Source organism: Hemicordylus capensis, chromosome 6 (assembly GCF_027244095.1).
Source record: "Hemicordylus capensis ecotype Gifberg chromosome 6, rHemCap1.1.pri, whole genome shotgun sequence".
In the NCBI taxonomy this organism is placed as follows: domain Eukaryota; kingdom Metazoa; phylum Chordata; class Lepidosauria; order Squamata; family Cordylidae; genus Hemicordylus; species Hemicordylus capensis.
This window is the reverse complement of record NC_069662.1, coordinates 70,417,325-70,671,519: the sequence shown is the minus strand read 5'-3', so window position 1 is coordinate 70,671,519 and position 254,195 is coordinate 70,417,325. Positions and strand designations below refer to the sequence as shown.

At 44.5% G+C, this 254,195-nt stretch overlaps 6 protein-coding genes and 2 long non-coding RNA genes across 14 annotated transcripts in view; 7 read left to right on the top strand and 1 right to left on the bottom strand.

Annotated features, from left to right (window-relative positions):
- Positions 1-4,731, top strand: part of LRRC14B (leucine rich repeat containing 14B) — a 6,168-nt gene extending 1,437 nt beyond the window's left edge. The window contains exon 2 of the mRNA XM_053258980.1: positions 2,687-4,731. Within this exon, the coding sequence (XP_053114955.1) occupies positions 2,687-3,332 (646 nt within the window). The 3' untranslated portion in view covers positions 3,333-4,731. The remainder of the gene's footprint in view (positions 1-2,686) is intronic.
- Positions 4,732-15,442: 10,711 nt separating this feature from the next.
- LOC128328821 (uncharacterized) lies at positions 15,443-20,423 on the top strand. Its single transcript, XR_008309405.1, has 2 exons — positions 15,443-15,713; positions 17,123-20,423. It is a non-coding gene; the product is annotated as an uncharacterized LOC128328821 (long non-coding RNA).
- Positions 20,424-24,152: 3,729 nt separating this feature from the next.
- CCDC127 (coiled-coil domain containing 127) lies at positions 24,153-40,121 on the bottom strand. 2 transcript variants are annotated; one of them, XM_053262682.1, is made up of 4 exons: positions 39,831-40,121; positions 36,132-36,212; positions 35,529-35,657; positions 24,153-34,680 (listed from the first exon to the last, which is right to left on the bottom strand). In XM_053262682.1, the coding sequence occupies exons 3-4, from the start codon at positions 35,647-35,649 to the stop codon at positions 34,004-34,006; spliced, it is 798 nt and encodes a 265-aa protein (XP_053118657.1). In that variant the 5' UTR covers positions 35,650-35,657; positions 36,132-36,212; positions 39,831-40,121; the 3' UTR covers positions 24,153-34,003. The 2 variants fall into 2 exon arrangements, with proteins under 2 accessions (XP_053118657.1, XP_053118656.1); XM_053262681.1 differs by having other exon boundaries at positions 39,869-40,121.
- Positions 40,122-40,429: 308 nt separating this feature from the next.
- SDHA (succinate dehydrogenase complex flavoprotein subunit A) lies at positions 40,430-72,057 on the top strand. 2 transcript variants are annotated; one of them, XM_053262777.1, is made up of 16 exons: positions 40,480-40,585; positions 43,829-43,890; positions 45,496-45,576; positions 49,651-49,812; positions 51,628-51,771; positions 52,867-53,031; positions 54,638-54,786; positions 57,924-58,048; positions 60,400-60,568; positions 62,693-62,888; positions 63,130-63,301; positions 65,167-65,285; positions 67,193-67,304; positions 68,980-69,110; positions 70,043-70,156; positions 71,260-72,057. In XM_053262777.1, the coding sequence occupies exons 5-16, from the start codon at positions 51,655-51,657 to the stop codon at positions 71,344-71,346; spliced, it is 1,656 nt and encodes a 551-aa protein (XP_053118752.1). In that variant the 5' UTR covers positions 40,480-40,585; positions 43,829-43,890; positions 45,496-45,576; positions 49,651-49,812; positions 51,628-51,654; the 3' UTR covers positions 71,347-72,057. The 2 variants fall into 2 exon arrangements, with proteins under 2 accessions (XP_053118751.1, XP_053118752.1); XM_053262776.1 differs by lacking the exon at positions 43,829-43,890 and having other exon boundaries at positions 40,430-40,585.
- A 4,315-nt stretch (positions 72,058-76,372) lies between these two features.
- On the top strand, positions 76,373-113,495 carry FH (fumarate hydratase). 4 transcript variants are annotated; one of them, XM_053265228.1, is made up of 10 exons: positions 76,373-76,391; positions 83,880-84,014; positions 86,281-86,391; positions 86,893-87,069; positions 89,477-89,659; positions 89,865-90,030; positions 90,779-90,982; positions 92,925-93,052; positions 101,286-101,439; positions 113,301-113,495. In XM_053265228.1, exons 2-10 carry the CDS (start codon positions 83,976-83,978, stop codon positions 113,441-113,443), a joined length of 1,305 nt encoding a protein of 434 aa, XP_053121203.1. In that variant the 5' UTR covers positions 76,373-76,391; positions 83,880-83,975; the 3' UTR covers positions 113,444-113,495. The 4 variants fall into 4 exon arrangements, with proteins under 4 accessions (XP_053121203.1, XP_053121202.1, XP_053121200.1 ...); XM_053265225.1 differs by lacking the exon at positions 76,373-76,391 and adding an exon at positions 77,393-77,570; XM_053265226.1 differs by lacking the exon at positions 76,373-76,391 and adding an exon at positions 79,357-79,404.
- Positions 113,496-116,194: 2,699 nt separating this feature from the next.
- CHMP5 (charged multivesicular body protein 5) lies at positions 116,195-143,196 on the top strand. Its single transcript, XM_053265114.1, has 8 exons — positions 116,195-116,402; positions 121,408-121,512; positions 122,623-122,669; positions 130,957-131,050; positions 131,142-131,213; positions 131,745-131,853; positions 140,089-140,201; positions 141,992-143,196. The coding sequence occupies exons 1-8, from the start codon at positions 116,334-116,336 to the stop codon at positions 142,040-142,042; spliced, it is 660 nt and encodes a 219-aa protein (XP_053121089.1). The 5' UTR covers positions 116,195-116,333; the 3' UTR covers positions 142,043-143,196.
- Positions 143,197-170,551: 27,355 nt separating this feature from the next.
- On the top strand, positions 170,552-178,466 carry LOC128330204 (uncharacterized). Its single transcript, XR_008310009.1, has 3 exons — positions 170,552-170,643; positions 174,676-174,946; positions 178,265-178,466. It is a non-coding gene; the product is annotated as an uncharacterized LOC128330204 (long non-coding RNA).
- A 24,236-nt stretch (positions 178,467-202,702) lies between these two features.
- On the top strand, positions 202,703-209,551 carry LOC128330202 (uncharacterized). 2 transcript variants are annotated; one of them, XM_053262659.1, is made up of 7 exons: positions 202,703-203,530; positions 203,633-203,755; positions 203,859-203,891; positions 204,086-204,142; positions 204,245-204,298; positions 204,392-204,499; positions 204,908-209,551. In XM_053262659.1, the coding sequence occupies exons 1-7, from the start codon at positions 203,398-203,400 to the stop codon at positions 208,024-208,026; spliced, it is 3,627 nt and encodes a 1,208-aa protein (XP_053118634.1). In that variant the 5' UTR covers positions 202,703-203,397; the 3' UTR covers positions 208,027-209,551. The 2 variants fall into 2 exon arrangements, with proteins under 2 accessions (XP_053118634.1, XP_053118633.1); XM_053262658.1 differs by having other exon boundaries at positions 204,245-204,304.
- Positions 209,552-254,195: the final 44,644 nt, after the last annotated feature.

Here is a 254,195-nt window from a genome sequence, read left to right as displayed (position 1 = left end):
ACACAAGCAGCCCAGCCCAACCTGAGTTGGGCTGCTCATGTGGAGTAGTGGGATCACTCCTGATCCTGGCACTTCTGCCCCCGCTAGCCTGACTTTTTAACCCAGCATTTAGCCAAGGTTAATCAAACCTGAGGTTCATTTAACCTCAGCAGGCAATCATGAGAACAATCGCCACCGGGTTAAAAAGCTCCCCACTCCACCCCGTTCCACCACCATTTACGGCAGTGAGCTGGGGGCGGGAGGAGCGGTTACACTGAGCATGGCAGCTGCTCTAATGTGAGCAGCCACCACACCCGTGACGTGGGACACCCTGGGCCAGTCACCCCTCTCAGCCTAACCTACCTCACAGGGTTGTTGTGAGGAGAAACTTAACTATGTACACCTCTCTGGGCTCCGTGGAGGAAGAGCAGATACAAATATAAAAATAAAAATAAAGTCCTCCCACTCCCAGATCTTGGCTTCGCCACTCCGCAGCTCATGAAGACAAGAATGGCTGCTGGTGAAGACAAGAATGGCCACCGCTCATCTTTTGGGAAGGCAGCCAAGCTTCTGCCTTCCCCTCAGTCCTCCAGAGCGGCAGCCAAGTGGTCATGTGCACAACCTCCCTGTATGTCATTTACAAAGTCCCTTCAGTGTGCAAAATGCATAGGGCCTTTATTCATTCCTAATATTTTTATCATTACTGTTGCCATGCCTGAGCAGTGTTCCCTCTAACAGGGATTCCCAGATGTTGTTGACTACAACTCCCAGCATCCCCAGCTGCAATAGCCTTTGCTTGGGGATTCTGGGAGTTGTAGTCAACAACATCTGGGAATCCCTGTGAAAGGGAACACTGTGCCTGAGCCCAAAAGACACTCCTGAATCCATGGCTGAGGGCATAGGACAGCAACAGCAGAGTTTAATGCTCCTGCCCCCATTGCAGCTTAGTATATATTTTGTCAGACCTGGTCCCAAAGTGATGTTCTGCTAAGGAACAATCCTAGGTCTGTTTATCAAGGAAAAATGGAATGTTGGCTTGTGTCATTTGCTGCTAAATCACAGAAGATGACTTTACCTTGGGAAACGTGATGGAAGTTTAACTCCTAGCACCTTGACTGCACATATTCAAGACTTAAGTGATCCCCAATATGGGGGTGGGGGGAATCTCCTCCCTGGCCTCCAAGTCAGCATCACTGTGAAGATGGTGTGTTGCCTTCTTCTTAGTTGGACTTGCTCTTTGCAGTAAAGCTGCTATAAGGCCATTCTCACAACCCTCCTTACCTGGGCTAGCACTGCCCTACCTGGGTAGGGCTGCTCGTGAGAACTGCCGGGATCGGTCCCAATGCTGGCGATCTTCCACAGGGTAGCCCGTGTTTAGTACCTAGACTAAAAGTGAGGTAAGAGGGCATGTGTGTACTCTCCTACCTCACCTCTTAGTTGTGTCAAAGCTCAGGTTGCCAGCAGCCCAAGCTTCCATAGAGCTGGACGAAAGGAGCAGTGGGGAAATACACCCTCATGCACTGCATTGTGGGATATGGGAAAATGCAGCCTGTTTCTCCCTGCCTGCTTGCCACTCACTTGTGCACCACTCAGGTGGGCAAACCACATGGTGGAGCCTGGGAACAGCAAAGATAGTGTGGAGGAAGGTAGGCAATGTCCTGCCTTCCCCCAGGCCCTCCCCAACCCAGTGCCAAATGGTCGTGGGCACGGCCATACTATCTTTAATCTAATCTATTGGTTAAATAATTTAGGATGGTATCATTGCAGCAGATCCTAGTTCAGTGCCAAACATAGGAAGCTGCTTTCTACCGAGTCCATCTTATACCATTGGTCCATCTAGCTCAGTATTGTCTACACCAGGCTTCCCCAAACTGCAGCCCTCCAGATGTTGCTGAACTACAACTCCCAGCATACCCAACCACAAAAAATTGTGTCTAGGGATGCTGGGAGTTGTAGTTCAGCAACATCTGGAGGGCCGCAGTTTGGGGAAGCCTGGTCTACACAGACTGGCAGCAGCTTCTGCAAGGTTGCAGGCAGGAGTCTCTCCCAGCCCTAACTGGAGGTGCCAGGGAGGGAACTGAACCTTCTTCATGCAAGCATGCAAATGCTCTTCCCCATCCCCTGAGGGGAATATCTTGCAGTACTCACACATGTAGTCTCCCGCTCAAATGCAAACCAGGGCAGCTTAGCAAAGGGGACAATTCATGCTTGCTACGTATATTTATATACCACTTTTCAACAAAAGTTCCCAAAGCGGTTTGCATAAATATAAATATAAATAAGATGGCTCCCTGTCTCCAAAGGGCTCACAATCTTAAAAAGAAGCATAAAAAACACCAGCAACAGCCACTGGAGGGATGCTGTGATGGAGATGGCTCTCCTCCGCTAAATGAAGAGAATCATTACTTTTAAAAGGTGCCTCTTTGCTCAGTTAGCAGGGGACTTGCTACCACACGACCAGCTTTCCTCTCATTAGACCAGATCTCCTCCCTCAAAGTCTTTGAGGTATCTTCCAGCTCAGGAGTTCTATGTTTCTATGTCCATGTTCACAGCGTTATAATTCTGCCCCTAGTTTTCCATGCACAAGTCCCACTGAAATCAATGATGATTTGCAGCCATTGTTTGCAAATGTATTTTTGATAAATACTGAATGCACTTGAATTCTGTAATTGATTACTTTCTTTTTGTATTTAACTCTCATCTCCAGCCCCCTGAAATCCCCTCTGAAAGTACTGGATGTTTCAAACTGCTCCTTAAACCATGCTGACATGGCTTACTTAGCCAATAGCCTCCATTCCAACCACCTGGAAGCCCTTGATATTAGTGGACATGATGTGGCTGACTTGTACCCATCCACCTTCTTCAAACTTCTGAACCATTCATCCAGCACACTGAAGAGGCTCACCCTTGAGGAATGCAACATTCAAGACATTCATGTAAATATGCTGATTTTGGGTTTGGTCCCCTGCCGGAAACTAGAGGAGTTGCGATTCCTTGGAAATCCTCTCTCTTCTCGAGCACTGAAATGCCTTTTCAACATTTTCATTGATTTTTCCAGGCTGAAATATGTTGAATTCCCAGTTCCAAGAGACTGTTATCCAAGTGATATCAGCTACCCCATTGATGAAACTGAGCTTTCAAAATTTGATCATTCAAAATACGAGAGTATAGCAGAGGAACTTAACATGATTCTACTGCAGGCAAAGCGGGAGGACATAAAGGCCTCGACCCCACTCTTTGGCAGTTATGATGCAGTGGTACAAGAAATAGGCAATGAACTGGGGTCCTTCCTGCTCCAGTCTTTCAGAGATGCCATAGAAGGCTTCAGCATGGCTCTACAGAAAATGAACTGAAGTCTGACTGAACCCAACAATGCCTCTCAAATTCAAGCATTCGTTTATTGTTTTTGATTAGATAGGCCCAGTTGACCGTGCCCGAAATGTGCTTTTTCCTCAACAAGCCTCCATGAGAGACCTGCAAAAAGAAAAAAGATGCTGCCTCCTTACCTCCCCTCTCCCCATCACCTAACCCACTTTGGAGCAAAAGAGCAAGCTGTAGCCTTCTTTCTCTTCCTCGACAGATCTACTGGAAGCCTTCTGTTGTTCGTATTCGGAACAGGCTGCAGCCCATTATTTGAAGCAGCAAGCTGAAGTCCTTCTCTTGCAAGTCACACCACAATGTTGATACTGAATTGATCACCACTACAGAATTTCACATCCAGGAGGAATTCCATCCATAGTACAGGCAAGATTCTCATCTGAACTTACAACTTCATAACTGTCTAGGTATTCAACATTAGGTGATATTTTCTTGCAGCCTCACCCTTTCTATACGAATACGACAAATGTTTATATACCACTTTTCAACAAGAATCTCCAAAGCAGTTTACAAATATATACATTTTTTTAAAAAAATGACTCCCTGTCCCCAAAGAGCTCACAATCTAAAAAAGAAACATAAGATAGACACCAGGAACAGCCACTGGAGGTACTGTGCTGGGGATGGATAGAGCCAATTGCTCTCCCCCTGATAAATAAAGAGAATCACCACTTTGAAAAGGTGCCTCTTTGCTCAGTTAGCAGAGGACGAGCAAAGGATCCCTACAATATGGATCCTATTCCATGGATAGGCCTATGCAACCTCCTAAACAAGCTGGAGGGAGATCTTATCTCCATGCACAAATGAGCTGGACTACTATTGTAGTCCTGTAGTATTTGGTGGGCTGGTGGGGGAGAGAAATGGATCTGCATCAGGTTTTGTGTACGCTGGCTGACAGAAGGTAAGGTAAAGTTAAGTGTGCTGTCAAGTCAATTTTGACTCCTGGCACCCACAGAGCCCTGTGGTTTTCTTTGGTAGAATACAGGAGGGGTTTACCATTGCCTCCTCCTGCGCAGTATGAGATGATGATGATGATGATCTTCCTATATTGCTGCTGACTGATATAGTGCCAGTGGGGATTCGAACCAGCAACCTTCTGCTTGTTAGTCAAGCATTTCCCTGCTGTGCCACTTCAGGTGGTAGTTCCATTGAAATTAAAAGGACAAGTGAGGCAATGCTTAATTTGTCTTTAATTTTAATGGGACTACTCAGAGTAATTTTCCTTATGTCAGCCAGTGTGTGCTGAATTTGCAAAATAAAAGCAGAATGATTTTAGATGTCTTTCATTCTTTGTTTTCCCTTTATTTTTGACATGCTCTTGTATGTATAATAATACCATGGCATAATTAAAAACAATTATGAATTAGAACTGAACCTACTGTCTCTTAGCAATGTTGCTTTCTGTTTTCTGTCTCTCTGCCACTATTTAGCATCAAGGATTTTTAATTATCAATGTGTTAAGACATTCAAATTTAGAACAAGAAAACAGAGAAAACAATAACATCCCCACCTTCTCTAAAAGCGGGGGGGAATCTGCTGATCAATTCCAGACCCCATGGGAGTATGGCAGGCTGGGTGAGTGCAGAAAGAACTCTTAACCAATGTAAATCAGTGGCTGCTGGTACCTTAGTGGAGAGGAGAAAAATCATTCAAAAGGACTGATGCTACATTGTAAAAACTTTGCTTATTTCTGGATGGTGGTTGGAGAATCTTGCTAGTATGGGCCACTGGTAGTTTAAACTTTTGATACTCTTTCCCTGCTCCACTGCTCTAGATGTTCTAAATGGTGCAAACAAGTTTAGAAAAGTAGAGGAGTTTTAGATTCTGTGTATCTAGGAGCCAGTCCAAATGTTGCCTTATCTGTGCCCTTTCGCAGACAGCAGGCTTTACCACGGCTTTACAGCAACTTTCAATTTGCCAAAAACACCTGACGCAAAAAGTGGATTTTTTTTTTACCCTGGACATAAATCGAGCTAAGCGCCAATATGAAGGGGAAACCCCATATTGTGTATGGAGTGCTCTCTGAAATATTGCACGGACTTGGGGGTTAATCTGGCCAATATGTGAACACACACTCACCCTCCCAGAGTAAAGTCGCTGTCTGGGAAAGCTCCTGGTGACTCTGTTGTACATGGCAATTACCATATAATTTGCCTCTCCAGATGGAGAGTACCTTAATAGGACACCCAGTCCTGGTAAGGAAAGTCTAAATAGAACAGGTAGTATTTGTGAAGTGCCCAAGATGGTACCAGTGAGAGGTGGAAAAGCACAGTGAGACATCATCTGGACCTATCATCACCGTGAGAGAGCTGGATGTATAGAGTAACCCTAAGTTTAACCATGAGCATTTTTCATATAGAGAACATACTTTCATATGAATCGTGGATGTCCGACTGGAGTACAAAGGGTGTGAGTTTGTAGCCTTCCTTGAAGAAGAAGAAAAAAACCCGTGAGTTCTCTTTCCTCTGGATATTCAATATGTCTTTTGGAACACTAGAGGGCAGTACCACTCCAATAAAAATTTTGTCCTTGTATATTCTTAGCCTACTTTCCTTAAGGAAAGTAAGCTTTTGAGATTACCAGGCATTGTGTGTGTGTGTATCTGTGTATGTGTACTGTATGTGTGTCCCTATCAACATCTCAATGCCTGGATCAATATAAACTAAATCAGGTACAGCTGTAGGGACACCACAATGGTGTAGTTTGTGATGATGTCATCCACCCCAATTCAAGATGGTGGACATGTAAACATTTGAGGCGCAAGTGAACTGACTAACCGATTTGAACCAAATTTGCTACAGCAGTAGGGACACATAGGGATAACTCAAGGGCATAGTTTGTAGTGATGTCATCCACCTCAATTCAAGATGGCAGATGTGTGAATGTTTGAGGCACACATGGGCTAACTTGTGAACTGCCTAACTGATTTGGACCAAATTTAGTCCAGTTGTAGGGATAGTGAAAGGAAAGAAGGCAGATTCTCGACTTGTTCTTTATAGAACTTTCCAGATTATTAAAACCTGCATTTTAGTCCCAGCCCAGCAGCTGATCTAATGCCAGTAGTGTACTATACTGAGATATGCCATTGCTGCAGGGGAGAACTGCTCTTGAAGTCAACTATTTGTGTTTTTTTTTTAAATAAGAGGCCGCTGCACTTGCGCAATTGATGATTGGGTTGCCTGGGTCATGCAGAGGCCAATTGCATGTCTCAGTAGAGCACAATATTGACATTAGATCAGCTGCTGAGCTGAGAATAAAATGCAGATTTTAATAATCTCGAAAGTTTTAATAATCTGGAACATGTTCGACGTCAAACCTGTTTGCACATCCCTAATAGGGAGGCCTGTTAACAAGGTCTAGGATAACAAAGCAGCAGTCTGGGTTGCCAGTTCAACATCAGAACTAGAGGCTTTATATCAGGGCACTTATATCAGGGCACTGCCATTGCCATGTTTGAACTACAGTGAAGGGGAATGCCAGGAAGATGTACCTCAACAAACTCAAATGCTATTGGGGAATAATATTGCCATAAGGTCAGCTTATGGAGAAGTTTAAAATCAGATTAGGAAAGAGTTTAAACTGGACCAGAACTATTAGAAATAGTGCAGCAGGCTTTGCTAACATACTCAGAGATATTTAGTAGATGGAGACATGACTTGAGATGCACCAAATTGGGTCAAGCATCAGAGTAACATCAGGGACACCAACCATCAAACAGTGCCCTAGGCAGGTTTCTGTGCATTTCCCCTGCATTTGCAGGGAGTTTGAATATACAGAAACCATAGCCTGATACCAGATATGGCGGGAGAGTTCCTACAGCCTATGTGGAATGAAGGCCAGAGAGAGAACATGATGGAGTCAGTGACAGCACCAGGAGTCACCCTGAAACTGAGGGTGTTCCCATCCTGCAGAGACAACACTAGAACAAGGACTGTCAGCTTGATCTGTGTGGCATCTAGAGTTGCCAGCCCTCCAGAACTGACCTGGAATCCCCAGGAGCTAGCATGATTCTTCATGTCACTCCTGAAAGCTAGCCTAGAGATTTTAGTGGTTTGAAATTAATGAAAAATACTGGGGAGGAATCTCCGGTAATAGATTCAGTCAGAGTTGGCCACCCTAGTGCTATTGGAGACCTTCATCATGACTGTGAGATTTCTGTAATCAATGGGGGCACATTCCCTTTAAGGCAGGGAACTGCCTTGTAGTGAACTGTGGTCTGGAGGGATGGAGCAGGATGGAGGATTCACTCAGATAAGGGAGGGGGAGGGCTCTTGGAGGGCAGAATGATGGGCACAATATGGAGCTGGGGATAAACAACAACATATTTATAAACCACTTTTCAACAAATGTTTCCAAAGCAAGAGAGAAAACAAACAAACAAACAAGATGGATCCCTGTCCCCAAAGGGCTCACAATCTTTTTTTTTTTTTTTTAAGATGAAGGGTAGAAGGAACTCCTGGGCTAGTAATTTGGTTAACTCATTTGAAACTACAAGTCTCTGTGAAAAATAAGACAAAGAAAGATACATGAAACTAGTAATCTTGTATGCCTAAATACACACCTCTTGATACTCAATGTTTAAATGATTAAACTCTTAACTTTGCCCTGAAACCCACACATTTAAGGTTTACCTGAAGTGTTGTAATGAGCACAGTGCCATGACGTATTCTGCTGCAACTTAAAATGGAGCAGTCACAGTTGTGTGATACCACCTCTGTTGGAAATGATGGAAGTAGTGGGTAACAACACATGCTGCAATGGTTTAGACACAGCAGCAGTGTGTCTGCTGCTGAACATCCTGTGTTTCTCTGTGCTATATGTGAGCCATTTAAAAAAACAAATTACAAGGCATATATTACATCACTAATATTCCCAGCTGGTACTTTTCAAGGTTGTGGGCGGGGCTTGACTTACATAAGTGCACTCCAGATTACAAATTACAATACACAGGTAGGCAGTGACTTACATCAAAATCTCTTGCTGGGGAAAAACAAAGGCAACATTCCTCAGGAGGCTTCCTTATTGTGAACCTCTCCCAGCCAGGCGCTTGGGTTTCGTTTGCCTTTCTCTAAGTCTGATTGAGCAGAATTCTACTTGCACATTTTGCTCCATATCTCAGCTTCTACAAAGTTTAGCTTAAAAAAAAAAAGAAAGCTGGGAATTCATGCTAGGTAATGGGCTAAACAGGCACTAGGTGGCAAGCCTAAAATCTGTGAAATACTTGGCAATCCGGGGAGAATGGCAACCCTAGCCATACTGAAGTATGCAGCTGCCACAGAAGTGAACCACACCTGAAATAGCTTCACACAATGCATAATTAACCTATGGAATTCTCTGCCACAAGATATGTTGACAGTTATCAGCCTGGATGGCTTGCGGGAGGGGGGCTTAGATAAATTCATGGAGGACAGGTGGATACTAGTCTGTGGGCTATGGGCCATCTCCAGCCTCAGAGGCAAGATGCCTCGAGATATCAGCTGCAGGGGAGCAGCAGTGGAGAGAGGGCATGCCCTAACCTCTTGCCTGAGGGCTACCCTGAGGCATCTGGTGGGCTACTGTGAGAAACAGGATGTTGGATCAGATAGGCTCTGGGCCTGATCCAGCAGGGATGGTGAACAAAACCTGATCTGTATACTAGATATGCTCAGAAGCTAGCATACAAAATTAGGCTTGTTTCATCAGTGTCACAAAGTGACCAGTTCTTATATACGCTGACCATGTAGGATCTGGGTGTGCAAACAGAGACAGAGATAGAGACACACTCAGAAAGTTCAATGGGCTTTATTATAGAAAGTTGCTCATCAAGATCAAATAATCCAAATTAAAGACATGTTTCCAATTCAAGGTGTGGTGCAATGTGCCTAACTAACATATGTGTGTGCAATCAGTAATTACAGCTATCTAATAATCTAATAAATCCTAATAAAACATTTAGAGAGAAGCAGAGAAAGAAGGAAGGAGGGAGGGCTTAGGAGAGAGATGGCAGTGATTAGTAGAGAGGAGGGAAGAGGGATCCAAGGCTTGTGGAGGCAGCATATTACCAGGGTCAGAGGCTTTGAGAGTGGTGAGAATTCAGCTGAAGGGGAGATGCTGTAGCTGAGAACAGCAGCTTGGGAGCGATGGTCAAGCTTCTGGTGGTCAAGCAGGCTAGTCAAGCAGGCAGTTTGCTCAGAACGAGGCAGAAAGTGAGGGCACCATGGCTGGGGAAGTCTTGACTTCTCACTGCGCAGCAGAAGTCACAGACAGTTCCTGTCCATGGACAGAGTTCCTGCTTGTTGCCCCGCAGCTATAGCAGCAAACTCTCGAATGGCTCTTGAGCTAAGATCTGCTTGTTAGGCAAAGCTTGCTGACTCTGTCCAGTAAGCCTCATTCTTTATAGTTATATCTTCCTTTGATCTCCATGGAGTCTATTCAAAATATCCTCACTCTTCCTGGGTCCCCAAAGGTGACAATTTGCTGTTACCTTCTGGATATTGTCTTTTAATTATTCAGGATATTAGCTCAGTCCAGGAAGATCTGAATCCCATCTTCTGTTTGCTGCTCTTTAGGGGAGGGGACATTCTATTTTGCCCCAAGCAAATCTGCATTTCTGAGCGGCAAATGGGCATCTTCTCTTGTCCCCAGATTTCTGCCTGGTCCCAGAAGGTGTTAAAAGATGTTAGTAAAATAAGAATTAAAATCTGTAGGTGTTTTCTTTGTGTGCATTTACCTAGAGTGGAATTTCTATAGACAGCAATTGAGTATCCCCTTTGGGCATAGCAGAGCAATCATTGACAAGGATTAACATAAACCTTGCAGGAGGAAGTGAGACCTCAGCTTCTCACTTCTTCCAGACATTATCTGATAATGTGTTAGATTTTAGCATTTGGATCGCTCAGGCCTGGCCATTGTGTTTCTTTGAGGACCCCTTTCACAATACAATGCTGGATTGCCTCTTCCTTCACAGAGCAGTTAGCAGAGGCAGTCATGAGACCTGGGTGTCAGTTCAACTTGAGTTCAGGCATTAATTGATCTATTAATACAATGGAATCAGACACAGGCCTGAATTCCATATAATTCTGGGTTGGTACCTCTGGGTCTAATGTTGGGGTAAGGGGGTCTCCAACAAGGGCTGTTCTTATGTTCTAATATTTGTATTTAATCTGAGTTTTATTATATGGAATTTATGACAGAACGTATCATAAGTTTACCCTGGAACTTACAACAGAATGTATCACAGAACTTACCTTGAAACTTACGCTGGAAGTTCCTACTTTGGAACTTATAAAATGTATCATAGAAATTACCATAGGACTGTCCATAGAACTTATCAAAGAACTAATCATAGAATGCACCACAGAACTTACCTTGACCATAGATCTTATGGAACTTACCATAGAACATATCATAAAGCTGATAATAGAACTTACCATAGATCACAACATAGGACATACTTTTGAACTTACCATAGAAAGTATCATAGAACTTCCTCGGAACTTATCACAGAACATACCTTAGCTCTTCATAGAACTTACCTTGGAATGTACCGGAGAACATATAATATAACATACCTTGGAATTTAGCATAGAACGTATTATAGAGCTTATCTTGGAATTTACCATGGACCTTATCTTGGAATTTAATATCGAACATATAGAACCTACCTTGGAACTTATTCTAATAATTATAAGTTATAAGACAACATTATTATATACATATTATAATAAGACTTATAATAATAACTTCTTATAATAAGACAACATATCATAAAACTTACCCTGGGATTTATCATAGAACCTACCTGGGAACTCACCATAGAACTTACCACAGAACTTCTTTTGAAACTCATCATAGAACCTACATTGGAACTTACCATAGAACTTACTTTGGAACTTACCAAAGAAGTTATCATAGAACCTGCCTTGGAACACACCTTAGAACTTACCATAGAACATAGCATAGAACTTATTAAATAACTTAGCTTGGAATTCACCATAGAGCTTAATTCAGAAATTCACCATAGAAGCTACTTTGGAATCTATCATAGAACTTATCTTGCATCTTACTAAATAACATATCATAGAAGCTACCTTGGGACGTCTCATAAAACATCTCATAACTCTCTGAAGTTATAATAGTTCTTACCTCAGAATGTAACATAGAACATATTATAGAACTTGCTTCTGTAATTATCATTGAATGTATTGTAGATGGCACCATAGAACTAACCTTGGAATTCATCATAGAATGTATCATAGAACTTACCTGGGAACCTTTCAAAAAACCTATCTCAGAACTTACCATACAGCTTACCATAGAACCTACCTCAGAACTTATCATAGAACAGAACTTTGAACTTACCATAGAACATACCTCAGAAGAAGGCAGGATGCCTCTGAGTACCAGTTGCAGGGGAGTAACAGCGGGAGAGAGGGTATGCCCTCTACTCCTGCCTGTGGCTTCCAGCGGCATCTGGTGGGCCACTGTGCAAAACAGGATGTTGGACTAGATGGGCCTTGGGCCTGATCCAGCAGGCTTGTTCTTATGTTCTTATGTTAACCTACCATAGAATGTATCACAGAACTTACCACAGAGTGTAGCTTGGAATTTATCCCAGAACCTATCTGAGAACCTATAATAGAATGTATCATAAAAAGTTACCATAGAACTAACCTTGGAACTCATCATAGAATGTATCATATAACTTAGAAAACTCAGGATTGGGCCTTCTCAGGATTGGGCCTTCTCTGCAGCTGCCTTAGGACTCTGGAATATACTCACTGCCAAAATAAGAACTTCTGCATCTCTGGCTGCTTTTAAGAAGACCCATAAGACACACCTGTTTTCTCAGGATTTTAGTTAATTGGTTTTAAATTACTTGTTTTATTTTGTAAAATTACTGTATTTTAACTGTTTATTCTGTTTTATACTTGTATTTTAAATTATGTACACCACCTACGGATACACATATCAGGCAGTCTATAAATATGATAAATAAATAAACTAACCTCGGAACTTAACATAGAACAGAATTTGAAACTCACCATAGAACCTACCTCAGAACTTATCATAGAAGATAAGTTGGAACTTGCCATATAACTTAGCATAAAACATACCTCTGAACTTACTAAAGAACTTGTCATAGAACCTACACCAGAATTTATCATAGAACATATCACAGACATTATCATAGAACTAACTTGGCAGCTCGCCATATCATAGAGCTAACTTGGCAACTTTCGAACTTACCATAGAATTTACCTCGAAGGTTGCCATAAAACTTATCATAGAACTTACCTTACCATGGAATGTACCTCGGAACTTACCTCAGAACTTATCATAGAAATTACCATATAACTAACCTTGGAACTCATTATAGGACTTACCTTGGAACTTACCATAGAACCTATCGTAGAACCTAGCTTAGAACGTATAATGGAACTTACCATAGAACTTACTACAGAACTTACCTTGGATCTTACCATAAAAGTTACATTAGAACTTACCATAGAACTTGGAGAGGAGAGATGGTCTTGTGGTAGCAAGTATGACTTGTCCCCATAGCTAAGCAGGGTCTGCCCTGGTTGCATATGAATGGGAGGCTTGATGTGTGAGCACTGCAAGATATTCCCCTCAGGGGATGAAGCTGCTCTGGGAAGAGCAGAAGGTTCCCAGTTCCCTCCCTGGCTTCTTCAAGATAGGTCTGAGAGAGATTCCTGCCTGCAACCTTGAAGAAGCTGCTGCCAGTCTGTGCAGACAATACTGAGCTAGATAGACCAATGGTCTGACTCAGTATATGGCAGTTTCCTATGTTCCTAACTTACTTTGGCACTTATGATAGAACATAACATAGAAGTTACCATCGAACTAACCTCTGAGCTCACCATAAAACCTTTTTTTTTTTTTAAACTTACCAAAGAACAACATAGACCCTTCTTTGGAACATATCATAGAAGTTACCATAGAACTTACCTCAGAATTTATCATAGAACTAACCTTGGTACCCAACACAGAATTTGTCATAGAACACACCATAAACTCACCACAGAACCTATGATGGAATGTACCTTGGAATTTATCATAGAACTTGCCTTGTAAAAATGATCTGATAGGTATCACTGAGATAAGACTCTTGACAGGAATATAGTGTTTGAAAGGTATAACTTACTCACAAGGAATTTTCCCAAGATAATGGGAGGGGAGTTGCATTATATGTAAAGTATGTACTGAATTTTTGCACATGAGAATAACCTGCACAAGAGAATAAACTGCAGCTGATCGTAGGCTGTGTTAAAAAAATCCTTGTATTGCCCGCACCTGAATATTACCCGCATTTTCAGCCTCTGCAGTATTAAGTGCCTTGAGGGAACACTGGGGGAAATGGATGAGTGAGAGTGTGCACTCCTTCACTCTGTTGGGGCATCAGCATCATGCTGATAGTATTCTGATCACATTCAGAAATATGCAGCTGAGCTTTGGGTTTGAACATTATGGAGGGCTGTGAAGACAAGCAGCATAACAAGCCACATAACCAACTATGTGATTGCAAAGGATGGGCTACAAGCATCTGATTCTGAAACTGACATGGAAGCTGATCAGTCCCCAGAGCTGTGTGATGACTCCAATTTGGCTGGATTCTCATCAGCACCAGAAGATTAAAGGACTTCTGTTTGTTTATTTGATATGGCATGCTTGTGCTCCGGTGCTACTGCAAAGTAATTGAAAATATGAAAGAGCTGCTGGACATACCCCACTTTGACTCACGTTTTATTTTTATTTACAGTTTGCTTTATTTTTATTTGCTTTACAATAAAAGGATCTTTCTGTTCAAATATTTTTAGTTTCCCTGCTTTAGGGAAAATATTTACACCTAAATAGCTAGCAGCCTCCCTGCTGAGAGGAGAAGTGCCCTCATTGGCTATCCTATCTGTAAATGGCTGTTCTGTGCTCTGGAGTGCAAATGGGGATGTTTATATAGCTGCTCCTACAGTAAGTAACAATTGTGTTGTATATGCCACATCCACTTAATTCCCCACTCACCCCTCCTGGGATGCAAAAACTTGTATACCCCATTGGGTATATTCACAGAAATACGGTATACACTTGCACAGAAACCCATTAATCCAAGCATGGAAGTCAGGTTGAAAGTGTCTGGGTAAAAAGGAAAGGGGGTGGGGGGGAGGCAGGGGATGAGAGAAATAAAAGCAATACCATCATGGGAGTCTACTGCAGGCCACCTGGCCAAGTGGAAGACAGACAGTGCTTTCCTTAAGCAGATCCCCCACATTTTCAAAGTCCTCTGTTGCTCCTGAGGACAGAACAAGAACCAATGGCTTGAAATTTCAAGAAAGGAGATTTTGGGTAAACAGTAAGAGCAAAGTATAAGAGCTGTTCAACAGTAAAACAGTCTGCCTTGTGCAGTAGTGGGCAAATTCACATTCGGAATTTGTCAGAGAAGCCAAATTTCTAGACATACTAAATGACTGTGCTTTAGAACAATCGGTCGTGGAACCAACCAGAGAGAAGGTGACCTTGGAGTGGAGCCCAGGACCTGGTGTGAGATGTCAGAGTTATTGGGGAATAGTGACCATAGTGTGATCCAGTTCAGCTTATATGTGAATGAAGCACTGTCAAGAAAACCCAACACAGATGCACTGGACTTCAGAAGAGGAAACTTCTCAAAAATGAGGAGATGGGTAAAAATGAAGCTGAAAGGGAAAGTCAGGTGGGTCAAATCGCTCCAGAAAGCCCATCACAGGCATCACTCGCCACTAATGCAAAGGTTATCCTGCACATTATGTTCAGATTGCCAAGAGCCAGCCTAGCACGGGTGGGAGAAAGGAAATAAGACTCTACTTCATGTGGAGCAGGAGTACTGAGTTGGCATCCCGTCCTGTTTTCATGTTTTTAGAGGAGTCTGGTTCAGAATCCTGAAGGCTCCAGACTACGTAGCAAAATGTCTGTGTCAGTTACGTACTGACAAATGTCACATTCTTCTTCAATTAGCCACTGAAAGACTAACATTGAAATGCTCCAGAGGATTTGGCTTGCCAGCTTATCCATCATATCATCCCCAAGTGATTCATAAACATAAAAATAGGTGGACTAAAATACTTAAGCCGTGGTAATCCAAACTGCACTCTCACAACAAAACAGAGATCAAAAGATTAAAGAAGCCGACTCTCTGGTCAAGAAGGCACTTTGATCATTTATTGTAATAAAGAACATTTTGCAATGTGGACTCCTGTGCTAAGAAGTCCAGACACATTGCAAGTCAGTATTCTTAACTGTGATGTAGAAGAGAGAAACGTTGCCAAGAGGGAAACTTTCTCTTTACTGTGGGAGGATCTGTCTATGGAAATAAGACGGCAAGAGAGGTACAAGTCCATCAACTGTGATTTTAACATGATATTATGACATATTGTGTTTTAATTATGTTTAATTTACATAGTTGATTGCATATGAGTTTATAGGATTTATCACTATTGTTTTATATTTCAGCTTTGATTTGTATTGAAACCCAACTGAATAGCAATTGAAGAAACCATAGTGAAAGGAATATGATTAAGGATTCTCATCTGTATTTCAAACCACTGTGCATGACATTAAATATTTAGTTACAATAATAAGTTGTTTTAATTAAGATGATTTAGTCCACACTTTCCAGTCATGGCAAGTTTGACAGAAGTTGTTTTGCCATTCCTAGCCAGAAGCTACTGAGAAAAAAAGAAAATGGACTAATAATTGATTCAGTTTTTCCAAAGATTTGCAGAAATTAAGCTGTCTATAAATCATCATGTACTTTAGAACTGGGAGAAGAAAGAAAAATTATTATTTTCTGTTAATATCTTCTTAATGCCTCTTTCATTAAGACACATTAATTATCTTAATGAAAATAGCAAATACTAGGAGTCAAGTGACTTTAAGACAGCAGCCCAAGAAATAGTTGCTTAGGCTTTCACAGAATAAAGAAGTTATTTGTGCACAGCTTGAATGGCTTAGTAATTGTCACCACATCGTTCCCTGTTGCACAGATCTGTTTTACAGATCAACAGATGGATACCTAGTATGCATCACCTATTGGTGTAACTTACTTTGTCACCAAGGGCTTTGTCACCTTTGTCACCAAGGGACAAACTACATGTTACACTAAAAGCATAATTGGCTATGGCACACTTAATTTTTCTTTACAAAATAACTGCTGCAGGAAGCTCAATCCAGATGGGGAGCTCGGGGGGGGGGTGTTGTAAATGCTGACCCCACTGCAGTCTCAATTTAAACTGGGTTCCCATCACCTGCTATTTTGTAGATAAAATTTGTGCATCAAAGCCAATGATGCGTTTGATGTAATGTATATAGTTTAGCCCTAAGTCAATGTACTTGAACAGTTCAAAGTGTGGGGAAGTATCATTTCTACACTCTGGATCTTTAACTGGTGAATTGCAATGACAACATTGTTCTTTAACTGATGGGTTACAACCCACAACTAAGGTCATCATCTTATTTAAACTTGGTTGCATTGGCAACACCATGATCATCTTTTTTGAGAGAGAGAGAGAGAGAGAGAGAGAGAAGGAGAAAGATAAGAGGGAAAGAGAGATAAAAGGAGGAAGGAAAGGACAGATCAGGAGAGTAAAGGGAAGCTTAACCTATATGATAAAGTAGACTCCATCCCGCAGGTTGGGTTAAAAGTGCTGGGCTAGGGATGCTAAGCGCCACTTGCCAACACAATCCATGCTGTGAAAACATAGCCTGTATGTTTAGCATGGGTTTATATTTCCTATAGGACAACACTGCTGGAATGGAACAGCTTCCATCATGAGAGATATGAAAAGCAACATCAGGATATCTTTCTTGTGCAGAGATCACCCAACCTGAAGATACAGATGGGCAGACTTAGAGAAAAGATGAAAGTATACCACCTTCCATACAATCATGTGCTCCCCGTTCCATTGTTTACACCAAGCAAATTACCAAGCAAACATAATTATGAACCTCAAGTCAGAAGAGAAGTCTCGACAAATGGTTCTACTTCTGAAACAAGGGAGATCAGACAAGCTCCAAAGGTTCTTCAGCCTGCCAAGCCAAGTTTCCAGATTTCCAACCTTATAACTCGGCAAAATATTAGGTGCCCATCAATGCACTAATTGCTATCACAAGCTATATATGATTATTCTTGTCAAATTATGCTATTACTTGTAGTGGTAGGACTGCCACACTCAAGCTCCATTTTAGATGTAAGTAGTCCAATAATTATCATTAAAAAATGTCCACGTGAACCTTTTCTAGTTGCAGGCAACTAGCTGTGATAACAACTGATGACCTCAGATGGAGATGTGCACCTTGGAGAATCCAAGGGAAAGATCTGGTATGCAAGGACAAGGCAGTGGAGTGGAATCAGGAATATTAATAGTTTTATGAGATAGATATTATGTATAGAGAGGCAAGGGTAGACTGCTTTTCAGTGCTCTTGCTTCTGGCTGCTGGCTGCTTGTTAGCCCCACCTCTACTCCAGGACTGGAATACAAGTAATTAAAGTCCCATTCAAAAGCTGGCCTGGATCAAGGAATGGATTAGCCAAAACCACCACACACCTCTCAGGTGCAGCAGAAGCGTATCCAGCCAATGAGCCAGGTCATTGGGGCCTGAATGATCATAGTGATGCCAACAGGGAAGTGCACCCAGCTGTATATTTAAATCAGCTATACAGGTGGAGGGCTGGTTTTGTGCAGGGATCTCTTCTATTGGATCAGGCCATAAGCATTGAAAGCATTCTTTGCCATCCCAAAAGAAAACCTGGATCCAAATATTTCAGGAAGAGGAAGAAGAAGTCTGTATTCAGAACATCAACCTTTTCATATCTAGTGATTAAAATGGATTGCATTATAATCCAAGTTTTGCCAGTACTATGAGCTAATTCATGAATTTGAATGAAATGTTTGGCTAGTACTCTGCACCTGTCCACTTTTGAAGTATTGGCATCACAATATTTTCTTTAATGAGGCATCCCTTTCTGAGAAAAGAAAACACAACCTTCAGCATCATACATTATTATTTTGACATTTTCTATATTTTTAAAAAGCAGAATTGATCCTCAGTTATCCTAGCTGAAAGAGCATCAACATCTGAAGAGTAAGCAACATGGAACTATTAAATAATCAACACAGCTTGCAATGTTGGCTTGAAAATAGAAGCACTCTTTGAAATGCCAAAATCAGACCCTGGAATGGAAATTATTTATAAGCAAATAAGATCTAAAGGTTAAACCAGTCCTAGGGAGATGACCCTAAGACGGAATGAAGGTGTGGACAAAAAAAGGTGGGGGGGGGACTGTTGTCTGCCAGTAGAAATTAAAGAAGCGTTCAGAAGGCTCTGGTTTACACTAGGGATTGCCCGGTATCTGGACTGCTGAAGAAGCAGGGCAACAATTTGGTTTGGTGCCCATTATTCCTCAGAGTCCTTGGCTATATTTAGAAAGATGAGAGCATCATTATTTGACTATGCTGACTTCAAAAGCCCCACATGATTTGCAAATATCATACCAGAGTTAAAGCTCCAAATGCACTTAAGAAAAGCAGCAGACAGCCTAACTAATGAAGTGCTCAGGTCAACAGGAGCTGTAGGCATGTAGCAGCACCCCACACACAACTCCCTCTGTCCTCCTGTGCACTCACACTGTTGGGTTCTTGCACAGACTAGAGTGCTTCTCGTGCTCTGGAATTGTTTTGTAAGATTGGAAACAAATCATGGAGGGTCAGCGATGAGTTTCTGATCTTCCTAAGCGAGGGCTGCTGCTGCATGCCTGCGCAGAGCCTACTTCCTTAAGTGCATGCTTTAAAACATATATGCTAATATAATGTGATTAACAGTGCAGTCCTACGCACACATACCAGAGAGTAAATCCCAGTGTAAACCCCCAGTGGGATATGTATCTGCATAAACATGCATAGGAGTGAGCTGCATAGTTCTCAGTGTTCAGGAGTAGGGATGTGCAAATTGATTCAAATTCAAATCAATTCGACTCGAATCTGGGTAATTCAAGTGATTCAAATTCAATACCCCTTAAAAAGGGGCAATTTGGTTCAAATGTTAATTGAATTTTTAAAAATTTGATTTGAATTTAATTCTAGAGCCATTTTTAAAACCCTTTAAAAACCATTCAGGCCCCCTGATAGGCTGAAAAAGGGGCCCAAAAAGGGTTGAATCTATTCAAATTAAATTTTCAGACCAGGTTTGAATTTGATTCAAATTCAAAATGAATTTTCATAGCTCAATTTGAAATGAATAAAAACATTCATTTCATGGACATCTCTATTCAGGAGAAGAATAAAGAAAACGTAATTTACAGGCTAAGGAACTCTTTATTTGGGGGCAGGTATTAAAAGTGACATGGTGAATTGTATGTGGGATCAGTGAGGCAGGAGCTAAGTTCTGAAGGAACAAAACTGGAAGGAAACAGCAGGGACTGGGAAAGTGCTATGAAGCAAAGAAATCTAAAGATGAGAAGACATTTTGACAAGTTGTTTAGTGCAAAATATGGGGCAGGGAAGAGCAACAAAGAGTAACAGAAGAGCAACAAAGCACACATTTGGTGAATTGGGAAGGAGGACTAGGAATTGTAGTTTTTACTGATAGAGCTGGACTATGAAGCATCTTTCCAGATTACCATAGACCTTGGTGCAACCTGGCATATACGGAAAAACACAGGCAACCTTATCCATTAGAACCGTCTGAGTGAACTTGGGTAGAAGAACCAATCATTTGGAAGTTGGACTGAATGACAGAACAGAATATACTACCAAGTCAGATTTATATGGATCAGCTCCTAAATTGGCATCTAATTGCTTATTTATTTTATTATTATGATTATTTATTTAATTATCTAATTTCTATACTGCCTGACTCCAAAGGCTCTAGTCAGTTCACAAAAATCTGTACTTTAAAAACATTTAGCATGGGGGGATTTAAAGCAAGTACTTTCTAATGGTAATTTCTAGACAATCATTTTATTTCCTTCTCCCACAGCTTACGCTTCTGTTGCTTAATGCTCCCATGTGATTGATATATATAAATTATTTGGGAACTTCTTTGTGTGTGACTAGATTTATGCTGCAAACTACAGTAGACAGTGGATCTGTACTTTAGCCAAAGGGATTACTACATGCTATCAAGTATACTGATAACAGGATGGCAAGCAGGTGCTTTCAAGTATTGTCTCCTGTTTCTTGTCAGTGTGTGACACCCACCCACCCCAGCTGATACTGGGGGGTTAGGTAAGTAGAATGATTGATAACAGGTGTGGTTTCACTTTGCCCCACATATGCCTCATTGCAGCATAGATCTTTCAAAAATAATACTCTGAGCTCTGCAGTTGCTGTCACTCCCTCAGAAATCCCAAGTCTTGATGTTTATATATTCCCCATTTGGAGCTTACTTGCTGTGACTTATTTGCTTCAATGAAGGTTACTTATTGGATGTTTGGTCTCCTTCTTTACATTGCAGTCTGTAATCTGTCATGTGTCCAAGGTATGGCGCCAAAACTATATGTGTGGCCTTGACTGACCATATTTCCATAGAGATCCATAGTGTATTACACCCCCTCCCCACTTGATTTTTCTGCGGGATAAATATCCAGAATAACATTAGATAACATAATGTGAAACTCCATATGACAGAGGAGAAAATAATTTGCTTGGGATAATATTCAAGGTAATGGAAACATGGCCTAGAAATTGAAGCTTTTCTTTCTCCTCCATCATCGTTCAATGATTTCTCTTCATTTTTGTGCTATTGCTATAAGTTTCAAAGTCAATGGAAAGCATCCAGACTAGTGTAAATGTTGTTATGCTCATGTAAAGACATAGCACATGGTCACTGCATGAAGAAATTCACCTTTTGTTTGACTAATTCTTAAGCGACACAACACTTTGCAGTTATTGCACAATCTCTTGCACAAGCCTGTATATATGCAAATTAGATAGTACTTGAGAAATATGCACTTGGGTGGTGACACTTCTGCTAGCACTAGCCACAACTTTGCCGAGCTCTCCAAACACAAAGTCATTCCACAAGAGTTGTGGTAGATGCTGCCCCATATTTGCAAACAGAAAAATTGATGCACCATTTTCAAGACTGATATCTTTTTCTCTTTGCAAAAATATACCACGGTGCTATCTGTTGGCATTAGAAAGACCATAGTTGCTCTCTTCAGATGTTATAAAGTGAGGCTGTTGTACACAAGAGCATGCTATGAAACTGTGTCCTTGTGTTGATGCATGCAGAAGCTTCACCTTCATACTGTCCCCATTACAGCATTTGTCTGCAGAGAAACACTGTGTACTCACGGTCAGATACTTCTCATAATCAGAAGTACCTCAGCATTGTGAATCTTGGAAAGAATTTACCAAGGGTACAACATTTGTGTCCGTAGACAAATGCTGTAACCGGGGACTGGTGAGGCTTCTGAGAGTAATAGCATAGGGGAGGGGCTTTAGAGCACACTCTTGGGGAGACTGTACAGAATATTTTGTTTTTATGAAGGACTTTGCTCTTTATTTAATGCATCTGGTTACTCGCAATCTCTTCTCATTTAAATTACATTTCAGATTACAGTATCAAATGATATTCTGGATATCTGTCCTCAAGGTGATGGGAAAATCTAATAAAAATGGTGATAAAGTATAATTTCTGTAATGGGTCTCTATGAGACAATGCTCAGTCAAGGCCACACATGTAATCTCAGTGCTTCTTTGGGCCACAGGATAGATTAGCAGGGGTCTGGAAAGCAAACCATGATCTGAAGATGCTGGCCAACCATCTACTGAGCAACCTTCATCTAAACAAATGCACATCAGACGAGATGTTTCTCAAATTCTGCAGTGGCTGACTAGCCCACATCCAGATCTCTTTCAACTGGCAGAGTTTAGGTCCATGGCTGTAGCGTCATGTTTCTTCAGCTATATTGAGAAATGTGTTATAATGAAGTCGCCATGGCAGCAGTAAACAGACATGATTCTAGGCGGCTTCATTTTCATTTGGAGCATCCTGCTGTTTGGATATGTGTTTGTGAATTGTGCAGCAATCCTTGCATACACTGAAAGTTCATCCTAAGTGATTTCTCTCTCTCCATTTGACAGCTTATCCAGCTGCAGAGCCAGTATAGCCAAAACTAACAGGTAGAGCATGAACAAGTCATGCAGCAATAGGATGCAAGATAGATTTTCTTGATTGTATATATTTATACAATACCAGTACTGTACTGTAAGACAAACAAGCAATGGACATGACAAATGCATTTTTCTGGTGGTTAGGCAAACGTTTCCTAGAAATAACTAAGTGCTTCCCCTGCCACATCAGACAGTAGGTGGGCAGTCCACACAGCTCCCAGCAAACAGAGCACCTTCCCTGGAAGAGCTGTGCTGCCTCTCATCTTGATTAGGCCTACAAGGTCAAGAGGATGACGACGACTCTGGTTGGGATCTATCTTTAAACATTTTAAACCCTTATTGTACAAAGGTGAGATCTAACTCATCATAATAAATAAATTTAAAAAGCAGAAGTCCCTGGATAGCAAATTTAGAGATGTGAAGGTAGGGTGCCATTTCTAGGAGAGAGGAACAAGAGATTTCTTAAGAGGACAAGATTCACAGCAAGGTTCAAAAGGATATATTGAAGATAAAGCATTGGGAAAAGAAAGCTTTTAAAAGTTCTACAGAGTGGGATATAAATATCCACACACACCCTGCTTAGGCTTGTCCCAAGAATTATCATTTCCTTGTACAAAGCATGTTTACTGTGATCCACAACCCCCTTATACTACACTTAGAGCACATTTTAAAGTCAACAAATTTAAGTGCCCTCTTGTGGTTGGAACAGAAACTGACTGGGCTGTAATTAACTGAAGAATTTGAAGCCTCTGCCCCATTTATATAGCTGTTTTCAAAGATCATGCTTAGTTTTCTTTTAGCCTCTGATCTGTTTCCAGCAGTCCTCCACAACAAGGCCTGGGGGCTGGAACTGCTTTTTTATTTTTATTTTTTACACTAGCCCCCAGGTAGGAATATCTTGCAGCAGCATCGGAGCTGGACACTGCCCTCCTAAGCATGTTTACTCACAAACAAATCCCACAGTGTAACCAGTGAGGCTTACTTCCCAGTACGTATGCCTGAAAGTGACAGTGATTTAGGGAGAGAAGGCACTTATCTAGGGCAGGCCTGCACTCCAGGTGCCCCATCAACTCAGCAGGGATAAGACTGATTTCCATGGTTTAGAAGTGTGAGTCCCTTAAGCTGGGGGCAGGTTGACAAGTTACTAGGTCCACTTTATTTTTAATAAATTGTGTGCTGAAAATTGACCTCGGCCCCCACACACCAGTTCATGGCTGGTTCCACACTCATGGGCATTTGAGTTGTGCACCCCTGGTCTACAGAATCAAGGCATTGGATACTCAGTTGTAGGAGACAGATGCAGTGTGTTTAGCAACTCTGTACTAAAATGAAACAGGATTTGTGATCCTGTATCAACAGAAAATGTTCTCCAGGCAGAGGTGGTAAATCGATTCAGAACTGAGTGCACACATTGCTCTTTATCCTAGCAAGGAAATCAAGTTAACACATCTTGAGATTTATGGGACAGCAAATGTTGATTCAGGCCAGCAGTCTTCACTCAATGTTCTCTGTGATAGTGCTTTCAGGAGGTTACAAAATTAGCATTTATTTTACATGCTTTTATTTTATATGGTTGATAGGCAGCTCAGTTATGCAACTTGCATCTACAGTGCTCACTTGCAGACTTAAAAAGCATTGGCAAGACAAAGGTTTGAATTTTGCACAATAATTTATTTAGAGATGGTTACAGTAAAGTGAGCAAATATGTGCACTAAGTACAATGACTCTTATGCCAAGAAGATAAAAATACTGGCAGGCCAGCAAGCAGAAGGAGTACGGGAGGTGGTACAAGGAGGAGGATTCACCATTATAAGCAGATTTAATGTTTTGATTTATAACACAATTCCTGCAAGAGGGGATATTTTATCACCATCAAATCTCACACTAATAGTTTCCTATATCTAGATAACTCCTGTACAACAGAATAAGAGGTGCAAAGAAGCTTGGTTTGCATACTCAAAAAAGGTTGTTGAAAAAAAAGGTTGAAGGGAAAAAAAAAAAGATGCTCAAGTATTGTGAGTTCTCATTAAGCTCAGTGGTAGAGCATCTGTTTTGCACACACAAGGTCCTGGGTTCAATCTCTGGCATCTCCAGGGAGGGTTGGGAAAGACTCTCACCTGAAACTGGAGAGATGCTGCCAGTGAGAGCAGACAATACTGAGCTAGGTGGACCAATGGTTTGGCTTGGGATAAAGGCAGCTTCCTATGTGCTGGAAGGCACATGAAGACAGATGGCAAACCACTCACCCACCCACACCAGCCAGGAAGTACTGATGTTCTGGAGGTTGAGTAGAGATAGCTCTGGGATCATAATGATATGGAGAATTCCTCGAGCCATGGACTGATCTAGGCCTGGAAGTCTACGAATGCAGACCAGCAACTGCATCAGTGTCAACTCATGCAATTACTTTCTGGATCACAGCCTAGGCCCAGAGCCTACAATAAAGATCTAAAGCAGAAGCAGGCAGGTTGAGATCTACTAGTTCTCTGGACAATTTGTTAACAGCAACAAGAAGGCTTCCCCCACACCTTAAATTAGACTGCTGAAAGAAAGTGACAATAGCTGTGGGTTCAATTCTGGTCTTGAGCAGATTCCTGGATTAAGCCTCTGCCATCCTGCTTCTTAATTTTAAGTCTATCCAACAAGCTACTCTTATACCTGCCATCCATTTGTTGGACCTATGTTCTCGTAAAAAAGAAAGTGGGCCTGTCCACTCCAGTACAGAGCTACAAGGATAACTCCACAAACACAGCAAGTCAGTGGAGCACCCAGTCACTTCTGGCAAGTTCTGGCACACTGGGAAGTTCACAGAATCACAGAGACAGAGAGACCTTGTAGGCAGTGTTCCCTCTATCAGGGATTCCCAGATGTTGTTGACTACAACTTCCAGAATCCCCAATCAAAACAATTATAGCTGGGGATTCTGGGAGTTGTAGTCAACATCTGGGAATCCCTCTTTAAGGGAACACTGCTTGTAGGCTATTTTGCAACACCTCCCCCTGGCCTCCAGCTTGATGCTGGAAACATCCCCAATGAATGGCTGCATAGGCATTGCTATAACAACTCTAGCAAAGGAAAGCCCACAACTCCCTTCCATTGCCAAACTGCTTTCACCATTAAGAATTTTCACAAATATTTCTGTTATTTAACATAAGTCTGACAAGGTTTTCAGATTATTTAATCTGATCAAACACCTATGAAAAGGCTGAGTCTTATGACAACTCATTAGCCAAGGCAAACATTTTGAAGGACGACGAAGCACAGATGGATAAGTCACTAGCAAGTCTGGGCGTCTATGTTTCAAAGTGATTTTGAAGTAGTCCCCAGTCTTCATTTTGCTAATACTACCTGCATTTAAGTCCTTTTTCAAACTACTTGGCTTTTGTGTAAGCATACTACACAACCATGTGGAACATCAAGTTATCAAGAAGTGTTTTCCCCCATTAGTACCAGCAACAGAAGACCAACATACTGTTTCTTTTTTAACTAAGCAAATTAAAAAGTCAGATTTCCTATGTATTTTGCATGAAATAGGGGCAAACATGTATACAGCCATACTTTATAACGCAGTCAGAAAGCTGGCTGCAGGTACATACAGCATCAGGGTACCCAGATGGCTACAGTGGAGTCAAGATGGTTTTGTTTTTTTGCTTTTAAAAGAACAAAGACTAAGATTAGAGAACAGAAATTTACAAAAAGCAGTAGTTGGCTGTCTCCCAGAGGACAAACAGGTTGCTTACCTGTAACAGATGATCTGGTAGTGGTTCCATACATTCATAAGTAGTGGGTTCTGCACCTGCGTAGATCAGCTTCGGGAAGAATTCATTAGCTCCTTGCGATGCCAACCGCCTACTGCACGTGACTGCAGTACCCTCTAGTGGCGGTTAGGCATCTCAATGTTCAGTTTATAGATGGCCGACATAGCAGCCAGGTCTGGTTGGCATAGTATCTTGTGTAAGATGAAAAGAGTGCAGTGGCTTGCCAGCAGGGATGGACGGGCGGGTGTTATGAATGTATGGAACCACTACCAGATTATCTGTTACAGGTAAGCAACCTGTTTATCTAGATAGTGGTTCCATCATTCATAAGTAGTGAGTGAATTACGAGCTACCCAGTAGGAGGTGGGTAAGCCCTGCAAGTCACTGTAACACCCTCTTAAGGACATCCCGTCCAAAATCTGCAGCCCTAGCAGTACGCAGATCCACAGCATAGTGCTTTACAAACGTCTGGCGAGACGACCATGTCGCTGCTGTGCAGATATCCATGAATCAAATGCCTGATAGATGTGCTGCAGACGTGGCGTAATACCTAGTAGAGTGTGCCCTGATGGTAGCTGGTGTGCCGACCCCTTGCTGGTTGTATGCCATCTTAATCAGTTCAACTAACCAGAAAGACAACTTCTGGCGAGTAGGAGAATACCCCTTAAATTTGCCTTGCAAGCCAATAACTAACTGTGGTGTCTTACGAATTTCCTTAGTGGCCTTCAGATAGAGCAGGGCCCTTCGAACATCCAATGAATGCATTGCCCGCTCGAGCGCGGTTGATAGTTCTCTGAAAAAAGGTAGGCAACACAATTTCTGAAACAATGCATGATAACCCGTTCTGGATAGAACTTTGTATAAGGCTCATCTATGCAGAGCGCACGCAGCTCACCCACATACCTTGCTAAGGTGACGGCCACCAAGAAGAGAGTCTTCAGGGTTAAGAGCTTCAATGAATCAGCTGTCAGTGGTTCAAAGGGCAATTCCGTCAGTGACGAGAGCACTAAAGAGAGACTCCACTTTTCAGCCGGCAGTCTAACTGGCGGGTATAGATTATTGATGCCTCTCAGAAAGTCCTTACATCTTGGATGGATGAAGACTGTCTTTCCGTCCCACCCATCATGGTGTGCCGATATAGCAGCCATATGCACTTTTATAGAGACATTTGCCAGGCCGCTTTGTTTCAGAGAGGTTAGGTAGAGAAGAACTGCCTTAAGGCTTGCTTCTTTGGGGTCAAATCCCCTAGAAGTGGCTTGTGCTTTAAATCAACGCCATTTTGCTCGATAGCTGTGCCTCATGGTGAGCTTATGTGTGTTGAGAATTCTCCTTAGCAGCCGAACCTCCATACAGTGAGATTCAGCATGGATAAGTTGGGGTGAACCACCTTTCCTTGGTCTTGGAGGTCCTTGCAGTTCTAGTCTCAGCTTGTAAGCTTTTAGAAACCAAAGCTGCAGCTTGCGCATTCGCAGCTTTGCATATAATACGGTGGTGGTACAAGACGCCATCAGACCAAGTATCACCTGAACAGTTCTTGCCTTTTGCACCGGCTGCCCTTGGCACAAAAGGACAAGCACCCTCAGGCGGGTAAACCACTCCTTTGGTAGAAACACCCTCTGGGCTGACATGTCCAACAGCGCCCCAATATAACAGGGGTGTCTTGCAGGCTGAAGAAAGGATTTCTCCCAGATCCTCACACCCAGGTCGTCCAACAAGGACGTCACCAAATGCACATCCTTTTGCAGTTGTTCCCGTGTACCGGCCATCAGCAGCCAGTCGTCTAGATATGGATAAATGGACAGCCCCTTTGTTCTGAGATAGGCTATTATTACTGCAACACACTTCGTGAATACCTGTGGGGCGGTGACCAGGCTGAAGGGTAGGACGTTGTATTGATATATCTTGTTTCCCATGGTGAAGCGGAGATACTTGCGATAGTTCTCTTGGATGCCTATATAAGAGTATGCATCTTTCAAGTTGAGCATTGCAATCCGATTCTCCCCGTGGAGGAGTGAAAGGATGGCTTGCAATGTTGTCATCCTGAATTTTTGTACCTTGATGTATTGGTTCAGGCCCCGGAGATCCATAATTGGTCTTGGGAACTTGAAAATAACAGGAATAAAATCCTGACTGGCTGAGAGCCCACTGGACCGGCGATATCGCCTCCTTCATCAAAAGCTTCTGTACCTCCTCCCTCAAGACTGGGGTTTCCGGAGTGTACTTCACGCCCAGAAACGGAGGATACTCCTCAAACTCTAGCGCATAGCCCATCGTGACTATGCGTAAGATCCATTGGTCCGCGGTGACCTGTGATTTTTTCCATTGCTCCATGTCGTCTGTCTTGTCTGAAAACAAGCCCACTCCGTCAAAAGGAAGAGTCTCAATGCGACTGCACATATCTTGCTGGAGACCTGTAGCGCGCAGCCAAACATGCCTCCTCAGAATTATGGATGACATCAACGTGTGGGATTCAGACTCAGCCAAATGCTTGGCATTAGCCAACTGCTGACAGGTAGCCGCTGTAGATTTTGCAAAAACAGACTCAAATTTCTTCACAAACTCACCTGGTTCCAGCTTAGCACGTTGATCTAACAATGCCTCCCAGAGGAAATGCGTATACCTCACTTGACAGTCTACATAGTTGGCAATCTTGATGGACAAACACGCCATCGAATACGTGCGCCTCCCCAGAACGTCCAGCTTACGGCCCTCCTTGTCCGCAAGTGTGGTGTGCCTCTTGCCATCCATAGAAGTCATAGCACAGTCCACCACCAAAGAGTTGGGAGTAGGGTGACGCACCAGATAAGCATTCTCCTCCTCTTGGATACGATACAGAGCCTCTAAGCATTTTGAGGTGGGCGCTGAAGTCTGGAGCACCTCCCACGCTGATTTCGCCGCCCTGGTGATATGAGGCAGCATAGGCAGATAGACTGGTTTCAAACCAGCTCGCATCATATTATAAACTGTTATTTGGCCGTAATAAAGTGGATGGATGGATGGATATTATAAACCGGGTCCTCCAGGTCAGTGGTCTTTTCTTTCAATGATAGACCCAAAATCTGAGCCATCTCAGCTATCTGCTGATGGTTGCCCTTCATCTCCTCATTAGGCGACGTTGATGGAACAGCCGCAACATCCGAATCAGGATCAGGTAAAGCCTTGGGATCGTCCGGATCAGGCGCAGTTGAATCAGAGGTATAGCCATCCTCCTCCTTCTCAACATCACCGTCATCCGAGGGTGCAGGTGAGTTGCCCACAGCAGTCGATATAAGAGCACGTGTTGTCTGTGTTGCCAACTGGGGTGGTGTGGGTGCAAGAGGCGGCTGAGGCCGTGGCACATTAGCTTGCAAAGAAACGGTATGCCGTCGTGGCAATGGTGCTGTAGCCTGAACTGCCATCTCCACACGCTGCACAGGTGTGAAAGCTGTCTGGACAGCTGTCTCCTTCTTGACCCTGAGGGTCTGTTCTTTCTCTCACAACCACTCCCTAAACAAAACGTAATCTCTGCCTGACAGGCGAACCAAGTCATCCCAACCAGCACTGGGTAAGAGTCCAGTGACTGGTGTGCCCCTAGCTGAAAAGGATGGTGTCTTGGGTATTGGAGTCCTGAGTACTGGCCCAGGGAGGTAGTCAATCTCCTGAAATCCTGTAAAGGTTCCTGCAGAGGGTGTACTTTCCTCAGAAAGCAGCATCTGGTTTAGGCGACTAGCATCACGCTCCTCCACATTGCCAGGTGTCGCTGGGGACAGCTCTGTAATAATTTCTTCTATAACAATAGGATCCACAGCTACAGCATCATCCTCGATTTCGAGTTCGACATCGGGGTCTGCGTCGAGCTCTGTATCCAAAATGATGGCGACCGTCTACTCCAACGCTGTCGTCCTTGACGACGATGGGAGAGCCGCGCTAGCGGTCACTGCAACATCGTCTTGAGGTAGAGTCCTCGATTCTGAAGAGTGACCTCCAGACTCCTGCCGGGATGTCTTCAATGTTGACTGGTCACGATGCTGAACGGTGTGCACTCTGGGCACAGAAGTCAGTGGTGAATGATAGGGCATCGGAGCCGGAGATAGGGAAGCTGCTCGACGCCGAGGGATCACATAGTCCTGTAGTCCTGAGGGAGAAGGAGTAAGTTCCACAGCCTGATCCCAATGCTTATGTTTAGACTTCTTGTGGGTAGATCCGTGTGCTGAAGAATTCTCCTTGTGCTTCCTTTTCTGACCACACCAGCGCTCCTCTGGACACTTAAAGGTTCCTGAAGGGTCCAATGCCAAAATACTCAACGCCGTGGCCCTCGATGTCGAAGCGGCAGATGGCAAAGTGGCAGACGTCGAGATTTTATTCGACTTTCCAAGGTCCTTAGATTGTGTACTCGACACCAGACCCGCAGCCAAAGTCACCGGGGCAGGTTTTTTAGGCAGCAAAGCCTGCTCCAACAAAAACACTTTTAGATGTGCAGCACGATTCTTTAAAGTCTGTTTACTAAAAGTTACACAGACGGAGCAGGATTTCATATCATGCGACTCCCCTAGGCAAAACAGACAGAGTATGACCATCTGTTGAGGGAATCTTTCCGCGGCAATTAGTACACCATTTAAAGGTAGTCTTGCCAGAATTACTCACCTTACCAGGCTTCCCTGGCTGCTCCTTTCGAGAAAAACAGTAGTTGCTCTGTTCCTAGGTCGAGGGGGGAGTTCCGAGATCGCGGTCAAATCCGAAGGAGTTAGAGAAAGAGTAGTAAAAAATGTTCCAAAGTTCAAATCAGAGTCCAAAGTAACGCAAAAACCGAGGGAAGTCTGTGAGAATAGTCCAAAGCCGTAACCAGAAGTCCAAAAACCTTTAGAACAAATTACAAACTTTCCACATGAGGAGCAAACAGTCTCTGAACACTGATCGCTATGGCAGTCAGAAAGAAACTGAACGTTGAGACGCCTAACCGCCACTAGAGGGTACTGCAGTCATGTGCAGTAGGCGGTTGGCGTCGTGAGGAGCAAACGAATTCTCTGCGCAGGCGCAGAACCCACTACTTATGAATGATGGAACCACTATCCAGATCAAGTCAGTTCTCAACTACAGGATGCTGGTCCTTAAGAATAATACCAAATACCAACCAATACAAACTTGAGCAGATCTTATCATAGTAGGGCAGGCAGAGAGATGAGGGATGAAAGCGAGTAAAAGAGAGAGTCATAATTGTACACCTATCCTAGGCTGGTCTGTGAGGCTGGAGAGCAAGGATAGCTTGAGGGCGACAAGACAATGCATTTAGCAGCTCTATACTGAAAAAAACAGGATTTGTCATGTATCAGCAAAAGTGTTCTCAGCCGGGCAGAGATGGTAGATTTTCACTATTGCCAACAAATACAATTTATATGTGGCATCTCATAGCATAATGAGAAGTTCATCTCCTGTAGATAGTACATGTGTTTTGTGGATGACACCTTGGCAGCACAGATCAGCTGAGCAGTCCTAGATTCTTTCATTAGAAAGAGGGCAAGTGATTCTAGGCCTAGATGTTTTGGGAAGAAAAAAGTTCAATCTAAACCCAAGTACATTTGATTTTTTAATTTAAATCAGAATCCTAGTAAACTCCATATGAATTTTTTAAAATCTAAAATACTGCTTCAGACCATCTGTGAGAAGACAAATGTACCATCAGATCTGAAATGGAAAAGATGGTTTCCAAAAATGGATGCATGCATGCAGAGTAGCTTTCCCCAAATGTAACCTCAAGACAATTCTCTAGGAGTATGTACTGAGACATCTCTACTAGACTTTTTGTGTACATGTCTAATGATAGAGAGGTGTATAACTGAAATTTAAAATCAGTTAAAGTGAAACTTATAGCTAATAGGTGCCAGTATTACATGATTTCATCTTCAACTATACATGAAATGGCAAACAAGCAATTTTCCCCTTACATGAAATGTCTTAAATTAGCCTTGCAAATAAATCCACAACAGGTTACCAGTCCATAAAAACACATTTACTAGCCAGCTGCCCACACACATCTATGTCATTTGCAGCATGTCAATAGACTGAACTCCTCTCCCTGCCCACCCCACAACTCTTCCCTGCCTGCTCACCAGGAGACTCTTACTTTGCTATTTACAATATCTGGCTATTTACAAACCTACACTGAATGACATGTGGCACCAATCACATCCACTTTAAATTCAGGCAGGAAGTTCAGATGCAATGCTTATTTTTTTAAAAAAAAAAAAAGGTGCCAGGATTCAAGCCTGCCTGATAGGCACCTTCTTGGCTGGAAAGCCTTCCCCTCATCCTAGACATATGGGGGCTTGTGGTTGCTCCAGTGATAAAGGCACTCGTCACTTGCTTGGGGCACTATCTTCCTGATTACTTCTCATGCTGCAAGGTCAAACCAATTTTTCATGTCAGAGCACAAGAGGATCGATTCCTGGTTCAAATTAAACCCTGATCCCATACTTCTTGCAGCTTTTTCCCAGTTAGTATCAACTGGCTATTCCCAGCCCAGCTACACAATCAGTCAAGTGCTATTTGCAAGCATTGGGTAGCAGCCAGAATAATACTTCCATTAACAGAAGTTCCACTCATGTAGTTTGGGGGTGGGGAGGAATGATTTTAACTGATCCACTCCCCCTTTTATTCCGTGTATCCCAAAAATCTGCTTCCAAGGGTTCCCCAATCCTCATTTTCGGAGGCACAGAAGGGAGGGAGTTGGTGAAAGTCACTCCCCCTCACAAGTGGAACTTCTTCTGTTTAGAGAGGTACGACACTGTAGGCTACCCATTAAGCAGCAGTGGCTGGTGCGGGCACCGCTGGGTGGGGTGGGGATGGCAAGAGACGCTTTAAAGCCTACATAAGTAAGTGCTTACCTCCACTCCCGCCACACTTGCAAGCTGCTCTGAGCAGCAGTGCACCGCCTGGCACTCCCGGGGGGGAGGGGGGAAGGGGGGTTGGCTCCACCACTTACCTGCTTCTGTGGAGTCGATCCTCTGGCAGCGGCCAGGTGAGCAGCAGAGAGTGCTGGTGTGGCCGGAGTGGAGGTAAACACCTACTAATTTATGCTGAAAGGTGCCTCTCGCCACCCCCGGCCACTACTGCCATTAAATCTAGCCTAATTCAGATCAGAAACAACTTATTTTAAAGCTTGATTGTACACTGGCAGAGGTATTTATTATTATCATCAACATTTTATACCCCACTCTTCCTCCAAGGCGCCCTGAGTACTACATACTTAGGTTTCTCCTCACAACAACCCTGTGAAGTAGGTTAGGCTGAGAGAGAAGTGACTGGCCCAGAGTCACCCAGCTAGTTTTATGGCTGAATGGGGACTTGAACTCGGGTCTCCCCGGTCCTAGTCCAGTACTCTACCACTACACCACGCTGGCTCTCATATTTCTCAGTCTTAATGCTGTAGCCATTCCCCCTCAATTTGACAGTAGTCATTTTCAAGAAATGTGGGAAGATTTTGTCCAGAAAAAGGGTTGCCTTTGCAAGTTGCTTTGTCTTGCAAGTTGAAGTCTTCTCCTTTAGCCGAGTACCCTGGCAAAGTCAAGTCAGAAGTCACTCCATGCACAGAGCACTGTGGTTCTACTCAAGTGGCATGTGTCTTGGCCAGTCAGAAGAAGAGGCACTGATCACATATTGTCTCAGGTGAAGACACACAAATGTGACAGTGAAGAGGGAAGACTAATATACATACCAGAGGAAATAACCCATATCCGATAACCTGTAATGTATGCATGGCCACATCTTTTAGTCACCACTTCCCAACATAACCTTCTCCACCCTCTTGAATTTTTTCAGCTCAACAGATAATTCCCAGTATCGGAGATAAAGCCACATTAGCCTTCCATTCTGACGTTTATTGGTGTTTAGCAAATTGCTGCAATAGGTATCGTATCGGAAGATTTCTTTTAAGCCAGCTTCCATTTCCAGATCCAAAGCAACTGGGTCAGTTGCTGCTCTAACCAGCAAGTTTTTCTCAATTTCTAGTCGCCGCTGTCTTGGCAGTACTAAGCTGCAGTAGATGTCCTGCCTTTCTGTAAGTGCCTTTTCAAATTCTTTTATTAGGAAGGTAGCATTCTTGCGCCACTGCTCTTCCTTCTCCAGGCAATTCTGATACAAAGCACCAGCAGCTCCAGAATTCTGCAGAATCCGCTTTTCTTGCTCCAGTTTTGCACGTTCTTGTTCCAGAGTCCTCCTTTCTTCTACCAGTTTACGACTCTGGGAGACGAGGGCTTCACGATAACTTAGTGTTCTGTTCTGTTCCTTTTCTAGTTCCAGCTCTAAGTGGGCAACTGTACGGCGGTTTTCTGTGATTATATCACGATATTTAGACTCAAGTTCTCTTTGTACTAATGATAGCTTTCTATACATGTCTTTTTTCTCTCTTTCTATCTCTTTCTGACACTCTCTGGACCAGATCCACCCTGCAATGCACAAAAATCTCACTGTAATATTCAATTTAAAAAGTCTCCCTCTAACACCCCCCCCCCCAATCTATGGGTACCTTCTCCACCCCCACCAAGAAACTGATAGGCGAGTGAGTTATGCCAAAACTTGACCAAGACTGTATTGCTGTTCCCACTGGGGAGGCAGGGGTTAACGAGTGCTGTGCCATGGCTTGCAGAAGAATGAGCCAGTGAGTAGAGCCAATGTTGCTGGCCTTTGTTAGAGTCAAGATACACTCCTTGAAAGAACTGCTTGCCAATCAGTGCTATAACAAGACCGGCCAAAATTTAATACACATGACCCCAATTTTCTTCAAGAGTGGTTGCCATGTAGCATGAAGAGCTGCTTTTGGCAAAACACAAGCCCCAACCCCTGTGTGTGCATCTAGCTGTGCTGTTCTTTGGATCCTGGCCATTGTTTTTAATATTGCCTCCACTGGAGCCTTATGCAGAAGCCAGCAATAGTACACAAATATTTTGAAGCTAGTGTCCTACAAATGCACTTTCCCATATTTCTGGGAGAGATTGTATTAAGGACCTGAATACAATATACTCCTTGGGAGCAAAGATACAGATAGTAACAGATAATTCCCATTTCATATAAATGACCTCGATTGCACAAGGCCTGCATACAATGCTTTTTTCCTCTGTTCGTTTTGACCTTGATTGTCATCCCATTTTAAGTTGGGTCCATTCCAATGGCAGATTTCTATGGACTTCCTAGCCTAAGGAGCTCAGTTCTGCCTGCGTGAATACTTGCCAAACCAGCACATTACAAACTGCAAGGTAAAAAGAGATATTCTGGCTTTATTTCAAGTGTCACTTACGGAAGGCAGCCAGCCCCAGCATTGGAACCAACAAAGCATAATTCCATTTGCTTCCATGGCCTCCATCATCCCTGGCATTGGGCTGGATGTTCCAATTAGGAGGGTCATTTAAATTATTCATGGACGATCCTTAAAATGAGACAAAACAAACTTTGGTATCCAAGATTAATTATAAAAAACACTGTCATCTCTTAATCTACATACTTACCAGTACAGTTCTCTGAAAAGCAAGCAATATATGTCCACCAAATGACAGAGACCTGAATGGAAGAGCCACTAGGAAGATCGGCAACAACTAAGAGAGCTGGTGAGACCAGCCTCAAATCCCTTATGTGTCCCTAGCAGACTTTTCTCCCCACTTTCTCCTTCCTGTAGTTCTCCTTGCTCTGTCACCCTTGTGGCGATTCCCCCCACTGGATTACCTAGGAGTAAAGGACATCCAGAGGGCTTTTTCCCAGATAAGAAGATGCAGGTTCCCTAGCACACAGCCCATTACTTTCTCTTCAGACTCATTTTTAAAATGGCACTTTCGAATATTCACAGCAATGTCTTAAACATATATATAAGACCACCAACACAAAAGATAATGGAATAAATCCTTACCTTTAATTTCTCTAACAGCTAAGCAAATTTGGTCATTCAGAAGACCAAGAAAGAAGCCTCTTGATCAAAGCCATTCTAAAACTAAAGTTAATGACAGAATGGAGTTAGTGTCTTGGAGTTAAAGTTAATAAATGGTTATTTAGTTGAACTCCTAATCTGATATTGTTGTACAAGACAGAATTTTACTTGCTAAAAACAATAATAGAGTCCAACTGATGGAGAAAGCACAGTCACCTTCTCCCAACCCTCACCCCAAGTAAAAGAATACACGGAGATCCAAATTCATCTCAATGCAAGCCCACAGACCTTCATTTCCTCTTCAAATTGGGGTATTTTAAATCTAACATACCACAGATTTTTTAAAAATTCTTGGACAAGATACTATCCCTTGGCTGTTATATTACAGCCAAAGGGACAGTATCTTGTCTAAGAATAAAAATCCATACATATGATCATCTATGGCTATTATCCTGAGTGCCTTTTCAGTTTTGTCAAACTTGTGATTGGCAGCACTATTAAGAACAAAATACATGTAGTTTATTTTGATGGTGTGTGTACACGTAGGGATTTCTCTAACAGTCATTTCAGAACTGCTTAGGACATAGCACTTGTACTGCTTTATTTCTTCTTTAATAAGACATGGTTTAACCACTACAAAATAAGGCAGGATGGATCACAAAGATACTTGCAAGGTTTGCTAGTTATTCAGTGACTATTGTATCATGAGGGTAGGAGGGCTGTGGGCCACCTCCAGCCTCAAAGGCAGGATGCCTCTGAGTACCAGTTGCAGGGAAGTAATGGCAGGAGAGAGGGCACGCCCTCAACTCCTGCCTGTGGCTTCCAGCGGCATCTCGTGGGCCACTGTGCGAAACAGGATGCTGGACTAGATGGGCCTTGGGCCTGATCCAGCAGGGCTGTTCTTATGTTCTTACACAAACTGAGGTTTGCTCCTGCATCTTGCCTGGGGTAGTCTACGTACATGGGTGATGGTTGAAAAGATCAATAGGCTACCTACTAAGGACTGGTTTTACACAGGACTACTTATCACTTGATTCACACATGAAAACATTGACATTGCAATGTTAAGTCCTAAACAGAACATTTATAGCCAAGATGTCACCCAAAACAGTTCTCTTCAATTGAGACAGTTCACATAAGCTGTTCAGCCTCAACCATATAGCCATCAACGAGTGTTTCATGTGTACATGATTTGCTTTCTCTACACTCTGCCCTGGCCTATGCATGCAGTAGAATGAAGCAGAAGAATGGACTGTATTGTGCAAATGCAGGGTGACATTTTAGATTGTTCCCTGTAACACTCGTGCTAGTTTTTCCTTGCAATCAGGGACGAGTGTTCTGTCCTGTCTGCTAGTTTTCTACTTACAGGGAACTCAGGTATGCAGGAGTATTTGAACATGTCAGCCTGCAATCTGAAACAGTGCAGCCCATTCCACCAATTCATTTGGCTACATGTGTAGGACAGATGTACAACATCTCAACAATTCACAACCGAACATGCAAACTAGTGCCACTGAAGAGTACTCATGTTTTTGGTGACAAAGCGATATTAAAGTTGTTCTGGGGATGTTAGCTACATAGATTCAGTTTCATTTAGAGTATGTGTTCATTTTACTGTATCGACCAACATAGTCTTCACAAAATTTAGAATTATGGGAACAATATAAATTAATAGTTCTCAGGAGATGTTGAAACGTAGTATAAGAGAACTCAAGGTAATATCACATCAGTTCATAAACATCAGATGGTGAACATACAGGTGTGAACCAGTCTGATGTGCAGAGAAATACAATAGTGCACACAAACACACACACCCCACTAACGAGCAGAGGGCGCTTCAAGACAAGCTCATTCTCTTAAGCACAAGGTTATAGGCCACTGGTTTTATAACCTTGGGTGTGCAATGATAACCTTTGATTTAAAAAATCATTTTTTAAAAATTTACATTAGATATTATTTAAATTGGATTTTAAAATTTTCTTAAACAGATGAACCTAGGTCAAAGATGATATTAGCAGCAGTATATGGACATGACAACAAACCTGCTCAAATCTATTCTGCAAGTCATGTACATGTACACACACAGAGAAACATAGGAAGCTGCCAGTGCTGGACTAGGACTGGGGAGACCCGAATTCAAATTTGAAACTTCCTTGATGTGACTAGATTTATGCTGCAAACTACAGTAGACAGCGGATCTGTACTTTAGCCAAAGGGATTACTATATGCTATCAAGTATACTGATAACAGGATAAAGAGCCAGCGTGGTATAGTGGTTAGAGTGCTGGACTAGGACTGGGGAGACCTGAGTTCAAATCTCCTTTCAGCCAAATACTTGCTGGGTGACTCTGGGCCAGTCACTTCTCTCTCAGCCTAACCTACTTCACAGGGTTGTTGTGAGGAGAAGCTCAAGCATGTAATACACCGCTTTGGGCTCCTTGGAGAAAGAGCGGGATATAAAGTGTAAATAATAATAATATACCAAGTCAGAACATAGGTCCTTCGAGCTCAATATTGTTTACAAAGACTGGTCTATTTAGCTCAGTATTGTCTTCACAGACTGGCAGCGGCTTCTCCAAGGTTGCAGTCAGAAATCTCTCTCAGTCCTATCTTGGAAATACCAGGAAGGGAACTTGGCACCTTCTGCTCTTCCCAGAGCGGCTCCATCTCCTAAGGGGAATATCTTATAGTGCTCCCACATCAAGTTTCCTCAATCACAGGCAACCAGGGTGGACCCTGATTAACTAAGGGGACAAGTCATGTTTGCTACCACAAGACCAGCTCTCCTCTCTTTCTCACACACAGCCCTTACCTCTCTCTCCAAAAGACAAAGAAGGTCAACATAGCCTCCTCTCTCCCATACACAGGGGTGAAGAAATGTTGGCTCAGTTTATCAGCCAGACTAAATATTTTACTTGTCAGATGGTTCCTCAAGCTATGTTGGTCCATTACTCATCAGGCATCATTTTTCACTCACCACAGCCCTGCCCATACCCTCTCTCAAGATAAACCCCAGCCTAAGCTTTAGCTTATACAAATGTGTTAAATAAATAATAAGTAATAGCAAGGTCTACTGAGATGGGAGAGGGCACTTTGCTGACAGCTCCCTACAGCCAGTGCTGTGTTGTTTATACAGATCCCTGCACTTCAACAGGCTTTCACAGATACCTGCTATACTGTACCACTGAATCATTTGGATCTACTCTTTCTCATCAACCTCAACCTCAACAGCAGGGACTTTGGCACAGTTGACACTGAGACAGCAAGTCTGGGCTTTTCCACTCTGGACTGTAGACAGAGATTCATTGAATACTCCTCTACTCTAAAGAGAAAAATCCCTGCGGGCAGAGATCTAGCATACCAAAGAAAAGGCTAGACTAGAATCCATCGCCTAGCCAAACTAAGATCATTTGGTAATGGTTAGAGAGTCTTGGACTAAGAACAGGGAGACCCGAGTTCAAATCCCCACTCAGCCATGAAACTCACTGGGTGACTCTGGGCCTGACTTCTGGACTCTGACTTCTCTCTCAGCCTAACCTTCTCACAGGGTTGTTGAGAGGAAAAATATAACCATGTACACCACTCTGGACTCAGTGGAAAAAAAGTGGAATATAAACGTATAAACAAACTGGGTCCCCAGTTTGACACCCCCCCCCCAAACCTTTGCTTAGGGGCACCTACCTACAAGGGGAAGCCGAACAGACCAGGCGCCAGCTTACCTCCCCAATCAGAGCGGAGTGCGGGATCCGCAGGGCCCACATTTCTCTCTCCGTCAGTTCCCCGCCACGTTTTTCATCTGAAAACTCTCCTCGTTAGCCCGAATAGCCACGTATACATTGTCAAACAAAATAAATACAAATCTAGGCAAACAAGGCCTCACAGACCACAGATAAATGGAGACGCGGGCAGACTCAAAGACCATCTTCGCAGGACTCAAAAACTAACAACACCCCGCCATCTTCAGCCGGCCGTTTGTGCTAGACGAGTTTTTATTGCGCCGGCGCAGACTGCCCTCCTGCCCCGCCCATTTTGGGGAATGAACCATTCCAAAGGGAAGGCGTGCGCGCAGGGAAGACATTGCTGTGTCCCTCACAGACTCTTTCAGCTTAGTCTTACAAAAGCACAGGACTGACCATTCCTCTGTCTTGAGATGGGGTTCGCTTTGTTATGGTTAGAAAAAAAATCTTTCCTCTTTTATGCTTTCAAGACTTGTCGCTTTCTAACCCCCTCCTCTTTCTGAGGTTAGTTTGTCTCGCCGGTGACGTTTGTTCCGCCAGGGCACTCTTCTCCTCTGCGCACGCGCAGTAGCTTCATCTGCGATACCTATCCTCCCTCACTGATCACTCACTCCCCCAGCCAAGTGCAAAATGGCGGCTACTGTTGCGTTGACTGCAACGGCCTCGCAGGGGCTGCGTCGGTTGCAGTTGTTCCGTGCAGTAAGTGTGTGATGGGGCGTGGAGAGGAGGACCGCCCTGCTTCTCACTGGGCTGTCGGGTGGAGGCTGGGAGTTTCCGCCATCGTAGGGGAGGATCTCGGGACAAGCGGTCAGGGACAGGTCGAGGACGGTGATGCTAAGCATAAGACTTCGCACTCGTTTAAAGTGTTCAGAGCTCCGCGCATACACTAGCTTGTTCGTTTATTTATTTGTTTACGTGGTTATATTTTTATTCCGCTCTTCCAGTAACCCAGGGCGTTATTAACGGTCTCCCGGTTGTGCCGTCACAACAGTCCTGTGAGGTAGGCTAGGTTGAGCAAGAGTAACTGGCTCATGGTCACCCAGTGATATTCTTGGCTGAGTGAGGAATTAAACTCGAGTTTCTCGCTCCAACTCTTGGCACACTATTCATCACACACCCTGGCATTGCAGTGCAAATGTAATTCTTATCGCAATCCCTTAAAGTACGATAGTATTATTTTATATGGCAGTTGGGGAAAGACTGTCGTCGCTTTATTCTCCTGACTGCTGCATGATGATCAAGAAGATGGTGATGCTCATGCATTTAGTTGTGAACTCCAAGATAAAGAAATTGTGGAAATCTCACTGGGCCAAAAGTTATTCTCTATCCCCTCCCCACCCCACCCACCCCCTTTTTTTGGTGGTTGCTACCTATCCAGCCCCAAGCAGGGCTGCTCTAATTTCAATACATGTAGGGGCTGGCAGGTCACCTTAAGTGGTGCAGCGGGAAAATGCTTGACTAACAAGCAGAAAGTTGCCAGTTTGAGTCCCCACTGGCACTCTATCGGGCAGCAGCGATATAAGAAGATGATGAAAGGTATCCTCTCATACTGTGTGAGAAAAGGTAATGGTTAACCTCTCCTGTATTCTACCAAAGAAAACTGCAGGGCTCTCTGGGTGCCAGGAGTTGAAATCGACTTGGCGGCACACTTTGCTTAGGGGCTGGCAGACATTTGGTGAATGCTTCAAAGGTGAAGCTTTCCCCACTTCCATCAGTATTCTTTCATGCTGGGGAAGTTGTACCTGTTGAATTTGTGCCTGTTACACACTTGTAGAAGGTGCACAAACTGCTGACAACACCCAAAGGTGTTTAGATCAAATTATGCTCCTGTTCCTCTCATGCTGCAGAAAGGAAATGTTTCCCCTCTCTAGGTATTCTTGATACATTATCTTTTGCAGGGTATCGTATCCATTTGGAATGTTTGGAGTTGCTGCTATAGTGCAGAGCCTTCGGCTGCCTCTCTGGCAGGTTGGCATTGCCACAGGGCTAAGACTTCTTCCTTTACCTGGCTTGAGGACACTAGGCCAGAACTGACACTGTTAGTACTGTTGTTGTTTAAGGCTTAGTGTAGTACTTCAAAGATAAGTTTTTCTTTCTTTCATAAACACAAACATCTTGGAAGTGTTGGGTGTAATACCATCACTAAGACAGTTGTTAGATTCTCTTTGACCTACTTGTCACTGAATTGGTAGACCTGTGTCTGGGCAGTACCACAACTGTGGGTGTGGGGTTCATGTACTTGAATAAACTTCTGTATATTGAAAAAATATGTGCCTATAAAATCTAGTATATCATGGAGAAGTCTAGGCTAGGCTAAAATTCTTCTCTTTGACATACTAGTTTTCTAGGTGTAGGGATCTGGACAAAGTGTGGATTCTCTTAAATTTAGCAAGGGGTTAGCTAGTGTTCTTGCTAATCCCAGCACACTGTCTTTCCATCTTAAAGGTAAAGTGTGCTGTTTAGTCGGTGTCGACTCCTGAAAGCATGCTGACTTTCCTGTGACTGTTTGCTGCTCTCTCTCTCTTTTAGTCCATTTGGGATGGGGAGCCATTTCCCCCCATTTCTTTTACTATGTAAACAACACTGAGAACTTTTTTGTTGAAAAGCCATATGTAAACATTCTGAATAAAATACGCATTTTCCCCCATGAAAAAGTTTTATTTAACTGCTATAGTTCTAAACAGTCTGAGACTGTGGATGCCTTAAGAATAATCTCTACCTAGGTGTACTTACTCAGCCACTTTGATCAATATCATTGGCCCTTTTCTTTGTCCCTCCACAATCTGAGGAATAGCAGGCGGGTATGCAGGGGAGGGCCTTCTTGGTTGGAATGTGTGTCCATTGTCTGGAGAAATAATGCGCATGACAATCAGAGGAGCAGTTGAAGATAACGGGGGCAAATGATGTAATGCATGAATTAGAAACTATATATGTTGAGAGACCAAGATGAAATGGGATTCCTCATGCTAAAGCTTTCTTCCAATAAAGTCCTTGCAAATTCAGATATCAAAAAAGGGGATCCAGTCCTGTGTGTGCTGACACCACGCATGGGTTCATGGGGGCAGCGCTGCATGCAGCAGCGGAGAGCAAGTAAGGGCCTTACATGCTCTTTTTTTTTTTTAAAGATCCCGCTTGCTGCTTCCCTTCTCATGGCACCAACCAGTTTGGACCTTGTGCATGAACCGGTTCATGCACATCCCTACAACACACATTTCCTCTTGGCTCATCAAAAACTAACTGCAGAATGATCGACAACTAACTGCTATTTTGGTCTGATTAAAGACTCATTCTAAGGTTACCCTGGTAACCTGCTTCTCTGCAAACTGCAGCCCCTTATATGACAAGCACAGCTGCACAGTTAAAAGAACATGCATAGGCCTTGATTGTAAATGTTGATATCTAAATTTGTAAGAACTTTACTGGAAGTTTTACTGGGTCTTTCAGGTATTTTTATGAAACACTTGAAAGCATAGTACTGAGCCTGGTCTGAAGCCTGAGAAATAGTCCATTAGCCTATGTTTTATCATCTAGGTAAAGGTAAGGTGTGCCATCAAGTCGGTTTTTGACTCCTGGCACCCACAGAGCCCTGTGGTTGTCTTTGGTAGAATACAGGAGGGGTTTACCATTGCCGCCTCCCACACACTATGAGATGATGCCTTTCAGCATCTTCCTATATTGCTGCTGCCTGATATAGTAGCAGCAGGGATTCGAACCGGCAACCTTCCGCTTGTTAGTCAAGCATTTCCCCACTGAGCCACTTTATCATCTAAAGTGAATGCTAAAATAATATCCAAGTGTGTGGGCTAGGCTTTTCTCCTTAAAATATGGGAGGTCTTAACTATTCCTGTTTATTAACCAGTTATATGTTCAGGAAATTCTGTGACTTCTGTAAAATAAGCTTGTTTATCATAGGAATGCTTCTTCTTTCTGTTTTGCTTATAGAAGGCAGGGTGTGTTTAGTGAATGTTGGGGCTTTCCCTCACTTCAGAGGGCTGAATTTACAGGTACATAATTGAATATTCTTACTATTGGATTATGATACCTCTACCAAGTAGATGTTTGGATTCTTCTGTTCATAGTTTTCAATTTCTGACACCTATCTTGAGTCTTTGCTGTGTAATCATATAGATCCACTTATCACTTAACAGCAGTGTAACTTAATTGGCTCCTCAGCAAACCCAAAACAAGATGAGAGGAGAAAAACCAAAATAAAACCAGAAAGTTGCAATCCTGCCATCCGCTACCAACAGGACAGCATGCTGATGATTTCCCTAAATGGGAAAGTATGGTGGAGCCAATCCACTCATGGTGATCGGCGGGGGTGGGGGGGGGTGGAGCGGAAGCCCCAATGACATCACCATACAGTGAAAAAACAAACCATTATCTAAAATAGATAACCCACCTTACACATGGATGTAACAGCACATTCTATTGCTGCATGAATTAGTGTAGTAGAAGGAGTAAGAAGTCAGAAACAGAAAGCTGCCAGGTACCTCGCCACACAGGGGTTTGAATCCCCATATACCAGAAACGCACATGTGTGGGTGTGCATGCACGGACACACAGAACACTAATAACCACCTTTTTCCATGCATAACCTAAAGAGAAGAAAGATAGTTGCTTTTGGAGGGAGGAGGCAAAAGTGCTTTTCCTGCAACCCCAGAAGCCCCAACTGCACTCTGGCAAGGAGAAATACAAGTAGCTCACTACACAAAGACCTGAAATGGAAGCCAGGTTAAATCAAGCCCAGGGAAAATGGTAGAATTAAGGCCATACTCACCTCTTGCATGACTGGCCAACAATGTCCATGTCAGGAGGGGACATGGGAGGAGGCAATTCTCAAACCTGTTCTGCCCAATCTACAGAGCAGTGTTCTAACCACCCAGCCACAGCAACAGAAAGACACATAATTACATGCCAATACTTGATTTTTTGAAATATCTAGTAATGTAGACAGGCATTGGAGTGCTTGAAATAATTTGACTGTTGGTTAATGATTTTCTTTTCTGCAGTGAAATGCGTTGATGTGAATCAATTCAAGCAATAAAGCAAAGTAAAGTTATGTTAGCTTTATCTGAGCAAATACGATAACACAGTAAAACATAATATCAAACTTCATTAAATTACTTTGGATCAAAAGCATCATATACATTACAATATATTTGTTCAGGCTGTTCCAGGTTAGGAGGAGCCCAGAAATAGATCTGTATTCTCCAGAGTAAACTTTTAAAGGTAGCAGTTATACAGGTGTGCAAGTTGTACCTGGACAATCTGGAATTAAAACTCCCAATTTTTGTTAAAATAAAAGTAATGATTGAAATGGAATCTGTGCATGTTCTAACAGTTTGGCTTTTCAAGATGTTCTTGACCAGTGGGGGAAACTTCAGCTGTTGAATTTCCACCTGTTGTGTAACTATAGCAGAAACAAAAGGTGGCAAATCCAGTTGCAACCTGAAAGCATGCATTTACATCCTATTCAATATTATATAATTTTGAGTGAGTGCACTTTGACAAGGGAGTGTACTCTCTCTCTTTAATGATAAAATCTTATGGTTAAAATGTTTTGGTCACATCAGTGTTAACACTTTTTTTTTTTGGTCTTAATTCAGCAGGGGCCAGCAGCTCTGTTTCGAAACTTTCACTTCACAGTTTATGGACATAAAAATGTATCTGCTAAAGTATCTGACTCAGTAAGTTTCTTGGTCTCATTCGTAGGCATTATCTGATTTTAACCAGTACACAAGTCAGTAATACTTTTTTCAGATGGGCACCTCTAAGAAAGGTAAGTCAGTGATGCATGCTAGGCCGGTGGAAATCTTCAGCTCTGAACATTGAAAGCTGCCCTCCTGGCACTGCACTGAAGTGACTGTTGGCACTGGTCACCTTTGTGCCTTCCCCAGCACTAGTGGGGGCGCCTAGAGTGAAAGAGAGCCCTGCCAAGCCCTCGTGCTATCTGGAAAGTACTGGGAGTGCTGTGCAGTGTAGTCCTTCCCAACGTTCCCCATAGGCCACTATGGGAAAAGTACTGGGAAGGAATACAAACCCCAGTAGGGATGTGTACAAATTGATGTTTTGGATTAGATTTGTGCCGAAGTCGATTCACCCCTGACTTGTTTTGTGTCCAAATCTGTCTCACTGAATCACCCCAGATTCAATTTGGATTGGATTGGATTCAATTCGGATTCAGATTGATTCGGACCACCAAATTGATTAGGAGCACCAAATTTGGTGGTGGGTAGGTCTCCATGGGTGCCACCTGCCACCCAAATTTGAAGGCAGTGGGGCACTTGGTTGATTTTTAATGATTTTTAAAAAGTTTTTACTGCTTTTGTATATCTCCGCCATAGGAAATATTGGGGATTTGAAGTCACCCTATCCTAATCCTAACATGGATCCCCAGCTTTAATTTTTTTAAAAAAGCTAAGCTTTTTTTTTTTTTTTTTAAAGCTTGTAGAAGTGGAGTTATGGAGCAAAATGTGTGGTCACTATTTTTCAAGTGTTTGGATTCTTTGGTGTCTAATAACATTTCCTCACCTTCATTTCTTCTGTTCATTTTGACTGTCATTGGACAGTGCCAACTGTCAACTACAGCCCCTCCCCCCCCATTGGGGTACTCAATTTATTTTTTAGAAATTTTTGAAGTGTTTAGATTCTTTGCTGTGTTCATTACACACCTTCATTTCTTCTGTTCATTTTGACCCCAACCCGCAAGCCACTGGGTACTCTGTTTATATTTTAGGCATTTTTGTGGTGTTTAGATTCTTTGGTGTGTAATAAATCCTCATAGGGATTCATTATGAGGAAAGGTTATTAGACACCAAAGAGTCTAAACACTTGAAAAAATTCCCAGAACATGAACTGAGTAGTACCTCACTGCCTTGCAGGTGGGAGAGGGTGTAGTTGGCACATGGCAGTTGATAGCTGGCACTGTACGAAGACAATGAACAGAAGATAAGAAATGAAGGTGTGTAATGAATCCTCATAGGGATTCATTGAGGGAAAGTTATTATACACCAAAGAATCCAAACACTTGAAAAATATTGACCACACATTTTGCTCCATAACTCCATTTCTATACAAGGGCTAGAGCTTAGTTAGTTTGTTTTTAAAATGAAAACTGGGAATCTGGGGGAATTAATAGGAGGAATCTTGAACTGATTAGAATAGAATCTGGTGAGATTCAGTTTGGACCTTAATCTAGCCAATGGACGACGGGCAATTTGTTCTGTCTCCAAATCGCCCGAATCAGCTAGATTTGGGTAAAAATTGATTTGTACCCGAATCGATTCACACATCCCTACTTCCCAGCATACTTTCATAGATGGCGCTGGGGCTCAGCTGGGCTCTGGTGCTTGGGAATGCACAGCGTTGTACTGAGGTGACAACTGGGAATGGTGCCAGAAAGGCAGTGCAAAATATTAGGGTTTAGATATTTTCGATAATATTAGAAACCAGCTACTAATTCGCTACTAATTTAGCTACTAATTCATCTTTATTCAAGTAATGTGTATTAGGTACTATACAAAAATAGAAAAAGCAAATTCCTGCCAGTGGGCTTATCATCTAAAAAACAAGAGACAACAGAAGAGGGAAGAAAAGGGAGAACTTTGCTGTAGTTGGAAGAAAGTGAAAGAAGAAAGTGCAAACATTGAGTGCAATTAAGTGCAACAATCAGCCTAGGAGTAGAAAAGAAACAAACAAAAAAATGTATATAAAAGGAAATACAAGAGAAAAAATAAGAAACTTTAATCATTTTTTAAAGTGAGACAAAGAGGAGCCCAGTCAAATATTTAAAAGGAGGGGGAGAGAGGGAGAGCATAGAGATGAGAAATAACACAAAGTAGTGTAGGTTTAACAAGAAGATTCTTATTTGACTGAAAAGGACAAGGGTGGGGGGAGGGGGCTGGAAGCTTCTGAAAAAATAATAGTATAGAAAAAGAAAGGAACTGATAAGGAGATCATGCTATGGTCTTACTTACATTTCTTCTCTTAGCTTTTCTGGAGGAGAATTGTGTACTTAAGACAGAACAGTAGAGGAGGCTAGTGAAGAAACAGAAGTTTAACACAATTGAAATGTGAAGAAAGAAAAGGGTGTGAAGAAAGAAAAGTTAAATGAGCAGAAGAGATGGAAAGAGAGATCATCATTTTAAGCTGAGAGATGGCAAGACTGATGAACAATTCAATTTATTTCAGTCTATGACCAGCATAGCTGCTCAACAAAACATTACAGTAGTCCACACTAGATAGAGTGAGGCTCCGAGTAGGGATGTGCACGGAACCGGGCAGGGGTGGTTTGAAGGCGGGTGTGTGTGTGTCGGACTTTAAGGGTGGGGGAGTGTGTACTTACTCGTCCCTCCGCTCCCACCCCCCATCGGTGCTTCGGGGCAGCAGCGTACCTCCCTGCTGCCCCGTCCCCTCTTCGGCTGGAAGTGGCTGGAAGTACCTAGCACTCATGCACCGAGCAAGAGGTTTGTTGTAAACCGCCCAGAGATGTAAGTTTTGGGTGGTCTAAAGATATGTTAAATTAAATAAATAAATGAATAAATAAAAGGGGGGACGGGGAGGCAGGGAGGTACGCTACCGCCCTGAAGGAGTTTACAAAAACTGAGCACCAGCAGGGGGAAAGTGGAGGGAGGGGTAAGTGCAACCGCCCCCGCCCTTAAAATCCGACACCCACCCACCTTCAAACCTCCCAGTGTTCGAACCTGTTTGGAGGCCCGTAAAAGGGCCCCCGAATAGGTTCGTGCACATTCCTAGCTCCGAGTAAGTGTCTGAAGATGGACTAACTTCAGAAATAGTGAGGGAGAACCAGCAGACTTTTAGCTAAATCTGAATTGGGAGTAGCGGGGGCGGGGGGGAGATGGAGCTAAGATAAACCTCAAACTCTTTAACATATTGAGAAGAATGAAGGGTAATACAGTACAGTATTACAAATTGAAAGAAAAAGCAAACATGCAGGCTTGGTGAAATATGCTGTAAGTTCTATCTTTTGCATAATACATTTGAAGTCATTATCAGGCATGTTTCTTGAATATTTTTTACATGTGTCCATAACTATAGCAAATTGGTGGATGACACTTTAAAGGATTTAGAGAGATGGAGTTGATCAAAAATATCTTGGCTTAACAAAATAGCTTTGATCAAAATGGTTAATTTGCAAAAATATTATTTTTGCTTATGAATATTCCTTTTTTGTGTGGATATACGCTTATTAAAAATGGCAAAAACGCTTCCTAAATGACATCTGGGAAAATAAACCACCAAGAGGTTCTGTATAAAGACAGGTGGAATGATGGTTTGAGCCTCCCTAATATGAATAAAGCTTCAAAACTTGCATCTATATATTTTTGAAATGCACCAGATAAATTAATCCATCCAGATAAACTAATCCAAGCAGGAAAATCTGAGCTAAAGATTCATTTTCCTAGCAGCCTATGTATCTTAATAAAGCTTGGGAAAGTAAGATGCATATTAACAACTTAATTGCTGCTCAGTTGGCTGCATGGTATTCACATAAAGTGAAACTAAGTTCAAATCTCCCCTTGCTTAATATCAATATTATTGATGTAATATAACATAATAATATTGAATATTATTGTTATTTCAAATAAAAACATAATTTCCTAAGAAGTTTACAGTGGATAGCTAGACTGGTGCTTCCCAAATGAACATGTACAATACTTCATAATGATTGTACTGCAAGCCTAGTTTAATGGATGTTGCAGATAAAATAGGTGTTCCATCTTTCCCCCCTCTTTGTCTAGATTTCAACACAGTATCCTGTAGTGGACCATGAATTTGATGCCGTTGTGGTGGGTGCAGGTGGTGCAGGTTTGCGAGCTGCTTTTGGCTTGTCTGAAGCTGGATTTAACACAGCATGTGTTACAAAATTGTTTCCTACTAGATCCCATACAGTTGCTGCACAGGTAAGAGTCCATTTGATCCCAATCCAGAATTCATAGCTTGGGGAAGAGGAATTGCCTGCTGCTATCAAGATTTATTGTCTGATTTAGGTGACATCATATGGAACCAGTGCTAACTTCAGCTACCTGCTAGTATAGCTATGATACTCTATGGCTTAAATTGTGATGGTAATGGCCAACCCAATTGGTTTCATGTGTCTTACTTTGCTGTGGGTTGTGAGCTCTCAGGACAAGCTCTCCTTGAGTTAGTGAACTTGTGCTTAGGCTGTCCCACGTCAGACTCCAGATGGGGATTCACATGGTTAAACATTCCTTCATGTGTATATATTCAAACAAACACAAACCACCTATCCAGAGAACTACCATGTTGGAGAGGAATGCTCTAGCTTCACCTTCTCCATAATTTCCTGTCTCTCTTTATTTCGGTCAGCAACCAGCATGAGATTAAAACAAATGTAGAAGAGAAGACAATCAAACTTCAACTACAGACAATAAAACCAAATAAATTTTTAAAAGTCCTCCTCAGCACAGATCAAGGTACTGAAAATACTACTAAAAATACATAATTAAAAATAAAAGGAGGCAGCAGTATTTCATACTTATGAGACTATATTACACACAAATCAAAACTCAAACAGTTGCCTTCTCGACTCCTAAATCTGAGAGGGGTTAAATAATTCAGGAGCTTGGGAAAATGTTGATGTTAGATTTACTGATGATATACAGGTGATACCAATACCTGTGTGCCCACCTGAAGTTCGCTACATTATAGCTACAAAAGTTGCTCTGGCCTTAAATCCATCACCTATTTTCCCGTTATTAAGCTCTTACACAAACAGAGGGCTGCACTACAAAATTTAGCTACCTGTCTGGTGGCACAGGAATTACTTCCTTCCAACAGCCTGCCAATCATCTGAGGAGAATCAAGACCTAGTTATTTAGCTATCAAAGGGTAAATGAGATCCCAATGCAGGTCTCTATAAAACAAACATTCCAATAGCACATGTGTGACTGTTTCCACTTGACCCTCCCCACATGGGCAGAACCTCTCCCCGTAGGGAATCCCTCTATATCTGCCCTCTAAGAGGGCTGAAGGCAGGGCAATAATTTCCTGTGGTGTTGCAACTTGCTCCCAGGAGTTGTGGGCGTTCAATTCCTTGTATTTGTTTCTAAAACATTAGCTGCTACACAGTATACCTGCCTAATTAACAGCCAAGCAATGCAAGTTTGATTAATTATTTACCCCGTTACAAAGCAAATCCAAGATTTTTATCAGTCCTTTGAACACCCTCAGGTCTAAAGCTCTGTTTTTAGGATGGCCAGTTCCTTGCCCTGATATTCCAGGGAAAATCCTCACAGATCTTGAAAATGCAGACTCTTCAAGCCTCTCTCATTCTAAATGTATCTTTCATACTATTTTTCTGGGTGGATAAAAATAAATGATTTTTTTAAAAAATCTGATTTTTCATTTAAATTGGATTTTAAAATTTTAAAACAACTTGTAAAGTATATTGCTAAAAAGTATATGGATATGAGAGATCAGATCAGATCTGTTCTGCAGATGGTGTACATGTGTGCACACACACGCAGTCAAACCCTTACCTCTCTGTCTAAAAGTACAAAGACAAAGAAGGTCAATGAATAGAGGTTTTGTGGAGGTGGGGTGGTGGAGTAGATCTGAGCCAGGAGGAGCAGTCTGGATGTAAATACAAGGGACAGGGGAGAGACATAGAAAATGAAACAAAAAGTAAGCAGCTCATGCAGTCCTGAAGAAACTTATTCTGAGTGAACCCTTCATTATATATGTTCACTTTCCAGGGAGGAATCAATGCTGCTTTGGGAAATATGGAAGAAGATAACTGGAGGTGGCATTTTTATGATACTGTTAAAGGCTCTGACTGGCTGGGAGACCAGGATGCAATTCATTACATGACTGAGCATGCCCCTGCTTCAGTTATTGAGGTATGAATAGAAATGTGGGTTTTTGAAAAAGAGACTCTTTCATAATATTTTGTTACTAGCCACGCTTGCTATGCTTCAGTGTACCTCCCAAACGCAGCCACTTAGCCATTTTGTTTTTCCTCAGCTTGTTTGGGAGAGAAACACCTTGCCAGAACTATGTTTTGTCTGAAATGCAGCCAGTGTGCCCCTAGGTGCCTGTCAGGTCATCTGCAGGAGACTGAAGGAAATGCCCTCTCTGATTGCTTCTGAGCACAGGCAGAGACAAATGCAGGGCAGACCAAAATTAGAGTTGAAAAGAGACAAAAAGAGGAAGGAATGTGAGCTCTCTTCTTCCCATATGTGATAATCCAACTTGTAACTTTGTGTCCTCCCTCCTGTTATCAAAGTTAAGCAAGTATATGCCAGAATTCATGATGTGCCGGTAGTAGACAAGCAGTCAGCACGAATAGTTAACTGAAAACAAAAACCAGCTGACCTTAATTGACAGACTGGAGACCCTAGGCCATGGCCCAATCAGTTAACCAGGTGGGCAGGACTAGAGGGCTCTGGAGAGGCTTCTGGGAAGAAGAAGGGTGTGACCCAGATGAGAAGAACAATGGAGTCTGGCCAAATTCTCTTGGGGTGAATCTGCAAATTCTTGTGAGACAATTGCAGGGGGCTTGTTCTCGCCAGGGTTTTGGTGAGATTCAAGTGAGGAGGGAAGCCAAGGCTGGTGTGTTTGGAAGTTTATTGCAGGAGAAAGTATTTTTAATACTGCATTTCAGCTGCATTTCCTGTTTTGTTTCTGATAGTGACAAAAGGTACAAGTAACTCACGCTAAGGGTGTGTTTCTTTTTTCTGCTTGGGCTTAACTAATCCCCTCTTCCTAAATTTGTGTTAGACATTTCGTTAGCCCTTATAGTAGCCCATTTCCTTGGGGATGAGACACACTATACAGAATAAAAAATTGCTCAGTTTATATTAAAGCTGTTTTTCAAATGACAGGTTTCATTCAGAAACTTAATATTTTACAATGCTGACTACAGTTGTTACCTGCTCGCTTTCTTGTTTTTATGTATACACTAAATGGCTAATAATTCTGTTTGGATTCCTCAGCTGGAGAATTATGGCATGCCATTTAGCAGGACAGAAGAAGGGAAGATCTACCAACGAGCCTTTGGGGGACAGAGCCTTAAGTTTGGGAAAGGGGGACAGGCTCATCGGTGTTGTTGTGTGGCTGACAGGACAGGACATTCTCTGCTGCACACGCTTTACGGCCGGGTAAGATGCTACAGGGGAAGGGAAAATGAAGCTCACATCTAGACTAATGAAGCACCAATGAAACAAGAGAAGCACTGGTGTAAGACCAGTGCTTCTGAAGAGTTCCAGACTAATGTCGGTGGTTAAAACACCCTTCCATTACTTCCTTTCTGAACACCATAGCGTTTGCTTCATTGGATTATGCTCCTAGGTTTTCGGATTGGGTGTGTGAATGAAATTAGAAAGAATATGTTAGGAATTTTTGCTTGAACTTAAACTGAATTTTGACTGTACTTGGTATTGTTGGATGTCAGTTAAGTGCAGGGGCGTAGCTAGGGGAGAGGGGGCCCATGTTCATCCCTCTCTCTGGCGGCTCCCCAGAGTGAGGGAGATTATGAAGAAAATAGGGAGGGATGGAGCTGGAGGGCCCTCAGGAGCTGGGGGCCCGTGTTCAAAGAATTTCACTCAATTATAGCTATGCCCCTGGTTAAGTGTATTCTGGTAAAATTGGAAATAGAGTAATTTTGGCATGACTTTATGGCCCACTACTATTATGAATGTTATATATTGCATTGCATTAGAATTTTTGTTAGAGCCTGTATCTAACTTGTTCACTATATTTTTTTCTACTGTTATGCAACTACCAATACATGATGGCTCTGCTCTGTGAAGAATATTCTACTAGTGCAAGAATCCACAGAATAGAGATGTGCACAAAGCATTTTGGCACCTCTATTTTGAGGCGCCAAAATGCTTCGAGCTGCTCCCGCTAAATCATTTCTGTAGGGGCGAGCGGGCACTTTAAAAGGAGGAAGGCAAGTCTTACCTGCTTCTCTGTGGCCCCTCTGCTGCCCCAGTGTGGCGCTGTAGGGATTAAATGCTCTGCGGGCAGCTACAGGGCTGCTCCCAGCAGCCCGTGGGCGGTGTCTTCATGGAAATCATGTCTACGTGTGCGCCAACACGACCTTGAGTGGTCAGCAACACTATTCTGACCATTCAAGATCGTGCATGTGCCGATGTCATTCTGTTTGATGCTGCCCACGGGCTGCTGGGAGCAGCCCTGCAGCCGTGCATGAGGCATTTAATCCTGATAGCTCCGTGCTGGGGCAGTGGAAAGGCCATGGAGGGGCAGGTAAGGCCTTCCTCCCTCCTCTTAAAGCTCTTGCTCTTGCTCTCTGCGCCCACCCCCAGATGTTCACGAAACACTTTGTGCACATTCCTACCACAGAACACTAAGTCATTTTCTCCTTCTGCTCATGGTTTTTTGGATGCCAGCCATTATCTGTACAGATATTGAAATAGTATCACCTCAGTTGATTTGGCAGCAAGAACATTTACTGTGGTAGGTGCACATACATCATAGACAGACATTCTGAATATTAAAGGCAGAATTTCATAAACCATGTAATCTCTCTAACCTAGAAAGTGGAAAGTGATATATATAGCATGATTATGTTTATAAGTATTTATTCCAGTATATCTATTAGAATTAATGTACCTAAACTAGCACGGCTCTGCTTGCAGATACAAGCTAACAAAACATTTTGGAACCATGCCATGAAATTAACATTGTTTGTTTCGTTCTCTGTGCTCCTTAACTGTTGAATGTGCACTTTCCCCCTTCTAGTCTCTCAGGTATGACACCAGTTACTTTGTGGAATATTTTGCCCTGGACCTCCTTATGGAAAATGGTGAATGTCGTGGTGTGATTGCACTTTGCATAGAAGATGGCACCATACATCGTTTAAGAGCCAAGAATACAGTCATTGCTACTGGGTAATAAACTACTAATCCTATTGAAGATGCATTATGTTCCACTTGTCCTTACACTGGCCTGAAGACTAGATGGGGGAAGAATTGTTAACTCATCCTGTGCCTCCTTTTCTTCTCCTTGCATACAAAGAGAGAAAGAGTGTTGTGGTTCAGCCCAAGGGTCTTCAACATTGTCCTCGGTGGCCAAATTATTTCCACCAGCACTCCTCAGGAAGCTTTCTAAGCTCTCTTGCCCTTTTATTACCTGAAATCTTGTAACCACTTCCATTGCAAAGTCCTTTTCCATCTCTCATTTGACTGTGATGGCCCAGCTAGACTTTTGTTGGCAAATGTGTGGTCCTAACACCACAGTTGCCAAGTTAAAAGGGAGTACAGAGATGGTGGGGGCTTAAAGAGATTAAAGCCACATTTTTATTTTAAGGAACACTTGCATATTAAAAACAGAATTTCATAGAACATATCTCTCTAGTCTAGAAGTTCTTCATAAGGTGTTCACATGAACTGACAAATATGTGAAGTGCCTTCATTTTGACATTATCTGGAAAATTCTATTTGATAACACTTTTTGTTCTAATACACTACATTGTTTGGAGGGGCGGGGAATAGAGCATGAGGTTGGGAGGCAGGAAGTATGTAATCCCTCCTTCCCAGGCAGTACACTTCTGTAAATATTCTCTGAGATCATTTTCTCTTGTTGGACCAGAGAACTGTGTTAGGGCCAGCTGGGGACTGTGTTAGGGCCAACTGGGGAAAATATTTTTTAAATGCCACCTTCTGTAGTACTTGCCTTGGGAAATATGGGGTTGGGAGTGTTATGTTTTTCTTGTAAGATGAAATCAGTTTTGATCAGTTGCTCTGTCAGCTGATCCTCCAGCTTCTTTTGACTTGAGGTATCTCAATCTCTGGCACACAGACTCTGTAGATGGGTTTTCTTCTTCGTAATCCCTAAAAAACAAACCCCTAAAAAAACACACACCCAGAAATTGTACTTTTGAGTGATTGAGCTGACAAGCTGCTGTTCAACATGACTTTGGGATTGTTGTGTCTATGTTTGTAAAAAAAAATATGGACGCCATGTAACTGAGAGCTCAGAATTAAAGTGCACCTGTTTGAAGCTCTACTTATGTGTTTCCCTGCCTCTGGTAGATGGACTGGTAGTATATTGCTAGCTGTATAAAAGGGCTTCTTATAAAGCTGTTCTTTCCAGGTGTTTTTCTGTGAATTGGAGAATGGCTGTTCATGGAATGTCAAAAGCTCTCATAGTTTTTCAGTGAAAATTATTTTGGAAATAAGCATTGTGTGGCAGTTCTGGAAGAAGTGTGTAATTTATCTTAGCCATAGGCTTTAGCTGTTAGTACCTGACCAGATTTCTTGTCAAAGCCCTATACTGTTCTCCTGCCACATGGTACACGATGGGTGCACATGAAGGACAAGATCATTTCTGTAATGGCAGCAAGACAGTGAAACACCATTGCTAAGACAGGTTTGCCTGACCTTATAACTCCCATTTCAGTAGCAGCCAAGACTTTTCTTTTGCAGCTGGCCTTTTTAGAAACTGTTTTATGAATTGTGATCTTTGCTGCTGTTCTTTTGCACTGATTTTGTCCATTTCATTGTAGTTCTCTTTGTTCTTTGGACTGGATTTTAATTTTTTAAAATTTGTTGACTTTATTTGATGCTTTGAATATCTCTTAGAAAGGTGGGACAGAAGTATTGAAAATAAGTAACTAACCAAGTATCTTCCTAGTCTTGACTGTTTACTGGAATGTGAGCAATGATGAGGCCAGGTGAACTTCTCTTGGCAAGAACATTCCACAATAGAAGAGATCCTGTTTCTCATGCCCACCCACTGTACTTCAGAGAGCAGGGAGATTTATTTTTATTTATTTTTATTTATTTTTATTTATTTTTATTTATTTTTATTTATTTTTATTTATTTTTATTTATTTTTATTTTTATTTTATTTTATTTTTATTTTATATTTGTTTGTTTGTTTGTTTGTTTGTTTGTTTGTTTATATTTCTAGCCTGCCCTATACCCAAAGGTGTCAGAGTGGGTTACAATAAAACCAGTATAAAATATAATTATAATACAACATCATAAAAACAAAAATACAGTAAAAAATACAGTGCCTGAGAGGGAAAGAACCATTACATCTCTAGTCAAAGGCCAGGGTAAAGAGGTGCATCTTCACCATTTTCCCGAATGTGCACAAAGCTTGGTGCATCTCAGAGGGGAGGGCATTCCACAGCCTAGGGGCCACCACAGAGAAAGCCCTCTCACATGCCCCTACCCTTTTAACTGCTGACAATGTTGGCACTTCCAAGTGGGCTTCTTCTACAGATCTTAACTGATGGGCAGGTCTATATGGGAGAAGGCATTCCTTCAGGTATCTGGGGGCCAGGTTATTCAGGGCTTTATGAGTCAATGTTAAAACCTTGAATTGGGCTCGATGGCATATTGGCAACCAGTGCAGTTCCCGTAAGACTGGCGTGATGTGCATCCAGCCAGAAGAGCCCATCAGCAGTCTTGCTGCTGTATTCTGCACTAGTTGCAGCCTCTGAACAGTTTTCAGGGGCAGCCCCACATAGAGCACATCAAAATAGTCCAGTCTGGAGGTTACCAGAGCATAGATCACTGTGGCCAGGCTATCTCTGTCCAGAAAGGGCCGTAGCTGGCGGACAAGCTTGAGTTGAAAATAGGCACTTCTGGCCACTGCTGCCACCTGAATAGGGCCTTGGTAGAAGATTTGGTCAGGTCATATCCCAACTTGACACCTGTTTTTACTAAAACTAAGTTAATATGAGCAGTGACCTTATTTAAAACCAACATAATTCATATAAACATTTTAATTGTGTATGTGGCCGGAGGTGGGGTGGAGATCTTCATCCCACTCCAGCAAGAGAGATGCTTTTGGGGAAGCAGCCTTCCATATGCTTAGCTGATACAGAATGCCATTTGCTCATCTGTATGTGTACCCCCAACTGCATAGTGATACTGGGCTCCATTCAGCTGGCCGGCTGTACTCTTGATGGGGATGTTTGTACTAAAAATGGATTGGGGCCACTGTTTCTCATGATTTTTTTTTTTCTTGTGGGTGTAGATATGAGGCAGATAACCCATTGTGAACTTTTTCCTAGAGGGTATGGGCGTACCTATTTCAGCTGCACATCTGCACACACTTGCACGGGAGATGGCACAGCAATGATCACACGGGCTGGCCTTCCTTGTCAGGATTTGGAGTTTGTGCAGTTCCATCCCACAGGTAAAAATTGTCCTGTATTGTTTTAGACAACTAAAGCTTGTGAGAAGCAGCCACTCATTAAGCTTATTTCAATCCAAGCAGAACTAACAATACTTTTTATTAGCATCAACCAAAATTCACAGATTAGTGGGTAAGCTTTTTAGTTAGTGTTAGTACAGGAGAACCTTGTTAATCATGGATAGTACCCGCAGTTTTGTGTATCTGCGATCTGGTAATTGGCACCTCACCTCAGTCTACATGGGAAAAACCAGCAGAAAAGGGGTTAAGACTTGTGGGTTGGGGCTGGGGGCGGAAATGACCACAGTGAGATCATTTCTGCCCACCATTTTGTGTAAGGGAGCCATTTTTTGGCTTCTTCTTCTTCTTCTTTTTTTTTAAGGAGGGGAAACCACAATTTTTGGACTTTAAAAACTGCAAATGGAAGCATTTTGAGGGCATTGCTGGACAGCTGGGGACATACTGAACATGGTAGGGCACCTTCCCCCATGATTTTTAGCCAACTTTTTCCTGTTCTAGGGAAGCTATAGTGCTTTTTTTTTTAAAATGTGATTTTTTTATTATTTTTTTACAAAAAATCCTTCAAATTGTAGCATTTGGGAAGCATTGCTGGATAGCTGGGGACAGACTGGGCACACTAGAGCACACCCCCCCCCCCCCAATTTTCAGGCAATTTTGCCCATTTTGGGCACCTTTAAAAAAAATCTCCAGTAACCTAGCCTCTCAAATCCCAGTGCTTCAAATTACTCAGTATTCGCGGTTTCCTTATCCATGGCAATTGTGGAGAATGGAACCCCTGCGAATACTGAGGTTCTCCTTTATATCCAATCTTTGTGTAAAGAAATAATTGATTGACTTTTGAACAGCAGGGAGTTTAACTGAGCAATCCTTTACTTCACTTACACTGGCATCCAGGTTATGGCATCCTGATGTCAGCGTCACATAGCTGGGTTCCTATTCCAGTACAGCACAAGGTGGGAGGGGAAAGGCTGGAGGAAATGCCACAGAAGAATAAGAGGCATAACCCCACCTCCATGCAATAAAAACATCAGCACATAAAATGTCCAACCTGCCTGGCATAGGGATGCCACAGTGCCTCCAACTGTAGGCAGCAAGAGGCTGGAAACAGGACTGGCAAGACCTCAGCAGTTGGTGATAGTTCAAATCCTCTTTTACCATTCACTCAGTGTGAATACACTTTTTTTTTTGAGCCAGCATGGAAACCAAGATTGAAATTCTCCCTCTATCAGTCTCGTCTCCTTCTTCTCACCCCAAAGATTGCTTTCTGTTTGATTCCAGAGGGACAATATTAATCTGCTGTAGAGGGACTGTGTTAATCTGCTGTAGCAAACTCCCATAGTACCTTAGACCAGTGGTTGCAAGTACTTGCAATTTTTAAAACAGTCTTGCTGCAATAACAGGTTTTTTAAAAATCTACATTTTACATGGAACATAGAGAGGCTGGCCTATGGGGAACTACAGCATACCCACAGGAAAGTCCTCAAGTATTCCTGGGGATACTCAAACCACAGTTTCTGGGAATTAAATTGTATTGTGGCATAGGCTTTTGTGGACTCAGTTGGACCATTGGATGCATAAAGTGCTGTTTTAAATTGGTGAGATAATGTATTGAGGAGGAGAGAGAATCCTGTGAATTGCATGAGGTAACAGTAAGCATGTCACTTCTGTGCACAGCCCAAATGTTTACAAGATAAAATTGGATTGATATACTCGAAAAAGCAACCACTGGTGATAAATGATAGTTTTTTGCTTCATGCTGATACCACCCAGTGAAATATGATAGTGTTGAGATCAGCAGTGCATAATCAATTGAAATGCTCTGTGACATGTTCTGCCATCTCTCTGGGAGGCAAGAAAGCACCACCGACCCCCAGTAAACTTTGATTAAAGTGAAGACTAAAATGGCCATTTACAGAAGGATGGAGTACAGGTTTGAGTTAGCTTAGTGGAGGGACGCTTGTGACTAATTTGCTGCTAGAAGGCAAATGCAGTATTAATATAATACAGAGTGTTTTTGTCTTCCTTTATTGTATTCAAAGTACTTCACCTATATTCTTACTAGTATTTGTAAGAGCCCTGTAAGACAGGCCATGTTATCCCTGTATTGCTGATGTGGAGCTGAAAGAACAGTGGTTTGCTTAAAGCCACCAAGTGAGTTATGGCCAAGCCCAAGCTTGAAGCTGATACTTTCAGCTTGTAGCTCCTTTTTTTAGCCCCTGTATTACATCAACTCTTAGTTTGGTGCCCCCCTCCTGTTTCTATGATATGGAAGAATATCTGTGAAATATATAGTAGCTGTAAATGGTTTATAATATGATTTGCCTGTTTTACAGGGATCTATGGTGCTGGCTGCCTTATTACAGAAGGCTGTCGTGGCGAAGGAGGCATTCTTATTAATAGTGAAGGTGAACGATTTATGGAGAGATATGCTCCAGTTGCCAAGGATCTAGCTTCCAGGGATGTTGTGTCTCGTTCTATGACTATTGAAATCCGCGAAGGCAGGCAAGTCTAGCTTTCTGTAATTGCCTAATCTCTTAATATTTATTTGTAAAATTTGATCCATATATCCTAAAGAATAAGAGCACTTTTCTGAAAATATTTATAGACTTGAGCTACACTGGTTTTTAGACTGCACATGGAGCTAGATGTGTGCAGAGAAGAGTGTGGAGAATGGGACCTTGAAGATCCTCACCTTGTTTCCAGCATCTGGAGGCCTCCCTATTTAGTAACATTAAGCATCCTCCCTCAGTGTGCCCCACTATCATACATCCATATCTGCAAAATAAATACACTTTGCCTCTTTCCCCATAAACTATTGTGTTGGCTTTGAGTATGGACGAACCAAGCTTTGAGACCTGAAAGATTTTTAAAATGAACACTGCCTTGTTATTCTTATAGAATGGTATTTGGACTCTTAAAGGAGTTTTGAGAGTAACGTACGAGTATGAATCCCTAAATTACCTTTCTGCCAGTTCCCCTAATTCTCCTTCCAAGTAGTACTCACATAAGCAGATGACAAAATACTCTGTCCCTTAAAGGCTTCCTGGTATTCTAAGCTCTGCCCCCTGGCAATTGAGGTGGAATCTTCCAACTCAGTCTTGGCTGCTCTTCCCTGATGACTTGCTTGAAATCCTGCAGTCTTCACTCCAGTCCCCTCTCCACTGGCTAGCCTTCCATCAAGCCTCCAGTCTCCAGCCAGTAACAACTCTCTTCCTTGGTGAGTCATTTTCCTGAAAAATAGGCACCTCAGTTCCCAGTGACAAGCTCTTTGCTCTTCAGCTCTGTCTCTGTCTTCAGGTTCCTCTTCAGCCTTCTTTCCAAGGCTTTTGTCCAACACTGAGACATCCACCTGATCTATCTCAAGCATCTCTCACAAGTCCTATCCTCAAGCAAGAAGAAGAAGTCAGCTCCTTCTATGGGACAACCCTTCAGATACTTGAATATGACTATCATATCTTGGCTTAGTCTTCTCTTCTCCAGGCTAAACATATCCACCTCCTTTAGGCATTCCTCATAGTATTTGGTTTCCAGACCACTGCCCTCACTATCTTTGTTGCCCTCTTCTGAATCCCTTCTAGTTTATTGACGTCCTTCTTAAAATGCAAAGCCGCAATATTGGACACAATATTCCAGGTGAGGTCTGACTAGTGCAGAATAGAGCGAAACTACTACTTCTTGAGATCTGAACACTTTGCCTCTGGTAATGTGGTCCAAGATTGTATTGGCCTTTTTAGCACCTGTATTACATTGCTGGCTCCTGTTCAACTTGTTGACCATGAAGACACCTAGATTTTTTTCATGTACTGTTACCAAGCCAGGTCTCTCTCACCCTATATGTGTGCATTTGATTGTTGTCTAAATGTAGGACTTCACATTTGTCTCTGTTGAACTTGTTGTCTAGTGTTTGAGGACCATCTAAATAGGCTCAAACATTGGGCAATCATTTATAGGGGGTTTTCAGTTGCTCTGGCTTACCTGTTTTAATGGGACTCTGGTGTAAGCTTACAACATTCTCAAATCTTTAGCCATTGATATCTCACCTTTAATAACCAAAATGGATCCCTAGCAACACTAGTAACCAGCCACTCCAAAAGAGGTTTCTTTATTCATACACAGTTCACAGGCCTGTATACAGTAAATACAATGTCACATTGTTAGGCCTCTGGTTAGGCAACCCTCAAAACATAAGGCCAGTTCTCTGCAGAGACAAATTCTCTATCTCATCTTTGTAGACCATGCTGGGTGATGAAGCATCTAGTACATTTATACTTATGCGCACAGAATCCATCTCCCACAAAACACTAGGGATAGATTGCAAGAGTGGGGTGTGCTAACAACATAGGGATGTATGTAATTATTTGTATGATATATTCTATCCCTTGGCATATGAGCAGACCAAGGATTTATTCTCGTACCTTAGCCCTACTGGCAAGGAATCAACTTAATGTATTTAAATGTATTCACATTATTGCTTAATTAAAAAATTATCTGCTAACCATGGATTGTAAAAGACAGTTGCCATTGCTGTGACTGTGCTTTTTGACAATCGAGATAAGATGATGGATGGCTTAAATTGTTTGCATTTAGGTAGAATTTTAAAAGCGTTTATTTTATTTTTTTAAACAGAGGATGTGGACCTGACAAGGATCATGTGTACTTGCAGTTACACCATTTGCCACCTCAACAGCTAGCAATGCGTCTGCCAGGGATTTCGGAAACAGCTATGATATTTGCTGGAGTGGATGTCACCAAAGAACCTATTCCTGTTCTGCCCACTGTGCATTACAATATGGGAGGTATCCCTACAAACTACAAAGGACAGGTAATTTTTCAAAATTAATGTTCTTCATATATAGGAGGTCTTATTTCCCCCCCGCCTCTTGTATACTATTTTTGATACAGCTTTAAAAATAAACTGTTAGGAGGATAGACCTGCCCCCAGCTTTGCTCTTGCCTACCTCTTCCCTTCTCCTCTATCTTTGCATCCTTCCCTTTATCTGCTCTTTATCACTACAAGAAAGAGACAGGGCCATACCTAACTTTATTTTATTTTTTTCTGGCAGGTGATTACACATGTAAATGGCAGAGATCAAGTTGTACCTGGTTTGTATGCTTGTGGTGAAGCAGCCTCTGCCTCTGTTCATGGTGCTAATCGTCTTGGAGCAAACTCTCTCTTGGACTTAGTGGTCTTTGGCCGTGCGTGTGCTCTTACTATTGCAGAATCCTGTAAACCAGGTAGGTCTCTCTGTGGTTTTCAGCACCTTACATTGCATCTCTTAAGCACTGTGTTGGATGTATATTAATGAAAACCTTATACAGGTTCCAAAAAGATGGCAATGATACACCAAGAACCCCAGATAGACTCTAAATCTTCAACTACAAATCCTTATCTAATCCAGCATATAACCTATAAAACAACCACTCTCATACATCAGATATTGTATACGCTAGTAAAATCTTCACATATGATTCTCAAAAGATAATAGAATCCACTATAAGCCATACACCAACAACTCTTACAATAAACCTCATGTTTTTAAAGGCCAGTCAATTGATTGTGATGTTGGAGAAGAATGCCAATAAAAACTTCCTGTGAAGCTCTGGATGAATGAAGTCTAGTCCAGTTCTTTGCATGGATTCCTCTTGGATGCAGTCAAAGAGGAATTGAGGGAGGTTAGGCTTGGAGATGCCTATATAGCCTAGTGGGGTATACAGGGATGCTGAATGGGTGGATTTCCTCCAGGATCTTGTAGAGCTTTGCCTCAGAGCATTTTGAACAGGTGTAGAATCCCATAGGTGTGACTGCAGAGGTCACAAAAGAGCAGCAGCAGAAATTGGAGACACAGGCAGGGCACAAGCGTTGCTCATAAGCATTGGACAAGAGCAGTAGTGGCCTAAACCAGCCCAGCTGGGAGTGGGAAGGTGGTGGTTGCCCTTTTGCTAGGTAACCCTGCTGCCGCCACAGCCACCAATCACTCTTTTTGACACATCTGAGACCAATATCACAAGTCTTGTAACTTGTGACAGAACTTATTCTTTTATAGTTTTTCAATATAAGTTGTACTGTAGTGTGGTAAAATGCTTCTAGTGAATGAGGGAAGGAAAACATTCTAGCACTTTGGTAACATTGAAATAACAAGTTATATTTTACTTAGGCTTGCTCAGGAGATGTTGAGAAGGTACTTATAAGCGTAATGATTTCAGATATCAACATAAACTTGTACATGTTGAAGTTTTATTACGTTTTACTGGTAATATTCCTTCTCTGGGATTCTTCTCTTTTAGGATTAGGGTGCCTTGCTTTGATTTGTTTCAGACCTGCCTCCCAGTTGAGGACTCCCCAGGTCTCTGGGGACAGAAAATGGGCTTTCCATTTAGAGTGCAGAACCTCCTCTGCCTCTACATCAAACCCACTCTACTCCCTTCTTTAGATAAGCTATTTTCTTGTTCAGTCCTATTCTATTTTACTTTCCCCAAACATAGCCCCACTCCCACAACAACCATCTTGACAACTAACTGCTTTCCCTCTTGAACACAGCCAATAAACTGTCATTCTCTTCCCCCAACATCCCAAAACATGGTTTCCCAGGCAACTCAGGGACTGCTTTACTGAAAAGCCCTGGTTGCACACCTTAACATGACCTTTTAGTGACTACACTGTACACTGGCCAAGACTAAAACAATGTGCATAAGTAAAATAATTCTTCTCTAAATACAATGCAATAACAGAAACCTAGATCAAGTAGGAAATTACTGTTATCTAGGGGAAAACCTTTTATCATGTCGATGACCAAACAAAAGAAACCGGAAGTCGCGTAGGACAAACAAGAACAAAATTTAACCAAGTGAAGATCTTCCTCTGAGTAAACTAGATTTGCTGCTAAATGAATATGAATGGAATGAATAAATATCAAGAAGCTAAATAGATTCCTTGAAAAAGCTCTCTCCCCTCCCTCCAATTCTGTCCAAAGCAGCTGGCCAGGCTGTGGCATTTTTACCAGGGGAGTCATAAAATTGCTGATTGGTGATGCCACTTTCTCCCCCTCCCCTTCTTACAGGCTTAAATGTAATTAAATTATACTTCTATTTCCTCTGATTAGGAGAACCAGTTCCATCAATTAAACCAAATGCAGGTGAAGAATCTGTAGCAAACCTTGACAAATTGCGCTTTGCCAATGGAAGCACAAGAACTTCAGATCTGAGGCTTAATATGCAGAAGGTAAGTGAGTTCAGTGACTGGAGGCCAGATTGCTAATAAAATGTAATGAGAACATAGAGAAGTCTATTATCTTGAAATCTGAATTGTTGAATTTGTTAAAGTTTTTTTCTTTCTTTCTAAAGTTGATCTACTCGCATCTCCTACAAAAAGGGCACCCCTCCACAAGCTACAATAGATAAATTACAATGAGACCTAATTTGATGTGGTGTTAGAATGCTGAGTTTGAGCATAGCAAACACATGCGAAAACCCCTGTTCAGCCTTGAAGCTTGCTAGATGACCTTCTGTATCTCTCTTTTTTCCCCAAATTCAATTTTTATTGATTTTAACAATAATATTATTATCATTCATAACAAACTGTATGTATCTCTCAACTTGATCTCCCTCATTTGGGTGGCATTAACAGTGCTTGGTTCACCTATGGTGGGTATGTCCACAGATTCAAATCTTATGGAGCCAGCTGTTAGCTAAGATCATGGAAATTACAATTCAGTACAGATTCTACTAGTTCAGATTATGGCACTTTTGGGGTAACTAGAGGATTTAGGCTAAAAAACAAGGTACATTTTCCATAACTGCTGCAAGAATAATAGGCCAGTATTGCAAGAAAGGTGAATTACCATCAGTTGTGCAATTAAGTGTTGGAAAATAATAAAGTGCTTAAAGTTAAACATACTTAATGGATAGTTCGTGATAAAGGGCATAATGGCTAGATTCTGGTGGTGTTTGGGGTGGGGCAAGCGTTCTGTTTAGGGATGTGAACGAATCACGATTCAAAGTACAATTTGTAACACATTCCAGGCACCTTTAAAACGGAGGAGGGTAAGTACACACCTGCTCCGCCACCACTCACTGCCACTTCTTGAATCAGTGGCGCTCCTCCCAGCTATCTTCATGCCCTGGCAGCACTCTTCGCTAACTGCCCTCGTGCGATGCTGGCATGCACATGGCCTCCGAGCATGTGTGGCGGCCATTTGTGTGGTCAGCAACCATCTCCTCGGTTTTAAAGGTGCCGGGGATGTGTTACGAATTTTGCTTTGAATCATGATTTGTACACATCCCTAGTTGTATGCATTTCAATTTGGTAAACTTGATGGAGTGTTAAAGCAAGTTAAGGAGAAGACCTTGCTACCTAAACTGAGGAAATAGGTTAAAACAGTCACTAGGTTTTGCAATAAGGAGATCTACGGTATGCTTACCTACTTAAATTATAACTTTATAGTATGAACTTAAGTGTATGAATGCTTCACCAGAATTTCTTATCAGAATTTTAAATTTTGCTGCTGTTTGTGTATGTGTTGTGTTATTAAATTCTGTATTTTCCTAAGTTGATTTTTTTAAAAACCCTGTATTGGAGATGGTGCAAATATGGCACTTCTCTGAAACTGGAATCTGCCCTTCTACCAACAAGGATTGAAAGGCTACTTTACTGAATGAGATAAACTTGTTTCCTTGCTCAGAATCACACTTTCCACTTTTATCCCATCTTGTTCTTCGTTCCTCCTTTTTATATTTGTGACTGCTGACTATGCAGAAGTGTTTGAGATAAATATTAGAGTGAGATTTCTGTCTATAGAATCTCTGACCCACACCACAGTTGTCAGTTTTATTATGTAGCAGTGGCCATGCAATGCAGACAATCTAAATGTTATGGAAATTAATGGAGCAATTGAGAAATACTATCTACCATACTGGACTAGTGTTTGGTAGAGACTGCAGTTAATTGCAAAAGATTACGTTAAGAACATGATTATATAATGCAAAACTAGTAGAAACAGATGTGCCTATGTTAAATATATGTTGACATAATTTGATTGTACGTGTTTTAGCAGCTGTTTGCAACTTCTTTGCAACAATATTCAGAACTTTCATTAATGATTTTTTATTCTAAAACTTGCATGTCTACAGACAATGCAAAGCCATGCTGCTGTGTTCCGTACAGGACCTGTCCTACAGGAAGGTTGTGAAAAAATTAGCAGCATCTATAGCGACTTGGATGATCTAAAGACATTTGACAGAGGTAAATTGTTTGATAGTGGAATACTGTTCTGTGCACCCTTGTGTTATCTTGCGTGTCCCAAAGCTTGAAAATAAATGTTTTTGTGGCAAGTATCAGTATATATGATTGTGCTAAACCTTTGGCTACTAACTTCTTAAATTGTATTACTTTTTATTTCATTTTATATTGTATCTATTTTATTAATGTTGTGAGCTGCCCTGAAGAATAATGTAATGGAGGGGTGGGGTATAAATATTTTAAATAAATAAGAAATGTACCATCAATTGATTGACTCTAAAGAAGATGCAGTGTTGCAACAGATCTGCATTTAAATAAGTCAGAGGTAACAATGTAAATCTCTTTGACACACCAAATTTTTCATAGTTTTTACTTTCAGGGAACTCTTCCCACACTGACTTATCTCTTAAGGCTTCTGTGACATGTTTGAAGATCACATCCTGACACACATTCTGAATCACATTGTCATGGCAGTCCGGGGATAGGAAAGATTAGAATTGTGGTGTAGGAGAGGGTGTCTTCCCCTGCTTTCACCTCCCTCCATTCCAAACACAACCCTGGCAAAACTGCCCCCCCCACCCCCCCACCCCCGCTGTGGTGCTATTTGGGAGGAAACCTTTTGGCAGCTTCTCTCCAGAAGCATGTAGTAACCATGGAAAGTAGGAAGGCAGTTTTTGTTGGGACTACAGCATGGGGGTATATGGCGAAGAAAAAAAGGCACTCATGGTCCTGATTCCTTCATTGCAGCTATTTCCACTGGTAACACTGGACAGGTTTGCCTTTTGAGAAGCTGGAGATCTTCTCATTGAAGAATTTTTGATAAAGTTTCTGAGGAATCTTGGGATTTCTGGGACACAGTTTGAAAACCACTCTTTAAAAGACCTGAATTATGTATAAGCTGTGGCTTTTATTTTATTTTTTAAAATACTGCTAAGCAGCACACTATCAGCTAAAAGGCTGAGTTAAACAGACTGCTTCCTCCCCCTTAACTTGTAGAATTCTGCTATGCTGTCATAGGGAGAGGCAAGAGCTATGTAGGGCACCATAGCCCTGGCTCTCATTCAGTCACCCTTTTTTGGCTTTGGGAATGTCATCAGGAACTAACTACATACATTTCAGCCTGTCTTTGTAAATATAAGGTCTAGACATTGGCTGTTCTCCCCCTCCCCTGCCCCCTTTTTTCCTTTTTAAAAGCGGATTCTCAGGAATTGGAATTCTGCATTCTGTGCCACTTCTGCACTTGCACATAATACACCCTTCCCTGTTGGAAGGTTATCATGTAAGCTAGTGACTCAGTTGGACAAATGCATAGTTGTATCTGATTTGAAAGAATTCATGGTACAACTGAATCTGAGTCTATTATGTTCTTTGTATGCTTGTTGAACTTTCTTCTGACCTTGTTAGAGAAGAGTGTATGACAGAGCGCTGTCTTGCTGCTATGAGATGTTGCTTTACAGACCATGTTAGAATGAAATAGAAATAGAAATAGATCATTAGAATGAAATATGTCTCTCTATAAACTCATTCTGAGTTTCTCAGTGTTGTGCTTCTGTCTCTCTCAGGAGCTAACACTGTTGAACTTTATTGAAAAGATGCATGATCTGATCAGTTAAATTGCTGGAGTGTCACTTCCCTAAAACTTGTAAAACTCTTCTCAAATCCTTTTGTTGAAATCTAGGAATTGTCTGGAATACTGACTTGGTGGAGACTTTGGAACTACAAAACCTGATGCTCTGTGCTTTACAAACTATTTATGGTGCGGAAGCTCGGAAAGAGTCACGTGGTGCTCATGCTCGGGAGGACTACAAAGTATGCATGTGTGATTTTGGATCCTGCCTCTTATGTGCTGCCATTCTCCTTTTAAGAAGAGACATCCAGTACTTCTCTTCCAAGTACTTCGTATTTTCCCCAGATACTTATAACCAGCACTTTGTATTTTTCCCAGGAACTTATTAGCAGCCAGTGTAGTTATTTTAAAATAGGACGACAGTAATGTGGACAGTAAAGAGTACGACAGTACTCTTCAGGTAGCTGCAGAGACTAGCCTGGCTGCTGCATTCTGCACCAGTTGCAGTTTCTGGACTACATACAAATACAGCCCAATGTTGAGCACATTGAAGTAGTCAAGCCTGCGCATTACCAGCATTTGCACCTTTTTAAAGGTCGTTTATCTATAAGGGACACTAGTAGCAGCTGATGACATGGTTACTGGCAATTCATGACTGTATGGGTGACAAAATGGTGGGCAACTGGGCCCCCTATTTTATAGTGATTAAAGAGGGGGAAAGCTTTCCTACTCTTTCAGAGATGGACATCTCTGGGATCCAGTGAAAAGAGCCAGCACATCTCTGATGTAACACTAGTCGTAGGAGATTTCTGTAGGGTTGAGATTTTCCTCCAACTGGAGGTTCCTCCTCCTTATTGGGTCTGAACTAACAGGTCTAAAGGCAGGTCTGGTTTGAGCTGATCACCTGTTGTGAAAAGCGGTTTAAGACTATAGCTTGATGGCTCTGTTACAAGACTGCTTAGTGGTTCTATAATTGATGTTGCATGTGATTCAGTATTTCAAGACGCATGCTTAATAATCATTCGGTTCTAGCTTTTAAAAATTCCAGTGTGAAACCAGCTTTCTAGTGTTTTCTGAAATACTAAATGCTGTTCTGAATATCTACTACTGTGTGTCTTTTTGTGGAAGAGCTTGAAACTCTTGGTTTTTTCTAACATTTATGTTGTATGCTTAGGTAAGGATAGATGAATACGACTATTCCAAACCAGTCCAAGGACAACAGAAGAAACCATTCGAACAGCATTGGAGAAAGCATACTCTCTCTTATGTAGATGTCAACACGGGGAAGGTATGTGAGCACACACTTTGAAATTAGATCAAATTCCTAATCTGGATCATGATCTATTGGCATTCTTCCTATTCTGTGTGCTGTTCTAGTTACATGAGACTTAATATGGAATAGAAAGTACAAACACTTGTAACAAGAAATTGCCTCTGTGTGCCTAAACGAGAAGTGTTGGTCTATATCAGGAGTGTCAAAGTGCTTTTTGGGTCAAAGTGGCTCATTACATCCCTGGCTTACTTCACATAAATTATGGAACCATCTTAGGATATGACCCCTGGATATCTGTTGGGTGAAGGATTGTGAGTTTTACCCTTGAACACAGATGCTCAAGGTCACTGATTTAGACATTCTAGGAAGGAAAGGTCACACAGCTGCTCATTGAACAACAATTTTTTTTAAATTTAGTTTTTTTCATATACTAAAACAGGCTGGAAATTGTTTTCATTGCCCCTTGTGAACCCTTATTATAAACCTTTCATGTTAGTTAGTTGTTGTCTTTAAAGTTAGCAAACTGAAAAAGCTGGAGCCACGCATGCACCCTTTGCGGCGTGCGCGCAGCATAGTCATTGTGATGTATGTGGCGCGCGCACGCCAGCGGCGACAATGAGTGCACGTGCCGCGAAGGCATGGCTCCAGCTTTTTCAGCTTGCTAACTTTAAAGACAGTGACGGGGGCAGGGGCGGCAGGGAGGAACTCTGCCGCCCCAAGAACGTTTTAAGAAAGTCCAGCGCCGGAGGGGGAAGAGCGGCGGGGGGGGGGAGTGCTGTCCTCCCCCCTTAAAGACACACTCCCCCCAGTGCCAGACCATGCCTCCGTGGTTCCGTGCACATCCCTGGTCTTTTTCACACCAAGAATTTGTGTAACTCCAACTTATGGAAATAGAAAATTGAATTTTAGCATGACTGAGGCTGTTTCTCCCATGGTCTTAGCCTCTCCCCCCCACTTCAAAACAAACAAACAAACCCTAAATGTTGTTTAAAAAAATTAAATAAGAACATATTTTATTTGGTTTGTGAGGTGAATGAGAGAAATATAGTCATTTGATTTCTAGGGTTCAATAATGCACTTTAATGGAGCAACTGTCTCTCTTTTTTGTCTTTTTAAAGGTTACTTTAGAATACAGACCTGTAATTGACAAAACCCTGAATGAAGAAGACTGTGCTACAGTTCCACCTGCAATTCGCTCCTATTAGTGATTTCATTCAGCTTCAGTTATCGTATTGTCTGGAAATGTCTTGGTATAGGTGGACATCATACATTTTCAAGCAACTGTTATTCATGATATGAGGTGTAGATAATACACTAACTCTGAGAGACCTCTTCATAGCAGCATAGTGCAGGAAGATTTATGTCCTGGGTGTTGCTTCACGTGTAATAGATTTGGCAATACACAGTTCATGCCTCAATAAAGCAAATAGTATCTTTGCATGCAAATCGATTTCTAGCTATTTTTTGTTATCTTACGCTCTGGACACCAAATAACATTTGAAGGGCATGTGCAGTATGGTTATTGAAAACTACAGATTGTCTGTTTAAAAGAAACAGCAGCTTTTAGGGCATAATCCAGTTGAAATATGTGCACTGATATAAAAAAGTTTAAACATTTAGTTATGGCTTTAGAATGTTGTCATTCTCTACCTTCTACATTGTGTACTATTCAGAAAGCATAACAGTGATAATTGTAATTTAAGCTGTGTTTGGGGGGGGATTACCATAGCAGTTGTGTTAAAGCTCAGTAGGGCTTTTCAGTTTCTTGGGAGATACTAAGTATTCTAAAAAGCAATTTCTCTCAAGTATCTTTACCAAGGCAATGAGCAGCACAGCATTATTGCTAAAACATCTGGAGGTGTATACCATAAATGTATTTTACGACAGTCATATTAAATCTAGCATTTGATACCCAAGCAAGGTTGTTGAGAGTATGTCATTAAGAAGGACCTGATTTTATAGATCGATTTTTTTTTCTTTTTGTCAGTTGCATCAATGCTATATCATCAGCACCATTTGTACTTCGATTTTGAAAAAGGAAAGTATGTTACAAAGTTTTTCTGTCTGTTAAATACATTCTGATCTCTTGTTTCATGGATGCATATTCCTCTAAACCAGGGGTTCTCAACCTTGGTTCTCCAGATGTTGTTGGACTGCAGCTCCCATCACCCCCAACCACAGTGGCCAAAGGCCATGATGGGAGTTGGTCAACAACATCTGGGCACCTAAGGCTTAGAAACCATTTTCTAAACCAGTGATTCTCAATGTTGGGTCCCAAAATGTTATTGGACTTCAACTCCCATAACCCCCAACCAAAGGCCACTTAGGCTGGGGATTATGGGAGCTGAATTCCAACAACATCTGGGCACACAAGATTGAGAGCCCATGCTCTAAACCAGGCTTCCCCAACCTGTGGCCTTCCAGCTGTTGCTGAACTACAACTCGCAGCATCCCTAGCCACAAATTTATTTTGGCTGGGTATGCTGGGAGTTGTAGTCCAGCAATATCTGGAGGGCCACAGGTTGGGGAAGCCTACTCTAAACTGTTCTTATGCATTGTACAAAGTCAGTACATTAAGCAGGTAAATAATTTATGTGCAACTTCTGTTTCTGAAACAATTATATCTCTTTCTATATATATATCTGTGAATGTGTGTGAGAGTGATACTCCCATTGAAATTAATGGGACAAGTTTACTTGTCTTATTAATTTCAGTGGAAATATTCAGTGCTAATTTCCTGAAGCCTGTCAGGTGGAGGGGAGGGGTATGCTGAGCTTCAGCACATAGCCAGCCAATCAGGAGCAGAGGAGGAGAGCGACCCTTCCCCTTCTGCAGAGAACACACTGAGGTGTCTGTGATCTTCAAATGGAACAAACAACACAGCTGCAGTGTGAGGCGGCAGGAGGACTCTGGAAACCCTTCAGGTGCCCCTAGGGGTAGCAGTACCCCGTTGGGAACCCCTGACTCATAGAAGAAAAAATATGGAATCATAACTGTATAGAGACTTCAGTCCTTGTAATACATTGTCAGGAATCTACCCTGATGCCCCTCCCAAGTCCAGGGATTTCTTTTATATGATTTTTATATCAATAAGTTATTACTTTCTTTCACTGCCACCATATGGTTATTACTCTGCTCTCAGTAATTAACTCTTTGGTCATGTAGCCTTGTGAGCACCGGACAGGCATGTATGTTCAGTGCATAAAAAGAAACAAAGTTTAAAGTGTAGAAACAAATAAGAACAAGTTTACCATTTACAAGAGATTGAAATAAAGATCTCTGCAAAGCAGGGCACACCAACTTAACCGCAATGTTGCCAATAGGTCAGTTTAGACTCAGTGTGTTGACCTTCTTTACAAATGTAGCTCTTAGGGATGTTAAATAACTCAGTTCAGAATCTGTGGGACTTGGTTAACCTTTGTGGGACTTGGTGTAATGACCCAGACCTTTTCATCTGTTTTACCAGGAGTTTTTGCCTCTGGGCACCCTTTACTCACAGGATTCCCCCTCAGGCTTATTACTCCAGACTCTCAGAGTAGTGTACCTGTGCACCACTGGCTAGTCAGTCTCTGTACATCCATTGACCAAGAACTCTCACAAAAGCTGAACCATCTCCCTTGTTCAGTCACCACATAGAACTATTCTTGTTCTAAGTTTTGTTCTGTCCAACTCCCAACTGCTTCAAACTATCACCATTTAAATCCCGCCCGTCATGGCTTCCTTGACAACCTCAGCTTGCTCGCTCGTGCTCTCTCTCTCTCTCCAGCCTTTGTTTGTATGTTTCTTCACATATATACATAGGATTCATGCTGCACCCTTATGATGAGAACACTATATTACTGAAAATAGGAGATTAGTCAACTCATAACTTCTTTATCTATTTTTCTTGAATATCCAAGTTAGTGGTAAAGAAAATCTACTTCCTGCACTTTTCAGGACAGAAGGAAGCAGTGCAGGACAGTTTTTTCCTCCACCTGTGGTAAAATGCTGGGGAAAGAATCTGTGCCCCCATCTGAGCCAGCTCCTGCCTTCCACACAATCACTCTCTTGTCCTCCTACTTTGATCTTGAAGTTCACATGACTGCTGGTTGGGAGCATGTCCAGCTCTTTTATCCTGGCTGGGCACTCCTACCCAGCTTTCAGTTGTATGAACTAGCCTATGACATTTTTAGCATCTATATTTTGAGGGATGTATATTTCTCTCATTCTTTGCTTACCTGTGTGGGGTGTTCCTTCCTGCTTGTTTAGTGATGGAAAGGAGGATTAGGCCTCACTTAGAGCAACTGCTGAGAGTGTGCAGCTTTCCTAATAAGGAGAAAAGCCTGAGAAAAGCAAACAGGACCAATCCAGACGATTGGACACAGTGTTCTCTGTAAGAGGGGATCCCGGATGTTGTTGACTACAGCTCCCAGAAACCCTAGCCGCAGTGGGCTTTGGCTGAGCATGCTGGGAGTTTTAGTCAACAACATCTGGGATTTTCTGTTAGAGGGAACGCTGCTTGGAGGGTAACTACACTCAGCCACCAGCAGAAGAAAAGAAAGCTTTGTTCTGTCCCAAGAGTGCCCAGAGGAAGCAGTTGGCTGCTGGGGAAATGGGAAGCCACAGCTTGGATGCTGGAGGCAGCAGGAAGATCCCTAACTATGAGTAATATGTTAGGGATCAGTTCCGTTAGATGTGTTAGGGAAGTTATTTTCCTGTATTGTATTGCTTGAATCTGAGTTGCCTAGTTAATGAAAACTCTCTCTCTCACACAATCTGCTTTATGAAGAAACATTTCTTATTGCATAGTTTTTATTTTAATCTAATAATAAACCTTTGTTGGGTTTATTATGAAGGCCACCTAATGGTGCAGCGAGGAAGTAACTAGTCTAGGGAGCAAGAGGTTGCTGGTTTGAATCCCCACTGGTATGTTTCCCAGACTATGGAAAACACCTATATTGGGTAGCAGTGATATAGGAAGATGCGGAAGGGCATAATCTACTATGTGGTAGATGGCAATGGTAAACTCCTCCTGTATTCTACCAAAGACAACCACATGGCTCTGTGGTCACCAGGAGTAGACACCGACTCAACAGCACAACTTTACTTACTCTTCATTTTGGATCTACCTTAATCACATGCCTCTGGAGGCCCAGGAATGCTTAGCCCCTTAGGGAGAATTTTGCTACTTTACCCCACAGGAATCTTATTTGAAGAGAGTGGTTTGTGGCAGCCTACTCTGAATCTCTTCCTGTCAAGGATACACTGCAGTGAACTCCCCCCCCCCACCTCCGAGCTATGACAACCTGACTCTGCTTACCTGTATGAGGTGTTAGGAACATAGGAAGCTGCCTTATACTGAGTCAGGCCATTGATCTATCTAGCTCAGTATTGTCTCCACAGACTGGCAGCGGCTTCTCCAAGGTTGCAGGCAGGAATCTCTCTCAGCTCTCTGGAGATACCAGGGCGGGAACTTGGAACCTGCATGAAAGCATGCAGATGCTGTTCCTGGAGTGGCAGGGGAATATTTTACAGTGCTCACATATATAGTCCCATTTAAATGCAAACCAGGTTAGATCCTGCTTAGCAAAGGGGACAATTCATGCTTGTTACCACAGGACCAGCTCTCTCAAGTCTGCCTGCCTGCTTCGTTGGGTGTTTCTGTCTGGAGCCCTGAAGCACAGTGCCTCTTACAGCACCAGCTGCTTAAATTCTGGGCCCTGCTCAAGGTGATGTAAGGATCACTGCTCGCCCTCCTTGTTGGCTCCGCCCCCTGTGTGAGCCTATAGCTGACGCCGCCCCACCACCTATTTTGCTGGCTCCACCCCCAGCTACCCCAACTCGATGCTTCTGGGGCGCCGCTCACTTTCCGGCAAACTTGTCTGCAGAGCAGACAAAGCCAAAATACACACGTTTCTTACTGGAGAGGAGAAGGGATTGTGACGGGCCTGCGGTCCTCAGGGCCTCTAGTCGCTGCTGCCATTTGCTATAGCAGGCAGCACTGGCAGTCTCTGTCACAGCTACAGCAGTGCCGGCTGCTTGGTGCGCTTCCCTCCCCTCAACAAACTTGTGTAATTTGCTCCCAAAGTGGAGCAGGCGAAGTGGACAGCTTTCCTGGAGGAAAGAAGTAGAGAGAGGGTGAGCAAGAGCGGCAGGTCGACCGGTAACATTATGAACATAATGGCCGCCGGCAGCGTGCTAGAGAACAGAGCGCTACATGCTGCAGAGACGAAGTCAACGAGAGGAGGACTAGGCTTTCAGCCCAGGAGCAGTGAGTCGGGCGATTGAGGGTTGGGCCAGTGAGTGAGAAAACGTGCTGAGGCAAGAACAGGGCAGGGGTGATAATGAAAATGGGGGTGGGGGGTGGGGAGCGGCAGCAACAGCAGGAGGCAGATGAGGCGATATCTGTGGGAGAGCAGGTGGGGGCCTTGCACTTGACATCTGAGGCTGCCCCGCTTAGAAGACGTGGTGTTAGCAAAGTGCCCATTCCATAAAAGCAGCTGGCTATCTGCACAGTGATCTTTCTCTAAAGTTTCCATCAGTTTGCCGTTTGTATGCTCTAAGTTGCACACTTAGAGCACACAAAAGCAAACTGATGGAAACGATGAGGGCAGAGACATAGAGATCCATACTGAGAAGTCCTCTCATTTGGCTTCTACTGTCCATGTCGGTACATTACGCATAAATCACAGTGAAGAAGAGGCATTATTTGCAATTATGCTGGAATAAAGTTACACAATTAATTCTGGAAACAAAGCTTCAGCTTCCACCACAGAAGACTGTATATTCATGTTACCACCTAAAGTGCTAACTGTGGGCACTTGCCTACACGAGAGGGAGCGGGGGTTGTATTCAGAACAGAAGGCAGCAGTCCTACCACGAACGTTTTCCACAAGAAGCCACCCCGTTTCATAGATGTAGGGTGAATTTGGGGCTGTTTTTTAATTTGGACTCGGAAATATCCGATGAAATTCCATTACTAGGAATACTACTAGGAATCAGAGCTGCTTTTGCTTTTTGCTTCTCCTAGTGGAGAAGCTTCAGCTTTGGTGCGCTTCCCGGGACTTGCTAGTTTTTCTTGCGCATCTGGCATTTTCTTATGTCTATCGCAAAGATTCACTTTCCCCTTTGCTCTTTCCCTCCCGACGCTGTTTAATTGGGTTGTTCTCCTTAACCCCGCCTTTTAAACCCAGCTTAGGTTTGCTGATTGGCCTGCGAGAAAGGGGTGAGGTCAGGGTTTTCTTTGCCCGATGTTCTCCTTTCATCGCATTGGCTACCCGCAGTCTCACCCGCTTAGCTCCGCCTCCCGCGAGCTGCCTCCCCTTCAGCAGCAACCATGTACCGCTCTCTTCAGCTTTTAAGCTACGCGAGGAGGGGAGTCCAGACGCACTATTTGCCCTCGAGTGCTGTCTTGCTGCTTGGCCAGCGTCTTCCCCAGCAACGCAGAATGGTAAGCGCGCGGTCGCGTCTTTCGCGCCGGGGCGGTGGAGAGTTGCTCTGAGGGGTGACCTTTAGTAGCCGCTGCAGAATGCCTCTCGGTCTCGGAGCATTTTCCGGAAGGGGGAAGAGGGAGGGAATCCGTCTGAAGGCGCGGGGAGCAGCTGCAGAAGGTGAATTGGGCTTCTCTTCCTTCCTTGCTGTCCTAAGTGTTGTAGGTGGACGTTATGGCATCATCTGACAGTGTAGGGAGCAGTGTTTCCCCTAAGGTATGCGCATGTGCAGGCGCACACAAGTTTTTTGAGGTCTGCTCAGTTAATTTTAGATCTCGCTGAGGTTGGATCAGGAAGGCCCCACTCGGAATACACGTGCAACTAAACTAAACGATGTGGTTTAGTTGTTTGTTTGTTAGATGTGTATACTGTTTTTCCGATTAAATACTCAAAACTATGCTCTGCTCAACATAATACTTAATCGAAATATGATACGATCTGACTAGTTAAGTTGCATATGAAAGCTAGGGTTGCCAACTGCCCCTCATTGCTCAGGATGTCCCTCATTTCAGGGATGAAATGTTGGTTCTTACAGGGACAGCACTTGTCCCTCCATTTATTCAATAGCAAATAATTCAATTACATATATGTCAATGATACTCAGGCTCTTGATTACCACAGCATACACCTCCCCCCCCCCCCCACCAGACCCCTTAAACTTGTGTCCCTCATTCTGGCAATGAAATGTTGACAACCCGACCGCATACAAGGATAAAACAGTCCAAAACCAGCAATGCTGGTCATTGGTTTGGTGGTGTTCACAGGACTATGCCTCGGAGCAAGGAGGTCCCTTTGGTCTTTTCCTCACTCTCTGCCAGTATATGAGCAGTACCATCAGCAGTCTGAGGGTTGGGAGGAATAATGCACTGGGGATTCTCTGGTGCAGCCTACCTACAACAGGAAGGTGAAGGGTAATTCCACAAGCATCTCCTTGGTCAGAGAGTTGTGTTCCCTCTCAGCTGGGCAAAGGGAAGAAGAGTAGGTCCTCTGGTTAAATGGACTATTCCCTTAAATGCACCTTTCTGTAGCTGCAAGGAGGATGCTTGTCCACTGCCCTTGGCATATCTTGAAAATGCATATGCAGCTCTTTGAGTGAAGCATCCCCCACTTTTAATCCAGAAAACACCCGTGTCCCAGGTATCAAAAGTTTATTTATTTATTTATTTTTACATTTTATATCCTGCTCTTCCTCCAAGGAGCCCAGAGTACTACATGCTTAGGTTTCTCCTCACAACAACCCTGTGAAGTAGGTTAGGCCGAGAGAGAAGTGACTGGCCCAGAGTCACCCAGCAAGTCATGGCTGAATGGGGATTTGAACTCGGGTCTCCCCGGTCCTAGTCCAGCACTAACCAGTACTAACCACTACACCACACTGGTTTAGGATGCACAGAGGTAACCCACTGTAACTAATTTATTATTTGGCTATGTATATGTGCTGAAGCTGACATAGAGTGGTTCAGTGACTGTATGGGTATGCTGAGACATGATCCGGGGTTCCTTGGCTTTCAGCTCTCATGACTTCTGCAGATATGAAGGTGAAATGTGTCATCTTGCAAAAAAAAGTTATCTACAGAAAGTTTCTCCTATGTAACTGTTACAAGCAGTGTTCCCTCTAAGGTGTGCACATGTGTGTGTGCACACAAACATTTTGATGTCCGCTCAGTTGATTTTAGATGCTGCTCAGGTGGAATCAGGGAGGCCGCATTCTGAATGCATGTGCACACATACTGCCACTCAGAACAAAATTCATTCAGCACACAGATGAGAAAAATTAGAGGGATCACTGGTTACAAGGTACTGGAGATTCTTTTTTCTCTTTTACATTGCATCTGGTTGTCTATTATTTGGAATCTGGCCCCTCCAACTCCAATACAACTAAAACCCATGGAACTATACCATAAGGGAGGGAGAAGAGGAAAAACTCTGAAGGAAGCCAAGCTGGGACAAATGTACCAGAAGCAACCAAGCATGGGGAGTTAAGACAGGAGAAAATTTCTCTTTGAACATTAAAAAATATTAGGTCCTACCCTCTCCCATACACATAAAGACACACTTCATATGTGAATTTTATTTATTTTTATTTTTACATTTTATATCCCGCTCTTCCTCCAAGGAGCCCAGAGGAAACCTACATACTTAGGTTTCTCTTCACAACAACCCTGTGAAGTAGGTTAGGCTGAGAGAGAAGTGACTGGCCCAGAGTCACCCAGCAAGTCTCATGGCTGAATGGGAATTTGAAATCGAGTCTCCCCGGTCCTAGTCCAGCACTCTAACCACTACATATGAACTAACATGGTTGCCCCATCACATCTAGTTTGGCTCTTAAAATTTGCCCCAGCCAAGAGTTTCTGCATCATCATTATTAATGGCTTTATTTTGCTTGACCACAGTCAAGCAGACGCTGTAAGAAAGTAAGGCTCACTAATGAGCAGTATATTCTGTTAACAGATGATGGGGTGAAAATCTCAAAGTTACACATATGATTACTTATAGAGGTCACTAATATATGTAAAATATTTGATTATCTCAACAGCACACAACTTCACAAGAACATTTTGCTGATGAGCATCTAGAGAGGTTCTCAGAACTTAGGAATTTACCACTTACAGCCACAGATTCTCTTAGTAGCTGCTGTTCCCAGCCTCAGAGAACAAACACCAGCTAGCAAAAGGTTCCTTTGTGATGCCTTCTTGCCAAGCCTGGCCACAGTTCAAGTTTTAAGTTCCAACTGATATTTATATACTGCTTTTTAACAAAAGTGTCCAAAGCGGTTTACATAGAGAAAGAATAGATAAGATGGATCCCTGTCCCCTAAGGGCTCACAGCCTAAAAAGAAATATAAGATAGACACCAGCAACAGTCACTGGAGGAGTACTGTGCTTAGGATGGATAGGGCCAGTTGCTCTCCCCCTGCTAAATAAAGAGAATCACCACGTTAAAAAGGTGCCTCTTCGCCTAGTTAGCAGGGGTTCAGAGCTTAAGCAATTTATTAAACTATTATTTGCACTTTTGCTTTTAAATTTTGACTGTGCCAATACATAGGATTGCACCATAACAGTAAGCCTCTTCAGAAGTTAAAACACAGACTCTGTACCCAGGTATAGCACCCCTGGGAGTGCATTGGAAAGCTGCCATTTGGAGGCAACCCAAAGAAAAGACAGTGCAGGGAGTCGGGGGTGGGGGGCGGGGCAGGCAACTGCCACTACCGCGCTCAGTAACCAGACAAACATTTTTCAGGTTGATCATTTTTGTAAGCTTAATGACAAGACTGCAGTAGGTTTAGCTTAGCACCCAAGTATTTAAATTTCATTTTTAGCAAAGTTTGGAATGCAAATTTTTGTTAACATTGCTAACTTGCTTTTTGGTCTGGTGAAGGAAGGAGACCCTGAATGTATCCTCTTTGGCATATCAACAAGACTACTTTTAAAATGGTACCATATTTACTTGAATTGAAGATGACTCTGAATTTAAGATGACCCCTTAAAATGTAGAGGTTAAACACCAGTTATACCTGCATATACTCAAAAGGAGCAGGACTCTGAATTTAAGATGACCTCCCAATTTCTAATTTAAAGCAACTTGTTAAAAACAACAACCCCAAAACCCTAGTCCTGCATTCAGGTAAATACATACAGTATTTGAAATTATCAATTGTGAAAAGCAACATAACTGACAATCTGGAGTGGTTAGAGACCTGTGTAGGGGAGTTAAACTAAAAAATTTCAGATGTTTTTCTCGCAGCTTAGGAACATAGGAAGCTGCCATATACTGAGTCAGACCATTGGTCCATCTAGCTCAGTATTGTCTTCACAGACTGGCAGCGGCTTCTCCAAGGTTGCAGGCAGGAATCTCTCTCAGCCCTATCTTGGAGAAGCCAGGGAGGGAACTTGAAACCTGCTCTTCCCAGTGCAGCTTCATCCCCTGAGGGGAATATCTTGCAGTGCTCACACATCAAGTCTCCCATTCAGATGCAACCAGGGCAGACCCTGCTTAGCTATGGGGACAAGTCATGCTTGCTACCACAAGACCAGCTCTCCTCTCCATTGTGTTCCTTCAGAATTTTGCCTCTTCCCCCATCCCCTATGGTGTAGTTTCATGGGTTATAGTGGGATATTGGTTCGTTTTAGTTACAAATCCCTAACTAACTCATTTTTATTTTAACAAGCAACCTGAAATTCTTAATAAGTCATTAAGAAAACATTTGATGTGATGTTTATATTGCAGCTGGGAAGTTTTATAACAAAATGGACAATGACTATATGTTTGTGTGCATATTGGTAATAATTGCTTCTAGAGGTATGCATGGACTGGTTGGGCAGTCTATTCACAGACCGCCAAACTGGTTCGAAAGACCGGCGTTTGAGGTGGGGAGGGGGTTGCTTTAAGGCGTGGAGAGGGTGTCTTTACCTCCCTTCCTTGCTGGCACTGCTGTCAAAATCGCTGGCACGGGACGGCTGTATACCCTCTTGCTGCCCTGGTCAGCGTAATACCAGAAGTGGCTGGCGTGCGTGCAAGTGGGTATACAGCAGCCCCGCCCCGGTGATTTAGACAGCAGTGCTGGCGGAAATGCAGCGGGGGAGGTAAGGAAACCCTCCCCGCGCCTTAAAGCAACCCCACCCTCCTGGGAGTGCACAGAACCGGTTCCATGCACATCCCTAATTGCTTCCTTTATTTCTAGAATACCTCCGATACAGTAAGAGACTAACATTGAAAAAGTATCGTTCAATTGCTTTTTAAGTTGAATGAGTTACTTATTTAGTAAGGATAGACCAATTTTTGGTTGGAATAAGCATTCTGGCTCATATTGGATCACTTGTATTCTGGCTGGGATCCAAAGAACTGCTTAGATAAGGAATGTGCTTTACCCCAGAGGAACTGTTGACTTTGAAGAGCTGACCCCTTTCTTTGTCCTATAATAAACTGCTTTTGAAACTCTCCTCAGTTTCTAAATCAGTTTGGCATACAGCTAATGGGGAGAGTTTTGCTGTAGATTTTAAATAAAGCCAAACCTTCTTGAAATGGAATTAGAACATAAGAACAGCCCAGCTGGATCAGGTCCAAGGCCTATCTAGTCCAGCACCCTGTTTCACACAGTGGCCCACCAGATTCCTCTGGGAAGCCCACAGGCAAGAGGTATGGGCATGCCTTCACTCTTGCTGTTGCTCCCCTGCACCTGGTATTGAGAGGCATCGTGCCTCTGAGGCTGGAGGTTGCCCCTAGACACCAGACTAGTAGCCATTGTTAAACATGGCTAAGCCCCTTTTAAAGCCATCCAGGCTGGTGGCTGTCACCATATCTTATGGCAGAACATTCCGAAGATTAACTATGTTCTGTGTGAAATTGTGTTTACTCAGGCAGGCCTGCTCAACTTTGGCCCCCCAGCTGTTTTTAAACTACAACTCCCATAATCCCCGGCCACAATGGCCCATAGCCAGGGATTATGGGAATTGTAGTCCAACATCTGCAGGAGGGCCGAAGTTGAGCAGCCCTGGAACTTATTGTGTGAAAAGTACTTCCTTTTGTCAGTCCTAAATTTCCTGACCTTCAGCTTCATGGGATGACCCCTGGTTCTAGTCTTGTGTGAGGGGGAGAATATTTTCCCTCTGTCTAGTTTCTCTATTGCATGCATAATTTTATACAACTCTATCATTTCTCCTCATAGTCACCTCTTTTCAAAACTAAAAAGCCCCAGATGCTGTAAAGATAAAATTGCACTGTCAAGTCGATCTTGACTCCTGGCGACCACAGAGCCATGTGGTTTTCTTTGGTAGGATATGGGAGGGGTTTACCATTACCATCTCCCATGAAGTGTGAGATGATGCCTTTCAGAATCTTTCTATATCACTGCTGCCTGATATAGGTGTTTCCCATAGTCTGGGAAACATACCAGTGAGGATTCGAACCAGCAAGGTCTTACTTGCTAGGCAAGTTACTTCAACGCTGCGCCATTAGGTGGCTTCCAGATGCTGTAGCCTTGCCTTTATCATGCTTTATCATGCAGTCTTTTGGATTCTGGCCGCTAGCATCAGAATTGGGGCAGAAAAGGACTCATTTTCTGTGTACTACTTTTGCTAGTTGCTCCACTGTATATGAACTGCAGCTTTTATTAGGGCAGGGCACACATTATTTTTCTGATGAGATAATAAAACAAAATTCTGACAACAATGCTAATATATATATTTATATATCTTGGCATCCCCCCCCCACCTTTATACTAGAAAAGTGGCCTCTACATTTTAACTGTGTTTTCTCTCCATCTCCTGCTTCAGGCTAGTCATGACTCTTTTAGAATAGAATATGATACCTTTGGTGAACTCAAAGTTCCAAATGACAAGTATTACGGTGCACAGACTGTGAGATCCACAATGAATTTTAAGATTGGCGGTGTGACTGAACGTATGCCTGTAAGTAATTCAAAACTGAATTTATTCTCTAAAAGCAAGTTTGTGTGATAGAGATGTAATGTTACTCAGAGTTAAGGGATAACAGGTTGGTTGTAGCAAGGTTCAACAGTTCCCAGGTGCAGCTTGCCATGGCGCCTGGAAATATAAGCGTGACACCCAAGCCGATGGCTGTGACTAGGAGCAGGGGCAGGTTGCTCATTCCTACTGGTTGCATCTATCCATTGCCTGCCTTAGTCAAATAGATGCTACCAGGAGGAGGAGTGAAAAAGCAAGGCGGGGTGAGTTGCTCCCTCCTCCTGCTTATCCATCACCCTGTCTGAGCCAGACATACGTGACCAAGAAGAGGAGAGAGCAACCTGCCCCCAGCCTTGCTTGTTCACTCCTCTTAGTCACATGTGTCTGACTCAGGCAGGCGATGGACATACACAACGAGAAGGAAGAGTGAGCAAGCAAGGCAGGGACCTCGGGTCATGGTTGAGGGTGAACAGTGACTCTGCCCCCCTCCTCCCATGTAGCAGAGGGCATTGCTGATGGCAGGCGGTGAATTTGCCTCTTCCCCACCCCTGTCCTCATGGAGCAAAGGGCATTCTGGCTCCTGAAATTTTGAGCTGGCTCAAAGCTCCAAAGAAAATTGGTTGAGGCCCAGGCCATAGGATCATGCCCACCTCGCCTGCCTTTCACAGATGAACTTTGGTAGAGTGAGCTGGGCAGACTGATGAAAAACTAGGACATCGGTAGGGAATGCATGAATCTGCAGCCCACTCTCAACTCCTCAACCTTGATTCCAGACTATATCTGCACCAGACCTAACTTTACTGATCTTAATTTTTTCCAACATACTTTACTTTATCTACATTATGTTAAATGACCCAGCAAAGTAGGTAAATATGCAATATTTTTAAAATGCAGGGGGGCGGGGTGAAATCTAAGAGTGCTTGTTTTATAGGGAAGTGGATGAGGCATTAGTGGACAGTTTCAGTTGTCATAGGAACATGTTGCCCTAACATCATTTTCACATATTGCAAAAGCATGTGTGTTAGCATACAATAAAAAAGAATACGTTTTGTTATATACTGTGTCTTACTGCATGGAATATTTTTGCTACATTATCATATTTGACTTTAACATTTTCTGTGGTCTTCATGAAATCCAACTAAGTGTTATGAGGCTATTTTCCTAAACTACTAAATATTTTGTTTTAAGGTAAATTGTCTATTTTTAGGCCATATGCCAGAAATATCAACATTGTAACTGTGAAATAAATAATTGCTTACTGATTCTACAGATGCCTTTGCAGCTAGTTGGCTTAATCAGGTCAGCTTGTCCATTGATTGTGACCTCTTTGAACTGCCTTTCTTTTCTGAATAATATGGACTGATTCACATGGCCAAGTTTCTCACATAACTGCAACTGTTTGTAAAATTACAATAAGCTAGGAACTTGTTCTAGATAGATTTCAATCATGTGAATATAGTCCCATCAGTGGGGTGTGAGGTGGGATAGGATAAGTATAAAGGAATTAAAAGCACCTAGGTGGGTCCAACCAAAAGCATAAAACCAACCCAAAGAACCCACCACTGTCAAGCCACCTTAAAAATGCAATTTGAAAAATATATATGCATGAAAGATGGCAAAAACTGTCAGAGCTACAAATAGTAGAAATGTCTAATGTTCATAAAAATATGGGATGGAACAATCTGATATTTAATAAATATACTTTTATGACCCATAAATATTAACAATACATATCACCTAACACACACACAAATGTTGAAAAGACATAATTTATGAAAAGACATAAATATTTACAATCAGTTTTTACTTGCTGTGTATGAAAGACTGATTTGCAAGTTCTCATATTTCTCATATATTTATATTAGTGGTTCCGATGGTTAGATTGATTGTAAAATTTATGTCGTTTCATGGATATGTATTATTGTTAGGGGATATGTATTGTTAATATGTATAGGTCAGTATATTTATTAAATATCCAGTTGTTCCATCCCATGTTTTTATGAATATTAGACATTTCTCCTGTTTGCAGCTCTGTCAGTTTTTGCCATCTTCCATGCATATATATTATTTCAAATTGCAGTTTTAATGTGGTTTGACAGTGGTGAGTTCTTTTGGTTGGTTTTATAGGACAAGTATAATCCGCTTGGTTGTGTGAATTGGACCAGTTTAGATAGAACTAAACAAATAAAATGGCTTCTTATAATGTAAGTGTATCTAAAATTTCACTCAAGATTATTGTTTTAAATTGTAGGTCCAGGTAATAAGAGCTTTTGGTATCTTGAAACGAGCAGCTGCTGAAGTAAATCAGGATTATGGCCTTGATCCAAAGATTGCTAATGCTATTATAAAGGCAGCAAATGAGGTAAGACTAACCACTTAACCGACGCTCTCTTGCTCCTTTTTTTAATCCTAGTACCAGGCAAAATTACATAGGAACTCAGAGTAGCAAATAACCAAACAGAATCAGAGGCTAAAGAAATATAGATAACTGTAAATAGTTACTTATTAATTTAAAAGGAACATCTTTTGGAGAAACAATAAAGTCTCTTTACTATTTAATTTGAATAGGCTTTTTTGTGCGTAACTCCGTGTCTACAGCACTTATCGCCTATCGAGAGCAATGAATATTGAAGAGGAAAATATTTTAGGTGAAGACTGTAGTGAATAAATTGTGACAGCAGATCAAGGAAGACAGCTTTGATTGCTAGGGTGCAGAGTCACAATCCCATGTAGGCTGCCGTGAGTTTCACAGAGGAAGAAATATGAGATATAAATGAAATAAATCTAGTGTCCCTGAAAGTCCACTGCCCATTGCAATCTGTTTCACCTTGGTACTATAAATAATAATGTTTGTGTTTTGTAGGTATCTGAAGGTAAATTGAATGATCATTTTCCTTTGGTGGTGTGGCAAACTGGATCTGGAACTCAAACTAATATGAATGTCAATGAAGTAATCAGCAACAGAGCCATTGAGATCCTGGGAGGTAAACTGGGGAGCAAGGACCCAGTGCATCCAAATGACCACGTTAATAAAAGCCAGGTCACTGTGGTTTTTCAAACATTTTTGCTATTTTTACACTAGAGATAATTTCTATAGGAAGGCAAAATATTTTGTTTTACTAGGCATTAAATGTTAAAGGTGTTTCAGAGAAAAAACTTGATTTTTCACATGTTGCATTGACGGCCATTTTGTTGCCAGCCTTCCAAAATGTGAACAAAATGAGCAGTTGTACCTAATCTTTAAACCTATTCAGACGACTTGTTGCAGTGCTGAGTTGTGCTTCGCATTGTTGTATAAAAATAGTGACTTGGGCATTGACCACTTCTTCCCAGTGTTGTGTTTTACAGCATACACATGAAACACACATTTGTGTAATCACCTCATTATTTCCTAGTGTTAACAGAGCTGTTTTGGAGCACTGGTGGAACGCCCTGAAACTACTTTTGGGCTTGTGTGGGGAATTAGCGCAACTATAATGAACAGTCAGTTACAGAATAAATTTGTGCAAAGGTTTGGTCTGGAAATAATGAGAGAGAAAGAAATATGGTACAACAAGATTTTTTTTTTTTTAGGGATTATAGGGGTAAAGAAAAAGAAAAAGATTGATTAGGCAAGGTGAGGAGGCAACAAAATCTTAACTAACAGTGTTAACTAGAGCAGGGATTCTCAAACTTGGGTCCTCAGGTGTTATTGGACTTCAACTCCCATAATCCCCAACCTCAGTGGCCTTTGGTTGGGGATTATGGGAGTTGAAGTCCAATAACACCTGAGGACCCAAGTTTGAGAATCACTGGAGTCTCATGTAGAGGCATTTTAGCTTAAGGTCCAAATTGTCAATTAATTACCTCAAGGCTTTACTCTGAGAAAGGACCAAGATGTAGGCTTAAAGAGCAGAAAGAGAGTGGGACAAGGAGGTTAAAAGGATAGGCAGTTAGTATTATCGGATCCCAAATCTGTCGGTGTGCTGGTTACACTTGCAGATTGGGATGCATTGGTGGATCTCCTTGTTGGGACAAGGTGGGAAGGCAGAGGAAAGAGGCAAGTGTGTCCCTCGCAAGCAGGAAAACCAGGATAGGGTCTTGTTCCAAGAAAAGTACAGATGTGGTTGGGTCTCTAGGGTCCAATTCTAGTCTAGAGCAGCCACGTGTTGTGTGCGGTTGGGCCTGGAGACGGGTCCAAACCGGAGGCTGGGATCCAAGCTGGAATCAAGGCTGGAGCAAAAGCTGTAGTTGATACCTAAAGCCAGAGCACAACATTTGTTGGCATTTGGGCTAAAAATAGGCAAAATCATGTCTTCAGGACATACATGGGTCGTACCTCCTTGCTGTTGGGGCTGACATCCATGGTTGACAAAATAATTCATATTGCTTGATTTGCTCACCAGTAGGTGTGATCTTGATGAGCAATAAAATAAAATGGTTTGAACAAATTGTATGGACCGGAGTCAGGAGCGGCTAGTGCGGGCACTCCCGGCGGGGGTTTTGGTGGGTAGGAAGCACCTTTAAGCACAAATTAATAGGTGCTTACCTCTGCTGTGGCTGCAGCTGCAAACTACTCTGAACAGCAGCGTGGCTGTCTGGCACTCTTTGCAGTGGCGGATCAGCTTCACCACTCACTTGGCTTCCATGGAGCCCATTCCCCACCAGCAGCCAGATGAATGGTGGCGTTAATCCACCACTACAAGGAGTGATAGGCAGTGCGCTGCTGCTCGGAGTAGTTTGCAGTTGCAGCCAGAGCGGAGATAAGCACCTATTAATTTGTGCTTAAAGGTGGCTCTCACCCATCCATCCCCGCCGGCAGCGCCCACATCAGCCGCTCCTGGCTGGAGTGAATGGGTGAGCTGAAAGCTTATCTGCCACACCAAATCTTCCAGGTGGGGAGATAATGATTCTTTTGATACCCACTATTATTCTTTCTGGTCTGTGCTAGGCCATTAGCGCAGCAAGAGTGGGAGTGATCAGCCTTATCTTAGTTACCTTATCTTATCTGTGAAGACAATTAGTGTAACTAATCCTTTATGCGCAAAATGGAGTTTTTCTATTCCCTTGAGAAATAGTCTCTCCTTAACTTGTGTCTGCTGAGCCAGCTTCCTTCTCTGATCAGAGAGGAGTCACCTTACAGTTGCTTTTTATCCGGACCTTGGGTAATAGTTGTCCCATGTTTGCTTGTTCTAAGCAACCAACTTGAGTTTTGCCACATATGGGCATGTGCAGAGTTCATGGTCCCGTGAGCTCATAGCCAAGATGGAGATTGTAAGCCTGCAGTTCCAAATCACATAGTGGGGTCCTGTTTGTAGGCCCCAAACAGGCTGTCCTAGCAAATTTAGGTGGAAATCCTTTTCCTAAATTAACTGTGGACTTAAGACTGGATCTTCTGATTTGTGTTGCTGATTTTGCTACTGGTGTGAGTTATAATATGCATATTTCTTATTTTTGGATTCTAATAGAGCTCAAATGACACATTCCCAACTGCAATGCATATTGCTGCTGCACAAGAAGTTCATGAAGTGCTTTTACCAGGGCTACAGAAGCTTCAGGATGCCCTTGATGCAAAGGCGAAAGAGTTTTCCAAAATTATTAAAATTGGACGTACTCACACACAGGATGCTGTTCCCCTTACTCTTGGGCAGGTACAAATAATTGCAGTTTAACTCTGCTTGAAAATTCTTTTCTTTTTAAGGGAGTTGAGACTGCAGATGCTAATAATTTGTTGCTACTCATCATATCTTTGCTTAGTGAATAGTGGCTCATTTTCATTTCACATGAAACACAATATTCAAAATAAATCAGCTGATAATATTATCTTGTTTGTGTCTCTCTTTTCCCTCTTCCAAGGAATTTAGTGCTTATGTGCAGCAAGTAAAAAATGGTATCATTAGAATCAAAGCGGCCATGCCAAGGGTCTATGAGCTGGCAGCTGGTGGCACTGCAGTTGGCACAGGATTAAATACAAGAATTGGTTTTGGTGAGAAGATTGCTGCTAAGGTGGCCACACTCACAGGTAAGAAAGAAACTACCATTCTCATTCCCAGCTCATTATAAGAGAATTGAAGCAAGGATGCTGGAAGAAGCAAGATAGGAAGCTAGATGAGGCAGGGACTTCCTGGTTCCCTCTAGCAATAAAAAACAAGGCTATTCCCTACCCTTCTCTGACCCATTTTACCCCTCTCAACTTCTTTAAATCGGGGTCCAACAACAGCAGCAAAGTAGCAGAGCCACTATGTGAAGGGCATTTTCTGTTTCTCGAGTCAGCAAAGCTGTCAGTTGGGAAGCTGTCAATGCTAATATATGCCCTGAGTGTTATGGAGTCCAATTGTCTCAGTGAATCTTTGCACACATGTCATCCTAACTGCTGACTACCCCCTCTAGAGACTTTGGAGGATTGACTAGAAGGAGGGTCTAGCTATAATAGTGCCGCCATGAAACACCAAATGAAACACCGCCATGAAACACCAAATACCTAGATTGTCTGTTTCCAACCTTGTATGAAATGTTAAGTTCAAGGTGTCGTTGTTCTTTTTTGTGTAATTTCACAACTTTCTTCTTCTGTTTGTCCTTTAAGTAGTCTGTGATCCCTTGAGAACAAAGGATGTATAATTGTATTTAATGATACCCACCCAGAACTGGACTGTGTATATAAATCAATTAATAGTTGACTACTTACATGTTCTATAAGCTGTGCAGCAGGTGTAAGAGTGAGTGAGTGGACTGCTGTTCTGCTTATATCCTTTATAATGTACTTTTCTTAGGTTTGCCTTTTGTTACTGCTCCAAACAAATTTGAAGCCCTTGCTGCTCATGATGCTCTAGTTGAACTGAGTGGAGCAATGAACACTGTGGCTTGCAGCTTGATGAAGATAGCCAATGACATTCGTTTCCTGGGTTCCGGGCCACGTTCTGGTCTAGGGGAGCTAATCTTGCCTGAAAATGAACCTGGAAGCAGTATAATGCCTGGTAATGTACTCAAAAGTAACTTATAAAGTTAAGAGGTCTTGAGAGAGTGTGTTTGTACCATATGTTTAAAGACAATTTGTGCCTTCAAATATATGTACGGTGTGTGACACTTTTTTGACTTGCAAAATATGGGAATAGGGTCGAGTTGAGCCTCTGCTGAGCATGAATACGTTTTTTGAAATCTTGCTCCTAATATCAAGGTTAAAAATAGGGAGAAGATGAAATGGATGAATTTTTATTAATTCTGGGAGATAAAATGGTTGTTATACTCACTATTTAAATATTTACAACTAGCTATCTTGATATTTCCATATCAAAAGATGTTGGGGCCTTAGTGAAGAACAGTTTCATCTCAATTATTGAGAAGATGGGCTAGATTCTGACTTGTATGGGCGAGTATAATTGCAGTAGTTAAGATGAATGGTCTTGCATAATTTTATTATAGGGTATATCAGATCTATCTATGTGGTTGCTAAGAGTCGACACTGACTTGACAGCACTTAATCAATCAATATCAAATTACCTCATTACCATTAGAAATCTAACATAACATTCCAGATAAAATTCACACTATAAGTGGTAAATGTATCTGGAACTGGAAGACACCGGGGTGAAAGCAAAAACTTTACAGTAGTCTATCTTAAGAAGGTGTGGCAGTCCCCTGTATGAAGAGAACACTACACAGCACTTTTGAAAGTGGTATTATGGTCTTGGCATTTCATGGATGGTTCTCCATGGCAGGTAGAGCAAGTAGGATCAGAGCAACCTTTAGTAGAAAAAACCAGGAATTCCTGATTAAAATCTCCTGGTAATGAGTGAAATCCCTTGTGGAAACTGTAATAGTGAAACAATTTGATATACTGTGCATATGACCACTGGTGTCTGTCAGTGTCCTGTATTTTCAAATACCAGGGAAGGAGCTAAGGAACAGTTTTGTTTTAGCGACAACTTACTATCCTAATCTTGGAACGGATTATACTGTATATCCAAGGCAGGGCATTTCTTTTCATGAATAACCTGTGAATCATCCAAAATATGTTAATGTTGCTTTGTTCTGGGAATTAATCTTTTGATTAATTGTGGCATTAAGAATATTTCGCTGTTACAAATGAAAGCAAGCAAGCTATCAGGATATACTAATGCTGGTACATGGCTTCACAGAGAATTAGTATCGTACAGATCACTGGAAGTGTTTCCAACTATGCTGGTTTTACCCATCTCTGTTGGTAATGTTATGCTTGGTCATTTTAGATATCATTGCTCAGATTACAGGTGTATTGCTGAAGGTAGAGCAAAGCAGTTTGGGATTGAATTTGGGGACATCATTGGGGCAGAGATGCACCTAGGAAACTTTGGAGCCTGGACCTAAAGGCCTCGCCACACTCCCCCTAACCCTAGCATCATCATGATCGGCCAGGCGACCACACCACCTGGGACAGACTAAAAAGGATTTGGGGTACCCCAGGGGCTGTGGAGGCCCTGGACTTTGGCCCAAAAGTCCAGGGGTAAGAGCACCTCTGCATCGGGGGCAAAGAGAAGGAACACAACATGAATAAACAATGCTACAGTGAAACAAACCGAGATCGGATGATCCGTGGCACCAATCAAGATTTTTTTTAAACCTCAATTAGAATAAACCATGGTTCTGCTCAATGTATTGTTACATTATTGTTATCCATATAGGATCTTGAATCTGTTCTTGAAGCATCTTGAGAATATAAAATCACTGTGATTTTGGGCTTCCTGCTTTCATAAGAATTGTTCTTGTTGGGATAATTCAGCAGGCCACATCAGTGAACCCATATTTACATCCAAACCATTTTGGTACAATAGCCTTAAATCATACTTTAGTTACTCATATGTAAAAGTTTGCTTTTAAAGAAATATTTAAAAGTAACTAGTCAAAGATTAATTTTGGGAATTCTTTTCTTCTCATCTCCAGGAAAAGTGAATCCGACTCAGTGCGAGGCCATAACCATGGTGGCAGCTCAGGTGATGGGAAATCATGTTGCTGTTACAGTAGGAGGCAGCAATGGCCATTTTGAGTTGAATGTCTTCAAGCCCATGATTGTAAGTTAGATGAAGTTCTGAAAATATAAATGAGATGGCACTGTGGAATAATTTCAGTGGACATAAGGGTAAAAATATTAGTGATGGTGCACAGTTGTACTTTGTAGCATCAATGTCCCTGAATTATAACTATCCAACCCACAAACCCATTTTAGTTTTTGACCGTTAGTTTCTATTTCATCCTTAAAGCAGTCACAATCACCTGGCAAGTACATCTGCTGTAAGGATATCATCTGTGACAGGAGCTTAGGTTGAAATGAAGTATCTGGTTCAAGATCCGTCGAGCTCCATAAGAAGTGGGTAGTGCGCCTGCGCAAGGACATGCTATGCCGAAGCTTGTCGAGGCATCCTGGCCACGCCCCACGCTGCGCGCGTGCTATTTAAGGCAGGCCAGGACGCATGTCCCTCAGTTCTTCTCCGACCGCCTTAGCGGAAAGACCTTCGGTTTTGCTGCTCAAGAAGTTCCTCTCCTGACTTTTTGAGTTATCGCTGAGTTTGTGAAAAATTCTTTCTTCTTTGGATTGTTTATCGGATTTATGAACTTGGACTGGCTGCCTTACCTTCCCCTTCATTGACACTCGGACCGGCTGACGGAATCTCCTCCTTCTTCATACTTGGAATTGGCTAACGGAACACTCTAGAATCTTCGCGGACGATGGCTGAGGAAAAGAAAAGTTTTAAGAGGTGTGAGCGCTGTAAAGCGAAACTCCCCTCAAAAGACTTACATGATTTATGCCTAATCTGTTTGGGTGAACAACATAATGTGGCTACGTGTAAAATTTGCTTGTTGTTTTCGAAGCAAACCCGTAAGAATCGGGCACTTCGTCTGCGGGCTGCTATCTATGATGACATGCTCAGCCCTTCGACACCGGGGACGCCTTGCCCTTCGACATCAGGAAAGCGCACGCCCCCGAAGTCCTCCTCAGCTCCGCCTTCAATATCCACTTCACACGAATGTAAGTCCCGTGCTGGGCAATCCTCGACACCGAGCCCGGCTCAGCGTTCGAAATCGGCTCCAGATAAATCTTTAAAACGACCTACGACACCGGCCTTGACTCCATGCACAAGACCTTCGCCGTCCACTAAAGTGTCGGCATCGAAATTGAATGTTCCATCGACCTCGACCGCGGAAACTGGAACACCTTCTCGATCGGTATCGATAGCTCCCGCCTCGATGTCGACGTCGACTACCGTCGTAGAACAAACCTTTTCGACGCCGACTGCTCCAAAATGCAAGCAAGCCGACCATCATTCAGCGTTGAAAGCAAAACACCAGAGGCTTATCGACCTCACGACAGAGCGCACCCCGTCACCATCAGGGATACATTCCCCAAGACCTACCGATATCGACGTGCACAACCAACCTCCGATCGACACTGAGCCAGCGGCGCCGGCAGAAAATGACCTTTTACCAGACGCTTCAGTTCACTGGGCTCTATCCCTTTCACCAGCCCCGACACCTATCGCCTCCTCTCCTCCACCAATGCCGAGGACCTCGGCATCGACACTCAACACTCCAGTTCTGTCGGTCTCCAGGAAGGTGTCTCCTCGATGTCCACCTCCATCAACCTACGATGTCGAGACGGATGCTCCCACTGATCCGACCATACCTCTAGATAATACTTTACTGACCTTATTGGACTCGACATAGAATACCCCGTCGACGTTGATGTTACTGGGGTTTCTACCACAAAACACAGAAACTCCATCGTCCCTACCTCGCCAACCTTCAACCTTAACAGCGGCACATCTGCACACTCCCCTTTCTTGGCACACATGCGGTTTTTCCCATAGAAACTCCGTTCAGTGTCTGGATTCGTCTGCCCAAAATGTTGCCACTGTGAACCCCCCACCGGAACAGTGGAGATCTTTTCCTCAGATTGCTACGTCTTCAACACAGACTGCAAATACTCTTATTCAACATTGAGCCTCGCAAACTAAGTCGATAGCGATGCACTCCATATCGACTCAGACAGATTTTCCTTCTCTCCAAGCAACGGCAGTAGAAACACAAACCCCTACTCCAGCTTCACCTGCCTCCTCGATCTCTGAGCATGCTGGTTTCTCAGATTTTGTCTCAGACCAAGAAGAGGATAGGGAAGAAATTATTGTGGAGCCGTCGGCTGACGTGGCTCCCGCTACTTACGTATCTCCAAATGAAGAGCTCAAAGCTTACCAAAAACATGTGAGAGCCATGGTAGAAGCGTTGGGCCTCTATCTTCGCTCAGAGCTAGCTACAATCGACGACCCGGTTTATAATTTTATGCTTAAAACTCAAGCTACGGCACCGGTAGCCTTACCAATGCTACCAGTAATTACACGGGCCGCAAAATGTGCTTGGGAAGTGCTGCACACTTCAACCCCGACGTCTAAGCGCCTAGAGAGCTTGTATCGAATACAAGACAAAGATAACACTTACCTCCACAAACATCCTGCGCCCAATAGCTTGATGATTGACTGCGCTGCCGTATCCAAAACAGGAAAACGTTACACAGTTCCACCCGACAAAGAGAGCAGAAAATTGGACCTTTTAGGCAGAAAAGTTTATTCCACTGCCTGCCTCTCTATTAAAGTGGCAAATTATTCTGCCTGCACAGCAAAATATAGCCACTGCATCTGGGAAACTTTGCTATCGGACTTTGATACATTGCCCCCAGCTGAATTTCGGAAAAGTTCTGTCATACCTTGGAAAGATTGGGTGACCTAACCTGGCAACTTCTAAGCATCGCAAAACACCTGGCGGAAAGCGAATCCAGGGCAATGACTGCTGCGATTACCCTACGCAGGCATGCCTGGCTGCAGTCCACCAACCTACAGCCTGATATGAAGGATAAAATTGAAGGACTCGCCTTTGATGGCACGGGCTTATTCAGTGAGACAACTGATTCAACGATGGAACAACTAAAGAAATCGAAATTTACGGCGAAGACTTTCACAAATCAGTCCTCCGCCTCAACTTCTTATCAGTCTCGATTCCGTTCAACTTTCCAACGCCAAAGGCCCTTATACCACCGCCAAGAATGCCGGGATTACCGTAGACCCTACAACCAATACCAGAGACGCAGTTACCAGGTCAAATCGAAATCAGGCCAGGCACAGCGCAAGTCCACTGACGCACAAAAGCGTCCCTGAACAACCTGTCCGCTCACTGACACCACCTCTTTCCCCATCCCTGCCTCTGAGGGATCAAACACCATCTCAGCCGCCACACTACATCAGACTGGCGAGCCATGCCCCCGCATGGCGCCACATAACATCAGACCGTTGGGTCCTGAAAATCATATCCTCAGGATATGCCATCGAATTCAAGACAATACCACGGTTCACGGTTATGAGGTACACTGCTCCAACAAGTGCCTTGTGGGAGGAGGTGAAGGAGCTGTTGCAGAAAGGAGCAATAGCCCCGGTGTCGTGGGCGGACCGGCGGAACAGTTTCTATTCCAGCTATTTCCAAGTCCCAAAGCGAGATGGAGGCCTTTGCCCCATTATGGACCTCCGCAGATTGAACAAGTTTGTGCGCGTTCGGAAGTTTCGTATGATGGCGTTGCATCAAATTCTCCCCCTCTTACAAGGAGAGAGGTGGCTTGCAACGCTGGACCTCAAAGACGCCTATTTTCATGTCAGCATCAGGCCTCAACATTGAAAATATCTAAGATTCACCGTAGGAACCCAAGTGTTCTAATACAATGTCTTACCCTTCGGGCTGTCCACTGCCCCGAGAGTTTTTACAAAATGCATGGCCCCAGTAATTGCCCACTTACGGACGTTGGGGATCTCGATATACCCTTACCTGGACGATTGGCTCCTGGCCTCAACAAACAAAGACGAGTTACTTTCGCACATCCGTTGTGTATTGGATCTCCTCAACAACCTGGGCATTCAAGTGAACTGGAAAAAATCTCACTTGGACCCAGTCCCAGTGACCACTTACATTGGTGCCATCCTGGACACAAACGTCCAGAAGGCGTTCTTACCAGAAGACCGGTATCTCCGCATCCGAGACCTAATACAAGTATGTCACCAATCGCCCGTTCAACCGGCACTTACGATACAGCGCCTCCTTGGCCTGATGGCGTCATGCAACAATGTCATTCGCCTTGCACGTTTGAAAATGAGGAAGCTCCAGCTATGGTTCCTCTCAGTCTTCCGACCCACCAAGCACAGCCAACACAAACGATTGACAATGCCACCCACGGTACTGGACTCACTCACCTGGTGGACTTTGAAAAGGAATCTCCTCGAAGGCGTACCCTTCCAGACATCGCCTCTGACAGTGTGGCTAACAGACGCCTCTCTTCGGGGTTGGGGAGCACATTGTGGACAACACCGAACTCAGGACCTGTGGACACCGACACAAGCAAGGCTCCATATAAATTTCCTCGAATTGCTAGCAGTCTTCCTTGCACTGAAAGCATTCCAACCACTTCTCCAGGGCTCCTATGTACAAATAGAACTAGACAACACAACAGCCCAAGCATACATAAACCGCCAGGGTGGAACTGTGTCTCACACCCTGTGTGCCCTCGCTGTTCAGATATGGAACTGGTGTCTTCGTCACCAAGTCTTGCCTGTAGCAGTCCACATCAAAGGGGTGGACAATATCCTAGTGGACGACCTCAGCCAGGTCTTCCCTCAGGACACAGTCCATGAATGGGCGCTCAAACCAGAATACATCATCCCCATTTTCAATCACTGGCGCCAACCGACAGTAGACTTATTCGCAACCTCCCTGAATACAAAATGTGCCCGCTTTTGTTCCAGAGTGGGACACGACCCGCTATCTTTGGGGGATGCCTTCCAGTTAGACTGGATGACGGAATTACCATACATGTTTCCTCCACTACCAATAATAGCCAGGGTTGTGGCCCCTCTGCTTACAACCCCCACACCCTGTATCCTAGTGACCCCATGGTGGCCAAGATAGGCTTGGTTTCCACGGCTACGCAGACTCTCCCAGAACAGATACCGGCGCTTACCGCCACAGCCGGATCTGCTCTCTCAGAACGGTGGCCTCATCCTACACCCAGACGTTCGCACCTTAAGGTTGACCGTGTGGCGAATAGGATTTTAAAGGATGTTCTCCTAAATTGCAGAAAACACTCCACAAGGACAAATTACACCAGCAAGCGGACCCGTTTCCATCATTACGCGAAAGCAAGGGTTTTTTTGCCTCGACAGGCATCTGTCAAACAAGTCCTGCTCTACTTATCCTCCTTGAAGGCTCAGGGACTAGCCAATGTTTCCCTGAAAGTACACTTGGCTGCCCTTTCCTCCTATCATCCTGGAGCGGATGGCAAGCCTCTATTCTCTCACCCGGATAGCAAAGCCTTCTTAAAGCGCTTAACTAACATCTATCCTCCCATCAAACCGCCAGTAGAACCCTGGAGTCTCTCCCTGGTTCTCTCTACTCTTACGGGAAAACCTTTCGAACCCATGGCGACAGCACCTCTGAAATTGGTATCCTGGAAAACAGCTTTCTTGATTGCCATCACTACAGCCAGACGTGTTAGCGAACTGGTGGCACTTCGAAGTGACCCCCCGTACACTCACTTCTACCCTGAAAAGGTCCTGATGCGCATGGACCCCACCTTCCGACCTAAAATAGTTTCCAATTTTCATCTAAACCAAGATATTGTCCTCCCAACGTTCTTTAGGAACCCATCTTCCCAACTAGAAAGATCCACGCACTGCCTCGATGTGCGCAGGGTGCTCCTTTTCTATCTGGAGCGCACGAAGTCGTTTCGCAAGACGGTTCGGCTGTTTGTGACCTATGCGGGCTCTTCCAAGGGGGCCTGCATTTCACGACAACGTCTATCAAGATGGCTAGTGGACCTTATCCAGTTCACATACAAGCTGCAGGACCGAACCCCTCCGGAAGCCATCAAGGCCCATTCTACTAGGGCACACGCTTCCTCTGCTGCACACCTTTCCGGAGTGACCTTCATGGACATCTGCAAAGCAGCGACCTGGTCCTCCGAATCTACCTTTGTGAAACACTATGCTATAGACGTGCGCTCTGCTGCAGAGGCTAACTTTGGGAGGAGTGTTTTAAAAAGGGTGCTACCATAGTTACTACTGCTCCCTCCTCCTATAAGGAGCTGGCTAAACACCCACTTCTTATGGAGCTCGACGGATCTCGAACCAGATAAACAGGTTGCTCACCTGTAACTGATGATCTGGTAGAGATCCGTCGACATCCATAAGACCCTCCCATCCTACCCCTCTGCAGTAGTGTGACAGGTGTGCAGCCTTTGTTCCACTAGGATCTTCATGTATTAAACATCACTTACCTTCACAAACTCACCTGGATGATCGTCACCTTGCGGCGGTCGTCTAAGAACTGAGGGACATGCGTCCTGGCCTGCCTTAAATAGCACGCGCGCAGCGTGGGGCGTGGCCAGGACGCCTCGACAAGCTTCGGCATAGCTACCGCTTGGTCCTTGCGCAGGCGCACTACCTACTTCTTATGGATGTCGACGGATCTCTACCAGATCATCAGTTACAGGTGAGCAACCTGTTTTTTTCTATTCCCTCTGATGTTCAAATTAGACTTCATTCTTTAGTGATTTATTTTTGTTCACTATTCTCTGCCACATTGCTTTTTCTGGATTTTTAGCAGGACTGTGTGGGTTCTGTACAAGTGAAACATTTGATACTAGGTACAGAATTCAACATGCCTACATGCTTGGCTTTTTATTTTCGTTGTTTAAAAAGCAATTGCTTCTGGCTTCAGAGAGAGCCTTGAAAAAGTGTGGCCAATGCTTTGTGAAATCATCTTTTATTTATTTATTTGATTAATAAATGCCTTCCAAAAAAATGGCTCAGGGCGGTTTACACAGAGAAATAAATAAGATGGGTCCCTCTCCCCAAAGGGCTCACAATCTAAAAAGAAAGACAAGGTAGACACCAGCAACAGTCACTGGAGGTACTGTGCTGGGGGTGGATAGGGCCAGTTACTATCCCCCTGCTAAATAAAGAGAATCACCACGTTAAAAGGTGCCTCTTTGCCAAGTTAGCAGGGGCAAGGATGAGATGATAAAATAATTTGAATTCTTAGAAAGATTGGCTTGCATCCACATGTGTGGAACATTTCACAAGAGCTATGGGAAACCCCCACCCCCATATGTCCCTGAAGATTGCATATGCTCTGGGACATATTTGGGGTGGAAGCAGCTGAGGGAAGCAGGGAATCAGTGAAAACTGCCTCTCCCCTGTTGCATGTGTGAAACTTGGTTCCATGCACACATCTTCAGTCTGGATGTTTGCCATTATTTTTAATGTAAAAATTAACAAGAATATTAGGTTTTCTATCCTGTGTCATATTTTTTTATTGTCATGGGTATGTGTGGGGGTGGGGTGGGAAGAGGGAGTTCTAGAATGCACTTGAATTTATTTTATTTTTATTTTTCTCGCTGTTCCTTTATTTTGCTGCCACCACTTTGTTTCTATATAAATATACAGGATCTAAGTATGCAAAGGTTTTCTGCTGAAGTAATGCAGTATTGTAGATGTGGGGATACAGACTAAGTTACTCATAGATTTTTGAATCTGTGAATTTTAACACAGATTTTTAAGATGAATAAAATAGATTGTTTATTATAAGTTCTGATTTTACCTTGGATCTCTACTTAAAAGTAGGTTCTTCTTGCTTGGTTACAAATCTGTTTTTCCAACTGCTCACTTTAACAACTGAACTCTGAATTGCTTTCTAACTGAACATTTTTAACCTCCCCCACCCTCTCTCTCCACCATGGGTTCCCTAGCTTTGGCTGCAGGGCTTTTCTCTGGTCTTAGTGTGGGCTGTAACCCCTTGTTGCCCAAATAACATTCAAAGCCCAAACAATCATTTAGCAGTATACATTCTTTAAACCTACATCAGACCTCATCACAATAACATAGGTATCATAAGTGATGAGGCATCATATATGTAGATATATTGTTACTAAAGTGCACGTGAGAATATAGCAACATGGGCATAGCTGGTACTTGAGTGGTTTGCTTGTTTATGTACATTTACACAGCTGGGGATAGAAATCTACCTCAAATTCAGGATGATGCTTTAAAAAATTGATTTAAATTTGATTCAACTACAAAAATCCTGATTTTAAAGTCAAAACCACTTTGTATCCACCATTTATAGAACATTAAGAATTTTGTATAGTATTAGTTTTGATTCAGTGGGCTCCATAAAATGGTAATACATTGATTTTTAAAATATATTTTTTTAATGTAGATTAAAAATGTCCTACATTCTGCACGACTCCTGGGAGATGCCTGTGTTTCTTTCACTGACAATTGTGTGGTAGGAATCCAAGCCAACACAGAGAGAATCAACAAGCTAATGAATGAATCACTGATGTTGGTGACTGCCCTTAATCCTCACATAGGTAAGTGTCAAACATATGCCTATTCTTAAATATAAGATGTACTTAAAATAAATATAAGAACTTGAAAAGTATGCTTGAGAAGATTTCCAGAGATATTGAATTGTGTCTGATTATTAGGAATGTAAGGGAGCAAGAGAGAGACTGTTCAAGTGGGAAATGCAAAGGCTACATGCAGTAATACAATAAAAGGGGCAAGGGGCATAAATGTGCCTAACTTCGTAAAACAGAGGTTTTAACCTCTCTCTTTGGGTACCCAATATATAAATTTAAATGTTATAGTTTCGTGAGGGACTATTATAATCACTGATTCTCATAGTGGGTACATTATTTGTGAGTAGTCTCATTGAAATTGAATAAATGAATTTTATTACAGTCAGTGACCAGAAATCAAAAAATAAAATTGCCTTGTTCAATCCAGGCAATGCAAATGTCCCTATAATATGAACAGTATAAAAGCACATGTGAGATGGACTCGATATTGCCCGAATCGCATGGACATAGCTGGTTCCTGAATGGTATTCTCTTAAGTCTGCCAACCAGAATGGCAGAAGGCAGGGTATTAAACTCCACCAGTGAGAACGTTCTCCTCTGGTTTAGAGTGGTCAAATTTGTAAGGTATGCTGCTGGCTGAGGGTAGTATGAGAAGCCACCTGGAATGCTGTTAAGGTCAACATGACTTATATCAGATTGCTTCTTCATATCCATAATACGTTGTTCAATAACTTCTTTGGTGGCATCATGTCCCAGTGAAAGTAGATATTGTGGAGAGAGGCCATATCTGCCCAATTTGTCATGAATGCTCTTTCACCAATTGGAATGGAACTCATCTTTCAATACCAGGTGGGCCAGGCCATGATGGCAAAAATATAATTTGAGCCAGTAATGTGTGAAGCCACCCCTGGCCCTCGACTCTCGTTAGACCCATCTCAAAACTTAGGTTGGCATCTAGGCACCTGGAATAGGCATGAAGGAATGTAGACTGAACTACTTCCATGGGTTTGAAGTTGCAGGTGGAATAGATCTGGACCTCATATAGCATTTGTGCCAATGTTTTTGGCCTGGTATACCTTGACAGCTGTATGGTAAAATAGTTCCCTCTAGTATGGAAGAATTTTAGTATAGCAGATGCAATCCTCTGAGCACTTGCTGCAGCATGTTCGCATTGTGTATCCCATGTACTATTTGCATGGAAAACTATGCCCAAGTACTTACAGCTCCTAATCTGATCAACCCTACACCCATTAATTTGTTCTTTCAGACTTTTGGCAGATGCCATAACTTTAGCCTTTGGGGTATTTATGACTAGGGACTCCTCTCTGCAGAACTGTGTATGTCATTGTAGCACTCTCCTCATGATAACCAATGTCCTCGATAGTATAGCTGCATCGTCGGCATAAAATAGGATTGAGATGGGTCTGCCTGCTACCTTAGGCAGGCGAAGGTTGGGATTATTCAGAAAAAAAATTTAAAGATTAATATAGGGGTTAAACAGAAAAAGAGCAAAGATACATCCTTGCTTAACCTCCTTCTGTGTGGCTACAGGTTTGGACAGATGACCTTTATTATTGCACTTCACTCTCAGTGAGGTATCTTCATATAGCATATGGATGAGCAGGAGTAATTGTGGGTCTGTGGAGGTGTTGGCCTGTTTGCTCCAGAGTTGCAATCTGAGAATGGAGTCAAAAGCGGCTTTAAAATCAATAAATGCTGCATATGGAGAGGAGGAGGATTTACTGGCATATTTTTCAGTTGCCGTAAAACCAAGGCCTGGTCCAGTGTGGACCGCCCAACTCGGAACCCAGCCTGTTCATCCCTAAGGATATTCTCTTGCTCCACCCAATCAATAAGCTTTTTACAGAGATGTCTGGCATACATTTTACTAATTATGCTCAGCTAGCTTATTGGATGATAGTTAGATGGACTAGAGCATTGACCTCTCTTATAGATAAGGACAATAACTGCAGTACCCCATTCTTCTGGTATGCGAGCTATCCGATCAATATAAGAGAAAAGACTTGCCAATATCGGGGCCTGCCACTCAATGTTTGCTTTTAATAGCATTGCAGGGATCAGATCTAGTCCAGGTGCCTTGCCCAATTTTAACTGGGACACTAAGCTAACAATTTCTTGGGTGGTGACAGGAGACAAGCAGGGAGTGAATCTTGAGAGAAGAGCTAGTCTTGTGGTAGCAAGCATGACTTGTCCCCTTAGCTAAGCAGGGTCCACCCTGGTTGCATCTGAATGGGAGACTAGAAGTGTGAGCACTGTTAGTTATTCCCCTTAGGGGATGGAGCCACTCTGGGAAGAGCAGAAGGTTCCACATTCCCTCCCTGGCTTCTCCAAGATAGGGCTGAGAGGGATTCCTGCCTGCAACCTTGGAGAAGCCACTGCCAGTCTGTGAAGACAATACTGAGCTAGATAGACCAATGGTCTGACTCAGTATATGGCAGCCTCCTGTGTTCCTAAATTAAGCAAAGGGATGTATCCCTAGTATAATTGGCCAAGTAAAAGATCTTAAAATGTGCCACCCAGGTGTCCGCTGAGATGTAACACCTCAACCTGGAGGAGTTCCCACTAGAACTGGCTGACACAATGCTCTCGAGTCTTTTGCTCTGGAGGCTGCATATAACTGTTCCCATAATTTCCTTATGCAATTCTCTTTTTCTTTATTATTAATGATTTATGTTGCTGCTTCTATTCTAATATTTCTTGGTCTGTCACCACATCTGTGTTAGCCCTGTACAATTTGAATATTGTAGCCAGGTCCTTTTTTTTTTTTTTTTTGCTGCAATACAATCTTGGTACTCATTGAAATTAATTGGAATTCTCATGAGAGTCTTTATTTTGGGCTACTAGCAAGCAACCAAGAATTGTGACACTCACTGGTAAATCTTATCAACATTAACTATGCGTTATGCCTGCCTTCCTCCTCCCATGCCTTGCAAGCTCATGGCCAGGGTTCCCACTAGGGATGTGCATGGACTGGTTTGCTGGCCATGTCAGACGCCTGCGAACCAGTTTGCCGGGGTGGGTGGGTGGGTGTTGCTTTAAGGGTGGGCAGGTTGTACTTACCCCTCCCACCACTTTTCCCCCTCCCACGCTCCAGTTTTAAGCAAAATCTTCTGGGCTGCAGCATTCCTCCCTGCCGCCCCTGCCCCCTTGTTGCCTGCTAAAAGCGGAAGTAACTTCCACGCATGTGCCTGCTGCTGTGCACGCACCAGCGGTTTCTTTCCTTTAGAAGAGGTGTTTTTTTTTTAATTGAGTGCAGCTAAAAGGCAGAATTTTACATCTTTTTTATGGAACTTAGGGGAATATTTAATAGAACTCAGTGAGTACAAAGTGTCTTTAGCCAATCCTATGTTCCATAATATTCAAAACTTTTAACCATGACCATATACCAACATTTCACTAATTAAAATAGGAAGCATCACATGAGTAGCCATACAGATGTATATGTTCAGTTTCTCTGAGATGTTTAAAAGCATAAGATTACCCTTGCATTCTAATACTGTCATGTCTAATATTAAAACATGACAATTATACAAATTGCTGCTCAAGTCAGTCAATATCAAACCCTAAATAAAGGACATGAATCACTAAATAAACACTAAATAAAGGTCATATCCAAGCAGACTGATTTTAGTACCATATTATTAATTTTCCTTTAAAGCTTTTCTAGTGCAATACAGCTCATATCAGAAGTGCTTGATTATTATCTGCTTTAATAGAGAGCTCTTTGAAGAAAATCTAAGACAAAAGCCAAGTACTTCAAAACTTTTACAAATTTATATTAGCCTCTCCATGACAGTTCAGCACTATTGTTCTTCCCTTCCTCTCTCAGCAGTCATTCCTTAAGAAGATTGTATGCACAATGGAATAGTTGAAATGGGGAGGGAGCAGGGCAGGAGGTCTTCCACAATGTTAAGCACTTTACTACGTATTTTAAAACTAGAATGATGACACTAAAAAAAAAAAAAAGTACCATCTTATACCATATATTATTGTGAGACTAAAGGACTAGCCTGAGAATGGCAGCAAGCATACTACAAGAATGCACTGAGTGGGTTTCCACAATAGAAAATGTCACAAAGACACATGAATTTGCTGATTTAGTATGAAATCTATAAAAAGCACAAAAGCAGAGCATTTATATGCATTTTATATTGCAACTTGTGCCTCCCAACAGAAAATGGATGCAAACATTACCAAAGCACCAGTGGGTGGAAATCATTATGTATGCCGTATATAAAGTAACATTACATCAACTCAACATTTGAACTGATGAGAAAAGAACAAATATTAATGTGGTGGCAGCACCCACAATTTTACTCCATCACTGAGAGTACAGTATCCATTCTCTTTAAACTGGCTTTACCTGGAGAAAATGTAGATGTTCCTTAAAAAATAGGGGGAAAGAGCTAAAAAAAAGAGCTACTGATATTAAAACCTCCTTAAAGGTTCATGATTATCATCTGTTGTTCTAGATATGATAGAGAAACAAAATATATAAATATATTGATATGAAGATACAAGAACCTCAAAGTAGTAAGATTAATGTGTGGGGTTTTTTTGTACTTTCTTATAGCCTATATTTAGAGCACACATTTACCCATTCACTGCAACCATATGCAACACCAACTCGATCAGATCAGAAGAAGATCTCTGTTTATATACATCCATCCCAAAAATACGCTATTTTAAAAAAATATGATAGATTTTTTAAAAAATCTATCAACAACATATGATCCATTCTTTTCATGTCTTTCTGCAAGCTCTTGGGGGCAGGGTTGCATGAAAGTTATATTAAACAAGTGTTGGCCAGAACAATCTTATTGAAGCACATGGTTTACACATGAAACCAAACCTGTTTTCCATTCATAAATACCTGTTGCTACACACACACTACACACACACACACACACACGTGTAATTCTTCAGGTCCCCCTCATACATAAAACTCTTAGAACCAACACTATCACTCCGTTGAAATGATCCATTTCCAAAAGAATCTTTACTCATACACACAGGAGTAAAAGAAGGAAGAATCAAGAGAGAGGTACCAGTTTGCACTCACACTATCTTCTCATGGCAGTTAGTCTGTGCCTATCTAAGCAGGGCTGGGTATACTTTCTCCCCCTTTCTCTCTGGTAACTCTCCTGGAAAGGTGACTGCTGCACTCCTCTGAATCCACGCTGTATGTTTGTAGTTTAGTGTAAAAATATCGGCGGGGTGTTTGTAGTGTGGGGGGAGGTTACAGTGACTTTGGGAATCTGAGAAGAGGGGAGGATGAAAACTTTTACACAGAAAACAAAATTAAAAAGGATTTGACTGGAAAGAGAAAGAAATAACAAAATAAAGCCCATCCAACAGTAGAAAAAAATGTGGAGATTTCAGGAAGTATGTATGAATTTGATCAGGGTGTTATAAAGATAACTTGAGTGGAGAAGGGGAGATTAATTGGGATAAATGATGTTGTGAAAGGGGGATGTTATAGATGGCAGCGTCTCTCCCTGCCGCTCCTTCCCCCCTTCTTGACTGGAAGTAGCATGTGCGGCCCATGGGCGCGACTTCCGGCCAGTTCTGGCCGAACGACCCCTGCCCCCCGGGCTACTAGGAGCTATGCCCAAGCACTTGCTGATGCTTTTCAGGCAGCGTTTGCTGGCTGAAAGCATCTGTTCTCCTTTCTCTCCCTCTCTGGAGGGAGGGAGATATCACATGCAAAAGGGGGAGTGGCCTCAAGCTCCAAAGAGCCCGAGCGAGCTCTTCAGTCTCTCATTTCAGGCAGTGCTTGCTGGCTGAAAGCATCTATTCTCCCTTTCTCTTCCTCTAGAGAAGGAGAGAAAGGGGAATAGACGCTTTCAGCCAGTAAATACTGCCTGAAAAGCATCGGCAAGTATTCAGGGTGGGGCTTCTAGTAGCCAGGGGTGTGCGGGCGCCGCACACACTAGTCTCCACAGCCAATGGGAGAGTGCGTCCGCCTGCCCCTGACTACGTGAGTGAGGGAGTGTGGGCTGGGCACTCACTGGAAATGGGGGGGGGGATTCCCCCCCATTTAAAAAACTATATTTATATTTATATTTATATTTGTGGTGGTTGGGGCAGGCATAGCAGGCACTTTGTGCCCCCTGCAACTGGCACCTAGGGCACGTGCCCTGCCTGCCCCACCCTGGTTACGTGTCTCCTCCTGATATTCCAAGCAAAGTTTAAGTCATTTAATAAAGGTAAGGTCTCGTGCTTTAGAGGAAATAGTATGGGATTCAGACTATACACATATTGCTGAATAAGGTACACATCTGGGTATCCCAAAAATAGCCCTAAGGAAGATTGATTGAACCCTTTCCATCTCAGATGTTACTCCCTGAATCCAGAGTGGAACCCCATAAAATAATTGAGCTACAATCTTTGTTTGAAAAACCTGGAGAGCTTTAGGTATATACTGGCCTCCTCTGGAATAGTAAAATCACAAGAGAGCATTGAGGGTTTTACATGCAATGGAGATAGAATACAATCTTTGAGATTTCCAATTAAGATTATATGGAAAATGTATACTAAGATATTTAAATTTATAAACCTGCTCGATATTTTCCTTGTTTACCACCCACTTGTAAAGTTTCCTAGCTTTGGTAAAAACCAGGACCTTAGATTTCTCATAATTAATAGATAAATTATTATCATTACAATAGCGGGCAGAGGCGTAACTAGGGAAAAGGGCGCCCAGGGCAAGCACTGAAATTGCACCCCCCTCCCAACATCTGATAATCACTCCTCTCGCCCCCTATTCCTCTTCCAGGACCACCTTAAAAAAAACCAACAACCATATTTTTTCCCTACGTTATTTTCCAAAACGCGCACACACACAAAACGCACAAAAGGATGCACTTCTCCAAAGGTTGGGGTAATAGAAATAAGACTCACAAACAAGCACACATACAGAGGAATGAACTCCATGGAATATGCAGTCCAATTCTAAACATATTAGCAGTGGGAAAATAGATTTTACAAAATGGGGTGGTTGCCATTCAGCAGGCATAGGCTGCTTTAGTTGAAATGACAAGCTGCAGCATCAAGCCTGCCAGTCACCAGCCCCAATGGGCACAAGCTCCAGACTGAATCTGGCAGTTTTGACACATCACAGCCAGGTTCCCACAGCCTTACAATGCCTGCATAGCAGAGCAGGCAAGAAGTCAGGGAATAAGCAAAGGTCTTCTTGCCTCAGGTATTTTGAAATCTGAGCAATTTTCACACACTACACCAGGCATATAAAAAGGAAGGCATAAAACCAGGCTGTGGAGTTCATAGCTGGGAACACAAGTCTGGCAGAAGACACACTACTTTCCTTTCTGAGAGCAAAGATTCATGTAGCAGATTCTCTGCCAGAAGGGCATATGCTCTCCAGATCCCCTCCAGCAACAAACTTTTAAAACAAACTGATGGAAGATGTAACCCTTCCCATCCCACACAACAGGGCTGTCCAGAGCATTGCTTCTGCTGCCTGATGGGCCAGTCAACACATACAATCCTGCCTTTGTAAAGTCAACACTAGTAAAAGAAAAGAAAGAAGGCACAAGCGGCAAGAACTTCCTGACAGGTTTATCAGGAGGACATTTCAATATATGCACAATATATTCCAGTTGCAATATCCATACACAGTGCATCCAACGGGGAGAAAACCACACAGAAATGACTACAGGGGAAGGGAGAGAGATTCCGTTCGCCTCTCTGACTGCCAGGTAGCTGCTGCAGCCAGCTTCCCCAATCACCTGCCACCCCAGAGGGAAAGGGGATGGAATGTCCAGGAGATTAACAGGGCAACTCCAAGAAGGGCAGAGAGCTTGGGAAGAAGAGAAACGGCTGAGACTTTGTAGTGCTCTCAACTCTCCCCCGCCAACCCGCTCCCTCACACACACTTACATAGTGTTTGTTGGGAATTTGCCTCTTCTGCACATCCAGCACCTTCACCTCCGAGATACTCTTCCGGGGCATAGCGCTGGTCGTCTGCAACCCGAACCCCAGAAGCAAAAAGCGCGGGGTGTGTGTGTATTGGGCTGGGAGCAATTAAATAACCCCTTGGGGAAAGAGAGAAGTGGGTAGAAGAAATGCGGGGGGGGGGAGGCAGCCGAAGCTGAGTGAGCTGTGGCTGGCCTCTCCTAGCAGCACAATCTCTGCTCTTCTTTGCAAGCACTGCTTGTTCTTTCGTTCTTTAGCAGGAGCTTCGGCTGCACCAGCCCCCACGGGGAAGGGGTTATTTAATTGCTTCCAACCCAATACACGCACACACGTGCAGAAGTTGGAAGGAGGAAAGCGAACAAGGAAGGCAGCAGAAGTGCTCTACTGGGGTAGGGAGACGGCGGCTGCTTTCGCCAGCACCATGCCGGGAGCAGGCGAGGGGGCGGGGAGAGAAGAGGCATGTGCCGTCGGACTGCTACTAGTCTCAAACTCTCCACACACTCACCTGCCTGTCTCGTTACTCCCCACAGCCAGCAGCGACGCTGCCCCAGCCCCCTGCCTGGACTCTTGGCAGTTCCCTCCCCGGCGAGCAGCGTCTGGGAGACGCTTGGTCCCACAGTCCTCGGAGGCAGCCAGCCACCGACCCATCCGAGGCGCAGGAAAGGCCGTGCGGGGCACACACCTACCCATCATCCTCCTCCTCCCGCTTGTCTGCTGCCCCGTGGAGGTGGGAGGTTTCGGAGCGCCGGACGCCCCTCCAGAAGCCCAGCTCTCCCACCCGCTTTGACTGGAAATTCAACAGCAAAGGCTGCGAGGAGGAGGAGGAGGCGGCGGAGAGGGAGCCAGTCCTGATCCAGCCGCACAGAGCCGCCCCCCCCTTTCCTGCGCCCCAGATCGGTCCCTCCCTTTCCCCTGCTTTCTGCTGCTTGCGGCTGCCGCCTGCTGGGCTTCTCTAGAGGCGGCTAGTGGTGCGGTTGGCTGCAGCAAGCCTGGCGCAAAGAGGGCGGCTGCAGCAGCAGCAGAGCCTGGGAGCCGGGCTGGGTGGGACGGGGCTGCGGAAATGACTCACCCCCGAGTAGGGCGCGAGGCGGGGGCAGCAGAGACCCTGGGATGCGCCGCCTTCCTCCGTCCGTCCGACAGGGCTTTCATCATCATCATCCTGCCTTGCAGCTTCCACGCCAAGAAGTTCATTCCCCTTATTCCAAGGGGAAAGGGGGGAGATAAAGGACCGGAGGAAGCCCCCACCCGCCGCCGCCCCCACCTGCCACCGCCCCCTCGAGAGCCAGCCGAGGGTCTCGCACGCTGCTCCTCACAGTCACACTGGTCAGTCAGATGCCTCCAGCCGGCCAGGAAGACTATTGCGCTCCCCCGCCCCGCTCGGCGTGCTTCCCACGCCTCCTGCTCGGTCGGTCTGTGTGGCGGCGGCGGCAATTCAAACAAGAAAAAATTTTCGGTAAATTTTCGGGGATCAGCGGGGGCACTTTTTTGTGCCCCCCACGTGACCCCAGGGAGTGGCACCCAGGGCACATGCCCCCCTGCCCCCCCTATCGTTACGGCCCTGGGCAAAGGCTCCCAGGAATCTGAGACCAAGATGGATCTGGGACAGAATCACCACATCATCCACATATAGCAACACTGGCACACGAATATCGGCCAGTTTGGGGGCATGCAAATTCACCGATCCTAAACACTTGGCTAAATCGTTAATAAAGAGATTGAACAAAGAAGGGGCCAGAATACAATCCTGCCTGATCTCAGGAATTAAATCAGTTAATGCCACATTAGGAGCATATCTGACTAGGATGGAAGAACTGACATAGAGCTGCATAATCAGGAACAATCTTTTGTCCATCGAGGATTTCCCAAGTTTGGGCCACAATAATTCCTTAGGAATAAGATCAAACACAGCGATCATTATAGTAAAGAAATTTCCTGAAACCAGTTCCAGAGCAGAACACCATCCTATGCACTGTTGTGTAGTAACAAAACAGAGAATCAGAATACATCCCATTCTTTCTACCTCCGACACTTCTGTTTGGACTAGGACAATAGCAAGTACTTCCACTGTTGCTTCAACACTCAAGAAAATCCCCTACATGGATTGTAGCAATCAGGGATTCGCTCTCCTACTGTTTCTCAGAACTTCAATAGAAAAGCCCTGATAGGGAGTGGGGGAACAAATTCCATGCAGCTGCTTCTTCGCAGGCTGATGACTTGTTTTCTACCTAGGAGACAGAGATGGCAACTTCCCAGAATTTCTTATCAGGGAGCTGAACTGCTAAAAATTCAGTTTCAGTTCAGCTTCATCAGTATTTTTTAACTTTTTCATTCAGATACTTCAGATCCTAAAGTCTAGTTCTTATTTCTAAGCAGCATGGCATTTTGGTAAACAGTTCATAACAGTTTTAGTTCAAAACAGAAAATTTAAAATGTAGACATGAATTAGAGCAGCAATCTTTTGAATGATTTTAATTTATACATGCAGTGAAAATCGCACAGGGTTTTCATGAATATCAGACATGTCCAAGAGCAGCCAAGATTGTCTCCTCACAACTGTCTCAATATCGCTACTGACCTTTTAAAAATAAAACTTGATGCAATTACAACAAATATTTATATACTGCTTTTCAACCAAAATTCCAAAGCGGTTTACATACAGAAATAAATAAATAAAATGGCTACCTGTCCCCAAAGGGCTCACAGTCTAAAAAGAAACATAAGACATCAGCAACAGCCACTGGAGGGATGCTGTGCTGGGGATGGATAGGGCCAGTTGCTCTCCCCCTGCTAAATAAAGAGAATCACCACTTTTAAAAGGTGCCTCTTTACTCCGTTAGCAGGGGACACGGATACGTATCCCATTAATGTTTTATCAAGCCCTTCTCTCCCTCCAACTCTCTTCTGACATTGATTTAAATAGGATCTACTTCCAAGTAAGACTATAATGCTAAGTGTAGGGAGTAAACTCAGTTGAACCCAGTTGAGGTTATTTCTCAGTACATGTGCTTAGGATGATAAAGAAGATAAAATTCTTCTGCTTGCAATGTATTTTTTTTAAAGTTTCTACAAACAAAATACCACAGAATAAAAACCAGAAAATAAATATGTATATGTATGTATTTTTCAAATCATACAGTTTAAATCCCAGTGATCAGTTATTTGATCTGGTTACGACTTTGTGTGTGAGGATTTGATTCAGGTTCAACTCAATCAAGAGATTTTAGGTTTGGCATTCGTGGAGGGTGGGATCCCTCTCTGAACCAGCTTTTGCATTGAGATTTGGTTCAACTGCCTGGTTGAACATTATCAGTAACAGTACTGGTTCGCCTTCCCTTTACCAGATTTTGTTATTGTTTTGAGCGTGTTCATTATGGAAATGACAAACAAGCGTTCTGCATACTTTAAAAAGTTAAGTATCTTTAGTTCAGCTTTTTTCTCCCCACCAGTTAGTGATCAGCAATAGGCAGAGTTATGAACAAAGCTACTGAGAGTGTATAATATCTAGATGCATCTCGTTCAAGAAAAATCTATTATCAGAATTTCCTTGCAACAGATGACTGAACAGTGTTTCAGTATACAAAACTGAAAACTGACTGAATTAACATCTTCCTTCTACATACATTTTTAACGGCCAAGTGTATTTTGCTGATTGCTATAGAACCGAGGCTGAAAGAAAATGTTACAATAGGCATGGGGCTACCACTGCAAACTACTACTACTATTTAAGGGGCTGCAGTGTGAAATAGTTGTGCTGCAAATTTTCCCACCCTTAACTTAATTTATTGGCTGCTGCCATCTTTGTGCTCCTGGCTCTCTCAGAATCTGCTACTGGTTGAAGAAGCCGAAATAACATTTAGTTGGTTTCTCAGTGACCATGGAGATTATCACATCTCATGCTCTTTCCTTTATATTAGGCTATGACAAGGCAGCCAAGATTGCTAAAACAGCACATAAAGAAGGGTCAACATTGAAAGAAACTGCTATCAAGCTTGGATTTCTTACATCAGACCAATTTGATCAGTGGGTAAAGCCAGAAGATATGTTGGGTCCTAAGTAATCATAATAGGTGTGCTGTGAACAGAAAAAAATAAATTGTATAAAACCAACAAGTGTTGTTGCCTGTGTCTGTTATGAAACCTGTTGGTGAATTATTTGAGTGGTAGTGTGCGTTTTTCATGGAGATGTACAATAGGTAAGTTGCAAATATACTCATGACTGATACTAATTCATCTTGCTTACAGACACTTTCTAAACTGTCCTTCAAATTAGCATTTTTGTATAGTGCTATTTTCATAAAACCAAGAACGCACTAAAGGTCAACACAATTCAGGGGATAACTGTCACTGAAAGCATAAGTTACGCTGTGTAACATTTGGTGAACCAGTTGAAGCTGTGAACCAATGAAGTTGTTTGTGAGGATGTCTGTTGCGAAATATCTCCCACAAATAAAGGTTAATGCATAGTGTGGAACAATATAGAGATATATGGAATGTAGTCTACCTTTTCTGGGAAATAATACATTTAGGAACATAGGAAGCTGCCTTATACCAAGACAGACCATTGGTCCAACTCGCTCAGTGCTATCTGCACAGACTGGCAGTGGCTTCTTCAACATTGCAAGCAGGAGTGTCTATCAGCCCTATCTTGGAGATGTCAGGGAGGGAACTTGGAACCTTCTTCATGCAGATGCTCTTCCCAGAGCAGTCCACCTGTGCAATTTGTCACCTCTGGGGGGAGTAGGAAAAGGCCAGCATTTATAGCAACTAGTGGGCCTGGGTGCAGAGCATCTGCGCCTCTAGTTGTGCCTAGCTGTCTCCCCGCCCCCATGCTGGCATGCCTGGCTTTTCGACTGGCCGCTCCCCCCCACCATCCCCCCGGGCCAGGCCATCCTGCTGCTGTTTTCTCCATGTGGCCAGGCCTGGGCCCGCCTCCGCTGCCATCTCACCCCAGCGGGTGGGCCAGGGCCAGGCCATCCACCTGCCTCCTCCTGGCTAATGGGGCTTTGCCCACCATCCACCCACCTCTTCTGGCCAGCAGGGCTTATAGAAGATAGATTGGGCATAAGGGAAGGTTACAGTACAAGGACAGGAGCAGCAGCAGGCAGAGTAGTGGTGACAAGGGCCTCTTAATAACTGTTTACAAAGCTTCCTTGCATCATTTTGACAAACACAAAAGCAATGCATGTTTGTTCCAGTTATGACTAAGTCTCATTAAGATAAATAGGAATTAATTTAAGCATGACTAACTTGTTTCATTTATTTCAATGGTGCTTAGTCATGACTAACTTAGTCTGGATCCTGTCCATAGAAAATATTTCTAACTAGCTGGGCTGGGTGCAGAACATCTGCGCCTCTAGTTCTTCCCGCCCACCTGTTGCTGTCACAGCTTTCTCCCAGCCACCTGCCCCCTTCACTGTTTCCTCCCAGTCCCCGGCCGCCTCCATTGCAGTTTCCTCCCAGTCCCTGCCCACCACCTCCACTCTCCCGCTGTCCAGAGGGTGTGTGTGTGGGGGGGAGTATTGCTACACTGGCACCTGCTGCTGCAGTTAACGGCTGGCTACCCATCCCTGTTGCTGTCCAGCAGCTCTCTGAACTCTCGCAACAGGTGCCACACATGGGATTAGCGACCAGTACCTCTAAGAGAAATAAATAGATAAAAGAAAGATAGAAGATAGATAGATTGTAAATAATACACAGTTGGCACACTGAGTGATAATACTATCCAGTACCATTGATTTTTTCTGCCAAGTTTCAGACTTTACATATCTTGCACTAAGTACGTTAAGGACCATCACTGCTGTCAAGCATCCATGTAGGGATGTTCTTGATCGTTTGGAGAGTGTGACTGATAAAGGATGAGGCATCCTCCTGAGGGGGATAAGTTAGGAGGAGCACTTGACAGTGATACCATAGCAGCTGCAGTAGATCTCTAAACTACACAGGGAACAAACCAATCTAAATGTTTTGGCCCACAAACTTCCTATTACTTAAGGTGTATATACTTTCAAGAGGAAATCTTTTAAAATTTAAATAGTGTGTTAGGATACCTGACTGTGGACCAAAACTGACCTATGCTGTTTGTGCAATGTAAGTAGGGAGAAGGCATGCCAGTGATGCCTCTTGTGTTTTATTTCATTTCGGTATTGTAGTGCACTTTAGAGTAGTCGCCAGAATATGCACTTGTGTGTTTTTGTTACGCTTGCACGTGCTTATCTTAGAAGAACGTGCGAGTAGTAGTTATTCTAACTTCACGATAATCGAATGAGGTACACACATCAGGTTGAGGGCGAGTTCCCAGAGCAATGCAATAGTAGTGTGTGTGTGTGTCACATGTATAAGATCATGTTTGCACAGAAGTAAACAGGCTGCCCTAAATGGGCCTTACTCTCAAGTATACGTAGTGCCATTTGAGGTGTATGTACGTGCTGGATTTGTGTGTGTGTGTTGCTTTAAGGAATCTCGCGAACAGCTCTTCTGAGATTACAGGTTGGGAAATGAGCGAATGGGACTGCTCCTTCCTTCCTCAGTCTGTCCCCAACTTCCTGTTTTGGGGGCGGACAGGACTGCTTCTCCGCCTTCATTTCTACTAAAAAAAACAAGAATAAAGAACCTCACTGCTCAGGAAAGAGAAGCAATAATTAAAACTGAAAGGCCCCGCCCACAAGCATACAGCTAGTTCCTGCTTAAGCCTGGCCGGAGAAGTTCCCTTCTAGACGGTTCAGCCACTCAGCCGCGAGTGACAAAGAGTCTAGGTAACATTTCCGCCAGTCGCTGATTGGTTGCTTAGTTGTGGCGAGGCGGGTGAGGGGAAGAGAAAGGAAACGCATCACGCGCACAGGCGCAGTGGGGTTTGTTTCCGGGTGTGGAGAGGTCTTCTCGGTAGAAACTGTTGGGTCTGCTCGACGTCGCCCGCCGACCGTCCTTTCTTCTTCTCAGACACCTGCCGCGATGAATCGCTTCTTTGGGAAATCGAAGCCTAAGGCGCCGCCCCCCAATCTGACGGACTGTATTGGCACGGTGGGTCTTCCTCGGGCGTGGCAATTTGGGCAGCGAGTTAACTGGAGGAGGGCCGGCGTCGCCAGGGCACCACCCTTTCCCTCTCCTGGCTGTGTGGAAAGGAAGTAGGCGCTGCTGCTTGTCTGTGGGCTTCCCATCTCGCTGGCTGCCATGGAATTAGTAAACTACTTGACACTAAGATATCCCCCTTAGGGGATGGGGCCGCTGAGGTTCCAGATTTCCTCCCCTTGGCGTTTCCAAGAAAGGGCTGAGAGGGACTCCTGTTTTCAGTCTTTGAAAAGTTGCTGCCAGTCTGTGTAGACAATACTGAGCTAGATGGACCAGTAGTCTGACTCGGTAGAAGGCAGTTTCCTATGTTCCAATGACTCTGCCTTTCAACTCCTGACTTCTAAAGTGTGTTGCAACAGTTAAGATCATAGACATAAAAAATAAAACAGTTATAAATACAGTGAATAACCCACTATGGGAAACACCTGTATTGGGCAGCAATGATATAGGAAGATGCTGAAAGGTGCCACCATCTCATACTGTGTGGGAGATGGCAATGGTAAATCCCTCCTGTATTCTACCAAAGAAAACCACATGGCTCTGTGGTCACCAGGAGTCCACACCGACTAGGCACCACAACTTTACTTTAGCAGGTTGAAAGCACAGTTTTAACCCAGGCATATGGGACAATTTTTACCTGTTGTCTGAAGTCTAGCAAGTTTGTTCCAGGTAAATAAATATGGAGAGGGAGTTCTGCGGCTGAGATGTTACTACCCAGAATGCCCTGTTTCTGGTTGCTCACCACCTACCTCACCTCTGAAGCTGGGAGCTCTCAGAGCCAAGTTTCCAACAAAGATCTTAACAGCCATGTGAGATCATAGAATGCTGGACATCTATGTGGTGCATAGAATGCTGGACTGATCATTTGGATTGACTGACATAATTTGGTCTGATCTAGTCAGCAAGTAGCTACTTATGCTATTAAGCAACACTGCATATTTGGGGAACACTTAATGCAGATTTACTATACCTTTTGACAGTTGGGCAGACTGTAGGCTTGTGGGATTTTTTTTTTTTTTAATATTAGAACCACAAGACGAGTGTTCCCTCTAACAGGAATCCCCAGATGTTGTTGACTACAACTCCCAGAATCCCCAGCCATAGGCCATTGCAGCTGGGGATGCTGGGAGTTGTAGTGAACAACAGCTGGGAATCCCTGTTAGAGGGAGCACTACTAAAACCCCACCAACCCGAGCCATGTGAGAATACTGAGTGGGGTGGGGCAGGCAAAGAATTGAGGAAACGGTGCCCCTGAGCATATGTTGCAATCAGGATTTTGTTTTCTGTACTAGAGCTGAAATCATAGTCCTTCCCTTCAAGTGCTCCCTCCATCACATTTTTCAGAAGCCTAATTTAAGGGCTCTTTTTGTTGCTGCTGCTGTTTAAATAATTGGGCATCAAAAACCTGTGTGTGATATCAGATTTCCTGGAGAGCTACCACATATCTGAATATATTTTCTTTAGGGCCATTTGACATGCATGTGGCAGCAAACCAGTTTCACAACCCAGTTTATACTTGGCAGGGATGATATTCGTGTTTTCAGATAGATATTGATTTCATTCACTATGTTTTTAAGTGTACAACTAAAAATTTAATGTGTGAAGAGGCTTATAATGTTTCCTATGCTCTGTTGGACCGAAGTAACTTTTGTGAACTTACGTGCAAAACTATAAACTAGCCTGCCTATCTATAAATACCCAAGTTAATCACTTGTGGCTCATTGGCAGCCGGAGAGAGTTTGGGTGGGAAGGAGACTACGTCTCTTCCCTGCATGATTACCTGAGGTTTATGCTTAGTTGTCATGGATGAATGGTGATTTACAAGACAGCTCTTTACTTCTTTCTCTCAAGAAACCTTGTTGTCTTAGGGTATGGATACATATAGTAAGATATACTTCACTGATGAAATAAAAGCATATTGTGACTCATAATGCATCTATGATGAGGATTAGTGAGGTTGGTCCCCAGGCTTCTCGCTGGTTGAAATGCGAAATGTTCATGTGGACTATACATTTAAGAACTATTTCCCCAAAATTTGGGATGTATTACAGGGTTTGTTGACCGCCATTATGGTTAATTTAACAAGAATTTAGTGCATGGCTTAGTTATATCAGTCCACCCAAACTGCAGTTTGAAAAAGTCTTTATGTTGATGCTTAAGGCACACCACACTGAAGCATGTTAGGTATGCTGCTTTAAATTAGCAGTACATCATAACTGAAAGGGTTCAATGTTAGTAAAAGGGTTAGTTAAATATGACACAAGTTTTCTTCCTAGATGAAAGTTTGAACAACTCCAAAGTAAACTGTTGTCAGACACATTGGTTCACAAATAGGAGGGTGAACAACTAAAATCCTGGTTTTAGTTACAGACTTAGTGGACAAGCTGAAAATGAGCCAGCCATGTGATGTCTAGCTTTTTAAGCAGTTGCCTCTTAGACTGCATTAATAGAAGCATAGTGTTCAGATCATAAGAAGTAATGATTCCACTCTGTTCAGTGATGGTCAGACCTGGAATACTGTGTTCAGTTGTAAGCACCAGATTTTATGGAGGACACTGATAAACTGAAACCAATTCAGAGGAGAGCAATGGTGAGGGGGTTGGAAACGAAGTCCTGTGAGGAATGGCTGAAGGAGCTGTTTAAGTTTAGCCTGGAGAAAAGAAGACTAAAGGGGGATATGATAGCTGTCATCAGATATCTGAAGGACTGTCACATAGCAGCCGCAGACTTGTTCTCTGTTGTTCCTTCGAGCAGGGCTAGGGTCAGTAGGTTGAAATTACAAGAAAGCAGATCCAGGCTAGACATTAGAAGGAATTTCCTAATTGTAAGAGCTGTTAGACAGTGGAACAACCTGCCTCCTGCAGTGGTGGGCTTTCCTTCGCTCATGGTTTCCAAACAGAGTCTGGACAGCCATCTTTCAGGGATAGTGCAGCAGTTTCTTGCTTTGAGTAAAGGGTTGGTCAAGAAGACAGTCAAGGTGCATTCCAACTGAATTTATGATTCAGCACAGAATTGTGATGTAAGCTGTCTGTCAAATTAGTGTGCACACTGATCAGCTGGTCTTATTGGGCTGTCTGAATTATGAATTTTGGTTTTGCGGGCTTTTGGGTGTGTTTGGAAGGGTCAGGGTGGAATTTATGCACCAAGTAGAGTGCTGAATGCTTCAGGAATGTATGTAGTTGCTAAGTGTTTCCTAACCAACTCAATTTTTTTTTTTAAAAAGAATGCTATTAACTTAGAGGATGGTGCAGAAATCTTAATTGGGCTATATGAATTTTGCATGCATATCATGCACATGAGTCTGGGTTCTGAACAGCATAGGTTTCTGAGAATGTCAGCTTTGTTTTCCCTTTTAAAAATGCACATTTCTTGTCATGATTTCAGAGAACCATTGAAAAATGTGTGTGGCAGTTTCGGTTCAAGACTCAGCCTTGAAATTAGAGAAGTGCACGAACCGAGGTTTGTGCACAGGTTTAGTGGCAAACCAGTTTGGATGAGGTTTGGACCAGTTTGGTGCCACAGGAAGGAGGAGAGCAAGCAGGATCTTTTTAAAAGAGAGAGAGCAGGTCCTTACCTGCTCACCACAGCCACATGCAGCTTCCTGCTGTTGCAGCGCTTGTCCCAAGTACCGCCATGCCAACACCAGCACACACATGGCATCAGCGTATACGTGGGCACCATTTGCGTGGTCAGCATGGTGTTGCTAACCACACAAACAGCGCCCATGTGGATTTCATGTGCGTGCTGGCTCCTGCCAGGTTCGTGCACATCCCTACTTGAAATATTGGGCAAGAGAACCTCTGTGCCTTGTCCTGTTTTTTTCCTGTCTTCTCCCATTTCCTCCTCAAATGCCCAACATACCTCCCTCCTTATCCTCTGTGACTCTAATCTTAATGTTCTGGACAAAGAGAAATATTGCCACTAAAATGTCTAATGAAAAAATTACTGACCTATTTTGACTGTATTGTCCTTTATCACAATTTAAAATATCATGTATCCTTTTCTGCTCAATGAACTTTGTCCAAAGAACTGTGCAACAGGTTCCATCCACTCATGATGGCTTTGGACTTGTTTTTATTAAACAGCAGCCCTTAGTGTCACATGGCAAACTACTTCTGAACCTTGGAGGCGTTTGTAAAAGCTGTCTGGAATTTGACATGAGGGGGATACTGCTCAGATACTGAAATAAAATAAATCTCATTGGCTTTGGATGTGCACAGGTAGATCTTTGGATCATAGCCCAGATGGGGACACAGGAGGAAATATTCAGGAAGAACTACAGAATTAAAGTGATGCTTTTCTTTTGTTTAGATGTGTTACAAAGTGGGTTTGCAGAACTACTGTTCACAGTGCAACTTTGCTCTCTAAATAGGGCATTCTATGTTGCAGTGCCCAGTGTAATTCCCCCCCCCTTCCCTCTGTGCACTCAGAATAATTTGAGAATCAATATAAGTGGGAATTAAAGCTTTTATTAGACAAAACAAGTTTAGTATATTTGGATACATATTTCTGTTTTCAAAAACCCTCTTTTATTCTATACACCCCAGATCTGAATATAAACTTAATACTTTAGGAGAAGCACATGGTAAGGCAGTGTCAAAGACCACCCTCTCAAGTGAATGTTGTCACATTCTTGTACCACAGACACCATTTTCTCTTTGTCCTTTTTGCCTCTAGTCTAGGTTAACAACTGAAGAGCACTCTGCCAGTGGTTTTGGCCCAGGGCCTCCAGTTGCTGACCCCTACTTCATGTGCTTTATGTGACTAGCTGCTCCTGTTAGATAAACACAGGCAGTCATTTCCCATTTAAATCATGTGGTATTTAAGTGCGCACTCAGTGTAGCAAGCTTGATTTCAGAATTGCTATAATTATCTTACCTGGCTTCAAAGTCTACAGATGCCTTGCTTTGTCATTAGTAAACAGTTTTTTCTCTTCCTCTTTCTTTCCATGCAAAAGGTGGATAGTAGATCAGAATCTATTGATAAGAAAATTTCCCGGCTTGATGCAGAACTGGTGAAGTATAAAGATCAAATAAAGAAGATGAGGGAGGGACCTGCAAAGGTATGATATGAGCAGTTTAGAGTGAGATGACTAACACCACACAATATTATAACTTGTTCTCCAGGTTTTTAGCTGCACCAGTGATTGATCTTCCTGTAATTGCCATTTCAGTACCTGAAACTTGTATCCTGTTTCAAAAAATACCTTTATGAGTAGTATCTACTTGGGGGAAGTCCTATAAGTGTGCCTCTCTTGTTTCTGCTTGTCAAATGCTGATGTAGATATGCAGAAACTCTGTTCATGTTGCAGTTCTCCTGCTGTCTTTTTTCTTTTTCTTTTCCCCAGACATGGGCAGAGTTTACAGCCTGAAGTGGCTGTTGATTAGACTTTGTTCCGGGGGTCTTGAATTCAAGTCTTAGCTCAGCTTGACTTGCTGGGTGGTGTTGAGTAAACCATTTTCTCTCATCCTCTGTTTCCAGGCTGTAAATGTCAATAGTGAGTTCCCTTGCAGATATGTCATGAATGTGAATAAGGATTGTAATGCACTTATTTTACTTATCTTATTACTTATTTTAAATATCATTATAGAATTTCTAACCAATACATTGTCGCTTAGCTAGACAGTTCTTTAACAGATCTTATAATGTACTAAAGCTGTGACTCACAAATGAATGTGTGCGCTTCAGCTGGCTTCATCTTGGTTAAAATAAGCAAATCTAAGTGTCAGTGTGATGTAGTGGCTCAAGTGCTGACCTTTAACAAGGGAGGTCCAGGTTCAAATTCCATGAAGCTCACTGGGCCATGAAGCTCACTGGGTTGCCTTGAACTAGTAACACTTTCTCTGTTTAACTTACACTACAGGGTTGTTGTGGGAATAATAGTGTAATGAGGAGTACACTACCTTGAGCTCCATGGAACAAGAGCAAGGTAAATGCAATAAGTAAACACAGAGGAGCTCTTTAGGTTTTCTGATTTCAGTGGTGCATGGATCATACTGTAGCTGTGATACTTAATGTTTCAAAAGAATACGAACCCTGGTGTTTATAAACCAACCTGGATATTAGCAGCAGAAAGATGGTATATAAATTGTAAAAATATAAAAATCATAACTTGAAGTTTTGCACTCAGCAGTTAAACTGTTAATCCTTATTAGATTACCTTTTTTCCTAGAACATGGTAAAGCAGAAAGCCCTGAGAGTGTTAAAACAGAAGCGAATGTAAGTTTTTTCACCTTTTTCCAGATCTTTACTTTTAAAACTGCGTGCTGACTTAATTGGTGGGAGTGGAAATGGGTGTCTTCACATTTTGACTTTTCATAGTAGACAGATGCTGTTTGTCCTTGTCCGCCATTTCTACTAATCCAACCCTTCCTGAAGTCCTCTGACTTATGCAGAGAACTTGTGGAATAGAACAGCTTCATGCTGTTATAGAAAGATGGTCCCTGGCCCTAGTCACAGCCGCCTATTTACATAGTGGGCACTACTTCTGGCAGTGAACATGTTCTTAATCTCAGTTAGCTACACTGCTGTCTGATGACAGAGCAATATAATGGTAGACAGCAGGGGATGGGAGCAGATGCCAGAAAGAGGAGTGAAGGAGAACGACTCTTGTTCCTCAGACACACTGGGAGGATAAGCATCTGAAACTTAGCATTCAGACAGTCCTTCAAAGAGTGATTCGATGATAGAGAACAAGCCCTGTATATATGGTGGTTTGCACTTGTGGTTTGCAGGCAAACAGTGATGTGATCAAATACAGAAACAATTCATTAAGCTGTGGGTGCAAGCGTAGGAGGGCATATGTGAGCACAGAGCCATTTGCCAATGTTCAGACTAACTCTGTGCTGATGTGCCAGAGTTTTGCATTGTGTGAGGGGAGATCCCTGGGTTTTGATGAATCCCTTCCCTTCAGCTTGCAACCTCATGTGCCTCTTGAAACTAGTTTTTTGAGGGACATAGTTGTGGGAGGCACAGGTGACTTCACAGGGAAGGAGGGATCACTGAAAACTGCACCCCCTGTACAACAGGAAACTTTATTGTATTGGCATGGGACTGTCTGAATGTCAGCTGGTGTACAGCTCCTACTTCATCCCTCTTAATTCAGTGACTGAGCCTGGATGCTGAGTTCAGGTTGCTGATACTGCTGCTACCTCCTCTTCTTCCAGTGTGTGTCTGAGGAACTGCCTCCAAGCGAAAGGTGACTCTCACCTTCTGTGTCTTCCCTGCACAGTGTGGAGAACAGCTCTGCCTCTGAGTTCTTTGCAAACACCAGAGAACTTGGGTCCATTATGCCCTGTACATACACACCTCGCTCTGCAGTGTGTGGAAACTTGGAGAAGGAATCTTTATTGTGGTCCAGGGTGCTGGCCAGATTGGGAGGATCACTTGTTCCTGGTGAGGGGAATTCTTAAATTCTAAGTGGGTCACATCTGTTTTGCTTGTGCAACTTCTTGTTTTGTGTGTTAAAAGCAGTTATGCATGAGCAACAGTAAGACCTGGAGCTAGCTCTTCCATGTCCAGGATGGATGGACTGAATTGCTCCAGTTTAATTTCAGAAGCAAGCTCTCCTGCTTTAATTTGCCATAGAATTGCCATAGAAACTCATTATTAGAACCAGGTGCAAAAAGTAGCCAGAATAATAGGAGAAAGTTTATTTATTTATTTGATTTATATACCGCCCTTCCAAAAATGGCTCAGGGAAAGTTGATGCTGAATATGGACTGCAGCCATTGAAGAATGTAAATGATGTTATTTTAGGTTAGCATAAGATGCTTGAAGAGTTGTGCAGCTGTGCCTGCTTAGTAGCTCATGAACCGAGCACGATTTGGCAGATTACACTGACTGTTCAATGTAGTTTCAGGCAGGGGATCCAACATAGTAAATCTCATTCCTCTTTCTGCCCCAGGAAGTAGAATACAGCTGAGTTCTGTATTCTTGTGGGGCACTGTATTCTCCAGGACGTGGTCTCAGGACTGGAAGAAGACTTAGGATCATGCTGTTAGCATATTGAAGTGGGTAAAGAACTGTACTGAACAACCACATCCGAACTCCTTCACAAGTGCTCAAGCTCTATAATGCATAATCACGGAGCACATTTGCTGAGTCATAGGTAGAGCATTGCACACAGAGAGGTCTAAAGGATGGACTGTCTCTTGTATCTGGAAGTGAGCCATTGTAATAATGAGAAATAGGTTACAGCGCCTGCACAGGAACCTTCCAGATGGATTAATTAGCTCCACTCTGGCACCCCTCCCTGCCGTGCACATGCTCAGTGCGTTTCTTTTCTCGGTAATTGGGCACCATTTTGATTCAGTTTCTTTTCTACCACTGATGCGTTGAGACCTTCAGGTTATTGCTCCTCAGTAATTAGAAAAGAAAGCATTATTCAAATGGATTTGACTGTGTTTTTGACTACGGACCGTGAGTTAACTATTCTTTGGTTTCTGGACATCGGACTTGTTAGTTTGGAATTCTAGTTTGAAAAGACTACTTTCAAACGTTGCTCTCGATGTAGAGCAAAATTACCTTCTACTGATGAACATGATCTGTGCCTGTTGTGTTTGGGTGAACACCATGTCCTTCGAGATCAAGGACTCCCTCACCTACAGTGATTCAATGTCAAGATTCGTTGACATTGATGGATCCTTCACTACCAATCTCTTCAGCATTGAGAACCTCTCTACTTCCTGCTGGCCCTCTATTAGGCCCGTCGACATCAACAGCCATGTCGATATTTTGCTTCAGTGCTAACCTCAATACCAAGCATATGGCCAGTATCGATGGCCGAGGTCGAGCACGGATCTACTCAACGAAATATTCCGCGTTCACCATTGGCAGCGTTGTCTCCACATTCCTACAAACCTCTGTCATCGTTTCTAGCATGAATGCCTGTGAGGTCTCCTCTGCTATTATTTGACAATACTGAGGATACCACCTTTGGTCAGAGCACTGCAAAGTCATTAATGAGTATGTTGGACTCTACCACAGGTGCTCCTTCTGGCTCTGTGTTCCAGGGTGTTTTAAGTGGTGGCTTGGATGTTGATGTGGATGAGGAAGGAGATTCAACTCCTAAAACTCCATCCATGTTGTCTTTTACGAGTGCAACGACTAGAACGGGTCTCACCTCTTTCCAGCCTGTATGGCCAGCTTTGTTTATGGCAACTTTGCCGCCCACCGCTACTGCAACTTTGTGGAGGCCATCTTCTACATTTGTGGCACCAAAGGTTGCAAAGGGACCCTTTACACACATGTGGGTTTAGACACACAATGTAGCCAATTACTCAACTGGACTTTGCTGAATTTCAATTATGGAGGGTGCTGTATATGCTGAAAGGCATACAATCTGTTCCTGTACAGCAACATATGCTGCCTCCTCAGCCTGCAGCCCTCCCTTGCACCTCATCCTATGTCTGCGGTGACCATTGGGAATGAGCCAGGGGGTTCAGACTACCCCTCTTCCAGGGGATGACCCTGTTGCACCTGGAGCACTATCCTTACCTCAGCGTCTGATTATAACACCTGCTGGAGATCACTTATACCCACCTCCACCCACATGTCCGGTGGGTTCTCTAGTATCAGTTCCAGAAGTTGTTCCTATACTGTCTGATGACTCTTACGATTCCTCCGATTCGTTGGAGCCAGACACTGATGGTGAAGGGAGAATTCCGAAGTATCCTTCAGATCCACCCTCCTATCTACCCACGAAACCTTCCACCTCTCCTAATGAGGAATTTTAATCTTACGCTAAAATGATACAGCAAATGACTGAGTTTCTAGGTCTGGAAATAAAACAACTGACTCCAGACCTTGACGACCTCATTTACAAAATGTTTGTCACAGTCCAATCGATTCAACCTGTCACCTTGCCCGTGTTACCAGTGATTTCTAAAGCAGCCAAAACAGCTGAGAAGTCTTGCAAACTTCTAGTCCGACTTCCCAACGTTTAGAGAGTTTGTACCGTATCAAATAGAAGGGGGGAAAGCACCCTACTCCGAACTCTTTAGTAATAGAATGTGCAGCCTCGTCTAAAACGGACCACAGTCATTCCACCCCTTCCTATAAAGAAGAGAGAAACCTGGACATTTTTGGATGCCTCGTTTACACGACTGAGAGCTTATCTATTCCCAATGCGAATTATGTGGCCTGTATGGCACGTTACAATTATTGCCTATGGGACTCTTTACACAAGGAACTCTCCTCATTGAAACCAGAAGACTTTGTGTCTAAATATGAGGAGGTACTTAACAAATTACCTGAATTTACCAGATAGCAGCTAAGTATGTTTAAACACTTGGTGGAAACTGAATCTATGACAATGACCACCACAGTCTCTTTTAGGCGCCATGCCTGGTTACAGTCTTCGACCCTGCAGTGCAGAACAACATGAAAGATCGCATTGAAAATCTGCCATTCGGCAAAGGTCTCTTTCGTGATTCAACAGAATCAACAATGGAAACCTTTAAAAAATCAAGATTTACGTCAAAGAGTTTTTCATCTACAACTGCACAAAGTTTTCCCCGCTGCTGGAACTTCAATAGTCAACATTCTGGTTTCCAATATCAAGACCTTAAAGAACATAAGAAGCAATACATGCCATACCACAAAAAGGGCTTTGGGCAAAAGAACAAAAATCAGGGACCCCATCCTGGGAAAGATGCCTCCAAGTAGTCCCTTTGATTGCCAAGATCGTCTACCACACATATCATCACCTGCTGGAGTATTGAACACCGAAGTACTGGCTATTGGTGACATACCTGTAATAACACTTCTTTTGCCACCCTGTGTCATCACACTAGCCAGTCATACTCCAACATGTCACCAGATAACAACATACCAGTGGGTCTTAAGAATTATCAATTCGGGTTATGCAATTGAGTTCGAAACTTTACCAAGCTTCAAGGGCATGAAGATCACTCCCCCAACTCCCACTTTATTGGAAGTAATAGAGACTCTGTTGGAAAAGAGCGATAGTGCCAGTGTGGTGGACAGACCAGCTGAAGGGATTCTACTCGTGTTATTTCCTCATTCCAAAGCAGGATGGTCGGATCAGGGTGATTATGGATCTCCGGGGCCTCAATCAATTCATTGATATACGCAAGTTCCACATGACGGCACTGCAAGGAATTCTTCCACTCCTTGCCAAAGAGGAGTGGCTTGCTATATTAGATCTCAAAGACACGTATTTTCATTTTGAAATTCAATGCAACTACTTCCGGTTCACTGTAGGAAGTACAGAGCCCTGCTCTTTGGTTTGTCTACAGCACCGTCTACAGCTCTTTGGTTTGTCTACAGCACATGTTTACCAAATGTATGGCAGCAGTTGTAGGTTACTTGTGCACGCAGAGTATCATCATATTCCTTTACTTAATGACTGGCTCCTGGTATACCAGGATAGGTCAGAATTAAGAGTCCCAGATCCAGTATGTCTTGCGACTGTTGAAGGACTTGGGAGTCCAGGTCAATTGGGCCAAGTTGAAACTGCAACCAACAGGATCAATAGACTACATTGGAGCAGTGCTGGGCGCACTGGCAAAACGAGCATACCTACCAGAGGAACAATATCTTCACATTGGTGGAAACATTCTAAAACCAACTGCACCAATAGGCTGAACAAGTTCAGAGGTTGCTCAGCCTAATGGCCTTCTGTAAAGCATGTCCTCCATACTCACCTACATATGCGGCAACTACAACTTTTGGTTTCTGCAGTTATTCCACCCAAATGTCAACAGTCAGCTGATGCTGCTGGAAGTCCCCCTGCCTGTACTAAAGTCCTTATGAAGGTGAAAAGTGCGGGAGAACCTACTTCAAGTTATATCTTTCGAACCTTCAGCTCCAACAAGGTGAGTGACAACAGATGTCTCCATGAAGTGGTGGGGAGCACATTGCGGGAGTCATCAAACTCAGGGCTTGTGGACAGCACAACAGAGGAAGATGCATATCAACTTCCTAGAGCTGATGGTGGTGTATCTGGCCCTAAAACCTTTTGCACCTCTGATAAAGGACTCCACAGTTCAGCTCCAATGGACAATACTATGGCGATTGCCTATGTCAATCATCAGGGAGGCACAGTTTCAAGGTGTGTCTGTACGCTAAGCACACAACTTTGGAATTGGTGCATTTCCCAAAATGTGTTCCTGGTGGCCATCCACATCAAGGGTATGGAGAACATCTTAGTGAATGACTTGAACAGGACATTCAGGACTCAACAACATCACAAATGGGAGCTCAAGAAAGCATGCCTGGACCATCCTGACTGCTATGTAGGGGATTCCGCAGGTTTCCGCGGTTCTCTTCCAGAGCGGGCATTGGGTGAGCGTCTCTGGGGGATGCTTTTCAGTACAACTGGAACAAGCATCTACTATATGTATTTCCCCCACTACCCCTAGTCAGCGGGGTTGTGGGCAAGCAGATACAAGACAGTGCAAAAGCTATTTTAGTGATGACATGGCCACACCAGCAGTGGTTTGTGTCACTATTCAGACTGATAGGGAACAATTATTGCCATCTACCTCTCGACTCAGATCTGTTAACAAGAGACGGCGGTATAATACTACATCCAACTCTATGGACTCTGTGGCTCATGGCGTGGAAGGTCAGTTACTGAAGAGAATTATACTAAACTGTTGTAGACTTTGTACACAAAAAAGTTAGACTAGTAAATAGAAGTGTTTTACCACCTATGCCAAGGACCATGGATTTGACCTGTTCAGGGCTTCCACGGATCAAGTCCTACTGTACCTTACCAGGCTGAAGGAATCTGGTCTGGTGAATGTATCCTTATGGGTGCATCAGGCTGCTATTTCAGCTAAGCATGGGGGCTGGCAAGGCAAGACCGCCTTCTCTCATCCTCGATGCAAAAGGTTTCTGTGGGGTATTAATAACCTATAGCCTCCTATACACCACCCAGCTGAACAGTGCAGTCAATCTCTAGTACTGGGTTCACTAATGGAATCTCCCTTTGAACCACTTCATGAGGCAAGCTTGTGGTTTTTGACACTGAAAACTGCTTTTCTCATCGCCATAACTACTGCCTGTTGTGTTAGTAAAATGGCTGCTTTAAGGGTGGATGTAAGAGTTCTTCCCCAACAAGGTCTTATGCATACCGACCTGTTTTTCTTACTTAAGGTTGTAACAGATTTTCACTTGGATCAAAATACTGTGCTTCCATCATTTTTTCAAGATCCTGAGACACGCCTGGAATGAACTTTGCATTCATTGGATGTCATGCACTGCCTTCTCCATTACTTGAAAAGAACAAAAGACTTTTGGTGTATAAAGCTGCTCTTTGTACTGTTCAAGAGCAAAAATAAAGGCTTGCCATTATCAAGACAGAGACTATCTCATTGGTTAGTTGAACTGATTTTTTTAACATACAAGTTACAGAACCAGCAACCTCCAAAGGTGGTGAAAGCACACTCCACGAGAGTGTACAGTACTTCAGCTGCTCACTTATCTGGTCTCCATTACGTATGGCTACTGAAGCCAAATTTGGAAGAGAAGAGAGTTCTAGATCAGTGGGTGGAACGGTTGCATCCTCCGCCAGGGGAAGGGAAAGCTGGTTAGTCACCCATTACTCAGGATGATAACGGATCACTTCCAGTTAAACAGGTTGTTTACCTGTAATTTATGATCTGGAGGTGATCTGTTGTCATTCATGAGACCCACCCGTATCCTGCTGCAGCATTGTAAAATTGGCAGATGACTTACATGGACAGTTGATTGGACACTTCAAAGAACATCTGAGCATCAGGCGCTGTGCAAGAAGCCAGAGAGTCCATCCGGAAGGTCCCTGTGCAAGCGCAGTAATCCATTTCTCATGAATGACAACAGTTCACCTCCAGATCATAAGTTAAAGATAAACAACCTGTTTTTCTTACAGTTTACTCTTCCTTACCAGTGGAGCTGAGGGTGAACTTGGTTTAGTTTATTTAAAATTCAGTCAATGACCAGACAGTATTAGCAGCAATAGATGTCAAATAAATCATCTAAGACTTTAAGGAGACTTAAAATAACAGTAATCCAGTTAACTCAGGTCGTAGCTTGCAGAGAGCAAAACAATATTTTGCCACATTTAAAAAATGGCACCATTAATATCAGACAATAAAATTTGCAAATAGAAAGCATCTGAGTGCCCTGGATATTTTGACAGCAATGGTAAAATTCATTGAGAATGAGCATCTCTATAATATGGACAGTACAATAAAACATGAACAGAAGATTCAACAACCCCAGCTCCACACAGGCAAACTCTGGCCCCATGGGGCACTTTCTTAACTTGTGAGATATGATTACAAATTTGGTAGGGCCCTCAAAGTCCAGATAATATTGCTTCAGGAGCTGCATATAACCTGTGGGCTGCCAGTTGTTCATTCCTGCCCCAAGCCTTGGATCAGGGCCTCAGTTGGTTATCAAACACTTATCTGGATTTCTGGGATGGAGGACAGACTCAGCACTGAATGTGACTTGTTATGGCTCAGTATCTGATGGCTGTATGTTTTAAATGTAGGTATGAAAACCAACGGGATAACCTTGCCCAGCAGTCTTTCAATATGGAGCAAGCCAATTACACCATCCAGTCTCTGAAAGATACAAAAACAACGGTAACTCCAGCTTCTGTTTTCATTTTAAGTTTGTATTTTGTGGGTGCTTGTAGTGACTCCATATACATTATCTGGCTGCTTTTTTTTTTAGGTTGATGCCATGAAAGTGGGAGTGAAGGAAATGAAGAAGGCTTATAAGCAAGTTAAAATTGATCAGATTGAGGTGAGTTTTGATATTAATGTAAAATAGTAATAATGTGTAACTGAACCATAATCACCCAGATTTCACAAGCAAGTTCTTGGTTTTAATTAGGGGTGAGTCCGAACCGGTCCGGCGGCCATTCTAAAGAATGGCCGAACTGCCGGACCGGTTCGGCTCTTGCTGGTCCGGGTCTGGGTGGGGGGTATTGCTTTAAGGGCGGGAGGGCTTGCTTACCCCTCCCGCCTCTTTGCCCCCTCCAGCACCCGCATTTAACAGACAAACGGGGCGCTGGAAACCAGCTGCCCCCGCCGCCGCCCCCCCCCCGCCACGAGCAGATTTACCCTTTAAAACTGCCAATACCCCTGCCGTCGCCCGCCAGCCCTCCCTCCCTTCCTCCCAGCTGCCCGCCCGACCGCCCGAGGACTCACCCAATGCTTTAGAAAAAACGAGAGGAGCTACCGGACGGAGCTCCTCTCGTTACGAAGGCCTGCTGCATACTGAAGGGACCTTTTTATCTGCCACCATTTGACTTTGTGTTATAATAAACTTCAGGACTTGCAAGACCAATTGGAAGATATGATGGAAGAGGCTGGTGAAATCCAGGAAGCATTGGGTCGTAGCTATGGAACCCCAGAGATTGATGAAGATGACTTAGAGGCGGGTAAGTGGCTCACTGATGGGTTTTAACCATGCTTTAGTGGGACTAAGTCATCCCTCTAATTTTTTCATCTCTGTGCGGAATGCGTTTTGTTCTGGGCAGCAATATCAAGGCAGTATGTGTGCACATGCATTCAGAGTGGGGCCTTCCTAAGTGGGATCTAAAATATCTGGACTGTGATCCGTTGTAACCATAAGGAATGGGTTCTGCACCTGCGCAGGGACCTCCCGGGCTGATTGTCTAGCTCCTCTTGACGCCCCTCCTCCGCCTGCACGTGCTGTGCTGAGACCGTTAAGATTGGCGGTTGGGGCATCTCCTCCTCAGTTTCTTTTTGACTGCCTTTGCGATCAAACCTCGCAGCTGTTGCTCCTCGAGAGAAATTTTAGAAAGTGTTTGGACTCTTGATTTGAACTTGGATTGGACTTGATTATGATTTACTCTTGCTGGACGGATTTGTTGAAAGATCGTTCGCCTTTACAACTTGACCTCGGAACGGATATCGGATTGCGTTTGTGTGACGGACTAGTGGATTTGGTGACTGTGCTTTTCCTCCATTACCAGCAATCTGGCTATGGAGGGGAAGAAAACTTCTAAAAGATGTGAGAAGTGTCGGGCCAAGCTGCCGTCGACAGATCACCATGACGCGTGTTTAATGTGTCTAGGGGAGGAGCATAATACCGCTACGTGTAGGGTATGTTGCTCTTTTTCAAAACAGACGAGGCAGAATAGGGCGCTGCGCCTTAGGGTGGCGTTATGATGAGGCACTTCGCTCGCCGACACCATGGCCGGGCACCTCATCAGGCTCCCCTTCGATGCCAGGGATCCGATTGACATCGGGCGCATCAGGCTCTCCGGAGTCGAATGACCGCAGAACTGCAGAGCAGTAGTCTAAAACTGCGGGGGCGAGTGCTGTGAAATCTTCGGAAGCTGTTTTCAAAAAGCCCAAGGATGTTTCTAAAAAGGGGAAGCACAAACATCGAGAGCGTGCAAAGGGGTTGGAGGCACCAAGAGCAAGGGCGCACCGTACCCCTTCCCCAACAACGGCACAAGTTTTTGAAGGTGACTCGGATGAATCTATCTCTGCGTCAACCGCTTCACCATTGGCCATGGCGACGCCGCATTCAAGGTCCACATCAACATCGATGGCTCTTTCGATATTGGCATTGACATCGACAGCTCAACCTCCATGGTCGACATTGACAGCACCATTGCTGTTTTCGACATTGGCATCGACAACCTTGCCAGACCAGGGCATAATTTATGGCACAACCTCGACGTCGACATCAGCCTCAGCTACTGCCGCAGCTTTAGGAAGAGCTCCTCATCTGCTCTCTCCGGCAAAGACCCCTTTTCAATCTCCTTCTACTCCTAGAACACTGGGTTACGGCGTGCAGGAAGGAGGGCAGGGGACGGAACTGCGTGACCTAATGGACTCAGCTTCCAGTACTCCGTCTGGATCAACTTTCCAAGGCTTTTTGAGCACTGGCCTCGATGATGAGCGTGATGAGGGAGATCCGGTTCGGCTGCCCGGGACACCTTCCTACTCACCTGTACGTGTTCAGTCGACAGGAGTTCGCCTGCCATCTGCAGTTGAGCCCGCTATGGGACTACCTTCTGGACCTCCAACCCACAGTTGTGGATTCCGGCACACGTTACCTGGTGACTATGCAGATTACTTGCACTGGAAGGCAATGCAACTACCCTGTGCCCAACGCTCTGTAGAACAGCCACAGGTTCCTGCTATTCAAGGGCAGGTGGTAGTACCACCTCAACCCCTGCCAGTCATGCAGCTTCAGCCACCAGCTGTGCAGCTGCAACCTCTGGCCATGCAGCTTCAGTCACCAGCTGTGCAACACCAACTGTCATCTGTGTCACTTCACTCACCAGCTGCACCACGTCAGCCTCAAACCCTGCAACATCTGCCGCCAGCTGTACAACCCCTTGAAAAGCGTGGTGGCAAAAGGAAGCGGAAATCTTCTCCCTCGCCCTCAGAGCCACCTTCCTCCCCGGTGGGGAGGGGGGACAGCCAGGATGATGATTCTGCGGCAAGCTCCGACTCTGACGACATCAGTAGAATATCAGATCCTCCCTCTGACGTCCCACCTTGTCTCTCTACCTCACCAACGGAGGAGTTGAAGGCGTATCATACGCTAATAAGGGATATAGCGGAAGCTCTGGGGATGAACCTGAAGTCTCCAGATACAGATTTTGTGGACCCAGTGTATAACATGATGGGGAAATCGAAGACCTCACACCCGGTTGCTCTTACTATGATTCCGGCAATTAGTAAGGCAGCAAAGACGGCGTGGGAACAGATGCATGTCACATCTCCGACTTCTAAGCGTTTGGAAAATTTGTACAGAGTTACTGAGGAAGACAACACTTACCTGCTGCATCACCCAGTTCCCAATTCTTTGGTGGTTGACTGCGCCTCAACATCAAAGGGTGGTCGCTGTCATACAACACCTGCAGATAAAGAGGGGAGAAAGATAGACATCATGGGTAGGAAGATTTATAGCACGGCGAGTCTGGCGATTCGAGTTGCCAATTATGCAGCCTGTATGGCCCGATATAATCATTTGTTGTGGGATGCACTGCTGCAGGATTCAACTTCCATGTCACCAGAGGACTTCCAGTGGAAGTTTAATGAAAACTATCAAAGAACCACAGCAGTGACAAGGCAGCAGTTGAGTGCCTTTAAGCACTTGGCAGAGACAGAATCACGTACGACGGTTACCGCTGTGGCCATGTGTAGGCATGCCTGGCTTCGCTCCACCACTCTTCAGCCAGATATGAAGGACAGGGTGGAATCTCTGGCATTTGATGGGAAAGGGCTGTTCCATGAAGAGATGGACATGTCCATGGAATCGTTAAAAAAGTTGAAGTATACGGCTCGTACCTTTATGGCATTGTCTGGTGCGTCGGGGACTACATCAAAGGGCTGCTCTTATTCACGTCAGAGGTCCAACAGATTCCAGGATAGAAAGGACTATAGGAGGCAATACCGACCCTATCAACGCCCTAGGGGATATAACCAGAAGACAAAAAGGAATGCAACACGGCAAAACAAGGAAGCTGCAAAGCAGAGCTTTTGATGGGACGATTCATCCATTGCACGTTCAGAACACTGGCCTGATTCCAACACCACCGGCCAGTCTAACCAGGACCCCCACCATCGGTCCTGTAGTTGTCAGAAATACCATCAAACTGGCAAGCCATGTTCAACCATGGCACAACATAACATCAGACTGGTGGGTTCTAAGGATAGTACAGACGGGGTATGCATTGGAATTTGTGGAGAAGCCTCCCTTTTCGGGGCTGATATACACGCCAGCCACGGAAGTTCTACAGGAGGAAGTCAAGGTTCTGCTAGAGAAGCAGGCAATTGCACCAGTGCAGTGGGCGAACAGACTATCGGGTTATTACTCCCGTTATTTCCAGATTCTGAAAAGAGATGGTGGGATCTGGGCTATAATGGACTTGAGGGGTCTCAATTATTACATAGAGACCAAGAAATTCAGAATGATCACTCTGCAGGCTATCCTGCCCTTATTGGCCCACAGAGTATGGGCAGCGACATTGGATCTGAAGGATGCCTACTTTCATGTAGGCATCCAAGAGAACCACCGCAAATATCTCTGGTTCATGGTGGGGAATCAGATATACCAGTACATGGTTCTCCCATTCGGTCTATCAACAGCACCAAGAGTTTTGACCAAAGTTATGGTGGTGGTGGTTGCCTACCTGAGGACGCAAGGGGTGATGGTCTACCTGTATTTAGACAATTGGCTCCTGGTCAATCACAGCAGGGAGATCTTGGTCCAACATATAAAGCAGGTGATCGGCCTGTTGGAAAACCTTGGGGTCAACATCAGTTGGAAAAAGTCGAAGCTCTCCCCAATGAGGCGGGTAGACTTCATTGGTGCGGTGCTGGATTTGGAAGGAAAGAGAGTGTTTTTGCCACAGGAGCGCATTTGCCAGATACACTCACTCATCCAGCAATTTATGGGCACCCTGTGTCAATCTGCAGTACGGATTCAGAAGCTGCTGGGTCTGATGGCCTCCTGCACTACCACGGTGGAGTACACACGTCTGCACATGCGCACGTTACAGCAATGGTACCCCCGCAACTTCCGCCCCAATGTGGACAGTCAGAACATGTGCCTAACCATGCCACAGGCAGTCTTGAGCAGTTTACACTGGTGGATGGAGGTGCAGAATCTAACACAAGGGGTGTTGTTCGAAGCATTAACCCCAACCTGTTGGGTGGCAATGGGTGCATCCTTAACAGGATGGGGGGTGCATTGCATGGATGGACTACGTCGTGTTGTCTAATTGCAGCTGCACAGTCTCTCCTCTGAGAAGCGGCTCGAATGCCTTCAGGGCCAGAAACACCGCCATGAGCTCTAAGTAGTTGATATGTTGCTGAGTTTGAGGTTGTGTCCAGGAGACATGTATCTCCTGGACATGTATCTCCAGGAAGTATTCAACAAATCGAGGGTCCCCTCGATAGACTTGTTCGCGAAGCGTGCCAACAAAAAGTGTGCCAACTATTGCTCATGTGCGGACATAGGTCGGGGGTCCCTGGGGGATGCATTTCAACACACCTGGAGTGTGGGTCTCCTATATCTATTTCCACCGCTACCTCTTCTGGGTCAAGTGGTAGCACTAATTATTCGGGACAGAGCAGACTGCATTCTACTGACCCCTTGGTGGCCACGCCAACCGTGGTTTGCTCCGCTTCTGCAGTTATCACGAGGCACCTTCCACAGGTTCCCAAAAAGACAGGACCTGTTACAAAGGGAACAGGGAAGGGTGTTGCATCCCGAAGTTCAGGGCTTGAAAATGACAGCCTGGAGAATCAGGTTATGAAAGATAGCTTGCTGAACAGCAGGCGTGAGTCCACTAGGCGTGATTACACGTGCAAGTGGAAGAGGTATAGAACTTATATGAAAGGAAAGGGGATCAAGCCCTTACATGCCATGCCACGCAAGGTTTTGGTTTACTTGACATCACTGAAATTGATGGGGCTAGCCAACGTTTCTATCAAGCTCCATTTGGCAGCCATTTCATCCAGACATAAGGGTTGGGATGGCTCAACTGCATTTTCCCATCCCGAAAGTAAACGTTTCCTAAAGGGCCTTAACAATTTGTATCCACCTGTGCGTCAGCCATTGGAACAGTGGAGCTTGTCCTTAGTATTGTCGGCACTTACGGAACATCCTTTTGAACCGCTGGCTACGATACCCATTAGACTGCTATCCTTGAAGGCTACCTTTCTGGTAGCAATCACATCTGCGAAGCGAGTGAGCGAGTTGACAGCGCTTCGTGTGGATAAGCCGTATACTCAATTCTATCCTCACAAGGTAGTTTTGAGGCTGGATCCGCGCTTTCGCACTAAAGTAGTTACTGACTTTCACATAAATCAGGAGATAATTCTGCCTACCTTTTTTCAGGACCCTGAGACTGATTTGGAAAGAGCATTCCACTCAATAGATGTGCGAAGGGCCCTTCTGTATTATTTGAAGTCAACTCACGCCTTCCGAAGGAGTAGGAAACTCTTTATCTCATACAAGGAGAGATGTAAGGATCGTCCGGTTTCGCGCCAACGTCTTGCGCACTGGATAGTGGAACTAATCTTTCAGGCATATAAATGCCAGGGAGTTGCACCACCAAGAACAGTGCGGGCACATTCAACTACGCCTTATGCGGCATCAGCAGCCCACCTGTCAGGCATCAAGATGTCAGATATCTGCATGGCTGCCACATGGTCATCTCAGCAGCCATTTATCAAACATTACGCTATTGATTTGAGAATGGCATGTGAAGCAAATTTCGGAAGGACTGTACTGAAAAGGGTGTTAGCGTAGGCTTTGGGTCGACTGCACCCACCTCCAGAGCGGAGAAGCTTGCTAATCACCCATTCCTTATGGTTACAACGGATCACAGTCCAGATAAACAGGTTGCTTACCTGTAACTTATGATCTGAATGTGATCCGTTGTAGCCATAAGTACTCTCCCTGACCATCCCCGCTGCAGTACCAGTTGGGGGAGAAGGGACTATTCAACTTGCAGATTGACCCTGGAGGCGGTCTGCGAGAAACTGAGGAGGAGACGCCCCAACCGCCAATCTTAACGGTCTCAGCACAGCACGTGCAGGCGGAGGAGAGGCGTCAAGAGGAGCTAGACAATCAGCCCGCGAGGTCCCTGCACAGGCGCAGAACCCATTCCTTATGGCTACAACGGATCACATCCAGATCATAAGTTACAGGTAAGCAACCTGTTTTAACTGAGCAGACATCAGAAAATTTGTGAGCATGTGCACGCCTTAGCGGGAACAGTGGTGGGACTGTGATTTAATGCATTCTTAATCACCTGAATTAATCACAAATAACTTTTATGACAAGGTAGATAACTTAGGTTCACTTCAGGCATTTTGCCAAACCTTCTTAAAGAAAGCTCAACTATGGTTTAGTATGGTGTCTGAAGTGACAGATCATGATTTGCAGTCAGCTGTGAATTAGAACCAATGGTTTGAAGTAGAGTGATAAACCATGGGTTGTGCTAGCTATGATTGGCCTAAGTGCAATGTTCTGCTTGCACAACGGGGTGTTCTTGCCTTCTGCTTCTTGCAGTTCTTGTGTTCTTGCAGTTTTCTGTGCCCACTGAAATGCAGCTCTAGAGAGCTTAGGGATTCTCCTCAAGCAACTTTTGGTGGTGGGGGAGGAAATCAGTGGAAATCTGAGATCAGTCTTCAGCTCATTCAAGTGTTTGCATAATGTCTGAAAAGAACAACTGTGGTTATAGCTACTGCTCCACCTCTCAAAACTTTTGCACAATAGAGACAGGAGTGAGCTCATGAAGCTGACAATGAAAGCACATAAATAGCTCTAAACTGTGGTTTGCCTGCTATACAAAAGCTCAAGCCATGGTTTGGGTTCTAAACCATGAGAAGCACAAGATGTGGTTTGGTGTGATGTCCAAATTCAGCCTTATTACTACCAATACGACAGATATTTATATACTGCTTTTCAACAAAAGTTCCCAAAGTGGTTTACATAGATATAAATAAATAAAATGGCTCCCTGTCCCCAAAGGGCTCACAATCTAAAAAAGAAACACAAGATAGACACCAGCAACAGCCACTCAAGGAATGCTGTGCTGGGGATGAACAGGGCCAGTTGCTCTCCCACTGCTAAATAAAGAGAATATCACTTTTAAATCTTTGCTCAGTTTCCAAATATAACCTTCGTTGCTGACTGAAGATTATATTGGAAATGTGTGTAATCATGTGTTCCAGCATTCTAGTTTCAAATATGAGGATTAGAAGGGCAGATTCAGATATCACACGCAACCTGGTTAAATATCAGTTCCATGTCGTTCTAATTGAATCAGGAGAGCATACTCCCTCCTCCTTTGTCCATGCGTTAATTGGAAGAATTCTATTTTCATCTGAAGTTAGAAACAAACCAACTGAACTAACCAGTCTTGGTTTATTTTAAATAAGTCTACTTCAAGTTTACTTGAAGAAATATATATTTCAAGTCTACTCCAATATCTACTTGAAATAAAAAGAGATGTGAAACCCACTTCAAAACTTGTTCACATCTCAGTTTCCCCCAAGTAAAATAAACCAAGATCAATGTCACTGTTGATCTTGATTTGTTCCTAACCTCCTCAGAAGTAGAGTTCTTCCTAATTGCGTGATGAGAAGGGAGCATGTGATTTTAATATTAGGCGATGTCATGCAGAACCAACATTCCGTGTGATGTTGGGTTCTGTATGAGATCTGAACCCACTCAAGAAGTACTGTTTCTTCCCCTTAATGAATGCATGCTATGGTAAAAGTGAGATCGTTATTTTCTATGGAAAGAAAAATCTGTGTTGAATGAAGTTTTTCTAACATACATAGCTGGTTTTAATTATTATAAAGCTATGAGCTTTTTGGAGAGGTGGAATATTAATTGGCTAAATAAATAAGCTATGTGGTAACCAAGAGCCGTGTGTTCAGAAATGCTGAGCTACACCTACACAAGTCCCACTAAAATTACTGCGACTTAAATTTGTCATGACTATTGTCTAATTGATTTCAGTGGTGCTTGGTCATAACTGTTCTTCCTGTTATTTTTACAAATGCTTGTGCAATTAACATTATAAATAGGATTTACCATGTGTTGGCAAACTCTCCTACTGCCTGTTTTCCTATCAGTGACACATTTTATGTTCTTTTTGTTTTAGAACTGGAAGCACTGGGTGATGAACTTCTGGCAGATGAGGATAGCTCCTATCTGGATGAAGCTGCATCTGTTCCATCAATTCCAGAGGGCACACCAACTGAAACAAAAAACAAAGTGAGTCTGTCTGTGTGTCTCTCTCTCCCTCCCCCCCACCTGTCTATTTTGCAGAATATACTTGCAGTGTAACCTTAGCTGTCCTAAGAAAGTGAATTTGACTGTCCCATGAAATAAATGGTATTTAAGTTAGTTAATACTCTTATCTCATTGATTTCAATGGTGCTTAGTCAGAATTCACTTTTGTTCTTAAGATGCAACCCTATTTTTGTTGGTTTATTGTCCTTGCCATCTTTTATTTATTAAGGCATAGTGAAGCTAGACCTGTCCCATCTATTTCCATCATAGTCCCAAGGAATAGATGATATAAGTGATGTGCTTTTAAAAACCAAACAGCTGTAGAGGAGCGGGGGCTGGGTGGGTCTAGTGAACTGCAAGTGATATAGTAGGTGCCTTTGAGTATTTAATGAAAAGGCAGCATATACATTTTTAAACATATTAAAGCAATTTTTTTCACTCAGACTCCATCATACAATGGTGAAGAAACATGATTCTGATTTGGCAAGGTGTCTCAATTGTCAAACCATGGTTTGTGATCGACTAGTAAACCAGAATCCAAAACCACAGTTTGGAATGGATTTGCAAGACATGGTTTCTGGTTAATTGTAGTTTGCTGGCAGAAGGCAAAAGCATACAAGCAGCTGCAAACTATGGTTTGAGTTTCAAACTATAGTTAGGGCCAGTACCCAAGGTTGGCATTTCTTACTGTCTGAATGCAGGATTTCTTCCCCAAAGCAGTTACGTTAGTGCCTTAAAACCTCAAGTTCAGCTCCAAGGCTAAAATAACCCCCACTACCCATGAAGCTGAAAACCGTGTCCAAAGTCTGCCCAACCACCCCCCAAAATACTGGTTACAAACAGAACCCAGATAAATATGAAGAAAGCTTCACATGCCCTGGTTCTGGCAGGGTTAATTTGTCTTTGCCCGGCCACTGGATGCTGAGAAGATATGAGTGAATCCAAGCACAATGTGCATGTGTGGCCTTGCTCCGAATCGTAGCCAATGGTGGCTAAAGAATGACATGCTGATGCCATGCCCACAGTCTGGCAATGCAAACAGTGCCTCAAATGCTGGAATTGAGCCTGGGAGGACTAGGAAGAGGGAGGGAGCCAGCAGGCGGAGGTAACAAAACCAAAATTACTGGATTGTGTGTGGCATGATTCTCAGTTTCAGCACTTAACCTCAGGTATGCCTAGCCACAGTTTGGCGTTATGACTGAATTGGGCCTGCCTTGACATGTCTGAACTGAACCTTTGCCTTTTATGTTATGTGTAACTTTTTGTGTTAGTGTTGCTAATATATACAGAAACACTTCTTCTACATTTGGGTTTGAGACTTATGCCTTCAGTGGTAGAATAAACTTTAATTGAAGTAGTCCAACTCTTTCTTTCACTTCTATATGGAAACTCATTAAAATCCTCTTTGAGCATTCCTCAAATTCCACTTTGGCAACACTGATTCTTTTTGAACTTTTTGATTCTTCTGTCTATGGTGTTCTGTTGCCAAAAGTTTTCAGACATTCCTTATTTCTCCATTATCTTTGCGAGACAAACATAATAATAATAGCATAATCAGTTATTGTAAGTTCCATTGAGTAAGTGTCTTAGGCAGTTGATAAACATTAAGTAGAGGGTTTATGAAATGGTGGTGCAGTGGTCAATTAGCTGTTTGCTAGTGTAGACATCTCAGGATTGAGCCATAACATTACTCTTCACTGATTGATTTTTGGTATTCTTAACAGTTGGCGAAAGGAGAAACCACTAACTCTTATGTTTACTCTTTCTCACAGGATGGTGCACTGGTGGATGAATTTGGATTGCCACGAATCCCTGCCACATAACTTCTTGATTTCACTGGGAATTCTGTTTTTTTTCATTTACAAACTTCTTAACAAAAACACTTGAGGGTGGTGGAGATCATGGCTTTCCAGTACCACTTGATGTCACTACATAATGAAAATACGGAATGGATGATGAATGACAAACCCCTTCTTTGAAGACATTTTATTACTAGCTTTTGTATTAACAGCAAGAAATTAGCACAATTTTTTCCTTCAGTGGGATCCATTCAAAGTTCTACATTTTGGCTTCATTGCTTTTGTAGATGCATTGTATGAAAAATACTTGGTTATTTATAGTTTTCTTTGATTGTAATTCTCTTGGGAAAACAAAAGGGCAGTTGTGGTGGTTTCTCTTAAAGTTTCCTTTATTGTGCTCACTTTGCTCATAAAATTATGCATTTTCTAAGATTACATCAATTTTGACTCTCATGCTACTGTATTTTCCATCACTATAGCAGTAACATACATGCAAAGGAGATTACCTTGTGTAAAACATTTTAACATAAAATGATAAAATGTATATCATGTAGCTAGCTTTATTCTGTTGTGTGGTGTTATATATACATATATACACACACTGTTCTTTTTGTCTCCGTTACTAAGACAATACTCAGATGTCAGACTCTCAGTATTGTTGGTGTTCATTTCTTCCTTCTCTGTGCCTGTCACTTCAAGGACACACAGTGCTGATCAGCAACTAGTTTTAGGGAAAGACCATTTTGAGGAAGGCAGACAGTGATGGGCCAGATCTCTGAAGCAGGGTACCAGTGAGTCTCATTGCCAATAGTCTTTCTGTATACCTCTGTGGGGCTGAATTTGGCCCTGAGGCCTCCAGCCAATTCCTTTTGGGAATCAACAACACAAGTATTTCCTTTCACAAGCTTAAACCTAGGCACAACAACTTGGAAATGTTACACTGGAATCAATAAGATGATTGAGATGTAAGCAGTTGAGACTTGTTTCTAATTTCAGTCCCTCCCATTCTTTGATTTTCTTGCTTTTATTTGGAATATTGTGTAACTACTAGCTTTACATTATAATATCCTTATACTGTGGAGGTATATGTATGTTTCCCTGCATAACACTTTTCTTTTTATTTGGTTATGTGAAATGAGGATTGCCAACTAACAATACAAAATATGACTGGTTTGGAACATCCTTTAAAGAAATTTGTTCTATAAGACAACATTTGTTTTGGCTAAAATTTAGATCTGTGAGCTGTATTGACACAGATTTAATGAAAAGCCTTGTTTCTTTTTCTTCTTTGGAAATAATGCATGTAATGCGCTCTACGTGGGACTGCCTTTGTACGTAGTTCAGAAACTTCAGGTAGTTCAAAATGCGGCAGCAATGCTGGTCTCCGGGGCAACCTGGAGAGACCATATTATGCCTGTTTTGAAACAGCTGCACTGGCTGCCGATATGTTTCCAAGCAAAATACAAAGTGCTGGTTATTACCTTTAAAGCCCTGAACGGCTTAGGTCCAGGTTACCTTAGAGAGTGCCTTCTTCGCTCTGATCCCCACCGCACGCTAAGATCATCTGAGGAGGTCTGGCTCCAGTTGCCACCAGCTTGTCTGGTGGCGACCCAGAGGCGGGCCTTCTCTGTAGCCGCTCCTGGACTGTGGAATGCGCTCCCTGCAGACATCCGTAATTTGAATTCTTTATTGGAATTTAGGAGAGCCCTAAAGACCTACCTGTTTGGCCTGGTCTTCCAGTGCTCTTAAATTGTTTTAAAGGGTCTTTGATGTTTGTGAACAGCCCTGAGCTATTTTGTAAGGGTGGTCTAAAAATCGAACAAATAAATAAATTCAGTAGAAAGAAAAGACACAAGTAGCTTCCTTTACTATGGGGGTATATGTATCTATACATTAGGAGAAATAAGGCTGTGATCCTAATTACACTTAATTTGGGAAATCAATAGTATTTACACCTGTCCTAAAAACTTGTGTGTAAGAAAGAGAGTGTAGCTTTGGTTCTAGTAAAAATGACATCGGGAAGAATGGAACTGTATTCAAAGGAAGTTAAATGTAATGAAGTTCCATTGAAATGAATGAAGTTTTAGTTGTGACTAACTTATCCCATTAATTTCAGTGGCTGACATCCTGACTAAATGTCTCAACAATACTACTCTGGGAGTAGTTTAAGACTACTACATTTCAATAGGACTTCCTTTACTAAACTTAATCAGGATGTCAGCCAGTGGAAGTTAGTAATGACTAACTTTCTTTGGGTACAGCCCATTGACAGTGAATGGAATACTGAATACTTATTAAGACACTGGAACTTGAAGGTCCGTATCTGCCATTCAGCCAGAAACAATCTTTAACTGAGAATCTCATAGTGGCCTGAGAAAAACTATAGAAGATCTTTTTTGTCTGGTATAGACTGGTTAAGAGATTGAAGTAAACTGCAAGCTTTGCCCCCTCCCTTCTCTAATCTACTTAACAATTTCTCTCCCTTTTAAGCAGGGTTGTGCCATAGTTTACACAAAACAGATTCAAATTGATGTTGTAGTTTGGAAATCCACTTCAAGCCATAGTTTAAATGCCTGGTCTAAAAGGAGCCATGGCTTTTGTTGGCACACATGTTAATAAGAAATCATGGTTAATGACAGAAAGGGGAGGAAAAACCATTGTGGAATGTGTACATCTGCTTTTGATCGCAAACAATAGACCATACTCTGATTGGGTTTCTGTATTTGTTAGATATAAGAGTACATTTTGAAAGGGTATGTTTATGTCAGGTGCTTAGACCAAGGACGGACAGGTTCCTCAGGGGCGGGTAGACTGAAGATAGCCAGAGATAGCTGGGCTGAATGTTAGATGCTTGGAGCATTGAGTCTGAGATCAGACTCACTGGTCTCCCGCTGTCAGATCCTGGTTAAATGTGAGTTAACTGCAGTGGGTTGACCAGAATTGCCTAGGAAATCTGCATTCTCAAAACCAGCTCCACAGGGCTCAGCAATTTCAGTTCACCAGGATTGTGAGAATGAATAGAATTGTGCATTTCCCCCCCGTTTTTTGCTTTTTGTTTTTGCCTGAATCCGAAACACCCCCATTTTGTTCTTTGTTCGAAATTGCAAAATCCAAAACATTTTGGATTCTAAAAAATGGCCCCGGGGCAAAACTAGTGGGTGTGGCTGGTAGTGCCCAATGGGTGGAAGCTACCACCCAAATTTCAGAGGAATTGGGCAAAGGGCTGATTTTTGCTGTATTCTCAATGTTTAAGATTTTCCCCATAGAGAATAATGGAGGTTTCAGCCAACCACCCCCATGGGTTGCTAACCCATGGAGTACTGGGTTCTGTTGTTTCTGAGATGTTTTGAGTATAGATTCTCTGGTAGCATACGAGAGTGGATTCATTCCTTGAATATCTCATATGCTACCAGAGAATCCACACTCAGAACACCTCAAACAACAGAACCCAACAACTCATGGGTTAGCAACCCATGGGGGCGGTTGACACCCTATGTGCACTACACCACCACTTGCTCTGGGCCATCCCGGTGCCCCCAAGCACAGTTATGGGGCTGTTGAAACATCCATAATTCCCTATGGGGAAGAACCCTAAAGAAACGTAAACTCCATTAAATCTTTAAAAATCAGCCCTCTGCCCAATTCCTTTGAAATAATACTGGCAGCTTCCTTGCCCTCACTGGGCACTACCACCCACCTTACGCTGCTCTGGGCCACCATCCCCCCCCCCCCCCCCCCGACGTTAAGCTATGCTTTTGCTGAAACCTCCATTATTCCCTATGGGGAAAATCTTGAATTTTGAAAATTCACCAAAAACCAGCCCTTTGCCCAATTCCTCTGAAATTTGGGTGCTAGCTTCTACCACCACTCGCTCTGGGCCACCCTGGTGCCCCCCCCAAGTGGAGTTATGGGGCTGCTGAAACCTCCATCATTCCCTAAGGGGGGGGATCTTAAAGATGTGTAAACTCCAACAAATCACAAAAGATCAGCCCATTGCCCAATTCCTTTGGAATCTTGAGTTGTGGCAGCCTGGCAGGCACCAATTGGGGCACTACCACCCAACCCACTCTTCTGCCCCTGAATCCATTCCCCAGGCTGGCATGCAGTAGCCATAGCAGGCTGGGCTCAGGCTGGTAACAAGGCAGGCATAGGCAATGGCATGGCATCATGGCAACTTGAGGCATGCAATGCTGCAAACTAGTGTTTCTCTCTCTCTCTTCCTTTTCAATGAGGCAGAAAGGTGACTACTAACTTGCTGAATGAATTGAAAACTCCTCCTTGAACTCCCCCCCTTGCCCCCTCTTCGACCCTTCCCCTGGCCAATGTGGGGTCAGTAAAGAGTGGCAAGAGGCAAAAGAGCTAATGGGGAACAAGGAGGGAATCATCAGCAGGTCAACCCATGTTTTAGGTCACTGATTGGAAGGGTGGGAAATTCAAAGAGTACAGAAGCCCTTTTAAGAGACCAAGGGTCTCACTTGACCCACTTTGAGGCAGGGAAGCCACATAGGCAAAAAGCACTCTACACAGGCGTGGACTTCTGAGATTTGAATTGATGAAATTCAATCTCAGTCTATGAAATCTGAGTAAGCCAGATGTGTTCAGACTTCACAGAGTAACAAGCCCTTTCTTTTCTCCCCAGCTGACTGACTTGTCACTCTCACAGCCAAACCCTGAAGGAGAAGAAGAGGTCTTGTCTGAGGAGTCCATGTATTGGAGGGGGGGCATATTTTACACCTGTGCTCAGTTTTCCTCTCTGTGCTTTGAAAGGGCACCTGCCCCATCCTAAGCACTTTATATTATCTGGAAGCTGGTTCTATTGTGTTAAGTGGATTGAGGTGAAAATTTTGTGAAATGATACTTCCCTAACAGATGGCTTAATGTATTTATGTAAATGAAGTTTGGGTTTTTCCTCCCATACACACCCACCCCAAATATTCTGTTACTAAAAAGAAAATCAGTTGCGTTTCTTCCATTTAAATGTGAGTTTTCTTTCGATATTAGCCTGGTTATAAGCTAATCTAAATGATGCTGAGTGGACATTCATGTTTTTTGTTTTGTTTTGTGTTAAGGTTTCTAGTCTTAACCAAGTTCCAGTAATGTTGTTTCAGCGGTTAACATGCCTGAAGAGATTGAGTTAATATAGAAATTGAATAAATAATAATGATAATGATGATTAATTAATTAATTAATATGGTAGAGCTGGGGGAGGTCAAACAACCAGGCTATCCAATCTAATCTCCAATTGTAAGGCAACCACACTAATCACTTTATGCAATCCAGATCCCTGTATGTCAGTCAACAAGTGTTAGTTTCACATTCAGTTCTCCACAGAGCCAACAGCTCCAAATAGCTCAAGCCCATCAACTGATTGTCTGTGCATTTGGGCCTACATTGTTGCCATAGCAGTCATGCTCGGAGTTCTGCAAAAATGATGTCACTGCCGTGGAATGCTCAGGGTGCAGACTCTGATGTCCAACCGACGTTGGAGATCAAAAGATGGCAGGACTGGATCAGCTCTGTAGTATGGTCCCTGTTGCAAGCAACAGCAACAGCAACTGCAATTTGCTGCTCATGATCTTTTTGGACTTATTTATGGGAGTTGGGCACCGCAGCCATAAGTTGGGTGCAGCAGCCATAGGGAATTACTCCAACCCGTGCCGTAGCACCGTAGAAGTCCTCAAGCTTTGGAAAGTCACCAGACCTCCTAGACTCCACCGTGTGCCACCTCCCAGTGCGGCTTTCCACCTGTGAGTACTTCAACCTCACTTCCAGAACTCGGAGGATCGAACCCTTTTAGGGAGAGCCTTTCATTAGGAGTGATGTAGGTGGGATAAGATACTTCTTATTTCGAGGTAGCTTAGCTGATGCCTTTAAAAAAAGATTTGATACCCCTCTTTTCATCCAAAGGAACCAGAGCAGTTTACAACTCAATAATAACAATTTCGAAAAAGAAAGAAATGGGAACAGCCGTATAAATGGTATGAAGCACAAAAAGGGCCATAGATGGGGAAGGGGAGCCAAAGGGGTGAAGGAAACAGGGATCCCACTGCTCTGTTTAAAAAGGGGGGAAAGGACCCAATGCCTAGAGCGTTTCATAGCCACTGAACAGGCACTTCAGATGTGTCCCGAAAGAGCATTCAGCAGAACCAAATAGCCAAACGAGCAGGCAGTGGAGAAAAACGTACAACAGGGATTCTAACAAGTAACGTCACCCCTTCCTTTGCCCAGGTTGATTCAGGCATACACGTTGACTAGGCACTCGCCTAGAGCAGCACGACTTGCATTGTGCCTGCACAGGAAGAAGTGTACAAACCAGGGCTCTTGTATTGTTTCTGGGGTGGCCAGCCTCCTGCACAGAGTGAGAGCAGCATGACCCCGAATACTCTGCCACATCAAGATGTCCTGCCTTGCCCTGCCTGGAATGACAACCCACGGAGCTGGTGCTGCTGCTCCGTGTGTCGCTTAGGCTCTCTGGCACCCCCTATCCTGACCAGCACAGAGAAACCAGGCAACCTTTGCAGAACTTTGGGGAGGCTGCACAGTAGGGTTGCCGTGTGTTTTGTCCCCCACCCCCGGCAGGAGTCCTCTGCCTTTTAACAGCTGCGACTGGTAGAAATCTTGACGGGAACTTCTTTGCATTACTGTAGCCCTAGGCTTACTTTTATTTTTTATTTTATTTTTTACCCTGCAAAAACAACTAAATGTGAAAAATCCCTCAGCAGATACAACATAAGTCATTGTAATTGTGTGTGTGTGTGCCTGCGTGCGTGCGGTGAGGAGAGGGGGCAACGTTCAGGACTTTATCAGCTTGATGTCCTTTAAGGCATCGTTGTCTAGATAGGGGCTTGAATTTACTCACAAGTAGCAGCTCTGCAAGGCCATAATGTGTATTGGGACCAGGATGTGGATGTAGAGGGTGTCTAACCCTTTCTGTGCCCTTTTCTGGTCTAAAATGATATATCTCAGTGGCTGTTTTCAGAGTTAGATAGCCATGGGGGTGCATTTTGTTAGTGCAGAAAGAATAGGTGAAACACCCCTAGCTCTGAGCCATGGTCCTGATACAATTTGCAGCTCCACAAAGCTGCTCTTTGTGAATAGATGTAAGCCCCTAACTTGATGAAGACACATTGAATGCCTTGCCTTGTTTGGTCTACACATTTTAGTCCACCACTCTCGTGCCAGTCTTCTAGCTGGTGGTGGGTGCTAGCTGCTTTGCCATTTGGGGTCACACACACTGCTACACAAAATGAACTAGGCAGCACAGATCATTCCTCTCAAGAGGGATTGTGTGGCTGTTAGGGCCTGGGGGGGAACACTGAGAAGCTGGTGCTGGCAGTTGCAGTTGCTGGAGATGGTGGGGAGGGAGGGAGTCTCTCAGATGTTACTTCAGCACTCTCATCCCTCAACCTTGTGGTGGCCGCTTGGCTTATGGTAGGCCTTAGGGCCCCACCCCCCGCCCGTTGTTTTTGGACTACAGTTCCCATCATCCCCAGGCACAGTGGTCAATAGCCAAGGGTTATGGGAATTGTAGGCCAGCATCTGCTGGAGGGCCAAAATTGAAGAGCCCTGGCTTATGGCGTCCGTGCCTTATGAGGGCTTCCTTCCCAGAATCCTCCAAGAGAAAACAAACCAGGGCAGCCTAAATCGAGGGGTTCCCACCCTTGGGTCCCCAGATGTTGTCTCCCATCGTCCCCAGGCCACCATGGTGAAGGCCATTATGGCCAACACAATGGAGTTGTAGTCAAACAACATCTAGAGACCTAAGGGTGGAGACCCTTGGCACAGATGACCTTCCTCAAGAGGAATGCGGGGCTGTTAGAGGCTGGTGGAAACACATAAGATGCACAGAAGCACAAAATCAAACTTTGTCTGACTCTTGGGAATCACCACTTGAAGGCATCCCACTTAGGAATATCGATTTCAACATCATTCCCTTGCCCCCATCTGTTTCTCCCCCCTAGGGATTCCACTGGGAACCTTGTTTCGATTGGAAAACAAAGCTGGACTGCTGGGAGAACTCCTTTTATATTATCAACAATTTTGTAAGTTCACCATGATAACTTTTGCTAAACCTAAGTGGGCAGATAGCTCAGAACTAATATTTTCTTGCCAGATTGCTGAGCAGATGACTAGATCTACATCTGCCAAGTAGATTGATAAAGTTTTCAAAGCATGGGCTAGACAGAGAGTTTGAGCTTGGGGTGGGGGATACATTTGGTAATACCTTAAGAATAAATGCAGATTCTTAAATATCTTTGGTCATTTTGAATTAGATATACATTCAAAATGGGACAGGGGTAGGGACTTCAAGATGAGATGGAGAAGCTTAAATCTCAGATTTTGTATGGGGTGTTATTATGTAAGCATGCAATTTCCAAGACCTCAGATATATGGATGGGTGGTAAAGATTGTCATCACAATTCAGCAAAGGAGATTGATCCCTGTAAGCAGCCTTCTGCATGCGTAATTGACATGGAAGGAGGTGTGCATTCACACTGTGACACTTACTCAGGCTGGATATTGAACTGGTACTGGTTAGATGCCTTTTGTTGTCTGTGGAAGGGGATGCACATCTCTGTCCAGACTTGTTGCTCATGACTGCAGCTGGACTGGAATTGGAGTGCAGGATGAAAGTATCATGCTTATGCCCAATCCATTAAGACAGAAAGAGAGGCTGTGATCCTGCCTGTGCGATGTTCTCAAACTTCCCTTCACCTCTCCAGGACTTTCCATGGCAACAGTTTGAGCAAACTTCAGGAGGGCTCACTTTCACTTACGCATCGGCGGTAAGTTCTCATTTCTAGGAGTACGGTGATTGCTGACTCTCTGGGTCAAAACTGCGCACCCATATGTGATTTTCTCCCCGGGGTGAATGGCGGCGGGGCAGATCTTTGTCAGCATAGGGGGAATGGGCTAAGCCCCCTCCCTTACTGTGGTCTTGATCCAGCTCAGGACACGGCTATTTCAAAATGTCATGTAAAGTGGCTAATATGTTGACTATACTTATTAGACCAAGGATGGCCAACTGGAACTCTTGCCAGTTCCCAGGGCAATTTTTATGTGGCCTTACAATATTTCAATCAATGGGTGATAAAAGGTTTGCTGACAGTTTCGTGTATAACGAAAATAACAATATTTCCAACTCATAAGGAACAGAATTCTTCTATGCAATTACATCTGTCTCTGATCTTGGATGTAGCATGTCTAGAACACGTTAGTAGTTGACATACTGCACAAGGTTATATTATTATTATTATTATTATTATTATTATTATTATTATTAATTTGATTTATGTGCTTTTCCTGTGTAATGTTTGAGCAGTTTCACAAGAGCACTTGAGCACTAAATGCATGAATTGTGCAAACACGGTTGTGCAATTGACAACCATTCTTTCCACTTTGTGCAACTACCTTTGTGCAGTCCTTGTGTGCATGAATGTTACATTGCAAGGTGTTAGATTGCAAGATTGTGTCTGAATGCATCGGTTTCATAACTAGGGAGCCTCTTCTGATAGATACATCAGCTTTATTTTGGAGTCTGCCCACTCATGATGGGATCAGGTTGTGCAGGAAAATACACTCCCACTTTCATATTTTCCCCGACCATACTGACTGCCACCTGGAGAATAGATTGGCCCTTGAGAATATAGAAGTTGGTCCCTTCCCGCTTAGACAGGGTAATCCTGCATTGTAGAACTCTGGATTTCCATCTAGAAAATGCAGCTCTGGCACAAATGAACTGTTTGACCTTGGGCAAGTTACTCTTGGCTTGGCTTTCCTGCTAGTTCAATGGAGTCAGCAAATGGGATTGCCAGTGACCCACCCTGACATGGTCATCATGAGGGTAAATGAGACCATACATACAAGGCTTGTGCACAAAGTTGCTTCGGCACCGGCGGGGGTAATCCTTTAAGGGCGGGGGAGGGTGCACTCACCCCTCCCGCTGCATTTCCCCCACAGGCGCTCTGTTATTTTTAAGCCCATCGGGGCAGCAGCGTTCATCCCTGCCGCCCCGTTGTTGTCATGGTCCGGAAGTGGCCCGAAGTAGCAAGTGTACGTGCGCCTGTTGTGTGCGCACGCGTACATGGCAGATGGGTGCGTGCGCACACGCGCTTGCTACTTCCGGCCATTTCCGGCCGACGACGACAACGGGACGGCAGGGAGGAACGCTGCCGGTGGGGGAAATGCGGCGGGAGGGGTGAGTACACCCCCCCCCGCCCTTAAAGGACTACCCCCGCCGGTGCGGGGGCTATTTGAAAACAGTAGGTCTAACTCTACTCCAAATGATATCCGAGAGAGTGCACAGCTTTCTTGGTGGCCCTTGCTCCTATGCCTTGAACAGTGAGTCTATTGCCAGGATCAGGAGAAATCGGGCTAGGGGAACTTAGCCCGATTTCTCCTGACCGCGAGAACCACCAGGTGGGCAGGCGAGCCCGGTGGCCTCCAGGCGGTTAACCCACCAAAACAACCCTCCCCTTCAACCGAGTTTGAGGAGCGAGTGCTCCGGAAACCCGGTTTTTAAAATCGTGAGTAGACCCCCGACCGGGAAGCTGAAAAGTAGCCTCCCGGCTCGGGGGTCCCTCCAGCATGCCCTGCCAGCTCGCGCCGGGCATGCTGGAGCTTCCAGGGGCCACGTGGCCCCCGAACTCACCAGCCCGTGTGAAGAGCCTCAGTGCTTGCACTGCTGACCTTGCAGGTAATGCTGTTTGTCCTCATGCCATTAAATGCTTCACCTGCTAATTTCTGCAGACCAAGCTGCTATTGAGAGTATGAGAGGAGGCCAAGGTCAGTTGGCAGTGAGGATTTCAGCACTACTGAGGTGTGCAAATCGTTTTATTTGGATTGAGGCTACAGAGCAGAATGGAAACAAACTCAGGGAGAATTACATTCTCACGCCAAGCTCCCAAGTTTCTAGCAATGCCTTGTTTGCTGAGCCTCAGAGCCAAACTGGACACCCATACATGCAGTTCTGAGCAGGAGCATGGAAGATCTGTTCCGTTTGGGGTTGTGTAGATTCCAGTAGCGGCTCGTGAATGTGCCCCTGGCAGGGGGGAGGCGGGAGGAATCTTTAAGGGAAAAAGTTGCTGCTTACCTCGGCAGCGTGCCTCCCAGCAGGGTAATCACCGCCTGCGGCGGGGAATCGCCACCACCACTCACCTGGCGTAAATGGAGCCGCGCCCCCGCCAGCAGCCAGGTGAGTGGTGGTGGCGATTCCCTGCCACAGGGGCTGCTGGGAGGCACACTGTGGAGGGAAGCAGTGACTTTCTTTCCCCTTAAAGACGCCTCCCGCCTTCCCCCCAATGGCGCTTCACGAGCCATTGCTGGTAGATTCTTGTCTTCTCTTCAAGCTGACCAGGCCAGGCCAGGGGCACTGGATGAGAAAAGACAAAACAGAGAAGCTGAGTGCAAAAGGTGGAGTTGGACACACCTTTGTAGTCTCCCTAGTTTCATCATTGCTATGTGCTCTTTTAAACAGGGACTTGTCAAGTAATGCAATCCAGACCATTGAGACGAATTCATGTGAAGCTGTCCTGTTTGTGCAGTTTATGTAAGTCACTAAGCATCCAAACCAGAGGCGTATCTAGGGAAAATGGCGCCTAGGGCAAGCACTGAAATTGTGCCCCTATCCAAACAGGGATGATGGGACTTGTAGTCAACAATATCTGGAAATCCCTCTGAAAAGGAACACTGTACCATCTAGACATGGTTGTTGATCCAAACCTGAAAACATGAGCCATCTCTGTTCAAGACTTAGAACAGCAGTCAGGAGTTATGTGAAGATTCCAAGTGTCATTTTCTCCCTATCATCTCATGCTTTTTAAAAAACATGACTTTGTCCTAGAGGATCACCTGCTCAAATAGGCACTAGCAAAATAGGGCGGGGGGGGGGGAGAGAAGAAGATGACAGGGTGGGGGTGGGGAGCCTATAAACCAGTGAATGATTCCTGTCAGTCTTTGTCTTGTGATGACTGTGGGCTTATGATGGGGTGTTGGGAATTCTCTCTGGTAGAGAAACTCTTTTTCATTCTAGCAGAGTGCACAGAGGCACCACACAGCGGATTTAGTTAGACATACGTGTATGCTGAGAGGAAAGTAACTTGGAGCCAGTTCATAGTTTCCAATCAATATATAAGGCATTGATTAGACAACTCCATTCTAGATAGGGCGCACGGCCCCTTCGGCAGTTAGAAGAAGGCTGGTGCTGCTTTCTCTTTCCCTGCAGGGAAGAGCTGCTCCTGGGCTGTGTTGCGAACGCAGCACCAGTCTTAGCTCCTGAAAGGGCCGCGCAGCCCCTTCGGGAGCTAGTGATGCTGGCCCTGCGTTTGCAGCGCGCAGCCAGGAGTGACTCTTCCCTGCCTCCTTTGAACCCGTTGGCCCAGTGGTGGCTCCGCCCCTTCCAGGGTTGCAAAACAACTCGAACATAAATGCATTTATGAATGAATGCATGCATGCATGAATGAATAAATGAATGTAGTATTGTTCCAGAACCTTTTGTAATTCTCTACCCTGAAACAAGCCACTTATAGGCCTTTTTAGATAGTTTTTGTTTTCAAAGCCAGCAAATTTTCCAATCTTTTAAAAATTAAATATTCAGAGACTTCTCAGTCTCCCCCCCACCTCCTATATCCAAGCCCTATGGCCGATCCTAGGCCGGAGGGCAAGGCAAGCAAGATGGCCAGTGGCTGAGGGGCCTTGGGGCGGGGCAGGTGGGCAATGGGGTGGGGGTTGCGGGCACTGGCATGGCACACCCCAGTGGCGCCTAGGGCACGTGCCCTGGCTGCCCCCGCCCCCAATTACGTCCATGATAAAAACCATAAATGGGGATGGGGTGGGGGAGCACAGATGGATTCAGTTTCCACCCTGTGGTTCTGGCCCTACATCTCCCAAGCTTGAGAAAGGACAAAACAGATAAGCTGAGAGAGAAAGGTGGGGTTGGACACACCTTTGTAGTCTCCCTAATTTCATCATTGCTATGTGCTCTTTTAAGCAGGGACTTGTCAAGTAATACAATCCAGACCATTGAGACGAAGTCATGTGAAGCTGTCCTGTTTGTGCAGTTTATGTAAGTCATTAAGCATCAAAACCATCAATGGGGATGGGGTGGGGGAGCACGGATGGGTTAAGTTTCCACCCTGTGGTTCTGGTCCTATATCTCCCAAGCTTCTGCCCTAGAAGCAGTTTCCCTCCAAGAGGGTTCTGGGAGTCAGGCCTGCTGCTAGGGGCCACCGTTTCTGAGTGTGGGAGCTTTGACCCATAATTCCGGGTCTGTATGGGGTTGGGTTATTCATTGCTGAGCGATGTGTACTGTGCATGTGCTTCTTTAGAACTGTTTTCCATTTTTCTGGACTGCACACAGAGTTCTCAAAGCAAGGCTGAGCCAGATCTCAGTCCTGGAATCGATTCTCATATGTGATGCCTTGTTTCTAGAAATCTCTCTGCAAGAAGGCTCACTTGGTACCTGGTCTCGTGGTAGCAAGCATGACCTGTCCCCTTTAGCTAAGCAGGGTTGGATATGCATGGGAGACTAGAAGTGTGTGCACTGTAAGAGATTCCCCTCAGGGGATGGAGCCGCTCTGGGAAGAGCAGAAGCTTCCAAGTTCCCTCCCTGGCATCTCCAAGATAGGGTTGAAAGAGCGTGGCGTGAGCCCAAGATTGCCAGAGTCTGAGAGCGTGGCTTCCAGGCCAGCTTAAACAATGGCACTCTTCTTCATCTTAGAAATAGGCACTGGAGCTTCAGACAAGAGATGAATTAGCACCACTAGATGAGGGAGTTAGGAAAGAGTCTTTGGACATGAAAAAATGAATCCACTTTTTGCACCTTTTGAGGGGCAACCTTAAACTCACAGTAAAGCCTCATGGTAAAGCTTGCTGTTTGAATAACATCCTGGAAACAGCTGCCCCACTGGAAAGGACACCACCTTCATACTTTGCTGCAGGGGCTTCATGTGGCAATTCGACTCCCACCATCAGACAGGAATCTCAAAGGAAAGATAGTTTTTCCTATCCCATCTACCTTTAAAAAACATATTAAAATGTAATGCTTATTTTGTACCATGCAAAATCCTGTGCACAATGCTTGTTTCCAGAGACCTCAGCAGCAATCTCACTGAGAATCTCACTCATGGGTCATTCGAGGTCAGGAATGGAACACAGTTTATCAAGACGTAAGTGAATGCAAATGTGAAAAGAGTCAACCTGTTATTGCAGAGTAAGGTACTTTCTTTGACCCCCGGGAAGGTTCAACCCGCCCCCCAACTCTTTTGAATGGCAGAGTTCAACCCTAGAAGATGTAGCATATGGTTATATTCATTCATTCATTCATTCATTCATCCATCCATTCATTCATTCATCTATCGTATTTTTAATCTGCCTGATATGTATATCTCCAGGTATACAGATATTAGATAGATAGATAGATAGATAAGATAGAGATATGTCTATCTCTAGGTGGCGTGTAATGAAAAGAAGCTACGGCTTTGAAGGAGGCTTCCTCCAGTGCTTCTCTCTTTTGAGAAGTTATTAACCGCTGATGCCAGGGCTGGAAATTTGATGCACTGTGCAGGTCAAACATCTCTCCTCAGTGTCTTCAGAGACACTGGGAGGCAAATACCATGTGTGTGTTTGTGTGTGTATAGTGCAATCCAGATTGGGACGATCAGTAGAGCTGGAAGCTTGCTGGTGGCTCAGGGACAGGCTGCTGCCCTTGTACATGTGCCAGCCCTGCCCCCTGTATCAGCGTCAGATGCACACTGACACAGGGACCATGCTAGCTCTGGGAAGGGCGGGGGCATGTGGCTGGGGGGGGGGCATGTGGTGCCTTGCCTGCTCCCAGGCTGCACTTTCTTTGTCAGCTGGGTGCTTTCTTCCTCTCTCCTGCGCGGAAGGAGGGGGTGGCAAATAGCTTAATCTGCCCCTGCCTCCTGGAGCTTCTTCCTGCATTTTGCTCAGCTTGTAACCAGTGGGTCTAATTCCTCCCCACGGCAGGCTTCTCGACCATCATCCGCTGAAAGTCACTGATGATGCCAGTTTTTACAGGCTTCCCTCACTGAAGCTTCTGTAAGTACCTGAAATGAATTAGTTATTACCGTGATCACTGGTTTTTTCTGCATCTTAGACGGACACTCTTCTTCAGGGCCACTGGGTGGTCCAGAAGAACTCATCAGACTTTCCCCTTTTCTTCTTCCTCTTCTTCCTCTTCCTCTTCTTCGTCTTCTTCTTCTTCTTTTTTTTTTTGGTGATGGTAAACTCTGAGGGTACATTTCTGACTATGTGAAAGTGCCTCTGAGTATATGCAGAGTATAGGGCATTTCCCTGTATCCTGTTTTTAATGCAGGGCTTCAACTCTAAAATGCATGATAGAATTAGAAGAAGAAGAAGAGAATTTCTTGGAGTATGTGCAGATTGCCAAGTGTGTTTTGAGCCAAGATTTTGTGCCTGGAAGATAAGAATGAATGATAACGAATTAAGCTCCTTTGATCATGTGCAGGCTGCTTTTGTGTCATCACTGAATAAACTTGATCAGTCCTCATGCATTTGGTACTGGAGGTCCAGCTTGCTGGTCGGAGGCATGATTTCAGGGCAGGCTGAAGCTAGTTACTCAGTGGTGAGAAAAATACACTGTTGACTAAACTGTACTGTTGACTAAACTGTTGGAGATTCTCTTGTGGTGAGAGAATCCCTTTCTCAATATAGCAGAGTGCACAGAGGCACAACACAGCGGTAGATTAGTTAGGCATGCGTATGTGCTGAGAGTAAAGTAACTTGGAGCCAATTCATAGTTTCAAATTAATATAAAAGGCATTTATTAAGGAACTCCATTCTAGATAGGAAAGTGAGGATTTAGGATCTCTAATCTATCTATCTAACTAGATGCAAATGGATTCTGCATCCTCTCTGCACAAATGGTGCAGGGAGAGAACCTTGCCATGTTGCAAGGTAGGCGGGCAGGTAGCAAGAGAGAGAGGAAGGAGGAAGTCCCTGAGATTAGCAATCTACACATCAAAGGGATAGCATCAGAGCAGTGGAGAAGTGATGACAAATGTCTTGACCCTCTAGACCTCTGACTTACTAGTCTGTCCTCCACTGTCTGAGGCAAGAGACAGCGCAAAGTCCTTTAACTTTCCAACATAAACAGTACTCCAGAGCTAAGACTCCAGAGCTAAGCCATGATGCTTTCTCCCTTTTCTATTCTGCCTGATGTGGAGTTGTGTGGTTCGAAAGCAGCAAACCCAACAAGCTTCATGAAATCGGGTCTCTCTAGACATTATTTCTGCTACACCACACTGGCCTTCTCTTTCTCTTTGGTATCCTGCATTGCAAAAAGTCTCTCTCCTTATTTCAGAAACCTTCGTTCTACAGAAATGACCCCAAAGATATTGGAGGACCTGATCCAGACCTCCCTGCAATTGAAGACTCTGTAAGTACTATGTACACCCTTTTCCTTTTGCTGGTTGCCAAAGGAGAGAAGAAAAGAGACAAGTGGAAACGGGGAGTCAGCCTTGTTCTAACCCCCTCCTCCTCCTCAGCCCTCTAAGTAGGTCGATAGGGGCAACTTCAGAGGCTGTAGTTTTCCCTGCGAGGAGGACAGGAGGACGGTTGACCAATACTCACACTGCGACCAAGTTGCTAGCCAATCCACACTTCTTGCCCAACATGCTATCAGGCTTTGCTGTGGGAATGGAAGTCATGCTAGAGTGGTGGTTGAGGGAACAGGCATTCCTCAGACCCGTTACAGGGGCTTCTCAGTGAGGTGGTCAGAAATGACAGACAAGGAGGGGACGGAGCGCAGGGACGGAGCGCAGGTACTTCTCGGCTTCTCTGACTGTTGGGGTGTGCATGGCCATGGGGGCTGCCATGGAGAGTGGCTGCACTTCTGCATTTGCAGTGACATCACTGCCTGAAGCTTGTCTACCACTACCCTACTTCCTACTGAAATATGGAGCTACAGGACTGTTGGGTGTGTTCCAAGCTGTACGCTCAGTTCGTGTGGACCAATGGTGAGGGCATGCCCCCTGTGTGGGTTGAAGGAGTGCAGGAACATTCCCCAGAATCCTCTGCAAGAGACAGGAAGTGGCAGATATGCAGGGAGTCTGCAGGAGACAAAAAACACGGAAAAGATTCCCTGATGGTAAAAAGTCTGAAAACCACTTAGCTAGAGTCATGAGTATCTTTGGGCATCATTTTGAGACATCTCCCAGTTCCATCTTCTCCAGAAATATCCCTTCATTAAAAAAGGTTTTCTTTCTTCCTTCTTTTCCTTCACAGGCTGTATGCTTTCCCTCACCAGCCCTCAAACACAAATGGAGTGGGGCCATAGCTTAATGACAGTGCTCTGCACATGCAGGGTCCCAGATTCACTCTCTGGCATTTCCAGTTAAAATAATCTCAGGGAACAGAGCTAGGAAAGACCTCCCTCTGAAGCACTGAAAAACCATTGCCAGTTAGAGTTAGAAAGCACTGAACTCAAGGGGCCAAGGATTTGCCACAGTATCAAGCAGCTTCCTACTTCTTCGGCAAGTAATAATTTCATCAGAAATTATTATCCCTCACAGCAAAGGGAGACTATGATCTCCCTCACAGCAAAGGGAGGAAGATAATCTCCATTATCTCCCTCACAGCAAAGTCAGCTCAATCTTCCTCAGTATATGGAGATGGGAATATCCCTTCATAGGACAGTTTTGAGTTAGAACATTTTCTGAAGAGATGTGGGGGATATGTGGAGAGCCCCCAAAGTGTGGGTCGGCATGGCACCCTCCTGAAAGGACTGGATTGGTTGTGGGGGTTGCCAGTTACTGTCCTCTCCTGCAAGAAATGCCAAGAAGCTGTGAGGAGTTCTGTCTTTTTCCTTCACAGCATCTTGCCTAACAAGGTGTTCTGCTGTCTTTGCCATCTGAAGGATGACATTGAAGTTTTGTCTGATACGATGAAGTTGGACTGCACCGACACGTGTACCACAAAGGAAACTCTCTGCGGTAGGCTAGTAGTAGTTGATGAAATTCTGTATTGTTTTGAATGTTAAAGAGCATTTCACAATTTCCCCTCTAAGCAGGGGAAAACCTGTTGCAAAATGAGCTCATCGGCAGAATGTACTAAGAAAGAACACCTCAAATGGCAATGATGCAAACTGCACAGAAATCAAAGTAGGTCTGCAAATGTCTCCTTTTGGGGATAAAGTGATTTTTGGACCTTTGCTTTGATTTCTGGAGCCCTTCCCTTGGTCCAAAATATGTATCCTTCCTCCATGATTCTAATTTGTGCAGAGTGACCTCTGAAAGTGTAAGGGTAATACTTTCTAGAGGCCCTTACTCTCCTTTTCGGGGGGGGGGGTCAGCTTCCTGGGACTCTCATTATTTTTCAGCTTTGATTGCCAAACCAGGAATTGTACTGCAGAGAGTAAGAGTAGGTTCCTTTGACCACACTCCTGCCCTCTCTTTTCCCGGAGAGAAAACCGTCTTCCCCACTATGCTGTTGAGAGAGAGACTGAGCAACTGGGGAAGAGATGGCAGGTGGCGCTCCCTCTCTCTCTCTCTCTCTCTGTGATGGTGAGAAGGATTGGACTACTGGCGCTGCCCCTAGAGAGAATGCAAGCTACCAAATTCTACCCCCTTGCCTGTTGGGTGGGGTAGTGGGGAAGATTGGGCTTGCTGGACGCAATCCCCGCCACATGTTGTCTAGAGAGAAAAGACAGATATGCCAATAGATCAGGCCTGCTCAACTTAGGCCCTCAGCTGTTTTTGGACTACAACTCCCATAATCCCCAGCCACAGTGGTCAAGAGTCAGGGATTATGGGATTTGTAGGCCAACACCTGCAGGAGGCCCAAAGGTGAGCAGCCCTGCAATAGAGGCAGCTGCTTGTAGAAGGAGCAACCTCATCTTTTCACCCACTCTTGTGTACTCTCCCTCGGATCAGAAACTATGGCAGCTGCTCTTGGTAACAATCACCTTGCAGGAGCAGCCATCAGGAGTGCCTTCCTGCCACTCTGTCCCTAAGCAGCATGGAAGGCAAGCGAATGAGCAGCCACCGCTGCTTCCAAGCACTCACTTACGCTTTCCCTCTTGAAGGCTCTATCTGCTCCCTCACAGATTGAATGAACAACTGACCAAAAGGAAGCTGGGGCGGATGGCAGAGATCGCCTCTGCTTGTTCCTGTTCCTGTTCTCTCTCTCTCTCTCTTTCATGCAGTAGGAGAAATGGGGCTTCATCGAGAGGGAGAGGGAGCAAGCAAGCAATCGAGGCGATGGCTCCTTGCATGAGCAGGCCACTTGCACACTCCATCTTTGGTCATCACAGTGGTAGGGATGGGGGAGGAGAGCTGGTTTTCAGGTAGTGAGCATGAATTGTCCCCATTGTTAAGAAGGGCTGGGACTTGGTTGGGTGACTACATGTGAGCACGGTGAGATCTTCCCCTTAGGGAATGGGGTCATAGCTCAGTGGAAGAGCATCTGCATGCTCAGGTTCACTTCCTGGCTTCTCCAGATAGGTCTGGGAAAGACTCCTGCCTGAATCCTCAGAGAGCTGCTGCCAGTCAGTGTAGACAATACTGAGCTAGATGGGCCAAGGGTCTGACTCCCTCAAAGGCAGCTTCCCAAGTCCCCATGTTCTCCTGCTGCACCACCCAGAGAGGAGGGAGGGCGAGCGAATGGACAGCGGTGACTCGGCTTGCGCTTTCTGAGCAGTTCCATGGGGTTGAAGACTCCCTGTCAGGCATCTTGGAGAGACAGAGAGGAGGAACAAGCTCCAGGAGACAGCACGGCCCCCATTCTCCAGAGTCAGGAGAAGCTGCCTCCTTTCCTTGCCTGCCCTCTGAGGAGGAGTGTGGCTATTGGGACACACAAGCAAAAAAGGAGACCGCATCTCACGGGGTTCGCTGTGTAGCATTGATTGAAGCCCAATGCCTTTCAGCCTCAGAGCTCTTCAGGGGCAATCATTAGTCATCTTTCAAAAAGAGCTTGAGTGAAACGCCTTTGCCTGGTTACAAGCTACTTGCTCATAGGGGTGTGCACAAACCGGTCCGGAGGCCATGTAAGAGGCGGTCCGGCACCGAGGGGGGGTCTCCCTTTAAGGGCGGCGGGGGGGGGTAGAACTTACCCCTCCCGCCGCTCTCCCCCCTCCCATGGCCCCCTCCCATGGAAGGTGGGCTCTTTTCAAATTCCAGCTCAAATTCTAGCTCCCTCATTGGTTTACTGGAATGAGAGCTGCCTAAAAGGGTTACAGGAGGAAGATCCCATCCCTAGAGCAAGAGATGTTTGTGGGGAAACTGAAGAAATGCATATCAGTAACTGTCGTTTAAAGGTAAAGTGTGCCACTTTTTCGACTCCTGGTTTTCTTTGGTAGAAAGTGGAGTGTGAGATGAAGCCTTTCAGCATCTTCCTCTATCGCTGCTGCCCAATATAGTAGCAGCGGGGATCCGAACCGGCAACCTTCTGCTTGTCAGTCAAGCATTTCCCCGCTGCGCCACTTAAGGTGGCTCTGACTGCTCTTGACTTTCAGGCATAACCACACAACAGAGCGGGAGCCATACAGAGGCAATTTCTAAACGGGTTCCTCTTCTTAATGTATGTGTGGAAGGAGCATGCCAGAATACTGGCCTATCATCCTGCTCCTCTGCGCTGGCTGGCAGTCCTGCCACTGCCACTTCCTCCTTCCCTCCTCCTGAGTAGGGACTAAACCACCTGCTGCAGCCCCTTGCCTGAGATGCAGCGGGAAGGAAGGCTGGACTTCTTCTCTCTTGGGGACACTTGGTGCAGTTTGGGCTCACCTTGGCTCACCTGCCTCCTTTTGCTGCTGCCTCCTTTTCTGCCTGCTGGGAAAGCAAGGGACAGGAGTGGGGAGAGAGAAGAAAGGGACTCTGCAGCCAAGTGCCTGAGATGAATTCATGGCCCTGAAAGAGGGAGAGGAGGGGGCAGAGGCGATGGGATTGCTTGCCAGTGGAGCAAGAGGGATAGACCTGTGTGTGATTCACTGCTCTACTACAGGCCCATGTACTTATTATAAAAAGAGGCTCATTGTGCCTTGAACGTGGTCTAAGCTTGCTTATTCTATTTTATTGGTCTACACCTTTAAAGTGGTTTCAAGCCACCTAATGGCGCAGCGGGTAGGCAACTTGCCTCGGGAGCAAGAGGTTGCAGGTGTGAATCCCCGCTGGTATGTTTCCCAGACTATGGGAAAGACCTATATCGGGCAGCAGCGAGAGAGGAAGATGCTGAAAGGCATCATCTCATCCTGCGCGGGAGATGGCAATGGTCAACCCCTCCTGTATTCTACCAAATAAAACCACAGGGCTATGCGGTCGCCAAGAGTCGACACCGACTCGACGGCAAAACTTTAAAGTGGTTTCAAGCAGAGTCACTTTCCCCCTTCTGAGGGAACCCTGATAGAATTTTGAAAAGTGGGTGGAAGCTAAGGGTCTCTAATCGACAGTTCAGGTGGTACAAACGGATACAAGTTTGTCACGAGGAGAAAGCCTTGGGGATAGATCAGGAAATGCCTCTACTGGAGACTGTAATTAGTCCTTCAACACAGTGTTGCCAAATATCCTTCAGCGTCCACCTCATGCCTCCGATGAAGTAGATTCTTGCCTACAAAAACTCAGGACATTGTGTTAATGGAGCTACAAGGCTCTTTGTTGCTGTGATTTTGTCAGTCACACTTCTAGACTTTCAAACAGCTAGAAACTTCCTTTAAAAAAATAAAGCCGAGATGTATGGTGCTTCCAGCAGCAATAAATTGTGCAACTTTCAGTGGAGTCTTGCTTACACAGACTCCCATCGGCTTCCATGCTGCTGCTTCTTCTCTGGCCACGCACTGATCAGAGACCTTGTGCTATTTTCTCGGCGCCACCTTAGGTTGCTATCTTGCTAACTGGTGCATCTTTGCTCTGCATGTCCTTGACAGGATGAAATGCAGTCACACATTTGTCCCTTTACAACTTCTCTTCTTGCAACTTGCTAATGATCTGAGCATCAGGTGCTTTTGGACATTGGATGATCCTGTTCTTTTCTTCTTGCTTCTGAGCAGAGAAAGATGAGGCTTTGAATAGGATGCAAAAAGAAGTAATGAGGGTGTTGGGAATCAGGAAGCTGAAGACCAGCAGTACACGGGGCAGGCCAAGGACAGCGTCGCTGCACAGGTCCGACCAAGCTGTTATGCAGTCCACACCTAGCATCCCCTGGTCGACAGCTACCATCATCCTGGATGGCGGAGCTCATGGTGAAACTCCCTGGCTTGAGGGAGACCATGATGAGGCTGACCTCAACAAGTGGCGATCTTCCCTTATCCCAGTCACGCTAGTGAGGAGCCGCTTAGCCCACGTGATCCGTAGGCTCAAAGTGGACTGCACAGAGTCCAAGGTCCAGCTGGCCTGTGCTAAGATGATTTCCAGGCTCACGATGCTGCTGAACCTCTTCAGTGAGAGAGAATACGTCAAGGAGACGTCCTCCCTGTGGAAGTCATACTGCCGGCCTATGAAGAATGTCGCCAACCTGGCCACAGGAAATCCAAGAAAACGGGTGAATCCTGAGGTAAGGGGCAAAGCTTGTCAAGCCTGAGAGGTTGTCAAGCCTACTAATGCATTGTCAGGAGGAGCTTGGGCAACAATCAGCTGACCTGGATGTGGCTCACTGGGCGTGAACAAGGGGAGGCAATGGGAGTTCACCTGGCACTGGCTTCTTGAAAGCATAGAGTCAAGCCATGAAACATTTGGGTTTGTCGTTCATGCTTTCTTTTCAAATTGCAATAAACTCTGTTCCGATTGAGACACGGCCTTTAAAAAGTGGTTGGGTAACCGATTCAGGCCATTTGAATTGGTTTTGAATTAATTTAAATATATTTCACACAGAAAAGATCACACTCTTTTGCAGAATATATTTCATGCAGAATAATATCAATCTCTCACTTCTGTCTGTAAAATAAGTACCACGATATCCATTGCACTTCAGAACGACAATGCATTCGTTCTCACGACCAGCACTAGCCATGCTAGTGCAGCCCCACCTGGGCAGAGCTGCTCATGAGAACTGCCGGGATCGGTCCCAATCCCGGCACTCCTCGACTGGGTAGTCCAGGTGAGGTAGGAGGGTGTACATGCAGCCTCCTCCCTCACCATCTGGTCATGTGGGCAGCTGGGGTGCTGGCAGCTCCCTTCAGGCTGCTGGCAACCATTTTAATGATAGATGCCAAGGGAAGGAACAACCCAGCCTCTAGGGTTTCTCCATGCACAATGCTGCTGGTATGGTGCTGCATTGTGGGATTCCTGGAGGCCAGGCTTTGCTTCGCCAGCCTCCAGATTGCTGCGCTGCTGCTCATCGCAGTGGCAATCATGTGGGTGGGGAGATGAATGGCAAGGTTGGGAGGGAATGGAGGTGATGAGGTGAAATCATCTGCTGGCCATTTGCTACCAATCTGTGATGTGAATGGAGGTTCTTACCATTTCTCCATGATGCATTCGGATGATGTCACTAACCATCACACAATTACACAGCACCATCTGCTGGCCATTTGCTACCAATCTCTGATGGTCTCAAAAGACTTGATTCCCACCATGGATTGGTAGCAAATGGTCAGCAGGTAATGCTGTCAAATTTCACAATGGCCAACAAACCCGTCAGATCACCCCTTGGAGAAATTGTGTAAACTTCCATTTTCAAATAGAGTTGTTCTTTCTTTGGAAATATACCCCATGTCTTGCATTCAGGAGAGTCCAGGCTTAATCTCTAGCCTCTTAGTTAAGGCTTCAGGGCTGAGAGCAGCTGTAAAAAGGAGTAGACAGTACTGGGCTGAATGGAGCAATGTTTGACTTGGTAGAAGACAATTGCATATGTCCATATGAGAGCAAGTTCAATAGAGAGCAGTACAAGTGGTGTTTTTTATTCTGAGCGGGGTGGGGGGAGAAAAAGGTAGAAAGACAAAAAAGCCTGTTTTCCCTTTCCCTTTCCTTTGTCCCACCTTGCAGATTGCAAGCCAGGGAATCTCAGAATATGGCTATGGCAAAAGGCTGTTTGCTATTTCAGTGACTGCAGTGATAACGATGATCATGGCAGTAATTTGCCTGTTTGAGGTAAGCTAAAATGCATTTTTAAGTTGGATTTATGAACTGCCATATCCAAGGGCTTGGGGTGGGAAGCGAATGTCCCACAAAGACACAGTCCCCCCCAACTGAGGAAGAACTACTTTCACACGGGATATGCCAAATACTCATGCTTTGTAGAGAGCTTTCATTTGTGCCAGAGTTCATCCTGCCTCTACCTCTGGTGAACTCAGCTGCTGTTTCTAATCCCAGAGCTCCGACCTGAAGCGTGCAAAGACAGCAGGGCCTCTGAGCACGTTCAGTGTCTTTCCCTCACCCCTGAATACACACAGGCATTTCCTCACAACAGGGATTAGAGTTGGGAGATCCAAGCAACAATGAGCCCCAACACCTCTCTTTTTTAGGAGCACTATCATGACAGGAATGCTAACAAACCAATTTCTTGGTTGACCACCCAAATCATTGGCTCTGGCCAGCTGCAGGAAATCTTTACGTGGTGGTTGGTTGCTCATGGTCTTTCCTCTCTTTTTCTTGACAAACAGATCTGTTCTCAGCTTTCTGCAATTAAGGATGTCACCCCTCAAAGGAAATGGTAAGCCTTGCTCAGGAATGCCTGGTCTTCTGTGATTCTGCAGTCTTGGGACTCTACGCACAGGACCTGGTCTCAAGCTCAGGATTTGGGTGTCCACTTCCATGTTAAAAAAAGAAAACCATTTTTTAGGCCTTAAGGCAGTGGATGAAAAGTTGAAAGGATGCAAACAGTGTCTGTCAGATCCTCCAGTGTTCAGTGGGCAGAACTTCTGTGTGCTGCAGAAGTCTCTGGCCATGTTCTTCAGCTACCCACACACTCCCAGACTTCATATTCCAAAACCTCTCCTCCTAGTGTCATTATGCCTTCTCCATTTTTGACATTTCAGGGTACAAATCTATCCCATGTGCACCATTTGCACAACCCTTTTCATGTAGGGGGAAATTGGTACGCCAGCTGTGACTACCACTAAAAAACACATATCACCCATTTCTTTGAGAGAACGTTTCATTCAGTTTGTTCCATTCTCTCCCTCCTCCATCTCCCCTGCTAACTTGGCAAAGAGGCACCTTTTAACATGATGGTTCTCTTTATTTAGCAGGGGGAGAGTAACTGGCCCTATCCACCCCCAGCACAGTGCCTCCAGTGACTGTAGCTGGTCTCTGTCTTATGTTTCTTTTAGATGGTGAGCCCTTTGGGGATAGGGATCTATCTTATTTGTTTGTTCTATCTCTGCGTAAACCGCCCTGAGCCATTTTTGGAAGGGCAGTATAGAAATCCAATGAATAATAACTAAATAAATAAGCATTCCAAAGCAATGATCAGGCCTGGGTGTCAATTTCTTCTTTTTATTCTCATTCAAAGGCCCTTTCTAGGCAGAAAGAAGAAAGGTGCAAAACAGGTAAGGAGATAGCTTATGTTCTCCCATCGTCAACAGAGATATGGATTTTCTGGAAACCTTTGCTGGCAATTCATCTGAAAAAATTTCCCAAGCAAATTTCTCCTCATTTGCTGAATATTTGTGGGGGTGGTTTTGCCCCAAAAGCCAATAAATACTGTAGAAATTTTCCTGATTCCCTAAATAGACGGAGATCTCATTTTGCAAGTTATTTGATCTGATTATGCAAGTTCTTGATTTAAAAAACCAACCACTCTACACCATCTTAACTTCCCTTCATTGTACCTCATATGATTTTCAAGTATCCAAACAGAAATTTTAGAAATAGACATTTTTGTCCTCACCACAGCAGTATTCTTCACTTGACCTTTTTTCTGAAGGAGGCGATCTTCCATTCACTTTTCTGTGAAAGTGAATGTTATGTCCACTTAGAAACTATTTGATGACGAGAACTAAAGCTGCTCCTTGTCCCCGCGATGAAGACTCCTCCTCCTGCCCACAGAGGCACATTTCTTCCTCTGTATGGCCCCAATCTGGGTTCTTCCCTTTGGCATTCTAATGTCAAGAAATGGTGGGCATTACTATCATATATCCAGGATGTTTTCTAGACGGCAGTCAAAGATGCTCTGTATAGAACTTGCAAATCAATACAAGCTGAGAGTTTACAGAGAATCCAGACCCTCCCCAAGATTGGTGCTGATTTTTCTCCTGGGATCTGATGGGGAGGTCACGTGGGGAAAAGGCCCTTGGTGCAATGTTTGCTGCACCCCCCTGTTGGCCACTCCTTGCTTTTGGTGATTAGCTCACATTCACCAGCAAATGAATTTGAAAAGGGGTGGGTTAATAACGAGAAGCAAGAGGTGGCCAGCAGGGGGCGCAGTGAAAATCGCACCAGCAGCCTCCTTCCCATGTGACCTCCCCATCAGATGCCAGAAGAAAAAAGCAACCATCTGCAGGAGGCTCTGGATTCTCTGTGCACTCTCAGCTGATATTCATTGGCAAGCTCCGTTTGTAGCATATTTTACTGTCATCTAGAAAACCTCTAAATAATGGTATGATAGCCACCCCAAACCCTGAAGTTGGTTTGTTGTGACTCATTGTCACGAGATTGTGACCCACTGACCCCTTCTTCTGCTCAGTCTTCCAGTGCAGGTTCTCCAGTGCTCGGTAAGCCTCTTCGGCTCAAGGAGAGTGTGGATAAAGTCGGGGGAAAGAAACAGCATGATGAGGACTCCTCAGGAGACAAGGCTATATTCAGCCGGGAGAGGTATAAATGAAAGGAATATTCTCAGATCTGCATGGGTTACAGAACATCCTATCTCTGATTGCTCCCACACTAGCCCTTTCCTTCAGAATCACTCTCTTTCATTCACTCACTTGTTACAGAGAATCTAGACGACGTCATTGCTAGCCTGTTGCGTTCCGATGTTTTCAGCATCCCCCTCCTGTCCCCCCCCCCCAGTGGACAAGCATTGCATTATTGAGGCACATGAGGAGTGGTTTGATGACAACGTGGTTGATTATGATGCTCTGCCATTTCCTGGCCCTGGTGGCCACTATATGTCCTGCAATGTCTCTTCCACAATTGTTTTTCAATAGAGGTTTGCCAGCTTTGAGGTGCTGATGTGGGAAGTTGCATTGAGGGACTCCTTGGGCAGCTTGGTATTGTTTTATTTTTTGTTTTTTAAATGAAACCTTTCTCTAATGTGCAAGAACATAAATAAACTTGGGAAATGGAGGACAAAATGATGGGGTTGATAGGGTGGATTGCCATGCCTCTCTCCCACCATTTCCCAGAATGAGCCTGCAAATGAGCTTTTCCTGACTCCCGAACTCATGCTGAATTTAAACAGCTGCCCTCTGCATTAATCCCCTCCCTACATATATGTAGGAGTCCATGCCATCGAACGCAAGGGGATTGACTTCAATCTGAGTAGACGTGCGTGGGAATGGGCTGTGCTTAATATCCGCTTTCTTAGCCTAGGCACTGTCCAGATTACATGCGACAACCGTGTCACTACTGCCCCTTCAGTGTGCTTCCGTCCTGCCTGTGTTTCGGCATCGTGGTCCCTGCGCTGTCAGCAAGGTGCCGCTCTCGTTTCTGATGTCCAGGGGCGTCCCGCTAATGAGGCAAAGGGAGACGAATGCCTCCTGGCCCACAGCCTCGGAGGGCCCCCCGGCCAGTCCTCGCCCTCTCCATTCTGCCGTGCAGCATGCCTGCAAGGGAGCGCAAAGACAGCTGCCTGCCTGCCTGCCTGCCATTGCTCTCCCTGCTTCCTCGCCCATGCAGCGTGCCTGCGAGAGCGAGAGGGAGCTGCTGGGAGCCCGAGGTCATGGAAGGCGGGAGAGAAGCAAACTTCCCCTTGGCGAAGCTTCCTCCTCCCCGACAGGCTGAGGTCGCCGAGAAGAATGGTTTGGATCGCTGCTGAGCTCGTCCTGCTGTTGCGGGAGGGGGGCGATTCTATCTGCCTTCTATTGCCCAGGCTGGATCTGGAGCTGGAAGAGGGCGGGAGACACTGTCGAGAAGACAAGAACAATTAAGCCCCCACCCCGTTCATGTTGTTTTGCCGTGGTATTCTCTTCGCTTCAAGAGACAGTTAATGGCTTCCCCATTGGAACAGTTTGCCTGTCATTCACCTGTAAAGCTGAATCAAATGTGGGACTTCAGCACTGGGCATAGATCTTTGTGCCCTCCCCCTGGCTTGTAGAAGCCGGAGGAATTGTGCAAACCTGGGAAGACATGATGCCATACTCTTTCATGTACGTCATTGATTCCTGTTGCAGGATTCCGCCATACTTAGCACACCATTTGGATTTGCTCTTTCTAAAAGTGTAGCCAGTACCCTGTTCTCGATACAAGCGGTTCATTGCTAAGGCTCTCTCTTTTCGACCACTAACACAATCTTGGCCATGATGGGAACCACTTTTGCAGGGCAAATTGGTGCAGTGTCGCTGTGCCAATACAGCCAGGTTCATAACAGCCAAACAGTCTTGGAGACATGATACCCAGTTGTGAAACCATTGGAGACCCTATTACTGCTCTGCAAGCGCCACATAACTTTGGCTCTTCTCTCTTTGTCAGAGTTCCACCAGCGCCACCAAGCCCGCCAGGTCCACCAAGCCCGCCAGCGGGAGTACAATCGCCTCCAAGAAGGCCCAGCTCAAGAAGAATGTAAGTAATGGTTGTATTCTATCCAATGAGGCTATTCTCATGATGGAGGAAAACCGGGCGAAAGGAGCCCAGCCCTGTTTTCCATCCTCGTGAGACCCACCAGGCTTGTGGGTGAGCCCAGTGATTCTCTGGCAGCTAGCCCGCCAATGTAGCCCTCCTTTCAACCCAGCTGAGTGAGTGCTCCACTAACCCGGGTTTTCTGATCGTGTGGCGCCTTGGCATGGCTCCGTGCCACAGCCACACACCAGGAGACCTCCGCCGGGAGGCTCAAACAAGCCTTCTGATCCCGGGAGTCTCCCCAGGATTCCTCCATACACTCGCGTGGGTCATCCTGCTAACAAGCAGAAGGTTGCTGGTTCGAATCCCCGCAGGTACTATATGGGGCAGCAGCAATATAGGAAGTTGCTGAAAAGCCATCATCTCATACGGCGTGGTAGGAGGCAATGGTACACCCCTCCTGTATTTTAGCCAAAGTAAACCCCAGGACACTGTGGACTCCAGAAGTCGAAATCGACTTGACGGCACACTTTACTTTACTTTTATTTTTGTGAGACTGCTCCCCTGTTCTTTACCTTTTGAATGCCATTTTGAATACATTTTGAATGCCAAATCACTACTTTGGGGGCAAATGGCCGCTTTGGTATGGTGGGGCGAATTTTCACATGGATAGAGCACAGTAGGAAAGTCTTGACTCTGCCCCTCGCTGCACAACACATTCCCAGATTGGGGCCCCCTGTGACTGAGAGTCCAAAGGGTCTGCTTCCAGGTTGCACTTGTCTTCTAATGATGGCTCTCAGGTCATGTGCAGGTTGGCCATCATTTGGTCACCAGGGCGCTTTCCAGATTGTGAGCCGTGCACCGCAAAAAGCGGTGTAAACTGCAACGTTTTGTGGTGCCAAATTCAACCGACATTAGAGAGCCATTATAAGGGGGAAAGCCTCCTACAACGGGCAGACACAGCTATTATTTTATTTTATTTTTGCAATGCAGATGCAACATTATAGGGCTGTGACACAGCAATAAAATCCAAAAGGCGGCGTCGGAAATAGGAAAGGCACCTTCCTTACAACACAGGGGCTGTGATGTCAAAACACAGGCTCCACAGAAGCACACTGAAGGGACCCTTTGTGACAGTGTGATAGCGTGCAATCTGGAAAGCGCCCTGTTCACACACTTGGAATCAGTTCTGTATTTCAAGCACAATGACAGCAAAGGCTTCTGCTTGCAGAATAACAGTCCCGCTTGAGTGCCCTGCCCTTCGCCGGCCAGATGCCACTTCACCTGCCAGCCACTCCTGGCTCCCCGCCACCCTCCCTCCCTGTCTCCATGACCTCCTTCGCTCTTCCCCATTGGGGATGGGTTTTTGAACTGCAGGTTCAGCAGTGAGGAGGGTGAAAAGGGAGCTGGTTCCTCCCACACTGCTGATCTGCAGTTCAAAGTCCCTCTGCATGGCAGTGAAGAGGAATGGGGGCATGAAAGAGGCAGTTCTGGCCTTGTCCCCGGATGCTGCTGTCAGTGTCAAGGGTGTGGCCAGCAGCGCATGGACCTCACCTCGGGCAGCATCGGCACTGGAGCTGACACTGGATCTAGCGCTACAGCTGAGCGACTTTGAAAAAGCTGCTGTCTTTGAGAAGTAATTGCCAAGTGATGACCAAATGACGAGGGAGGAGAAGAATGCCGCCTCGAACCCCATTAAGTTTCTGAACTAGAGGGACCAATGGTCTGACTCAGTGGAAGGCAACTTCCTATGTAACTATGTTTAGGCCTCTCTTTAAGAGGGAGGAGAGGGCGCAGTGGGAAGGCACCGCAGCCAATCGAATGGAAAAGAGTGGCTGACATCCCGAGCAGCAAGAGGCTGCTCCTAACTCATCCAGAACGTTCCCAAGCAGCAGAGTGTGCATGCAGCAGGAGGGAGGAGAGATGTTCACTGTTCTCCCTGCCTCTGTCAGTATCCGTTGCCTTGCAAAAAGAGGTCCCTGAGGGATTTCTGGAAGGATGTACTTTCCGGATTGTAGGTATGTCTCAACGTTGAGATTCATATTTCAAAACACTTGATGGACATTCTGCCATCCATGGATGTCTCTCCCTCATGTGACTTCTGAACCTTGCTGAGAAGTAAAGTGTGCCGCCAAGTCAGTGTTGACTCCTGGCAAGCCCAGGGGCGCAATTCCAGTGCTTGCCTTAGGCGCTCTTTGCCCTAGATACGCCCCTGGGGGAGGGGAGCAATTCTGGCTGCTCTTTCCTGCCCCCATCAGTGCTCTTTACCTTCCTGTGACCAATCTGTATGCAGTTGATGCAAGAATGCAGCCAGCCAGCAGGGCAGGCAGACGCTGTGTGGCCTGCTGGGCAACAAACAGCAGCACACAAACTACGGAACAGCAGCATGAAAACACCCAGCGGTTGCTGCTGCGAGTCTCCCTGCCACGTGGACCCTGCTTGGTGCGGGTGGCCCAGACAGCTCTCGGGCCTGGCCTGCGCTCTCCACCATCCAATGGGAGCACCCACCTGCCGCCCCCGTCCCACGCTGCCTAGAGATCTCGTGTGAGTGTGCTGCTGCAGCCTGTGCGAGTGAGTGGGGGGGGGGGTTCGGGTGCCACTGGTCCGCTCGCCGGCCACCTGGGATCCGGAGATACCGGGACCCCCCAGCGGCGCCCGCTGGTTGAATCTTGTGATGGTGGGGCATGGAAATTATGCCCCCTTCAGAGGGCGCCCAGAGCACGTGCCCTGGCTCCCCCACCCTGAATCCGCCTCTGCCCTCCGCTCCGGAACAATCTGGCTGAGTTAGGAGCAGATTTTCTGGTTGCTGCTCTGGATATCAGCCTGTAATAAATTTAAGGTGGCGATGATGATGATGATGATGATGATGATGATGATGATGACGATGATGGTGATGAACAACTTTGTTAGCTATCCTATAACAAATTGTTGTCTGGGCGGCTGACAACATGAAATTAAAACATGAAATGAAAACATACAACACATTAAATCATAAGAGACCAAAAGGGGCAGGGGTGGGAGTGGGGAGAGGAAATACAAAATGCAATACAAAGACATTTTAAAACTCTTTTAAAATCAGTTTTAAAAAATCAAATTTGAAAATCAAAATTTTAAAAGTCCGACAGAACAAAAAGGTCTTTAGGTGGCATCTAAAAGAACAAAGTGAGGAAGCCAGTCGAAGCTCACTCAGGAAGCTATTCCATAAATGGGGTGTCACCACCCAAAAGGCCCTCTCCCTAGTAGCCACCCACTTCACCTCCTTTGGCAAGGGCACTCAGAGGAGGGCCTCTGAAGAAGAACTTAAGGTCCTGGTTGGGACATATGGAGCAAGGCACTTTGAACTTTGGGGCCGAAGTCCAGGGCCTCCAAAAGTGTTCTCTCTAACAGGGATTCCCAGATGTTGTTGACCACAGCTCCCAGAATCCCCAGCCAAAGGCCATTGCAGCCAAAGGCTATTGCTGGGAGTTGTAGTGAACAGTATCTGGAAATCCCTGCTAGAGGCAACACTGGCCTCCACACCCCTTGGGGGCCCCCAAATCCTTTTTAGTTTGTTTTGGGTGGTGTGGTCTCCACTGGCCCTCAATGGACCAGGCACTCAAGTATAACTGTGACCTGTTTCAGGTGCTTTAGAGACAGAGGGGGGAGTGGGGGGAGATATGTGGGATGGGAATATGTTAAGTTGTGTGTTGAAACATTTCTGCTAGTGCATATCTGCATAAGTGTACATCTGTTTTATATTCTTACATTCTTGTGAGTTCAGTTGCTGTTTGTGCCCTCAAGAACCCACGTATTAAAAATATTGCATGTGTGTTTGTGTGTGTGTGTAGGGGCATGATGCTTAAGTTGCAGGGTGGGGTGCTCCAGAAACCTTTAGGTCCAGGCTCCAAAATTACCTAGGTGCAACCTTGCCTCTGATAGAGCAGACTGTTTGGAGTAAAGGTGTATGTGGTTGGTTTGTGTAGTGCTGTAAGCAAATGTGCTCAGGCTGGCCTAGATGCAGCAGATTCTATTTAATGTCTGTTTTCATTCTGTCAGGTCCACAACACCACCCCTGTTTGCACCTCCGTCTGTACCTCCATTTGCACCTCCATCCACACCTCCATCCGTATATCAGTCTGTACCTCCATCTGCACCTCCATCCTCACCTCCATCCGTACATCAGTCTATAACTCCATCTGCACCTCCACCTGTACCTCTATCTGCACCTCCATCCTCACCTCCATCCGGACATCGGTCTGTACCTCCATCCGCACTTCCATCCGTACATCAGTCCGTACCTCCATCTGCACCTCTGCCTTTACATGGGGTAAGTAAATGTAGAGTAATCTGGGCCTGCTTCTTCCTTTCATTAACCTCGTCATATTAGAGCTGGTCTGTAAGACAGCCTAGTACAAAGTACGATTGTCAGATACATTTTTTTCATGGTAGCTAATTTGCACAACCTTTTACTCATACCAGTTGACTCTACCCTACATGAACCATCCACTCCCCCTTTGAGCAGACTTAATATAGGATGCTCTGCATGCATTGCAATATACTTAGGCTTAAAACAATCACAAATGAATCAGTTCCCACTAAGACATAGTCAGAAAAGAAATGGAATCTCTGCTTGTTAAAGGTGGGCCAGAGAAAGTTGTTTTCAGTACTTCACCCACTCCCAGTCTCTGTCCGGGGCGTAGGATGGCTGGCAGCAACCCTGGACAGGCAGGTGGCTGCCCGTTTCCTGCCAATGCTGCCAGGCCGGACCCCCCGCCACGCAACGAGGTCTCCTCTGCCAGCACCGGGTCTCCCTACACACATACTGCTACTGCCGCTGCCTCCTCCTCTGATGTCAGGCTTGTCCCCGGCTGTACTGTCCCCAGCCGGCCATACCCCTTCCACCCTGTGTCAGGACACCAATGCTGGAGGCGTTTCTGGGGCTGAGCAGCATGTGTAGCACATCCAACTGGAGAGTGCATTCTGTGTTGGCCCCGCTGGGGGCTTCTTTGCCCTGCTTGCCAGGGAGATGAAGGAAGAACCCTACTGGGCCAGTGCAGAAAGCACTCGCCGACTGAATGGGCCATGCAGACACGTAATCTGGGTGGGGCAGGCAGGGCACATGCCCTAGGCGCCAGTTGCAGGGGAGCGCCAAGTGCTTGCCATACCCCGCACCCAACCATCACAGGTGTGTGTTTTTTTTTCAGGGTTGGTTTGTTTGTTTTGGAAAATCCCCACTGCTGGGTGCCTGCTGCCACCCCCACTCATGCAGCCGCGCAAGTCGCACAAGAGAGATCTGAGTCCCGGCAGAGAGCCTGCGCCCCCGCCCCTACCCCCACAGAGAACTGACTTTCCGATTATTTTTAGGGAGCGTTTGCTGCCTTAAAGCATCTATTCCCCTTTCTCTTCCTCCAGAGGGGGAAAATAGATGCTTTCAGGCACCAAGCCTGCCCTGAAATGAGACTGAAGAGCTCTCTTCAGCTCTTTAGAGGCCACACCCCTTTGCATGTGATGTCATCATGTGATACTTCACATGCAAAAGGGCATGGCCTAGAGCTCTAAAGAGCCGGAGGGAGCTCTTCAGTCTCATTTCAGGGTACGCTTGCTGCGTGAAAGCACCTCTTCACTCCAAGGTGTGCTCCTTATTCAGTAAACAAAATTTTGCAGGCAACCCCTCTCCCCATCCAGCTCAAATCCTATCTTCCTTTCTTTGGCTGGGCTTTTCTCTGTGCTCTGTTGTTGGAGGGGGTTAGAGGGGAGGGGTGCGGAAGAGAGTAGGTCCTTAGCTGTGCTGGTTTGCCCTTCCAGCAGCTCATGGGTAATAGCTTTGCTGTCTGCTTTCGTGGAATAGGGAATTGCAAAAATAAATTGCTTTGAATTATTTTGTAGAAGGCATAACTCTTATGCAAGTAGTGTTCATGGTTCATCTTTAGTGATGTATTATAAAACTGTATTTAGTTTTTTGCACTGGGTTTTTTCTGTGTTTGTCCAGACAGTCAACAGTTGATGGTGACATGCTAGTGGGCTTTTTTCTTCTTCATTCCACAGATTAGCTGTAGAAGCTGTCTCAGGGCTAAGATGTGCCTTCTACAACAGACACATGTAATACTCTCTCGGGTGTGGGTGGTTGTGATTGAAATTACACATGGCCACTGGCAGTTGCGAGTTTCAGCAGAGAAATGGGTGGAGTGTTTTTTACCTCTGGCTGCTTTTTTCTCACATGGATGGAAAAGGAGCCTTGAGAGGGCAAATTTAAGGAGGAAAAAAATAACTGCAGGGGGGAAATATCATGATCCTTTGCTTTTTGTCCCTTTGCTCAGACATATAGTTTTTCACTAGCTGATTTTAATTAAAAAAGCAAAACAGTTGTGGTGACTGGTACCTACATCTATTGCATAATGTTGATTTGCCTCACTGTTCCACTGTAGTGCTGTTAGTGCAATTAACCGTTCTCGGCATGCAACTTTTGACACTTATAGATGCTCTGCATCGCTTTCTTTTTCCTTTTGGATTGTAGCACTGTGTCCTGCTTCCTCCTGTTGTGGTCCAGGCCTGATTTATATACTGAATATGCTCATTAGCTAGCATACAAAATGAGGCCTGTCTCATAGTGTCAGCAAGTGACCAAGTTCTTTTATATAGTGACCATGTAGGATCTGGACGCAAGGAAGAAAAGAGATCAAACCAAACCTAAATGATTCAATGGGCTTTATTGAGTATAAAAGAATAACAACATCAATCTAACTGAGCAGAAAGCAGAACATTCTATCAATATTACTAACAGTATTTCAACCCTAACCAGCAACAATATTCACCCAGTGTTCCTAACTAACACATGTGTGTGTGTATTAAACCTTCCTAGAGCCTAATACAACTCAGATAGAGATGGAAAAAGGGGGAGGGGTAAGGAAGGTTGAGGACTGGCATGGTTTGGGGAGATCAGGAATTAGTAGAGGGACGAGGGGAATGGAGAAGAAGGGGAAAGGATGGAAGGATCCAAGGCTTGTAGAGGCAACATATTACCAGGATCAGAGGCTTGAGAGTGGTGGATCTTTCAGCTGAAGGAGAAAAGCTGTTGGCTGGAGACAAGAGCTTTTGGATCAAGCATGCAGTTTGCTCAGAGCATGTCTGAGAGTCAGAGCACCATGGCTGGTGAAGTCTTGACTTCTCATTGCGCAGTGGAAGTCACAGACAGTTCCTGTCCATGGCCAGAGTTCCTGCCTCTAGCCCTACGGCTTGGGCAGCAAACCCTTAGATTGCTCATGAGCAGATCTTGCTTGTAGGCACAAGATTGCGTGGCACGTCTCGTACTCAAATTAGAATTGTATAAACCAGCCCACTATCAGGAATTACGGTTTTGCAATAATTTCAGTCCGTAGGAGACCAGGTTTAGAGCGGGAATGCTGCAAGACACCTTGTCTGTGTACCTGCAATCCTGTCAAAGATCTGTGAGAGCCAGAATTGGGCTGTGCTGGCAAACCACAAAGCAAGGTTTGAAGGTTATGGAGAAGCAATTGTGAAAAACAGCCCACAGTTTCTAGTTTGCCATTGTAATGGCAACAAAGAAATGTCTCCCAGATTCACTGGGGGAAACCCAATTTACTGAGTGCATTTTAATTTAATGATTTTATCTACTTCATATTTTCAGAAGTTCGGGTGCAGGAAGCGAGGGGGGAGGAAGCGAAACCGGAAGAAGAGAAACTGAGCGGGGAGGAACATGATCTGGAAAAGCCTGACCATTGTTATTTTTGTAAATTATTATTATTATTCCTATTATTATTGTTGTTTTTGTTGTTGTTATTATTATTATTTTATTATTATTATTTAAAAAAACATAATTTTGAAAGACACACCTCTTCTTCTCCTCCATGGTCTCTGCAGCAGGAGTTCTGCTTATGTACAGAACAACATTTGGAAGCTTCGGAGGTTTTGTAGAGCATTCTGGTTCCTGCTCTGAAATGGGGAGACCTGTGCACTGTGCGTGCCTCTAGGACAGGAAGAATACTCCTGTCCCTCAGTTACTTGACAATCATAACTCTAGCAGCATAACTCTAGCAGCAGCAGGGGCAGATCCGCCTGAGGACTTGCTCACCCACCATTTGCTGCCTCTGCTGCAGGCCCCCCACTGACCCCACCAACCACTGCCTCTGGTAGTAACTTGTGAAAGGCTTTGGTGTACGGGCTTAAGGGGAGGAGGCTGCTTGGTGAAAGCAGTTTCTCATTGCCCAGCCCCCAGTTGCCAGTCTTGAAAGTGTTGGGAATTCTCTCTGGTAAGAGAATCCCTTTTTCATTACAGCAAAGTGTACAGAGGCACAACACAGCGGAATTTGGTTAGGCATGCGTGTATGCTGAGAGTAAAGTAACTTGGAGCCAGTTCATAGTTTCAAATCAATATAAAAGCCATTTATTAAAGAACTCCATTCTAGATAGGAAAGTGAGGAGTTAGGATCTCTAATCTAGCTAGCTAGCTGGATACAGATGGATTCTGCATCTCTGCACACATGGTGCAGGGAGAGGAGCTTGCATGTTGCAAGGTAGAAGGAACAGGAAGAGAACGGGGAGAGGAAGTGCAAAGCAGGAAGGAAGGAAGTTAGTCCCTAAGAGTAGCAATCTACATTTCAAAGGGATAGTGTCAGAGCAGTAGAGAAGGGATGACCAGTGTCTTGACCCTCTAGCCCTCTGACTCACTAGTCTGTCCTCCACTGTCTTTGAGACAAGAGACTGTGCAAAGTCCTTCACTTCCAAGAGAAAGGTGGCCAAGGTAATGAGAAAAGGCTGCCAACTAGGAAACAGTCTCCTCAACCTGTGCCCCTTGAAATGCTGTGGAGGGTGTGAGGCTGTCATAGCTTTCCTCAGGTGAGCAAGAACCTGGGTCTGCTCCTACTTGGCAGGGAGAAAGTCCCGGAAGAGTAAGCTGAGTTTAGATCAGGGATGCTCAACTCTGGTCCTCCTGCAGATATTGGCTTCCAACTCCCATAATCCCTGTCTATTGGCTACTGTGCCTGTGGATTATGAGAGTTGTCATCCCAAAACAGCTGGGGGGCCTAAGTTGAGCAGGTCTGCCTTAGAGGTATCAAGTGTTCACAACACCTCTGACCACTGGCAGAGTAATTTGTCCCTCAGAGTTATCCCCTAGCGCCATGCCTTGACTTGCCCTGCTGCCACAGGGTCAAAAGGAGAGCCTGGCACATGCTAAACATGAAACATGCTTTCTCGTGCTAGTTGGATAGGACTTCCTGATGCCAAGTCAGTAATAGACTGTCTGTTACCAGGGCTTTGTTTCTTCCCAGTTTCTGGCCCGCTGAGTGACTAACTTGAGCATAACAGAGTGGCACTGGAGACACATCTCGGTACTTGGAGCGCTGCCTGCAGAAATTTAGATTGTACAAGTTCCAGAGCCACAATGTTGGGGAACGGGCCCAATTGGGCACCATCGAGCAGCTAGCTAGTGACTGGGCTGTGAACAGTTCAAGGGCCGCGGATACATAATGGCCTCCTCTTGTCGGCAGGCATTTGAGAATGGCAGAGACACTTCTCTGGACATTTAAAGCCAGGTGTTCTTTATGGCCTTTCCTAGAGCCACCAGAATGGAAAACTACTCCCAAGTCTTTGAAGCAGGCAGCTTGCTCAATCTTATGCCCCTCAATGTGCCAAGAGTGGATCTTGGGCCTCCTGACAAAGGCCATCATTTTAGTTTTGTGATCATTGATTTCCAGGCAGTTCTCCCTGCAGTGCAGCGTCAGGGCCCTCAGTCTTCTTCTAAGGCCAATGGGGGGTCCTTGAGAGGATGGCTGCATCAACTACGTATAACAGGATGGCAATGTATCTCCCAGCGTGCTTTGGAGGGTGGAAATCTGGGTTGTTAAGCTGGCCCATCATAGAGTTAATGTAGAAGTCGAAGGGGAGTGGAGCCAGAATGCATCCTTGTTTGATGCCCTTCAGCTCTTGTGAGGTGGCCTTGGGGGCTACATCTCACCTGGAGTGATGTGTTCGCGTGCAGGGTGCGATGAAGTTATAGCAGGCGCCGGTCAATGGAGGAGGCTTCCAGCTTCTCCCTTCATTTGACTCGTGAGATGGAGTCGAATGCTGCCTTAAGGTCGATGAAGGCGGCATAGAGGGAGGTCACCCGGCAGGAAGCGTATTTCCCGATAAGGTGCTGTAGAACTAGGCACTGGTCGATGGTGGAACGCCCTTCCCTGAAGCCCGCTTGTTCCTCAGCAAGAAGATTTTCCTCCTCCAATCCATCTTTAAGCTTCCCGGATAGGTGTCTCGCATTAGGTTTGCTGATGGTATTGAGCAAAGTGACGGGTCTGTAATTGGCAGGATCATCCTTCTTGCCCCTTTTAAATATAAGGCAATGATCACTGCCCCCCCAGTCCTTGGGAATTTGGCCACTTGTGTCAACATTGGTGAAGTGCGAAGCCAGGACAGGGGCCCACCAGTCTAGCTTATTTTTAACGGCCTCTGGTGGAATAAGGTCCTCGCCTGGAGCCTTCCCCAGTCTTAACTGGGTGACTAGACTGTGAATCTTTGAGGTTGACACTGGTGCCCACGCTGGAGTGTCTTCAATGGCACAGGTGGAGTTTCTGCAAACAGCAGCAGGCTCTTTGCATAGGTCATGAAAATAGTTCTCCCTGATCTCTGGATGAAGATGACAGTCCAGGTGATTTGGTTCATAAGTGGGAGAGTACTTTGTAAAGATGCCAGAACATGGCAGAATCTTTGGCTCTAATGGCCTGAATGAGACCCATCCAGGCATCTTTCATGGCATCTCTTTTCTTACGAAGCAGCAGAAGTTTGTGCTGTCTTTTCTGCAGAAGGAGATTCTGTACGGCCAACTGTCCAGAACTAGCTTTATAGACTTGATAGGTGTAGGGATGGGCTTTTGGGGCTTTAGCACAGTCCTTATCCAACCACTGCTTGGAGGCCTGTTGGCACTGTGCACGTAGCTGACAGATCTTGCGAGCGAGGAGCTGCTGTTATTCCTGGACGAGGGCATTGTAGGACACCAAAGGTGGAGAAGTAGGATTGTTAGTTAGTGAGGATGATTGAATACGCTGCAGGTGGTCAGAGGCGAATAGCTCACTTAGTGCTTGATCCAGTTGTGGAGACCATTTAGCACAGCAATATGCTCCTCCCGCCAAGGATATGGTGGGATGATCATGGATCTCCATAAGGGACTGATAGATGAAAGGCTTTAGAAGGAGCGAGATGGGGAGATGATCACTGTCAAATTTGGAGACAACCCTCAAAACCGTCCACCAGAGGGAGAAGGTTCCCTGAGGCGATAAAGTAGTCAATCAGACACATCCCAGAGCCGGCCAGATAAGTGAAGTTGGAAAGATGGTCATTTTCAAGCGAGTCCTTCAGAATGAAGAGATTAAGTCTGGTGGTCATTAGACTCAAGCAGAGACCTGCATAACTTGAGCTTTGGTCCTTTGAAAGACGGATAAGAGGGAGCCCATCTGCCTCGGGACTGGAAGCCTGAGCCTTCCTCCGTATCGGAGAGAGATAGATGTTAATTTTCAGCAGACTGCAGCAGCCAAATTGAATCAAAACTGCCATAGCATATTGTTTGAGTGGTGGAAGCAGCTTCGAGGATGCGTGTAGAGAGGTAGCAAGAAGCACACCCAGGCCACCTTTGCATCTGCCACAGCCTGCCCCAGGTACAGCTCCAACTGTATAAGAGTGAAAGCCATTGAGTAATATCTCCCCGGATGAGTCTGAATAGCAAGTCCTGGGGACAAACTACAGGGCAGGCCTGCGGTCTTAATGTCCTGCTTGTGGGCTTTCATGAATCATCTGGCTGATCACTGTTGGAAACAGGATGCTGGACTAGATGCATCTATGCAACCCAGCAGAGCAATTCTTACATTTGTGTTAAGATGATTACAATGGTCTCTTTATCATTTGGCCACCTGCCTCTCTACCTAGTCTACCATTTCAAATTACAGAAAATTTAATCTACAATCCAATCTTCAGATGCAAAACAAAAGCACTTAAAAACAGAAATAACACCCAGCATCCCTGCCAGCCTCTACTATTCAGCACCCCCAGTTTCCTCCCCACACTTCTGAGATTTCACCAGGTACTAGACACACCTTTCAAGACCATCATTACAGCCTTGAGAACAGTAGATCTTCTTTTAGAAGAAAACGTCTCAGGACATTGAATTTCTTTCAAAATACTGTGCTTTTGCAATGCAACGGTAGAATCAGGGAGCACATAGACTTCTGGCAGAGGAGTGGTTGGCCTGCTGGATCCAAACACAGCTTTGATGTAATGCCTCATATGACCTCTGTAGCACAAGATGGAGCCACACTCCAGTAGCTCCAATCATGCAAGCAAAGCATCTCCGATGGGTGTGCCCAAGCACACCCACATCCATGCCATGTTTCAGGCAGGACTGAAGCTCACCTTCCATCCCTACCCCTGGGAGAAGAACTTTGTGCAAATCTTCTAATACAGGATTCCCAACCTTTTTAAAAACAAGCATACCTTTTCTGCTCACAGACCAGTCCTTCAATTCAGATACCCTGTAGAGATTGTCTGTGTGTGTGTGTGTGTGTGTGTGTGTGTGTGTGTGTGTGTATTGATGGATGGATGGATTGATTAAGTGCTGTCAACTCTTAGCAACCACATAGATAGATTCTCTCTTCAAGTACCACTAGGGGTACTAGTACCCCCTGTTGGGAACCCCTGTTCTATATACAGAGAGTTCTTTTTTAATTCATATCCAGGTCTCCATCTGTACCAGAGAGAGGCCCTTTCCACAGCAAGTCTGCACAGCTACAAATGGCAAAATATAACCAATCACTATCTTGGCTTCAATGGCTGGTCTAGTTGCCTCATCACAGTAAGGATGACCTGCTGTTTTCACTGTCATTTCAGTGAAAAGAAGCTTTCATACCAAGTCTGCAGGTATGCTTCATTTAAGTGTCATGACTTCCCTTCATGGGTAGGTGAGAGAGTAAGCCAGTAGCTCATTGTGTGCTGAGCGTAGACAGAAGTCTGCCAATTGCTAATCACTTCTATAACCAAATGGTCTGGGAATTCACTACCTCGGAGAAGTGATGAACTAGTTTGATCTAATATGTAAGCAGCTCTCCACTGTAAATGTATTGGGTCTACGGATGTGGATTGGCTTTGGTAGCCAGCTCTTCATAGTTGCCAACTTCCTCCCCAGGGATGTCTGCTTGCCCAGCACAAAGCCAGACTCCTCCTCCCTCCAAATTCCCAGTGTGTGGAGAACTCAGGAGTTGAGAGGAGTCTCTCATTTTGTGCTCGCCTACAGTATTGTTGCCGGAAATATTCCTAGTCACTCATGGTGACCTGCAAAACGTTGAGATATAAAGGCAGTTCACACAATGCTCCTGTTTTAGGATTGTGTGCAAGGGAAAGGCTGGAGAGAGAGAAGTGATTTCTGGGGGAGAGGAGCTGAGCCAGAGAGTGCCTTCCTACCCAGCTCGCATGCCCAGCAGTTTACCCAGGCAGGTAGAAACACATGTCTGTTCTAATCAGAGCCATGTGAACTGCCTCACAGAGTACCCTGAGGGGGATGAGGTTTGGAAAGGAAGCATGGGATGGATGGAAGTAGTGGGACTTCTATTATTTTATTATTATTATTATTATTATTATTACACTTCTATCCCGCTCTTCCTCCAATGAGCCCAGAGCGGTGAACTACATACTTGAGTTTCTCTTTCACAACAACCCTGTGAAGTAGGTTAGGCTGAGAGAGAAGTGACTGGCTTAAAGTTACCCAGCTAGTTTCTTTCTTTCTTTTTTCATTTCAATTTTTTTATTAACTTTTAACAATAATAGTAAGCATAACCATCATAATAAACACAGTTACAAGTTGACTTCCCGCGCACCTCTTTTCGTGATACCAACTATAAATTTTACCCTTATTGTAATATTAATTAAAAAGGAAAAACACAAATTTAAACCTTCCACCACCATTAATCTGCCCAACCTGCATTTCAAATTTCAAATCCTGCTGTTAAGATCCATAGTAGGAAAATAATTCTTTAAATAAACCAAAAAAGGTTTCCAATCTTCCTTGAAGCGTTCTAAACTTTGGTCTCTGATCAGTGTTGTAAGTTTTGCCATTTCTGCATATTCTAAAGTTTTTATCAGCCAATCTTCTTTTGAAGGCAGTTCGTTAGTCTTCCATTTCTGTGCAGATAATATTCTGGCCACCGTAGAAGCATACATAAAAAAAGTTAAATTATTTGTAGAAATTGCTCCTTGTGTTATTCCTAGCAGGAAGAATTCTGGCTTCTTAGGGAATGTCACTTTAAATATCTTCTTCAATTCATTATATATCATGTCCCAATAGGCCTTGGCCCTCCCACAGTTCCACCACATATGAAAAAAAGTACCTTCAGTATGCCCACACTTTCAACATTTATTTGAAACATTTTTATACATTAATGCCAGTTTTTTAGGCGTTAGATACCATCTATACATCGTTTTGTAATAATTTTCCTTCAAAGCATAACAAGCAGTAAATTTTAAATCACTTTTCCATAGCTTCTCCCACGCTGCCATTTCTATATTAAGTCCAACATCTTGAGCCCATTTTATCATAGTTGTTTTAACCAATTCCTCTCTAGTCTCCTCCAAAAGTAGTAATTTATACATTTTAGAGATTAATTTTTCATCGTCTTGACATAATCCCTTCTCAAAATTTGAAATCTGATCTTCAAATCCAACTTTAAGGTCTTCCTTATACATCTCATTTAGCTGATAGTACTGAAACCAATCTCTAACCAAGTTTTGTAATTCAGTTAAAGATTTTAACTTACAACCGTTTCCCTGAAAATATAACAGATCTCTATATGTACCCCCAGACATCTGCATATTTACTTCTTTACGTGATAAAGCTTCAATCGGGGATATCCATAACGGAGTTTTTGGTTCCAACCAATTTTTATATTTTAACCATACCCTCATTAAACTCCTTCTTACACAGTGATTCAAAAAATCTTTATGTACTTTAGTGTTTTAATACCATAGATAAGCATGCCATCCAAACCTTCTATCAAATCCCTCCAGATCAAGGACTCTAGGGTTTCTCAATGTTATCCATTCCTTTAGCCATGTCAAACATACAGCATCAAAATACAACCTTAAGTCTGGCAAGGTAAGACCACCCCTTTCCTTTGCATCTGTTAAATTCTTAAAATTTATTCTTGGTCTTTTCCCTTGCCAAACAAATTTAGCTATATCCTTCTGCCACTGCCTAAAACAAGTCAAGTTATTAATTATAGGAATAGTCTGAGAGAAATAACATTTTAGGCAAAACATTCATCTTCACCACTGAAATTCTTCCCATCAAAGATAAATTCATTTTAGACCATCTTTGCAAATCTCTTTTCATTGAGTTCCATGTTTTAACATAATTATTTGAAAACAGCACAGAGTTATTATTTGTTAACCAAACTCCCAAATATTTCACTTTCTTCTCCACTTTTAACTCACTTATTTCACCAAATCTATCTTTACTTTCCTGATCAATATTTTTAGTCAGAACCTTAGTTTTAGTCTTGTTTATGTAAAATCCTGCCAACTGGCCAAATTGCTGTATCTTGTCCAAAAGTCTTTCAATCTTATCGATTGGATTCTCTAAAAATAACACAACGTCGTCTGCAAAGGCTCTCAGTTTGTATTCTTGTCTCCCGATTTTGGGACCATGTAATTCATCATCTTCCCTAACAGATCTACAAAGCACTTCTAAAACCATTATAAAAAGCAATGGAGAAAGTGGACAACCTTGTCTAGTCCCTTTTTGTATTCTACAATTGTCTGATAATTCTCCATTTACAATAATCTTGGCATATTGTTCCAAGTAGATAGTTTTAATTGCTCTAATGAAATGTTCACCGGCAGTTATTTCCTCTAATAAACCCCACATAAACTGCCACGAAATATTGTCAAAAGCTTTCTCTGCATCCAAAAAAATCATCGCCATCTGTTTTTCATTATGTTTTTCATAATACTCCAATACATTGAAAACTGTTCTAACATTGTCTCTCAGTTGTCTCTTTGGCAAAAAGCCAGCTTGATCCTCATGAATAAAGTCTCGTAGTACCACTTTCAGTCTTCTTGCCAAAACCACAGCAAAAAGTTTATAATCATTATTTAAAAGTAATATTGGCCTATAATTTTTGACTAATGTTAAGTCTTGATCTGGCTTTGGGATTATTGTAATATTTGCATATTTCCACGAATCTGGCATAATCCCTTTTTGTAAAATGTCATTCATAGTCCATTGAAGAGGTTGTAAAATTTGATCTTTGAGTGACTTGTAATACAAAGCTGAGAGTCCATCTGGCCCAGGGGCCTTGTTGGATTTAGCTTGATTTATTGCTTCTATTATTTCCATAACTTTTATTGGAGCATTCATGATTTCTATTTGTTGAAGAGAAAGTTTTGGAATATTTTTAGTTCTAAGAAACTGCTTAATTTTTTTATCTTCTACTATTTTGCCTTGATATAATTCCGAGTAATATTTTAAAAATTCCATCCTTATTTCCTTTCCATTATAAGAGAGCCCATTTTTAGTAAATATTTTAGATAAAATTTTTTTCTTCCTCTCAAGTCTAATTTTCCAAGCCAGCAACTTGCCTGGTTTATTTGCAAATTCAAATGATCTTTGCTTGATATACTTCAGATTTTGCTCAAGTTCATTTGCTGTTAGCATAGAGAGTTGTTGTTGTAAGATCTTAATAGCTTGAGAGATCTTCTTCTTATCATTAGTCCATATCAATTCTCTTTCCTTTTTGGAAATCTGCATCAGTAGTACCTCTCTTTTCAATCCTCTTTGTTTTTTAAAATATGCATTTTGCTGTATGAAAAAACCTCTCATAACCGCTTTGCTTGCATCCCAAACAATTTTGTTATCCAATCCTTGATTTAAATTCAATTCAAAATAATCCTTTAACTTCTTTTTGGCTTTCTCAACCACATCTGGTTTTTTCAAAAGATATTGATTCAGTCTCCACCTAAATGAGGTCGCTCCTTCCTTCTTCCATGCAAAACAAATCGGATTATGATCTGAAAATGTCCTAGGTAGAATGTCCATTGTTTTCATATGAGTTATAATGGTTTGGGATGTCCAGACCATATCTATCCTGGAATGTGACTGATATCTTTCCAAAAAGTAGGTATATTCTTTTGCATTTGAATTTTTAATTCTCCATAGATCATAGAGATCCATATGATCTACTAATTCAAAAAATGCTTTAGGAAGTTTACCTTGTAAATTCTTTTCCGATAAATCAGATTTTCTGTCCAAAACTGTCGAGACAACTCCATTAAAATCTCCCAATAAAAGCAAATTAGCATTTGATAGATCTGCCATCTTTTGATCCAAATAGTTATAAAATTCAACTTTCCTTTCATTAGGGGCATAGATTCCAATTATCACTGTTTTAATTCCAGATATTAAAACTTCCAATGTTAATATCCTACCTTCTTCATCTTTAAAAATCAATTTAGGTTCAAATTGTTGTTTGACATAAAATACTACTCCTCTTTTTTTTTCTTATCTGAAGAAACAAATTCTTGTCCCAGGGCTCTATTTACCAAAAATTTCCGATCATGTTTTCTAATATGAGTCTCTTATAAACACACTATATCCAGATTTTGTTTCTTAAGAAAGTGGAAAACCCTGTTTATCTTAATTTTTGAATTCAGACCAGTTATATTCCAAGATAAAAATCTGTAAGTTTGTTTATAATCCATATAGAGTGACTTAAGTTATATGTTTATGAAGCAGAATGTTCAGAAGATAAGTCTTTTTTGTATTTCCGCCAGAATTCTTGTGCTTTCAGGAGCTCAGTGAATCTATTCCTCTTGCTCTTGTAGAAGAAGGAGATTCCCTCTGGTAATTCCCATCTAAAACGTATTCCTTTAGCATTTAATGCATCAACCAAAAATTTGTAATCCTTACGTTTTCTTAGAATTCTGGCTGGAATCTCTTTCAAAAATTTTATCTGATGAGTTTGAATTGTTAAGGTTGTAGTAAAGTGAGCCTGAATGATTCTCTCTGCTATTGATTTGGTGGGGAAATGTACTATGCAGTCTTTGATTAATTTATTTCTTGTTGCAAAATCCGAGTTTACACGAAAGGCTGTCTCAATCTGGGCATCCATCTCATCAACCGTAATTCCCAAAAGTGATGCAAGTTCCACTCCAAGTAATTTCCTAATGTTCTCATTAGGAATTTCAGGAATTCCTCTGAACCTTAAAAATCTCTCTTTTTGTCTTAATTCTAACAAAGCCATTTGATCCAGTAATTTTTCTATGTCATCTTTCAGTGATTGCACATCTTTTTCTACAACATCAACCCTTAATTTAAATTCTTTATTGTCCTGTGCCAATTTTTTGACAGTCTCATCAATATTTGAGGTCCTATCATTTATCTCAGCCATATTTTGCTTCATTTGGGTTACATCAGAAATGACCTGTTTGAGGTCGGTGGCATTTGATGCCAGGCAATTGCGTTTGACTGCAAAATTTGTTTCATCTCAATCAACGTCTGGTCCATGGCTGCAGCTACTTTAACTTCCTCTGCACTTGTATCTGGAAGTGAAAGTTTCCTTGCTTGTAGATGTGTCTGGCTTAGATGAGGTTTCTCCCTGCCTTTCATAATGACATGAAGGAGTTAAAGAAGAAAATCCTTTGCCCAAGTATGTTTGTCCTTGATCTCAAAACAGAAAGTAAAAACCTGAGCTTGTACTCAAATATAAACAATTCTGCAGCATATCAGTGGCCGTCAAAACTTTCTCACGGTAGCGTGGAGTATCAAAAAAAAAACCAAAACAAACAAAAAAAACCACAGCAGAACGTCTCTTTTTTAAACTTGAAGAACAACAATCCCCACTGATAGAATTCTTTCCAGATATTAAAACCAGCAACTGAAGTTTCCAATCTTAGTAGTTAACAAACAGAAGAAGAAGGAAGGAGAAGGGGAAAAAAAGAGAGAAAGTCCTTTATTTAATTGTAATCCAAAAGAGAACTTACAGGCTTATCTGCGACGGCTTTCCCGGAAACGCAGGAGAATTCATCAATCACTGAGTCACTAAAGAGGTGAACTTCTTCGAACTTTTCACATTAATTATATCCAAGCCAAAGAGACTGTCCGCTCAGCAGCTTTAAAATTCCTGAGCAGGAGATTAGCAAAGATGGACCCCCTTTCCCTGCTGGTGAACTTGAGACAATAAATCGTGCTCTTAAGCCCGATCCATGTATCAAATTACCAGCATATGAGAAGACGTGGGTTATCTTGAATCAATCCTTTGATCTAGGATGATGAAGGGAGGATTTTGAAGCCTCAAAATCCTCTTTTTCTTCCTGCTCAGTCCTCCCTTGTCAGAGAGGCAGCCACTGCATTGGCGGTCCCAACTGGAAGTCAGAGTTACCCAGCTGGTTTCATGGCAGAGTGGGGATTAGAACTCGGGTCTCCCCAGTCCTAGTCCAGCACTCTAAGCACTACATCACGCTGGCTCTGCCTTTCCCTCTATTGCTCTCAAAATCCCAATTTGAACAATTTCAGAATATATCTAGTTTTGAAGAGGAGGAGAACAAAGAGGAGGAAGTGAGGTCTTCACTCAGGAGCCAGTGTCTGAAGTATCTGTGCTATATAACACAAATGTGTTATATCTATATCTATCTATATCTATATCTATATCTATATCTATATCTATATCTATATCTATATCTATATCTATATCTATATTCCCCACAATGCACTACATGCACAATGCAATGGGGGATTTGCCTGTCAGATTCTGTATCTCCTAGGGCTGAACTCAGCCCAACGAGACACACAATAACCGGCAGCCAGGTTAAGGGTGTGCTTGCAAAATCTGAGCTAACAGCCGGGTTGGTTTGAAGGGTTAGGTAGGCGAGAAGCATCGGGATCCACGGGAATCCCGGCCTAACATCAGCTGGGCTGCCCTTGCCCGCGTTAGGCTGGTCATGAGAACAGTCCCATTGATTCTCAGGCCCAAGATACAGCATTCTTTAGACATTCACCCAGCTAGCTTAGCTCGATTATTCTCAGCAACAAATTGACATGCCTAGATCTTCCTGTCCAGTCTTCTAGATTCTAGGCTCGGTTAGGATGTTGGATAACAGCTATCTTTATATGCATTGACAGTAATAAACTCAACTCAACTAAAACTAAGACATGCCTATATATCTCAGACCAATCTCTTTTTCTTATAACAGAAAGATATTGTCTTTCAGAGTTTCTTATGGCCGCCAAGAGAGCCCAGAAGCTTGCAGCACATTAAGCACTCTCGGACGCATTTCAAAAGAACCTGCTTGGTGTTCTAGGCAAGGCCTTTTGCTTTTAAAAATAAAAACACATTTTAAAAATCCTGCTTCTCTCCCACTCTTACCTGGGGTTCCAAGTGGTTTCCATCCACAGGACGGATCAGATCCTCACCTGCTTAGCTGAGTTTCTCCCAGACCATTTTCTGAGTCCTAGGTGGAAGAGCAGAGACACAAGTTACTGGCTTTAAAGCTTGGGATCTTCTCCAACGATGGTGGGAATTGTGGAGGAGGAGACTCGCCATCCAGACAAGCATGGTGACGAAGGCCAAGAGCAGCAAAGAGTGGGCTAAGGCATTCTTCATCCAGATGAGATGGCTCCCCCATGAGGCAAGGTGAGGTGACAGTCTCAGGCGGCACTTATGCCCTAGGATGGCAAGTGTAGGCACCCTGCCCCCTGCAGGTGTAGTCTCACCTGCCTGCTACCACCGCCTCCCACCAGCTCCTCTACACTCTGTCACCCTCCTTTCAGTTGTCCATCCCTTTATCCTGGCCCCGCTCCTGATGCAGACAGTAGTCTCTACCTCTTCTCCATTGCCCAGCTGCCTTATCTTTTGAAAATTTATTTAATCTATTTTAATTGATTTTGACATTTAGATCCCGCTCTTCCTCCAAGCAGCTCAGCGTGGTGTACATGCCTTTTTTTATCCTCACGACAACCCTGTGAGGTAGTTTAGGCTGAGAGATATATGATTGGCCCAGAGTCACCCAATGAGTTTCATGGTGGAAAGGGGATTCGAACTCGGGTCTTCCTGGTCCTAGTCCAACACTCTAAACACTACACTATGCTGGCTCTTCTGGGCATGTCACTGTATGAAATTGCAAGTCAGCGGTGGAGTACAATGACTTATGTTGTATCTTCTGATGGATTTTTCACATTTAGCTGTTTTTTCAGGATAAAAAATAAAAAATAAAATAAAAATAAAATCAAACCTAGGGCTACAGTAATGCAAAGAAGTTCCCGTCAAGATTTCTACCAGTTGCAGCTGTTAAAAGGCAGAGGAATCCTGCCGGGACTGGGGGACAAAACACACGGCAACCCTACTGTGCAGCCTCCCCAAAGTTCTGCAAAGGTTGCCTGGTTTCTCTGTGCTGGTCAGGATAGGGGGTGCCAGAGAGCCTAAGCGACACACGGAGCAGCAGCACCAGCTCCATCGGTTGTCATTCCAGGCAGGGCAAGGCAGGACATCTTGATGTGGCAGAGTATTCGGGGTCATGCTGCTCTCACTCTGTGCAGGAGGCTGGCCACGTCAGAAACAAGACAAGAGCCCTGGTTTGTACACTTCTTCCTGTGCAGGCACAATGCAAGTCGTGCTGCTCTAGGCGCATAGGCAGAACTAGGGGTGGGGAGGCAGGGCACGTGCCCTAGGTGACACTGATGTGGGGGCGCCACACCAGTTCCTGCCACCCCCACCCCATTGCCCCCCTGCCCAGCCCCAGGGCCCCCCAGCCACTTGCCTCCAGCTCCGGCCTAGGATCGGCAAGGCCTGCAAACTGCAGAGCTCTTCTCTGCCCGCCTCTCAGCTGATCGGCGGGTGGGCGGGGCTTCCAGAGAGGCCTCCCAGTAGGCCTCCCTGAAGCCTGAACTGGGCAGGCCCCAAGCAAGGAAGGAAGGAAGGAAGGAGGCAGTGCTCTCCAAAGCAGCAGCAGCAGCAGCCCCCCTGCCCAGACCATCCAGAACAGCTATTGCTAGGTAGGCTATGAATTCCTTTTTGGGGTCCCCCCACCCCTATAGGAATCTGCTTGCCATAGGGCTTTGATATGGGGGTGGGTGGGGGGGCGAGACTGAGAAATCTCTGAATATTTAATTGAAAGCAGACTGGAAAATGTGCTGGCTTTAAAAACAAAAACTATCTAAAAAGGCCTATAAGTGGCTTGTTTCAGGGCAGAAAATTACAAAAACTTCTGGAACAAGTATATTTTATTTATTTTCATTCAGTTGATGTGAATACCGGTTCGTCTCTGGGTCCGCCTTTTTGCCAATCAAACAGACTCAGTGGGGATCAATTAGAGGCAATTTTATTTGCTGCTGCAGCCAGCAAGGTAAATCAATGGGCTATTGCTCTGCATTGAAATACAAATTGGTTATAGGTGCATCTTACATTTATACAGACAATCTGAATGATGTTGACACCCTAGACATAGTATACTTGGCAACAAAATGGTGGACTAAGTATCTAGTACGCATGCAAAAGATTCATTGTTCATCTGGTGATCACTCCTTATTTGGTTACATCCTGTTTTCTTTAACTGTCAGCAAAGAACAGTGAGCATTCATCTGGTGAGAACCAAGTTTCTTTAGATACAATTTAGTGGAGAAATGACGTTGATCATGTGAGGCCGTGTCCTTGAGCTGGCCTGGGGTTACTTTAAGTTAGAGTGAGGTATTCTAAGTAAAATGGAGTTTCTTTGGTTTTCTAAAACACATCACATTCATTCATAAATGCACTTATGTTCAAGTTGTTTTGCAACCCAGAAAGTCTGAGTGAGAACTGTGAAGCATGTGCTGTGCTTTTATTTTATTTTTCTTGTGTTTGAACTGCTCCCCAATAACTTGCAGGGACTTCAGGGTAAATCTGGCCAACATGTGAATGCAGCACCTCTATTCCAGAGGAGATGTGTGTTAAAGGGCTTTAAAAGCCTGGTGTGAAAAACCTCCTGGAATCAAACTTTTCTGAATTTGTTCAGAATTCTGAGAAAACAAATATAGGCTCACCTTGCATGGTTGAAAGTCTCCTTTGCTAATCTGCAGCGAGGGGGCCATTTTAATAATTAGCCTTGCTAGTGTGTTCTAGGCATTAAAAGTAGCACAAATATATAGTACTCGATGTATATCACTATATACTGTGAAGTGTGCATGTGTGTATTCAGTGAAATGTATTTCCAGGCAGCATACGTATTTTGAAAGATCCGACTTAAATCCTTGGGGGCCTGTGGTGTGTGGAGGCCCTGGACTTTGAGGGGCTCTGGGCCCATTTTGAAATCTCACCTTGGCCCATTCCAACCTTGCTATGCCTCTGAATGGCTCATGTTTTCAGGTTTGGATCAACAAACATATCTAGATGGTACAGTGTTCCTTTTAACAGGGATTTCCAGATATTGTTGACTAGAAGTCCCATCATTCCTGTTTGGACAGGGGCGCAATTTCAGTGCTTGCCCTAGGTGCCATTTTCCCTGGTTAGGCCTCTGGGCCTGGGGGTGGGGTGTGTGTGGAAATTCTCTCTCACCAGCTCCTCAGTGAAAGTACACACTCCAGAGCTGCCTGGCTACCAACTTTCTAGCCTGCTGCTACCAGCCTGTGTGGAGAATAGTTAGAAGGATGGACTGGACCAATGGGCTGACTCAGGAAAAGGCAGTTTACTAGAAGGTTGCTAGATCTCTTGTATGCCTTTTCTTCGGTCTTCAGCACAGACAAGTGAGAGCATCAGAGCCCAGGGCAAGAGGGAAGGGGGGAGCTGGCAGGCTCAGGGCAATACACATGCCTCAGGAAAAGAATCTACATTTCCTCTGGCTCTGCTGGCTTTAAACAAAGATCAGCAGCTCTTTTCCTGTTGCACCCTGCTGGCTTTTCTGGTTTCTTTTTGTTTCTGGCTTCTAGCTAAGCTCAGTCTCTGACTAGTTTTACAATATGTGTTTAAACAAATGAGCACATGCAAAGTGCAACTCTCTCTCTCCCAAATCCCCTGGGAGAAGGTAGGAACATCCTTAATTAAACAGAGAGAGACAACAACAGACCTCCTTTGGAGAAAAAGTACTGAAGAAGAGTCTCCCTGCCTCTGGCCAGCAGCACACACACACTGAACCCCGCCGTCTCGGCCTGCAGCCCCACTCCCCAGGCTCCAGCAGCAGTCTCCGTCTCCGTCTCCAGCCGCTGTCCTCCTCCTCCTCCTCCTTCTCTCGCCTCCTCATCATGCCTGCCGGCTGCCTGCCTGCTTGGGCACCCCAATGTGATCACACCAGGCAGGCAGAGCGGTTTGGGCAGTTGCACGCACCCCCAACTGACTGAGTGGCTGTGAGAGAGAAGGGGAGGCAGAGCAGAGCAGCCCCTGTGTGCGTCCCAAACACCTCACCAGGCCAGGCAGGCTGAGCCAGAAGCCCCGGCGGTGGCTGCTGCTGAGTGAGGGGAGAGCAGGCTGCTCTTGCCTTTCCGCTCACCTCGATCCCCCCCCCCCGCCCCAGGTGTTGGTTTATGCAGATTTACACACACACACATATACCCCACGGAGAGAGAAGAGAGAGAGAAAAATAAAATAAAACAAAGGTAGTACCACAAAGTCATTACAGACAAAGTTGGAAGGGGAAATCGCATTTGTCTCTTTTCCCCTTCTGACCAAAGGCAACCCCCCCCCCCACCTGCACACAATCTTCTTCTCTCGTGATCATCCTGCTGCCACAAGCTCTGAGGGAAGGAGCCAAGGGGGAAAGAGTCCCATGCTGTGGTGCAGGGCTAGGGTTCCCTAGTCATTTATGTTCCCAATTCCCCCCCCCCCGCGAAGTTTATGTTAGCCATGGGGGTGCTTGGTGAAAGAAGGGTCTCATTTCTCCCCCCCCCGACCTGCCCACCCACGTCTCCCTGTAGAAGCACCTTGAGAACTGCTCCTGCTGAGAGGTGGCCGCCTCCCTCCGCTCCAAATCTGCTTTTCGAGCCTCTCTGCACTGCAGGGTAGGGCGCGTGCGAGACATACACACAAACACACGAGAGAGAGAGAGATTTGAGCAGAGGAGCAGTTTACTTTGTCTGGAGAGAGAGAGAGAGAGAGAGAGAGAGAGAGAGAGATTTGAGCAGAGCAGCAGTTTACTTTGTCTGGAGTGTGTGTGTGTGTGTGTGTATGCGGTTAATGCAAGAATGCAGCCAGCCAGCAGGGCAGGCAGACGCTGTGTCGCCTGCTGGGCAACAAACAGCAGCACACAGCATCAGCACACAAACTATGGAACAGCAGCATGCAAACACCCAGCAGTTGCTGCTGCTAGTCTCCCTGCCACGTGGAACCGGCTTGGTGCAGGCAGCCCAGACAGCTCTCGGGCCTGGCCTGCGCTCTCCACCATCCAATGGGAGCACCCACCCGCCACCCTGTCCCACGCTGCCCAGAGATCTCGTGTGAGTGTGCTGCTGCAGCCTGTGCAAGTGAGTGGGGGGGGGGGTGTTCAGGTGCCACTGGTCCGCTTGCCAGCCACCTGGGATCCGGAGATACCGGGACCCCCCAGCGGCTCCCACTGGTTGAATCTTGTGATGGTGGGGCATCAAAATTATGCCCCCTTCAGGGGGCACACAGAGCATGTGCCCTGGCTGCCCCACCCTGGATCCGCCTCTGCCCTCCGCTCTGGAACAATCTGGCTGAGTTAGGAGCAGATTTTCTGGTTGCTGCTCTGGATATCAGCCTGTAATAAATTTAAGGTGGCCATGATGATGATGATGATGATGACGATGATGGTGATGAACAACTTTGTTAGCTATCCCATAACAAATTGTTGTCTGGGCGGCTCACAACATGAAAAGAAAACATGAAATGAAAACATATAACACATTAAATCATAAGAGACCAAAAGGTGGGGGTGGGGAGAGGAAATACAAAATGCAATACAAAGAAATTTTAAAACTCTTTTAAAATCAGTTTTAAAAAATCAAATTTGAAAATCAAAATTTAAAAAGCCTGACAGAACAAAAAGGTCTTTAGGTGGCATCTAAAAGAACAAAGTGAGGAAGCCAGGCAAAGCTCACTCGGGAAGCTATTCCATAAATGGGGTGTCACCACCCAAAAGGCCCTCTCCCTAGTAGCCACCCCGCCTCACCTCCTTTGGCAAGGGCACTCAGAGGAGGGCCTCTGAAGAAGAACTTAAGGTCCTGGTTGGGACATATGGAGCAAGGCACAGTGAACTTTGAGGACGAAGTCCAGGGCCTCCACCAGTGTTCTCTCTAACAGGGATTCCCAGATGTTGTTGACCACAGCTCCCAGAATCCCCAGCCAAAGGCCACTGCAGCCAAAGGTTATTGCTGGGAGTTGTAGTGAACAGTATCTGGAAATCCCTGCTAGAGGCAACACTGGCCTCCACACCCCTTGGGGGCCCCCATATCCTTTTTAGTTTGTTTTGGGTGGTGTGGTCTCCACTGGCCCTCAATGGACCAGGCACTCAAGTATAACTGTGACCTGTTTCAGGTGCTTTAGAGTCAGAGGGGGGAGAGATATGTGGGATGGGAATATGTTAAGTTGTGTGTTGAAACATTTCTACTAGTGCATACAGGTGAAACTCGGAAAATTAGAATATCGTGCAAAAGTCCATTAATTTCAGTAATGCAAATTAAAAGGTGAAACTGATATATGAGACAGACGCATTACATGCAAAGCAAGATAAGTCAAGCCTTAATTTGTTATAATTGTGATGATCATGGCGTACAGCTCATGAAAACCCCAAATCCACAACCTCAGAAAATTAGAATATTACATGGAACCAAGAAGACAAGGATTGTAGTAGGATCGGACCTCTGAAAAGTATAAGCATGCATATGTATTCAGTATTTGGTTTGGGCCCCTTTTGCAGCAATTACTGCCTCAATATGGCGTGGCATGTATGCTATCAGCCTGTGGCACTGATGAGGTATTATGGAAGACCAGGATGCTTCATTAGCGGCCTTCAGCTCTTCTGCATTGTTTGGTCTCATGTCTCTCATCCTTCTCTTGGCAATGCCCCATAGATTCTCTATGGGGTCAGGTCAGGCGAGTTTGCTGGCCAATCAAGCACAGTACACTGTATACTTTTCAGAGGTCCGATATTGTTCTATTCTACAATCCTTGTCTTCTTGGTTCCATGTAATATTCCAGGCTCATCCCCAGCTGTGCTGTCCCCTGCCGGCCATACCCCTTCCACCCTGTGTCAGGACACCAATGCAGGAGGCGTTTCTGGGGCTGAGCAGCATGTGTGGCGCATCCAACTGGAGAGTGCATTCTGTGTTGGCCCGGCTGGGGCTTCTTTGCCTTGCTTGACAGGGAGAGGAAGGAAGAACCCTACTGGGCCGGCGCAGAAAGCACTCGCCGACTGAATGGGCCATGCAGACACGTAATCAGGGTGGGGCAGGCAGGGCACGTGCCCTAGGCGCCAGTTGCAGGGGGACGTCAAGTGCTTGCCATGCCCCGCACCCAACCACCACAGGTGTGTGTGTGTGTTTTTTTTCCAGGGTTTGTTTGTTTTGGAAAATCCCCCCTGCTGGGTGCCTGCTTCCACCCCCACTCACGCAGCCACGCAAGTCGCACAACAGAGATCTGAGTCCCGGCGGAGAGCCTGCGCACCCGCCCCTACCCCCACAGAGCACTGACTTTCCGATTATTTTTAGGGAGCGTTTGCTGCCTTAAAGTGTCTATTCCAGAGAGGGATAGAGAGGGAAAATAGATGCTTTCAGGCAGCAAGCCTGCCCTGAAATAAGACTGAAGAGCTCGCTTCAGCCCCTTAGAGCTTGAGGCCACGCTCCCTTTGCATGTGATGTCATCATGTGATACTTCACATGCAAAAGGGCGTGGCCTAGAGCTCTAAAGAGCCGGAGGGAGCTCTTCAGTCTCATTTCAGGGTACGCTTGCTGCGTGAAAGCACCTCTTCACTCCAAGGTGTGCTCCTTATTCAGTAAACCAAATTTTGCAGGCAACCCCTCTCCCGATCCAGCTCAAATCCTATCTTCCTTTCTTTGGGTGGGCTTTTCTCCGTGCTCTGTTGTTGGAGGGGGTTAGAGGAGAGGGGTGGGGAAGAGGGTAGGTCCTTAGCTGTGCTGGTTTGCCCTTCCAGCAGCTCATGGGTAATAGCTTTGCTGTCTGCTTTCGTGGAATAGGGAATTGCAAAAATAAATTGCTTTGAATTATTTTGTAGAAGGCATAACTCTTATGCGAGTAGTGTTCATGGTTCATCTTTAGTGATGTATTATAAAACTGTATTTAGTTTTTTGCACTGGGTGTTTTCTGTGTGTGTCCAGACAGTCAACAGTTGATGGTGACATGCTAGAGGGCTTTTTTCTTCTTCATTCCACAGATTAGCTGTAGGAGCAGTCTCAGGGCTAAGATGTGCCTTCTACAACAGACACATGTAATACTCTCTTGGGTGTGGGTGGTTGTGATTCGAATTACACATGGCCACTGGCAGTTGCGAGTTTCAGCAGAGAAATGGGTGGAGTGTTTTTTACCTCTGGCTGCTTTTTTCTCACATGGATGGAAAAGGAGCCTTGAGAGGGCAACATTAAGGAGGAAAAAAATAACTGCTGGGGGGAAATATCATGATCCTTTGCTTTTTGTCCCTTTGCTCAGACGTATAGTTTTTCACTAGCTGATTTTAATTAAAAAAGCAAAACAGTTGAGGTGACTGGTACCTGCATCTATTGCATAATGTTGATTTGCCTCACTGTTCCACTGTAGTGCTGTTAGTGCAACTAACCGTTCTCAGTGTGCAACTGTTGACACTTATAGATGCTCTGCAACGCTTTCTTTTTTCCTTTTGGATTGTAGCACTGTGTTCTGCTTCCTCCTGTTGTGGTCCAGGCCTGATTTATATACTGAATATGCTCATTAGCTAGCATACAAAATGAGGCCTGTCTCATAGTGTCACCAAGTGACCAAATTCTTTTATATAGTGACCATGTAGGATCTGGACGGAAGAAAGAAAGGAGATCAAACCAAACCTAAATGATTCAATGGGCTTTATTGAGTATAAAAGAATAACAACATCAATCTAACTGAGCAGAAAGCAGAACATTCTATCAATATTACTAACAGTATTTCAACCCTAACCAGCAACAATATTCACCCAGTGTTCCTAACTAACATATGTGTGTGTATTAAATCTTCCTAGAGCCTAATACAACTCAGATAGAGATGGAAAAAGGGGGGGGGGGTAAGGAAGGCTGAGGGCTGGCATGGTTTGGGGAGATCAGGAATTAGTAGAGGGACGAGGCGAAAGGAGAAGAAGGGGAAAGGATGGAGGGATCCAAGGCTTGTAGAGGCAGCATATTACCAGGATCAGAGGCTTGAGAGCGGTGGATAGTAGTATAGGGGCATACCTGCTGTCAAAAACCATGTGGTTTTGTTTAAAAACAAAAGCACGTGGCTGGAGGATGACGTCACAGTGACATCACGGGGCGCGGGTGCTTGCAGCTGTTAAAATGCCCTTATGTCACCAGAAATACGTCATCAGAAGGGGCTGAGGAGACCCCCACGTGACAGGAAAGGGTCAGAAGTGGGGGATGCCCTTACCCCGGATGTCTGGCAGCTACCCTAACACGGCTACCCCAGAATATTTCCAGACATGTCCGAAGGTGTGCATGTGACCCCTCTACGAACACGCCTAGTCAGCCTGGACCAATAGGAACAGGTTTCAGGCTCCGGAGAGGCCCGAGTGAGCGGGTGTGATAATGGTCGGGCGGCCATTTTGTGCAACTTTATTGGGCGAAAAGGCCCAGAGGAGGCCCCTCGTGGTCGGAAAGTGTCAGAAGTAGGGGTACGCCCTCACCCCGGAAGTCTGCCACCCACCCTACCACCCCTACCCCAGAATATGTCCAGACATGTCCGAAGGTGGACAAGTGACCCCTCTATGAACACGCCTAGCCACCCTGGACCAATAGGAATAGGTTTCAGGCTCCGGAAAGGCCCGAGTATGCAGGCGTGATAATGGTCGGGCGGCCATTTTGTGCAACTTTATTGACCGAATCGGGGTCAATTGAGCTCTCTATGAACACGCCTGGCCATTCTGATTCAATAGGAATACCCCGTTTCTCTCTGAGCCACTTTGTTTTTGCAGACCCACGGTTTGAGTGATCATGGGTTCCCCAGAGAGATCCTTGGAGGATATTGTACAAGAAACAATTGTAAACCCTACCCCGAGAAAGCGGTATATTAGTACAAGTTCTGATGATGAGAAATTTCCACCTGTTAAGCGTCCCGAAGAAGAAGACCAAGAACTTTATGAAATCTGGCAGGGAATCTTGGAAGATGCAGCTGCAGAATCTTTTGGAGCTCAGGTAAATAAACACTGTTGGCGTTACAGACTTGGGGAGTATGTGAGAGTTCCCAGGGGTGCAACATAAAAACTGTGTTCTTCAATGTTTTCCCAAGAGGGTGAGGACCGCGGGCTTGACACACTGCCTTTAGCAATATGGAACTATACAGAGCCCGGGAACATGCATATCAGGGTGCGTATGGAGAATTTAGGGGTGGGGATATCTCTTTTAAAAGAAAGATAGAAAGAAATAGTAATAACAGCATACCTTCCCCATCCTACAGAATCCTCCCGCTGTGAGAACGCATCAACCCAGCCATGTGACTATGCAGAATTTCCTAGGACTACAAGTGGATGATTCAGATTACATACCAGCAAGGAAAAGACGTTCTGCTATGAAAGGCCTTGTCAGAGCGGTGGTATATGGAATTTTAAAATACTGCCTGAAGAATTACATGTATGATTCATGCTACGGGTGTATGGTTCAAGCAGGGGGGCAAGACTCCCATGAATGTGTTACTTGGACCGATAGAAATGTTTCCAGATTTATTAGAATATTGTCATCAAGGATGTGTGTGAAAGCAGTGCTCCACATAATTATTATAATTGCTTACAGCTTGAAAATGTTATTGCTATCTAGTGATACCGTGAATCATACTCTAAACCTCATCAGCAGGGTTAAGGGTTCTGATGACCCGCAGGCTGTGTTAGAAGCTATCCCACAACAGAAGGATTCCAGAATGCTCTCTTTTGTGAACTGTGTCCTCGAAAAAAAGGGGATACAGACAGTTTCTTGTTCCAGAGATACCTGAATAAATTCCCTCGCAAAAGTCTAATGGAACTGTTGTACACGGCTGCCCTCTGGTGGTATGTGTTTTTGCGTTGTTTTTTGTTAATACATTCTTCCTAGAATACTGACTGTATTTTTGTATGTCTCTTAAAATACTATATTATTATGTATCATTTCATAAAATAAAAAAATGGCCCTGATTCTAAACAAATGACTGCTTTATTTTTTGCTGGGGATACCCTATTACAGATATATTTTACAAGGAACTTCACCAGCCCTGAGGGTTCTGTAGTAGGTTGGGGTCCGACAAGAGGATGATGATGCGTTCATCAGACAATGGGTCCTTTAGCAGTGGGGAGATAAAGCCATCAGCCAGCATGAATCTTTTACCACACCCCTCATGCAGCATGCATGAGGTCAACCAATCAGAAAGGTCTTGCAAGACCATGTGGGCATAGGACTCACGTTGATAAAACTAGTTTGAATTAGGAAGTCTTTCTCTTTCACCCCTGGAGAACTCCCCAAAGCAGGACCCTGTAGAGAAACAAGTCTAAGGTATGGCTACCACCATTTTATAACTTGCTTTTTCTAAACCATGCTGTGGGGCCTGGTTTTGAATCTGTTTGATATCTTTGGAATCTTTTGATATTTTAGTATGCTCTTATTTTATATATGGAGAGCATGTTTTAGGGACCAGGATTGGTTTAAAATGCATGAATCTTTAGCAGTTTACCCCTTTTTATCTCATTTTTTCTCTAAGCCATGCGGCCTGATTTTGAATCTGGCTGAATCCGTAGTAAATGCTTATTTTATATATGGAGAGCCTGTTTTTAGGGCCTTGTATGGTTTAAAAGTGCATGTAACTTTAGTAATTTACCCCCTTTTCTCTCATTTTTTCCTCTCTACGCCATGCGGTCTGGTTTGAATCTGCCTGCTTCCTTAGTAAATGCTTATTTTTATATCTGGAGAGCATGTTTTAGGGTCAGGAATGATTTGAATCTTACCCACAGGGTCTTTTAAAAAAAAAAAAAGAGAGAGAGAACCCTGACCCTTGTTGTTTTTAAAATTTTATTCTTAAAACCTATATTTACACAGGCAGTATTATATACAGCATTTTTGATGTACGCCTCAACATCTGTAGCAATCTAGTATTCCAAGGGCCGTTTCTGTTCTCTGCAAAACAGCTCTCCTGCAACAAATAAATAAAACAGGGTCATGCATGCACAACTCACAATCCTGTAAATGGTTTAAATTAAATAAACTCACCCAGCACACATGTTCATGCCAGCCACTCCTCACAATGTAATCTGTAATAAAAAGGGCCATCTTGTCCATGATTTGCTGGCTCACCGCAGGGCATAGACGTTTTGTAAGACTTTTTGTAAGCAAACCACCGAACAGAAAAATAGTTAAAAATCTGCCCTTATTGATTTTCCCATCTGCAAATTCTGCAGCCATCACAGATGTGAAATAGTTCTCAATATCTAGCAAACTGTTAGGGTGAAGAGAGTCCATGTGGGGGCTTAGCTCGGCCTCCATTTTAAGTAGCAAGGGGCCTATCCCCACCGCTTCTGGTTTTCCACAGGCCTGCTGAATACACCCCATAGCAAGAGAATAAACATGCCGATATTCCATCTTGCTGCCCGTTTAGGTTCTGATTGGGGAGGATATGTCTGAGCATGTCCCTGACTGGGTATTTTGTATATATTCAACAGCACTCACCAAAAAACAAAGAAAGAAAAACACCACCAAAGAAGATGAGCATAAGGGATGATGAAATGAGCAATCTTCTTGATATCTCTCAAGATATGGGTATGGCTATATTCTACTCTCCCCACCCCCCACCCCTTTTTAGATTGTTTTAAAATGTTAAGAAGATATACAAATGCCTGATTTATATTTGATGTTCTACAGAAACTGTTGTTCAACCCCCTCGGCCTGGGAGAGCCACTTTTTCGCTCTCAAAGAGTTCGGACCCATATCTCATTCCAAAGGATGAGGTTTTCACATCACAGGCTGTTAGAAACAGAGTACCTGGTAAATTACATTTTAAAATTTAAAATAAATTCTAGATGAGTACTGTTTTGAAGGGTTTTTCTGAGTACGATCATCTCTCTCTCTCTCTCTCTTTTTATTGTAGATGGCATAGGGCAGAGAAGTGATGATAACATAGGTAAGAACAGGGTCCCCCCCCAAATCTCTCTGTAATATCTCATTCTAAAATTCAACAAATTGTGTATTATTTCTCTGTGTAAACCGCCCTGAGCCATTTTTTATTATTTATTTATTTATTTTGGAAGGCGGGGGGGGGGTATACAAATAGAATTATTAATAATTATGGTTAATACATGCCTACGTTGTTCACAGTGGACCTGACAAATACCCAGGACGGGTTGCGGAATCTGACTGAGAGTGCTCTAGAGGGTAAAATAGCTTTTATTTTAAAAGCATCCCTGCAAATGTATACGCTGTGTGGAAACCTCAGACTAATTCTATCTAACATGCCCCCCCTTTTTTCCCCTACAGAAGAACCTGAACCAGCCCCCACATGTCTAAGCAGATTGAAGAGAAAAGCAAAGAGTAAGGGTAGGAGAAAGAAAGAATGAAATGTTTTAACTATTTTATTTATGTATAGCTTTTATTGAGAAAACCGTATGATTCCCTTGTCTGCAGATGTAGTATCCCATGAACAGCATCAACCCGGACACATGGCGCCCAGGGACTCCAACGTGGAGGTGCAGCCAGCCTACAAAAAACCCAGAAGGGCTATCCTGGAACCTGGTAAGACATTTCCACACTGCATGACACAAACAGCAACATACTTCAGTAACACACATGTTTGTACCATGCGGGTAAGACATTTCTGCACCGCATGACACAAACACGCTCACACATCATGCACACACCTGTGTGTGATGTTGGGGAGGACCCCCCTTGTCTGCGTGGATTCCTGAAGATGTTCCCTCTACTACCCGACGACAGCTGACCCGGAAGCCCTAGGAGCGGGCAAAACCACAAGACACCCAGAGACCCTTTCAGAAGTCTGGTAAGTCTACCCCCCCCCATGGCACAACACACACACACACACACACACACACACACACACACGTTCAAACCTACTAGCTGTGGGTGATTTACTCCAGACATACATGGTGACCCCCTGCCCCCCCCCCGATCTATCTGTTTCAGAACATGAACCGGGGCTCCGTGATGTCCAAGAGCTGAACTTCCAAGATAACGAGTTCTTGGCCAGCATGGCACGTGTTACAGAACACATAGAGACATTGATAAGGACTAGGGCTGTGGCTTTTGAACGCAAGGCCGAAGCTGAGCAACACCTTGAGCAAGCAAAACGCATCATACGTAAAGAAATGGCCGTGATTAGTGATACTTCACAACAGCTACAATGTCTAAAGACACGTGCAAACCCTGTGTGTGATTTCGTAGACAGAAATAAAAAAGATCAACCATACCCTGTCTGCATACAGGTGGGGGGAGGGTCCGCATCTAGCCACCAGCCAGGAGGGTATAGGAATGCTTCTGATTCTTCAGACGAATTTGAATCATCCGAGGAGTCACCTAGTGGCCCCGGTCCTCAGAATGCTTTTACTGAACAGTGTGAAACCCAGAATGGGTCCTCTTTAAGTGAGGCTTCTGATGTTGGCCCGAATGCCACCCCCAAAGAGCGGGCTACCCACAGTGGAGCTTCTCGAGGAGGCTTGGCGTTCGATGTTGGACCTGCAGCTGGTTCCCAACAGTTCTCTTCTGAAGAAGCAGCAGGCATTTCTGAAGAAACCCCACCTGTGGATCTTCAGTTTATACAGCGTTATAATAGGAGCTATGCACGCTTTAATGGAACTGAAATGTATTACGAATTCAAGTTTGTGAATTTGGACAGAGTACACTCCTTTTGTGATGCGCTATCTGGGATGCATTCTGCTATTCAAAGGGTTCTGGATAATATAAACAACCATATAGAACCAGGGGACTTTGTACAGCTCAGATTGCGAGCGCCAGGGATTTCAAACCCCCTTTACTCAGCAAGGAGACAGGCAGGCCATCTGAACGCTGAGGCATTCCTAAGCGCTATATCTAACCTGCTTCAAAGTTATGCACAAATTTTAGCTGATGGTGTATTAACACTGGCTGTGATTGTCATCACACCCCCACGAGGAGCCGGTCGCAGGCATATAAAATCAATACCCTATAGCAGCATTATACAGAAAAAGAGGCTGCATCTGATAGATGTCCCCATGCCTAACACAGCCCTCTGTTTTGCAGCGAGTCTCATGGCTGTTCTAGATTTGAGAGCCACCGCTACACAGATAAAAGAGGGAGCAAAAAAGTTGTACCAGGATCTTGGGTGGAGTGAGCAGAAACAAGTGTCTTTTGCAGACGTGGAAATCGTAGAGACACATATGAAGGTCAATATTGTTGTTGTGCAATGGGGAACTTCTGGATGGAGTATTTTAAAAACTCCTGAACAGAAGTACCTCAAAACCTGTTTTCTGTTACTTCATAAGGATCATTATTATGAGGTTAAGAACATCAAAGGGCTTTTTGGGACCAGAAATTTTTGTTATGTCTGCTACACGCCCTACAGACACACACACGACTGTTTGATGAGGTGCCACCGCTGTTTAGAGGCTGGCTGTGTAAAACATGTGGGGCGTGTAATCAGATGCCCCAAATGCAAGATGCAGTGTAGATCACATGAGTGTCTAGGAAAGCATATGAAGCTCGCCGCCATGGGGCGGGTAGAATGCATCCCGCGTGACCTATGTGAAAAGTGCTTCCGCTATGTCGAGGCGGGTCATGAAGCTGAACGCGTCTGTAGGGGAAAGCAGTGCCATGTATGTTATGAGTACCTTTCCCCCGGGGTAGAACACGCGTGTTACATTCCACGTCTACAGTACCCCGAGATATCAGTAAAATATGTGTTTTATGACTGCGAATGCAGGCAGGAGGATGGGATCCACGTCCCAAACTATATTTATGCCAGGGCCTTTGATGGGGAGACTGTGGAGCCTGCTAAAGCATATCAAGAGAAGCAGAAAGATTGGGAGAAGTGGGGGCCCCAAGGGGATTATTGGGAATTTAAGGGAGATAAATGTCTGAATGACTTTGTATTATGTTTTACATCAGATAATAAGTTTATGGGGTGCACTTTTCTGGCTCACAACTCGCGGAGCTATGATGGCATTTTGATACTGAGAGAGCTAATCAATGAAGGCCTCGATGTAGAGCTGCTCACACAGGGGGGAAAACTACTGTGTATAACAGTTACAAAAAATGACATAAAATTTATAGATTCCCTATGCCACCTACCCATGGCTCTAGCAAAACTCCCCAAAGCTATGGGTTTTCAGGGCTGCAAGGGCTATTTCCCACATTTCTTTAATAAAAAAGAAAATGAGAGTTATGTTGGGAATATGCCAGACCCCCAGGACTATGGTGTGGATGCTATGAAGCCTGCAGATAGGGAAGACTTCATGAAGTGGTATGAGGAAAACAAATCAAAAATGTTTGATATGCAGAAGGAATTGGCCTATTACTGTCAGAAAGATGTAGACATCCTGATGCAGGCCTGTACAAAATATAGACATGAATTGGTTGAGATGACATGGGATGTCGTTGATAAACCTATGGGGAGGGAAAATGCCAGGGTTCTTGTGGGTATCGACCCCTTCCAATACCCTACGCTTGCTAGTGTGTGCTTAAGAATGTACCGCTACAAGTATCTGAAAGATGAAGAGATCGCCATACCGGCCCCAGATAACTACCATCATCAGTGCAAAAGTTTCTCAACTATGTCCATTCAATGGTTGGAATACATAGCCCACAGGGAAAACATACATATTCAACACGCTTTGAAAGGGGGTGAGTTTAAGGTTGATATTCCTCAGGAGCTTCAGGAGGCGTCGGGGGGTGTTAAGGCATATTATTTAGATGGTTATTCTGTGAATGGGGGAAAGAAATGTGCTTTTGAATTTAATGGCTGCTTTTATCACGGGTGTGTAACCTGTTATTCAGCACACAAACAGCACCCCATGTTGTCGGAAACCTATGGTTTTCTCTACAATGCTAGTGAGAGGAAAGCAGATGTCTTAAAACCCTTGGGGTTTGAAGTCCGTTGTATATGGGAGCATGAGTGGCGTGACATGGTCAAGGGGGATCAGAAGGTGGTAGATTTTCTGAAGCAGCAGGGATTTCCAGAACCTCTGGAACCTAGAGATGCGTTGTTTGGGGGCAGGACAGGCTGTGTGCGTCTGTATTATGAGGCAAAGGAGGGAGAACAGATTCACTAGTCAGATTTTACCTCTCTCTATCCTTTTATCATGCGAAATCGCCAGTTTCCCATAGGACACCCTAAAGTAATTTATGACGATTTTAGACCACTCTCTGAATCTTTTGGAATTGCCAAGGTGAAGGTATACCCACCACGCCGTCTCTTTTTCCCTGTCCTCCCTGTCAAAGTGAACGGGAAGCTCATGTTTCCGCTGTGCAGTCTCTGTGCAGACTCACAGCAGTTGGAGCAATGCAGGCACAATGATGAGGAAAGGGCTTTAGTGGGTACATGGTGCACTGTAGAATTGAATGTTGCTGTGGCTAAAGGTTACAGGGTGGCACAGATCTATGAGGTTTGGCATTTTGAAAGGAGTTCTGGCAGCCTCTTTTCAGAGTACGTCAAAACATTTCTCAGGCAGAAGCAAGAGGCTTCGGGCTACCCAGCAGAGTATGTCAGCAGGGAGGATAGGGAGAAATACATTGCTGAGTATTATAAGAAAGAAGGTGTGTGTTTACGCCCCGAGATGATTGAATCAAATCCTGCTAAACGCCAGATAGCCAAGCTTTTCTTAAATTCCTTGTGGGGGAAATTTGCTCAGAGGTCAAACCTTCCTAGGACATCCATAGTAAAAAGCCCTAATGAGCTTTCCCAATACCTCTTTTCAGATAGCTATGAGGTCTCTATGTGTGAATTCCTTGATGATGATGATACATGTTGTGTGTCTTGGAAAGATGCAAAAGAACGTATAGTTCTGCCAGGTCACACAAATGTTTTTCTGGCCTGCTTTACAACCGCCTATGCACGCCTGCATTTCTACTCTATCATGGAGAAGCTGGGGGAACGGTGCCTGTACCATGACACAGATTCTGTGATCTATGTGTCTCGTGAGGGGGAGTACAACCCACCCCTTGGAAACTTTTTAGGGGAGCTGACAAACAAACTACCGGCAGACCAGTACATAACAGGGTTTGTGAGCACAGGTCCTAAATCTTACGGCTACAAGCTGTCAGGGGGTAAATCGTGTATTAAAGTCAAGGGAATTACTCTGAACTTTTCTAATTGTCAAAAAATTAATTTTGACAGTCTGAAAAATCTGGTTTTTGCCTACGTTTTGGACCAGAACCCAACACGTGAGATTGTGGTAGAGCAGAATGGCATCGTTAGAAATAAGAGGAGATGGGAGATAGAAACACGTCTTTTGAGGAAGACACAGAGAGTGGCGTTTGATAAGCGCGTCATCATTGAGGGTTTTAAGACTATACCCTACGGGTATTAAAATGGATGTTCGATGGCAACACCCCTTCTCCGCTATCCTTGCGGGACCAAGCAATAGTGGAAAAACGTTTTTCCTTAAAAAAATGCTGGACAATACACACAGTGTGCTATCTGTGATGCCTGAAAAAATCGTATGGTGTTACTCTTGTTGGCAACCTTTGTACAAACAATTGCTCTGTAAATACCCTATGATAAAATTTGTAGAAGGTATGCCTGAGAAAATTGATGATGATGACTTGTTACCCCCCAATAAAATCTGTTTTCTTGTTCTGGATGACCTGATGAGTGCTTCATCTGACAGCCAGCAAATTGAACGCGCTTTCACTGAGTTTGTTCACCACAGGAATCTGAGCGTTTTTCTCATCACACAGAATGTTTTCTACAAAGGAAAAGCGGCCCGCACCATAAGCCTTAATGCCAAGTATATGGTGCTCTTTAAAAACCCAAGGGATAAATTACAGATCATTAATTTGGCGCGTCAGATTTTCCCCGGGGATGTCAAGTATTTCACAGAGGCCTACCACGATGCCACACGGGAGCCTTATGGTTATCTAGTTGTGGATTTAAACCCTAGAACTCCTGAGGATTATAGGGTCAGAACGGGTCTTTTCCCTCCCAAATGGCCTGTCGTGTACATCAAGAAAAAATCAAAGGGGGGATACAAAAGGGGGTCACACTGATGCTTTCACAGGTATTCCTGTTACCCCACTGCTCTGAGAGCCATGTCTACCCGCGTGAAGAGAAACTTAGCCCTCTTAAAACTCCTTATTAATGCCTCTCCACAGCAGAGGAAAGCCATACTATGTGCAGCTTCTGATGATTTAATATCAGCCATATCCGAGATTGCCCTAAACACCTTAAAAGGAAATATTCCATTGTCTCCGCACCAGATGCGTGTGCTAAGAAAAAAGCGTGGATTAATTAAAAAACTGAGTAACAAGCGCGTATCTCTGAGAAAGAAGAAGCTTTTGCTCAAGCAGTCTGGAGGGTTTCTTGCGCCGCTGTTAGGAATTGCAATTCCTCTGATAACAAGCCTTTTAACCAAACAATAATGGAGTATGCGGAAAAGATGTACATGGTCCCCAAACACCAGTTAGATCTGCTAAAAGGGAACCCTCCTAAGGAGGAAAACATCAGAGCTGCTACAATCTACGCTTTAGACACTGAAATGCAAGGTGTTCTTCAGAGGTCTGACTTAACAGAATATGAAAAGGCTAAACTTTATGAGGGCCTACTTCAAAAATATTTAACACATGTGAGAATGGGTGATACCGAAAAGGGAAGACTAAACCTGTTCCTACCACAGCCTGAGATGCCAGCTGCTGAAGCTACACACAGCTCTGATCCCTCCTTTCAGGAAATCTTGGACACTCTCCCTGTGCGTTCTAGGAACTCGGCAAAGATTTTGTTAAACAAGCTGAGGCAGAATGCTGCAGTTACAGTGTGGGATGAGCGGGGGCGTTTTGTCTATAAGGGGACGGCTGTTGACGGTTCCAACATGGTGGATCTGATCAAGGCATTCACTCAAGTTCATACCCTGCGTTCCAAACGCTTCCCTAAAGGCTGGGATTTGTTCATGAACGGTTTGGCAGAGTTAAATGTGCCTACCTCTGTGGCAGGAAACCAGACCAGTAGGGAGTTTTTGGAGCATATGGAGAATCCTACCCCTGCAGCTAGCCCTCTAACCTTAACACCTACACCCAGGACTTCTAAAATACCCATGAGAACTCACTGGCTCCAATTGTAACCTGCTACATAGATATTAAAACATGTAAAAGTGTCAAATAAATTTTCTCTCTGAAATATATTTTACAGGGTGGTAGTTGCTGCTTTGCGGGTAAGAATGATACAAGCACACACACGTATACTTTTTAAAGACTCAAGGCTTACTTTATTGTTCTGTGAAAATCAGTACAAGATCCACAACCTTGCGTGTTTTGAAAACAATTTGCGACATGCCTAGGCATGCATTTCTTTTTCTTAACATACAGTTCGACCATCTGGTCATTTCTTTCTAAATCCCCAGAATACAATTCTTGAATCTGCTTAAATGTTAATCCCCTACCCCTCTGCAGTAGAAAGAACAAACAGTGGTAGCCGCAGGTCACAGAGTCGTGAGCTTGGAGCTGTCGGGGTTGAAAGACAGTCTTAGAGGCATTTTTTCTTTAAAAATTCATTATCGCTTTGGGAAAACGTGGGTGATTTGGGGGGTGTCCATAAGAATAAAAAAACTCTGCCTGGTTGTCTTCTGGCAGGTAGATGGCTAACCAATGTTCTCCCGGGAATTTATGGGGGTGTGTGTTCACTACTAATCCCACAGGTCTTTGTAGCAGTCTCTTTCTAGGCAAGCAGTCACTAGGGAAAACTCCAAAGAACGTCTTTCGGGTGCAGGGGCTGGCAGACAGTACGCGTGTTAATTGTATGCTATCCATATTACATATAGTCGAACAGTACATCCCGTCTGTGGTTTATCTCGATGAGATTGTCAAATACCGCATACACAATCATGTTAATGGTCAGTTGAAGCGGTCTGGCAAAACGTATCTCGGCCCTCAGATTCCCTGTCTTAATCAGGGAATAGTGGCTCCCGCATTCTTGGTCGGGTGTTAGATCAAAAGCAAACAGTGTGTAGCCTTTCCCATATTCTTCCCTATTAATGAGCAGGGGTCTGTCTTCTAGATGCTTGCCTGTGACCTGTAGCAACCCCACATACTCACGGATATAGTTACGCGCTGCAAAATCTGGCTGGTAAGGCTTCATAGGGACGGGAGTACTATCCATATAGAGGCAGGCAAAGTTAATGTCATAATGCTTGAAATTAAAGGGATTTTTGGTATATGAACCACTAAATGCATCGTTATCCACAAAACCAATGATGACAGTTTTTGGCAACTGCCTTAAATACAAATTTTCCTGGTTGCAGACACGGCTTCCAGCGGGGATACTGAATACTTTCATACTCACACGATCCACAGGGTATTTTGCATTGGCTGTGAGCAACGCCTCCGCATGTGCTAACCACACAGAAGGGTTCAGGGAACATTTCTTGATAAAGAGGGATGCCGATAGTATTTGCAGCTTGTAGCGGGGGTTAGCTCCACCTGCCATCAGACAGAACGTGTCCTTGTTGCGCGTTAGTTTAATTTTCACATCTACACCGTTTAAAAGCAGTTTTTCTTGAAACATAATATCTGTGTGTAGATGCCCCATTAGGTCCACCTTCCGACTTTCAGATGTGAACGCTGCTCTGTCTAAAAATCCTAAATTCTGCCCATCTAAAGCTGTTATCTCGTGAAAGCCCGGGGCATCCTTATAAAATAATCCTGCTGAAAACTGTGTAGATAGAGTGGCCTCACTGTAATTCATCATCGCTTCAATGAAAGCCCTGTAGGGGTAGGTGCTACTGCTCTGACTGACAAGACGGTCTCCCAGGGTCACATCCACCTGGCTAAACATGGCTGCTAGTGGGTAGTTCACAAACCCCACAGCAGAGTCCTGTGCCAAGTTGGTCCCATCCTCCTTGACAATTTTACAACACACATATAAAAGCGTGTTATTCAAATCCAGGTAAAAATCTCCAGACCCCGCAATGAAAAAGTCCAGAGGGGCTGTGTCTGTCAGGGCTCTAAGCGGTGGAACCTCGACATATACGCTTCTCTCAATACTTGTTTGTGTTGGTGCGATTTGGAAAAGGTCCAGTTCCGATTTCATGCATTCTTCGGAGCTGCAATGTATAAAAGCCATTATGACTTAAAAGATGTCACCGGAAGCACGTTTCCTCTTCCCCTTGGGATGCCTTCGATGCTTCTGAGGCTTTTTCAGGTTCACCCCTTTTCTTTTAAGAGGTTGGGGAGGTCCTGATAGCTGCACACGTGCTGCTTTTCATTTTCTTTTGATATACATCAGTCCTGACCCCCCTTGTGAGGAAGAAGCTTGATCCATCCTGTTCAGAACTGCTTGGGAGGCATGGCCCACTACATCTTTGGCAATCCCTCGCGCTGCTGTTTTGATGTGTGGCCTAATGATTTCCAGCCCCCGCCTCAAAAGAGGTACAGCTTTCCTGAAAAGGATCCTAAATATACCCCCAATTCCAGCCCCATACATGACAGGGGCCCCCATGAAGCCAGGAAGAGCGCTTCCGGCTTGGGCCCTGTAATAGTTCTTGTAAAGGGCGGGGTCGCCATAAGTTTTCAGAATTGGCATTTTTTCTTTCCCCTTAAAGTTGTAGGCCTCTTCTGGGGCGAAAGTGTAGCTTCACAATAACCTTGCCAAAACGGAATGGCACACATTTGTCCTGATCCGTCTTTATCTGGACCGCGATCGTATCAATATACGATCAAGAGCCCCTGGTGGCGCAGTGGTAAAACTGCCGCCCTGTAACCAGAAGGTTACAAGTTCGATCCTGACCAGGGGCTCAAGGTTGACTCAGCCTTCCATCCTTCCGAGGTCGGTAAAATGAGTACCCAGAATGTTGGGGGCAATATGCTAAATCATTGTAAACCGCTTAGAGAACTCTGGCTATAAAGCGGTATATAAATGTAAGTGCTATTGCTATTGCTAATATGGTGCTTGCTGACAGAGATGTAGTGTGGCTTATCATAAACAATGTTAACACATTCACCGTTCAGGCCCTTCACGGTGATACTTCGCAAAAGGGGTACATGGTGGTCTCCCACGATCTGATACTCTACAATGTCTGTATAAACAAACAGAGTGTTGAACCCCCCTGTTATATCTGCAGGAAAAGGGAAACCTTTGCCTGCTGTATCATGAACAAACAGAGTTTTGACCCCACTGGCTATGCTTGATGGGTAAGACAGCTCTTTTGGGTGTGTGTCAGGGAGGAGTCCTAATATGTGTGCTAATTCTGCCCTGGCAGAAAAGGTGTATGCATTGTTAGGACTCATAATTTGTATATATCTAGTAACAGAGTCATAAAGCAGGGTAGTCCCTTCTAGAGCCTTCTGGGTGCTGGTGATTTCATTCATATCGTGCAGCAAATCGTTTATGCTGGAGTAATATCCCTTTCGTAAGTAGAAGGTCCATTTCTTTAACCCCTTGCTATATTGAAAGGGGTTGTCTGTCGTGATGGTGTCCCATGTGCACGGGTACTGTATCTCTGAGAGCCCCACCTCCCACTCCCCGGGAAGATCCAGTGGCCCAGCTAGTTGGATGGTGAAATCTGAGCTAGCGTTCTGTGGAAAGGCCTTCTTGCTGGCGTTACTAGGGATTGTGATGTAAAAACCCTATCACCCATTGCAGAGGTCTGAAGCAGGTACCCAGCTATTGAACTTGTCAGGCCACCCCACCCACTTCACTAAATGTCGTTTTACTTTGCCACGGCCTTTTGTAGCTAGAATTTTTTCAATCCTGTACAATTTGTCCTCTCCTGCTTTAACTTTCTGTAATTCTTCATGATAGAAGCTCCCAATAACTGGCTCACCCATGTAGTCTTTTACCAGATAGACCGGGCGTTCAGCTTTTCTGATGACTCGGTCCACTATAAACAATTCTGTGGTGTAGTTCTGTTCATAACCTTTCTCAAAAACCCCTTTAATTTTTGAAATCCTGACGTGATCTCCTTTTCTTAACACTGGAGACTTTGCTTTTTTATGGCTACAGCTTCCATAGACTCTTCTCCAAACAGACAGGTCGTTGCTGGTTGTGACATCTACCGGCCTGCATTGTATGGTTCTGTGAAAGCTGTGGTTATAGCTCTTTAGGAGTTGAGGCAGGACATCAATATACCTGAATGTGTTATGAGCAGTAAAATACCTCCACATACGTGTTTTCAAGGTTCGGTTCAGTCTCTCCACAAGAGCAGCTTTGACATCGTTGTTGGTGACAAAGTGGTGAATACCTCACCAGCTTGCCAGTTTCCGCATTGGGGTCTGGTTTTTCAGGCTTTGTAACCACAAGGCCATCCAAGGTTTCCTCCTCCTCACCGCTTTCAGATGATGAAGTAAAGCACACAGCCCTACAGTAATCGGACCATGGATCGGTGGGGCTTGGGGTCAGGCAGTCACAGGATGACCAGTCTTCGCTCGATCTGCAGCACTTACGCTCGCAATAGACGACCCTTGACCGGGATGACAAGTAAGATTCGCACCCGCACTCATCTGAATAAGTATACTCTCCACATGAGCTATCACAACACCTCTCGTCGCACCAATCAAATTGGGGTCTGCTCTTCACCCATTTTCTCTTCTTCCTAAGCCGCTTTTGTTTCACAGGCTCTTCTGTTTCAGAATCTGAGGAACACACGTTTCCCACTTTGGAGATGGTAGTTGGAGGCTCTTCATCTCCAGTTTCCATGGTGGTTAGAAGGCTGGTGTCACAGCGCCCGCAATCACATTCTAGTCTACCACCCTCATCCGAGGGCCCTGCTGCAAAGTTAGTCTCTGGAACCTCACCAGCAATAAGATCAGCCCTCTGAGGGGTTTTCATACCCATAGGAGGGAAGGACAGACTCCGCGCTTGTATAGGCTTAATCTTCGTGGGTGCCTGTGGCGATGATAGGTCTGTGGCACGCGGTGGAGTCCTAGCGTCAGCCATCGTCTCTGTACAGCTGTAAAATGGCTTCCCTCTAAACGCACCACCCCTAACCCTGTTCGTAGAGGGGTCACTTGACCCCGTTTCACCCAATAAAGTTACACAAAATGGCCACCCGACCATTATCACGCCTGCGCACTCGGTCCTTTCCAGACCCTGAAACCTGTTCCTATTGGTCCAGGGTGGCTAGGTGTGTTCGTAGAGGGGTCACTTGTCCACCTTCGGACATGTCTGGACATATTCTGGGGTAGGGGTGGTAGGGTGGGTGCCAGACTTCCGGGGTGATGGCATACCCCTACTTCTGACCCTTTCCGACCACGTGGGGACTCCTCTGGGCCTTTTCGCCCAATAAAGTTGCACAAAAAGGCCGCCCGACCATTATCACACCCGCTCACTCGGGCCTCTCCGGAGCCTGAAACCTGTTCCTATTGGTCAAGGCTGACTAGGCGTGTTCGTAGAGGGGTCACTTGTCCACCTTCGGACATGTCTGGACATATTCTGGGGTAGGGGTGGTAGGGTGGGTGCCAGATTTCCGGGGTGAGGGCGTACCCCTACTTCTGACCCTTTCCGACCACGAGGGGCCTCCTCTGAGCCTTTTTGCCCAATAAAGTTGCACAAAATGGCCGCCTGACCATTATTACACCCGCTCACTCGGGCCTCTCCGGAGCCTGAAACCTGTTCCTATTGGTCCAGGCTGACTAGGCGTGTTCGTAGAGGGGTCACTTGTCCACCTTCGGACATGTCTGGACATATTCTGGGGTAGGGGTAGTAGGGTGGGTGCCAGATTTCCGGGGTGAGGGCATACCCCTACTTCTGACCCTTTCCGACCACGAGGGGCCTCCTCTGCGCCTTTTCGCCCAATAAAGTTGCACAAAATGGCCGCCCGACCATTATCACACCCGCTCACTCGGGCCTCTCTGGAGCCTGAAACTGTTCCTATTGGTCCAGGCTGACTAGGCGTGTTCGTAGAGGGGTCACATGCCCACCTTCGGACATGTCTGGACATATTCTGGGGTAGCCGTGTTAGGGTAGGTGCCAGACTTCTGGGGGTAACGGCGTCCCCCACTTCTGACCCTTTCCTGTCACGTGGAGGTCTCCTCAGCACCTTCTGATGACGAATTTCTGGTGACGTAAGCGCATTTTGACAGCTGCAAGCCCCTGCCCCCGTGACGTCACTGTGATGTCATCCTCCAGCCACGTGCTTTTGTTTGTAAACAAAACCACATGGTTTTTGACAGCAGGTATGCCCCTATACTACTGTGGATCTTTCAGCTGAATGAGAGAAGCTGTTGGCTGGAGACAAGAGCTTTTGGATCAAGCATGCAGTTTGCTCAGAGCACGGCTGAGAGTCAGAGCACCATGGCTGGGGAAGTCTTGACTTCTCACTGCGCAGTGGAAGTCACAGACAGTTCCTGTCCATGGACAGAGTTCCTGCCTGTAGCTCCGCGGCTTGGGCAGAAAACACTTGGATTGCTCAGGAGCAGATCTTGCTTGTAGGCACAAGACTGCCTGTAGGCAATAGACTGCTAGTTCTCTGTCCAGTAAGCCTGTTCTTTATAGTTGTATTTTCCTTTGATCTCTCATAGAGTCTATTCAAATCTCCTCATCTTTTCCTGGGTCCCCAAAAAGGTGACAACTTGCTGTTACCTTCTGGATATCATCTTTTAATTATTCAGCCAGTCCAGAGAGATCTCAAGCTCATCTTCTGTTAGCTGCTCTCTTGAGGAGGGGACATTGCCCAAATCAAATCTGCATCTCTGAGTTGCAAATGGGCCCCTTCTCTTGTCCCAGATTTGCTAGCCTGATCCCAAAAGGTGTTAAAGGTCAGGAGTTAGTGAGAGAATTAGTTCTATTTGTGTGAGACAGCAATGACATTATTTCTTGTGTACCTCTATCTAGTGTGTCATTATAACAAGAGAATATTTAAAGTAACATAAAAAGGGGTACATGTGTGAGACAAGTTAATCAATACATTTGACTGAGACAGAAGCATCCTGTCAGTGAGGAAAAGGGATAATTTCAGCAGTGTGAGACTGGTCATTAAGCCTGACCCATTGAGTCTCTTGTGAGTTCCACAAACACTGATAACCAATGCTAGATTACCCCTGCCTTTACAAATCATTTACCGGGCAGTCATGAGATCTGGGCATCATGTTCACCTCAAGTTCAGGCATTTAATTGAACTCTTAATATAAAATGAAATCAGACACAGGCCTGAATTCCATAGACTTTTGGGTTGGTACCTCTGAGTCTAAGGTTGGGGTACATGTGCCCCAACACTCCAGGGGGTGTTGAGTGGGTAGTTTACCACTCCACCAGATCTATGAGGCAATTAGAAAGGGCTAAGGCTTCTCTTACAAGGTAAAACCATGAGGGGGGCCAGGGGTGTAAGGTGGCTGGAGTGGGCCCAGAGACAACATTTTGAAATGGGCCCCTCACTGATACACACACACACACACACATACTTCACAATAGATAGTCATGTGACTTGCCTCTGGGGCGCCCCTCGAGGCGTGGGGGCCCCCAGGCAGCTGCCTACCCTTGCCTAATAGTAGTTACGCCCCTGAGGGGGGCATATGGACTACAGATGGCTTTCTGGGGTTCTGCACCTTGTCTGCAACTTCATTCCTTTATGTGCTTTATTAAGGCAGCCCCCATTCAATCAAGGAGGGGAGGCTTATTCAGTAATTGGCAGTAGCCTGTGGTGGTGCATGTTTATGAAAATGAATGCAAAATCAAAATATGGTTAAGTTGAGAAGAATACATATATTTAAATATAAAGGTCATAAAAAGGAAATATGCTGGAAGCTAACGATAGCATTTTTAGTTTGTTAAAAATGGAATTTGTGATTTAAGTCTTGTCTTTGAAAAGAGTTGACTATTAAAATGTGCAGTAAATCATGTGTAATTGAAAAAGGGTTGTAATTGTAAACGTAAGTGCAAAAGGTTGTTCTACATCTGAAAGTTGAAGACACTTTCTAGAATTTACAATAAGTTTTTTATTTACTGCCAGGCATGCACACCAATGTAGAAACAGACTTGTATTAAGGTGCATAAACAATGCAGTCACCAAAAGAAACCTGAAAAAGCTTAATATGCAGAGACTGCTTCTATGAGGCTGATGAGTACAGGTGTAATTGATGGATTTCTTTGTGACTTTTCCTGAGAGCTAGCATAGTGTAGTGGTTAGAGTGTTGGACTAGGCCTGGGAAGACCTGAGTTTGAATCCTCATTCAACCATGAATCTCACTGGGTGACTTTGGGCCAGTCATGTATCTCTCGGCCTAACCTACCTCACAGGGCTGTGGTGAGGATAAAAAAACCCCATGCACACCACTCTGAGCTCCTTGGAAGAAGAGCGGGATATAAGTGTAAATATAAATTTTTAAAAATAGGCACATGGATGAACAAAATCTCTCTTCCTATGCTGTTTGCTCTGATTGATTGGAAGGGGAAAGGAGGGGACAGTTTGATTAACATTCCAGAATTGTTCCTAAGTGTACCCCTTATGAATTAATGTATTAGTTTCTCTCTCTTCCTTGCCCTAACCTTGAGATTCCCCAGCGATAGCCCTGCCTGCTCATTTTGTGTATCTTACTCTGAAGATGGAGTGGGTTTTTTGTTTGTTTTATTGCGTGTTGTAGCTGTATGTGCATGTAGGCTGACTTGTGTTTTGGAGGAGGCACAGAGGCTTTAAGGCCCCACTCCGAATGCAGGTGTGCGCACACTGCCTTGAGAGTGGTTAGAGTGCTGGACCAGGACTGGGGAGACCCGAGTTCAAGTCCCCATTCAGCCATGAGACGTGCTGGGTGACTCTGGGCCAGTCACTTCTCTCTCAGCCTAACCTACTCCACAGGGTTGCTGTGAGGAGAAACTGAAGTATGTACACTGCTCTGGGCTCTTTGGAGGAAGAGCGGGATAGAAAAAATGTGAATGCTGCTGCTTGCTGGCAGATAGCAGCTGGCGGGGCGGGGAGGGCAGGGGGGTTGCTAATACACACTGCTGGATTTGGAATGCAATGAACATGCTGATCAGGGAATGTAAGGACTCCATCCAGTCTCCAGTCCCTCTCTGAATAGCTGATAGGTGTGGTGATTCCTGCTTTCTGAAGAAGGCTGTATCTGTGCTGCCTCAGCAATTTGAATCACTGAAAGCATGTAAGGTGCAGTTTTAATGTTCAGTTAGTGCCATCATTTCTTAATTAAAAGATAAACAAGCTTGACTTTTATTTTTGAGGTGATATTCTGGTGAAGTTATCTGAAAGATGAGTGTCAGATATTTGGGGGGGGGGTGGGGCGCAATTTCAGTGCTTGCCCTAGGCGCTATTTGCCCTAGCTACGCCTCTGGGGCCATGTCACAACAGGGAAGGAGATAGGTGCAGCATCAGGTAGCAGTTGGGGGGGGAGGGTTCCCTGGGGGGAGGCTGCACCCAGGTGGGGCCCACGGCCGAGGGGCAGTCCCCCCTACTCCATTTCATCCCTACACACCTGGTCTCTGTGATGGGATTCTCAAACAAAATTTGTGGGGTGGAATCCAGAGCTGCATTTCTAGCACCTGAACAGCCTTCCGTTTTTCAGACCTGAGCACCAGATCTAGGAAGGGATCTGAAGGAGACATCTGCTTTTGCAAAACATTTTTCTGACATGTCTTTAGTTATGAAGGGAAACGGGAGCGCACACAGCTCCCAAACCTGGGTAGGACCCGTCTCCTACTCGAATTAGAATTGTATAAACCAGCCCACTATGAGGAATTATGGTTTTGCAATAATTTCAGTCCGTAGGAGACCAGGTTTAGAGCGGGAATGCTGCAAGACACCTTGTCTGTGTACCTGCAAAACTGTCAAAGATCTGTGAGAGCCAGAATTGGGCTGTGCTGGCAAACCACAAAGCAAGGTTTGAAGGTTATGGAAAAGCAATTGTGAAAACCAGCCCACAGTTTCTAGTTTGCCATTGTAATGGCAACAAAGAAATGTCTCCCAGATTCACTGGGGAAACCCAATTTACTGAGTGCATTTTAATTTAATGATTTTATCTACTTCATATTTTCAGAAGTTCGGGTGCAGGAAGCGAGGGGGGAGGAAGCGAAGCTGGAAGAAGAGAAACTGAGCGGGAAGGAACGTGATCTGGAAAAGCCTGACCATTGTTATTTTTGTAAATATGATTGTTTTTGTAAATTATTATTATTATTCCTATTATTGTTGTTGTTTTTATTGTTACTACTACTACTATTATTATTATTATTAGTAGTATTATTATTTAAAAAAAATAATTTTGAAAGACACACCTCTTCTCCTCCTCCATGATCTCTGCAGCAAGAGTTCTGCTTATGTACAGAACAACATTTAGAAGCTTCGGAGGTTTTGTAGAGCATTCTGGTTCCTGCTCTGAAATGGGGAGACATGTGCACTGTGCGTGCCTCTAGGACAGGAAGATACTCCTGTCCCTCAGTTACTTGACAATCATAACTCTAGCAGCATAACTCTAGCAGCAGCAGGGGCAGATCCGCCTGAGGACTTGCTCACCCACCATTCGCTGCCTCTGCTGCAGGCCCCCCACTGACCCCACCAACCACTGCCTCTGGTAGTAACTTGAGAAAGGCTTTGGTGTACGGGCTTAAGGGGAGGAGGCTGCTTGGTGGAAGCAGTTTCTCATTGCCCAGCCCCCAGTTGCCAGTCTTGAAAGTGTTGGGAATTCTCTCTGGTAAGAGAATCCCTTTTTCATTGCAGCAGAGTGCACAGAGGCACAACACAGCGGAATTTGGTTAGGCATGCGTGTATGCTGAGAGTAAAGTAACTTGGAGCCAGTTCATAGTTTCAAATCAATATATATGGCATTTATTAAAGAACTCCATTCTAGATAGGAAAGTGAGGAGTTAGGATCTCTAATCTAGCTAGCTAGCTGGATACAGATGGATTCTGCATCTCTGCACACTTGGTGCAGGGAGAAGAGCTTGCATGTTGCAAGGTAGAAGGAAAAGGAAGAGAAGGGGGAGAGAAAGGAAGTGGCTGGAAGGAAAGAAGTGTCCCTGAGAGTAGCAATCTACATTCCAATGGGATAGTGGAAGAGCAGTAGAGAAAGGATGACCAGTGTCTTGACCCTCTAGCCCTCTGACTCACTAGTCTGTCCTCCACTGTCTTTGAGACAAGAGACTGTGCAAAGTCCTTCACTTCCAACAGAAAGGTGGCCAAGGTAATGAGAAAAGGCTGCCAACTAGGAAACAGTCTCCTCAACCTGTGCCCCTTGAAATGCTGTGGAGGGTGTGAGGCTGTCATAGCTTTCCTCAGGTGAGCAAGAACCTGGGTCTGCTCCTACTTGGCAGGGAGAAAGTCCCGGAAGAGTAAGCTGAGTTTAGATCAGGGATGCTCAACTCTGGTCCTCCTGCAGATGTTGGCTTCCAACTCCCATAATCCCTGTCTATTGGCTACTGTGCCTGGGGATTATGAGAGTTGTCATCCCAAAACAGCTGGGGGGCCTAAGTTGAGCAGGTCTGCCTTAGCGGTATCAAGTGTTGACAACACCTCTGACCACTGGCAGAGTAATTTGTCCCTCAGAGTTATCCCATAGCGCCATGCCTTGACTTGCCCTGCTGCCACAGGGTCAAAAGGAGAGCCTGGCACATGCTAAACATGAAACATGCTTTCTCGTGCTAGTTGGATAGGACTTCCTGATGCCAAGTCAGTAATAGACTGTCTGTTACCAGGGCTTTGTTTCTTCCCAGTTTCTGGCCCGCTGAGTGACTAACTTGAGCATAACAGAGTGGCACTGGAGACACATCTCGGTACTTGGAGCGCTGCCCGCAGCAATTTAGACTGTACAAGTTCCAGAGCCACAATGTTGGGGAAGGGGCCCAATTGGGCACCATCGAGAAGCTAGCTAGTGACTTGGCTGTGAACAGTTCAAGGGCCGCGGATACATAATGGCCTCCTCTTGTCGGCAGGCATTTGAGAATGGCAGAGGCACTTCTCTGGACATTTAAAGCCAGGTGTTCTTCATGGCCTTTCCTAGAGCCACCAGAATGGAAAACTACTCCCAAGTCTTTGAAGCGTGCAGCTTGCTCAATCTTATGCCCCTCAATGTGCCAAGAGTGGATCTTGGGCCTCCTGACAAAGGCCATCATTTTAGTTTTGTGATCATTGATTTCCAGGCAGTTCTCCCTGCAGTGCAGCGTCAGGGCCCTCAGTGTTCTTCTAAGGCCAATGGGGGTCCTTGAGAGGATGGCTGCATCAGCCACGTAGAACAGGATGGCAATGTATCTCCCAGCGCGCTTTGGAAGGTGGAAATCTGGGTTGCTGAGCTGGCCCATCATACAGTTAATGTAGAAATTGAAGGGGAGTGGAGCCAGAATGCATCCTTGTTTGATGCCCTTCAGCTCTTGTGAGGTGGCCTTGGGGGCTACATCTCACCTGGAGTGATGTGTTCACGTGCAGGGTGAATATAAGGCAATGATCACTGCCCCCCCAGTCCTTGGGAATTTGGCCACTCGTGTCAACATTGGTGAAGTGCGAAGCCAGGATAGGGGCCCACCAGTCTAGCTTATTTTTAACGGCCTCTGGTGGAATAAGGTCCTCGCCTGGAGCCTTCCCCAGTCTTAACTGGGTGACTAGACTGTGAATCTCTGAGGTTGACACTGGTGCCCACGCTGGAGTATCTTCAATGGCACAGGTGGAGCTTCTGCAAACAGCAGCAGGCTCTTTGTATAGGTCATGAAAATAGTTCTCCCAGATCTCTGGATGAAGATGACAGTCCAGGTGATTTGGATCATAAGTGGGAGAGTGCTTTGTAAAGATGCCAGAACATGGCAGAATCTTTGGCTCTAATAGCCTGAATGAGACCCATCCAGGCATCTTTCATGGCATCTCTTTTCTTACGAAGCAGCAGAAGTTTGTGCTGTCTTTTCTGCAGAAGGAGATTCTGTGCGGACAACTGTCCAGAACCAGCTTTATAGACTTGATAGGTGTAGGGATGGGCTTTTGGGGCTTTAGCACAGTCCTTATCCAACCACTGCTTGGAGGCCTGTTGGCACTGTACACGTAGCTGACAGATCTTGCGAGAGAGGAGCTGCTGTTATTCCTGGACGAGGGCATTGTAGGACTCCAAAGGTGCAGAAGTAGGGTCGTTAGTTAGAGAGGATGATTGAATACGCTGCAGTTGGTCAGAGGCGAATAGCTCACTTAGTGCTTGATCCAGTTGTGGAGACCATTTAGCACGGCAATGTGCTCCTCCCGTCAAGGATATGGTGGGATGATCATGGTTCTCCATAAGGGACTGATAGATGAAAGGCTTTAGAAGGAGCGAGATGGGGAGATGATCACTGTCAAATTTGGGGACAACCTCAAAACCCTCCACCAGAAAGAGGAGGTACACTGAGGTGATAAAGTAGTCAATCAGACACATCCCAGAGCCGGCCAGATAGGTGAAGTTGGCAGGATGGTCGTTTTCAAGCGAGTCCTTCAGAATAAAGAGATTAAGTCGGGTGGCCATTAGACTCAAGCAGAGAACTGCATAACTTGAGCTTTGGTCCTTTGAAAGACGGATAAGAGGGAGCCCGTCTGCCTCGGGACTGGAAGCCTGAGGCTTCCTCCGTATCGGAGAGAGATAGATGTTAATTTTCAGCAGACTGCAGCAGCAGAATTGAATCAAAACTGCCATAGCATATTGTTCGAGCGGTGGAAGCAGCTTCGAGGATGCGTGTAGAGAGGTAGCAAGAAGCACACCCAGGCCACCTTTGCATCTGCCACAGCCTGCCCCAGGTACAGCTCCAACTATATAAGAGTGAAAGCCATTGAGTAATATCTCCCCGGATGAGGCTGAATAGCAAGTCCTGGGGACAAACTACAGGGCAGGCCTGCGGTCTTAATGTCCTGCTTGTGGGCTTTCATGAATCATCTGGCTGATCACTGTTGGAAACAGGATGCTGGACTAGATGCATCAATGCAACCCAGCAGAGCAATTCTTACATTTGTGTTAAGATGATTACAATGGTCTCTTTATCATTTGGCCACCTGCCTCTCTACCTAGTCTACCATTTCAAATTACAGAAAATTTAATCTACAATCCAATCTTCAGATGCAAAACAAAAGCACTTAAAAACAGAAATAACACCCAGCATCCCTGCCAGCCTCTACTATTCAGCACCCCCAGTTTCCTCCCCACACTTCTGAGATTTCACCAGGTACTAGACACACATTTCAAGACCATTATTACAGCCTTGAGAACAGTAGATCTTCTTTTAGAAGAAAACGTCTCAGGACATTGAATTTCTTTCAGAATACTGTGCTTGTGCAATGCAACGGTAGAATCAGGGAGCACATAGACTTCTGGCAGAGGAGTGGTTGGCCTGCTGGATACAAACACAGCTTTGATGTAATGCCTCATATGACCTCTGTAGCACAAGATGGAGCCACACTCCAGTAGCTCCAATCATGCAAGCAAAGCATCTCCGATGCGCACGCACACACACACACACACACACACACACACACACACTCTCTCTCTCTCTACAGGGTATCTGAATTGAAGGACTGGTCTGTGAGCAGAAGAGGTATGCTTGTTTTTAAAAAGGTTGGGAATCCTGTTTTAGAAGATTTGCACAAAGTTCTTCTCCCAGGGGTAGGGATGGAAGGTGAGCTTCAGTCCTGCCTGGAACATCCATGCCATGTTCCAGGCAGGACTGAAGCTCACCTTCCATCCCTACCCCTGGGAGAAGAACTTTGTGCAAATCTTCTAATACAGGATTCCCAACTTTTTTAAAAACAAGCATACCTCTTCTGCTCACAGACCAGTCCTTCAATTCAGATACCCTGTAGAGATTGTGTGTGTGTGTGTCTGTGTGTGTGTGTGTGTATTGATGGATGGATGGATGGATGGATGGATAGATTGATTAAGTGCCGTCAAGTCAGTGTCAACTCTTAGCAACCACATAGATAGATTCTCTCCAGGGTGATCTCTCAGGTCTCTCAGTGATGCATTCATTGCTGTCATAAGCGAGTCCATCCACCTTGTTGCTGGTTGTCCTATTCTCTTTCCTTCAACTCCCCCCAGAATTATAGACTTCTCAAGGGAGCTGGGTCTTCGCGTAATCTGTCTGAAGTACGATAGTTTGAGTCTGGTCATTTGTGCCTCGAGTGAAAATTCTGGATTTATTTGTTCTATGATCCATTGGTTTGTTTTCCTGGCTGACCATGGTGTCCTCAAGAGTCTTCTCCCGCACCAAAGTTCAAAACCGTCAATGCTTTTTCTATCTTGTTTCTTCAAAGTCCGCCTTTCACATCCACAGAGTGTCATGGGGGAAACCATTGTCCAAACGATTCTAATCTTTGTAGGTATAGACTCCTCACGGCATCTAAATATCCTTTCTGAGGCCTTCATTGCAACCCTACCAAGTGCTTGTCTGCGGCGTATTTCTTGACTGTTGGATCCTTTACTGTTGACAGTCGATCCTAAAAGGGAGAAGCTATCCACCACTTCAGTGTCTTCAGTGTCTATTCTGAGGCTGGTTGCTGTACCCCTTTCTTGTCTTTAGTTTAGTCTTCTTTACATGTAATTGTAGTCCCATATTTTCACTGTGCTCCTTCACTTTCATTACTAGAGCCCCATTCTCAGCTCTCAGAGTGGTGTCATCAGTGTAGCGCAGCTTATTGTGTATCTATGCACACACAAATCTAAAGGTTACAGTTATGAAACAGCTTACTCCAGTCACTGGCTTACATCCAGACTCAGTTACTCAAGAGTACTCCCACTGACTTAATCAACTTGTCCCACTAATTTCAAGAAGACTGCTGATGACTAACTTTCTCTGGATGTAGGTCTGTGGCTGGAGTAGCCTGCCTCATGACTGTAGCATTAAAACTTGGCGCTAATATTCCGTCGGTCAGGATGAGGGAAGGAGTACGCTGAGCTTCCGCACGTAGCCAGCCAGTCAGAAGCAAAGGAAGAGAGGCTTCACCCTCCTCCCTCCCCTTCTACAATAGATACATCACTGAGAAAATGTTGGCTTCCAGCCGGCAGTCCTCAAATGAGGAACACATCGCGTGGCAGGAGGTCTCTGCATACCCCCAGGAGCCCTTCAAGTACCACTAGGGGTACTAGTACCCCCTGTTGGGAACCCCTGTTCTATATACAGAGAGTTCTTTTTTAATTCATATCCAGGTCTCCATCTGTACCAGAGAGAGGCCCTTTCCACAGCAAGTCTGCACAGCTACAAATGGCAAAACGTAACCAATCACTATCTTGGCTTCAATGGCTGGTCTAGTTGCCTCATCACGGTAAGGATGACCTGCTGTTTTCACTGTCATTTCAGTGAAAAGAAACTTTCATACCAAGTCTGCAGGTATGCTTCATTTAAGTGTCATGACTTCCCTCCATGGGTAGGTGAGAGAGCAAGCCAGTAGCTCATTGTGTGCTGAGCGTAGACAGAAGTCTGCCAATTGCTAATCACTTCTATAACCAAATGGTCTGGGAATTCACTACCTCGGAGAAGTGATGAACTAGTTTGATCTAATATGTAAGCAGCTGTCCACTGTAAATGTATTGGGTCTACGGATGTGGATTGGCTTTGGTAGCCAGGTCTTCATAGTTGCCAACTTCCTCCCCAGGGATGTCTGCTTGCCCAGCACAAAGCCAGACTCCTCCTCCCTCCAAATTCCCAGTGTGTGGAGAACTCAGGAGTTGAGCGGAGTCTCTCATTTTGTGCTCGCCTACAGTATTGTTGCTGGAAATATTCCTAGTCACTTATGGTGACCTGCAAAACGTTGAGATATAAAGGCAGTTCACACAATGCTCCTGTTTTAGGATTGTGTGCAAGGGAAAGGCTGGAGAGAGAGAGAAGTGATTTCTGGGGGAGAGGAGCTGAGCCAGAGAGTGCCTTCCTACCCAGCTCGCATACCCAGCACTTTACCCAGGCAGGAAGAAACATATGTCTGTTCTAATCACAGACATGTGAACTGCCTCACAGAGTACCCTGAGGGGGATGAGGGTGGGAAAAAAAGCATGGGATGGATGGAAGTAGTGGGACTTCTATTATTATTATTATTATTATTATTATTATTACACTTATATCCCGCTCTTCCTCCAAGGAGCCCAGAGCGGTGAACTACATACTTGAGTTTCTCTTTCACAACAACCCTGTGAAGTAGGTTAGGCTGAGAGAGAAGTGACTGGCTTAGAGTTACCCAGCTAGTTTCTTTCTTTTTTTTTTCATTTCAATTTTTTAATTAACTTTTAACAATAATAGTAACCATAACAATCATAATAAACACAGTTACAAGTTGACTTCCCGCGCACCTCTTTTCGTGATACCAACCATAAATTTTACCCTTATTGTAATATTAATTAAAAAGGAAAAACACAAATTTAAACCTTCCACCACCATTAATCTGCCCAACCTGCATTTCAAATTTCAAATCCTGCTGTAAGATCCATAGTAGGAAAATAATTCTTTAAATAAACCAAAAAAGGTTTCCAATCTTCCTTGAAGCGTTCTAAACTTTGGTCTCTGATCAGTGTTGTAAGTTTTGCCATTTCTGCATATTCTAAAGTTTTTATCAGCCAATCTTCTTTTGAAGACAGTTCGTTAGTCTTCCATTTCTGTGCATATAATATTCTGGCCGCCGTAGAAGCATACATTAAAAAAGTTAAATTATTTGTAGAAATTGCTCCTTGTGTTATTCCTAGCAGGAAGAATTCTGGCTTCTTAGGGAATGTCACTTTAAATATCTTCTTCAATTCATTATATATCATGTCCCAATAGGCCTTGGCCCTCCCACAGGTCCACCACATATGAAAAAAAGTACCTTCAGTATGCCCACACTTCCAACATTTATTTGAAACATTTTTATACATTAATGCCAGTTTTTTAGGCGTTAGATACCATCTATACATCCTTTTGTAATAATTTTCCTTCAAAGCATAACAAGCAGTAAATTTTAAATCACTTTTCCATAGTTTCTCCCACGCTGCCATTTCTATATTAAGTCCAACATCTTGAGCCCATTTTATCATAGTTGTTTTAACCAATTCCTCTCTAGTCTCCTCCAAAAGTAGTAATTTATACATTTTAGAGATTAATTTTTCATCGTCTTGACATAATCCCTTCTCAAAATTCAAAATCTGATCTTCAAATCCAACTTTAAGGTCTTTCTTATACACCTCATTTAACTGATAGTACTGAAACCAATCTCTAACCAAGTTTTGTAATTCAGTTAAAGATTTTAACTTACAATCGTTTCCCTGAAAATACAACAGATCTCTATATGTACCCCCAGACATCTGCATATTTACTTCTTTACGTGATAAAGCTTCAATCGGGGATATCCATAACGGAGTTTTTGGTTCCAACCAATTTTTATATTTTAACCATACCCTCATTAAACTCCTTCTTACACAGTGATTCAAAAAATCTTTATGTGCTTTAGTTTTTTCATACCATAGATAAGCATGCCATCCAAACCTTCTATCAAATCCCTCCCGATCAAGGACTCTAGGGTTTCTCAATGTTATCCATTCCTTTAGCCATGTCAAACATACAGCATCAAAAAACAACCTTAGGTCTGGCAAGGTAAGACCACCCCTTTCCTTTGCATCTGTAAAATTCTTAAAATTTATTCTTGGTCTTTTCCCCTGCCAAACAAATTTAGCTATATCCTTCTGCCATTGCCTAAAACAAGTCAAGTTATTAATTATAGGAATAGTCTGAAAGAGAAATAACATTTTAGGCAAAACATTCATCTTCACCACTGAAATTCTTCCCATCAAAGATAAATTCATTTTAGACCATCTTTGCAAATCTCTTTTCATTGAGTTCCATGTTTGAACATAATTATTTGAAAACAGCACAGAGTTATTATTTGTTAACCAAACTCCCAAATATTTCACTTTCTTCTCCACTTTTAACTCACTTATTTCACCAAATCTATCTTTACTTTCCTGATCAATATTTTTAGTCAGAACCTTAGTTTTAGTCTTGTTTATGTAAAATCCTGCCAACTGGCCAAATTGCTGTATCTTGTCCAAAAGTGGACAACCTTGTCTAGTCCCTTTTTGTATTCTACAATTGTCTGATAATTCTCCATTTACAATAATCTTGGCATATTGTTCCAAGTAGATAGTTTTAATTGCTCTAATGAAATGTTCACCGGCAGTTATTTCCTCTAATAAACCCCACATAAACTGCCACGAAATATTGTCAAAAGCTTTCTCTGCATCCAAAAAAATCATCGCCATCTGTTTTTCATTATGTTTTTCATAATACTCCAATACATTCAAAACTGTTCTAACATTGTCTCTCAGTTGTCTCTTTGGCAAAAAGCCAGCTTGATCCTCATGAATAAAGTCTCGTAGTACCACTTTCAGTCTTCTTGCCAAAACCGCAGCAAAAAGTTTATAATCATTATTTAAAAGTGATATTGGCCTATAATTTTTGACTAATGTTAAGTCTTGATCTGGCTTTGGGATTATTGTAATATTTGCATATTTCCATGAATCTGGCATAATCCCTTTTTGTAAAATGTCATTCATAGTCCATTGAAGAGGTTGTAAAATTTGATCTTTGAGTGACTTGTAATACAAAGCTGAGAGTCCATCTTGCCCAGGGGCCTTGTTGGATTTAGCTTGATTTATTGCTTCTATTATTTCCATAACTGTTATTGGAGCATTCATGATTTCTATTTGTTGAAGAGAAAGTTTTGGAATATTTTTAGTTCTAAGAAACTGCTTAATTTTTTTATCTTCTACTATTTTGCCTTGATATAATTCCGAGTAATATTTTAAAAATTCCATCCTTATTTCCTTTCCATTATAAGAGAGCCCATTTTTAGTAAATATTTTAGATAAAAAATTTTTTCCCCTCTCCAGTCTAATTTTCCAAGCCAGCAACTTGCCTGGTTTATTTGCAAATTCAAATGATCTTTGCTTGATATACTTCAGATTTTGCTCAAGTTCATTTGCTATTAGCATAGAGAGTTGTTGTTGTAAGATCTTAATAGCTTGAGAGATCTTCTTCTTATCTTTAGTCCATATCAATTCTCTTTCCTTTTTGGAAATCTGCATCAGTAGTACCTCTCTTTTCAATCCTCTTTGTTTTTTAAAATATGCATTTTGCTGTATGAAAAAACCTCTCATAACCGCTTTGCTTGCATCCCAAACAATTTTGTTGTCCAATCCTTGATTTAAATTCAATTCAAAATAATCCTTTAACTTCTTTTTGGCTTTCTCAACCACATCTGGTTTTTTCAAAAGATATTGATTCAGTCTCCACCTAAATGAGGTCGCTCCTTCCTTCTTCCATGCAAAACAAATCGGATTATGATCTGAAAATGTCCTAGGTAGAATGTCCATTGTTTTCATATGAGTTATAATGGTTTGGGATGTCCAGACCATATCTATCCTGGAATGTGACTGATATCTTTCCAAAAAGTAGGTATATTCTTTTGCATTTGAATTTTTAATTCTCCATAGATCATAGAGATCCATATGATCTACTAATTCAAAAAATGCTTTAGAAAGTTTACCTTGCAAATTCTTTTCCGATAAATCAGATTTTCTGTCCAAAACTGTCGAGACAACTCCATTAAAATCTCCCAATAAAATCAAATTAGCATTTGATAGATCTGCCATCTTTTGATCCAAATAGTTATAAAATTCAACTTTCCTTTCATTAGGGGCATAGATTCCAATTATCACTGTTTTAATTCCAGATATTAAAACTTCCAATGCTAATATCCTACCTTCTTCATCTTTAAAAATCAATTTAGGTTCAAATTGTTGTTTGACATAAAATACTACTCCTCTTTTTTTTTCTTATCTGAAGAAACAAATTCTTGTCCCAGGGCTCTATTTACCAAAAATTTCCGATCATGTTTTCTAATATGAGTCTCTTGTAAACACACTATATCCAAATTTTGTTTCTTAAGAAAGTGGAAAACCCTGTTTCTCTTAATTTTTGAATTCAGACCAGTTATATTCCAAGATAAAAATCTGTAAGTTTGTTTATAATCTATATAGAGTGACTTAAGTTATATGTTTATGAAGCAGAATGTTCAGAAGATAAGTCTTTTTTGTATTTCCGCCAGAATTCTTGTGCTTTCAGGAGCTCAGTGAATCTATTCCTCTTGCTCTTGTAGAAGAAGGAGATTCCCTCTGGTAATTCCCATCTAAAACGTATTCCTTTAGCAGTTAATGCATCAACCAAAAATTTGTAATCCTTACGTTTTCTTAGAATTCTGGCTGGAATCCTTTTCAAAAATTTTATCTGATGAGTTTGAATTGTTAAGGTTGTAGTAAAGTGAGCCTGAATGATTTTCTCTGCTATTGATTTGGTGGGAAAATGTACTATGCAGTCTTTGATTAATTTATTTCTTGTTGCAAAATCCGAGTTTACACGAAAGGCTGTCTCAATCTGGGCATCCATCTCAACGACCGTAATTCCCAAAAGTGATGCAAGTTCCACTCCAAGTAATTTCCTAATGTTCTCATTAGGAATTTCAGGAATTCCTCTGAACTGTAAAAATCTCTCTTTTTGTCTTAATTCTAACAAAGCCATTTGATCCAGTAATTTTTCTCTGTCATCTTTCAGTGATTGCACATCTTTTTCTACAACATCAACCCTTAATTTAAATTCTTTATTGTCCTGTGCCAATTTTTTGACAGTCTCATCAATATTTGAGGTCCTATCATTTATCTCAGCCATATTTTGCTTCATTTGGGTTACATCAGAAATGACCTGTTTGAGGTCGGTGGCATTTGATGCCAAGGCAATTGCGTTTGACTGCAAAATTTGTTTCATCTCAATCAATGTCTGGTCCATGGCTGCAGCTACTTTAACTTCCCCTGCACTTGTATCTGGAAGTGAAAGTTTCCTTGCTTGTAGATGTGTCTGGCTTAGATGAGGTTTCTCCCTGCCTTTCATGATGACATGAAGGAGTTAAAGAAGAAAATTCTTTGCCCAAGTATGTTTGTCCTTGATCTCAAAACAGAAAGTAAAAACCTGAGCTTGTACTCAAATATAAACAATTGTGCAGCATATCAGTGGCCGTCAAAACTTTCTCACGGTAGCGTGGAGTATCAAAAAAAAAAAAAAAAAAAAAGACAGCAGAACGTCTCTTCTTTAAACTTGAAGAACAACAATCCCCACTGATAGAATTCTTTCCAGATATTAAAACCAGCAACTGAAGTTTCCTATCTTAGTAGTTAACAAACAGAAGAAGAAGGAAGGAGAAGGGGGGAAAAAGAGAGAAAGTCCTTTCTTTAATTGTAATCCAAAAGAGAACTTACAGGCTTATCTGCGACGGCTTTCCCAGAAACGCAGGAGAATTCATCAATCACTGAGTCACTAAAGAGGTGAACTTCTTTGAACTTTTCACATTAATTATATCCAAGCCAAAGAGACTGTCCGCTCGGCAGCTTTAAAATTCCTGAGCAGGAGATTAGCAAAGATGGACCCCCTTTCCCTGCTGGTGAACTTGAGACAATAAATCGTGCTCTTAAGCCCGATCCACATATCAAATTACCAGCATATTAGAAGACGTGGGTTATATTGAATCAAGCCTTTGATCTAGGATGATGAAGGGAGGATTTTGAAGACTCAAAATCCTCTTTTTCTTCCTGCTCAGTCCTCCCTTGTCAGAGAGGCAGCCACTGCGTTGGCGGTCCCAACCAGAAGTCAGAGTTACCCAGCTGGTTTCATGGCTGAGTGGGGATTAGAACTCGGGTCTCCCCAGTCCTAGTCCAGCACTCTAAGCACTACATCACGCTGGCTCTGCCTTTCCCTCTATTGCTCTCAAAATTCCAATTTGAACAATTTCAGAATATATCTAGTTTTGAAGAGGAGTAGAACAAAGAGGAGGAAGTGAGGTCTTCACTCAGGAGCCAATGTCTGAAGTATCCTGGCTATTTAACACAAATGTGTTATAGATAGATAGATAGATAGATAGATAGATAGATAGATCTCCCCCCCACAATGCACTACATGCACAATGCAATGGGGGATTTGCCTGTCAGATTCTGTATCTCCTAGGGCTGAACTCAGCCCAACGAGACACACAATAACCGGCAGCCAGGTTAAGGTTGTGCTTGCAAAATCTTAGCTAACAGCTGGGTTGGTTTGAAGGGTTAGGTAGGCGAGAAGCATCGGGATCCATGGGGATCCCGGCCTAACATCAGCTGGGCTGCCCTTGCCCGCGTTAGGCTGGTCATGAGAACAGTCCCTTTGATTCTCAGGCCCAAGATACAGCATTCTTTAGACATTCACCCACCTAGCATTGATTATTAGCTCAATCATTTTCAGCAACAAATTGACATGCCTAGATCTTCCTGTCCAGTCTTCTAGATTCTAGGCTCGGTTAGGATGTTGGATAACAGCTATCTTTATATGCATTGACAGTAATAAACTCAACTCAACTAAAACTAAGACATGCCTATATATCTCAGACCAATCTCTTTTTCTTATACCAGAAAGATATTGTCTTTCAGAGTTTCTTATGGCCGCCAAGAAAGCCCAGAAGCTTGCAGCACATCAAGCACTCTCGGACGCATTTCGAAAGATCCTGCTTGTTGTTCTAGGCAAGGCCTTTTCCTTTAAAAAATAAAAACACATTTTTAAAATCCTGCTTCTGTCCCACTCTTACCTGGGGTTCCAAGTGGTTTCCATCCACAGGACGGATCAGATCCTCACCTGCTTAGCTGAGTTTCTCCCAGACCATTTTCTGAGTCCTAGGTGGAAGAGCAGAGACACAAGTTACTGGCTTTAAAGCTTGGGATCTTCTCCAACGATGGTGGGAATTGTGGAGGAGGAGACTTGCCATCCAGAAATGCATGGTGACGAAGGCCAAGGGCAGCAAAGAGTGGGCTAAGGCATTCTTCATCCAGATGAGATGGCTCCCCCATGAGGCAAGGTGAGGTGACAGTCTCAGGCGGCACTTATGCCCTAGGATGGCAAGTGTAGGCACCCTGCCCCCTGCAGGTGTAGTCTCGCCTGCCTGCTATCACCGCCTCCCACCAGCTCCTCTACACTCTGTCACCCTCCTTTCAGGTGTCCTCCCCTTGATCCTGGCCCCGCTCCTGATGCAGACAGTGGTCTCTACCTCTTCTCCATTGCCCAGCTGCCTCATCTTTTGAAAATTTATTTAATCTATTTTAATTGATTTTTACATTTAGATCCCACTCTCCTCCAAGCAGCTTAGCGTGGTGTACATGCCTTTTTTTATCCTCATGACAACCCTGTGAGGTAGTTTAGGCTGAGAGATATATGACTGGCCCAGAGTCACCCAGTGAGTTTCATGGTGGAAAGGGGATTCAAACTCGGGTCTTCCTGGTCCTAGTCCAACACTCTAAACACTACACTCTGCTGGCTCTTCTGGGCATGTCACTGTATGAAACTGCAAGTCAGGAGTGGAGACAGAGAAAATGGTGCTTCTAGCATAGAGTGGTGGCCTCTCCTCATTGCTTCTGCTTTGCTAGCTACAGTAGCTGGTTCTCTACCCCCAACCCCATCAGCAGGGGAGACTTGTGCATAGGAAGAAGAAAACAAGAAGGAAACTGATCCAGCTACTGGAGCAAGAGAAGCAGTGGCAACAAAGAGTCAGAAGCCTACTCTGTGAGGAGCAGACACAGCTTGAGGAGGTGAGCAGGCTTTTCTAAACAGAACAACTAGCCTTCCCCCCTTCAAAACAACTAACAGGAGGAGGGGAGATTTTGAGGGGCTGGTTTCTCTTTAAGGACTGTGTGTGTGTGTGTGTGTGTGTTATTTGCCAGAGCTAGCATTTGCCAAGGCTAGCAAACCCCAGTGTTTTTGTTTGTCCCGACCTGGAGGGGGCAGAGTCAGCTAGGGCTATGGGAGACCCCACATTCCTTTGACATTTCTTGGACCCACATCCTGTGCCTCAGTTGGAAGCCTACTCCCGACATAAGAAGTGAAGGCCCAAGAACATACCGAACAGAGCATAGTGAACAGGGATAGCAAACAGGACGTTGGCATTTTGCAGTTGTTTAGCGGGAAGTGTGCGGAGGAGCCTGGAACAAGCCCCCATGATCACAAGGAGCGCAGAGGAGAAGAGAATGTAAGTACGAATCCCTCCATCATATTCTTGAGAAAGGCTGTTTGGACAGTTAAATAGCTGACCAGTAGAGCTGAGACCTATCCTAATAAACTATCGCTAAATACTGCAAACAGCCAACAAAAGCGGTACGGAGACAGAAAGTCAGCAGGGGAGGGGGCACTTCCCAGTGTATTGCACAGAGTGCCACATGTATGACTATTTGCCCCATGGGCCGAAGTCATGGGTGTGTGCTCGGTGCAATGAGCTCCTGGCTCTCAGGGAACAAATTTGTTCCCTTGAGACCAAGGTGGTGAATCTGGAGAAGCTCCGAGAGACAGAGAGGCATGCGGACGAGACCTTCAGGGACGCAGTCCAGACATCCCACTCCAGGGCTGATAGCTCCTCTGCTGTCAGGGAGAATGAAGGTCTCTGGCAAGGAAGACATTGGTCTGAGGAAGAGGGAAATGCTCCTTTAGGAGGGACCCCTTCATTGGAACATGAGCTCATATCCTTTTGCACAGGGGATACTCCTGCGGGGCGGGGCCTCTTTGTAGTGGGTGATTCAATCATTAGAGGTATAGATAGATGGGTTTGTGACCATGTGTTGACTGCACGGTGACTTGCCTGCCTGGTGTGAAGGTTGCGTACATCACACATCGTGATGCTGACGGGAGCTGGGCAGTATCTGGTTCGGCAAATGCCATCCCATCCTCGATAGAAAGGACAGGGAGGGGCGCCTTGGAGGTGGAGTAGCACTGTATGTTAGGGATAGAATCTAACAAGCTAGAAAACCGAGGTGGACTGGAGTCCTCCACAAAACCCTGTGGGTGACAATACAAGGCATGAAAGGAAACGTGCTACTGGGGACATGCTATTGCCCTCCGGATCAAAACGCTGACAGTGACTGGGAGTTGCAGGAGGAAATCAGGGAGGCGTCAAGAAAAGGCAGGGCTGTAATAATGGGTGACTTCAATTAGCCACACATAGACTGGCTAAATTCAGTCAGGTAATGACAGAGAGGTCAAATTTCTAGATACACTCAATGACTGTGCCCTAGAACAGTTGGTCTTGAAACCAATCAGAGAGAAGGCGACCTTGGACTTAATCCTGAGTGGCACCCAGGACCTGGTGCGTGATGTCAGTGTCATCGACCCTTTAGGGAACAGTGACCATAGTGCCATCAAATTCAGCCTACGTGCCGGGAGAGAATCACCAAGGAAGTCTAACACAGACATTTTGCATTTCAGAAGAGGAAACTTCTCCCAAATGAGGAGTATGGTGAAAAGAAAACTGAAAGGGAAAATCAGGAGAGTCACTTTGCTCCAGAATGCATGGAGTTTACTGAAATCCACAATACTAGAAGCCCAGTTAGATTGTATATCCCAAAGGAGGAAAGGTACCACTAAGTCCAGGAGGATGCCAGCATGGCTAACAGGTACTGTCAAGGAAGCCATCAAAGGGAAGAAGACTTCCTTTTGAAATTGGAAGGCCTGTCCAAACGAAGAGGACAGAAAGGAACACAAACTCTGGCAAAAGAGATGCAAGGTGACAATAAGGGAGGCAAAAAGAGAGTTTGAGGAACATTTAGCTAGAAGTATCAAGGGGGATAGGAAAAATGTCTTTCAATACATCAGAAGCGGGAAACCTGCCAGGGAGGCGGTTGGACAATGAGGGAGTAAAAAGGATGATTAAGGAGGATATGGAGGTTTCAGAGAAGCTCAATGAGTTCTTTGCGTCTGTCTTCATGGTAGAGGATACTGAACATATAGCTGTTCTTGAACCAGGCTTTTCGGGGATGGAGGCTAAAGAACTGAGTCAGATAGAAGTGACAAGAGATGATGTTCTAAACTGTCTGGGGGAAAAAAACAAACGAACATTGACTTGACTTTCAGATGCCTTCAGTTGCTTGTTCTCCCTCCATGCTCTCTTCACTCATCTGATACCTTCAGTCTCCATAAAATCCCCCATGCCCCAACTCTTTGGGGTAGAAAGCTGGTCCTGTGGTAGCGTGCATGAATTGTCCTGTTTGCTAAGCAGGGTTGACCTTGGTTTGTATTTGGATGAGTGAGCATTATGAGAGGAGAACTGGTCTTGTGGTAGCAAGCATGACTTGTCCCCTTAGCTAAGCAGTGTCCACCCTGGTCGCATATGAATGGGAGACTAGAAGTGTGAGCACTGTAAGATATTCCCCTCAGGGGATGGAGCCGCTCTGGGAAGAGCAGAAGGTTCCCAGTTCCCTCCCTGGCTTCTCCAAGATAGGTCTGAGAGAGATTCCTGCCTGCAACCTTGCAGAAGCCGCTGCCAGACTGCAAAGACAATAATGAGCTAGATAGAGCAATGGTCTGACTCAGTATATGGCAGCTTCCTAGTAAGGGTCAAATACTCCCCTTTGGGTTGGGGCTGTAGTCCTGTGGTAGATCATCTGTCTACATCTCTACAGAGCATCTGCTCTGTAGAAATGCTTTCCCATTTAAAGGAAGAATTTAAATGTACAAGTTCCCAAGTTGAATCTCTGGCATCTCCAGGTAGAGGTGGGTAAGACTCCTGCCTGGAACCTTGGAAAGTGGCTGCAAGTCAGTGTAGAAAATATTGAGCTAGATGGAGAATGGTCGGGTAGAGGCAGCTCCCTATGTTCCTAGGACTCTGCCCATCAACTTGTGTTCTACCCTATTATTCAAACTCCTGCCCTCCTGACTGCCCTTCTTCCTAATAAAAACTCTTGACTACACCGACATTTTGTAATGGTTGTTGCACGTTTGCCTTTGCCCTCCTCCACTCCCCTTCCCTTGTGTGCCTAGCCTTCCTGAGGGCCAAGCCAGATGTGATATAGGAGTTCCTGCTGCCAGATCTCTTGTGTCCTATCTAGTTGGACTCTGGATTGTAAGCCTGAGATCAGGGCACGTTCTTCTTTTTGCTGCATGTAGAAGACCAAATAGCTGTCATGGACTCTTTAGCAAGACTAACATTAAAATCATCATTTCATTCCAAACCTTGAATAAAGGTGAGGAATGTTACAAAATAATAGACAAAAGGATTTTACTTCTAATTATTCCTTTGTTAAAACTTGGCCTTGTTAACTTGTCTGTTTCAGAGAATGGGAAAGTGGCAGTGGAGTATAGCTCTCCCCAGGAAGACCCCATTGACTGTTTAGCAGAAGAGGGACTGAAAGGTCTCATCCAGGTAAATTGAAGCCTCATCTCATCATTCGCAGATGAGCCTCATCTTGCTATGACCTAGCAAGCTCAGCTCTTGAACATCTTAGCTTCATGAGTTGGGAGGAGTGAGTAGGGAATGAGCATTCTCTCTCATTTCAATGCATGGACTTTTAAATTCAATGGGCTACCTGTATGTTTATAGGAAACATAGGAAACTGCCATATACTGAGTCAGACCATTGGTCTATCTATCTCAGTATTGTCTTCACAGACTGGCAGCGGCTTCTCCAAGGTTGCAGGCAGGAGCCTCTCTCAGCCCTATCTTGGAGAAGCCAGGGAGGGAACTTGAAACCTTCTGCTCTTCCCAGAGCGGCTCCATCCCCTGAGGGGAATACCTTACAGTGCTTTACACTTCTAGTCTCCCATTCAGATGCAACCAGAGCAGACCCGGCTTAGCTATGAAGACAAGTCATGCTTGCTACCACAAGACCAGCTCTCCTCTCCCGTCAGGTGCTTAGACCAAGGACGGACAGGTTCCTCGGGGGCGGGTAGACTGAAGATAGCCAGAGATAGCTGGGCTGAATGTTAGATGCTTGGAGCCACAGAGAGAGGACTCACTGGTCTCCCGCTGTCAGATCCTGGTTCAATGTGAGTTAACCACAGTGGGTTGACCAGAATTGCCTAGGAAATCTGCATTCTCAAAACCAGCTCCACAGGCAACCACACTAATCACTTTATGGCAACCACACTAATCACTTTATGCAATCCAGATCCCTGTATGTCAGTCAACAAGTGTTAGTTTCACATTCAGTTCTCCACAGAGCCAACAGCTCCAAATAGCTCAAGCCCATCAACTGATTGTCTGTGCATTTGGGCCTACATTGTTGCCATAGCAGTCATGCTAGGAGTTCTGCAAAAATGATGTCACTGCCGTGGAATGCTCAGGGTGCAGACTCTGATGTCCAACCGACGTTGGAGATCAAAAGATGGCAGGAATGGTTCAGCTCTGTAGTATGGTCCCTGTTGCAAGCAACAGCAACAGCAACTGCAATTTGCTGCTCATGATCTTTTTGGACTTATTTATGGGAGTTGGGCACCGCAGCCATAGGTTGGGTGCAGCAGCCATAGGGAATTACTCCAACCCGTGCTGTAGCACCGTAGAAGTCCTCAAGCTTTGGAAAGTCACCAGACCTCCTAGACTCCACCGTGTGCCACCTCCCAGTGCGGCTTTCCACCTGTGAGTACTTCAACCTCACTTCCAGAACTCGGAGGATAGAACCCTTTTTGGGAGAGCCTTTCATTAGGAGTGATGTAGGTGGGATAAGATACTTCTTATTTCGAGGTAGCTTAGCTGATGCCTTTTAAAAAAAGATTTGATACCCCTCTTTTCATCCAAAGGAACCAGAGCAGTTTACAACTCAATAATAACAATTTCGAAAAAGAAAGAAATGGGAACAGCCGTATAAATGGTATGAAGCACAAAAAGGGCCATAGATGGGGAAGGGGAGCCAAAGGGGTGAAGGAAACAGGGATCCCACTGCTCTGTTTAAAAAGGGGGGAAAGGACCCAATGCCTAGAGTGTTTCATAGCCACTGAACAGGCACTTCAGATGTGTCCCGAAAGAGCATTCAGCAGAACCATATAGCCAAACGAGCAGGCAATGGGGAAAAAGGTACAACAGGGATTCTAACAAGTAACGTCACCCCTTCCTTTGCCCAGGTTGATTCAGGCATACAAGTTGACTAGGCACTCGCCTAGACAGAGGCGTAACTAGGGAAAATGGCACCTAGGGCAAGCACTGAAATTGCGCCCCTATCCAAACAGGGATGATGGGACTTGTAGTCAACAATATCTGGAAATCCCTCTGAAAAGGAACACTGTACCATCTAGACATGGTTGTTGATCCAAACCTGAAAACATGAGCCATCTCAGTAAAAGACTTCAAACAACAGTCGGGAGTTATGCGAGGATTCCAAGTGTCATTTTCTCTGTCTCATCTCATGCTTTTAAAAAAACATGACTTTGTCCTAGAGGATCACCTGCCCAAATAGCCACTAGCAAAATAGGGGAAGAAGAAGCTGGTGGTGTGTGTGTGTGTGTGTTTGTGTGTGTGTATAAACCAGTGAATGATTCCTGCCAGCCTTTGTCTTATGATGACTGTTGGCTCATGATGGGGTATATGTGCATTCACCACACTAGTGCTTACTTTGACACCAAGAGGGAGGAGGATACATTAGTTTGCCACACTAGACAGAGGAATGTGCAACAGGAGCAGACAGCCAAGTTCTGCCAGGGCCCAAACCAGCCCCTGCCAGACTAAGAAATCCTTGTAATTTGCCCCTTCCTGTCACAAGCAGTGTGCTGTTGACTCTATTATTGACTCTAACTCTCAGATATCCCAGTCATGGATGGAAAATTCAGGGTCAATTTACAAGAGACACATTTTCTACATGGAAGTTTCTTCTGTGCAGGTGCTGTGCAGAAACCCATGTGTAGTGACCGCCAGGGGCATAGCAAGGTTGGAATGGGCCAAGATGAGATTTCAAATTGGGCCCCCAGCCCCTCAAAATCCAGGGCCTCCATACAACACAGGCCCCCAAGGATTTAAGTCGGATCTTTCAAAATACGTATGCTGCCTGGAAATACATTTCACTGAATACACACATGCACACTTCACAGTATATAGTGATATACATCGAGTACTATATATTTGTGCTACTTTTAATGCCTAGAACACACTAGCAACGCTATTGATTAAAATGGCCCCCTCGCTGCGGATTAGCAAAGGAGACTTTCAACCCTGCAGGGTGAGCCAATGTTTGTTTTCTCAGAATTCTGAACAAATTCAGAAAAGTTTGATGCCAGGAGATTTTTCACACCAGGCTTTTAAAGCCCTTTAACACACATCTCCTCTGGAATAGAGGTGCTGCATTCACATGTTGGCCAGATTTACCCTGAAGTCGCTGCAAGTTATTGGGGAGCAGTTCACACACAAGAAAAATAAAATAAAATAAAATAAAATAAAAGCACAACACATGCTTCACAGTTCTCACTCAGACCGTCTGGGTTGCAAAACAACTTGAACATAAGTGCATTTATGAATGGTTGAATGAAAATAAATAAAATATACTTGTTCCAGAAGTTTTTGTAATTTTCTGCCCTGAAACAAGCCACTTATAGGCCTTTTTAGATAGTTTTTGTTTTTAAAGCCAGCACATTTTCCAGTCTGTTTTCAATTAAATATTCAGAGACTTCTCTGTCTCGCCCCCCCACCCACCCCCATATCAAAGCCCTATGGCAAGCAGATTCCTATAGGGGTGGGGGGACCCCAAAAAGGAATTCGCAGCCTACCTAGCAATAGCTGTTCTGGATGGTCTGGGCAGGGGGGCTGCTGCAGAGAGCTCTGCCTGCTTCCTCCTTCCTTCCTTCCTTCCTTCCTTGCTTGGAGCCTACTTGAGTTCAGGCTTCAGGGAGGCCTACTGGGAGGCCTCTCTGGAAGCCCCGCCCACCCGCCGATCAGCTGAGAGGCGGGGAGAGAAGAGCTCTGCAGTTTGCAGGCCTTGCTGATCCTAGGCCGGAGCTGGAGGCAAGTGGCTGGGGGGCCCTGGGGCTGGGCAGGGGGGCAATGGGGTGGGGGTGGCAGGAACTGGTGTGGCGCCCCCACCTCAGTGGCGCCCAGGGCACCTGCCCTGCCTGCCCCCCCCTCCCCCGGTTCTGCCTATGCGCCTAGAGCAGCACGACTTGCATTGTGCCTGCACAGGAAGAAGTGTACAAACCAGGGCTCTTGTCTTGTTTCTGAGGTGGCCAGCCTCCTGCACAGAGTGAGAGCAGCATGACCCCGAATACGCTGCCACATCAAGATGTCCTGCCTTGCCCTGCCTGGAATGACAACCGATGGAGCTGGTGCTGCTGCTCCGTGTGTCGCTTAGGCTCTCTGGCACCCCCTATCCTGACCAGCACAGAGAAACCAGGCAACCTTTGCAGAACTTTGGGGAGGCTGCACAGTAGGGTTGCCGTGTGTTTTGTCCCCCCACCCCTGGCAGGAGTCCTCTGCCTTTTAACAGCTGCAACTGGTAGAAATCTTGACGGGAACTTCTTTGCATTACTGTAGCCCTAGGCTTGATTTTATTTTTATTTTATTTTTTATTTTTTACCCTGCAAAAACAGCTAAATGTGAAAAATCCATCAGAAGATACAACATAAGTCATTGTAATTGTGTGTGTGTGTGTGTGCGCGCGCGCGTGCGGTGAGGGGAGGGGGCAACGTTCAGGACTTTATCAGCTTGATGTCCTTTAAGGCATCGTTGTCTAGATAGGGGCTTGAATTTACTCACAAGTAGCAGCTCTGCAGGGCCATAATGTGTATTGGGACCAGGATGTGGATGTAGAGGGTGTCTAACCCTTTCTGTGCCCTTTTCTGGTCTAAAATGATATATCTCAGTGGCTGTTTTCAGAGTTAGATAGCCATGGGGGTGCATTTTTGTTAGTGCAGAAAGAATAGGTGAAACACCCCTAGCTCTGAGCCATGGTCCTGATACAATTTGCAGCTCCACAAAGCTGCTCTTTGTGAATAGATGTAAGCCCCTAACTTGATGAAGACACATTGAATGCCTTGCCTTGTTTGGTCTACACATTTTAGTCCACCACTCTCGTGCCAGTCTTCTAGCTGGTGGTGGGTGCTAGCTGCTTTGCCCTTTGGGGTCACACACACTGCTACACAAAATGAACTAGGCAGCACAGATCATTCCTCTCAAGAGGGATTGTGTGGCTGTTAGGGCCTGGGGGGGAACACTGAGAAGTTGGTGCTGGCAGTTGCAGTTGCTGGAGATGGTGGGGAGGGAGGGAGTCTCTCAGATGTTATTTCAGCACTCTCATCCCTCAAACTTGTGGTGGCCGCTTGGCTTATGGTAGGCCTTAGGGCCCCACCCCCTGCCCGTTGTTTTTGGACTACAGTTCCCATCATCCCCAGGCACAGTGGTCAATAGCCAAGGGATATGGGAATTGTAGGCCAGCATCTGCTGGAGGGCCAAAATTGAAGAGCCCTGGCTTATGGTGTCCGTGCCTTATGAGGGCTTCCTTCCCAGAATACTCCAAGAGAAAACAAACCAGGGCAGCCTAAATCGAGGGGTTCCCACCCTTGGGTCCCCAAATGTTGTCTCCCATCGTCCCCAGGCCACCATGGTGAAGGCCATTATGGCCAACACAATGGAGTTGTAGTCAAACAACATCTAGAGACCTAAGGGTGGAGACCCTTGGCACAGATGACCTTCCTCAAGAGGAATGCGGGGCTGTTAGAGGCTGGTGGAAACACATAAGATGCACAGAAGCACAAAATCAAACTTTGTCTGACTCTTGGGAATCACCACTTGAAGGCATCCCACTTAGAAATATCGATTTCAACATCATTCCCTTGCCCCCATCTGTTTCTCCCCCCTAGGGATTCCACTGGGAACCTTGTTTCGATTGGAAAACAAAGCTGGACTGTTGGGAGAACTCCTTTTATATTATCAACAATTTTGTAAGTTCACCATGATAACTTTTGCTAAACCTAAGTGGGCAGATAGCTCAGAACTAATATTTTCTTGCCAGATTGCTGAGGAGATGACTAGATCTACATCTGCCAAGTAGATTGATAAAGTTTTCAAAGCATGGGCAAGACAGAGAGTTTGAGCTTGGGGTGGGGGATACATTTGGTAATACCTTAAGAATGAATGCAGATTCTTAAATATCTTTGTTCATTTTGAATTAGATATACATTCAAAATGGGACAGGGGTAGGGACTTCAAGATGAGATGGAGAAGCTTAAATCTCAGATTTTGTATGGGGTGTTATTATGTAAGCATGCAATTTCCAAGACCTCAGATATATGGATGGGTGGTAAAGATTGTCATCACAATTCAGCAAAGGAGATTGATCCCTGTAAGCAGCCTTCTGCATGCGTAATTGACATGGAAGGAGGTGTGCATTCACACTGTGACACTTACTCAGGCTGGATATTGAACTGGTACTGGTTAGATGCCTTTTGTTGTCTGTGGAAGGGGATGCACATCTCTGTCCAGACTTGTTGCTCATGACTGCAGCTGGACTGGAATTGGAGTGCAGGATGAAAGTATCATGCTTATGCCCAATCCATTAAGACAGAAAGAGAGGCTGTGATCCTGGCTGTGCGATGTTCTCAAACTTCCCTTCACCTCTCCAGGACTTTCCATGGCAACAGTTTGAGCAAACTTCAGGAGGGCTCACTTTCACTTACGCATCGGCGGTAAGTTCTCGTTTCTAGGAGTACGGTGATTACTGACTCTCTGGGTCAAAACTGCGCACCCATATGTGATTTTCTCCCCGGGGTGAATGGCGGCGGGGCAGATCTTTGTCAGCATAGGGGGAATGGGCTAAGCCCCCTCCCTTACTGTGGTCTTGATCCAGCTCAGGACACGGCTATTTCAAAATGTCATGTAAAGTGGCTAATATGTTGACTATACTTATTAGACCAAGGATGGCCAACTGGAACTCTTGCCAGTTCCCAGGGCAATTTTTATGTGGCCTTACAATATTTTAATCAATGGGTGATAAAAGGTTTGCTGACAGTTTCGTGTATAACGAAAATAACAATATTTCCAACTCATAAGGAACAGAATTCTTCCATGCAATTACATCTGTCTCTGATCTTGGATGTAGCATGTCTAGAACACGTTAGTAGTTGACATACTGCACAAGGTTATATTATTATTATTATTATTATTATTATTAATTTGATTTATGTGCTTTTCCTGTGTAATGTTTGAGCAGTTTCACAAGAGCACTTGAGCACTAAATGCATGAATTGTGCAAACACGGTTGTGCAATTGACAACCATTCTTTCCACTTTGTGCAACTACCTTTGTGCAGTTCTTGTGTGCATGAATGTTACATTGCAAGGTGTTAGATTGCAAGATTGTGTCTGAATGCATCGGTTTCATAACTAGGGAGCCTCTTCTGATAGATACATCAGCTTTATTTTGGAGTCTGCCCACTCATGATGGGATCAGGTTGTGCAGGAAAATACACTCCCACTTTCATATTTTCCCCGACCATACTGACCGCCACCTGGAGAATAGATTGGCCCTTGAGAATATAGAAGTTGGTCCCTTCCCGCTTAGACAGGGTAATCCTGCATTGTAGAACTCTGGATTTCCATCTAGAAAATGCAGCTCTGGCACAAATGAACTGTTTGACCTTGGGCAAGTTACTCTTGGCTTGGCTTTCCTGCTAGTTCAATGGAGTCAGCAAATGGGATTGCCAATGACCCACCCTGACATGGTCATCATGAGGGTAAATGAGACCATACATACAAGGCTTGTGCACAAAGTTGCTTCGGCACTTTGGTGTAATCCTTTAAGGGCGGGGGAGGGTGCACTCACCCCTCCCGCTGCATTTCCCCCACAGGCGCGCTGTTATTTTTAAGCCCATTGGGGCAGCAGCGTTCGTCCCTGCCGCCCCGTTGTCGTCATGGTCCGGAAGTGGCCCGAAGTAGCAAGTGTACGTGCGCCTGTTGTGTGCGCACGCGTACATGGCAGATGGGTGCGTGCGCACACGCGCTTGCTACTTCCGGCCATTTCCGGCCGACGATGACAACGGGACGGCAGGGAGGAACGCTGCCGGTGGGGGAAATGCGGTGGGAGGGGTGAGTGCACCCTCCCCCACCCTTAAAGGACTACCCCCGCCGGTGCGGGGGCTATTTGAAAACAGTGGGTCTAACTCTACTCCAAATGATATCCGAGAGAGTGCACAGCTTTCTTGGTGGCCCTTGCTCCTATGCCTTGAACAGTGAGGCTATTCCCAGGATCAGGAGAAATCGGGCTAGGGGAACTTAGCCCGATTTCTCCTGACCGCGAGAACCACCAGGTGGGCAGGCGAGCCCGGTGGCCTCCAGGCGGTTAACCCACCAAAACAACCCTCCCCTTCAAGCGAGTTTGCGGAGCGAGTGCTCCGCAAACCCGGTTTTTAAAATCGTGAGTAGACCCCCGACCGGGAAGCTGAAAAGCAGCCTCCCGGCTCGGGGGTCCCTCCAGCATGCCCTGCCAGCTCGCGCCGGGCATGCTGGAGCTTCCAGGGGCCACGTGGCCCCTGAACTCACCAGCCCGTGTGAAGAGCCTCAGTGCTTGCACTGCTGACCTTGCAGGTAATGCTGTTTGTCCCCATGCCATTAAATGCTTCACCTGCTAATTTCTGCAGACCAAGCTGCTATTGAGAGTATGAGAGGAGGCCAAGGTCAGTTGGCAGTGAGGATTTCAGCACTACTGAGGTGTGCAAATCGTTTTATTTGGATTGAGGCTACAGAGCAGAATTGAAACAAACTCAGGGAGAATTACATTCTCACGCCAAGCTCCCAAGTTTCTAGCAATGCCTTGTTTGCTGAGCCTCAGAGCCAAACTGGACACCCATTCATGCAGTTCTGAGCAGGAGCATGGAAGATCTGTTCCGTTTGGGGTTGTGTAGATTCCAGTAGCGGCTCGTGAATGCGCCCCTGGGAGGGGAGCGGCGGGAGGCATCTTTAAGGGAAAAAGTTGCTGCTTACCTCGGCAGCGTGCCTCCCAGCAGGGTAATCACCGCCTGCGGTGGGGAATCGCCACCACCACTCACCTGGCGTAAATGGAGCCGCACCCCCGCCAGCAGCCAGGTGAGTGGTGGTGGCGATTCCCTGCCGCAGGGGCTGCTGGGAGGCACACTGTGGAGGGAAGCAGTGACTTTCTTTCCCCTTAAAGACGCCTCCCGCCTTCCCCCCAATGGCGCTTCACGAGCCATTGCTGGTAGATTCTTGTCTTCTCTTCAAGCTGACCAGGCCAGGCCAGGGGCACTGGATGAGAAAAGACAAAACAGAGAAGCCGAGTGCAAAAGGTGGAGTTGGACACACCTTTGTAGTCTCCCTAGTTTCATCATTGCTATATGCTCTTTTAAACAGGGACTTGTCAAGTAATGCAATCCAGACCATTGAGACGAATTCATGTGAAGCTGTCCTGTTTGTGCAGTTTATGTAAGTCACTAAGCATCCAAACCAGAGGCGTATGTAGGGAAAATGGCGCCTAGGGCAAGCACTGAAATTGTGCCCCTATCCAAACAGGGATGATGGGACTTGTAGTCAACAATATCTGGAAATCCCTCTGAAAAGGAACACTGTACCATCTAGACATGGTTGTTGATCCAAACCTGAAAACATGAGCCATCTCTATTCAAGACTTAGAACAACAGTCAGGAGTTATGTGAAGATTCCAAGTGTCATTTTCTCCCTATCATCTCATGCTTTTTAAAAAACATGACTTTGTCCTAGAGGATCACCTGCTCAAATAGGCACTAGCAAAATGGGGGGGGGGGGGAGAGAAGAAGGTGACAGGGAGGGGGTGGGGAGGCTATAAACCAGTGAATGATTCCTGTCAGTCTTTGTCTTGTGATGACTCTGGGCTTATGATGGGGTGTTGGGAATTCTCTCTGGTAGAGAAACTCTTTTTCATTCTAGCAGAGTGCACAGAGGCACCACACAGCGGATTTAGTTAGACATACGTGTATGCTGAGAGGAAAGTAACTTGGAGCCAGTTCATAGTTTCCAATCAATATATAAGGCATTGATTAGACAACTCCATTCTAGATAGGGCGCGCGGCCCCTTCGGCTGTTAGAAGAAGGCTGGTGCTGCTTTCTCTTTCCCTGCAGGGAAGAGCTGCTCCTGGGCTGTGTTGCGAACGCAGCACCAGTCTTAGCTCCTGAAAGGGCCGCGCAGCCCCTTCGGGAGCTAGTGATGCTGGCCCTGCGTTTGCAGCGCGCAGCCAGGAGCGACTCTTCCCTGCCTCCTTTGAACCCGTTGGCCCAGTGGTGGCTCCGCCCCTTCCAGGGTTGCAAAACAACTCGAACATAAATGCATTTATGACTGAATGCATGCATGCATGAATGAATAAATGAATGTAGTATTGTTCCAGAAGCTTTTGCAATTCTCTGCCCTGAAACAAGCCACTTATAGGCCTTTTTAGATAGTTTTTGTTTTCAAAGCCAGCAAATTTTCCAATCTTTTAAAAATTAAATATTCAGAGACTTCTCAGTCTCCCCCCCACCTCCTATATCCAAGCCCTATGGCCGATCCTAGGCCGGAGGGCAAGGCAAGCAAGATGGCCAGTGGCTGAGGGGCCTTGGGGCGGGGCAGGTGGGCAATGGGGTGGGGGTTGCGGGCACTGGCATGGCACACCCCAGTGGCGCCTAGGGCACGTGCCCTGGCTGCCCCCGCCCCCAATTACGTCCATGATAAAAACCATAAATGGGGATGGGGTGGGGGAGCACAGATGGATTCGGTTTCCACCCTGTGGTTCTGGCCCTACATCTCCCAAGCTTGAGAAAAGACAAAACAGATAAGCTGAGAGAGAAAGGTGGGGTTGGACACACCTTTGTAGTCTCCCTAATTTCATCATTGCTATGTGCTCTTTTAAGCAGGGACTTGTCAAGTAATACAATCCAGACCATTGAGACGAATTCATGTGAAGCTGTCCTGTTTGTGCAGTTTATGTAAGTCATTAAGCATCAAAACCATCAATGGGGGTGGGGTGGGGGAGCACGGCTGGGTTAAGTTTCCACCCTGTGGTTCTGGTCCTATATCTCCCAAGCTTCTGCCCTAGAAGCAGTTTCCCTCCAAGAGGGTTCTGGGAGTCAGGCCTGCTGCTAGGGGCCACCGTTTCTGAGTGTGGGAGCTTTGACCCATAATTCCGGGTCTGTATGGGGTTGGGTTATTCATTGCTGAGCGATGTGTACTGTGCATGTGCTTCTTTAGAACTGTTTTCCATTTTTCTGGACTGCACACAGAGTTCTCAAAGCAAGGCTGAGCCAGATCTCAGTCCTGGAATCGATTCTCATATGTGATGCCTTGTTTCTAGAAATCTCTCTGCAAGAAGGCTCACTTGGTACCTGGTCTCGTGGTAGCAAGCATGACCTGTCCCCTTTAGCTAAGCAGGGTTGGATATGCATGGGAGACTAGAAGTGTGTGCACTGTAAGAGATTCCCCTCAGGGGATGGAGCCGCTCTGGGAAGAGCAGAAGCTTCCAAGTTCCCTCCCTGGCATCTCCAAGATAGGGTTGAAAGAGCGTGGCGTGAGCCCAAGATTGCCAGAGTCTGAGAGCGTGGCTTCCAGGCCAGCTTAAACAATGGCACTCTTCTTCATCTTAGAAATAGGCACTGGAGCTTCAGACAAGAGATGAATTAGCACCACTAGATGAGGGAGTTAGGAAAGAGTCTTTGGACATGAAAAAATGAATCCACTTTTTGCACCTTTTGAGGGGCAACCTTAAACTCACAGTAAAGCCTCATGGTAAAGCTTGCTGTTTGAATAACATCCTGGAAACAGCTGCCCCACTGGAAAGGACACCACCTTCATACTTTGCTGCAGGGGCTTCATGTGGCAATTCGACTCCCACCATCAGACAGGAATCTCAAAGGAAAGATAGTTTTTCCTATCCCATCTACCTTTAAAAAACATATTAAAATGTAATGCTTATTTTGTACCATGCAAAATCCTGTGCACAATGCTTGTTTCCAGAGACCTCAGCAGCAATCTCACTGAGAATCTCACTCATGGGTCATTCGAGGTCAGGAATGGAACACAGTTTATCAAGACGTAAGTGAATGCAAATGTGAAAATAGTCAACCTGTTATTGCAGAGTAAGGTACTTTCTTTGACCCCCGGGAAGGTTCAACCCGCCCCCCAACTCTTTTGAATGGCAGAGTTCAACCCTAGAAGATGTAGCATATGGTTATATTCATTCATTCATCCATCCATCCATCCATTCATTCATTCATCTATCATATTTTTATACTGCCTGATATGTATATCTCCAGGTATACAGATATTAGATAGATAGATAGATAAGATAGAGATATGTCTATCTCTAGGTGGTGTGTAATGAAAAGAAGCTACGGCTTTGAAGGAGGCTTCCTCCAGTGCTTCTCTCTTTTGAGAAGTTATTAACCGCTGATGCCAGGGCTGGAAATTTGTGCAAGTCAAACATCTCTCCTCAGTGTCTTCAGAGACACTGGGAGGCAAATACCATGTGTGTGTTTGTGTGTGTATAGTGCAATCCAGATTGGGACGATCAGTAGAGCTGGAAGCTTGCTGGTGGCTCAGGGACAGGCTGCTGCCCTTGCACATGTGCCAGCCCTGCCCCCTGTAACAGCGTCAGATGCACACTGACACAGGGACCATGCTAGCTCTGGGAAGGGCGGGGGCATGTGGCTGGGGGGGGGCATGTGGTGCCTTGCCTGCTCCCAGGCTGCACTTTCTTTGTCAGCTGGGTGCTTTCTTCCTCTCTCCTGCGCGGAAGGAGGGGGTGGCAAATAGCTTAATCCGCCCCTGCCTCCTGGAGCTTCTTCCTGCATTTTGCTCAGCTTGTAACCAGTGGGTCTAATTCCTCCCCACGGCAGGCTTCTCAACCATCATCCGCTGAAAGTCACTGATGATGCCAGTTTTTACAGGCTTCCCTCACTGAAGCTTCTGTAAGTACCTGAAATGAATTAGTTATTACCGTGATCACTGGTTTTTCTGCATCTTAGACGGACACTCTTCTTCAGGGCCACTGGGTGGTCCAGAAGAACTCATCAGACTTTCCCCTTTTCTTCTTCCTCTTCTTCCTCTTCTTCGTCTTCTTCTTCTTCTTCTTCTTCTTTTTGTTGATGGTAAACTCTGAGGGTACATTTCTGACTATGTGAAAGTGCCTCTGAGTATATGCAGAGTATAGGGCATTTCCTTGTATCCTGTTTTTAATGCAGGGCTTCAACTCTAAAATGCATGATAGAATTAGAAGAAGAAGAAGAGAATTTCTTGGAGTATGTGCAGATTGCCAAGTGTGTTTTGAGCCAAGATTTTGTGCCTGGAAGATAAGAATGAATGATAACGAATTAAGCTCCTTTGATCATGTGCAGGCTGCTTTTGTGTCATCACTGAATAAACTTGATCAGTCCTCATGCATTTGGTACTGGAGGTCCAGCTTGCTGGTCGGAGGCATGATTTCAGGGCAGGCTGAAGCTAGTTACTCAGTGGTGAGAAAAATACACTGTTGACTAAACTGTACTGTTGACTAAACTGTTGGAGATTCTCTTGTGGTGAGAGAATCCCTTTCTCAATATAGCAGAGTGCACAGAGGCACAACACAGCGGTAGATTAGTTAGGCATGCGTATGTGCTGAGAGTAAAGTAACTTGGAGCCAATTCATAGTTTCAAATTAATATAAAAGGCATTTATTAAGGAACTCCATTCTAGATAGGAAAGTGAGGATTTAGGATCTCTAATCTATCTATCTAACTAGATGCAAATGGATTCTGCATCCTCTCTGCACAAATGGTGCAGGGAGAGAACCTTGCCATGTTGCAAGGTAGGCGGGCAGGTAGCAAGAGAGAGAGGAAGGAGGAAGTCCCTGAGATTAGCAATCTACACATCAAAGGGATAGCATCAGAGCAGTGGAGAAGTGATGACAAATGTCTTGACCCTCTAGACCTCTGACTTACTAGTCTGTCCTCCACTGTCTGAGGCAAGAGACAGCGCAAAGTCCTTTAACTTTCCAACATAAACAGTACTCCAGAGCTAAGACTCCAGAGCTAAGCCATGATGCTTTCTCCCTTTTCTATTCTGCCTGATGTGGAGTTGTGTGGTTCGAAAGCAGCAAACCCAACAAGCTTCATGAAATCGGGTCTCCCTAGACATTATTTCTGCTACACCACACTGGCTTTCTCTTTCTCTTTGGTATCCTGCATTGCAAAAAGTCTCTCTCCTTATTTCAGAAACCTTCGTTCTACAGAAATGACCCCAAAGATATTGGAGGACCTGATCCAGACCTCCCTGCAATTGAAGACTCTGTAAGTACTATGTACACCCTTTTCCTTTTGCTGGTTGCCAAAGGAGAGAAGAAAAGAGACAAGTGGAAACGGGGAGTCAGCCTTGTTCTAACCCCCTCCTCCTCCTCAGCCCTCTAAGTAGGTCGATAGGGGCAACTTCAGAGGCTGTAGTTTTCCCTGCGAGGAGGACAGGAGGACGGTTGACCAATACTCACACTGCTACCAAGTTGCTAGCCAATCCACACTTCTTGCCCAACATGTTATCAGGCTTTGCTGTGGGAATGGAAGTCATGCTAGAGTGGTGGTTGAGGGAACAGGCATTCCTCAGACCCGTTACAGGGGCTTCTCAGCGAGGTGGTCAGAAATGACAGACAAGGAGGGGACGGAGCGCAGGGACGGAGCGCAGGTACTTCTCGGCTTCTCTGACTGTTGGGGTGTGCATGGCCATGGGGGCTGCCATGGAGAGTGGCTGCACTTCTGCATTTGCAGTGACATCACTGCCTGAAGCTTGTCTACCACTACCCAACTTCCCACTGAAATATGGAGCTACAGGACTGTTGGGTGTGTTCCAAGCTGTACGCTCAGTTCGTGTGGACCAATGGTGAGGGCATGCCCCCTGTGTGGGTTGAAGGAGTGCAGGAACATTCCCCAGAATCCTCTGCAAGAGACAGGAAGTGGCAGATATGCAGGGAGTCTGCAGGAGACCAAAAACACGGAAAAGATTCCCTGATGGTAAAAAGTCTGAAAACCACTGAGCTAGAGTCATGAGTATCTTTGGGCATCATTTTGAGACATCTCCCAGTTCCATCTTCTCCGGAAATAGCCCTTCATTAAAAAAGGTTTTCTTTCTTCCTTCTTTTCCTTCACAGGCTGTATGCTTTCCCTCACCAGCACTCAAACACAAATGGAGTGGGGCCATAGCTTAATGACAGTGCTCTGCACATGCAGGGTCCCAGATTCACTCTCTGGCATTTCCAGTTAAAATAATCTCAGGGAACAGAGCTAGGAAAGACCTCCCTCTGAAGCACTGAGAAACCATTGCCAGTTAGAGTTAGAAAGCACTGAACTCAAGGGGCCAAGGATTTGCCACAGTATCAAGCAGCTTCCTACTTCTTCGGCAAGTAATAATTTCATCAGAAATTATTATCCCTCACAGCAAAGGGAGGAAGATAATCTCCATTATCTCCCTCACAGCAAAGTCAGCTCAATCTTCCTCAGTATATGGAGATGGGAATATCCCTTCATAGGACAGTTTTGAGTTAGAAACATTTTCTGAAGAGATGTGGGGGATATGTGGAGAGCCCCCAAAGTGTGGGTCGGCATGGCACCCTCCTGAAAGGACTGG

Bases quoted from the DNA above. Each gene is read 5' to 3' on its own strand.
- LOC128330202 (XM_053262658.1), top strand. From the start codon at position 203,398: ATGTCCCTGACTGGGTATTTTGTATATATTCAACAGCACTCACCAAAA. The intron at 203,756-203,858 runs GTAAATTACATT...TTTTTATTGTAG, and splicing joins TGTTAGAAACAGAGTACCTG to ATGGCATAGGGCAGAGAAGT. The intron at 204,500-204,907 runs GTAAGACATTTC...TATCTGTTTCAG, and splicing joins AAGGGCTATCCTGGAACCTG to AACATGAACCGGGGCTCCGT.
- CCDC127 (XM_053262682.1), bottom strand. From the start codon at position 35,649: ATGAATAATTTAAATGACCCTCCTAATTGGAACATCCAGCCCAATGCC. The intron at 34,681-35,528 runs GTAAGTGACACT...TGTGCATTGCAG, and splicing joins GCTGGGGCTGGCTGCCTTCC to GGTGGATCTGGTCCAGAGAG.
- SDHA (XM_053262776.1), top strand. From the start codon at position 40,517: ATGGCGGCTACTGTTGCGTTGACTGCAACGGCCTCGCAGGGGCTGCGT. The intron at 40,586-45,495 runs GTAAGTGTGTGA...GTCTTAATTCAG, and splicing joins GGTTGCAGTTGTTCCGTGCA to CAGGGGCCAGCAGCTCTGTT. The intron at 70,157-71,259 runs GTATGTGAGCAC...GTCTTTTTAAAG, and splicing joins TAGATGTCAACACGGGGAAG to GTTACTTTAGAATACAGACC.
- FH (XM_053265225.1), top strand. From the start codon at position 77,457: ATGTACCGCTCTCTTCAGCTTTTAAGCTACGCGAGGAGGGGAGTCCAG. The intron at 86,392-86,892 runs GTAAGACTAACC...TGTGTTTTGTAG, and splicing joins TTATAAAGGCAGCAAATGAG to GTATCTGAAGGTAAATTGAA. The intron at 90,983-92,924 runs GTAATGTACTCA...TCTCATCTCCAG, and splicing joins TGGAAGCAGTATAATGCCTG to GAAAAGTGAATCCGACTCAG.
- CHMP5 (XM_053265114.1), top strand. From the start codon at position 116,334: ATGAATCGCTTCTTTGGGAAATCGAAGCCTAAGGCGCCGCCCCCCAAT. The intron at 121,513-122,622 runs GTATGATATGAG...CTTTTTTCCTAG, and splicing joins TGAGGGAGGGACCTGCAAAG to AACATGGTAAAGCAGAAAGC. The intron at 131,854-140,088 runs GTAAGTGGCTCA...TTTTTGTTTTAG, and splicing joins TGAAGATGACTTAGAGGCGG to AACTGGAAGCACTGGGTGAT.